The 274,047-nt window shown below is 54.4% G+C and overlaps 12 protein-coding genes, 6 long non-coding RNA genes and 2 other non-coding genes across 56 annotated transcripts; 13 read left to right on the top strand and 7 right to left on the bottom strand.

Moving 5' to 3' along the window:
- Nucleotides 1–8,239: 8,239 nt before the first annotated feature.
- CALCOCO2 (calcium binding and coiled-coil domain 2) lies at nucleotides 8,240–43,217 on the bottom strand. Of its 3 annotated transcripts, XM_070060824.1 has the most exons (13): nucleotides 43,090–43,217; nucleotides 34,066–34,255; nucleotides 23,732–23,834; nucleotides 23,430–23,563; nucleotides 22,046–22,171; nucleotides 19,400–19,488; nucleotides 18,995–19,064; nucleotides 17,593–17,715; nucleotides 17,252–17,338; nucleotides 14,699–14,794; nucleotides 12,916–13,051; nucleotides 9,990–10,018; nucleotides 8,240–9,198 (listed from the first exon to the last, which is right to left on the bottom strand). In XM_070060824.1, the coding sequence occupies exons 2-13, from the start codon at nucleotides 34,243–34,245 to the stop codon at nucleotides 9,043–9,045; spliced, it is 1,329 nt and encodes a 442-aa protein (XP_069916925.1). In that variant the 5' UTR covers nucleotides 34,246–34,255; nucleotides 43,090–43,217; the 3' UTR covers nucleotides 8,240–9,042. The 3 variants fall into 3 exon arrangements, with proteins under 3 accessions (XP_069916925.1, XP_069916926.1, XP_008269561.1); XM_070060825.1 differs by lacking the exon at nucleotides 34,066–34,255 and having other exon boundaries at nucleotides 43,090–43,183; XM_008271339.3 differs by lacking the exons at nucleotides 8,240–9,198; nucleotides 9,990–10,018; nucleotides 12,916–13,051; nucleotides 14,699–14,794 and adding exons at nucleotides 15,257–15,424; nucleotides 15,661–15,819.
- An 8,804-nt stretch (nucleotides 43,218–52,021) lies between these two features.
- LOC100351350 (biogenesis of lysosome-related organelles complex 1 subunit 1-like) lies at nucleotides 52,022–52,524 on the bottom strand. Its single transcript, XM_051825158.2, has one exon. The coding sequence runs from the start codon at nucleotides 52,485–52,487 to the stop codon at nucleotides 52,110–52,112; it is 378 nt and encodes a 125-aa protein (XP_051681118.1). The 5' UTR covers nucleotides 52,488–52,524; the 3' UTR covers nucleotides 52,022–52,109.
- Nucleotides 52,525–55,040: 2,516 nt separating this feature from the next.
- Nucleotides 55,041–96,572, top strand: TTLL6 (tubulin tyrosine ligase like 6). Of its 6 annotated transcripts, XM_070060023.1 has the most exons (17): nucleotides 55,041–55,236; nucleotides 60,189–60,293; nucleotides 63,636–63,862; nucleotides 64,633–64,670; nucleotides 65,390–65,508; nucleotides 65,635–65,765; nucleotides 67,818–67,974; nucleotides 68,690–68,833; nucleotides 69,339–69,424; nucleotides 73,725–73,950; nucleotides 75,122–75,297; nucleotides 76,095–76,283; nucleotides 77,103–77,274; nucleotides 78,128–78,406; nucleotides 86,844–87,219; nucleotides 87,560–87,837; nucleotides 95,164–96,572. In XM_070060023.1, the coding sequence occupies exons 2-16, from the start codon at nucleotides 60,210–60,212 to the stop codon at nucleotides 87,835–87,837; spliced, it is 2,682 nt and encodes an 893-aa protein (XP_069916124.1). In that variant the 5' UTR covers nucleotides 55,041–55,236; nucleotides 60,189–60,209; the 3' UTR covers nucleotides 95,164–96,572. The 6 variants fall into 6 exon arrangements, with proteins under 6 accessions (XP_069916124.1, XP_051681537.1, XP_051681536.1 ...); XM_051825577.2 differs by lacking the exons at nucleotides 55,041–55,236; nucleotides 60,189–60,293 and having other exon boundaries at nucleotides 63,723–63,862; nucleotides 64,630–64,659; XM_051825576.2 differs by lacking the exons at nucleotides 55,041–55,236; nucleotides 60,189–60,293 and having other exon boundaries at nucleotides 63,723–63,862; nucleotides 64,630–64,670.
- A 10,777-nt stretch (nucleotides 96,573–107,349) lies between these two features.
- Nucleotides 107,350–112,206, bottom strand: LOC138845955 (uncharacterized). Its single transcript, XR_011383273.1, has 3 exons — nucleotides 111,951–112,206; nucleotides 108,547–108,713; nucleotides 107,350–108,099 (listed from the first exon to the last, which is right to left on the bottom strand). It is a non-coding gene; the product is annotated as an uncharacterized lncRNA (long non-coding RNA).
- A 4,070-nt stretch (nucleotides 112,207–116,276) lies between these two features.
- Nucleotides 116,277–118,775, top strand: HOXB13 (homeobox B13). The gene is made up of 2 exons (XM_002719310.4): nucleotides 116,277–117,179; nucleotides 118,160–118,775. Exons 1-2 carry the CDS (start codon nucleotides 116,579–116,581, stop codon nucleotides 118,411–118,413), a joined length of 855 nt encoding a protein of 284 aa, XP_002719356.1. The 5' UTR covers nucleotides 116,277–116,578; the 3' UTR covers nucleotides 118,414–118,775.
- A 1,652-nt stretch (nucleotides 118,776–120,427) lies between these two features.
- Nucleotides 120,428–123,165, bottom strand: LOC138845954 (uncharacterized). Its single transcript, XR_011383272.1, has 3 exons — nucleotides 123,033–123,165; nucleotides 122,327–122,868; nucleotides 120,428–120,950 (listed from the first exon to the last, which is right to left on the bottom strand). It is a non-coding gene; the product is annotated as an uncharacterized lncRNA (long non-coding RNA).
- On the top strand, nucleotides 122,444–129,716 carry LOC138845953 (uncharacterized). Its single transcript, XR_011383271.1, has 2 exons — nucleotides 122,444–122,580; nucleotides 127,455–129,716. It is a non-coding gene; the product is annotated as an uncharacterized lncRNA (long non-coding RNA).
- A 10,606-nt stretch (nucleotides 129,717–140,322) lies between these two features.
- LOC127484476 (uncharacterized) lies at nucleotides 140,323–169,825 on the bottom strand. Its single transcript, XR_007911511.2, has 3 exons — nucleotides 168,599–169,825; nucleotides 149,116–149,283; nucleotides 140,323–148,798 (listed from the first exon to the last, which is right to left on the bottom strand). It is a non-coding gene; the product is annotated as an uncharacterized lncRNA (long non-coding RNA).
- HOXB9 (homeobox B9) lies at nucleotides 168,297–191,786 on the top strand. 11 transcript variants are annotated; one of them, XM_070060015.1, is made up of 7 exons: nucleotides 173,351–176,238; nucleotides 176,950–177,028; nucleotides 177,215–180,045; nucleotides 182,598–182,861; nucleotides 184,085–184,182; nucleotides 184,772–187,462; nucleotides 190,007–191,786. In XM_070060015.1, the coding sequence occupies exons 6-7, from the start codon at nucleotides 186,946–186,948 to the stop codon at nucleotides 190,240–190,242; spliced, it is 753 nt and encodes a 250-aa protein (XP_069916116.1). In that variant the 5' UTR covers nucleotides 173,351–176,238; nucleotides 176,950–177,028; nucleotides 177,215–180,045; nucleotides 182,598–182,861; nucleotides 184,085–184,182; nucleotides 184,772–186,945; the 3' UTR covers nucleotides 190,243–191,786. The 11 variants fall into 11 exon arrangements, with proteins under 11 accessions (XP_069916107.1, XP_069916108.1, XP_069916109.1 ...); XM_070060014.1 differs by having other exon boundaries at nucleotides 177,215–177,317; nucleotides 179,814–180,045; nucleotides 182,598–187,462; XM_070060016.1 differs by lacking the exon at nucleotides 182,598–182,861.
- Nucleotides 168,300–200,622, top strand: HOXB8 (homeobox B8). 6 transcript variants are annotated; one of them, XM_070060020.1, is made up of 4 exons: nucleotides 168,300–168,436; nucleotides 195,233–195,292; nucleotides 198,091–198,562; nucleotides 199,485–200,622. In XM_070060020.1, the coding sequence occupies exons 3-4, from the start codon at nucleotides 198,139–198,141 to the stop codon at nucleotides 199,790–199,792; spliced, it is 732 nt and encodes a 243-aa protein (XP_069916121.1). In that variant the 5' UTR covers nucleotides 168,300–168,436; nucleotides 195,233–195,292; nucleotides 198,091–198,138; the 3' UTR covers nucleotides 199,793–200,622. The 6 variants fall into 6 exon arrangements, with proteins under 6 accessions (XP_069916121.1, XP_069916120.1, XP_069916118.1 ...); XM_070060019.1 differs by lacking the exon at nucleotides 168,300–168,436 and adding an exon at nucleotides 187,345–187,462; XM_070060017.1 differs by lacking the exon at nucleotides 168,300–168,436 and adding an exon at nucleotides 194,356–194,499.
- MIR196A-1 (microRNA mir-196a-1) lies at nucleotides 180,853–180,912 on the top strand. The gene has a single exon (NR_162570.1). It is a non-coding gene; the product is annotated as a microRNA mir-196a-1 (primary transcript).
- Nucleotides 200,623–201,314: 692 nt separating the features above from the next.
- HOXB7 (homeobox B7) lies at nucleotides 201,315–205,198 on the top strand. Its single transcript, XM_051825579.2, has 2 exons — nucleotides 201,315–202,417; nucleotides 204,381–205,198. Exons 1-2 carry the CDS (start codon nucleotides 202,018–202,020, stop codon nucleotides 204,632–204,634), a joined length of 654 nt encoding a protein of 217 aa, XP_051681539.1. The 5' UTR covers nucleotides 201,315–202,017; the 3' UTR covers nucleotides 204,635–205,198.
- Nucleotides 205,199–207,719: 2,521 nt separating this feature from the next.
- On the top strand, nucleotides 207,720–216,332 carry HOXB6 (homeobox B6). Of its 3 annotated transcripts, none has more exons than XM_051825594.1 (3): nucleotides 207,720–207,899; nucleotides 213,823–214,315; nucleotides 215,409–216,332. In XM_051825594.1, the coding sequence occupies exons 1-3, from the start codon at nucleotides 207,720–207,722 to the stop codon at nucleotides 215,666–215,668; spliced, it is 933 nt and encodes a 310-aa protein (XP_051681554.1). In that variant the 3' UTR covers nucleotides 215,669–216,332. The 3 variants fall into 3 exon arrangements, with proteins under 3 accessions (XP_051681554.1, XP_008269568.1, XP_051681555.1); XM_008271346.4 differs by having other exon boundaries at nucleotides 207,760–207,899; nucleotides 213,791–214,315; XM_051825595.1 differs by having other exon boundaries at nucleotides 207,767–207,899; nucleotides 211,349–214,315.
- HOXB3 (homeobox B3) lies at nucleotides 207,761–261,594 on the top strand. 13 transcript variants are annotated; one of them, XM_051825583.2, is made up of 6 exons: nucleotides 235,530–235,669; nucleotides 237,783–237,958; nucleotides 253,642–253,869; nucleotides 255,007–255,094; nucleotides 257,901–258,505; nucleotides 259,285–261,594. In XM_051825583.2, exons 5-6 carry the CDS (start codon nucleotides 258,058–258,060, stop codon nucleotides 260,139–260,141), a joined length of 1,305 nt encoding a protein of 434 aa, XP_051681543.1. In that variant the 5' UTR covers nucleotides 235,530–235,669; nucleotides 237,783–237,958; nucleotides 253,642–253,869; nucleotides 255,007–255,094; nucleotides 257,901–258,057; the 3' UTR covers nucleotides 260,142–261,594. The 13 variants fall into 13 exon arrangements, with proteins under 13 accessions (XP_051681542.1, XP_051681544.1, XP_051681543.1 ...); XM_070060002.1 differs by lacking the exon at nucleotides 235,530–235,669 and adding an exon at nucleotides 236,338–236,736; XM_051825582.2 differs by lacking the exons at nucleotides 235,530–235,669; nucleotides 253,642–253,869 and adding an exon at nucleotides 207,761–207,899.
- Nucleotides 218,258–220,801, top strand: HOXB5 (homeobox B5). The gene is made up of 2 exons (XM_002719314.5): nucleotides 218,258–218,865; nucleotides 219,564–220,801. Exons 1-2 carry the CDS (start codon nucleotides 218,304–218,306, stop codon nucleotides 219,809–219,811), a joined length of 810 nt encoding a protein of 269 aa, XP_002719360.1. The 5' UTR covers nucleotides 218,258–218,303; the 3' UTR covers nucleotides 219,812–220,801.
- LOC127484478 (uncharacterized) lies at nucleotides 227,276–233,483 on the bottom strand. The gene is made up of 3 exons (XR_007911512.2): nucleotides 233,377–233,483; nucleotides 228,512–228,786; nucleotides 227,276–228,230 (listed from the first exon to the last, which is right to left on the bottom strand). It is a non-coding gene; the product is annotated as an uncharacterized lncRNA (long non-coding RNA).
- Nucleotides 231,934–231,996, top strand: MIR10A (microRNA mir-10a). Its single transcript, NR_162455.1, has one exon. It is a non-coding gene; the product is annotated as a microRNA mir-10a (primary transcript).
- On the top strand, nucleotides 233,574–236,231 carry HOXB4 (homeobox B4). The gene is made up of 2 exons (XM_051825596.2): nucleotides 233,574–234,033; nucleotides 234,811–236,231. Exons 1-2 carry the CDS (start codon nucleotides 233,574–233,576, stop codon nucleotides 235,107–235,109), a joined length of 759 nt encoding a protein of 252 aa, XP_051681556.2. The 3' UTR covers nucleotides 235,110–236,231.
- On the bottom strand, nucleotides 251,594–254,639 carry LOC138845952 (uncharacterized). Its single transcript, XR_011383270.1, has 2 exons — nucleotides 254,572–254,639; nucleotides 251,594–253,993 (listed from the first exon to the last, which is right to left on the bottom strand). It is a non-coding gene; the product is annotated as an uncharacterized lncRNA (long non-coding RNA).
- Nucleotides 261,595–264,904: 3,310 nt separating the features above from the next.
- HOXB2 (homeobox B2) lies at nucleotides 264,905–267,566 on the top strand. The gene is made up of 2 exons (XM_008271351.4): nucleotides 264,905–265,846; nucleotides 266,495–267,566. The coding sequence occupies exons 1-2, from the start codon at nucleotides 265,480–265,482 to the stop codon at nucleotides 267,160–267,162; spliced, it is 1,035 nt and encodes a 344-aa protein (XP_008269573.1). The 5' UTR covers nucleotides 264,905–265,479; the 3' UTR covers nucleotides 267,163–267,566.
- The last annotated feature ends 6,481 nt before the right edge of the window (nucleotides 267,567–274,047 follow it).

The following is a 274,047-nucleotide window of genomic DNA, read 5'->3' as shown; positions in this document are numbered from 1 at the left end:
CTTTAATTGTTAACTATCTACGTTCTAAGGATTATTTGACCAAAGACAAAGTGCTTAACACCATCTTTATACCATACAAGTAATTGATGCCTGTTATTTTATCCAAACGAAAAGGAGTTACTACACTTAAAATTTTGTTAAGAGTGTAGAGCTCACCATTTTTTTGTGTGTGGCAGTTTTAAGTTATTAGTTTTTAAAATCAGTACTTTTAAATGGAAACAACTTGGCCAAAAATCTGTCACAGAATTTTGGGACCCATTAAAACAAGGTTTAATGGGAAAAAAAAAGAGTGTAGAGCTCGGGGCTGCCGGCGACACCAGCATCCCATATGGGTGCCGGTTTGAGTCCCAGCTGCTCCACTTTCAATCCAACTCCCTGCTAATGCACCTGGGAAAACAGCGGAAGATGGCCCGAGTACTTGGGTCCCTGTCCCCAGCATGGGAGACCAGGGTGGAGTTCCAAGCTCCTGATTTCGGCCTGGCTCAGCTCTGACCGTTGCAGCCATCTGGAGAGTGAACCAGCAGATGGAAGATCTTTCTGTCTTTCTCTCTCTGTGTAAGTCTGCCTTTCAAATTAAAATTAATAAAAGAGAGTAGAACTCATGTTAAGCCATTATTTTGTATCATAATACAAAAAAGTAGACTCAGAAAAATAATAAAGGGAGATAGCATATGGCAGAAGAAGATCCACAAAACGATCGTGCCGTTGCGGATGTATGAACTCCCAGCCATCACGGGTGTGAAGCCCCGAGCAGATCCTAACTTCTCCTCCCCAGTTTCTTCCCCAGGGAGATTTTCCTTTCTTCCATGATCATTCCTCGAGACGGGGCCGGGACCAGATGCCCTGTGCTGGGCAGATCTGCTTGGTTTCCTGAATCCATGCGGTGGGTTAACAGTGCCCTTTTGATGCTCTGCTGGGCAGTGCCTGGGGTTTATAACCAGGAAGCGAGGCCCGCCTTTCCCGGATCCCCATGGACAGCTGGCTCCCGGACCCAAGTGCCCTTTTGTGTTCCAGGCCCCTCCCGGGCTCCCGCCACAGATCTCCCCGCTGCTTGCCGTTAACAATGGGCTCAGCCAGGGCTGAGCTGCAAACGCTCCCGGGAGGGAGGCAGGAGGCTTGGGGTTGGGCCTGGACCCTCCTGGGGCCCTTGGTAGGAGGGCGTGTGCTGGCAAGGTTGCGGCAGAGCGAGAGCATGCATCAGCTGCAGGGCGTGGCGCCGGAGGTTCTGGGCGGGCACTTCTTATCTCCAGCCAGTTTAAGAGTCATTGTCACTCACAGGGAATTTCCCGCTGGACTGTGGACTTTACTGCAGAGAACAGAGTGGCTGGGTGGCAGGAAGTTGGCTTCAGGCGCCACACCCACCCCTCCCACTCCCCCACAGCTGGGCTTGCCGGTTCCCCAAACAGCGCAGGACTAAGCACTGGAACCCAGGGCTAGCCTGGCCTCCTGCGGCTGGGCAGCGCTCGGCAAGTCCTCATCCTGGCTAAGCCTTGGCTCCTTCACCTGTAAGAGCACTTCGAGTGCTCCGTACATATTGGGTTTCATTAATACAGTGGACCATGAGTCAAGGGGCCAGAAGTTCGCCCAGAGGACCGTCGGTGCCATTTTGGGGAGCAGAGCCAGTAGAGGGACAGGACGGGCAGACAGCAAGGGTTGCCTTTTCCAGCCACTGGGGAGGAGCAAAAGCACCTAGTTCAGAAACAAGGCCTATTCACCACTCGCAGTGTATTTTGTTACATTTTAAAGATTTATTTGAAAGGCAGAGGACCAGAGAGAGGGAGGGAGGGAAAGGGGGGAGGGGGAGAGAGAGAGAGAAAGAGAGAGAGAGAATCTTCCATTAGCTGGTTCACTCCTCCAGATGACTGCAACAGCCAGGGCTGGGCCAGGCCAAAGCCAGAGTCTCCCACATGGATGGCAGGGGCCCAAGTACTTGGGCCACCACCTACCGCCTTCCCAGGCACATTAGCAGGGAACTGTATCAGAAGTAGAGTGGCCAGGTCTCTAACTGGCACTCTGATACGGGATGCTGGCTTCCCAAGTGGTGGCTTATCCTGCCGTGTCACAATGCCGGCCCATTTTGTCATGGTTTTGAGGTTTTCCCTGTTCCTAGTCTGCTTGGAGATGTTATTCAATTGAAGCCATGTGCCCAGGGCTGGCGCAGGCTGGCAGCAGAAAGCAGTGGTCAGGAAGCCCAGGTGGCCAAGCAGGGCGTCAGGCCAGCGTGTGTCCTGGGCCGGTCGGCAGATAGCAGAGAAGTGGACATTTAACTGCAAAAGCAAACAAGGGAAGGGCAGGGCCAGGAGGCTCCTGGCTGAAGTGTGGCATGGGGGCTCCTCCTGTGGTTTGAGGGGGGCTATTGGCAAGAGGGGCTAAAGGGGAACGGGAGAAGCAGCAAGAAGCAATGAGGTGGAGCAAGCCGTGGGGAGCTGGTGGAGATCCTCCTGGGGGGTCGGAGGTGGCGCAGGGCAGGGCGCAGCAGCCGGGGAGCAGGTGTTGAAGACAGATTAGCTCTGACACGCATGCGAGGCATTGGCCCTGGTGTTCGCACAGCCACTTCCCTGGGGAGGAGGCCGGGGCAGTGCCCCAGCTCTATTCACTCTCTGGGCGGCCAGGACTGTCTCCCTACCGGGGCACAGCTCCTCCGTGAAGATTCAGAGGGCGGCACATGCGCACGTGTGTGCACTGCACAGTCTCTGTAAAGCTCTCTGTACATAGAAACAGCTGCGTGGAAATGTTTATTGTGCTTGTGTTTGGTTGCTACTAATACACTTGATTTTAATTTTCTCCTTGATGCATTTCAAATGTCTTTAGTGAGCATGGTTTTTAAAAACAAGCTTATTTGCACATCAACATTTTGAGAAATGTTTACTTTTGGGGCTGACACTGTGGCACAGCAGGTTAACACCCTGGCCTGAAGTGCCGGCATCCCATATGGGCGCCGGTTCAAGTCCTGGTGGCTCCACTTCTGCTCCCACTCTCTGCTGTGGCTTGGGAAAGCAGTAGAAGATGCCCAAGTCCTTGGGCCCCTGCACCTGTGTGGGAGACCCAGAAGAAGCTCGTGGCTCCTGGCTTCGGATCGGCATAGCTCCAGCCGTTGCGGCCAATTGGGGGGTGAACCAGATAATGGAAGACCCCTCTCTCTCTCTCTCTCTGCCTCTCCTCTCTGTGTAACTCTGACTTGCAAATAAATAAATAAATCTTAAAAAAAAAAAAAAAAACACCTGTCATCTTAAAAAAAAAAGTTTACTTTTTTCAATCTACTTGAAAAGCTGAGCGACAGAAACGGAGAGGGAGCGAGTGTGTTCCATCCTCTGGTTCACTCCCCAGATGGCTGCAATAGTCAGGGCTGGGCCAGGCAGAAGCCAGGAGCCCAGACCTCCATCCGGTGTCCCATGGGGGTGGCTGGAACCCAGGTACTTGGGCCATCACCTGCTGCCTCCCGGGCACATTGGCTGGAAGCTGGATTGAAGCAGAGGAGGAGGCGACCCCAGCGTGCTGTGGTTGTCTCCAACAACAGCCTAACCCACCCTGCCACAACGCCCGCCCCCGCTGGCCCACATTCAATTCTGACAATCAAGGGCTTCTTCCCAGCTCTGACACTACTGAGCTCATCTTCTGAGCTGTTTCTCGCTTAGGGGCTTTTAGGCTGCCATGTTTCTCCTGGTTGCCCTTCCCTTGCCACCAGCTGGCTTCCTGTCCACAGCCGGAAGCCCTGAAGTCGGTGCTGCTCAGGGTCTGGCGTGACCCCGGCCGTGTTCCTGCTCTGTGCAGGCTGGCTCATGTGCTGTGTGGCTTCAGCTGGACCACCAGTCAGGAGCAGCCTGCAGCTGGAACTCAGCTCTGTACTGAGACGTTTACCCAGTTGCGTCCTGATAAGGCCTGCAAGGCCCTCCAATTGAACAGGCTGCTCGTCCTTCTGCCATTGTGCAGCTCTTCCCCGAGAGACATCCACGCCTTAGTCTCCGAGCCTCTGATTATCACCTTATGTGACAAAAGATGTGATTAAGGATTTTGAGGGCAGGCCTTTCTCTCAGATTATCCAGGCAGGCCCTAAATCCAGTGACAAATGTCTTTGTAAGAAAGACACACAGAGGAGAGCACACACTGAGAAGAGGAGGCACTGTGACCATGGGAGCAGATTTTTGACAAATTTTCATTTTTTTTATTGAAAGGCAGAGAGACAGAGAGAGACAAATAGAGGAGAGAGAGAGAGAGAGAGAGAGAGAGAGAGATCTTCCCTCCGCTGATTCATTCCTCAAATGCCTGTACCAGCCAAGGGTAGGCCAGGCTGAAGTCAGCAGCCCAGAACTCTAACCCGGGTCTCCTCACAAATACTTGGGCATCATCCTGCTGCTTCCCAGGGTGTGTATCAGCCGGAAGCTGGACCAGAAGCCGAATAACTGGGACTTGAACCTGACACTGAATGGGATGCAGGCATCCCAGTCGGGGACTTAACCACTGCTCACTCCCCAAGGTCCGTCCCCCAAAATACAGTTCTGTTGCCACAGGATCCCTCGCATGGCCCTTTTGTAACACACCCATCACTCTTCTCCCTCCTCTTACTTCAGCCTAACTACTGGAAATCACTGTTCTCCATTTCTCCAGTTCTGAAGTTTGAAGGACGTCATGTAAATGGAACACACAGCATACAAGTTTAAGTGCCCTACAAATTCAGCAAAATTCCCTGGAAGCTTCCACCACGTTCGTTCCTTTATTTAGTAGTACGTCGTCCTGTGCACTTCCCAGTTCCCTGTGTTTCAGGGGATCCAGTGCATGGACTGGACGAGGAACGAGAGCACTGTTCCACCCTTGCTGGAATCTACAATTGGGAACCTGACTTTTGGGGGATGGGGAGTGAGAGGTTTAAAACCCCAGAGCCACTGGTAGCAACCCTGTGGTCCAGGTGCCATAGAAAGTTCGCCTACAATGAAAATCAGGCACAAAGAGTGGGACGAGTTGGCGGCAGGGCTGTTGCCTAGAGGCCCGGCCCCTGGTGCCGGGAACCAGGCAGCCTGGCATTGGAGGCTCTGCACGCCCCCACCCCATCCCTTGTTAGCTCAGAGCTCGTTCGCTGTGACTCCGCCGGACTGTGCTATCTCTTAGGACGGAAGCTGCCTTCTTTTTGTTCAGCGCTTCTGCTTAGAAGTCTCTTGCTTCCTGGGTCTGCTTCTCCCTCCTCCTTTGCAGGGGCTGAGTGTGTCCCTCGGCTTCCTCCAAAGCACATTTCTCTATGAAGCCATCATGAACTTGGGCTTGGAAACACGTAATTAACACTGAGGTCCCACGGCTGATGTCCTGTTTGCAGGATGGCCTCCCGCATCTTATGTCCTAAAATTGCTTTTCTGGGTGGTTGTCTCCTTTCCCCACCAGGTTGGGAGACCCCTGAAACCTGAGGCTCTCCCCTCCACCCCCAGCAGTTGGAGGAGGGCAGAGACAGTGTCTTCATTAATCTTGTAGGTCCCCCAGGGAAAGATGGCCTGTCTTCTTTTTTTAAATGCTGTCCCAACACTAGCTCTGTACACTGTGGGTGCTCAATGAATGTTGACTGACTGAGTGAACAATAATAAACTTAGTCCCCCGGAGAGTCGTATTCTTTCATTCCCCAGGTAGAAGTAATACCATTAGGTAGAGCAGGCTGGATCCCTTAATGTGGTTGCCTGAGATTTGTGGACTGACGACTCTTCCCCCCCAACTTTATTGGGGACATTCATCTCTACAGAAAGATATTCCCAGAGACCACTAATGCTGCTGGCCTGACCCTGTTCATCTTGATTCCTTCGCCAATGACGGGTGCTGCCAGCCCAAGATAGAAGCAGAACCTGACATGGCTGCGGTGGCTGTCCTGAGATAAGCACAATCTGCCCAAGTTCAACAGTGTTACCTGCTGTGTGATCTGTACTTGAGATCCCTCGTTAGCCAATGTGTGACCACCGTAATTTACTTTTTTAACCTTTAAAAAATATGGCAACTTGAGATGTAATTCACACGGCATAAAATGTATCTATTTGAAGGAATTCCATGATTTTTAGTATTACCTCGGAGTCGCACCACCATCTCCATAATCAGTTTTACATTTTCTGTACCCCACTAGAACTCCACTCCCGTTGGCAGTTACTCTCCATTTCCCCAACTTCCAGTCCTGGGAAACCATGCATCTATGTTTTTTCCTACACATTTGCCTACAAATGAAATCATACGATATGTGGTCCTTTTCACTTGGCATGGTCTCAAGGTTCATGCATATCAGATACTTCACTCCTTGGCACTGCCAAACACTATTCCATGTGCAGATACACCACCACGTTTTCTTCATCAAGGCATCACTTGGCGGATGTATGGGCTGTTTCCAATCTCATCAAGATATTTCTCCACATTTCAGCTTACTCAGCTATTACGATGAGAGTGAGGTACCTTGTCTGTTGCAGATATGGGAGGTGCACAGGGAATACATGAGATGTATTCTAAACTATAAAGCCCTGCAAGAATGTGCAGATACTTTAATATTTACAGGAGGTCAGTTAAGGAGAACATTGGGGCTGGCATAACCGCCCTGAGCTGATGGCCTAACATTCATTAACTCAGGGCAATTAGCTGCATATCTCTTTGGGTTTCATTTCCATGTAGAGTCCATTTTGCTTCTTTCTTAGGTAATGAACTGTATCTCTCCGCCCCGGCCTACCGGCTCATCCATGTTTGTTGCTAGGAGACCAGGTTAGAGTATACTTATCTCAGTGCAATCCACTGCCACTGAAGAAAAGCACTCGACTCGCAGGAGAATGAGACTGGGCCATGTAAACACCTACATGTGATCGCAATTCCCGGCCAGATCAAGGAAAAGGGCCAAAGCAATAGGCATTGTGAAGAGCCTTGGTTTACCAAACGTCCTGCCAGCTCTCGTTAGTTTTCTTCCATATTCACCTCTGCCAGGGTAACTCCCCCCCCCCCCAAACTGTCCATAAAGTAAGTGTACTGAGCTAACACAAAAACATGGAAATTCTAGACCGAGAGAAAATGAATTCAGAAGACTTGCTTCCATAATACATTTGGGCTCCAAAATCCAATATAGATATCAGTACTACCTATGCCCTAAGTTCCTGCTAATTTTTTGCAGGTATTTTACAGCTAATATAGAAATGTGTAGGTGCAAGGAGGATGGGGGGGCAGTGGATTATCTGAGTCGTGGTTTCCTTTAGTGCTAGTAGCCGCCTGCGGCTACATTTGCCCCTGCTCGGCCTCAGGAAGAGCAGCCGGGGATGGGGGACAGTGGTTAAAGATGCTTTGTTTTCCACCCAGCGACAAGGGTCACTGCCACCTGGACTGCTTTTCCATCAAGCCTGTGGCAGGGCTCCTGCTGCTGGAGAACAATCGCGGCCACCCTCGGGGCGGCAGGCGCCAAGGGGAGCACCGGTTTGGATTGTGTCGCTGCTGCTCCTCTCCACTCATGGGCCTAATGAAGAGCTAAGACAAAAGTAAAGAAACCGCGGTTCTTCACCGGAACTACCCGGAGAGCAACAGAAGCGGTGCAGGGAGGAAGGGGATGTGCCGGGAAGTTTGCTTCCAGACCGCGGCCCCGGCCCCGGCCCCGGCCCCGGCCCCGGCCCCGGTCCCGGCCCCGGTCCATCTACTGTAGAGTCAGCGCGAAGGTCGCATAGGATTCTCAAGGGGGCAGAAAGTCCAAGAGACATCTTCTGCAGCAGGCGGTGACACGGCAGAAGTGTGAGGAATCAAAGCTAGGAGCTGTGACTAGGACAGGGCACAATTCCAGTCACGTCGGGAAAAACCCCGTAGGCAAGCAGAGCCAAGGCTGGCTCAGCGCTATTCATGACATCATGTTCATATCATTCCCAAGTTTTTGTAAAAGTCTCTATGGAGACCAGCTGGTTGGCTGCCTGGGAGTCGTTTCCATTTGTTCAGTCCCCTAGGGGAGAGGAAACGGAGCTGCTTTCTAATAGTTCAATTAGGCAAATCTGGATGGAGGTCACTGAACTTAGTTCACAAAGGCTGCCAAAATCCACACTGCTCCTTTTAAAAAATGCACGGCAGGTTCGGGCACGAAGTCAGACCCCAGGTTTCTCAAGCTAACGCTGCATTACCTCCCTCTCCAGCTCTAGATAACCGCCAGGGCTCTCTCTGGTAGAACAGTTAAGACAGGTGAACAGAAATCTTTGGGACTGTCTGCCATTCCCATAATCCTTTTGTTTAGTCCACAACTTAAAAATAAAAGGCCATAAACTGAAGGTTTAAGTTGCTTAAATCCCTGAAATAGAAGAGCAATTTATTTTTAGTATAGGATATTAACAATGGTTGTCTCATTATTCTAACATCCATCTTCAAACTCACCTGCTCAAAAAGTAATAAGGCCATATATTTTCTAACTCCAACTAACCATTAAAAAAGGATGTACAACAAAAAAAGCTACGTGTTATGCATAGAAAAGACCAGGTTAGAAAATGTCAGAGGTATCTAGAAAGGAGGCTTCCTGTGACTGAAATGGTATTTCTTGTCCACTGTGCAGGAATAAACTTCTTCAGGGAGCTGAGTAATGCGGATGGGGAACCTTTGGTATCCAGGTTGGGCAGCCACGTTCTCCCGCGTCATGTTTGTCTGGTCTGACGCAATCAAGCAGAGACAGAGGCCCAGGGTTAGGACTGAGTACACACACACTCAAGGCCTGACCTCGCATGACAGCAGGACGGCTTGGGAAAGTAATCACTTCCTATCAGGTAAAGACTGCTGTGAAGAGCAGGCGAGCTCTACCCCAGGGCCCTTGTCCTGAGACCTCGGAAGAATGGGCGTTACGGGTGAGAGGCCGACACAGCTGGAGTTATGTGACTTACAGGGGGTAACCTGCGAGGGGGGACGCAGAAGCCCCTAACGCCATCCTCAGATAGTGGACGCGACCCCAGCGCTCGGGGCAGCAGGCTGAGGGACTCCCTGACCGCTTCAGGTGAGGCGGGATCTTGACTCATAGGACCCCTAGTAGATGCTCTCTCTACTCTATAAATTATCTAAGTAGAGCATCGATCCACGAGGCTGGGACACTTAGAGCGAGTGGCATAACACGTGGTCTTCGTAGATCTGCTTCTCTCTTGCTGGGAAGATCTTGTGACAAATTGGACAACTGAGACAGACGTGCTGCTGCTCACACATGTCGTCAGCAAAGTCTGATTTGCAGGTGGGGCACTTCTTGACGGAGAACTGGGAGGAAGAACAAAGAGGTCAGAAGCATCATCAGCTGTGTGTGGCCGAGACACGTCCATCTTGCTGTTTTCCACTGTATACTCAGCTCCTAGTATGACTGGGACACGGCAGGCACTCAAGAAACAGTGCATGAACGAACAGATTCACATTTGGAGATACCCACTGGGGCTTCCTCTAGCCCCGCGCTGAAAGGGCCTAACATCGCTGGAGTAGTCAGCACGACTTTCAGGGGTGGGCATGGTGGCGCAGTGGGGTAAGCCGCTGCTTGGGACACCCACGTCCCAGACTGCAGAGCTGGCTGGAGCCCTGGCTGCTTTGCTTCCAATCCAGCTCCCTGTCACTGCACCTGGGAGGCAGTGCATGACGGCTTGAGTCCCTGCTACCCACGTGGGAGATCCAAATGGAGTTCCTGGCTCCTGGCTTCAGCCTGGCCGAGCCCTGGCTATTGTGGCCATTTGGGGAGTGAACCAACAGATGGAAGGTATCTCTCGCTGCTTTGCAAATAAATACATATTTGAAAAACAAAACAACACAACACAGCTTCTAGGCTGGAAGGCCTTGTTTGGCAAGGAGCTCAGTTCACACCACCTCCCTAGATAGGCTACCAGACTCAAGTCACAGCCGTGGATCTTGGGCAGAAAGCCAGGGGACAAACTGTGCCTTCTTCTTCCCACCTCAACCCTGCTTAGCCCTGGGCCCAGGAGACACTGCCCCACTACTTCTGGAGAACGGACCAGCCTCCCTGTGGCTCTCCCATGGACTGGAGCTGGAGGGGAAACATTACTTACCAGGCCAGAGGAGGAACTTTCTTGGATACCTGAGGGTAATAAAAAAGATTTAATTCAATGAAAAAATATCATCCCTCGACTCTCCAGCTGTGTCCTAACGGGTGTCTTCTGTTCCCCTCACTGTTCCCTTTCTCCCCATTGCCTCTGATTCTCTCTCATCCGCCACGAATACATCACTGACCCCTGAGAGAGGGGATCTAAGTCAGCGACAGAGAAATGAGGAAAAATTAATGAAATGGCATTTCCAGTACCACCACAAATAACACACCCGTTTTCAGAATGGGGAGGTAACAATTCCACAAACAAATAGTCTGAGAATAGACTGTAAAGCTGTATCCACATGGGGGCTGGCACTGTGGCATAGCAGGTAAAGGGGCTACTTGCAGCCAACAGCAACCCATATGGGTTCAGTTAGAATCCCAGCTGGTCTACTTCTGATCCAGCTTCCCTGCTAATGCACCTGGGAAAAGCAGTGTAAGACAGCCCAAGTCCTTGGTCCCCTGCATCCATGTGGGAGACCAGGAAGAAGTTCTTGGCTTCAGAATGGCCCAGCTCTGGCTGTTGTGGCCATTTGGGGAGTGAACCAGCAGATGGAAGATCTCTCTCTCTCTGCCTCTGATGCTCTGTGACAACTATGTGTTTCAAATAAATAAATAAATCTTAAAAAAAAAATAAGAAAATAAAGTGCAGAGCTGCAGATGTAACAGGATTTTCCAGCTCTATCTACTGCCATGAGGTTATTAAGTTATTAAGCCTACCTTTATATTTTTTTCAGTCTAGGACTACGCAGTACTGTTCTCATATTATTATACATACTGTTCCCACCCCCACCCCCATGTAAGAGGTTTTGAGTTCTATCCCTGTCATTGCAAGTGTGTTGTAAAGTACTCCACTGCAACACCAGGCACTTTCCTAGACAGCCTCCCAGTTCACAGAAGAAACTGGCTTCCTCAGAGTGAACTTACTGTCCCCAAAGCTATGCTCACCTCTTCCAGGTGGCAGTCACCGCAGGTATGCAGGACCTGGGGCCCTGTCTGTGCCTGCTCAGAATCCCCATTTCTGTCTTGGCCCAAGAATGACCAGGCCTGTCTTTAGCCTGTGCTTGATCGGCAGTGTCCGCTCACAGGCTCCTGTCACCTGGAGACGCTGACTCGGGGCACCAGGTTCCAGGGGATACAGGGCCTCAACCTCAGCAAAGCAAAGACCTTTCAACCCTTTGGAATGGCTGGGTTCATGTGGTCAATGCACTGCACTGACATTTCATGCTCCAAAAGAATTCCCTCTCCTCTGCCACAGTACAGGGCGGGTTCTCCAGAAAGGCAGACAGGTGGTGATTTGGGAAGACAGCTCCTGTGGACACTGGGTTCCTGAGCAGCCCACGAGGCAGCTGGAGGTACCATCAATACTGTGCCACGTGGCTGAAACGTCTCCTTCCAGGTCACCTGCTTCATCAGTCCAACAGCCTGGACTAGGGGCACTGTACTTCCTCTACCAGTTACCCCGTCCTCAGCCAGAAAATGGTAGAGAGGGACCAGCACTGTGGCACAGCAGATAGAGCAGCTGCCTGCAGTGCCAGCATCCCTTATGGGCACCAGGTTCGAGTCCCAGCTACTCCACTTCCAATCCAGCTCCCTGCTAATGGCCTGGGAAAGCAGCAGCAGATGACCCAAATGCTTGGGCCCCTGTACCCACGTGGGAGACCTGAAGAAGCCCTGGGCTCCTGGCTTTAGATCGGCCCAGCTCCAGCTGTTGTGGCCATTTGGGGAGTGAACCAGTGGGTAGAAGATCTCTCTCTCTCTGCAACTCTGCCTTTCAAATAAATAAATAAACAATTTTTTTTTGACAGGCAGAGTGGACAGTGAGAGAGAGAGAGAGAGAGAGAGAAAGGTCTTCCTTTTGCCGTTGGTTCACCCTCTAATGGCTGCCACAGCTGGCGCGCTGCAGCCGGCGCACAGTGCTGATCTGAAGGCAGGAGCCAGGTGCTTCTCCTGGTCTCCCATGGGGTGCAGGGCCCAAGCACTTGGGCCATCCTCCACTGCCCTCCTGGGCCACAGCAGAGAGCTGGCCTGGAAGAGGGGCAACTGGGACAGAATCCGGCGCCCCGACCGGGACTAGAACCCGGTGTGCCGGCGCCGCTAGGTGGAGGATTAGCCTAGTGAGCTGTGGCGCCGGCCCCCCCCCTTTTTTTTTTTTTTAAAGAAAGTGGTAGGGAGGGACTCGCTCTGATTTCTGTCGAGGTCACTGTGTTGGAAGAGGGCAAAAGCACTTAAAACTTTTTTAAAAAGTAAACCTTTTCTCCTGTCTACTGTAAAGATCAGGTTGTGCCTCTTAAGATAATACAAGTGTCCAAAAAAGCAAATGAGGTCTGCTATCACTTTTGGGGACAACAGAGAAAAGCTCCATGTTTGAAAAGGACAGTGTTGCCCCAAGTCCCACCCCTACTTCTTGCCCCGCCACCCAAGAGTTCCGGAGGAGCACGCTCTGGCTCCCCCCAGTCACGCCATCAGGGAGGCCGCTGCAATGGGCAGTGTGCGGGCAGTGTGCGGGCAGCGCGATCTGCGCTCATGCTTCCGCTGCGCCGCCTTAACGAGCTCTCGCAGCTTTGGGTGTGTATATCTCCTACATAAAGACATTCGTCTGATTTACACATTCAGAATGTAGCCATGGGACTCAATTTGTGTCTGCTGCCTCTAGGCGCATGACCTGATTTGTGGTTTCTGGATTTAGATTTATTTCTCAATTAAGACTTCTTGCCCGGCAATCTTTCTATTGGGGCCTCAGCTTCTGCCCAGCAAGTCTTAACAATGAGACTGGTCTTAATTAGCATCTCAGACAAACAAATAAAACAAACAGCAACAAGAAGAAGTGGGGGAGCCGGATGCAGGCAGGGAGGGGCCGGCCAGCTGGAATGGCAAAGTTGTCTTACCAGAATATGGGTTTCCATAGACCAGTCCTGGGTTTTGTCCTGCACCTCCGTGATTTGAAGTCGGCATTGGATACGGCAAAGAGTCAACATCCAGACCCATGTAGCTCAGCAATCTGCTATTATCCTTCTTCAAGAGCTAAGGAGAGAGTTTACAGGCATTGAGAGACAAGGAATGGCCAACAGCAGCCTGGCTAGAGATGCCCAGTACCTACAGGTCTCCACTCACAACACCGCACTGGAGAAGCCCGAGAAATGCTCATCTACAACTCGTCGAGCGGGAAAGCGGAAGCCTGGATCCTGCAGCGAGCTGAGGACTTTATCTCTGACCCGAAGTGCACTTCGGGGATTTGGTTACATTCACTCACAGGGACTGCACATCTCTGAATACTCATCGTGGAAGGATGGTACAAAAGCAGCGTGGACACGTGAGGCTGGCAGGGGCTTTAGTCAAAGTGCTGCGATGTTGAGAGGAGAACGATTCTTTCGGTTTGCTGCCTTGGGCAGTTTCCTAGCACCATGTAAATACGCATCTGATGTAATTCTCCATTCTTCACGTGTTGTCCATTAAATGGAGATACCCACAGAGAGCGTGGGAGGAAGGGAGGAAGGGAGGGAGGTGGGCACACGACCCTGAGAAGGACAAGCAGTGAGAAAGGAGAGAAAGATACACGTGGTGCAGGCATGGAACATTCCTAGAAAAAGGGCATTTGGACATCTCCCCTCAGCCTTCTAGGCGGGCTTTACTGTGGGTCTTAACAAAGCCTCCAAGCACCACGTTGTTGCAGATTCTGTGTGGCCCCCTGGAGACTGGGACTTCAAAGGCAAGGTCCACAGATCCCAGTCAAGAGTGTGAATGACAAGGGCAGCACAGAGCCCAGGACAGGGGCGTGAGATCAGCACGAAGAGCTCACCCAGGGGAAGCTGGTGTCTGGTGGGTATGGGTTTCAGTGTCGCGAGGTGAAGTTCTGGGGAGCTGTCGCACAACAGTGACGGTGTGCTGGAAAGCTATTAAGATGGCATGTTTCCTCTTAGGTCAGGCATGTTTTTAAAGAGACAATTGAAAAGAGAAAAGTAGAAATGGTCCCTTGGAGGCACTGTGCAGGAGGCTTAGAGTGCGGAGGGGAGAACTGCTGGAAGCGCAAAGGCAGGGGGAGCAGCCAGAAGACATGGACACCTGTCTGCTTTTTTTCATGGAGAACAACTTCAGGTGTGACCACCTGATTTGCTTCCATCCCCCTCAATCGATCAATCAGCCAATCAATCATCCATCGATCAATCAGCCAATCAATCATCCGTGAAAACCAGCTTGTTGTTTAACATATAGCAGATACTCCGTATCAGCTGGGCGCAAGAATGAAGTGATTAGTGAACGCCCAGCATTAATTAGGGGCCTGCATGGGCCCCAGCAGTGGTACAGAGCACTTCTGCGCCTGGTGTTGACAGCAGGGAAAAAGGAACAAGTTGTGCTGAGGGAGAGGGGTCCCCGCTAGCATGAAAGCCTCTCAGGGTATCACCCTCCCCCGCAAACACTATGCTTTTAGCAGCTGTGCGGCCAAAAGCGAAAGTCCAGGCTCACCAAGGCCGCTCCCCTCCAGGTGACACTGCCATGCAAAACAAGGTTCGGTTGCAGAACAAAGAGGGTTTGTGGTGGATCAGGAAGCCAGGTTCCACGTACTCCCGTCCAGCACAGGCCCCTTCGTTCAGGGTTCTGCAGCTACAGCTTTGGGCCAGCTGCTCCCTTCCCCTAGACCCCTGGGGCTTTCACCCTCCTTCACGTCCCTACCTCATTTTCTCTTTCCAGGTTCTCCTTCTCTCTCAGCAGAGCCTCGAGCATAATCTTGTTATCACTCAGTCTTCTTGAGAGGTCAAAGTTCTCTTCCTGTCAACAAACAAAACTAGGATTAGGATCCCCTGAGAGACTGCAGAGGCACTGGCCTCCCGGAGGGGTGGGGCCGAGGTGGGAGAAGGGACCCAGGGAGGAGGGAGTGGTACCAAGGACAGGAAACCAACTCCCAGAAAAGTGACTTAATAAAAGGCCCACAGGCATCAGGAGAGGGAGTGTGAGGGGTCAGAAAGAGTAAGCGTGGGGAAAACCTCAGGACTGAACTACCACCACGGGAGAGTGCAGCCTCGTTCAGCGTCACTCAAACCTGAGGACAAGCATCCGTGCTTTGAGTAAACACCTCACCCAGCAAGCTTGAAGCTCAGAGGCTTAGCCTCCCAGAAGGAAGGGTTGGCCTGACCAGTGCCATGTTCCCTCCGGAGCGTCCCGTCTCCTACCTGCGGACACACACATGCGCATACCTCACACACACACTTAAGCTAATCCTGCTAGTTGTGGTTTTGTTCCAAGATTTTTATTTGAATGCTGGTGCCCAAACTGCTGTGCGCTTGTAGCCGACCCTGAGGCAGTAACGCGAGGGGGCTACCCGGTGGCAGCGCTGACTGCAGGCTCCTTGCTCCCCAGCCCCACTGGCGCCTGCTGGCTCTTCCGGTCCTGCTTCACTTCCTCAAAAGGTAGAAATAAGAGAGGACTAGCTGAGTCTACGCAGAATCCTGCTCAACGCTTACCAAATCCTGCCCTGACCCGTGCTTCAGCCGGGGCTGGTGTTCCAGGGGCGGCCCCCCCGAGGTGGCTTCTGCCCTCCTCCTCTGAAGGGGACATACATCCTTGCAGCTTGCTCTGAGATCCACAAACCTCCGCGCCCCTTGCGGCCCTGGGCCCCTTCACCCCTGTTCACCTACCAGTGCGGCAGCCCTGAGTTGCCTGATCTGTTTGTGGAGTCGTTGGCACTCTTTGTACTTCTCTAAGAAACAGGCTTTCCCGGCCTCTACCTTTGCCTTTAGGCGTTCCACCTCTTGCACTAACTGCTCCTCCACTGTTGTTTTCTTGTTCCTAGGCTCCTGAAGCATAAGATACAGTCCTCATAGTCAGGCTTTTTGGATGCACGAGGAATACAGAATTGTTATCAGACGGATGGCGAGTCCCCTGGGTCTTGACAAATGCTTCATGGAAACCAAAGAAACCCATACCTGTCACAAGGACATTCGAACCCTTGAAGGACCCTGCATTATTTAAAACTAGCGTACTGGCTACATCAGAGGTCACAAACTCCAACATGCCTGTAGGGATCAGGCAGGTAACTGGAAGGAGGAGTTATTACTATAATAGCGAAGACTGTGGTCAGGTGGAGAGCACAGGACCCATGTTAGGGGTGCAGAGGCGGTGCCAGTAGGTTAAGCCTCTGCCTGTGGCGCCAGAATCCTATGTGGGCACCGGTTTGAGTCCTGGCTGCTTCCAATCCAGCTCCCTTCTGATGGCCTGGGAAAGCCCTGGAAGAATGTCCAAGTGCTTGTGCCCCTGCATCCACGTAGGAGACCTGGAAGAAGTTCCTGACTGCTGGCTTTGGATCGGCCCAGCTCCAGCCATTGTGGCCATTTGGGGCGTGAACCAGCAGATGGAAGACCTCTCTGTCTGTCTCTCCCTCTCTCTATCTGTTAACTCTGCCTCTCAAGTAAATAAATAAATCTTAAAAAAAAAGGGGGTGCAGGGGCTCTAGACACTGCTGCTGTGGCCCACATGGGCTCAGTGTTGCCAGATCCTCTGGTTTTTCAGAAGCTGGAAATCCACATTTCTCATGGATTCGCAAGTTCTGTTCTACTCTAGTGTGCTAAAACATACACTACCTTACATATGGCAGGCACTCAGTAACTGACTGAAGATGGCTGAGTGACTGAATAGGGCGTATATAAATGTGAGCTCCAACCCCAACAGATGCACCCACAGACATCAGGATTTCTCCTGCCCTGACATCAGTTCAGAGAATGGACCTCCCAGGTGCCTGTCCGTACCATGAGGCCTTTTTTCTGATAATACACTACAGGAAATTATAAGTCAGTTAGGCTTTCATTTCTATATTACTGTAACTCAGAATAACTTATAATGATAACGGCTAGTGTGTTAACTAACAAATGTTGCTTTGAGTGTTGTGATTTGCTGTTGTAGAGCTCTTTATAACCATTAATCCACCTGTCCTATACTAACTGTAAGGAGAGGCTAGGGGTTATTCCACGTGACTCCTAGTCCAAGACTCTACTTACTGTAACTGTCACGGTATTTAACTTTCATCATCGCTTTACCACTCCTAGAAAGGCCCACCTCTCCTAGTAGCTCACAGATGGCAGATGCTCTGTCCTTTTGGGTAGAAAGCAAAACATCCAAGAGTGAACGCTACTCTAATCTGTCTTATTTACCCTTTCCAGCTCCTGCAAATGGACCCTCCTGTCTTCCTGTCTTTAGAGCCCCTCCCACATAGCCATCCAAAGACAGACATGCCGTTAACTCCTCTTGCTTCTTTGCTGCTTGGGATTCTTTCTCCTTCATCTCCTCCACAGTGTGCTTGAGCCTCTTCTGCTGCTCCCTCTGTAGAAAAACAGATTTCAGAATCACTGCGGGGAGGATGCACGCATGCACGGGAAAGGGCCTGCTGGACTGAGAGGCAAGCAGGCGCACAGGAGGGGCGAGTCTCCTGTTTGTTTCTGAGGAAAGCCCTGAGAGGCCTCGTTTCAGCTGGCTTCCTCTGAGACCTTCCTAGGGGCCAGCGATACCGGGTACGTGACAAAGACAAGAACCACGACTATTTGCAAGACAAGTCTTGCTGTCTTCCATTACTCTACCTGTTCAGTTAAACTGAGGAAGAGTTGGCCATTTTCCTTTTTCATCTGTTCCAACAGCTCTGTCTTGTCTTGATCTCCCTGAACAAGCTTCTCCATTTCTTTCTCTTGAGTTGACAGCTGGACCTAAAGGAAAACCAGTGAATGCAACCAAGATATAAAGGAGGAAAACTCACCAGGAATGACACTGAAATTCAGAGAACAGAAACAGAAAGTGATGTGCTTCCCTTGCTCCACCCACTGCCAAGTATTCCTTAGAAACCCTTAACCTTTTTTTTTTTTTTTTTTTTTTTTTTTTACAGGCAGAGTTAGTGTGAGAGAGAGAGACAGAGAAAGGTCTTCCTTCCGTTGGTTCACCCCCCAAATGGCCACCACGTCCAGCGTGCCACACCAATCCGAAGCCAGGAGCTTCCTCCCGGTTTCCCATGTGAGTGAAGGGCCCAAGGACCTGGGCCATCCTCCACTGCCTTCCTGGGCCACAGCAGAGAGCTGGACTGGAAGAGGAGCAACCGGACCAGAACCGGCGTCCCAACCAGGACTAGAAACCGGTGTGCCGGCGCTGCAGGTGGAAGATTAGCCTAGTGAGCCGTGGCACCCGCCCAGCCTTCACCTTCTCAGCTCCACTTTATACCCTAGGGCTCAACTCAGCTAAATGGACAAACTACTCTTTAAAGCCTTTTTTTTTTTATCTCTTTAATTTTTATTTCTTTATTAATTTGAAAGGCAGAGTGGCAGAGAGAGAGACAGACAGAGGCAGAGAGATGAAAATTTTCCACCTGTGAGTCCACTCCCCAAATGCCCACAACGGCTAGCAAAGACCCCCTTTTTTAAAGGTACAGTTTTCTAAAAATGAGAGCAGTTCTGGGATTATCTGCTTTACATTCTAGGCTTTTGAGGAAGATTTTGTTTGAAAAGATTTTGTAGCTGTAAGAGAAAGGTGTAAAAACCATTGGTATAGATGACGGTCATCAACCTTAAGAGTTCATGATAAACACAGACTGAACAAATTATTCAGTCTTGAAGACTGCAACTATTAAACAAAACACAGCGCTGGGCACAGGTGCTTGGCCTAGTGATTAAGATACCTGGATCCGATGGCTGGCTCCTGACTCCAGCTTCCTGCTGATGCAGACCCTGGGAGACAACTGGGATGGGTGAGGTGATTGGGTTCCTGCCCCACCCATGTAGGAGACCCGAGGTCCCAGCCTCAGTCAGGTGTTGTGGGCATTTGGGAGCTGAATCAGCAGATGGGAGTTCTTTCTCTTGTCTCTCAAATAAGTTAAAAAGAAATAAAAACAGGAGAGGGAGGGATGTTCTCCAGAATGGAAGGCACATAACCTGTACGGGATGCCATAGGCACTCACCACAGTGATGCACCCTGGGGCAGAGGCGTGACGTCACCCACCTGAAGCTGATCCACTCTGATGCCCATCTTCTCATTCTCTGAGGACATCTTCTCATTGTGCTCTTTCAGTCTGCGGAGATGGGGAAGGCTGTGGTCAGCACCCCCGGCCTTAAACGACTGACGGCCGGCTTGGCCCTAATCCTGCAGTTATTTTAAAATCTACGAGTCTCCACTGCAGTCCTGTTTTGACTTTCTGACCCCCAAAAACTGATACTTGGATTCAGATAATTTCTTCTGGCTGTTCTGATACCAGTTCTCTAACCTGTAATTAAAGAGCCCATGATTCAAAGGGGGAAGAATCATAGCTACCACTGTCGTGATGGGAAGAGGGCTTTCTAACAAACTCCAGAAATCTAGTCTGACCGTCCCCGAGGTCCTCCCACCCAGGAATGATGGGACACTCACTGCAGCAGCTCTGTCTCCCAACGGTCCTTCTGCTCTTTGGCTTCCTGTTCCAACTTCTTATTGATGCTCTGTAGGGTTTCCAGTTCTTCCTGTAGATCGGGACATCACCAATGCGATGGACCATTTGTAAGATCACTGTTAGCATCTTAGGTAGCCAAAAATATTTACTGTGCACTTACTGTATATCAGACATAGCACACACAGCAGTGAATGAAATATCCAAGTAAAGGAATTCCCATATTAAATTTTTTTTTTTTTTTTTTTTTTACAGGCAGAGTGGATAGTGAGAGAGAGAGAGACAGAGAGAAAGGTCTTCCTTTGCCGTTGGTTCACCCTTCAATGGCCGCTGCGGCCAGCGCACTGCAGCCAGCGCACCAAGCTGATCCGAAGGCAGGAGCCAGGTGCTTCTCCTGGTCTCCCATGGGGTGCAGGGCCCAAGCACCTGGGCCATCCTCCACTGCCTTCCCAGGCCAGAGCAGAGAGCTGGCCTGGAAGAGGGGCAACCGGGAAAGAATGTGGCACCCCGACCGGGACTAGAACCCGGTGTGCCGGCGCCGCTAGGTGGAGGATTAGCCTATTGAGCCGCGGCGCCGGCCCAAAATGTTTTAAATATATTCTTCTCATATGAAAAATTATCTACCCTAATTTCTTTTCTACTGGAGCTTGTATGTATCCACTAATTCACCAAACAAGTATTTCTTGAGTGCCAGTTACACCCTAGACACGGTTCTCTGGCACGAGAAACAAAGCTGCTTTTTGCCTGGAGAAGTGCTGTCTAATCAATTAAGAACCACATATGTAATCTAAAAATTTTAGTTTAAAAAACTGAAAAGAGGGGCCGGTGCTGAGGCATAGTGGGTAAGGCTGCTGTCTGTAGTGCCAGCGTCCCATATGGGCACCAGTTCAAGACCGGGTTGCTCCACTTCCAATCCAGCTCTCTGTTATGGTTCGTGAAAGCAGTAGAAGATGGCCCAGAAGAAGCTCCAGGCTCCTGGCTTCGGATAGGCCCGGCTCTGGCCATTGTGGCCATTTGGGGAGTGAACCAGCAGGTGGAAGACCTCTCTCTCTCTCTGCCTCTGTAACTTTGCCTTTCAACTAAATATTAAAAAAAAAAAAACTGAAAAGAAACAGATGAAATTAATTTTAACAGTACAAGCCAATATGGCTAAATAGTATAACCTAGTGTAGCTAAAATATCATTTCAACATGTAAACAATAAAGAGGAAATATTTTACTTTTTTATGCAAAATCTCTGAATTACAGTTTATATTTTCTGAACACAACACATCTCCATACAGTCACATTTCTAGTGTCCGTGTGGCCAGTGGCTACCATGTTGGTCATTACATTTCTTTCCTAATTCCAATCTGCAGTGAGGTGACTTGTACATCAATATCGCCTCCCTGCTCTAAGCTGCAGGCCTCTCTCTCCGACTTCTCGCTTACAGACTTCAGAGAAGGCTCTTCCCTTCAGCCGAGCTCCCAGTATCATCAGCTCTCATTCATCACCTGCTAATCTGGAGGAAGATTCCAATCAGGAGTAGCAGAGTTTGGAAAATCTGCAACCTAACTTTAATTCTCTTTGCTCTTGATGTTCATCTAGCGACTCAAGGAAAATATGTCAAGCTATAAATAGGCAATGGGAAGAAACAGTGGGTTTCAATCTGGGCTCTATCAACTGGTTATGGAATCCTTTTTCTTAAAAAAAAAAAAAAGATTTATTTATTTATTTGAAATTCAGAGTTACACACAGAGAGAAGGAGAGGCAGAGAGAGAGAGAGAGAGAGAGAGAGGTCTTCTATCCACTGGTTCATTCCCCAAATGGCAGCAACAGCCAGAGATGGGCCGATCCAAAGCCAGGAGCTTCTTCTGGGTCTCCCACACGGTACAGGGGCCCTAGGACTTGAGCCATATTCCACTGCTTTCCCAGGCCATAGCACAGAGCTGGATCAGAAGTGGAGCAGCTGGGACTCAAACCAACACCCATATGGGATGTTGGCACCGAAGGCAGCGGCTTTACTCACTACGCCACAGCGCTGGCCCCTGGTTATGGAATCCTTCTAAACCTCAGATTACTCATCTACAAAACTGAGATAATAAGCCAGCGCCGTGGCTCACTAGGCTAATCCTCTGCCTTGTGGCGCCGGCACACCAGGTTCTAGTCCCGTTCGGGGCGCCGGATTCTGTCCCAGTTGCCCCTCTTCCAGGCCAGCTCTCTGCTGTGGCCCGGGAAGGCAGTGGAGGATGGCCCAAGTGCTTGGGCCCTGCACCCCATGGGAGACCAGGAAAAGCACCTGGCTCCTGGCTCCTGCCATCGGATCAGTGCGGTGCGCCTGCCACAGCACACCAGCCGCGGTGGCCACTGGAGGGTGAACCAACGGCAAAGGAAGACCTTTCTCTCTGTCTCTCTCTCTCACTGACCACTCTGCCTGTAAAAAATAAAATTAAAAAAATTAAAAAAAAAACTGAGATAATAAAGGATTGCCATGAAATTTAAATAAAATAATCCCTATAAAACTTCAAACGTGCCTATAAAGCAATAGTGTAAAGGAGTGAGATCACAGGCAAAACAGAAAATCGTGATGGATAAGTGGCAGCATCCGATTCTGATCTCCATGCTCAAGGTCACTGTTAACCGCAGCCATACCTGCTTCCTCTGTAGCTCGGCCTGCATGTCTGCGTTCTGCGTCTGGAGGCTGACACAGCTGTCCTTCAGCTCCTGGTTTTCTCGGTAAAGCTCCTTATTGTGCTGCTCAATCTCTTCCACCTGGCCCTACAAAAGAACATTCCAGGGAGCGGGTGTTTAGTAGAAAAGACGCCCACACCCCACATTACAGTACCTAGACTCAATGCCCAGCGCTGGTTCCTGATTATTTATTTGGGGGGGGGGGTGTGTGTGTGGTATTGTGGTGTAGTAGGTTAAGTCTCCACCTGGCATCCCATATGGGCACTGGTTAGAGTCCTTGAGATTCTATTTCTAATCCAGCTCCCTTGCCTGGAAATGCAGTGGATGATGGCCCACGTGGGAGACCTGAAAGAAGCTCCGGGCTCCTAGCTTTGGCCCTGCCCAGTCCTGGCCATTCGGCCATTTGGGGAGTGAATCAGCAGATGGAGGCCAGCAGATGGAAGATCTTTCTCTTTTTTTCTCTCTCTCTCTTCTCTATAACTCTGCCTTTTTCAATAAAAAATAAATCTTTAAAAGATTATTTTGGGTCCAGTATTGTGGCACAGCAAATTAAACTGCTGACTGCAATGCTGACATCCCATATGAGTGCCAGTTTGAATTCCAGCTGCTCTGCTTCTGGTCCAGCTCCATGCTAATGCATCTGGGAAAGCAGTAGTAAAAGATGGTCCAAGTGCTTGGGCCCCTACCACCCACATGGGAGACCTGGATGGAGTTCCTGGCTTTGGCCTGACCTAGCCCTGACTACTGCAGCCATTTGGAAGTAGATGGAAGATCTCTCTCCCTTTCCCTCTGTGGCTCTGCCTTTCAAATAAATAAATAAATACATCTTTGGGGTGGGGAAAAGACTATTTATTTGAAAGGCAGAGTGACGGAGTCGGAGGGAAAAGGCGAGTAGAGATGGCAGGGAAAGACAGAAAGGGAAAGAATGGGGGAAGGGGAGAGAGAGATCTTCCATTTGCTGGTTCACACCTCAGATGGCTGCAATGGCAGGGGTTGGGCCAGGCTGAAGCCAGGGGACTCCATTCAGGTCTCCCACGTGGGCAGCAGGGGCCCAAGCACTGGGGCCATCACCCACTGCCTTTCCAGGTACGTTAGCAAGGGAGGTGAATCGGAAGCAGACAGCCAGGACACAACCTGGAGATCTGATATGGGATCTAGCATCACAAGCGGCAGCCCCTGTGCGTCTCGCTGACATTCCTGAGTCGCTCCCACGTGGGCTGAGTGGGTGCTGCATACATTCTCCCAGCAGTATCTGCTAGATATGCAACAAGATCTCAATTGAGCCAAATTGCCCTCTCCTATCCTGGACCGCTATTCTTAAGGAAAACATGAGATAGTTACAGACCTGAGTGGTAACAACCAGGATATCTTCCTCATTTTCTGGACGGAATTGGAAGGGAATACTTGCTCCCCGGACTACACCATCCTGGTCCACGTAGCAGAACTGGTAATACTCATCATCCTTGGGCAGGTAATAAGCTGGAAACACAACATGACTTTTAATTAAAAAAAGAAAAAAAAACCTAAGATCTATTTCAGAAATTTTAAAGCTAGAAATCTTTTTATCTGCCCCAGAAAGCTCAAGCTCCAGGAAATGAACCAGTCTTGGCTACCGTCTCCAACACCTTTGATCCAGTAGTTTCTCACCTTTGAACTGGACTTCCTGCTGTTTGGCCGATTCCTTGTTTAGGTCAGCGGGCAAAGTGACCCACATGAAGGTGTAATACTCACGGGTTGTCTTCCACCCCACCTGCAAGGACAAGAGGCTGTCACTCAGCACCCAGAAGGAATGTGTCTTCTTAGAATACACTTAATTTTTATTCACGTATGTTGAAAATGTGATAGAATGAGTTCATTATGACAAGATTCACACACCATGAATCAGATTATGTTTTTTGACTTACGATAATTATATATGAGAAAATGTTGATACAACCAAAGACTGGACACACACACACACACACACACACAAGGAAGTGAAAACTGGCTCCTACAGGCCCAGGGCAAGAGCTCCAAAAATTACATCTCTAAGTTGGACACAGAGTTGAGCACGACTGGGGAGAAAGTTCTGGGATTGGGAACCTTGATACCACTATCCTCTTACAGTGGTGTTTTTGGAATTTCTAAGTCAGAAAGCAAGAGGGAAGGAAGGAGAACTCTATCTATGAACTACAATGAATCTCTTCTCTTTGTATTAATATCACATTAACATGACAGTTGATGAGAATTTTGTTGTAATTATCATGTTTTACTATGACCCTGAGAATCTAATGTATTATTTTTATTTTTATTTGACGGGTAGAGTTATAGACAATGAGAGAGAGATAGAGATAAAGGTCTTCCTTCTGTTGGTTCACTCCCCTAATGGCTGCTATGGCCGGCGCTGCGCCAATCCGAAGCCAGGAGCCAGGTGCTTCCTCCCGGTCTCCTATGTGGGTGCAGGGACCCAAGCACTTGGGCCATCCTCCGCTTCCCTCCTGAGCCACAGCAGAGAGCTGGACTGGAAGAGGAGCAACCGGGACAGAACCGGTGCCCCAACCGGGACTAGAATTTGGGGTGCCGGTGCCACAGGCGGAAGATTAGACAAGTGAGCCCGAGAATCTAATGTATTTTAAAAATTTCTTTAAACAAGCAAAATTTAAAAGAAAAATCAGAGGCGCTGGCATTGTGGCATAGTGGGTGACGCTGCTGCCTGTGACACCGGGCATCCCATATCAGAGAGAATGGCCCAAGTGCCTGGGCCCTTGCACCTATGTGGGAGACCCGGAAGAAGCTCCTGGCTCCTAGCTTCAGCCTGACCCAGTCCTAGCTGTTGCAGCCATATGGGGAAGTGAACCACAGCAGACGGAAGATCTGCCTCTCTTTTTCTCTCTGTATAACTCTGCCTTTCAAATAAATACAATAAATCCTTAAAAAAAAAAAAAAAGCACACTTCTTTCCAGCCATCCAGCCATCTCCACTAGTTTATCCTCTACTGTGTCCCATTCAGCCTTGTTATATTATAAACCTAGTTGGTTATACTGCTTCCTTTTTTTTTTTTTTCAAAGATTTATTTATTTATTTGAAAGGCAAAGTTAGAGAGAGGCAGAGGCAGAGGCAGAGAGAGAGGTCCTCCATCTGCTGGTTCACTCCCCAAATGGCCACAATGGCTGGAGCTGGGCCAATCCAAAGCCAGGAGCCAGGAGCTTCTTCCAAGTCATGTGGGTACAGGGTTTCCGCTGCTTTCCTAGGCTATAGCAGAGAGCTGGATCAGAAGTGGAGCAGCCAGGACTCAAACCGGCGCCCATATGGGATCCTGGCATTGCAGGTGGTGGCTTTACCCACTACGCCACAGCGCCAGCTCCTCTGCTTCCTTTTTTAAAAAAGGCATGTTTTGGAATAATGTGTGGGGGAGACAGAGGGACAAGGGGGTTCTTAGATTATGAAGTACCAGGTAAGAGAACCCAGGTAGGTTTAGTTTTCTTTTCTTGGTGTTTTCCTTAATACATGCTTAGTGAAGGCTTTTGGTGATAAAGATAACAAAAATGTGGTAGTCATAAAGGCCTACCTTTAATAATACTACTACTAATAAACACACAGCGAACAGGCCTCTGAGCGGGAGGCTGGCTGAGTGGAGAGCGTCCTCTCTAAATGTGAAGGGGGTAAGAGATGGCTCAGGTCTCATCTGGGGGATGAAAGGACACCAGACAATAGGAGAGGAGCCACTGTGTCTTGGAGGGGAGAACACTGCAAACAAGAGGCAAAATTACATTCATTGCCGTATTTTGATGCTGCCTGGGCCCTGTGGGAAGAGAAGGAACTAAAGATAAATTCCATTTTCCTGTGTGAAGGAATCAGAGCAGGGTTGAAAAGGCCACACCAGAAGCTCAGCACAACGTACTAGGGCATGTTTTAGTCTCCTGAGCACACCCCCATTGCTGTACGCCTCCCGGAGCCGCTGCGGCCTCAGTGCTACAGGAAGCAGGCATTTCATGGAGTTGCGTTCACATCCTGCAGTTCCTTAATGCACTGTGATGAAAAAACATCACTGGGAAGACCTAAGGATTACTGCTGCCTTGGAACGAGGCACAGCTTGCACCCCTTGCAATTCTGTCCGTGGCACCTCTGCGTCAGCAAGTCCAGCCCCTGCCTCTTCTCCCGGCAGTGCCACTGCCCCTCTGAGACCTCTGAACAGGTTATGCCCAGGTCAAGGGGCACACAAACACGGGATTACTCATACACTCAAGGAGGAAACCTGACTCCCACCTGCTTTAGGCTTCATCACCGGTGGCAGCTTTCTCTTTAAAGAGAAGATAGAACCAACTGCATGTGTTGCAACACATCTACCGTGTGCCTGTCCTTGTGCAACCGACTGCTGGTGTTAGGGGTGATGAGGAGCTGAGGAATAGTCTGACTAAGCCACACTGAAAGATGCTGGACAGAGCTTGAGAAGTGAGATACGAAGGCCACAACTTTACAGCCAACACTTAATGCTCTTAACTTACCTCTGTGGTTCAAAGGGATTCAGCAGCGCAGAGGAGAAAAAGCAGAGGTTTGGGAGTCACATAATCTGGCTTCAATGCTTAGCGTGAGACCTGGGAAAGTTCCCATCCCTCAAGGGTATCCATTCTGCTCCTCTGTGCACACGAGATAATACTATCCACCTCAGGGGCTGCCTGAGAACTCAATGAGAAAACACCCCTGCACACGCGTGCACACACACACACACACACAGGCCTGCACAGAGGATGTCTTCAGGGTAGTACCCAGCCAACAGCCCAGCAGACAATGAACATCAGTGAGCCCTCCCTGCGTTCATCACTATTTCTTTTCTGAGGCAGGGCAATATCTCTGAAGTGTCTGAAGCATGACAAACATTGATGCACCCTTTTAAAAAATGCTTTTATATGTATCTGTTTATAAAGATTTATTTGTTTATTTGAAAGTCAGAGTTACACAGAGAGGAGAGGCAGAGAGAGAGGTCTTCCATCCGCTGCTTCACTCCCAAGTTGGCTGCAACAGCCGGAGCTTCGCCAATCCAAAGCCAGGAGTCAGGAGCTTCTTCCAGGTCTCCCACGGGGAGGTATAGGGATCTAAGCACTTGGACCATCTTCTACTGCTTTCCCAGGCCATAGCAGAGAGCTGGATTAGAAGTAGAGCAGCTAGGACCTGAAACAGCATCCACATGGGATGCCGGCACTACAGGCGGCGGCTTTACCCGCTACGCCACAGCGCCAGCCCCCCAAAAATGCTTTTAAATATTTGTTTTTAAAAAGTACAAGATTTGGGCTGGTACTGTGGTACAGTGGGTTAAGCTGCCACTTTTGATGCCAGTATTCCATATTGGAGTGCCATTTCAAGTCCCAGCTGCTCCACTTCTGATCCAGCTCCTGCTAATGCACCTGGGAAGGCAAGATGGAAGATGGTTCACACACGTGGGCCTCTGCCACCCATGTGGCACACCAGGATGCAGTGCTAGGGTCCTGGCTTTGGCCTGGCCCAGCTCTGGCTGGTGTGGCCATTGGGGAGTGAACCAGCAAACATATTTCTCTCTGTCATTCCGCATTTCAGATAAATAGATAAATAAATAAAATAATCTATCAATCAAAATAAATAATAGGGGCTGACGCTGTGGCACAGCAGGTAAAGCTGCCGCCTTCAGTGCTGGCATCCCATATGGGTACCAGTTTGAGTCCTGGCTGCTCCACTTCCTATCCAGTTTCCTGCTAATGGCCTGGGAAAGTACTTGGGCTCCTGCACCCATGTGGGAGATCTAGAAGAAACTCCAGGCTCCTGGCTTTGGATTGGCCCAGCTCTGCCATTCAGACCATTTGGGGACTGAACCAGTAGATGGAGGATCTCCCCCCCTCTTCCCTCTCTCTCTCTCTCTGACTCTGTCTTTCAAATAAATAAATAACTCTTTAATAAATAAATAAATGAGAAAAAATTTGAAAGCACAAGGTTTTCACTTGGCTAATGGTGAAGTCCTGGCTGACAGCTGCTAGTAAGTGCTTGGAGAATGTCAGTCTAAGCAAAACAGAAATGTAGTTGTGTTGAAAAATTTTAAAGTTACAGAATAGGGGCCGGTGCCATGGCGCACTAGGTTAATCCTCCACCTGCAGCGCCAGCATCCCATATGGGTGCCGGTTCTAGTCCTGGTTGCTCCTCTTCCAGTCCAGCTCTCTGCTGTGGCCTAGGAAGGCAGTGGAGGATGGCCCAGGTGCTTGGGTCCCTAAACCCACATGGGAGACTGGGAGGAAGCTCCTGGCTCCTGGCTTCGGATCGGCACAGCGTCGACCGTTGCGGCCACTTGGGGAGTGAATTGACGGAGGGAGGACCTTTCTCTCTGTCTCTCTCTCTCACTGTCTGTAACTCTACCTGTCAAATAAATAAATAAAATCTTAATGAATAAATAAATAAAGTTACAGCATATATTTACAAGCCTAATAAGTAACTTAAAAAAATGCCAGCATTGTGGCCTAGTGGGTTAAGCCACCTCCTGCAACACTGACATCCCACATGGGCACTGGATCGTGTCCTGGCTGCTCCACTTCTCATCCAGCTCCCTGCTAATGTGCCTGAGATAAGCAGCAGAAGATAACCCAAGTACCTGAGCCTCTGCCACCCACATGGGAGACCTGGAAGAAACTCTTGGCTCCTGGGGCCTTTGCTGTGGCATAGCAGGTAAAGCTGCCGCTGGAAATGCTGGCATCCCATATGGGCGCTGGTTCAAGTCCCAGCTGCTCCACTTCCAATCCAGCTCCCTGCTATTGCCTGGGAAAGCAGCAGAAGATGGCCCAAGTCCTTGGGCCCCTGCATCTGCATGGGAGACCTGGAAGAAGCTCCTGGCTCCTGGCTCCTGGCTTTGGATTGGTGCAGCTCTGGCCATTGCAGCCAAGTGGAGAGTGAACCAGCAAATGGAAGATCTCTCTCTCTCTCTCTCTCTCTCTCTGCCTCTCCTTCTCTCTCTGTGTAATTCTGACCTTCAAATAAATAAATAATTAAAAAAAAAAAAAAAAAAGAAAGAAAGAAATTCTTGGCTCCTGACTTTGGCCTGGTGCAATCCTGGCTGTTGCGGCCATGTAAGGAGTAAGCCAGCGAATGGAAGATATCTCTTTCTTTCTCTGTTCTTTTTTTTTTTTCTTCTTTTTTGACAGGCAGAGTTAGACAGTGAGAGAGACAGAGAGAAAGGTCTTCCTTCCATTGGTTCACCCCACAAATGGCCGCCACAGGCGGTGCGCTGCGCCGATCCAAGGCCAGGAGCCAGGTGCTTCCTCCTGGTCTCCCATGTGGGTGCAGGGCCCAAGCACTTGGGCCATCCTCCACTGCACTCCTGGGCCACAGCAGAGAGCTGAACTGGGAGAGCAGCAACCGGGACAGAATCTGGCACCCCAACTGGGACTAGAATCCAGAGAGCTAGTGCCACAGGCGGAGGATTAGTCTAGTGAGCCGCGACACCCGCCTGCTCTTCTTCTTTCTCTGTAACTCAGATTTTTTTTTTTTTTTTTTTTTTTTTGACAGGCAGTGGACAGTGAGAGAGACAGAGAGAAAGGGTCTTCCTTTGCCATTGGTTCACCCTCCAATGGCTGCCGCAGCCAGCACGCTGCGGCTGGCGCAGTGCGCTGATCCGATGGCAGGAGCCAGGTGCTTCTCCTGGTCTCCCATGGGGTGCAGGGCCCAAGCACTTGAGCCATCCTCCACTGCCCTCCCGGGCCACAGCAGAGAGCTGGCCTGGAAGAGGGGCAACCGGGACAGAATCCAGCGCCCCGACCGGGACTAGAACCCGGTGTGCCAGCGCCACAAGGTGGAGGATTAGCCTATTGAGCCGCGGAGCCGGCCCAAATCAGATTTTCAAAATGAATAATAAGGGGCCGGCGCTGTGGCATAGCGAGTAAAGCCACCACCTGCAGTGTCAGCATCTCATGTGGGCACCAGTCCTAGCTGCTCCACTTCTGATCCAGCTCTCTGCTATGGCCTGGGAAAGCGGCGGAATATGGCCCAGGAAGAAGACCCAGAAGAAGCTCCTGGCTCCTGGCTTTGGATCAGCAAAGCTCTGGCTGTTCAGACCATTTGGGGCATGAACCAGCGGATGAAAGACTTCTCTGTAACTCTACCTTTCAAATAAATGAATAAATTTTTTAAAAAGAAGTTTATTTCTTTTCATCGACTTGAAACTCAGAGCAACAGAGAGAGAGAGACAGAGGGAGGGGGAGAAATAGAGATCTTCCAGGTGACCCCAGTGACCACACCAACCATGGCTGGACCAGGCTGAACTCCATGTCTTCCACATAGGTGGCAGGTCCCAAAAACTTGAGCCATCGTCCACTGCCTCCCGGGCTGCATAAGCAGGAAGCTGGATCAGCAGTGGAGCAGGTCCTTTTTTCTCTCCTTTCCTTTTATGTTCTTTTTTTCACTTTTTTCTTCTGTTTCTTGTTTCTTTCTCTTTCAGTTCCTTTTCTTGCTTGTTTGTTCTGTTTCCCACTTGTCTGTGTGTCTTTCTCCTTGCTTTCCTTCTAGTTTCTTTCTCTTTTTTACAATTTTCTTTCTCACTCCTTCATATTCTTTGTCCTTTCTTATTTTTTTCTTCCCTTTGCTTTTTCTCGTTCCCTTTTCTCTTTTCTTCCTTCTTTCCTTTCTCTCTCTCTTCTCTCTCTTTTTTTTTTTTTCCTTTTTTTTGGATAGGCAGTTTTAGTGAGAGAGAGAGAGAGACAGAGAGAAAGGTCTTCCTTTGCCGTTGGTTCACCCCACAAATGGCTGCTATGGCCGGCGCTACGCCGATCCGAAGCCAAGAGCCAGGGGCTTCCTCCTGGTCTCCCATGCGGGTGCAGGGCCCAAGCACTTGGGCCATCCTCCACTGCACTCCCGGGCCACAGCAGAGAGCTAGACTGGAAGAGGAACAACTGGGACAGAATCTGGCACCCCGACTGGGACTAGAACCTGGGCTGCCAGCGCCATAGATGGAAGATTAGCCAAGTGAGCGGTGGCGCCAGCCTCTCTTCTCTTTTTAAATCTTCATGCTTTCTCCTCTCTTCCTCATTCCGGTTTCACTTTCTTTATCTGTCTCCCACCTCCCCTCAGTCTTTCCTCTCTTTCTTGTGTTTACATTTTTCTTTCTAAATTTCCATTCCTTCTTTTTCCTGTCTTTTATATTTCTTCTCTCTCCTTAGTTACTGTCTTTCTGTTCTGTCCTCCCTCTTAAAAAGAAAGAAGGAAAGAAATAGACCACCTGGGACTTGAAATGGAATAGTGAGCATCACAAGTAGAGGTTTAACTTGGTAGATCACACTTACCTTTTAAAAAGATTTATTTATTTGAAAGTCAGAGGGGCTGGCACTGTGGTGTATCTGGTAAAGCTGCCACCTCCAGTGCCAGTATCCCATAAGGGTGCCAGTTCAAGTCCCAGCTGCTCCACTTCGGATCCAGCTCTCTGCTATGGCCTGGGAAAGCAGTAAAAGATGGCCCAAGTGCTTGGACCCCTGCACCTGCATGGGATACCTGGAAGAATCTTTTGGCTCCTGGCTTTGGATTAGCCCAGCTTTGGCCATTGTGGCCATGTGGGGAATGAAACAGCAGATGGAAGACTTCTTTTACTCTGCCTCTCTGTAACTCTGCCTTTCAAATAAATAAATAAATCTTTAAAAAGAAAAAAAAGATCCAGAGAGAGAGAGTGAGAGAGAGAGCGAGCGAGCCAGAGAGACAGAGCGATCTCCCATCTGCTGACTCGCTCCCCAGTTGGCTGCAATGGCCAGGGCTGAGCCAGAAGCCTCATGTGGGTTTCCCACATGGTGGCAGGGGCCCAAGCACTTGGATCATCCTCTGCTGCCGTTCCCAAGCCACTAGCAGAGAGATGGTTCTGCAGTGGAGCAGCCGGGACACAAACTGGTGCCTATATGGGATGCTGACATTGCAAGAGGTGGCCCTACCCACTATGCTACAATGCCAGCCCTTGTAAGTAATTTTTTTTTTTTTTTAGACAGGCAGAGTGGACAGTGAGAGAGAGAGAGAGACAGAGAGAAAGGTCTTCCTTTGCCGTTGGTTCACCCTCCAATGGCCGCCGTGGCCTGCATGCTGCGGCCGGCGCACCGTGCTGATCCGATGGCAGGAGCCAGGTGCTTCTCCTGGTCTCCCATGGGGTGCAGGGCCCAAGCACTTGGGCCATCCTCCACTGCACTCCCGGGCCACAGCAGAGAGCTGGCCTGGAAGAGGGGCAACCGGGACAGAATCCGGCACCCCAACCGGGACTAGAACCCGGTGTGCCGGCGCCGCAAGGTGGATGATTAGCCTAGTGAGCCGCGGCGCCGGCCTGTAAGTAATTTTTTAATCATTCTGTTTTTTTTATTATCTATACCTATAATGTCTAATGTGATAACCACTAGCCACATAAGGCTATTTAAATTGATTAAAATTGAGTAATATTTAAAATCCAGTTACTCAATAACCCTAGCACAGTTTAACTGCTTAACAGCCCCAATGTGGCTATTGGCTCCTGTGCGTACTTGAAAGTGAAGGTGGAGCTCCATCACATAAAATGCTTTCTTATTTTAAAATTAATTAATTTTATTTATTTGAGATGTAGAGAGAGAGACCTTCCATGTACTGACTCACTCCCCAAATGCTCATAACTGCTAGGGCTGGGCAAGACCAAAGCCAGGAACTCAATTCAGATCTCCCATGTGGGTATCACAGATTCAACTACTTGAGCTCCTCCTGCTGCCTCCCAGGGTGTGCACTAGCAGGAAGCTGGCACTGGGAGCGCAGCTGGGATTTGAACCCAGGAACTCTGATAAGGATGCAGGCATCACAAGTGGTGTCTTAACCACTGCGCCAAATGTCCACCCCTCACAGAAAATTCTCATTAGACAATGCTCGGCTACACGCTTCGCTACACATGGGGAAGAAGAAAAACACCCAGTATCTCCCCTCCGAGACAGAAGGCACGCCGGCTGTGTCAGTCTTCCGTGATACAGCACCGGAGAGTCTGATGTTTCAGTGTGCTGCAGGCCCGGGAGCCGCCAGCGTCCCGTCAGTTGCCCATTACTCCCGCCTCCAAACACCCCGTCAGTAAGCTGAGCTCCCAAGCGATTAAGGAAAAGGAGTCCAAGGAGGGCTGCGAATGAGCCCCTTCCAGTGTAATCAAGAATGGTGTCCAGCTTCAGGATGAACAGACTTGGCAAGCAGGCACATGACATACCAGCTGTCAGACCAAAGGTCACTGATGCTGGGACTCTGAAGTGTCCATCACTTATATTTGACCTTTATCTCCTGTCTCTGGAAATAGGAAATCTATCATTATAGGATGTGTGTGCACTGAGGGGGAAGGGGGGAGAGGTGGAAAGGGGGAGGAGAAGGAGGGTGAGGGAGTGGGAGATGGAAGAAGGAAAAGGACATGGAGAGGAAGTTGATTGAAATTTTCAAAATGTCATTTCTGTACTTGAACTGATAGGGTGATTAGTCACTGGCAGAGGTCACTGAGGCAGTTCATAAACTTTCTATCCTTGGAAACCTTTTCTAAGAAATCAGACACACTCAGGAACAAGCTTTCTGGGAGCCAGATGTTGAACCAGCCACCTTCTCACAAAGTTAGCACGTTTTCCAGGTTTGTGATGTTTGCACTGAAGCAAACACCGTACCACCAAATAATGCTTAAATTCACGGTAATGTTTCAAGTCACAGAAATGATATAGGGAGTCACCCATCTCAGTCAAGTCATTCACGAATACTTCAAAATAGGATCATTTTAAAAGGTATGTATACTTGGTCTTTGAAGACACAATAAAACATGGGCATTGAATGATTTGCCATCTAATTTTAGCTTGAGATTGAAATTAAAATCTGAGTCCCACAACACACACTGGGAGGTGCTGGGCAGCTTGGTTTAGGATTCGCCAACTGGACAAACGCTAATGTAGGAAGTTTTCGTAACACCCACACAAGGCCATGCTCTCAGGTAACTGAGCACCACCCCCAGTTCCTGATCACTGGGCATAGACTCAACCACTTACTCTGAAGATGCCAATCCAGTCCTTACGCCGGGGGACGAAGTGCTGGGTGAAGGTGTAATAGCACGTGATGTCCCCTCCGGGGACGTAGAATTTCTCCACACTGTTAAAGACGACCTGAGAGAAGTGACAGTGATCCAGCAAGATGGCAGACGTGGGGGGGTCTTCCACTGACTTCTCCATAGCGGAGGTCCTGTTCAGGAATTAGGAATAAGGCTCAAAAAGTGTTGGCTGAGATGCCAGAGACTTCTGGGCTCTCACCCAGGGAACATTCCGTCCAAGGCAAGTCAGGAAAAGCAAAATCCTGACGCGTAGCAAGATCACACAAGTTGCTTTCTGTTTCACTTTCAGCCATTTTGCATTTATAACTTCCTATGCTATAAGAATTTTCTCGGAATATCATTGGCCTCATTACCCCAGACATGACCGCTGTCACATACTCTTATTCTCTGCCCATGGCTAATTTGTTCCCTTTCTCTTAAATACACAAGGCAGCCCAGAGAGCAGAGCTGGAGCTAGGAACTGCAGGACCTACATTCCAGATTTTTTTTTTCATCCCAAGAAATCCTAGGATTTTAGGAAAGCCAGTCTCTCCCAATTTTCCCTTTTCCATTTAATCCAGTCATCCTTTAATTTATTGGGCCCTTCCATATGTAAGACACTCTGCTGGGAGGTGGGGATGGGAGTGGGGAGGAAATCAGGAATCAGAGAAGAGTATCTGAAAGGCAGCGGTGACACACATGGGTCTGAAGTCAGAATGGAGGAGTTACATTTCAGCTCCACCATCCACTGAAGGGGTGACCTTGGCAATTTACTTAATCCACCAGAATCTCTTCCTATTGCTTCTTTTTATTTTTTAAAGATTTATTTATTTATTTGAAAGTCAGAAAGTCAGAGATACACAGAGAGAGGAGAGACAAAGAGAGAGAGAGAAAGGTCTTCCATCCACTGATTCACTCCCTAGATGGCCATAACGACCGGAGCTATGCCAATCCGAAGCCTGGAACCAGGAGCTTCTTCCGGGTCTCCCACGTGGGTGGAGGGGCCCAAGCACTTGGGCCATCTTCTACTGCTTTCCCGGGACATATCAGAGAGCTGGATCAGAAGTGGAGCAGCTGCCGGGACTTGAACCAGCACCCATATGGGATGCCAGCACTGCAGGTGGCAGCTTTACTTGCTACGCCATAGTGCCAGCCCCTGCCTATTGCTTCTTAATAATACCATGTAGGGGCTAGCCCTGTGGTGCAGCAGGTTAAAGCTGTTGCCTGCAGCACAGGCATCCCATGTGGGCACCAGTTCGAGCCCTGGCTGCTCCACTTCCCATCCAACTCTCTGCTGTGGCCTGGAAAAGCAGTAGAAGATGGCCCAAGTCCTTGGGACCCTGTGCCTGCATGGGAGGCCTGGAAGAAGCTTCTGGCTCTTGGCTCGGGATCGGTCCAGCTCCAGCTGTTGCGGCCATTTGGGGAGTGAAACCAGTGGATGGAGGACCTCTCTCTCTCTTTCTCTCTCTGCCTCTCTGTAACTCTGCCCTTCAAATAAATATATAAATCTTAAAAAAATAATAACATGTACCCCATTTGGGTTTGTATGTGGCTTAAGTGAAATACTGTAAAGTGTCCAGCCCTCAAATTACTTCCTGCTAGATTAGGCACGTGACATAAAGCAGATGTTTAATGACAGAATAAAGCAGAGGCTGCATCAGGAAAGCACTAACAGATGTTTGTGATTATTACTGCTATTATTCCTACTGCTGGCCTAGCACAGTGCTTGCCCTTGAAAGGGTTCCGATCCAGTAGAGAGGAAAGATGAGCATAGGAGTGACTGACAAATGAATATAAGAAACGCAGGAAGCTGGCGCTGCGGCTCACTAGGCTAATCCTCCGCCTTGCGGTGCCGGCACACCGGGTTCTAGTCCCAGTCGGGGTGCCGGATTCTGTCCCGGTTGCCCCTCTTCCAGGCCAGCTCTCTGCTGTGGCCCAGGAGTGCAGTAGAGGATGGCTCAAGTGCTTGGGCCCTGAACCCGCATGGGAGACCAGGAGAAGCACCTGGCTCCTGGCTTCGGATCAACGCGGTGCACCGGCCGCGGCGGCCATTGGAGGGTGAACCAACGGCAAAGGAAGACCTTTTTCTGTCTTTCTCACTGTCCACTCTGCCTGTCAAAAAAAAAAAAAAAAAAAAGAAAAGAAACACGGGGGACAGCACTACTAAGCCTCTGCTTTGATGTCTGTCTTCCTCATCTGAGTGCCAGTTCAAGTCCCACTGTGGGGCCAGCACTGTGGCATAGCAGGTAAAGCCACCGCCTGCAGTGCCGGCATTGCATATGGACACCAGTTCAAGTCCTTGCTGCTCCACTTCCAATCCAGCTCTCTGCTATGGCTTGGGAAAGTAGTAGAAGATGGCCCAAGTCCTTGGACCCCTGCACCCGTGTGGGAGATCCAGAAGAAGCTCCTGGCTACAGATTGGCACAACTCCGGCCATTGTGATCATCTAGGGAGTGAACAAGCAGACGGAAGACAAGACCTTTCTCTCTCTCTCTCCCCTTCTCTGTAACTCTGCCTTTCAAAAAAAAAAAAAAAAAAAAAAAAAAGTCCCATTGCTCCACTACCAATCCAGCTCCCTGCTAGCACACCTCCTAGGAAAACAGCAGAGGTAATGACCCACATGGCAGACTCAGATGGAGTTCCAAGCTCCTGGCTTCAGCCTGGACCAGCCTTGGAAGTTGTGGATGGACGATCTGTCTCTCCCTCTCTCTCTGCTGCTCTGCCTTTCAAATCAACCAATCAATGAATCCTAAAAAGTGCAGAGTGGAGTTCAAAAGATGCGATGGGCTAAGAAAATGAAGAAAAGCTTAAAGGAGTGAGGGTGTCTCAGCTAAGCCCTCAGGGAAGAACAGGATCTAGACAAGTGGGTTTGCAACTGGGGGCATTCCAAGGGAAGGAAACAGCGTGGGCAACAACAAGGACACTGAAAAGGGCGGACCACGTGCGGAAGACGGCAAACAGGTTTGGATCCCTAGCAGCACAGTGAGGATGACAGCCTGAGCTGCACCTTTCCAGATCTTAGCACACAGGTAAAATGTGACCAAGGACGGGAAACTATTTTGGAGGTAAAATATACATAAAAGAATCAAAGTGTCACGGATGTTGACACCCGATCCTTCCCACCCCTCAAGCAAGCTGCATTCATGGTCTTCTAAATGCCTCCCTAGCCAACGTGCAGCGAGCCCAGGATTCTCAACCAGGGTTTTACCAGGAAGTGAAAGCTGCTGTACACAGTAGATGAAGACAAGACCTGATTCACCCTGGTTCCTGGTTTCACTTTGAAGTCTAAACAACCAGGCCTCTTGTCCAACTTCCCAGAAGCCTTTTATTTTGTTCCACAGCCAAGGCAAGGGGACTTTGGGGCACTGAACTGTCTGTTCTTGAGATTAAGCTGAGGAAGTAAGAAATGCATTGGCTTTCTGGTTTGTGACAGTTTAGCCACATCCTCAACCTCAAACCTCAGAAGGGTTTTTCAAAGCAGGCACGCAGGAGTCACATCCAGTCCTGGCAAGACTTCCTTCTGATAAGCTGCCTTCTGTGATGAGGGTTTCTCATAGACCTTCTCTCCCCCGTGGTCTCTGCTCCTACCGAGGCCAGCATGTCCTCTGACCTAAGCCTGAGCACCAATGTATCTGAACACATAAGAATTCATCCTGGGCCAGTGCTGAGGCACGGCAGGTTAAAGCCCCGGCCTGCAGTGCCAACATCCCATACAACGCTGGCTTCAGCTGTTCCACTTCTGATCCAGCTCCCCGCTAATTGCCTGGGAAAGCATCTGAGGATGGCCTAACTCCTTGGGCCCCTGCACCCATATGGGAGACCCAGAAGAAGCTCTTGGCTCCTGGCTTCCGACTGGCCCAGCAGGTAAAGCCGCTGCCTGCAGTGCAGGTATCCTGTAGGGACGCCAGATTGGCCATTTAGGGGGTGATCTCATTTAGGGAAGATCTCTCCCTGTGTCTCTCCCTCTCTCTGTAACTCTACTTCTCAAATAAATAAATCTTTAAAAAGAGTGAGAGTTAATCTTTTCTTTGATCTTAGATTACAAAGAGCTCACAGGTGAGAGTGATTTCAGTGCCTCTCTTCAATTAACCTTAATACCTCACTTCTAGTTCTTTCTCTTCCTAACACCATCACCACTGTATACATAACACAAGGCCTGAGGCATAGTAATGGCTAATTAGGTATGTGTTTAACAAATGAGTGAGAAGAGAAGCAGTCTTTCAGCAAAAGTAAAACAGGAAGGGGCTTTGTAGGTAAACAATGGTAGGGTGATGGTGGAGCTGAGTTCTGGTTTTATTTTTAGCTCTGATTTTATTCTGCTGGATAACCTCAGAGGAGCTGTGGTTCTCAGCTTTCTCTTTTCTAAAATAGGTGAGGAGATGTTAGACCCACGTGTGATGTCAGTGCTTGGTATGGCTGGTTCAGCAGGCATGGCTGGTTCAAGTAGCATGGCACCAAAAAACAAAAGGCACAGATTTAACTTCCTTCAGAGCTATCAGAGTCACACTCCATTACCCACCTTCTACACTCAACTTCCAGCAAGCTGCTTTGCGAATGGATGCTACGCTGAAAGGCAAGATCAACCAAGGATATAGGTGGCTTGGCACAGTCTCTCAGAGAAAAACAACCAGTCTAAGTTAGCTCACGAGCAGAACACTGAAGAAAGGGCAGACGTGGCTGCTGGCGCTATGGTGCCGCAGGTAAAGCCGCTGCCTGCAGTGCAGCTATCCTGTAGGGACGCCAGTTCGAGTCCCAGCAGCTCCACTTTCAATCCAGCTCTTGGCTATGGCCTGGGAAAGCAGTAGAAGATGGTCCAAGTCCTTGGGCCCCTGCACCCACCTGGGAGACCCAGAGGAGGCTCCTGGCTCCTGGCTTCGGATCAGCTCAGCTCTGGCCGTTGCGGCCAATTGGGGAGAGAACCAGCGGATGGAAGACCTCTCTCTCTCTCTCTCTCTCTCTGCCTCTGCCTTTCTAACTCTGTTTTTCAAATAAATCTTCAAAAAAGAAAGTTTAAAAAAAAAGGCATACATATATGCAAAATGACACAAAACAGCTCATTCCTGAGGCTTCGGTATGCAAATGAAACACTACCTTTTTTTCATTCATCTAAAGCCTAGTCATCTGTCTGGAAAAGTCAGCAGCTTTGGTTTCTTACTTATCAAAAATGCAACAGACTCCACAAGGTTTCCTATTTCAGAGATCTCATTGCCTTCCCAGGACTCAAAGGGTGCCCAATGGCACCGTGCGTACTCAGAACTCAGCCACTGCTGAAATATAGGTTAACATTCCCCTCTGTTAAGACCGGAGGGGCCGGCACTGTGGCACCTGGCCTGCAGCACTGGCCTCCCTTATGGGCACCAATTTGAGTCCCAGCTGGTCTACCTCGATTTGGCTTTCTGCTATGGCCTGGGAAAGCAGTGGAAGATGGCCCAAGTGCTTGGGCCCCTGCATCCACATGGGAGACCTGGAAGAAGCTCTTGGCTCCTGGCTTCAGATTGGTCCACCTCCAGCTGTTGCAGCTGTTTGGGGAGTGAACCAGCAAACAGGAGATCTCTCTCTGTTTCTCCCTCTCTATAACTCTGCCTCTCACATAAATAAATCTTATTTAAATAATTATCTTTTTGACAAAGCAGTCTAGAAATTAGTGGTTGGTCGGGGGAGGAAGGAGGATACGGAAGGAAAACTGGAATGATTTCGGCATCAACTTGTCCTCCTTCAGCTACCTGTCCCACCACAGAATCTCTTCATGATCTAATTCCAGTAGTGATTTATAGGGGCAAGGGAGAGAGAAGAAATATAAGAAGAGCAAAAGTTAAATTTAGAAGTCCAGAGAGCTACTGAGTAATGAAAAAGCAGTGGGAAGTATTAGGCCCCCTAGAAACCGTGGAATGACATTCTACCTAGTTTCCTACTCTGACCTCCAAATCAAAGACTGGCCACATAACGAGTGGACCAAGGAAAACAAACAGGGAGTCTAAGGACAAAATCATTAAGCCTGGTGGGGGAGGGATGCACAGATTCCACAACCTGTCAGAGCACTTTACTTGACCTCTGACAGAGTGGTGACTTTTTTTTTTCAGCTCAGCTTGCAAAAGGATTAGAGCCCTCAGAGGAGCTGGCAATAATAGGAATGCATTTTAAAATGCGTCTCCTGAACTGCTCCTGGTTTCTAAGAAAACCTGATGATGATGTTTTCATCTAATAAGTTTTTTAAGCCTAACATACTACTCCCAAGACTGCTCCATAAGGACACAGTCTCCCAAGCCTTTAAAAAAATTTTTTTTTAAATTGATTATTTATTTGAAAGGCAGAGTTACAGAAAGAGACAGAGAGAAACAAAGATATCTTCCATCTGCTGGGTCACTCTCCAGATGGCTGCAATAGCCAACTCTGGGTCAGGCGAAGCCAGGATCCTGGAAGTCCACCTGGGTCACCCACATGGGTGGCCAAGGCCCAATTACTTGCGCCATCTTTTCCCAGGAGCATCAGCAGGGAGCACGATTGGAAGTGGAGCAGCCAGGACTCGAACTGGGCTCATACAGGACACTGGCATTGCAGGTGGCAGCTTAACCCGCTGTGTCACAATGCCAGCCTCCTCTCATGTCTCACACCTTCCTGAAGAGAGGGTACAATAGCCAGTTCTGTTTCTGCTCTTTCTGAATGAATTTACAAACTAACTAGGAAAAGTGGAAAAAATTTTACATGCCTAGCATTTCTACATTAGCTTTTTTCTACCAGTAGGCACATGTTTCCAGAGAAACATGGCTTCTCTGCCTGGGTTTCAGAAGGAGACCAATGCTTCCACAGGGAAGAGAGAAACACCATCAACTCTTCATTTAGGAATATTCAAAACAGAGACAAACCAAGTCAAACCCATTTACTCTCATTCCTTCAATCTTCTGCTTACTTTACTTGCTAAAACCAGTAGCCATTAGCAAAATGGATGAAGTGATCAGAGCCTCATCCCTCCCTGGCTCTGGCAGACACACATCGTAAGTACCCTGAGAGAACACGGGCAGTGGATAGTATGGTTGTGGGCATGGCCCTGAGACAGGCAGTAAAAGCAGAAACAGTCATTGATCTTCAAATTATTAAGCCATTCACTCTAGTCCCAAATTCCCAAGTTCATTCTAGCTCCTCACCTAAAATATTTCAGAGTGCCTTAGAAAAACTGCACAGAGGCTGGCGCTATGGTGTAATGGGTAAAGCTGCCGCGGGCTGTGCCTACATCCCATATGGGCGCCAGTTCAAATCCCGGCGGCTGCACTTCCAGTCCAGCTCTCTGCTATGGCCTGGGAAAGCACTAGAAGATGGCCCAAGTCCTTGGGGCCCTGCACCCATGTGAGAAACCCGGAAGAAGCTCCTGGCTCCTGGCTTCAGACTGGCCCAGCTCTGGCCATTGTGGCCATTTGGGGAGTGAACCAGCAAATGGAAGACTTTCTCTCTCTCTCTCGCTGCCTCTCTTTAACTCTTTCAAATAAATAAATCTTTTTAAAAAAAACTGTACAGTCCATCAGGTCTTTAATTTATTCATCAACAATTGTTTGAATTGGCTGTCCAGCTTGTTCTAAGCAGGATCTAGTCCCCTCCCCCACCCCAACACCACACCACATCACACCACCACCATGCCAGCAGTCCTGGGGCACGAGGTGCAGGCAAACAGAAGAAATGGAGAAGCTCAAAGGTGTGGGCTGGATCTGCGTTTGACCGAAACTAGCCTCTTTTCCCTTTCCCTTGAAGAGGGTAACTCGGCTGTCATGTCGCTGTGCCGTGGGCAGTGGCAGCGTTTGAGGGCAGGAGTCTAGGAACCCATCTAAGTTCTGCCCCTGACGAGCTCGGAGATCTCAAGTCACAGCCCCTTCTTTCAGATCTGTTTCCTTGCCAGTCAAACGTGCGGATCCAGCTAGGAACTCTCCAAGGGTCTCTCCAGTGACAAGGACGATGTCGCCGAAGAGGGCAACAGTTCGTTTTAACTGCTGCACTTTTCCTCTAGGACAAGCGTGGGGTTATATCAAGAGCCCCCGATGCAGTGTCTGACTTGGAAGACAGCAACTCGCTACGGACAGGTACCTCGGGATCCCTCACTACCCTTCTCACTGCCTTTTCCACTCCATGGCTGTCCCTTCAGCGAAAGGGTACAGCTTCAAGATTCCCTGGGAACACCTGGGAAGGAAAGCCAGCCGCGTATCTCTTAATCTCATGTTGGGTCTACTTAACGACGAAGAGCGACCGCAGTTTGCTTTAAAGTATTTTTGCCACAGTGGAGATAAGTTACAATACAACGCCCATGTTATCCTCCTGGTCTCCAACCAGTCTGCACCTGCAGCCAAGATTCCAAGCGATAGAAGTGAACTCGCGTGGGTGAGGCTGAAGTCCCTGGGCGGGGGCTCAGCCCCCAGACTCCGCTGGGCCGGCGGTGGAGGAGGGGCGCGGCCAGGGGAGCCCACTTGCACGGCGGCTGGCCCTGCACCTCCTTTCCTTTTCGGCTGCCTGGAACATTTCCTCCTTCAGACGCACAACGCTAAAGGAAAAAGGCTTCAGGAGCCAAACCCACTGCGGACGGGGAAACTGAGGCCCCAAAAGGCCGTAACCGGCCCAGGGTGACGTGGCAGAGGCCCCGCCTCGGCCTGGAAGCAGGCGGGGATGACGTCAAAGCGAGGGAAGACGGCGGCCGCGGCAAGACCCCCGCTGCCGTCAGAGGCGCCTCAGCCGCCCAGGGAGCCTCCCGCCCGGCCTCCCGCACCGCAGCGCTGCCCGCCTGGGGTGGGGGGTGGGGGGCGGCAGACGGCCCCGTGCCCTCCAAGCCCACGGAAGGGGCTGCAGGGAATCCAGGACGCCACTCCCACTTGCTATCACCCTAGGGTGGACTGAGGTGAAAACCGAAGCCGGCCGCACCTCTTCCCACGCACAGCCCCTTCCGAGGACTGCACGTCTGCATTTGGGGAACCTGAGATCCTCACTGTCCCCTTTCACTTCTGGAACTCACCGGGGGCAGCAGCCAGCGGCGGCGCAACAGCAACAGGGCAGGGAACGGGACAGGGGCGGGGCTAAAAACTCAAGGGAGAGGCGACCCGGAAGGCCCCGCCCACAACGTCACAGCGGGCAGCATGCCCCGCCCCTCGCGGTGCTTGATGGGATTTGTAGTGCCTAGGTGATTGGGTCGCCAGTCCGCGTCCCTTTACCGCTTTCCCCAGCTTGGGGTCCGCGAGCTCACCCCAAGAAACTCATTTCATCCCCTAGAGTGAGCTGTTTGTTACTATTCATTTTTTAAACCTTTATTTCTCAGCAGAGGGAACCTTGACTCTTTGAAGAGCCGCTGAGCGGTCTTTTTTCTCGTACCTCCATCTGTCCCTAAGAGGAGCCCTTGCAATCTTCCTGGTTCCCCCTCTGTGTTATTTTCTTTCTGCGCCAAGAAGACGCGACGGCTGCAGGCTTCCTGGCACCTCCCCTCAGTCCAGCTCCCTGCTAATGGGCCTGGAAAAGCAACAGATGATGGCCCAATGGAGTTCCTGCCTGACACAGGCAGGTTTCGCTCTGACCCAGCCCTGGCTTGGTACAGGAATTCAGGGCGTGAACTAGCAGATGGAAGATCTGGCTCAACTTCTCTCTTTCGCTCTGCATTTCAAGTAGAAGAAACTAAATAAGCATAAAAATTCTTTAGAGTTAATTCCGTCGTGTCAATGCATTTTTTTTTAAAGTGCAGTTAAGAATAAACTCAGCAAGCAAGAATCCTGCTAAGTCAGTTTAGAGAGAAGCCCCTATCCTTGATAACTGGTCACCCTGACTGTCTTCACCAAGAATCCGGCTGGGTCAGTTTAGCAAGCATCCCCCCACCCCGTGTCTCCTCTTAGCTACTTCCTGCCCACTGACCCTTTCACCTTGCTTGTAAGTTCCACTTGTACTTTCCATGTTCAGTATAGTTGAGCAATACTCTCCACTGGAAACTGTTTGCAGAACAAGTGTCTCAGTATCCTGAGTAGGTGCCCCTGAATTTTACTTACAGCAAACCCCCCACCTAACTGGGGAGGGTTCATTCCAAGAGCCCCACTGGGTGCCTGAAACTGCAGATGGTACCCTGCAGATGGTGTCTCTTCTGTATATACATATCTATGATAAAGTTCAATTTGTAAATGAGGCATGGGAAGAAATTAGCACTTAATATAATGAACTAGAGCTATAATAATAGACTGTAATAAAATTGCTCGTGTCACCACTCCTGCACTTTGTGGCCATTGTGTAAAATCAGGTTTACTTGAACACAAGCACTGCTACACTGTGACCTTTGATCTGATAATGAGACAGCTGCTACCTTGTAAGTGTGGATATGCTGGACAAAGGGATGATTCATGTATCGGACTGGATGCAGCAGGATGGTGTGAGATTTCTTCACGCTACTCAGAACAGCACACAATTGAAAACTGTGCTGCTTATTTCTGGAATTTTCCATTTACTATTTTCAGACTGCCATTGACCATAGATAACTGAAACCTTGGAATCCATGGATAAGGGGGAGGGGAGTGATTAGATTAAATTTTCTAAGAGCACTGAGAATTGAAACCACTTACTTTTACTTTCTGTGTGTAACTTTTAGAATTGAACATTGTATTAAAGTTAAAAATATGCATATATGATAAGTAATTAAAAAAAACACTTATACCCACACAGCTTCCTGTCTACAGTAACAGGACAACTCTTAAGCGACCCTTCCTGGAAGTTAAAAATACAAATAAAGTCTGTTTGTTCTAGATACTTCCTAAAAGAGTCATCAATAGAGAAACACATCATCAGATGACAATTTTGTATACACCAAGACTCTTTATTATTTTTTTTGAAAATTTATGTATTTGAAAGTCAGAGTTACACAGAGAGAAGGAGAGGCAGGGAGAGAGGTCTTTCATCCGCTGGTTCACTCCCCAGTTGGCCACTACAGCCGGAGCTATGCTGATCCGAAGCCAGGAGCCAGGAGTTTCTTCCGGGTCTCCCACGTGGGTACACTGCAGGCGCGATTTAACCTACTACGCCACAGCGTCAGCTCCTCAAACTGCCTTTAAGTTCTGTGCTGTTGAATTTAGCTCCTCAAAGAATCAACAAAACAAACTGTTGATAAGGCAACAGTAAGGAGAGTGCTGCTTTGACGGGGTTGCAGTGGCTTGGAGGAGAGGACCAAGCAGTGGTAAACACTGAGACTCTGAAACTTGGTTTGGGAGGGGCTCAGTGCAGGTAGGGGTTTATTAGGATTTGGTAAGGATCATAGTAAAATAGTTTAGGGTTTGTGGCCACAACAGAGGGATTACTTGTAGGCCAGGAGTTTTAAGAGTCTTGGTGTAGGGGCCGGAGCTGTGGCATAGTGGGTAAAGCTGCCGCCTACAGTGCTGGCATCCCATATGGGTGCTGGTTCTCTCTCTCTCTCTCTCTCTCTCTCTCTCTCCCTCTCTGCCTCTCCTTCTCTCTCTATGTAACTCTTTCAAATAAACAAATAAATCTTTCAAAAAAAAGTTAGGATTTATTTCTAGTAGAAATGTCAAGGGAAGGCTGCAATTGGCAGCCTTTATGGTTGGATATTGAAGAAATAGGGATTGATATTCAGCTCTGTAGAAAGTCTTCCAATCTTTTAAAAATTGTTTTTAAAAATATTTAATTACTTATTTGAAAGTAAGAGTTACGGGGTGAGGGAAAGATCTTTCATCTGCTGTTTCACTCCCCAGATGGCCACAATGGCCAGAGCTGAGCCAAGCCAAACCAGGAGCCAGGAGCTTCTTCTGGGTCTCCCACTTGGGTGGTAGGGGCCCAAACACTTGAGCCATGTTCTGCTGCTTTTCCCAGGTCTTTAGCAGGAAGCTGGATCAGAAGTAGAGCAGCCATTTGGGATGCCAGCATCGCAGGCGGCAGCTTTACCTTCTATGCCACAGCATGGCCCTGGGTCTTCCATTATTTTCAACCACTATTATCTGGGCCAAGAAAGAGTGAGGAGTGTAGTTACTTGTGCCTGACAGTGTGTATTATCTCATTTAATCCTATTTTCCCCATTTTACAGATGAGAAAAGTGGGACGTGGTGACGTACATTGCCCAAGCTCACACATCTGATAAGCGCCAGCAGGAGGATTTGAATTTAGCATTCTGACCCTAGTGACTGCCCTCAACCTATGTTTCATCAGGAATTCAGTAATCCTCGAGGGAAGACAAACGCATCAGCATCAGCGAGGGTTTGGCTTAGAAGAGGAACTTACATAGCACCAAGACAGCGCAGAATTAATGTTTCCAAGGGCAGGAAGGGAAGCTTTGCGGAAGAGATATTCCTGAAAAAAAAAAAAATTGTTCTGAAGCCTGTCAAAATGGTAAGGAAGGTTGATTCAGGACGATTGCAATAGGAGCTTAATCATAAGGGAGAGAGATTGTGCTCAACTCTGACTACTCATACAACAAGGACAAGGGAGGACTTAGAGCTGAGGCACAGCTCCATGGGTGGGAAATCACTACGAGGAGACATCAGGGCAGGAGACTCCTGCAGAAGAAGGTCGGGGTTGGTATCGAGGGTGGAGGATGAGGAATTTGATCAGATAGTGAGGGTGATCAGATATCAGTGGTGGGGGGTTCTCTCTAAAATGCCTTTTTAGGATTCTTGCTCAAACTGGTCTTGGCAAGGACACACAAGGAAGGCCAAGGTGGAGGGCTACTCCTCAGAGGCGCCCAGAGAAAGTCTTTGTCAGAGGTGACCTTTGATTCCTTCGAATAACAAGCTTGCCAACCAGGGACAGGGCCGGGATTAGGGAGTTGAATTCTCTGTGCAAAGGAAAGTTCCACCTCTGCATTATGGGATCCACTCTCACTAACGACATGTGGCTACTGGGCACCTGCAATGTGGACAGTGAACTAAATTTTTATTTAAGTTAAATCTGAATGGCCCTAGGCAGTCACTATCCCAGTAGGTGCATGTCTGCGGCAACTGTGTGATGCAGGTGTGGACAGGGAGAAGGAGGAGCGAGAGACAAGTCTAGCAGGAGGTGTCCAAGTGGCAGCTGCTCCTTTCGCCTTTACCCTCAGCTCCAGTCCTGCCCAGCCCTGCCCAGCAGCGAGGACTCCGGCTTTTGAACTCAACTCCATGGGGAAAGGAAGAGAGGGATTTTACGCCTCTGAAGTCTGAGCTCTCTGCAACCACCAAGGACTTACACAGTGCAGGTCATTTCTGTGCCCAAGTTAGAGGAAGAACAGAAATGAACCCTCAGCAGGAAGAAGGAAACTCCTGATTAGGCTGAGATGCAACTGTGCTTACAAATATATTGGAGGTGGGAGGCAGCACCGTGGCACAGGTTAATCCTCTGCCTGCGGCGCTCGCATCCCGTGTGGGGGCCGGTTCTGGTCTTGGCTGCTCTTCTTCCACTCCAGCTCTCTGCTGTGGCCTGGGAAAGCAGTGGAGGATGGCCCGGGTGCTTGGGCCCCTGCACCCACGTGGGAGACCAGGAAGAAGCTCCTGGGTCCTGGTTTCAGATCGGCGCAGCTCTGGCTGTTTGGATGAACCAGCAGATGGAAGACCTTTCACTCTGTCTCTCCCTCTCACTGTCTGTAACTCTACCTCTCAAATAAATAATAAAGTCTTAAAATATATATCTAGTGAGGGGCCAGTGCTATGGGTAGTCACCTGCAGTGCGAGCATCCCATTTGGGTGCCTATTTGAGTCCCGGCTGCTCCACTTCCAATCCAGCTCTGCTGTGGCCTGGAAAAGCAGTAGAAGATGGCCCAACTCCTTGGGCCCCTGCACCCACATGGGAGACCAGGAAGAAGCCCCTGGCTCCTGGCTTTGGATCAGCCCAGCTCTGGCTGTTGCAGTCATTTGGGGAATGAATCAGCAGATCAAAGACATCTCTCTCTCTCGCTCTCTCTCTCTCTGTGCCTCTCTCTGTAACTCTGTCTTTCAAATAAATAAAATAAATCATATATATATAGTGACTTAGTGGATAAAGCCTCGGCCTGTGACACCAGCATCCTATATGGGTGCCTATTCGAGTTTCTGATGCTCCACTTCCAATCTAGCTTCCTGCTAACGTGCCTGGGAAAGCAGCAGAGGATGGCCCAAGTGCTTGGGCCCCTGCATCCATGTGGGAGACCTGGATGAAGCTCCTGGTTCCTGGCATCAGCCTGGCCCAGTCCTAGATGTTGCAGCCATTTGGAGAGTGAACCAGTAGACAGAAGACCTCTCTTTCTCTCTCTGTCTCTCCCTCTCTGTGTAATTCTGACTTCCAAATAAATAAAATAAATCTTAAATACATATGTAATGTAATTAATTTATTTGAAAGACAGAGAGAGAGAGAGAGAGAGAGAGAGACATCTTCCATATCTGCTGGTTCACTCCCCAAATGCTCAGAACAGCTCAGGCTAGACCGGCTCAATCCAGATCTCTCACGTGGAAGGCACATACCCAATTACTTGGGCCAACACCACCTGCTTCCCACGGTGTGCATTAGCAAGAATCCGGATCAGAAGAGGAGCCAGGACTCAAACCCAGGGACTCCATTATGGGATACAGACATCCTTACCGCTGTGCAAATTATCCATCCCATAACAGGGTTTTTACACACAGACCAAATCTGATGTTTTATAAACTTCAGGAGACAGAGGAAAAAGTATGCCTCACATGAACCACGTTTCCAAAATGTGTAGGCAGACCACTGCACCTGTTAAACACTTCAGGCAACCCTAATATTTGAAGGCACTTTGCAATGGTCCTTTTAAAAAATTGACCTAGTTTTGTTTTTAAAAATCACATTAAATAAATGGAAAAAAATCCAGAATCTCACCCACATTGTCGAATCTCTTACCTATAGAGGTCATTTGTCTGTAGGAAGGACATTTTTCCTTGAATTGTCTGGTCCCAGTTGAGTCTTTGGCAGTACTTTAACAGCTCTGAAACTGTAGGGAGCAGATGGATAAGCAAATTGTGTCTGCTCTGACGAAGACTGATTGTCTGTGCCCCTCCTTGTGGAATTTTTGTTTCCATTCCTCTCTCCACCCTTTTCTCATAGTCATGTGTCGTTCTTAACTCCTTGTCCTGAAGCTGCCGAAACACAGCCGTCTGCCCTCCTCCCTCACTGAGTGAGTAAATCACAATCTTTAACATATATTCAGTTTTTAGGTCTATAATGAGAATTGTTATACTTTTAAAAATTCTCCCAACATTTCTTCCAGTTTTTATGTATATAATACGTGTTTGACATAAAGTTTTAAAAAAAGACTTACTTATTTATTGACTTGTAAGACTGAGTGACAGAGAGAGGTCAGGAGAGACACAGAGAGATCTCTGTCAGTTCATTCCCAAATGGCTGCAATGGCCTCAGCTGGGTCAGGCCAAAGTCAGGAGCCAGGAACTCCAGCCAGGTCTCCCACACGGGTGGCCGCGGTCCCAGGACTAGGGCCATCATCTGCTGCTTCCCTAGGTGTATTTTAGCAGGAAGCTGCATTGGAAGTGGAGCAGCCAAGACTCCAACCAGCACTCTGATATGGGATGCAAATGTTGCAGGCAGTGTTTTACTTAACTCCTGTGCCACCACTCAGGCCCCTGTGTTTGACAAAATTATAGCGAGAGCTTTATAAAAACTTTTTCACTTACTATTAATAGGTAAAAAGCGTTTTCCTATTGCTAAAAAACATCATGAGAATTGCTTTCTCTCTGTTACCATAAGTGATTCCGCCACAATTTACTGCTTATTGGGCCTGGAGGTGACTACACCAGTACATTACCATTGTGCCCATCTGACACAAGACCACTGGGTGTGTCAGAGGACTCCACATTCATACTCATTGCACACGTGTGTCCTGTGACCCACCAGACACACGTTAGTGGGAAATGGCTCTTGTAAGCACTTGCAAGAAAATGAAAGGCCATGGAGCATGCGTGTCTGTGTCACCCGTGGCACCCAGGGAAGCACCTTGCATGTGTGCATCCTGAGGGTCTGCCCCTGCTGTTCCCTCACAGTGGGGGGGGGGGGGGAGGGGCACGTGTGTCCAGGGGTGTCCAGGCCCACCAGAGGATGCCTCCAAAGCCGCCGGGGACTCCCTTTCAGGAAAGGGGTTTTCCCCCGAGGGTGGGGGGGGTGAAGAGGAAAGACCAGATGGACACAGGGGCCTGGAGGCTCCACGGCTCGCAGCCCCACGTCCAGGGGCTCCTTCAGCCCCCACAGAAAGGAACACAGGTCACCCTGGAGAACTCAGAGAGGTGTGGCCAGCTATTTCTATTTCATTACCTACAGTGGTTAAGAGAGTGTGGAGGAAGGGGTAGTGGACTCACAGAAGTCTCACTTCCCCCAGCCTTGGTTTCCCATCTGAAAACAACAGAAGGGGCTGGCACTGCTGCACAGCAGGTTAGGCCATCTGCATCCCATAGGGGCGTCGGTTCAAGTCCCCACTGCTCCACCTCCCATCCAGCTCCCTGCTAATGCACCTAGGAAAGCAGCAGAAGATGGCCCAAGTGCTTGGGCCCCTGCACCCACGTGGGAGACCTGGATGAAATTGCTGGCTCCTGGCTTTGGCCTGGCCCAGTCCTGGTCATTGTGGCCACTTGGGGAGTGAACCAGCAGGTGGACGACCTCTGTTTCTCTTGTTCTGTCACTCTGCCTTTCAAATAAAGAAAAATTGGGGAAAAAAAAACAGTCCCCGCCCCTCCCCGCCACATTTCCTTCTGAAAAAAAAAATCGGAGACACACAAAACTTCACCTTCTAAGCATCCTTGTGTCAGTCTCGCCCTGCCTGGTGAGTATAGCACGATTTTACTTTGACTGGCACAGGATGAAAGGGCTTCCAGGAGGGACCTGGGTTCAGGAGGTGGAAGCAAACATCTGTCTTTGTAATTACACGTACAGGAGGAAGCCCACTCTGAGAACAGCACAGCAAACAGGCTTCTGGGGTTTCATGGCCGTCTTCCTATGCATTCATTTAATCAGGTGGGTGCCTCAGAAACAAACCAAGGAAAACCACCTGCCCAGGGTTTTCATGCACTCACACCTCTGAGTTTGCGCTCAGAGGAGGGGACATGGTCCAAAGTTTAAGACAACTGTGAAGATGTTCTGTTCCAGCCTTTTGCACACGGGCCCAGAAAGTCCCCCAATGCTCGCCCTGTGGGTTTTTCTGTTTCGGGGTCCGCCTGGCACAGAGCTCCTGAGATTCCTCGCAGTTGCTCTGCAGCCCCGTGGGTGTGCTGGAGGGGTGACGCTCGCTGAGCTCTTCAGTGGGGGCAGCTCTAACTGCGCGCCCTGGGTTTGCTCCCGTCATCACCCCTGGGATCACTGGCCTGTTAGCTCTCAGGGCAGCAGCCCTCTCCTCTCTCATAAATAACCAGTTGTCAGGGGGCTTAATGGAAACCTCTGGAAGCCGGTAAATCTCTGCTGCCACTCCTCCAGCCTCCTCTCTCTCATTTCCATCACAATATCAGCCCAGAGGGCCTCTGGCTGAACAGATTGGTGGGACAGGGAGGGGTCCAGATCTGGGACAGTTGGTCTTGGGGAAGCATCTGCTCCATGGCCGTTGATGTTGGTCACCTGGGCCCTGAGGGCCCTGGAGAGGAGGCAGGGCCTGCAGCCCCGGGGGCCATCAGCAGGGAGGAGGGCAGAGGACTGGGGAATGGGGAGAGGGTTCTGGGAAAGCAGCAGATGGGCTGCCAGTTCCTCCTCCTTGCTCCAGAGTGAACAGAAGCACCAAATGGCCGCTTCCAGTCTCTGCGAGGGGCCACTCTCCAGACTCCTGGCTGTGCAGATGAAGGGATGGTTCCTGTGCTGGGAGGTGACAGAGTGGATGTACACGCATATTCAGCACTCAGTAGTGAGAGCTCCCTAAACAGCCGGGGAGAGCATCCATGTCCACTTCATGAGGGATGCAGGGTGGGGGGCAGGGCTTCAAGGGATGGAAGATTCCATGAGGCTTGCTTGCACAATTTTTTTTTTTTCGGAGGCTGGGGTTTTATTCACGGCCTGGTGCGGGTGACACAGGCAGGGTGGGGTGGAGGGCAGGGGGTGGAGTGGCTAGGAGGGGGCCGACTGCAGCTGTCCCTTGTACACGTATTCCAGCGCGGTGGCAATGGTGTGCATGTCCAGCTCAATGCTCCGAGCCCAGTTCTCCACATCCCCGATTTCCTTGAGAGCCTGGTTGAAGTTCTCCACCATCCCAATCCACTGGCCTGTCTGCTTGGCAAACTGGGCAGCCTGGGCCTGCAGGGTCTTCACCTTGTGGTCCAGCTTCCTCTGGTTCACGTAGGCCTGGGCCACACCCACGTTGAGGTGGTCCACCAGGGCTTCGGTCAGGCAGGTCGCGGCCGTGATTGCCTCTCGCCTCCTCTTCTCCTGCAGCTCCTTGCGTTCATTCTGCTTGGCCTGGTGTTCCTTCAGCAGACGGGACAGCATGGTCGCGTCTGGCTGGGGGCAGGGCACGTCGAACCCCCCGCTTGCACAATTTTTTAAAGGCTACAGTGATCAAGCTCAGAGCCTCCCAGACTGGAGACCTTCCCCGAGGGCAGGGGGTTTGGGGCAGCTGCTTTATCAGATAAGGGCCGCTCAGATAAGGCTTCTCTCTGCACCTGCTGTAGTTTAGACATTCTCACTTTGACTTAACCATCCCGGCTGACCCATTCTGCATTCATGGCTGGCCTCCCCTGCAGCATGTTCTGCAATTCTACTTTCTTCTGCAATGATGACCTCTTTGTGTCTCCATAGGGGCATCCTGAGACCACATTTATTGGCCCTGCTTGGTAGGGAACACCTGGTAGTCTATTTATTTATTTGCAAGTCAGTTACAGAGGGAGAGAGAGATATATAGGTCTTCCATCAGCTGGTATACTCCCCAAGTGGCTGCAATGGCCAGGGCTGGGCTAGGCTGAAGCCAGGAGTCAGGAGCTTCTTCCAAGTCTCCCACATGGGTGGCAAGAGCACAGGTACTTGGGCTTATCTTCCACTGCTTTTCCCAGCCCCATTATCAAGGAGCTAGATTGGAAGTGGAGCAGCTAGGATACAAACCTGTGTCCATGTGGGATGCTGGCTTTGCAGGTGGTGGCTTTACATGCTATAACACAACACCAGCCCCAGTAAAGTCTATTTATTCCTTGAAAATTTTTCACTTTGAAGTCACCTTTATGCTGTCCTGGTGGGGCTTTTCTTTAGTGCCTTCACTTGCCATGCCTTTGATATCCCACCACAGCTTAGCATGAAGTCCTGCACACACTCACGGGCACAATGTCTCCAGCGAATCAGCTGAAGTCTTCCAGGAGACTCCTGGATCCTGCCTCATCTGCTCTTTGTTCTAGACCCTGTCTAGCCCACTTGGGTCTCATTCATTTGTAATCATAGCCTCTACTCTAACATCAGTGGCTCTGCTCCCAACCTGTGTGTACTGATAGTCCTCTCCCCCACATAATGTACGATTATTCAGAATTTCTCTACAGACAAACCCCTCTACCTGCAAAAGTTGAGTGGCCTTTCTCTTGGTCTTGGCTGGGATCAGATTTAAACCACATCCATCAAACAATCCTCACAAGGGTCCAGAGACCCCCCCTCATTTCCTCTCCTCTATGAAATCCTTTCACTACCTGGTTAGTGCCACTCTTAGGATCACTGGTTGCTATTCTCACCCTGACTTATATACTACAGTGTCTGTTTAAGTGTTTACAGCAGGTGATAATGGAATGAACCAAGGCCTTCAGCAACCAGGTGGTCAACCAGATGCTTCTCCATCCATATATGTCTGTCCCTGCGGAGCCCCAAGATACCCTCAGCGGGCCCCTGTAGACGACGTCCCCAGTCAGCAGGAAGTAGCCAGAGAGACTCATCATCACCCCCTTTCCTATCATCAAAAGGTCTGGGTGGTAGCTTTGGGATCCGCAAGGAGGGAAGGCCTACACTTCCGGGAATGGAAGAAAAGTCCTTGTCAGGGTCCCTGCGGGTGCCTAAAGGTCAACCAATGAGGATCAGACCTGCCTCAACCTTTAACCCCCATGCCCTGAATCTATAAAAGCAGCACTCCCAATCTCTGACGTGCGACTTCCCCGGCCCCCACTCTGTTGCTCTGTTGGGACCAGGGAACCTCGCCCAGGAGCGGAACCCCAATAAAAGCCTGTGAATTGATTGATTCGTGGGCCTGGGAAGATTTGCTATGAGCTGGACACCTTGCAAGGAGGTGTCAGAAAAACCTTATGGTTCTCAGCTGAAAATGGACTCTTTGCTGGGTCTTTTACCAAATTCTGCATCAGCCTTGGGAGAAACAGCTGCTCTGCCTGCCAGTCCCCTTAGGGTAGTCTGGCAGGCAGAAGTCTGGGCTGAGACAGGTGGAAAGGGGAGAAGTTACTGAATTCTGCTACTATCGCCATTCCGGGCGCACCAGAGGGCTGTCCCATGGCGGCTGGGAAGCCAAGACCCCTACCCCTTAAGCCTCCCTACTCGACCAGTCGACCTGGGCGGGCCTCTCTCACCGGTCAGTGACTCAGTGAGCTAGAGCCGTCCACCACCTAGATTACTGCGAAAGATGCTAAGCTTGTGAGAGACGCTGCGGACTGACCCGGCTAACGCAGGCCTGAGCTCCCGACTTGGGTCTCAGTCTACTGGCCGCGCACTGCGCCTTCTGCTTCTGCTTTTGGATATTTGCCCTCCCCTAGGACCTAAATTCAGGGTGCCGCCCCCTCCCCGTCGCCGGAGCTGGGAGTCAGGTGTTCCTGGGTGCGCCTGCGCACGGCGCCCCGACGCCGCGGACCCGAGGGTGCCAGGGGCCAGGCTCCGCCTCCCGCGCTCTGGCCGCGGGAAGGGTCGCAGCGCCGAGCGGGGCGCGCGCCCCCAGCCCCTCGCGCCGGGGGGCGCAGCCCGCGCGTCTCCGGCGTCTCCTGGGACAACCTCGAGCGCGTCCCACCTCCTGCGCCGGGGCGGTTAATTGGACTCGGTGGGAGGGGGCGCGGCCGCTCGCTGCAGGGCCCAATCGAAGGCCTAGACGGTCCTTTATGCAAATACAGGGCCGCCCGGACCCGAAGTTAGGGGCGGGGGTTGGGTTAGGGGTTGAGTGGCAGCCAATGAGAGCGTGTGTCCTTAATCTTTCGAGGAGGGGGTTCGCAAGTGTAGTTGTGGGCGAGCCGGGCCGCAGAGAGGGGGCGAGACCGGGGAGTAGGAATCGCGGGTAAGAGCGCCCTAAAACCTGGTGTTGACCCCAGGTCGAGACCTCCTGGGCCTACCCCCACCCTCCACCCCCGGCTCCCAAAAAACCTGGCTTGACGCGTCCCCGCGGGCCACATAGGGCCCACTTCCCCAGGGCTACCCTCCGCCCTCGTCGGCAGCATTGAAGGCGTCAGCGCTCACCCCTCACGGCCCGGGCCCCGTAAGCCCCCCTCTTGTCTGCCCCTCCCATTCACACTCCCGCCCTCCCCTGAGTGCCACTGGCCAGCTGCCCCTTGGACACCAGCCATCCCCGGGTCTCCACAAACCCTTCCCATCCCTGTGCCCCGCACTGGGCCCTTCTCTCCATCCCTGAGCTCTCTTTGGACACGCCTTCCAAAGCGACGCCTCCCATTTTCACGGTCGCTGGCCTATGGCCCTGCCTCCTTCCCACTTGCTTTCCTCTTCGCTTCAGGTTATTTCTCACCCCTCTGGAAGGAACGCTTATGGAGGTCTGAGGAAAACTCCCCCCGGGGTTACATCTGGGGATAGCCTGGGAAAGGAGCTAACGTTTGTTAGGCACGCATGCGCGCCAGGCACTCCAAAAACATTTAATATTTACACCGATCCTCCCATCCTATTTTACCATACAGCCCTTATTTTGACCCAAGCACTGCTTTTAGAACCTTAGAAATATCAACTCGTTGAATCTTATTTATTTGAAAGTCAAAGTTAGAGAGAGAGAGAGAGAGAGAGAGAGAGAGCGAGCACACTCTTCCATCTGCAGGTTCACTCCCCAGATGGCTGCAACAGCCAGGCTGGGCCAGGAACCAGAAGCTTCTCAGACGTGGCTGGCAGGGGCCCAAGCACTTGGTGGCTCCTCCACTGCTTTCCCCATTAGCAGGGAGCTGGATCAGAGGTGGGGCAGCAGGGACACAAACCACAGCTTTACGGCACCTGGTTTAATCTTTGACACAACCCCAAGGGGTGCATATTATAATCCTCACTCTGCTTCTGAGATAACTGAGGTGCAGAGAGGCCGGTTTCCATTCCAGACAGTAGTAGAACAGGGCTTTGGCTCCGGACCCATCTGTCTTCCTTGCTCATACACTGGGTGTTGTGGAGACGGTGGACAGACACGAGCCTGGCTTCCAGTCTTGCAGAATTCCTCAGTGTCTGGCAGGGTACAAGACAGCATCTGAGTCAGCAAAACGCGTATCGTTCCTGGTAGATGTGGCCTCACGCACTCAGCACGTTGTGTAGGCAAAGCCCTTGCGCGGTCGGATGCCCCATCCCTCCCTTGTTAGCTGCATTTTGCTAAGGAGCCTGACAGGCCCTGTGCTGAATTTGAATGGCGGTTAGAACGAAAGGCCAAAAGGCCATAAAGACGCAGCTTCCCTTATCCTGCCCGCGCCGGAGCCCAAAGCACTTTTCCAAGATGTGGAGCTTTTGTCCTGCTGTTCCTATAATCACAGAGAAGAGGGGGATTAAGAAAGGTGATACTTACCTGGCTTCCTTCTTTATTTATGTGTATTTTTTTTTTAGTTTTTTTTTTTAATTATTTATTTATTTGAAAGTCAGAGTCACAGAGAGGCAGAGGCAGAGAGAGAGAGAGAAAGGTCCTCCATCTGCTGGTTCACTCCCCAGATGGCTGCAACGGTCAGAACTGTGCCTATTCGAAGCCAGGAGCCAGGAGCTTCTTCCTGGTCTCCCACATGGGTGCAGGGGCCCAAGGACTTGGGCCATCTTCCACTGCTTTCCCAGGCCACAGCAGAGCTGGATCAGAAGTGGAGCAGCTGGGACTCGAACTGGTGCACATATGGGATGTTGGTGCTACAGACTGGGGCTTTAACCCACTGTGTCACAGTGCCGTCACCTATGTGTATTCTTTTAAAAAAAATTTTACTCGAACGGCAGAGAGAGAGAGAGAGAGATCTCCCACCCACTGGTTCACTCCCCAATAGCCAGAACTGGGTCAGGCTGAAGCCAAGAGCCAGACATTCAGTCAAGGTCTCCTACATGGGTGGCTGAGACCCAAGTACTTGAGTCCTCACCTGCTGCTTCTCTAGGTACGCATTAGCAGGAGACTGGAATCAGGAGCAGAGGAGACATGAACCCAGGTGCTTGGATATGGGAGGTGGGCACCTGCCCCTCCCTACCTGGCTTCTGATGCCATGCAGAATCAGAGGGGCAAAGTTGAGAGCTGGGAGGGAGGTCTTCAACTCTACAGCTTGTGTCCCGTCCTCCTTGACAGTTCCAAGAGCAAGCACTAGAGGGCGTTATGGGGGATGACGTAAAGGCCACAAGAGGAAGAGGGGCGTGGGTAAGGGAAAGTCCAGTATTTGTGAAAAGAGAAGGAAGTCCCAGGCGGATGCTGTGGGAGAGCCCTTCAGAGCTGAGTGTATTCCTACAGACTGGAAGCAAAGTGTAGGCTGTGAAGGCCAAGGGTGAAAAAACCCGAAACATGTTCCCAGTGTTTTTTTTTTTTTTTTTTAAGATTTATTTTATTTGAAAGGCAGAGTTACTGAGAGAGAGAGAGAGAGAGAGAGAGAGAGAGAGAGAGAGGTCTTACATCTGCTGGTTCACTCCCCAGATGGCCTCCATGGCTGGAGCTGGACAGATCCAAAGCCAGGAGCCTGGAGTGTCTTCCAGGTCCCTGACACAGGTGCAGGGACCCAGGCACTTGGGCCATCTTCTACTGCTTTCCCAGGCACACCAGCAGGGAGCTGGATTGAAAGTGGAGCAGCCAGGACTCAAACTGGCACCTATATGGGACGCTGACACTGCAGGCAGTGGCTTTTGCCTGCTGCTCCTGACTCCTGGCTTTGGATCAGCCCAGCTCAGGCTGTTGCAGACATTTGGGGAGTGAAACAGCAAATGGAAGATTTCTCTCTCTCTCTCTCTCTCTCTCTCTCTCTCTCTCCTCTCTCTCTCTGCCTCTGCCTCTGCCTCTGCCTCTCTAAACTCTGACTTCCAAATAAATAAGTACATCTTAAAGAAAAAAAGTAAATGAGTCAAAGCAGGCACTCTTCAAGGTCTCTCTCAGCTCCAATGTTCAGAATCTTCTGCGAGCTTAGAAAACCCAATTACACTTTTTTTTTTTTTTTTTTACAGGCAGAGTGGACAGTGAGAGAGACAGAGAGAAAGGTCTTCCTTTGCCATTGGTTCACCCTCCAATGGCCACCGCGGCCGGCGCGCTGCGGCCGGTGCACCGCGCTTATCCAAAGGCAGGAGCCAGGTGCTTCTCCTGGTCTCCCATGGGGTGCAGGGCCCAAGCACTTGGGCCATCCTCCACTGCCCTCCCGGGCCACAGCAGAGAGCTGGCCTGGAAGAGGGGCAACTGGGACAGAATCTGGCGCCCCGACCAGGACTAGAACCCGGTGTGCCAGCGCCGCTAGGTGGAGGATTAGCTTAGTGAGCTGTGGCGCCGGCCCCAATTACACTTCTGATGAGAACCCTGCTATAGCATGGACACAGGTGAAGAGAAGAGAAGCAAAGAGAGTAAAAATGAACACGAAGTAGAAACAGTAGACCAGTAACAGGTCATAGCAAACCTGGGGAGGGCATTTAGAAGCAGGTGGCTTTAAGAAAAATGGTGTGAGATCAACTGAATCTTTTTTTTTTTAAAGAGTTATTTTATTTGAAAGGCAGAAAGCTAACTGCAGAGACAGAGAGGTAGGGAGAGAGAGAGACAGAGATCTTCCATCTACTGGTTTGCTCCCCAAATGGCTGCAATGACCAGAGCTGGGCCAGGCCAAAGCCAGGATCCAGGAGCTTCTTCCGGGTCTCCCACATGGGTCCAGGGGCCCAAGGACTTGGGCCTCCTTCTACTGCTTTTCCAGGCCACAGCAGAGAGCTGGATCAGAAGTGGAGCAACTGGGACTAGAACCGTCATCCATATGGGATGCCAACATCACAGGCAGAGGCTTAACCTGCTGTGCCACAATGCTGGTCCCTCAGCGGTGCCTCTTACCTTAACCTCTGTGTGCCTCCGTCTTCTCATCTGTAATGGAGGAAAGGTAGTGTCTGGGATCAGATGTTGCAAGGATGAGACACTGTGTATATAAAATACTCAGTCTAGCGCTGCCACTTGGCAAGTATGTTGTGCATAGTAACTGCAAGTGAATGAAATCCTTTTCGTTTCATGAAAGGACCCAAGGTTGATGCTTTAAAAGGTGTTAAGCGGCAGGGAGTGTTTGGTGTGGAGGTTAAGCTGCCACTGGGATGCCTACCTCCCATATCACAGAGCCTGGGTTTGAGTCCTGGCTTCACTCCTGATTCCAGCTTCCTGTTTGTATGCACACTGGGAGGCAGCAAGTGACGGCTCCTTGCCAGGCATATAAGACACCTGGATTGAGTTCCTGGCTGCTGCCTTTGGCCCGGCCCAGCCCCAGCTGTGGGAGTGAATCAGTAGATGGAAGATCTTTCTCTTTCAAATAAAATAAATTAATTAAAAAATAACAAATAGGGAGGCTCTCTTTATTGCTGGCATGAAGGAATGGAAACACTTTTCTAAAAGAAAAGAAAGTCTGGATTTTTACGAGAAATCTGAATTTTCTAGTTGTTGGCAATGACTTCTATTGAACAACTGCCACGCTCACAAGGGATCAAGGGGACATTTTTGCAGGGGAGATCCAGGAAGCAGGTCCCCTGGAGGCAACCTTTGGAAGAGGAATTCTCTTTCAGAAGCCTTTGGGGAGAAGCCAGCTGGATTCATCCCTGGGGTTAAACAGAGGGGAGAGGGCTGGGGGGAGGAGAAAGCAAGGGGGCTTCAGACAGAGAACATGGTCGCAGTGGCAAGGGCTGTGGTCTGCCCTGTTGCACCTGTCTCAGGGGCCATCCAGGTGTTTCTGAAGAACAACACACAAACCGGTTCCTCTAAGGACATGGACAGGGCTCCCTGCTCCGCACGCCTGGGGCCCTCTCACGCAACAAGCGCTAACTGAATTTACCATTCTGTTTTGTTTTCTCTCCAAGGCAGACAGATATAAAGCAGCCATGACTCACTCTTACCATTTGGGCAAGGACTCAAGAAAGGGCAGAGACAACCTGCAACTCGCAACTCCAGAGATCAAGTTCAGGGTCAGTTTCTCCTCAAGTTAACATTAACCTTTAGGTAAACGGTGCCACTCCTCCATGAGGGTTTGGTAAACAGGAGCCGTTGTGGAGGGCTAGGGGAGTGGAGCCGGCCGTTTACCTGCGAGGAAGGGAGCAGCCCAAGGTCGAGATTTCATGGACCTTAGCTGTCTTGAACTTTGCCAGGAAGCTGCCTGATCACTGGGAACAATCCGCTCACGAGGCCCAGGTCTTCTCCAGCAGGTGCACAGAGCACAGCTCCTTCTCCCCTGCTCTGCCGTCTCCATGCAGGGACCTGAGCGCATGCACGCACGCACAAGAGACAAGCAGACTTAGCAATTCCGTCCTTCCTTTTGTGAGGGGTTCGTGAATGTGAGCATTCTCTGAAGAGCTCCAAGAACTGAAGTCACATAAGGACGTGCTGTTAGTCACAGGGAGCCCTGTAGTTAGAGGACACCATCACCACCAGACATGGTTTGGGGAGGGGACAGACAGAGGTGGGAGTTGTGCACTGGTGTTGTCTAGAATCAGTGAGTTCCGATGCGGAGGGGAGTGGGGCCCGTGGGAGGCTGGGGCTCTGGGGAGCCTGCCACACTCACGTGCTGCTGGCAGTCGTTGGCTGAAATGGTTGGAATCCCTCTGGGAAACACCTGGGTGATCTTACATACAGGAGCAGGAGCTACATAATTGTTACAGTCATTAACCCTGGAATCCCAAGAGATTAAGAAAATAATGCTAAAGAATTAAAAGTCCCTCTCTACGTAAAAGCATATGTTCTGGAGCTATTGAGATCATATCAAAATGGGAAGCAACTTACATTCCCAGCAACGAGGGAATGGTCGCTTACATTCTGGCATGTTCAGTGAAATATTGCAGTCACTAACACCAAAGGATGTTTATGGTATGATGCTAAGAGGGCAAGAGAAACAAGATAGAAAGTTATAATCGTATAAGAAAAATTATGCTTAGAAAAAGCAGAATATATCCGTCAGCAGCCGGAGAGCTGCAGGCGATTTGCACTACCCCATTTTTTTTCTTTTCTTTCTTTTTTTTTTTTTTTTGGACAGGCAGAGTGGACAGTGAGAGAGAGAGACAGAGAGAAAGGTCTTTCTTTTGCCGTTGGTTCACCCTCCAATGGCTGCCACGGCCAGCGCGCTGTGGCCGGTGCATCGCGCTGATCCAAAGGCAGGAGCCAGGTGCTTCTCCTGGTCTCCCATGGGGTGCAGGGCCCAAGCACTTGGGCCATCCTCCACTGCCCTCCCGGGCCACAGCAGAGAGCTGGCCTGGAAGAGGGGCAACTGGGACAGAATCCGGCGCCCCGACTGGGACTAGAACCCAGAGTGCCGGTGCCACAGGCGGAGGATTAGCCTAGTGAGCTGCGGCGCCGGCCGCACTACCCCATTCTTAAAGCCTCTCTTAATGCCATTTTATTTCAGTAATGTTCAATTATAATAAAGGGTATAATTTTAAAGATTTAGTTATTTGAGAGGCAGAGTTACAGACAGAGAGAGGGAGAGACAGAGAGAGAGATCTTCCATCCACAAAGGCCAGAGCTGTGCTGATCCGAAGCCAGGAGCCAGGAGCTTCTTCCAGGTCTTCCATGAGAGTGCAGCGGCCTAAGCACTTGGACCATCTTCCACTGCTTTCCCAGGCCACAGCAGAGAGCTGGGTCAGAAGAGGAGCAACTAGGACATGAACTGGCACCCATATGGCTGCTGGAGTCACTGGTGGAGGTTTAACCTACTATGCCACAGCACCGGCCCAAGAGAATATATTTTTAAAAATCCAAGGAGGTTGTAGGGGGAGTAATAGGGCAAAACAGTAAGAGGACTATGGGCGCCAAAGGAGAGGGATGGACATGGAGAGTGGGAGGTTGGCAGGGCTCAAGGGGGGAAGGAGAGGAAGAAAGAGCGCCAGGAAAATGCCTTGGATGTGGGGAGCCTCGGAGCAGTTCGCTGGGCCTGGCAGTTCCAGGTTACTCGAAGGCCAACTGCATATTCCTTAAAAGTAGTGGAGCAGGGACATTACAATTCATCTTTCACATTATATTTTATTACTTTTTTTTTTCATTTATTTGAGAGAGAGAAAGAGAAGTAGACAGAGAAAGCTCCCATCTGCTGGTTCATGCAAGACTGAAAGTACCCACAACAGCTAGGGCTGGGCAGGCTCAAGCCGGGAGCTGGGAACGCCATCCAGGTCTCCACGTGGGTGGCAGGGACCCAGCTACTGGAGCTGTCTTTGCCGCCTCCCAGCGTCTGCGCTAGCAGGAAGCTGGAGTCAGGAGCTGCAGCAGGCATCGTATTCAGCCTCGACCTCTAGGCCAAATGCCTGTCCCGGATCTTATATTTTAATTATTGTATAATATTTACACTTATTTTTTGGGAAACAGTATTATAATTTGACGTATGTATATAATGTATACCGATCAAAGGATAATTAGCATTTCTCTCTCCTCAAACATTGTTTCTATGTGTTGGGAACCTTTGAACTCTTCTCCTGTAGCTCTTTTGACAGGTATGATAAGTTAATACAGACTGTAGCTATCCAACTGTGCTATTGAATGTTAGGACTAATTCCCCCACCTAACTAACTTGTAGCTTTTATAACCCAATCTCTAACCTTTCACTTTAACATCTTTTTTTTTTTTTTAATTTGTATTTGAAATTGCCAGCAAGCATCCATTCCCGTGGGGCTGTGGGGTATGTGAACTTTGCCAGACTTCTTCCTTCCATGTGTTTCACAGTTTGGTCTTGTTTTTTTATTTTGGAGTAGATGATGAAAGAGACATGACAGCAATTTCTGTGGCTGGGGTCTCGGAAGGTCTGCAACTGGCCCTGGGCTTGAGTCCTCCTGTTTAATCGTCCACAGGCCTGTCCTGTACTCTCTGCAGGACCCAGGCCCCCATGGCAGCCAGCAAGTTGCTCTGTGGGAGGTTTGTTGTGGCACTGAAACAGTTAACAGACCTCAGAGCGCCTCCACCTGCCCCTCTGGGACTGCTCCCTTGGCTCCACTGCTCACTGGCCCTCTCTCCAGACACTCACTCACCTGAACAATAAGATTGTTTACCAGGGATGCCACACTCATCATCCCAGCCTGCTCCTGAAAACCCCAGGAGGGAAAAACCAGGGCCAGGATTGGCTGAGGGAGTCCCCAAGGTCATAGTCAATGGCAAAAGACAAAAATCACCTCCTTCCTGGAGCTTGCAGGAACCATGGAGGTAGGGTGGCGGTTTCTCAACTGCGATCTTTGGCTTGGTGTCGGAACTCTGGTTCACCACACACATGAACGAGGGAGGGGGTCCCCCTACAGGTTGATCCCCGTAACTGCGGCTCCCTCTGCCCTCTCCAGGGGAGCTCCTATTTCCCCAGGGCCTGTGCCCTGGCCGGGGAGACACTGCACGGCCTGACTCCTGAAGGGGAGGAACCGATAGATTCTGAACCGAGAGAGGACAATTCCATGGAAGACCCTAAAGAAGTCGTCAGCCTGGCTCTTGTGAGAGAGGACGCTGGGGCGAAAAGGGGGCCTCGGAGTGCCCAGCAGCAAGGCAGGAAGAAGAAGAAAAAGAAGAAGAGGAGGTGAGGATTGAAAGATGGGGAGCCGTGTCGGCAAGCACGGGAGGGGATGGCAGGAAAGGGAGCCTTGGCGGGCAATCAGAGGGCAAAAACAAACCCGGTGCGGACATTGTCAACGCCACATCCCGTTCGGGACGTTCATCAAAAAAAGAAGCTGCTTCTGGTGATGTGTTCTAGAGAATCAAGCAGTGCCGCGTGCACCCTAGCCCCACACTTTGTCCTGTTCTGCATTCAGGACGGGTCTGTAAAAACAAAAGCGGTGAGACTTCCTGACATAGGACTGAGAAAGATTTCAACTCAGAGTGTGCTGCTTTGTCCTGGGGCTTCAGATAGTCCAGACCCAGAATGATTTATCCCCATCTGGCTACAGCTTGTCCGTTCAGTTCTTGTTTGCTGTTCTGCCAGGACTCGCTCCTTGGGCTGACTGGTACTGGAAACTTGTCCAGTTCCTAACTCACAGCTGCCCTCGATGGGGGAAGGAGAAGGAGATAAGATGTCCACTTTCTGTCCCAGATGAACCACTGGAGTACAGGGATTGAGGCAATGATGTTCATATGAAGCTGCAAGCAAAATTCGCTATGAGTGTGCCGCGGAATTTCTGCCTCGTGGGCAGAGTGATGTGTCCCGAGCCCGTATTTTCTCTCCCTCCGCCAGCATTTGAATCTGTGACCTCAGGGCACGGGCAGGTTGGGCTTCACCCAGCCCCATGGGCACAGGTGCCACGGCAAGGGTGTCTGTCTCTGTCTTGCTTTCCTTGTTCTCTTTTCCAGATGATTGGTGATCAATCTATCCAGCTGCCGGTATGAGAGCGGTGAGCCTCTGTGTTGATGGGATCTGCGATGGGGATCCAGTGGGTTCTCCTGGAGGGCTGGGGAGGGGGGGTGCTCTTGGGCGACACTGAGGATGCAGAGAGCTGGTCCTCCCCGCCCAGTGAACCGTCTGGGGAAGACGGGCGTCTCTTCCCAAGACTGCAGCGCTGTCCACTTCAACTTCCCATAAGTCTGATCGCGTGGTCTGAGGATTGAGTCCCAGAAGAGACAAATCTTGCTGCGGTCAGCGGCTATGCTTTAGAGCACAGGCCATGGCTGAACCACAGAGCGCAGCGTTGCGGTTGTTGGGTTTGAAGTTCAAATCCGAACACCTGAGGCTGGTCTTGTCCTCGGCAGGTGACTGCCGACACCTCTCCCTTTCCAGCCCTCGAAGGCGTCTGCCAGCTCCCAGCTCCTCACGCTAACGGGACGGGCGGGGCAAGGAGAATGTGAGGGCAACTCGTAGCTGTGACTTTGACATCCGCTGTCGAGTCGTTTTGCTGCCCGTTTGCCTCCACTCATTCAGCTTGGTGCGGGCTGATGTGAAGGGTTGGTTTGTATTCCTGGAACCTGCAGGGCTTGGTGTTTGGAAGGAAGCCAGGGGACCCGCTCCTCTCACTTCAGGTTTTGGTCTGGCAGCCCCTAGACAGGCCCCTCACACTCCACGCTCCTCGCCCACCTCCTGAGCTAACAGGCCGCCCCCTCTCCCACCCCACTGCAGTGCGCAGGGCTGCGCGGGAGTATGGCCTCCAGGAGGGGGGCGCAAACGAGGACTGGACCCTCTACTGGACAGACTACGTCATGCCGCTGGAGAGGGTGATGGAAATGAAGAGCTACCAGGTAGCCCCCCTGCTCAGGGGGCCCCCAGGGGGAGCTCGCCAGCAGACCCCCCACCTCCCCTCCACCTACCCACTCCCATCCCCACCCCCAACCGCAGTTCGTGAATTCTGGCTTCCTTCCTGGCAGAAAATCAACCACTTTCCTGGGATGAGCGAAATCTGCCGCAAGGACTTGCTGGCCAGGAATATGAGCCGCATGCTGAAGATGTTCCCTAAAGATTTCCACTTTTTCCCCAAGACCTGGTGCCTCCCTGCTGAGTGAGTGCCACCCCCTCCTCCCCCTTAGTCTGCCTTGGTTGCAACTTTGCCTGCCCACAAGGTCTCCCGTCTCTCCCCTCCAAGTTCAGGAAGAGAAGGGATACAGGGTGTGTCCAAGGTTGAGAAAACACAAGCTTCTACCTATAAAATTAGATGACAGCTAGGGGCTGGGTGCCCTGGAGCCCGTACCTGCAGTTGGGATGTGAGTTTGCTCTGACCCTGAAAGCTGTTGATTTTGAACTTGTTCCAACCATTCAACCGTGCAATTTCTGAATTTTGAAGGACCACGTGTTGCCCTCAGAGAGAGCTGGGCGGTGCTTAGCACCCAGGTGAGGAGTGGGCAGAAATGACAGAGCAGTCAGCCCTTCCCCTCCCCTGGACTCCTGTTGTCCTCTTCAAACGTGGACATTGGTTCCTGGTGTGTGAAATGCTCTGGGCCACGCCACCCGGAAGCAGGAGAAATGCGACACGACACGAACACGACTCAGGGTACCGTCTGGCGGATGAGACAGGTGCAGGGCGTCAGAGAGATCACACTGGCAGGAGTACACTCCACGGCCAGGGCACCGGCGGTCTCCCGCCCTTCCCTTTCCACCTGGGGCTTCCGGGGCCCTAGCCTCTCCTTACTGTGTCTGGAACAACTGTCAGGACTCAGCAGCAACTTAGAAGGGTGAGTGTTTGCCACTCAGTCAGAGGAGGCTCCAGATTCACGGTCACTGTGTGACATCGCAGTTCAGTGACTTTTGCAACAGTCACAAGGTTCTTTCGAGTTAAAACCCAGAACCAGAAGTATGGCAAGACCGAGACACATCGTCTGTTCACTTGGTCCCTCCCGCCTGCCTGCCTTCTGAATATTTTTTCTTCAAAGTACCTTCAAACACATCACTTGTGCTCCCCTACTCTGGCTCAGTGAGGGGTCACAGCTGCAACCCCAGAGCCCAGAGCCAGTAAGAGATTGATAGATACGGGGCCACGATGAGCCCCGGGTCTCCCGCGAACTCCAGGTCACAGCCACCTCTCTGGGGCACACATTTGCGTGTTCCTGCTTTAACCAGCCTATGAAATGGGTTTCCTCGCCCACACGAAGTCAAGGCTTAGAGAAGTCAGGTCCTGGCACAGCATTTCACAGCTGTGAGGTTGTGGTGCCTGGGTTTAAGTCTGGACCTGAACTCCTCCAAAACCCATACTCTCCCCTTTGCATATATCCTGTGGTCTCTCACATTGGCAGACCTCTGGACATACGTCTGTCAACACCAGGGCTTTCCATTGTTTTTCATTTCTTCTTTGTCACAGGCTAGCCTTGTTGCAGGCATTTGGCTTAGGGGGTCAAGACGCCCATGTTGCTGGCGCTGTGGCTCACTAGGCTAATCCTCTGCCTTGCAGTGCTGGCACACCGGGTTCTAGTCCCGGTCAGGGCGCCGGATTCTGTCCTGGTTGCCCCTCTTCCAGGCCAGCTCTCTGCTGTGGCCAGGGAGTGCAGTGGAGGATGGCCTAAGTGCTTGGGCCCTGCACCCCATGGGAGACCAGGAGAAGCACCTGGCTTCTGCCATCGGATCAGCGCAGCGCGCCGGCCGCGGCGGCCATTGGAGGGTGAACCAATAGTAAAGGAAGACCTTTCTCTCTGTCTCTCTCTCTCACTGTCCATTCTGCCTGTAAAAACAAAACAAAACAAAACAAAACAAAAACAAAAACAAAAAAAACGCTCATGTCCCACAACAGAGTACCTGGGTTTGATACTCAGCTCTGTTTCGGACTCCACTTTCCTGCTAATGCAGACTCTGGGAGGCAGCAACGATGGCTAGAGCAATGGGATTCCCGCCACCTGCATAGGAGGGAGACCTGGGTTGTGCTCCCAGATCCTGGCCCTGGCCCTGGCCCTGGCCCACCTCTTTTGGGCTTTTGGAGGGGTGAACCAGTAGGTGGGAGCTTGCTCTCTCTGTCACTTTCTCTGTCTCCTTGCCTCTCCAATAAATAAATAAGAAAGAAGAACTAGCCTTCTCTCATCGCTCCCCAGCGAAAGGTCTCCATCTCGTTCCCTCCTTCCTCCGGCAGCTGGGGAGACCTGCAGGCCTATAGCAGGCTAAGGAAGAATAAGACGTTCATCTGCAAGCCAGACTCGGGCTGCCAAGGGCGTGGGATCTTCGTCACGCGGACGGTGAAAGACATCAAGCCAGGGGAGGATATGATCTGCCAGCTCTATATTTCCAAGGTGCTTCCTCATCGCGATGTTTTATCTGCTGCTCACTGCAAGTCAGGCGCTAGCGCCACTGGACCGAAGGTGGAGCAAGGCCAAGGAGGGCGGAGGTGGGGGGGACACCAGGCTGCCCTCTGCCTTGGACTTTGGCAGACCAAGCCCTTCTGACCAGGGGTGCTGCCATGGACCTGGGCCAGAGTGGCCTCCGCCCTGGCACCCTGATCACTTGATCTGGCCCCTTTCATCTGACGGATGAGAGCCAGGAGAGTGCCTTGGGCTTGGTGGGGTGGGGGTGGGGGGAGCAGCTCTCTTGGGGCAGAAGAGACTGGAGTTCCTCCATGCCTAGCGCTCAGAGGTCACAGTGGGAGGGGCCAGAGCTGCAGGTGTAATGTAACCCTGCACGGCCACCCTGTCCTTTCCTTGGAGGACTTTTTACTATGACTTTGTGTAATCTCCAAGATGTCTCTTGGAGTGGGCTCCCTGTGTCATTTGACAGATCGGGAAACCAAAGCACAGTGCGGCTTGGTGACCTCCCCAAGGTCACACATTGGGTTCCTGAGTGCCAGTCTCTTATCCGCACCCCTAGGCCCCACCCCACCAAATCCTGGCAAGCTTGTGGGCTCCAACCGTAGGCAGTATCGGCGCTGACCCCGGGGTGGGGGTGGGGCAGTGATTTGCCAGCATGAGGCTCCCCTCTGTCGCTTATGTGACTTCGGTTTCCCCCTCCCAGCCCTTTATCATCGACGGGTTCAAGTTTGACCTGCGCATCTACGTGCTGATAACATCCTGTGACCCTCTCAGGGTTTTTGTGTACAACGAAGGGCTGGCTCGCTTCGCCACCAGCTGCTACTCTCACCCCTGCACAGAGAACCTGGTGAGCTCAGGGGAGACGCCGCCTCACCCCAGCCCCTCAGCGCAACCCAAATCCCTGGGCACGTTCTCAAGACTGGTGGGCGTCTTGCCCTCTGCCAGGCTGCGAGGGTCCTTTCATTCAGTCCTTCCAGGAGAAGCCCCCAGGGGTGGGGAGTATTTGTCCCCATCCTGCAGAGGAGACTAAAACCCAGAGGGTGGGGGGACTCGTCCAAGGTCATACAGACAGGAAGAGGCGAGTCTGGCACTCATGGCCAGATCTGCCTGGTACTATCACTAGGCCCCAGTTCAGGGGTGCCCAAGGGGAAACAGCCCTGGGTGAGCCATCCCATAATTCTCTCCACTCTGGCCCCAGGGACTCCACAGGTTTCCCGCAGGCGGGGCACTGACCAGCCCCAGGAGGGGTTGTAGGAGAGCCCTTCCGACTTCCTGGGTTTGGTCCAAGGGGCCATGGGCAGGGGAAGGCAAGCTCTGGGCCTGGCCCCACACCCTGGTGTCTCTCTCCCCAGGATGACATCTGCATGCACCTGACTAACTATTCCATCAACAAGCACAGTTCCAACTTCATTCAAGACGCGCACTCAGGCAGCAAGAGGTAAGGAAGCGGCTTCACTGCCCTTTCAAGTCCCTGCCACCCTCGGAGCTGCCCTCCGGCCTGCCCAGACCCTGTCAGTGTCACCATCTTGGGTCACGGGTGGGCCCAGAAAATAACTGCTTGCATCTCAATCCAGAAGAGACTCCTATGCCCCTGGGGCTGTTAATCATTACAAGAAGGCCACGTAGTAAACCCTGGGAGGCTGGGAGGAAGGGAGATAAACAGGACCGGTTACCCCAGCACCATACACACAGCAACACAGACCCTGACTGCACCCGGCCCTTCTCCCTCTTCAGCCCTGCCCCAGAGCAGGACTTGCACGCCCCGTGTTCCTGGCCTGTGGCTCCCCTGGGTGTTGCTGCAACAGAGCTAGCTGGCTTTGGATTCCCCAGAAAGCAGGGGAGGGGCGAGAGGAACTCACAGCTTCACCATTCTTGTTGTGGTCTAGTCGGGTCTGTTTGAGGGTTAGGAAAAACGGGGACTGAGGAATACAAATGTGAAGGGGAAAGAGCAAGCATTTCAGGGCACCTGGGGTGCGTTGTTGACTGGGTCTGGTGCTTTGTCTGCATTTTCAAAAGCATTTATTGGAGAGAGGGAGAGAGGATGCCCCCATCCACTGGTTCACTCCCCAAATGCCCACAGCGGTCAGGATTGGACCAGGCTGAAGCCAGGAGCCAGGAGCTGAATCCACATCTCCCACCTGGGTGTCAGGAACCCAATCACTTGAGCCGTCACCACCGCCTCCCAGGGTGTGGAGTCAGGAGCCAGCACCAGGGATGCAGCCCAGGCACTCTGATATGGGGGGGGGGGGGGGGAGGTGTCTCAAGTGGCACTTTAACTGCTATGCATTTTGTTATAGTTGAATTTTCACAGCAACAGTAAGGCAAGAGCATTATCATCTGCCCTGAGGGGTGCAGAGCTGTGGGGGCAGGCATCTCCATTTGATGGATGAGGAAAACCACCTGGGGGACTTTAAGTGAGTCTTACGGCTGTGGCTTCTCGAATGAGTGGAGGAGCTCACTGTCTGTGCTGCACCAAGGACCGACGGGCCGGCAGTGCAGGCAGTGGGTCTGGCTTCAGAGTGTGACGGGCAGATGGCATTCATCATGCACCCAGTGCAGAATTCAAAAAGGCTCGTGGGAAATCCTCAGGTTAAGCCCGCGTGTGGGGTGTGTGTGAAGGCCTGGAGGATGCCAGCTCCACCCCTTTTGCCACCAAGTTCTCCCACCTCCTCCACCCCCGACCTGGAGTGCGGACCCCACCCTGAGCCCCTGGCATTGGCGCGTGCTGAGCTTCTGTGCTCAGGGAGGGCTGGTTCTTGTCCCCGCCATGACACCTGCCAGCTGAGTCCGCTTGGACAGGTTCCATGGGTTCCCCCGGCCTCCATTCCTGGGTAAGATGAGGGCAAGGAGAGGACCTGCCCTGCCCACTTCACAGGGTCCCCGTGAGGCTCGAGTGACCTGTGGTGGCCGCACAACCCGTGCTGGTGCCCACTGTCATTTCTGCTGACTCTAAGGGCGTGGGATGGAAGGGCCCTCAAATCCCTCCTCTTCCAACAACTGGCTTCAGGCCCCGCGGAGGGGTGTGTTGTGGGCTGCCAGACCGAGGCGAGGGTGCAGACTTCTGGTGGTGTTCTGCCGCCCTCCACACTTGCCCCCTTCCCCTCCCCCCCACCCTTCCCCTGCTCTTCTCCATCCACCCTCCCTGCTGGAGCGGCTTCTGCTCCCACGGCCTCAGCCCTGCCCTCCCTTGGCTCAGCCCCTCTCCTCTGGGCTCCAGGCCCATCTGGCCTCAGTTGCCCTTGGATGTCTGTGTCCCTGGTGCCTGCGGCTCAGTCATTCCCAGCGTGGATGCATCCTCCCTGCCTCTGCCCCTGCCCTTCCTGCCCCACCTGCCCGACTCTGCCATCTGCTCTGCGGGACTGGGAGCTTGGTACCGCCATGCACGTTCCCTCTTGCAGCCACTCCTCAGGCCCTGCAGGCTCCTCCTGTAAAGGCCCCCACAGCCCTTCCCTTCCATCGGCCAGGCCTCTGCTTCAGACCCAGGCCCCGGGCGGCCGCATCGGCCTCCCCTACCCTCTCCCTAGCTGCGGGCACTGCAGCTTCACTTCTCCGTGTCTCCAGTTTTTCATCTCTAAAATGAGACAATAAAACGTGAGCACCGGCTGGCCTGCCTCACGGATATGCTGGAGTCTCGCGAGATGCCGTGTACGAAGGGACTGTGGAAGCCGTAACCCCCATGCAAGCAGGCCCTGCTGGTGCCCTGCATCCCACGCACTCATCGCTTCACTCTCAGGGGACCAGTGCAGCCCTCCGGTGTCTGAGCATCAAGTTCAAGCTCCTTTGCCCAAGCTACTGTCATTTCCACTATCGTTACTACTACCCTAACAGCCAGCTTAACTTGTTGGGCGCAGTCTGCATACCTCACCCAGCTCAGTCCTCACAGCAGTCCCAGGAAGGCGCTGTTATCGTCACCCTCGATCTGCATGTTTGGGAACTGAGGTGTGGACAGGCGGTCACGCAGCTGGGAGGTGAACCCAGGCTGGCTGAGTCTGTGCCCCTCAGCACGATGCCAGATGGCCCCCGCCATGCAGCCCAGCGTGTTCCACCGGGGTGCTTTCTTTGCCCGGGCCTCCCTGGTTCCCACCTCCCTGCTTTTGCTCAATTCCAACCCAAAAAATGTGGATGCGCATCCTGAGAGGTCTTTCTCCTGTCTCACTAAGCTTCTGCGCTGCCCGCCGCCGTCGGGTTCCAGGGTCTGGTTCAGCCGCATAACCAGCAGTATGGGGAAGACCCGTCTTCTCTTGGAGCATAGCTGTCACCGCCAAATCTCTTCCCAAAGGTCCCCCCCCCGCCTCAACTGCCCCGCTGGGGACCAGGTTTCCCATATGTGAACTTGTGGGGGGACGCGTTCAAGTCTCAGCCCGTTCCAGGGTCCTTAAGCTCCTTGAGGGTTAGAATGCCACCTTGAACTTCAGGGGGTCTCCCCTGCTGCCAGGCAGAGCTCTACTTCCTCCCCCCACCTCCCCCCTACACCCCATCTGTTTTCCTCTCTCTGAATTCTTCCTGAACTTTTGAGACCCTCTGCCCCTCACACCTGCCTTGCAGTTGCCTTGCCAGTCCACCCCAGGCTCCGTGGGAGGACTGCCCCAGTCACACTGAAGGAGACAGAAAAGCTGAAACCCTGGCAGGCTTCGGGGGCAGACACCGGCTCGGCGTCACTGTTCAGTGTGCCAGCCTGGCGTTAAATCAGACTGAGACTGAGCACGGGCCCGTATGAAGTTACACAACCCAGTATGTTCTCTGCAGCGGGCCCTGACTCATCTAAAGGTCGTGTTATCTTTGGTAACGTCGGTCGTAAGAAGTTGGAGAAGTGTATAATCTATTCTGGGAAAATTTATTTCCCTATTAGGCAGAGGCGGTGCTCTTTTCCCACTTGAAAGGCTTGGCTTCGAGCAACAGGGGCAGCGAGAGGAGGTGGCCCCCATGTGGAGCGGCCTTTGCTGATCTGTCTTGATGTAAATGCATCTTTAGTTGTCTGGATGTGAGTTCCCTCCCAGATGGTTCTTAGACTTCCCACGACACCAGTTTCCTGGTGAGCCCTCTGTGCAGGAAGCTTTGCACGCACAGCAGGCCCCCTCACAGATGCTCACCGGCTGGCCAAACTGCTGCCTCCCATCTGACCCTCTGCATGGGGTTGGGTAAGCTTTGGGGGGCGCCTGGGTGAGCCATGTCTCTTGTCTTCTTCAGTCCCCTCTCTGCCCTTCACTCCCCTGCACCTTCTCTGTGTGCCTGCAGGAGGCGTCGTCTCAGCTTTCCGTTCTAAAATTGGGAAGGTCCAGTTTGCCTGGGACCATTGGCGACCCTATCTATGGACATGTCCTGGGGCCGCCTGCTCCCCGTGGGCAGCCTGCAAACAAGATTTCCGTGTCTTTGACGACCCCAGAGTCCCCTCAATGGCTGAGGTGGGACTCGGGGATCAGAGTGCTTAGAAGGCTCCCCAGGTACTTCTGCCAACACCAAAGGCTGAGAAACCATTGCCACGGTTTTCCTCCCCGTGAGCCCTCCCCCAGCCCGCAGGTGTTTATGGGTCCTAGCGGAAGTGCCCAGGCCCTGTCTGCGCCCACCCCAGGCCTACAGGGTGCAGCCCTGAGACTCCTGCAGGCCTCCCCAGCACCAACACAGCCCCGTGCACGTTGCCCTCGCTCCTGCTTCTCTTTAGAAGTTTCTGGTTCCCAGTGCCGTGGCCTTGGCTGACACGGGCCGGCTGCCCCGTCTCATGGCCTGTGACTCCCTCCCAGGAAGCTCTCCACCTTCAACGAGTACATGGAGAGCCGCGGCCACGACCTGAAGCAGATCTGGGAGGACATCGAGGACATGATCATCAAGACCATCATCTCCGCCCACCCCATCATCAAGCACAACTACCACACCTGCTTCCCCAACCACACGCTCAACAGCGCCTGCTTTGAGATCCTGGGCTTCGACGTCCTCTTGGACCACAAACTCAAGCCCTGGCTGCTGGAGGTAGGGAGGTGTGCCCGAGGTCGGCCCCTGCGGCCGCGGACTCCGCCCCCAGGGCTCACCTGGCCTGTCGGAATCAACTTCTGCCTCCCGCACTTGCTGCCTGGGGCTTCTCGCCTAGCTGAGAAGTGGCCACCAGAGGGGGGTAGATGGCTGGGAATTGGAGAATTCCTTTGTGCCTTGAGGTCTACAGAGACCAGGAAGCGCCGATCCTGGGCACCCAGCGACTGTAAGGATGGCACTCCCTTTTGTAATACAGACATCTCCCACAAAGCGGGTGTTTTTGCTCAAAGCTGGGTTGACACTGCCCAGTGTCAAGTGGAAGCTACCATGCCTGTCTTGCAGGGGCCTGGACGCCCCACATCCAAGGTTCAGCAGGATTTGCTTCCGTGGAAATGGGTGAGGGAGCCGCCTCCTGTCTCCCCCATGCCCGGGGGAGTGGGGCTGCCTCTCTTCCAGGTTGGGCTGGGGCTCAGGAGTGTTCGAGTGGCCACCGCCTTGAAGAGCAAGGGGTGCAAGGTGAGATCAGAGGTGCTCGTGGCAGAGCCACAGAGTCAGGCTCTGGTGTGAACAGCCCAGAACTGTACATGAACTTCCTGTGGCCCACCCCGTGCTCCACTCCCCAACCCGTGCTCCTGTGCCTGGTGGGAAGGGGGAGACGGCTGTTGAGAGCGCATCCCTGAAGAGCAGAAGAAGCCACCAGGAGTGAGCCTTTGGAAACTACTAGAAATCAGCAAATTGTCCCTGAATGATAGGGACTTTTCTGGGGGCAGGAATGGGTCCTCTCCCTTCCCCCACCTGATGCCCCTCAACCCTGACCAGGAGGCAGCACACATCGGTCACTCCTTTCTGCTCCCTGCCTGCAGGCTCACCCTGCCCCGTGCTGCTCTGTGGAAGGCACCGTGCACATGGGAGACCACACATGCCCTGCATGGGGGCAAACCAAGTAGTGGGCTGCCCAGGAAGAAAGGACTTGGGGGGAAACTGGTTAGACCAGAGGCAGTACTCTGGTCCAGACCCTTGCTTGCCGCATGCCTGGTCCCCCCAGACCCCAGACACGAGCTGGACCCCGAGGTGGGCTTTGATAGGAGTGTGGAGGTGGCGCCTTGGCTTCCCCCACTGTATCCGCTGTGGACCGCCCTGGCTGTGCCCAGCTGCCATCTCCCTCTCACAGGTCAACCACTCTCCAAGCTTCTCCACCGACTCGAGGCTGGACAGAGACGTGAAGGACAGTCTGCTGTACGACACCCTGGTCCTGATCAACCTGGGAAGCTGTGACAAAAAGAGAGTGCTGGAGGAGGAGAGGCTGCGGGGCCGCTTCCTGCAGCAGTGCCGCTCACGGGAGAGCAGGTGCAGCCACACGGCCCGGCCCCGCGCTTCCCTGCTCCTGGCAACACCAGGCTGCTGTCTCGTGGGCACTGTCTCTCCTAAAAGGAGAACAGGAGGCAGGTGGGATGGGGTGCCGTGTGTTCTCGGTCTCAAAGCCCAGGTGACTTCCTGAAAGGGAACTGACTTGCAAAAAGTCACCTTGCTGGTAAGTGCAGGCCTGGATCTGGAGCCCAGCCCATGGTTCTGCTGCCTAGGCAGCCAGCACACCTCTGTGCCTCCAAGGTCCGTGAGAAGGAGCAGCCATCACGCCAAGGGCCTCCTCTCAACCAGACCCCCGCCTGTGTCCTCGCCACTTAGGGGCTTGTCATTCCCCCTCCCTCTGTGACCTCTGCCTCTCCTGGGGGCTGTGAGAAGAACAGGACTGTCGCAGCTCGTGGAAGCTCCTGCAGCTCACCCAAGGAGCCCCCAAACGGCAAAACAAGCCTCCGTTCTCCGGAGCAGGGCAGCGAGGGCAGGGAGGGGAAGGCGGCGGCACTCTGCCTCCAGGGACGAAGCCGGGGCAGAGACGAGCTTTATTTCTGTGAGATTATCTGGTGGGTGTCAGAGCCTTCTACCCAGCTCCTTGCACAGGGACACTGGCTGTCCCCAGAGGGCTGGAATCTGCCCCCAGAAAACGCTTTCCCTTAGCGGATACTCTTCGGCCACTGTTACGGGCAAGGCCACCATCTGGCCGGAGATGACATCATCCAGCCTGGACGCTGTCCCTCCCACAAACAGAAACCCACTGACCTGCCATCCTGTGTTCTGCTTCCCACCAGGATGGAGGAAGCCCAAGGCTTCCAGGCTATGTGGTTAGCAAAAACTGAGAAATACGAGAAGGAAAACCACGGCGGGTTCCGGCTGATTTACCCCAGTCTGAATTCGGAGAAGTACGAGAAGTTTTTCCAGGACAACAGCTCGGTCTTCCAGAACACGGCTGCTTCCAGGGCCCGGGAGGTGTACGCCCGGTAGGAAGGCTCCCTGTGGGAGGTGGGCGGGATGCTCTGGCCACTGTGCCGGACCTGCCGGGAGCACCTCTGAGCATCCGTCCCCAGCTGGGAGAACGTTTGCTCTGGCCCAGCAAAGTGCAAGAGTTACGGAGATGCCCTGAGCTGGGGGTGGGGGGTATTAAATGAGTAGGTGGGGTCTGTTTCCAGGAACACACCCCTGGGACAGGCACCCCCGCCTCACTCCTGGGTGCCCATGGAGGGATGCAGGTAGAACATCTAAGAGCTGGAAGGGACTCATCCCCTGAGTCCAGATCCCACCCACGTCCCCCTGAGCCCGGTTTCCATCCATCACCATGGTTGATGGGAGTGCAAGTCAGAACAGAGAAGGGGTCACACTGATAATGACAGGAGAGGGACTCTTGAGACTGAGTTATTTTCCCTCGATTATTCCACCTCTTGTCCACTCCTGGGATCCACTGGCCAGGGATCCCCCGCAGAGGAGGTGGTCCCAAGTGGGAGCCCCTGGCATTCGCCTTCTCCCCAGACCAACTCCCTGTACCTGCTGCAGATGGGCACTGCCCTACTAGGGACTGGGGAGCAACGAGGGCCGCTGTGCACCTCTGCTTGGATGCTGGTCCCCACACGAGGCATGGTTAGAGGGGTGACCATCCTCCCTGCCCTGCTCCTCGGCCTTCAGTCCCCAGTGCAGACGCAGGGGGGAGAAAGGGAGGAGTCCTCTGCCTCCCCAGTCTGTCTCGTGCATCCTTCCAGGGCAGCACCTGCCTTCACAGCCGGTTTCTCACCCCGGGGGCCACTCTTTCTTCCTCGACCCGGCAGGCAGCTGATCCAGGAGCTGAGAATTAAACAGGAGAGCAAATCCCTTCAAAGGAGAGAGAAGGCCAACAGGCAGGGGGAGTCGGCGGGTGAGCGAGTGAGAGGCAAGAGCACCAGGATGTGGCGGCAGACACAGCCCCAGAAGTGCAAGGTCACCACCTGCGCCTCCAAACAAGTAAACCCAGACGGGAGGGGAGCGCACACCAGCACCCTGCCCCTGCTGGGGCCGGTCCATCGGGGGGTGCTGCGGAGACCGCTACTCAGAGCCCAGACACACTGAGGGGCTGCACGGAGGGCTGGGCCACGGACGGGGAGCCCCGAGGGCGCCAGGGCACAGCAGCCCACAGAGAGGGGGCTCTCACTGCCCCATCCTTCTCGCCCTCCAGTAGGAGTACCAGCCCCAGGCTGTGCTGGGAGCCTGAGTGCCGTCCCTGTTTATGGACTAGGCCCCAGGACGAATGTCGTGGTGGGAATGCCCCCCTCCCACAGGCCCCTCCAAGAGCTTCTGCATGATAGGCCTCTCAGAACATCACCGGGGGATGCCTGGCCACGCCTAAGTCCTGCACCTGCTCTCTGTGCAAAGTGTGCAGGGCCACTCTTCAGGCATCCTGTGACCTAAGTCTTCCACTTCCCCCTTCTCTGGCCAGCACTCTCTCCTGGCTCAGTGGAAAAATTCCAGACTTGTGAATCCATGTTCTTTACCTCCAAGACTCACAGGAAGGGATGGGATTAGAGCAACTTTCTATTTTTTTTTTTTTAAACTTGGTTAGGGTCATGGACCCTTCAAGCATAGGATAAAATCTATGCAATCTCTTGTTATAAAGTATGCAATGCATAGTTTTAAAGCTGCAGTTTCAAGTGGCTTGAAGCTGTCCATGATGGAACCCCAGGTTTGCAGCCCCAGGGTGGACTTGGAGACCTACTGTGTCCCTTCCTCTCCCCCATGCACCCACCCCGGGTGCACGTGAATCCGGAAGTGGACAGAGCTGGGTCCCCATGGGCTGTGTGTTTGATTTCCTCCTTCCCAGCCCTTCCAGCCATTGTCGCTAGTGTCCTGCATCCCAGACTTGCTCTTGAGTGTCAGAGATTTAAAGAAAAACGAGCCAGATGGCAGCTCCCACCCGAAGGCTTCCAGGAGGAAAGCTGGCCCTGCTCCCCACAAGTCCGCACCTACACGGCACTACAGCTCCGTACCTGACCTGAGGAATTCAAGTCTCAGCTGCTCAGGGCTGGAGCTCCATAAACCCAGCTCCAGAACCAAGAAGGCCAAGTCTACCTCTGCTGTGTGCATTTTCCCTGGCGCTGGAGTAAGTGGAGGGCCAGGCTCCGGGAGGGGATGATAAGGGTCTTGGTTTCTGGTCCCTTCTGTGGCCCTTTGAGTAAGACCCTGTAGCTCCCATGTGTGGTACCCAAGTTATGGAATGGTTTACCTGCCAGGAGGTCAGGTCTGGGACAGCCTACTCCCCTTCCCCAAAAGGGTGAGAGGTCTCCCATCTGCTTCTTCATTCCCCAAATGCTGGCAACATCTGGGTCTGAAACCATGGACCAGACTGAAGCCATGGACCAGGTCCAAAACCCAGGAACTCCAGTATGGGATGCTGGCATCCTCAGCAGTGCCAAGTGCTCATCCCCGGGACAGCTGTAGAAAGGCCATCATATGCAGCCCCTCTCCTTAGGCAGGTCACCCCCGCAGTGCTTTCCCAGGGCTGCTGGTGCCACCAACCCGGTGACTTCAGACAACACAATTTACTGCCTCCCAGTTAAGGCTGGGAGCTGAAGGGGGTGTGAGCAGGGCCACCGTCCATCTGAAGGCTCCAGAGGGAGGATCCTTCCTTGGCTTTTGCTGGGTTCTCATGGCTGCTGGCATCCCTTGGGGTTCCTTGGTCTGTATCAATGTAACCCCAGACTCTACTTCTGTTGTAACATGGACTCAGCCATTTGGGGAGTGAAACAGAGGATCTCTCTCTCCATCTCTCTTTTTGTCTCTCTGCATTTCAGATAAGTAAATCTTTGTTTATTTTTAAAGATTTGTTTTATTTATTTGAAAGGCAGAGTTAGAGAGAGAGAGACAGAGATATCTTCCATATGCTGGTTTACTCCCCAAATGGCCACAATGGCCAAGGCTTGGCCAAGCCCACATTAGCAATGAAGCAGCCGGGACTCAAAGCAGTACTCCTATGGGATACTGGCATTGCAGGCAATAGCTGAACCCACTGTGCCATAATGCCAGCCCCGTGTAACTGGTATTTTTAAAAGAATAGGATGAAACAGAACATAAACTATCAAGTGAGTCACCATTTCTTGTATAGTAACCGTTGTTTTAGAAAGTTTCCTTTTTTTTTTTATTTTGACAGGCAGAGTGGACAGTGAGAGAGAGAGACAGAGAGAAAGGTCTTCCTTTGCCATTGGTTCACCCTCCAATGGCCGCCGCGGCCAGCGCGCTGCGGCCGGTGCACCGTGCTGATCCAGTGGCAGGAACCAGGTACTTATCCTGGTCTTCCATGGGGTGCAGGGCCCAAGCACTTGGGCCATCCTCCACTGCCTTCCCTGGCCGCAGCAGAGAGCTGGCTTGGAAGAGGGGCAACCAGGACAGAATCCGGTGCCTTGACCGGGGCTAGAACCTGGTGTGCCAGACTCCAAGGCGGAGGATTAGCCTAGTGAGCCGCGGCGCCGGCTCCTTTTTTTTTTTTTTTTTTTTTTTTTTAAGATTTATTTATTGATTTGAAAGGCAGAGTAACAGAGAGGCAGAGGCAGAGAGAGAGAGAGAGAGATTCTATCTACTGGTTCACTCCCCAAATGGCTGTAGCAGCCACAGCAGAGAGATGGATAGGAAGTGGAACACCTGGGACTCGAACCAGTGGCATAGGGGATGCTAGCACTGCAGGCAGCAACTTTACCCACCATGCCACAGTGCCAGTCCCTGGAAACTTTCTTCCAGTTGTGTGTGTATATTATGTTGGTTTGTGAAGCACAGTGGGTTTCCTAGCATGGTGTATGGTTAAAAGCTTTGAAAAACATGATGCTATTCTCTGCTACACTTGGACCGTGGGAACTCTCGAAGATTTTATTAATTAAGGAACCAACTTTAGGCTTTGTTCATTTTATCTATGATTTGTTTTCTACTTCATTGATTTCCACTGTATCTTTATTATTTCCTTGTTTCTGTTAACTTTAATCACTTTTTATAGCCTCATAAAGTAGAAAATTAGATTATTTATTTAAAAATAATTTCCCTTTATAATATAAGTGCTTAGCACTATAAATTTCCCTGTAAACAGTAGTTGATTTGGGGGCCAGTGCTGTGGCTTATCAGATAAAGCAGCTGCCTGCAGTACCAGCATCCCATATGGACTCCAGTTCAAATCCCGGCTGCTCCAGCTCATTCCTATGGCCCGGGAAAGCTATGGAAGATGGCCCAAGTCCTTGGGTCTCTGTACTCAAGTGGGAGACCTGGAAAAAGACCCTGGCTCCTGGCTTTGGATTGGCGCAATTCCAGCCATTGTGGCCATGTAGAAAGTGAACCTGTTGATGGAAGATCTCTCTCTCTCTCTCTCTCTCTCTGCCTCTGCCTCTGCCTCTCTGTAACTCTGCCTTTCAAATAAATAAATCAATCTTTAAAAAAAAAAAAAAGTTGATTTGCAGGCCACAAGTTTTCGTACATTACATTTTCACTTCTCATTTGGTTTGAAATACTGTATTTCCCCAGAGCTTTCCTCTTTGACCCATGCCTTATCTAGAAGTGCATTGTTTAACTTTTGAATATTTGGGAATTTTCTAGATATCTTCCTCTTGTGTATCTTATTTAATTCCCTTGTGGTTAGTGCGCATGCTTTGCAAAATTGTGGTCTTTTGCAATTTTATCAGGACTTGTTTTATGGCCCTGCAAGTGTTTTATCTTGGTAAATGTTCCAGGGGTAAATGAAAAGAATGTGTATTCTACTGTGATTGGGTGATTAGTCTCTCTCGAGACAAACAAGGCTGTGCTTTCCTTTTTTTTTTTTTTTTTTTAAATTTATTTTTGTTTGAAAGGCAGACAGAGTGACAGAGATCTTCCCTCCACTGGCTCACTCCCCAGATGCCCACAAGACCCAGGGATAGGCCAGTGGAAGCCAGTAGAGTTCAGGCTGTGTCTCCCACATGGGTGGCAGGAATCTGGGTAGTTGAGCCATCGCCTGCTGCCTCATAGGGTGTGCATTAGGAGGAGAAGCTGGAATCAGAAGGGAGCTGGGCCCAAGTCCCAGGCACTCTGATGTGGGCTGTGAGCTTCGTCTTAGCCACCAAATGTGCCAGACATCCTCCCCATCCTCTGCCTTTTTTTTTTTTTTTAAAGATTTTATTTATTTATTTGAGAGGTAGAATTACAGACAGTGAGTTACAGACAGTGAGAAAGGTCTTCCTTCCGTTGGTTCACCCCCCAAATGGCCACAACACTGGAGCTGCACCAATCCAAAGTCAGGAGCCAGGAGCTTTTTCCGGGTCTCCCACGGGGTGTGCAGGGACCCAATGACTTGAGCCATCTTCTACTGCTTTCCCAGGCCACAGCAGAGAGCTGGACTGGAAGAGGAACATCCAGGACTAGAACTGGCACCCATATGGGATGCAGGTGCCGCAGGCAGAGGATTAACCTACTGCGCCATGGTGCTGGCCCCCCTCTGCCTTTTAATTGGAGTGTTTACCACATTTTTATTTCATATCATCATTAATATGATTGAACTAAAGGCTGAAATTTTGTTTTTGTTTTCAAGTCATCTGCTTTTTTTTTTTTTTTTTAAGGTTTATTTATTTGAAAGGCAGAGCCACAGAGAGAAAGGGAGAGACAAAAGGAGAACCTGCACCCTGTTGCACTCCCCAGAGGCCGCAACAGCTCGAGCTGGGCCAGGCCAAAGCCAGGAGCTCCATTCTGGTCTCCTAAATGGGTGGCAGGGGCCCAAGCACCTGGGCCATCCCCCACTGCCCTTCCAGAGGCTTTAGCAGGGAGCTGGATCAGAAGTGGAACGGGAGGGCCGGAGCTGTGGTGCAGTGGGTTAAGCCTCTGCCTGTGGCACCGGAATCCCATAAAGGTCCCAGTTTGTGCCCTGGCTGCTCCTCTTCCGATCCAGCTCTCCGCTATGGCCTGGGAAAGCAGTAGAAGATGGCCCAAGTGCTTGGGCCCCTGCACCCACATGGAAGACCTGGAAGAAACTCTTGGCTCCTGGCCTCAGATCAGCCCAGCTCCGGCCTTTGCCCTACATTCCTGTTTTCCTGCCTTCTTTTGGGTGAATTGAAAGATTGAATACTTGTTGGTCTTAATTCCTCTATTGCCTTTTTAGTTCTAACTCTTTGCTATTTTTAGTGGTTATTCTAGGGCTTTCAATATTCATCTTCTGCTTATCAGAATTTATGTAGAATAAATGTACTTTAAATATAAGAAGCCTACTCCCTCTTTTGTGCTCACATAGATTAGAAATCCAACAATTCAATGTTATAAATGTTACTTTAAATAATTATAATATTTAAAAGAATTAAGATTAGTAATATTTTTAAAATTAAGCAAAGGGTACATATTTTAAGTTAAATTTTAATCTGAAAATCTCTAGTATTTATTGTAATACACATCTATCTGGTAGTCATAAATTTTCTGGTTTTGTTGATCTAAAATGTCTTTAGCCTTACTTTTTAAAAAAATTATTTATTTATTTGAAAGGCGCAGAGGCAGAGAGAGAGAGAGAGAGAGGTCTTCCATCCGCTGATTCACTCCCCAGAGAGCTGCAACAGCCGGAGCTGCGCTGATCTGAGGCCAGGAGCCAGGAGCTTCTTCCAGGTCTCCCACATGGATGCAGGGCCCCAAGGACTTGGGCCATCTTCTACTGCTTTCACAGGCCATAGCAGAGAACTGGATTGGAAGAGGAGCAGCCGGGGCTTGAACCGGTGCCCATACGGGATGCCAGCCCTGCAGGCGGTGGCTTTACCTGCTACACCACAGCGCCGGCCCCCAGCCTTAATTTTTAAAGATACTTTTGTTGGACCTAGAATTTTGGGTTGACCCCTTTTTTTTTTCCTTTCAGCACATTAAAAATGTTGTTCTATTACCTTTTTTTAAAAAAAAAATTACTCATTTATTTGAAAGGCAGAGTTACAGAGAGAGGGGGGGAGAAACAGAGAGAGAGATCTTCCAACCGCTGGCTTACTCCCCCAGATGGCCAAAACACCAGAGCTAGGCCAATTCAAAGCCAGGATCCAGGAGGTTTCTCCAGGTCTCCTGCGTGGGTGCAGGGACCCAAGCACTTGTGCCATCTTACACTGCTTTCTCAGGCCATAGTAGGGAGTGGATCAGAAATGGAGCAGCTGGGACTCGAACAGGTGCTCATGTTGGGTGCTGTTGCTGCAGGCGGCTGTTTTACCCACTACACCACCCTCCATTCTTCCTCTTTTTTTTTTTTTTTTTAAAGATTTATTTATTTAATTGAAAGGCAGTTACACAAAGGCAGAGGCAGAGATAGAGGGGTCTTCCATCTGCTGGTTCACTCCCCAAATGACCACAGTGGCAGATCTGAGGCCAGGAACCAGGAGCTTCTTCTGGGTTTCCCACACAGGTGGAGGGGCTCAAGCACTTGGGCCATCTTCTGCTACTTTTCCCCAGGCCATAGCAGAGAGTTGGATTGGAAGTGGAACAGCCGAGACTGGAACCAGTGTCCATATGGGTTGCTGGCATTGCAGGCGGAGGCTTTGCCACAGCACCAGCCCCCTTCCGTTACTTTTTAAAGTAAAAAGTCAACTATATTTATAATATTGTTCCCTTTATAAAATATGTCATCTTTGTATTGCAGCAATGACCATGATATGTCTGCATGTGATCTTATTTGTATGTGTACCATTTAGCATTTTTAATATTGCTCGTTTTATAAGTTGACATCTTTTACTAAATTTGAGAAGTTTATGGTCATTGTTAAAATTTTTTTTCTATTTTTTTCCTTCTCCTTCTGAGATTTCAAGAACATATATACTAAGTCACATAATTCCGTCTCACAGACTTTTTTTTTTTATTTGAAAGGCAGAGTTACAGAGAGGCAGAGGTGGGGGGAGGGGTGTCTTCCATCCACTGGTTCACTCTTCAGATGGCCGCAATGGCAAGAGCTGAGCCAATCTGAAGCCAGGATCTAGGGTCTTTTTCTGGGTCTCCCAGGTGGGTGCAGGGGCCCAAGGACTTCGACTGTCTTCTACATCTTCTACAGCTTTCCTAAGCCATAGCAGAGAGCTGGATCAGAAGTGGAGCAGCCGGGACTCAAACTGGCGCCCATATGGGATTCTGGCACTATAGGCAGTGGCTTTTTTTTTTTTTTTTTTTTTTTTTTTTTTTTTTGACAGGCAGAGTAGACAGTGAGAGAGAGAGACAGAGAGAAAGGTCTTCCTTTTTGCTGTTGGTTCACCCTCCAATGGCCGCCGCGGCTAGCGTGCTGTGGCTAGCGCACCGCGCTGATCCGATGGCAGGAGCCAGGAGCTTTTCCTGGTCTCCCATGGGGTGCAGGGCCCAAGCACTTGGGCCATCCTCCACTGCATTCCCTGGCCACAGCAGAGAGCTGGCCTGGAAGAGGGGCAACTGGGACAGAATCCAGCGCCCCAACTGGGACTAGAACCCGGTGTGCCGGCACCGCAAGGTGGAGGATTAGCCTAGTGAGCCGTGGCGCCAGCCTATGTAGGCAGTGGCTTTACCCACTACAGCCCCTCACAGACTCTTCATTCTTAGGTTCTATCCATTTTTCTTTGACTTTGTCTCTTCTGTTCAGATGGCGCAATTCTTTTGCACTATCTTCAAACTCAGTGACTGTTTTGCCGGCTATCAAACCCATTCAGTACATTTTTCATTTGTTGTTATACTTTTGAGCCCTATGGAAGTTTTCCTCAGTTCTTTTTTATAGTTTCTGTTTCCTGGGGCCGGCATTGTGGTGCGGTGGGTTAAGCCACTGCCTGAAATGCTCGCATCCCATATCAGAGTCCTGGTTCCAGTCCCATCTGCTCCGCTGTCAATCCAGCTCCCTGTTAATGTGCCTGGGAAAGCAGCAGATGATGGCCCAAGTGCGTGGTCCCTGTCACCCATGTGGGAGACCCAGATGGAGCTCCAGGCTCCTGGCTTCAGCCTGGCCCAGCCCCAGCCATTGCAGCCATCCAGGAAATGAAGGTCTCTCTTTCTCTGTCTCTTCCTCTCTCTGTCCCTCTGCCTTTCAAATAAATAAAATAAATAAATCTTTAAGAAATATGTATAGTTTCTGTTTCTCTGCATAGATTCTCATCATTTTATTTTCTCATATATGTGTGAAGCTGTCACTACAATCCATTTCCAGGGCTTTTCATCCCGAACAGAAACTCCGCACCCATTAACATGACTTTCCATTCTCCCCTCCCAGATCCCCTGGCAACTTCCATTCTAGTTTCTGTCCCGTGGATGGAACTCTGGGGGCCTTATATTCAGTGACGTCATATCGCATTTGTCCTTCTGTGTCTGGTTTCCTTCATGGTGTAGCCCAGGTCAGAATTTCCTTCCTTTCGAAGGCTGAATCACACTCCATCGCACATGCAGACCACACTGGTTTCTCCTTTTGACTGTCGGCGGGTACCTGGGTCGGCTTTTGTGAGTAATGGCCCTGTGAACGCTGGTGCTCCTGGCTTTCTGAGCGAGTCCGTAGCAGCAGAATTGCTAGGACACAGGGTGTTTGTAATATTATTTCCCCAGGTCTCTCTAGATGGCTGGGTCTGCTTTCTCAGCAGCCGAGGGTTCCTATATTCCTAAGTGCTCAGCAACACTGGCGGTATCTCTCACCTTTGCCAGAAAATAATACCTATTTTCTGATTTTACTGTTTTTATTATTTTTTATTTGAGAGGCAGACAGACACACACACACACATGAACACATACCCCTCCCGTTTCTTTGTTCAATCGTCAAACGCCCACAGCAGCAGAGTTGGGCCAGGCTAACGCCAGGAGCCAGAACTCCATGTGGGTCTCGCATGTGAGTGGCGGGGGCTCAACCACTTAGGTCATCACCTCTGGCTCTCTGGATCTGCACGGCCAGGAATCTGGAGTCAGGAGCCCGAGCTGGGGATCACAAACCCGGACATTTGGATGTGGGACACAGGTATCTTAATTGCCAGGCTAAATGCCAACTTCCAGTACCTGATTACCGATCTCTGGTATTTACAATCTTCCTCATGTTTAAAGAGCTTTAGAGGAAGCATCGTCTGCCCTAGTGTGTAACCAACACATGGTCAGGAAACTATTCTCTCTCTCTCTTTTTTAATTAATTTATTTATTTGAAAGGCAAAGTATGGACACAGAGAGAGAGACACACACAGAGAGATCTTCCATCCACTTGTTCGTTCCCTGGATGGCCACAATGGCTGGAGCTAAGCCAATCTGAAGCCAGGAGCCAGGAGCTTCTTCCAGGTCTCCCACATGGGTGCAGGACTGAAACCCTTGAGCCATCTTCCACTGCTTTCCCAGGCCATCAGCAGAGAGCTGGATCAGAAGAAGAGCAGCTGGGACACGAACCGGCACCCATATGGGCTGCTGGCGCTGCAGGCAGAGGCTTAGCTCACTACGCCACTGTGCCGGACCCCAGTCAGGAAACTATTGTAACCCAAATCTTTCTAGCTGTTGAGGGACCCAGCTTTTAACTGAGCGCTGTAACCATTTCTGTTTGTTTTCGTGAAGAACAGTGCAGGAAGCCTTTTACTTTCCGCAGTCTCAGTTTGGACTCTGTTCTCTCCCAGCCTTTAGCCTCTGTAGAATCCTCCCCAGAATCTACCACCCCAGTCTCGGCCTCCTCAGAGTCTCCGCCAAACCCGACCCTGAGCACCAGCTCTGAGCGCAGCAGCCCAGGCACGGTCAGGCTGGTCTCCTTTCAAAAATGCAAGCTGCAGCAGATCCCCCGGCCGCCCACCTGGGAGAAGATAGCAAAACCTGCTCCCATGACAAAATGCCACAGCTTCTCGGAGAGCCTGAGCCCAAGCTGGATGTGGCCGAAGAATGACAGGGAGAGATGGCACCTGATGTCAGAGCTATTCCCCAGGGCCCATCAGCCGAGGAAGACGCACTCCTTGTGCCTGTCACACTACAACCCCAAGATGGTGCTGGGTGCCCGGTTGCGTGAGTGCTGGCGCATACACGGAGGGACCAGGGGCTTAGAGGAGAGAAGAACCAAAAGGTCTAGGCCTCATCACAGTCCCTGCCCTCAGGGAGACCCCAGTCTGCCGGTGGAGGTGTAGTCTGAGCCCTTCAGGTGTCTCTAGTCTGAATCGGAAGAAAAGTTCTTACCAGGTGATGGGAAAGAGAAAGTCTGGAGGGAGCAGTGGCTGGTGCTGGTTCGGAGAGACCCAGCCGATTTCAGGCCATTGAGCCCCTGGTGGGAGGTGGCCTCTGCCAGGAATCTGGGGGGGGGGGGTGTCAGCAGCACACTCTGGTGATGCCGGTGACTTTGCCTTTCCAGAACGCCCCTCCCTGCCTAGGGAATGCCGCTCGGGCGGCCGCAGCTCTGGCAAGAAGAGGCGGCCACAACAGCCGGACGTCGCTGCCCTCCTCCTCCTGCAGAGCCCTCGCCACCAGGGGGCATCACCAAAAGACCTCCTGGTGGTGTCCACTCCAGCTCGACTGGACCCGAGGCCTGGCGGAAGCCGTACAGGTGCTGCGAGGGACCCGTGCACGCCGGACCGGGAAGCATACGGTCACTGCCTGATCTCTGGCCCACAAGGATGCGACAGGAACTAGGTAGGCCGTCCCATGTGTGGCCAGGGCACTCTGCCTCTCGGGAAGTGTTGAGGAATGTGGGAGGATGGGTAGAGGCTCGAAGACACCCAGGGAAGTAGGCAACTCGGATGCATCTCAGTGAAAGTATGAGCCCGTGCCGTGCGTGTTTCTGCTAGGACTCATCCACTCCCACCGCAAGGCACCCTTTGCCTTGCCTTCCTTTTAAGGCTAAACACTGAGACCACCGTAAATACAGGTCCCAGAAGTAGAACCGTGGTTGATTTTCACATCTACCTAACTTAGGCAGGGGTCACCTGCCCCAAAGGCTGGCCCTGTTTAGGAACGTACTGAAGGGGACACAGCAACAGCACAGGGCAGCCCGAGATAGACTGGAACCAGAGACTGGAGAAGCTTTGATTCCACAGCAGGGAAGGGCCAAGGACGTGGGAAGAAGCCCCCTACAGGCAAGTACAAAAATCTGGAGCTCCCAAGGTCACACTGCATGGAGCAGGGGGCTCTGTGCTGCTCCGGTGCCCATGGGTGGCTGCCCACCGAGTCATCTCCCTCACCCTTGCCACCTGAAGCAGGCTGTGACCAGACACCACCCCCGGGGCCCTGGTGACCAGCAGGACAGCCTGTGGGCAATTATCAGCCCCAGGGCATCTCCTGGGGGGCTTGTTAAAATGCATGTGCCAGGGCCTACTCCCAGAAATTCTGCTGCAGTAGCGTGGGGGCCCAGGAATCTGCATTTTAGGAAGCTCTCGTAGTGCCCTCAGCACCCTCAGAGAAGAGCTGGATCCCAGGTCTCCCAAAGTTCCCTGGTGGTAGGAGTGATGTGGGCGACCTTGTGAAACTGACTGCTTCCCAGGCCACACCCCTGGAGATGCTGACATGAGGGGGCCTTGGGAACCCATCGTTGGACCGGTGTCTCGGATGCGGATAGGAAGGACCATCTCACATTCACACCCAGGCCCTCTGTTACTGGAACAACACTCCCTGAGCGCCCCGCAGCCCCGCCCCACCCCCGCTGTCTCCAGCGCAAGGTTCATACTTTTCTGGTCCTGGGATTTTCAGTAAAGACAGCCGCTTACTCTTACTGATGTCCCTCCTATTTAAAGAAAGAAAAAAAGAGTGATGTGTTGGATTATAATAAGCATTTTACTCTGTAGGACTGTTAGAATGAAATGAGAATAATCCAAAGCCACACGAAGAAGAGAGGAGATAATTAGGGTATGACGAAGGGCTTCCTGCGCTGACCTTTGAGTATGGCCCTGAACCCTAACAGAAAAGGCCAATCCGGCATTCTTTGTCCTTTTAATCCCATGAGAGACTCCCTTAAAGCATGAACTCTGTCTCCACCATCAGATTGGGGTCTCCCTGAGGGCAGGGGCTGCGTCCCATCCCACAGCTGGGGCTCTCCAAAGATGAGGCCTGGTCCTGTCAGTCCCTCTGTCCCCTAAGGCCCTGATCCATCCCTGTATGCTCCAGCACTCACGTGACAGGCACCCAGCCCCAGCTGGGGGGGTAGTGAGCTGGGCACCAGGATGCTTCCTCCTCAGCTGACCCCCGGGGAACAGCTCGGACATCAGGCGCGGCTTCTCCCTGTTGTTCTTTTTGTTGTTGTTGTTGTCCTTTTCTGTTCTCTTCTTTTTTTTCCTTTCTTTTTCAAAGATTTAATTATTTGTTTGAAAGGCAGAGTTTACAGAAGAGGGAGATACAAATAAAGTGAGATATTCCATCCTTTGGTTCACTCCCCAAATGGCCACAATGGCCAGGGCTGGGCCATGCCAAAGCCAGGAGCCAGGAGCTTTATTTGGGTCTCCCATGTGGGTGCAGGGGCCCAAATACTTGGGACATCTCCCACTGCTTTCCCAGGCCATTAGCAGGGAGCCTGATGGAAAGTGGAGCAGCAGGACTCAAACGGGTGCCCATATGGGATGCCAGCACTGCAGGTGGCGGCCTTACCCACTAAGCCACAGCGTCGGCCCCTACAAAGCTGTTTCTGCAGGTAGCAAAGATGATGGGACCACACAAGCCCTCCTGGAATCCAGTATGGTGATCACTGGACCTCCTCAACCAGCTTCTAAAACTTCTCTCCAGACCATAAAGGACTGACACAGGAGAAAGAAAACTCAGAGTGGGGATCACATCCAGGAGAATGGGCACCTGTCACACGTGGCTTCGCGGCTGGGGCAGGATGCTGGGCGAGAGTGGGGCTGTGCATACGAAAGAATCACTGAGTGGAAGAAGCCATGAGCTGCGCAGAGGCCCAGGCAGGCTCCCAGAGGCCGGCGAGGCAGGTGCCACCACCGCTCCCTCCCCCAGCTTTGCAGATGAAGAAACTGAGGTCTAAGGATGTCCAAGGACCCGCCCAGCCTTACACAAGGGATGGACTTGGGACAAACAGCCCAGGCTCCCTCCTCCTCCGTACCCCTTTGCGTGAACTTAGAGCCCTGACAGGGTCCTCTGTGTTTTCGGTGCACTTTCAGTGTGGACTGGCCGCCAAGCACAGGGTGTTGTAAGTCTGCACAGCAGCTGAGTCCTAGGGGTTAAGTGATTTCGTAGAGTTTTAAAGATGATTAAAGCCTTGTCCAGTAGGGTGCCTGGCTTGCCAGCTCCAGGATAATGATGCTAAAGATGAGGCTACATGGGTCCAGCACTGTGGCTTAATGGGTAAAGCTGCCACCTGCAGTGCAGGCATCCCATATGGGTGCTGGTTCGAGACCTGGCTGCTCCACTTCCAATCCAGCTCTCTGCTATGGCCTGGGAAAGCAGTAGAAGATGGCCCAAGTCCTTGGGCCTCTGCACCAGCGTGGGAGACTTGGAAGAAGCTCCTGGTTCCTGGCTTCGGATCAGCTCAGCTCCAGCTGTTGTAGCCATTTGGGGAGTGAACCAGCGGATGAAAGACCCCCCCCCCCCGCCTTTCTGTAACTCTGCCTTTCAAATAAATAAATAAATCTTATAAAAAAAAAAGGGATGAGGATACTGGGGTTGTGGGGATGAGCCCCACGTGCCTGGACCACGACACACTGGCCTGCGGTGCACTGCAAGCTTTGCAGACGTTACCGCAGTCAGGCCACTGCATTCTCTGTGCTCAGATAGGGAAACCAAGGCTCCGAGAGGTGGGGGAACCTCGCTTCTTTGCCGCTTCCACCCATTCTCTCAAGCCAGCCGTCCTGGCTGCCCTTCACTGATGCACGTCAAGTGTTCGGGGTGATGAGGCCCGGAGATGAATGTTGGGAAGGTCAAATGAGTTTCTAGTGCCTGCGGATGGGACTCGCCCCAGAACCTCCTGGCCCACAAGACAGCGAGGGGGATGGGGATGATGATGCTTTAACTGACTACTGTCCTGGAGGCCATTTTAAAGGGGAATCTTTCAAAAATCTTTCTGTTTTCTAGAATCTGGATTGCTGCCATTATTTCCATTCCTACCTCCTACTGCTAGGAAGTGATCGCTGTCTCCCCACAACGTCTCTGGCATCCACTGGAAGTCTCATTGCCTCATCTAGATACCCCGGTCTGATAAATCCCTCCCACTAGCACCACTGAGGCCGACAGTCTTGCCTTTGCTTAGCTTACTGTGCTATGGGCCTGTGACTTCCACGGCCCGATGGGTGCTGCCCCAGGACTCACTCCAGTTGCCCTACCAGTGGTCCTCCCACAGTGCCATCCTCCAGGGCACTGCCCCAGGTAGAGCAACCTGCAGGGAGACGCGTTTCAGAGAAGGACTCGGCACTCCAAGGAGCCGGAGTCCTCCGTCCGCCACCTGGCCTGTGCCAGTTGGTCCTCATCTCTCAAGATAAAGGACAAGGCTGGGCATGACGGAGAACTCAGGGCCCTGAGTTAGGAGAACTGGGGCAGCTGCAACATCACCACATACCAGTCAGACGCCCTTCCCGCTCTGGCCAGCCCTGAGAGCCACCGCTGCTACCTCGGAGCCCACATGTCCCAGCCCGACTCAGCCTCGTCGGTGAAGTCAGAGGGGAGGTGTCAGCAGCCAGCCTACAGAAATGCGGCCCCTTCCCTTCTGGTGCACATCAGTGCAATGAGTGACCGTGTTCAATGTCAGCAGCAGGGGCCTGACTCGGGGAGAGTGGGGTGGGGGTGGGGGAGATCGTTCTGACACCCCCAAGAAGGGAGCTCCAGATCCATTGGAAAGTCATCAGGAGACGTTTTGCAGAATTTCTGGGGGACAGATGGCCTGCAGTGAACCCTGCCCTTCTTCCTGAGCCTGGGCCACCCTTCGTCCGAGCCTGGGCTGGCCCTCTCCAGAGCACTGTGGCTCCTCTGCCTCTGCCCAGTGCCAGGCCTGAGAGACTCCAGGGATCACATTGCACCAATCCTGCCAGGTCCCTCTCTCTGCTCTCTAGGAACATGACCTAGGACTTTTGCTTCCCTAGCTCACCCTGTGTTGCATCCTTGGTGAGAGTTTTGGTGGGGGAGGGTGGAGCAGGCATGGAGGAAGATAAGCACCTGTCTCGCAGCGCATTGACACAACTTTGCCTTGTGGGTTCCCAGAACCAGGAATTTCTAGCCTCAAGGATGTCAGAGGATTCTGGGATACTTGAACCCCAGAATACCTCTCAGTCAACAGCCTTTTGTCATCCAGGGTATTAAATGGAGAGGTGGGACTTGAGTCTCTTGTGTCTGGCTGTGAACACACACATACATGCACACACGTGTGCACATTTCTGGGCCTGGTCTTAAGGATTCTTGGTATAGGGGTCTTTTCAATAAGTCAAGGCCGGCTTGGATGGCAGAAGATGAAGGCCTTGGTTAGCACAAGCAGACAAGTGAAAGGTCAGGTTTCACCCGCACTCATCAGTCCCTTCCTGATGCTCAGAGCAGACCGCCCCAGGCCAGTCTTCCCCCTGTGGTTACCATTTGCCATAGATGATAGCCTGGCCCAAGACAAAATATAAGACTTGCTGGTACAGGGATTCCTCAAAGCTCTCCATCTCTCTCCATCTCTTCCGTTTTCTCCCTCCTCACCAGCGCCAGCCAGTCAAGGGTTGTGCGCTGATACAAAGGTGTGCATGGAGCAGGGGTTAAGTCGCTGCTCGCAGTGACCACATCCCACATCACCTGCTGTCTCCCAGGATCTGCTTTAGCGGGAAACTAGAACCAGGAACCGGGAACTCTTGATGTGAGATGCAGGTGTCCTATCCAGATGTTTACTCTCTGGGCTAAGCACCTGCCCCATAAATGGGATTTTAATTTTTTTAAAAAAATATTTTTTTAATCTGCCATCTGCTGGTTCACTCCCCCAAATGCCAGCAACAGCCAGGATGCAGTTGGGAACCAGAACTCGGTCCAAGTCTCACGTGAGTGGCAGGGACTCCTTGAGCCATCACCTGCTGCCTTCTAGAGTGTCATTAGCAAGAATACAAACACCCACCCTTGTATACAGAATTTTAAGAAGTAATATGAGGGGCAGGTGTTATGGCACAGCAGGTTAAGCCACTGCTTGGAATGCCCACATCCCATATCAGACTGCAGGTTCCAATTTTAGCTACTTTGTTTCAGACCTAACTCCCTGTTAACGTGTCTGTCCCCATGTGGGAGACCCAGATAGAATTCTTGGCTCCTGGCTTCACCCTGGCCCAGCCCTGGCTGTTGTAGGCATTTGGGGAATGAACGAATAGGTGGGAAATTCTCTCTTTCTAACTCTGCCTTTCTAATAAATAGTTTTTAAAAATGATAAACAATAAAAGCCGCCCCCAAGGGGAACTGATGCACAGCAAAGTTTAGGAGCTATTTATCCGGCTCCTCCACCCTGGACACCCTGCAACCCTCCTCAAACAGACCAGTAACTCTTGCTAGTCTTAAATGGGTGATTTCAGATGCCAGGGCTCCTCCCACTCTGGCGGGCAGATTGGCAGCTGTTCCAAGCGCCCTCCCCCGACCCTCGCGGTCTGATTACAGGAGCCGAGCCGAATGTAATCATTCACAACCTCCGTCTTTACAGCTGGCATGTCACTTAGCTTAATTACAGCACACAGAAGCATTTCAACTCGAGGAATCTAAAAAAAGCAATAAAATGGCTTTTGCAAATTGTTAGGAAGGCGATGAAGACCTTGAAACTGCAATTTAGTAAGCGTTGCTTTCAATTATTTTTGTGTTCTCCAGCCGTGACTCCTAAGTTATTAACTAGCAGCCTTGGAAAGCCGAGCAGGCAAAGTGCCCTGTGCTTCGTGTGCAGGGTGCTTCCCGTCTCTGGCACAGGCACTGTGCTGGGTGGTGGCTGGGGGCTCTGGGAGTCGCCTGGGGGTGCGAGTGGAGGAGACTTTTTCCAGGATGTATTGTTCTCACGACCACCGGCTAATCCTGCTCCCACCACCGTGGTCCCAAACCGTGGGCTCTGATTTGATTCCTCTGGGGTGACTTTCAGCAAGAGATCCGCTCTCCCTGCACTCCCCAGCACCCACTGCTATCCCCAGAAAGCAGGAGGAAAAAAATGTGGGGGAGCAAAGCGAAGCCTGTCAGGGACTAGGATTGACCCCTGCTTTCTCTGGCTCGTTGCTTCTGCTAGCCTTCTTCCTGATTCCTCTTACATAGGAGGCATGTACTCCCGGGGCAGCCATTTTAAAGAGAAAGCCTGTGGAGCCCCCCCACCTCGCCCTGCTTTTGCAAGCCAAGCCTAGGATGGCGGTGATAATTACACGGGACCCCATCCTCCTGAGACAGGGGCGGAAGCAGCAGGAAGTCAGCAGGAGCGAGCAGCATGGAGACAGCTTCCTTTGGCCGGGAGCAACATTGGCTGGCCTCATCACTGGCAGCAAAATGCCAGCTGCCTGGGCTGCCATGCCAGGGCGGGAGAGCAAACACCAAAATCCTGTTGGCAAAGCCAGCGAGACCATCGCAAGGCAGCCAAAGCAAACAGGGGCTAAGATAGGCCCCTGTAATGGATTCTCACTTCCCCTTGGAACTGGCGGAGGGGAGACCGAGCCAGCCAAGCCCATGTGCCGGGGCACCCAGTAGCCAGGCTGAGGCCCAAGCTGGACCCCTGCCCTCCCCGCTGTGGTCTCCTTTCGGTTTGGCCCAGGCCAAAGAAAGGCTGACATTGATAAAGCATTTTAATATACATTATTTTGTTCACCTTTCACAGCAGTCCCGTGAGATCACTGCTATCCCCATCTTACAGACGTGGAAAATGAGGCTTGGGGACATCAGGGACACAGAGCCAAGTCTTAGTCTCCAGTCTCTGATTCAGTGTCTGTTGCGTTTCTCATTCCCTCCAACCTTCCATCTCTGCACCCCAAATACTCCCTCACCCCTGTCAATCCCCAGTCCCTGCATGGGCGGAGTTCCCACAGTCAAAACTGAACTGAACTTCTCATTTTTCAGCTACGAAGCCGAAACCCAACAGAGAGAGGGGAGCAGCCACTTTCATTTGAAAACCAGGAAACAGCTATGGACACCTCGAATTCTACCAAACCCACCAACACAGCGGGGAAAATGAGAATATATTGAATATATTTACAGACATTTTTGATTATGTGGGTACTTCAAGAGTCCTCCCCCACCACACCTTCATTTAAACACGAGGAATCTGGTCTCCTGAGATCATACAGTTGCAGCTGGACACAGCCTGAAGAGATCCCTTGTGAGCCGCAGCCCCTCGGGGCTTCCAGAGCCCAAGGCACCTGCGGATATTTGTACCCCCTGGGGCCTGCTGGGAAATTTACATTTCCTGCAAGATGCACAGTGAGGGTGATATTGTCTAGTGGCAGGACAGCGCTCCTGCTGAGAGAGGAAAAACCAGCAGATAGGATGCTGCCTTCCGGTCTCGGTCTCCACTTCTCAGCAGAGTTTCTGAGTTCTTGGAATCAGCTCTCAAACGCTGTGTTTGAAGAGCAAGATGGACGGGAGAAGGAAGGAGGGATCACCTTTGTTTTTTCCCCAGAGTTTTCATTTGTTCTGCTTCCAAAGAGCCTGCAGGGGCTCCCCCCCCCCCGACCCCGGAGGTGGAGAGTGGAGTGGAGCGCGGCCTGCATTTCCCTTCGCGGCAGGTGGAGTGGGAGTGGGGTCTCCGAGAGAGATTCAGGCTTGAACGCACAGAGAAGTCAACACCGCCCCGGCCCAGGCGCATTCCCTAAAGACCTGAAGGGGAACGGCTGATCCCTGTACTGAGAGCCTCTCCCGCCTCGGCGGACCACGATCTTGGGCCAGCGGCTACTTCCGGAGCGCTTCCCCGTGCTGCGCCTCGCTGGCTGGAGCGGATCCCGGCTCGGGCGCCAGGACCCGCAGACAGCGCCGGCCAAAGGCCTCCCGGCCAAGTCGCGGCTTCGCCCCAGCGGGGTCTCAGAGGGATCTGTTCCAGGCTGGAAGAAGTACTCAGGGCGGGCCAGGACAGCCGTTTCCAAGCGGTTCCCTCTCGCTCCTTGCCGGCTTCGCCCAAGCAGCTTCCGCTCTGATGCCCCTTTAAGGCGCAGAAGTGAGGTCGCTTCCGGTGGGAGCGAGACACGGGCTTCCTGCGGATCCCCCTGAGATGCGCGACTCAGCTGCTTACGTGGCGCACGGGCCGTGCAAGCGCTGGGCAAAACCCCTTCCCGAGTGCGTTATCCCCAGCCCCGCCTCATGAGGGGCATAGGAGCCCCACTTACTAATGAGAAAGCAGGATCCCAGAGGCTGCGACGCGCTGCGCCGCGTGTGGCAGGCCAGAGGACAGGGTCATGTCAGCGACTCCAAAGCCACCGGGGCCTCCGTGCCCAACCACGGCTGCTTGGCCTTCCTCTATGTGTGTAGAATTCATTTCCAGCGTGGAGATCAGTGTGCAGCCACACGGTGGGGGGGGGGGGGGGACAGAGCCGCGTGTGCCAGCGTGGTCACCTCCATTCTGACCTTGCTCCCGCACAATGGGCATCCACGAATTGCCCCTAGCCCCTCTTTCTTCGCCCCCTCCCACTCCCGCCACTATGACCAGTCCCCTCCACCCACCCACCCCCACCACCAAAACCATTCTGTAGAATCTTGGAAAAAGCATCCAAGGATGCTAATTCTTTGGCCTCAAGCTGGGAGCACCATTGCCCCCTTGGAAGACCCTCTGCTTTCATGGCAGGAGACAGGGAGGTTTTCTGAACGTCCCCTCCTCTCCAAATCACTCCCTCTCTCGACTTTCTCGTCCCACCAGTTTCCAAAGTGCAGAGGATGTTTACCCGATGAGTGAGGCCGGCATGGTGCTGAGGTCAAAGCCTGATTCACCGCAGGGAGCCACCGCGCCCAGCCCCCTCCTCGCGGCCCTGAGTTTAGCAGAGGCGAGAAGATGGAGTCTTGGAAGCCCCACCCTGCAGGGCCAAGAAGCGCCTCCCAGGCCCCCAGGCATCCCTGCTGCCACCGGGCCTGGATGTGCTAAACCAAAGGGGCCCTGGGTGCTCTCCCACCTCCCCGTTCTTGCCAAGGAGTGAGGTTGAGGGCTGAGAAGGTGGTGTTTCCGGAAACCCGCTCACCCTATCCCTAACCCAAGAACCTGCCTGGGGCATTCCCTGCCCTGTGACTGCCCCCAAACCAGGCTGAGTGACTTTTCTGGACTCTCAGGGTGGGGGAGCCAGGAGAGAACTTGCTACATCTCGCCAGCCAGGCATGGGGGCTCCAGGGGTTGGGAGCCAGCCCCAGGATGGAGGGAAAAAGGAGAGGTAGCAGCCTCCCTCTCTTACTATCTGTGACCTCCAAGAATCATCCCTCCCCATGACCCCAAGGGGATTAATATTTCACCATCCACCCCTTCCTCTCTTTCCTTCCCCCTGGGGGCACTGAAAAGGCTCCCGCTGAAAAGGCGGCAGTGGGGGGCGGCAGCTGCCACACTGTGTCCCTGCTGGCCCTGCTGCAGCCCCTCCTCACCTGCACCGCCACCCTGGCTGGCTGGCGGCTGCAGGAGCCGTCACCTCGGCCTTTGCTTGACCCTGGCGCACTGATAAGTCCCCAGACGGCCAAACATCGTTAACTTCTTTGCTTTTCTAGACTTCTCTGCCTGTCCTTTCCCCGACCTCTGGGCTGGGGTCTCCTGGGGGCGTGCCTGTATGTCCCTAGGCAGCTACACTGCACTAAGCCTCAGTTCTGCTTTTTGCCATACACCTCTCCACTTCCCCGAAGCCCTAACCCCCACTTCCACCTCCTCCTTTTGGCTCTGACCAGGGAGCCGACTTTTGGAGGCACCCATTTGGTCTCAGAATGCCCTCACCCTCTACCCTGCCTCCACCGACTTTGACCAAGCGGGCACTGCTTCCAGTGGGTTCCAGGAAACAGTCAAAGAGAGAGAAGGGGAAATTGATGTCGGAGAATGTCAAGAGTGCCTTTAGACATTGAGGCTTAAAATCTCCCCCACGCCAGCTCAATCCTAAGGAAGAGGAAGCCAGGACTGGCCTGTCCACGCAGACCGAAGCCCAAGTCCAGTCCTCAACTTCTCATCTCCCTTTGCTTTTTAAGCTCTTGCTCACAAACAAATGGAGAGCAGAGAAAGGAGAGAGCGTCTACACTGAATTGCCAGGAAACATCAGGACGGCTCCAGTTTCCCCATGGTATCTGGAGTGTAGACGAAGCTTGCGTGGGTCAGGCCCCAGGCTTGCAGATCAAATGTCCAGGGTGGAGGGAGCCACCGCTAGAAGTCTGGTCTTCCCATCCCTCCCGTGGCCACTGGTTCCGGCTTCAGCTCCTTTCCCAGCTCTCTTCCCTCCACTCTTTCTCCCAGGCAAGGGAAGCCTCCTGGGAGAGACTCCCTTGGGAGACAGGCTCTGCCCAGAAAGGCAGGGTATGGCCACGGGAAGTGGCACTCACAAGGGACTGCAGGAAGGACCGGGGTGGGGGGGTGCTGGGGCTGGGGGAGCTTTTCCTTTTACAAAACAGATGTCTTAAACCCAAATGTAGGGGCCGGCGCTGTGGCGTACCAGGTAAAGCTGCCGCCTGCAGAGCTGGCACCCCATATGGGCTCCGGTTCAAGTCCCGGCTGCTCCACTTCAGATCCAGCTCTCTGCTGTGGCCTGGGAAAGCAGTGGAAGATGGCCCAAGTCCTTGGGCCCCTGCACCCACGTGGGAGACCCAGAAGAAGCTCATGGCTCCTGACTTCGGATCGGTGCAACTCTAGCCGTTTTGGCCATCTGAGGAATGAACCAGCAGATGGAAGACTTCTCTCTGCCTCTGCCTCTCTGTTACTGCCTTTCAAATAAATAAATAAATCTTAAAAACAAAAACCAAATATGCACTTAACACTAACTCAGATATTGAGGTAATTATTTGAATGGTTTGGAACATGTCGCTTGAAGTAACCTGATGATGAGACCTTAATGTTCAGTGTCCTGTGGTCAGAAATCAAGTCAGAAAGACCCTCAGACAACTCCTGGGAGAGATCTGTTGAGGAAAAAAAAATCTGGATAATTTTTAACAAAAGGTTTAAAATTCGATTTACCAAGTCAATACCTTCTTTCCACGCTTCTAAAACTCCTGAAACTCCCAGGGGCAAATATATCTGTGACTCAAACAGGAGTCGGCGCTGTGGTATAGTGGATAAGGCTGCCGCCTGCAGCGTGGCATCCTGTATGGGTGCCGGTTCGAGTCCCTGCTGCTCCACTTCCAATCCAGCTCTCTGCTATGGCCTGGGAAAGTAGTAAAAGTAGTAGAAGATGGCCCAAGTCCTTGGGCCCCCCAACCTGGGTAGGAGACCCAGAAGAAACTCCTGGCTCCTGGCTTCAGATCCTTTCAGCTCAGCTATCGGGAGTGAACCAGCGGATGGAAGAACTCTCTCTCCCTTTCTGCTTCTGCCTCTGCCTCTCTGTAACTCTGCCTTTCAAATAAAATAAATCTAAAAAAAAAAAAAAAAACTCAAGCAGTACACAGAGTGACTTGAAAGCAGACTGATTCCCCTGACTTTGGAAGCAGTTAGCCAGTTCCTGGAACACAGTAGGTGCTCAGAAAATTGCTGGCAGGGGGCAGACATTGGCATAGTGAGTAAAGCAGCTGCCTACAGCAGCATGACTACAGCATCCAATGTGGGCGCCAGTGCGAGTCCCGGCTGCTCCACTTCTGATCCAGCTCCCTGCTAATGCACCTGGGAAAGCAGTGGAAGATGACCCAAGCACGTGGGTCCCTGCATCCACGTGAGAGACCCGCAAGAAGCTCCTGGCTTTTGCAGCCATCCGGGGAGTGATATATGTATGTATGTATGTATACATATATACATATATATCTATATATGCCTTTCAAATAACTAAATAAATAAATCTTTTAAAAAAAGGAAGGAAGGAAGAAAATGCTGGCGATGTTGTCTCCTGGTTCTGGTAGACCCTTGCCTCCGAACCACGGAGCCCGCAAACAGCTCGCTTCCCTTTGCGCCCAGGGTCTGGTCTGTGACCCAGGAAGGATGAATCTGCCCAAACCACTTTGTCTTCAAAGAATTCCTGGAAGTGGCGGAAAGCAGAGCCCCAGGAACATATGTCCCAGTCTGGTGCCATGGAAAGGGCCTGCTGCGTTTGCAACCCAGCCTGCAAGGGGAGCCCCCGCCTGGAGTTCCGGGCGCGCCAGGCGAGCCTGCGGTCCAGCGCCCGTGGGGCGCCTCTCTGGCGAGGGCCATGCAGGATCTGCAGCCCCTCCGATCCCATCGCTCCGACCTCACTTGCCTGCCTCGACCACGGCTCCAGCCCCACTGACCCTCTGGCCTCATCTCAGTCCTTGCTGTTCTCCCAATGCTCGGTCCTCGCTGCGCTCCTGGAGCGCACTAGGTCCCGGAAGACGCAAGGGAGGCTGGCTGCTTTATCTCAGCTTCGGCGGGGAGAGGAGACTGGAGTCCGAGGAGACGCACACCCCTCTTTCTGTCCCGGTAAAAGGGGGAACCTGCAAAAGCCTTATGCCAGGTGCCTGGAGGGGTCGTGTCTCGGCCCCTGCTCCGCCCCAGCCCAGTTCCCTTTCCGTGGCTTGTTTTGAGGCTTTCAGCGGAGGGTCTGGTGACCTGTCGAGCGGCGTGTACCCTGGACGGAGGCTCAGCCAGAGGAAACCGGGTCCGACTTCTGAGTCCTGCAGCGCTGCCATCGTAGTGGGATCCGGGACTTTCCCATCGCAGTCCGACCAGAAACTTTTCCTCATCTTCTAACCTTAAAGAGAGTCAGGGAGTAAACAAAAATGATTTTAAAAACGAATAAACAAAAATCCCCCCGTGTTTTCCAATAAAGCCAGAATTCCATAGGAAAAAAAATCAGAGTGAGCAATTGTCCTCATTCCACCTGTCCCTTCTCCCTTCCGCCTCCAGGAGACCACTGTTGGACAAGAAGTGGACTCTTTTTCTCTTTTCTTCGAAAACAAAATAACACCAAAACCAATTCGTGAGAAAGTCGGTGAACAAAAGCCAATGGGAAATGGAAGGGCTTGAACGGACGGTTCTCCGAGAAACGGCTTACAGACTGCACTTAACACCACTGAAACCTGAAAACGCACACGTCCCTTGCTGCCCTGGATTTCTAAGAACACGTCCCACGGACAGCCTTGCCTATGCAATAGTGTGACCCGGGTGCACCAACAGGAGAAAGGGGAGCAGACAACCTAAAGATCGCTCAGAAATCCCTGAATTCAGCAAAGTAATGCAAATCCATACAACCAAGTGGAGTCGCTAAAAAGAAGGAAGAGTACTAAAAATATAGATGGGGCAGACGAAGATGCAGTTTTTAAATGTGAAGTAAGACACAGAGTTTTGCAAGATCGGTGCCGATTGTGTAGCACACACCTCGAAGCAGCTCCTTCGGGTAGGGGTAGGGGCGATGGAGCCAGGAGGTGGAAGGAAACCCCACTTTCTTTTCAATGCGTGTCCTGTTGTAATTTCTAAACCTTTCGTTTTGCATGCATTACCTATCCTGCAAAGACAAACATCAGGAAGTTTCCTTAGTTGTGTTTATCTTTAATTGTATTGGTCATAAAGTTTATTATGAGCAATCTTGAAAATACAGAAAAATTTAAAATAATGACATTTCTATTTATTAAGATCCGGTTTGTACACTTTTCATAACTAAAATATAGTCTCTTTTTGGAGAGTAAGAACGAATACAAATCAGACCATCTGCTTGATAATTCGTTGTTTTTTTTTTTTTTTACGTAAAAATATTTTTGGAGGCGAATTTACAGATCTTAAATCGAGAACGGTGTCTAAGCAGTCCCTTGAGCTGAGAATCCAGGCAAAAAATATTCATCTGGGGGGAGAGGGGAAACACGAATTATTATTATTTTTTTAAACCCCAGACATGTCTACACAGCTGAGATCCCAAGCTACGGAGTAAAGAGGATAGATTTTTGCGCTTTTCACATCAAAAATTCGGCCTGACCCTAACAGTCTGGCGCCTGCGTTGCTTTGTCCGGGCTTCGATCTGCGCCGTCTGCGTCCCGGGCTTCTCACCCTGGAGCTGGCGGGGCTCACTGGGACACAGGGAGTTAAGGGACCGAATCTGGGGATGTCCTGGGATTGGGAGGGACCCAGGGTTCCTAGGAACGGAGACTGGCCAGGGGGGCATTCGCCATATCCCTGATCGGAAGAAATACTCCTTGAGGGCAATGCCTCCTGCATCCCTTTGCGCCCCCCAAACCCGCTCCAGGCTGAAGGCCCCGACGGCTGCGGGAGGAAGAAAACCAGGAGCCCTCCAATTACCCTCGGATCAGTCCCGGCCCTGCGGCCCGCGTAGGGCCGTGTCCGCGGGTCAGGCTGCCTCCCGCGTGTGGTTTAAGCTATAGCCGGCCCTTTGTACCGCGTATCCGCAGATCTGCGGAGAGAGCTGGTGGACCAGGGATTCTCAGGTTCCCTGCGCGGAGTAAAGGCGGGGAGGCGGCTGGGGGCGCCTGGGCTCTGCAGCCTTGGCTGGCAGCCTCCGGGTACGCGCTCTGAGCGCCCCCCCTCCAGCGACTCCAGCCCACGCAGGAGACGCGGGCGCCCAGCTCCCTCCCTGCAGCTTCGCCCAACTACCCGCCTCCCACCCCATCTTCCCAGGCTCCCTCGCCGAAAACAGCGAACCTGGGGTGCAGAAAGATACAGAGCGGCGCCAGCGCCCGGCCTGAAGATGGTCTCGGCGAGGCTGCGCGGCCAGCGGGATTCCTGGGGACCCTGGGGGCATGGGTTGTGTGAGGGGGTGCAGGCCGAGGAGGATGATCCCCAGGGGCACGGGGTAGGCATCTGCTCCAGGAGAGGGGTTGCGGGGACGGACGTGCGACCCCATCTTCCAGGAGCCCCCAGATGCAGCCCTGGGAAGGGACCTTGACTTGAGAAGCCGGGAGAGAACCTCCCAGAAGCTAAAAGGTCCACACAGGGCGGTGCCTTGTAAACTACCCGGATTTACCCCCAAACCTGCAATTTCTCCTCTTTCCTTCTTTTTCCCATTCACAGAGGGCAGCGCTCCACCTCCCCCACTCCCTGGGAATTCTGTCTCCCTCGTCAGTGCCACTGCAAAGAAACTGCAGAATGAAGCAAGATCAGGGTGAGCTGAGCAGGGCTCTGGGGGAGCTCCTCTCCCCTCCCCCACCCCTCCTGGACTCTAGTGGCTAAATTCCGGGAGAGTGAGCCGCTCTGGAATCTGAATATTCTTCCCCAGTGCACCAGCTTTCTTTGTTGCAAATGTGGCTGGGACTGGGAATAAGACTCTAATGAAAATGAAAATGAATTGCAAACAAAAGCGGTAGGCTTTTCAGGGCTTCCACCTTGTGGGGGACTGTCTGAGCCTGCTTCCGGGCTGACTATGACAATAGAGATAAGAGAAGAGCGGCTGGAAAGCTGAGGCTCCATCCAGGTCCCGTTTATAAGCAACAAATCAAAGCACTTTCCCTGCAAGGCTCAGTCAGCAGAGGTGAGAGATTGCCCAGAGACAGCTCAGGCACTGGGGTGGGGGTGGCGGGGGTCCCTCCTCGGAGATCTGGGCCAGCAGCCCAGACCAGCTCCCAGCTGGAGCTAAGAGCAAAGTGAAGATCCCAGCCAATCAACTGCTGTTTCCAAGAGGAAAAACCAAAGGGTGGCTCTGGCTGATTTCTCCGGGACCTTTGGCGTCGGGGAAGACCGACCTCGCGGTGCTGAGCCGGCCGATCTGCATCGGCGTCAAAACGAGTTCTGGACAATCCCAGGCCCCCCTGCCCTCCTTGTCTCGCTCACTTGGCCTTCCCCTCCACCCTTCGTGCCCTGGGATTCCAGACTGGGTCCCTTTCTCTAGGTGGTTTCTCAGGATTCACTATTGGGTTAGGGGAGAGAATGTAACCTGCCCTAGCTAATTGGCTCGGTTTGGGGCTGGCACAGACCCTGGGAGCGTGAGGGCGAGCAGCTGCACCGTCCATCAGGCTGCATGCTGGAGGGCGCTGTTTTGAACGCTGCGTCTGCAGTGCACTCCTCCCCCACCTGCGTCTGCAAATTCCCACACACTTTGAAACTGCCTTAAGTTTCTTTCCTCCTGCAGCGGAAAATTCAAGGGGGCCAGGGGGAGGAAGAGCGTTTTATTATGTTTCCGCTGGCCAGCTCCTCAGCTTGGATGGGGTAAGACAAAAATTCCAGGCTGAGATGGGAGCTGAGACACATCACTTGGAAGGAGGGGACCTCAGGAACCAGCTGGGACAGGGCTCTGGGGCTCTGGGGTCCCCAGGGAGCTGAGGGGAGTTAGGAATCCAGCCTTTCTTTAACTAAAATAATAATAATAATCAATAAAAATCTAGCTTCCAGATCAAAGAAGGAAATTAAAGGAGGCAAAAGGGAAAAGAAAACCAGGAAGAAGAAAGCAGAAAGTGGCGCAGGGTCCCTGGCAGTGCCTGCTCGCTCAGCTCTGGCCAGATAAAGACTGAGCAGTGCTGTGATGCAGTCCTCCCTCCTCCCTCCCTCCCTCCCTTGTTCCTCTCCCTCCATCCCCTCTTCTGGGGCAGAAACCCAGGTGCAGCTTTGGAGTCCCTACAACTTCTCTGGGCGAATCTAAGTCTCCCTCCGGTCCGTTCCCCTCTCCCTCTCCCATCCTCTCGCTTACCCATCCCCCCCCCCCCCCCCCGCAAGCTCTGGACACTGCCTTGCTCTGGGCAAGGAGCCTGGCACACAGGTGGCCCTGCCCAGAGTTGTCAGCCACCTCCTTCTATATTCCCAGGTTCTGTCTAAATGAACCCAGAAGCTTTTAAAACCTAGACTCCCTGATGCCCAGGGCTACAGGGCCCCTCGGTGCTAAGGGCTCTGTAGAGAATCTCACACCTATTCCGGGAAGAAGCCTATTTTGTAGATGTGGGGCCTGAGTCAAGGGCTTTTAAAGTTAGACAGAAAGGAGTATAAAGCCCAGACAAGAGCAATTCCACGCTGCACAGGAGAGCCCTGGGGGTGTGGGGCAAACCTGGGTCTTGGGTGACAAGACAGACTTTCAGAGGCCCCAAAACAGAAAGGGCTGGGGCCAAACTCTGCCTGAATGTCCGGTCTGCAGTGGGGGTGGCTGCTTGTGTCCTCTGCAGCTACTGCAAGATGAGTGATGAAAATAGATAGGAGCGCATCTCCATACGGGTTCTCTAAAAACTTGGTGGGAAAACGGAACTAAAGGGTTGGGTTACTTTGGTATAAGAATTTTTGAAATGTATGCATCCAAGACATCTTCAAAAAGTTACTGGGAAATTACAAAAAACCTTGCACAGATTTCAAAAATTTTCACATCAAAACCCTTAACTTTTAGTTCTATTTCTTCCATGAACTTTTTGAGGTACCCCCATATATATCACACCAGATTTTCTAAGAAACATTACCAACTCAGAAGTTGAGACAAGATCCAATCTTTTAGTACCCCAAGTTGCCTGAATAAGTGCTTCTGGAACTAGTCACATGTATGTATGATGTGTGTTTGTTTGTTTGTTTATTTAATTATTTATTTGAAAGGCAGAGTTACAGAGAGAGAGGCAGAAAGGGAAAGAAAGACCGAGAGATCTTCCATCCACTGGTTTACTCCTCAAATGGCCGCAGTGGCCAGGGTTGGGCCAGGTTGAAGCCAGGAGCCAGAAAATCCATCCAGATCTCCCAGGCAGGTGCAACAGCCAAAGCACTTGGGCGATCTTCTGCTCCAATCCCAGGTACATTAGCAAGGAGCCAGATTGGAAGTGGAGAAACTGGGATTAGAACCAGCACCCATATGGGATGCAGCTTCACCCACTATGCAGCAACGCTGGCCCCAACACATTTATATTTCACCCCAAGACCCTGGAAGGACAAATATTAAGTTCTAAGTGCATCTCCAGAGAGGACAGCAGGCAGCACTTTGCTCTTTCAGATCATGTGAGACTCTGTTTATGAGTGCAAATTCATTTCACCCATGAGTCATCTTGAATTATCCTATAATTAATTAAAATCATGTCCCCTGAGGGAGAATTTATTACATTTGTTGGCTTTTTTATGAGCTAGGTGTAGTTAGGAAACGTGAGAATTGTCAATGGTATCGGCGCTGCAGACTTCACCCATGGAGCCACCCAGTTCTGGGACAGCAAAGTAAGGAAGAGAGACTTGGGCTTGGGAGGGTAGAGCAGATTCATGGCAGCACGGTTGGAGCCCTTCTGTGACTGAGGTCACCAGTGTTTCCTGCAGTTCTTCTTGGAGAGAAGTTGGGGCTGGTGCGTCAAAGCCAGGAGCCCTCCAAAGAAGGAAGAGGTGTGGGCAGTGGGGAAGGAGGACTCGGGACTGGATCAACTGGGGCTCCGGGCTTCTCTTGCTTCCTATAAAAGGGGAGTGGGCATCGTGGTGCCCTTACTCATGTTAGGAGGTCACGGCTTCCCCAGCTGGCCACCATCAAGCCCAGGTTTCTTCCTAGCTGTGGGTGAGGGCAGCAGTGCTATGGCTTCTCCTTAGAGGGGAGGTCAAAATGAGATTGCAGATGGTTTTTTGAGGAGCAGGAATCTTCCTCTTCTCCTGGGATGCCCCCACTGGGAAGAAACAGGCTTTAGTCTTATAGACATTGTGCCCACGGCGTGTGGAAGAGTCTGCTGTCCTCTTGTTTATCCCTAAGTAGCCCTTGGAGGAAGTCTGGGAGATGGCACGGCCAGGCTGGCCACTCCACCCTGAAAACAGACCATGCCTGCTCTTGGGTTCCCTCCTGAAGCCTGGGGACCTCAGGGACACCCTCAAGGCAGGGATTGGTCAGTCCTGCCTTCGTAGCAGCCAACTGGCCTCCGGGTCTGGAGCTGTCTTTGATGCCTTCTGAAATCTACATAAACCAGCAACCTGACAGAGGTTGCTCCGAAGTGGGAGGGGGAGGAGGTCCCCCATTCCCTGAGCAACAGGAAAAAGCAAAGGAGCCAGGTAGGGACATGGTGGGGTGAGGGAGAAACTGCCTGGCCCACTCCACTTGCTTTGGTTAGGGAGTGGAGGGGATTGTGCAGCTGTCCCAAACACACCTGGCAGCTGCAGGACACACAGGGTGGAATTCTGCCGTAACCTTTTGTGAGGATGACCAAAACTTTTGAGAACGGAGTTGGCCCAGGTCTTTATAGAAATGAATGGCTTGAAAAAGGAGGAGAAAGTTGTTGTAGGGTTTCAGAAAGTGTCTTGTAGACATATCAGTCAAATGTGATGTGTGGACTTAAGATCTTGATTTGAACAAGTTGTAAAAGACATTTTTGGGGCAGTTAAGGTAATTCAAGCATGGATAGTAGTAAGAGATTATTCATTTTGTTGTATGTGATGACCATGTGGAGGTCAGGTTAAAACAAAGACAAGAGTTTTGAAAGCAAAACCATCTTTATCTGTTACAGAGTCAAACTGAAGTCTTTTGGGGGAGATAACATCTGGGGGTTGCTTTAAAACCACTCCAAGAAAAAAAAATTGCAAGGAGATTAGCCATGAGTTCATTGATCACTTCTGAAGCTGCATCGTGGATACATGTATTTTGCAGTATACAGACTTCTTCAAAAAGCAATGCATGTTGTGGAAGATGTGCCTGGATTTTCAAAATACTTGGCACCAAAGAATCTTGTCTTTTAATTCCAGTGCACTGACTTTTTGAACTACTTGCGGGCATGTGTGAAAATTTGCCATTAGACAGCAAATGCATCACATTGGGAGCCCGCTCCCACAAATCCACACGCACATCCCCTTTCTCCCTCCTGGCAAGGGGTGGGCCTTTGACAGCCACTGAGGATTCTGAGGAATCAAGTGCAGAATTCTCAGTGCTCATTAAAACCTCCTTTCCCCCCCATGGAGAGGACAGAACTGGAAGGTGTTTGGGCACCAGGTCGATCCAGCCAAGCTTCTTTGCTCTGGGGTGGGCCCAGGGCTAGCGGAAGAGTTGGGTCTCCCCGGACCCAACCACAGGTGCATATTTTCCAGGCTCAGCTCCGCTGAAGAGAAACAGGGTGTTCAGGGTCGGGTGGGTGTACAGGGAGAGCTCCGCCCCCACCTGTCCCCACTGCTGTTGTTGCGGAAGTCCCCGGGGGCACTGCTCTAAAGTCCGTGTTAGTTTTGGAGTCAGTGTTTTGATCCCCTCCGCCCGTCGCCCCCCCCCTTCTCTTTAACAATTTCCCAAGTATCTAAGGTCTATTTTTAGTATTCATTTGAGATACTCAATGAGATTTATTTCCGTTTTTCAAGTTGGTTGGGACTCTGAATAGGGGAAGAAGTGACAGGGCTGGAGCCGGGATTCGGGTTGGAGTGCAGGCTGTGTCATTGTATTTGCCTCTAGGAGTTGGACGGATGCATCTCCTAAGCTTCCGTTTCTTTATCTGCTAACTCAGAGTACCAGTCGCCCCCATCTCTACCCAGTTCTGTGGTACAAACGAGGAACTTACAGCGCCAGGCACGCAGCCATGAGGACAAGGACTTTTTGAAGAGACTTCCGCGGAGCGCAGCGGCCAAATCCCAGGTCAGGCAGGCGCGGCGGCTCGCGCGCCGGCCTCGGACGGACTAAGCGGGTTTTGGTCCAACTGTAACTTCCTCTTCGACGCTGGACCTCCACCTGCGGGTGGGATTCCACGGAAGGCAGGTGCACAGGCCGCCGTAGGGACAGTCTCCAATGGGTGGGAGAAAGGGCTGGTCGGAGGCTCCACGCTGTCCCGCTGGGCAGGCTGGGCGCTTAGAGACCTCAGACCGGGCGCTTAGAGACCTCAGACCGGGGCCGCTTTGTTGGCGGCGGAGGTAACCCTGGCAGGGGGCGGTGACTTCAATCACCAACAGGGTGTTTACGCATGGGGATGAAAGAAGAAAAGAAGTCTCTGGGAAGAAGGGGGAAAAAAATCCCTGGGTTGCCTCTAGGCTTGGTGGAGAGTTGGCAGGTTTCCTGGTGTCTGGCGGGCCTGACATCCAGGGACCTCGGACTACACAGGCCTTGGGATGTGCAGCTGGCCTGCCATCCATCTGTGCCTCCCCTGTCCCCAGTGCCGCTCCAGATAATTCCTGAGGCTAAGAGAACCTTGCCAGTGGGGAGCGGGGGGTGGAGACAAAGGAAGCAGACCTGGAGGTAGAACCCAGTTGTGGGGTGTGTGTGTGTGTGTGTGTGTGGAGATTTCAATCCCAGGACAGAGAGCGCCCCTGATCCCTACGTGCACCCCGCCATTCTCGTCCCCTACAGAGAGCTGGAAATCTGGCCTGCTTCTGTGCCACACAGGGGTTATTGAAGGGGTGCCTGCTTCCATGGGTTCTCCCCCCCCCACACACACACACTCCGAGCTTCTGGAACTCAGCCCCATTTCCAGGGAAAACTTCCAGGCTGGGGGTCTAGGAGTCCTGGCCTTGCCTCGTGGGACTGGGCTGTCCAAACCAGCAGTCCCTTAGCCTGGGAGGGGCTGCCCTTGGGATCAGCCTTTGGGGCCCTGAGATCTTGTGGCCCTGGAGCTGGGACTGAGAACACATTCTGCACTTGGGAGCTGCTTCTACCTGTGATAGGCAGACTAGGACGTGATGTCCTAATGAGCTGGACTATGTGGACTCCCCCGGGGCAGGCACAGAGGACACTCAGGGCATCACTGCCAACTCCAAATTGCATCCAGCTGCCCCAGCTGCCTGCTTTTTGTATTCCTCATTCCTCTTCCTGTTTCCGCGACAGCAGCTCTGAGCTGCCTGGAATCAAGAGCTGGCTCTTGCTTTCCTGAGGTCAATTCCCCCTGACTTGGGCAAGACAGCTCCCTGCCCTGGCACCTGTCACCCAGTCAGCCTGCCAGGCACACAGCTGTATGGAACTCCCCAAGCCCAGACACCAAGGAAGGACTTTAGAGCTTCCTGTTCTGTGAAGGAAGGGAGAAGGGGTGCTCCACCGCTCCCTGCTCTGAGCCAGCCCCAAAGAATGATCCCACAAGAGGAGCTTTTCTGTCCTGCGAAGCTTCTGGGTCCTTAGGCCCAAGCGATTGTTCCACAAAGTAGCCGCCAAGGCTGGAGCTTTCCTCCCAAGCCCCCCACCCCCTGTCATCCAAGCAAGGGAGGGAGAGCAAAGATCTCTGTGTTTCTGAGGACAGATCTTAGGTATGAGGGGCCAGTAGTGGCTAAAGTCCCTTCCATGATGGACAATGCTACAGACCCTGCAGGAACTGAATAGAAAAAAAAAGGGGTGTGTGTGTGTATGTGTGGTGTGCCTGTGTGCATATGTGTGTGTGTGTGTTTGGTGAGTGATTTTACCAAGTAATGTGAAGGGCATTTCACCTGTACTCTCCTAGCAAATCTCCCAAGAAGGTGCAGGGGAAGACCAACTTGTTTAAGCCCAAGTGATCTACAACCAAAGTGGCTGAAGCACCCAGAGCTCTGTTCCAGCCCCAAATCGTACTCTACGCAGGGGTCCCCTGTGAATGGCCACCACCAGCTCTGGACCAGTCGGGTCAGTGAAGACCAACTGTAAACCAGAGAACACATTCCTCCAGAACCTCGGGGACCTGAGCAAGATGGACTTTCCCCAGGTCGGAGTCCTCAGGGCAAGCAATAACCAGGAATGGCCCAGTGTTCATCTCGGGCTGTAGCTGAGACTCGGGGGGGGGGGGGCAGAGAGCAGGGAGGCTGGCCACGAGATGGTCAAGTTCTGGGCCTTTGGAAGGGCATTGGGACTTTCAGCAAGGGTGGGAATTGGAGCAAGAAACCAAATCTTTCCAGCTGTACTTGCCCCTAAGCCTCAAATCTTCATCTGTGGGTCAGGCTGAATGGGTGCATAGGTTTGGGACATGAGGGGCCCAGGCCTTGGTGCTGCCACTCTTCTCAATTTCAGGAGTGAAGCCAGTGTTTTATCTCCAGCAGATTCTCCACTAGCAGCCTTGAGACCTGCCATTGTTTTCCTACTAACCACCAACGAAGCCCCGGAGGGAGTCACAGATGGAGATGGCGGGAGAGTTGGAAGTGACTGCAATTGCTTCCTTGAATCTGCAGATTTAAGTGTGAGTGTGTGTGTGTGTGTGTGCGCGTGCGCATATCTTCCTCACTCCTGATTCCCCATCCAGGTTACCAGAGATGGGAACAAAGGAAGCCCAATCTCCCAGGACTCTGGAAGTTGCTGCAACCCCCTTAGTGATGCAGACCATGGTCCCCATTTCAGGATCCTGTTCCTCCCCTTCTGACCAGCTGTGGGCTGGGGAACTTCTCGGAGAGCTGCCGGGTGAGGCTGCAGGAGGTGATCTCCCGTGCCTGTTGGGTCTCACTTGGTGTAATTCTGCAAAGTTAGCTCTCCAGGGCGGATGGATCTGATGGATCAGCCCGAGAAACAGAATCTCCGCAGAGGCTGGGTTCCCGCAAGTCCCTAAACACTGAATCCCGCCCTAGATCCTTGTGGAAAAATCGGTGGCCTCCTTGTGGGCTCCTCCGTGGTTTTCAGCCCCTTTGATGCCCTTTCCCCATGCTCTTTTGCTCAACTGGAACCGATGGTGACTTGAAGGGCAGCTCATCCAGCCCCTCCTTCCTCTCACAGTGCAGAGAGGGGACAGGGCTTTGCCCAGTGCACCCACATTCTGTGCTGCAGCTGGCCAGGCCCAGAAATCCTAATGGTTTGGGTCAGATCTAGGCTGGGCCTCCTTGGATTAGGTGCCAGGGGTGGGCGGTGAGGGTCCCACTCCCCTCAGAGTTGGAGGAGGGGGCTGGACAGTCAGTGTTCCTGCTCAGCACTGCTTGTTCCTGGCTGGTTCTCTAAGGAACCAGAGGACCTGTGGCTCTCGGTCTCAGCCTTGGCCCCTTCTTCCTCTCCCTCCCTCCCTCCCTCCCTCCTTCCTCTGCAGACCCCACTCACGGTTCTCTGGGCTTGGCTAAGCGCTCCTCCAGGTTCTCGGCGCCATCAGGGGCGCAGCTACTGCTGGCTGTGTGGTTGGAGGGAGCCTCCGCCTCAGCAAACTGCCCTTTGACTTCTCCCCAGATCGGTTCCTTCCAAGGTTTCAAGGCCAGGATTAGCTCTAATTTCGTGGCCGGGTCCCCCAGCCCTGGCCTCTGAGGCACTCAGGTTTGTCCTGAGAGGGTCCTCATCCTGAGAATGCCCGAACTGTTGAACTGCCGAGAGACACTGGAGGTGCAGCCGCGTCTCTACCCTGTAGGCTCTTGTAGCTCCCAGAGTCCGTGGTCAAACTGCCCAAAGGATTTTCCCCTAGACCTGGAGAGGCCCCACCTGACTGCATTGGAACAGGGTCCAAGGCACCCGGCATCCTAGCAAGGCCCTGCCATGCCGACCCCTACCAATTGCAGGGTGGGAGCTGGGGCCGCGGGCCCTTCCCCGACTTAGAGAAAAACAATGGAAAATCGTTGACTTGCAAAGGAAAACTGAATGTGTATGTGTCTTTTTTTGGGGGGAGGGGGGCAGTGAGGACGGGAACAGAGTAAAATGGAGAGAAAACAGGAAAAAATGGATGAGAGAGAAAGAAAAGGAAGAGGGAGGAAAACAGAAAACGAAAGAGAAAAATGAGAGGAAGAAAAAGCCAACAGGAGAAGAGAATGTAACACACCGGGAGAAAGGAAACAAAGGAAAAATACAGGCACCGGTGGCAAAGCCAGGAGGTAAGCGACCAAGAGAATCAGAAAGAAGGGAAATCAAGAAAGAACGCGCAAAATCAAGAGCTCAGACTTGGAAGGCAAGACGGGCCGGGCGGGGAGCAAAACACAGAGATAAAGAAGAAAAGAAACACACCCGGTGACTAACCGCAAGAGAGGAAATACAGACAGGACGAGAGAAAAGAGTGGAAGACAAAAAGCATCCCCCACCCCGCAATTAGATCCTTTCATAAAACCGAGGGAAAGGTTTGGACTCAGCGCTCCGGCGCCACTGCCGGCCTGGCCCTTTCCCCAGAAGAGTCGTCGGCGCAGAGAAATCCTCCAGACTCCTCGCTCCCGGCCTCGGGGCCGCCAGCACCGCCACCCCTTGGGTCGTCCCAGTCCGGAGAACGAAGGCAGCGGACTCTCCCTTTACAAAAAATGAAACATCATTTAACGAATGCTTCCCCAACTCCCATTCCCGGCTGCAGTGGGTGGGCGCCTCTGGCCCCCTCCTCCTCCTTGGGGGTTCCGAGCCCGGGAGGGGCGGGGGCGGGAGCTGACACGGAGGTGCCAAGTCCCCGTGGCCGGAACCCCCGGGGGCGCGGCGGCCGCGCTCAAAGGCAGGGCTGTAAAGGTCACAGGCGGTCTACGGGGCCGCGCTGAATGGGCTCCCGGAGGTAAACAGACTCTTAACTTTCAACTTGGCCTTGACCTTCCTGGGTGTCTGGCGGGTATGTAAAGGAGCGAGCCACGGCTTTCAGCTCTTTGGCTGGCTCCCCAAAGGGGGCTGGGGAGGCTCCTCCAGCTCGGCCTGCCAGGGGGACACAAAGGGGTCTGAGGGGCTGGGGGTAGGGCAGGCAGGGCCAGCAGGACACCTGGGCTGGTGCAGGGATTTCAGCCCGGGACTCCAGTAGAGCCCTAGCGAGCTCTGAGCCTCAGTTTCTCTACGCGGGAACTTAGAGCTTACACAGCGTCCGGGGCGGCGGTCTTAAGGGCAGCTGTCCTTTTCAAACAAAAGCAGGTAGTTTCATTAGAAGTAGACACACATTCAGGAACACAAAGAGAACTCACATTGGGTTTATGAACTGCTTTTGTGTGTTATGTCATCGCTGTATTCCTGTGAGGTAGGGATCGTTACCCCCATTTTATAAATAAGGAGACTTAATTCTAACTCAACCCGATTGAGTTGTCTAACTCAACCGGATTGCATGTCCAGGGCACACACCCATTAATAAATACGAGATCCAGAACTCTTCCCTGCAACCCAGTAGATGACACAAAATTTGTACAGTAACCCAAATCAAACAAAAATCATAGTATTTCCCTGTATTGAAATGCAGCTGTGTACGTAGGGGTCTCCAGCTCCCCAGCTGGTGGGCTTCTCTGGGCTCCTTTAACTAGGTCATCTCTGCATTGCGCAGCATACACTTGGCTGCTTCGTCCCATTGACGTGGGTAAGAACACCATATATCCTAACAGCTCAGAACACTACACATTCCAAAAGTTCAGTTTCAGGCAGTGTTGCTAGGAATTTTTAAAGTTTTGGTTTTCATTAGCTTTCCTTTTGAAAATTCAGATATAACTGAGCTGCAAAAATCCCAAGTGTATAGCTTGATAGCTTTCGCAGGGGAACACACCCACGTCAGGAGCATCTAGACTGAGGCTGAAACTGTTCCCAGTACCCAGCGCAGGTCCACCCCCAGTCAGGAGCTTCCTCCCAGGGCAATTTCTGTTCTAGAAATTTCTATCTAGAGCCACACACTTTTGCTTGTTCTTCAACTGCAGAGCAATGGAATCCAGCAGAGGGTAGTCTTTTGTGTATGGTTTCTTCCGCCTCTGTATCTGTGTTGTATGTAGCAGTGGTTTGCTCTTGTTTATTGCTTGTTGTCCATTTTTTAATTCTAGTGTGACCTCTTTACCACCCTACAGCTGACGGACATTTGAGTTTTTTCTAGTTTGGAGCTATTAGGGATAAGCTCCTATGGACCTCTGTACCTGTTTTTTGGTAGACATTAATACACTCATTTCTGTGGGGTTTACACCCAGGTATGGATTGCTGGGTCATCAGGTATGGCTGTGATGATTAGTTTTTAATTTTTAATTCAGGAATCTATTCATGCAGTACAGGCAAGAATTAATTTACGTGCACAAGTTCTACCTGCACATCTACACATGTAACATATATGTTTGCCTAGTGGAAGCTAAAACTATCAACATGCCAGTTATATCCAGAAGTTTAAAACAACAAGTCCTAGTCCACAGGTAAAAATCCTGGCATATCTGCCTTTTATAATTAAGTAAGCAAGAGTTATGATGAAAACTGGCAAGCGTAGTTGTAGTTTTCAAATGCAGTAAAATAGTGAGGATTCTGAGCTGGCTGCCCTAAGTTATTAGTAATCTTCATGGAGCGTGCTCTGCATTCTCCACTCCAGCCCTGCAGTGTGGAGCCGCTCCAGCTTTGCGTGAGTCTTTTTCCACAAGGTGGGTCAAGTTCAAGTTCAGATGGGGGGGTGTGTGTGTCATAGCTGAATTCACATATAGCTCCTGGTGGGCTGTTCCATATCATTGCCAAGACCCTGGTGTTGAGCAGAAAGTTCCTGTCTTTTTTGGAAAAACTGGGGGTTCTAGAAAAAGCTCACAGAAGGATTTGATTTGGGAATAGTCAAGGAAACAGAAAACCACTAAAGACAGATTTGCGGAACAAACTTAGTCCTCTGAACCTTGCTGCACAAAAGGCCCCCGGGATGGGGCCTCTAACAGTTCTGCCAGCCGTGGGCCAGTGAGCCCTCTCTTCTCCCCCCTTTTTCCACTAAGGAAATTTACAGCTCAGAAGAGGCAGTAGGGGTCCCGGGCCTTCTGGTCATTCAGGAGGTGTGCCAGGGCCAGGGCCAGGGCCGGATGCCTGGGCCTCCAGACCCTAGAGGGAGAAGCACTGGGCAGAAAAGCCCAGCCTCCCCACCCTGCCAGGCTGCCGCGTGGCTTCCCCGGCCTTCATTAGATTCCAGAAAAGGAGGGAAAGGGGTTCTCTTTTCCTCCAGGCGGACCTTCCGGGGTTTATGGGATCCTATCCGATTCCCTCTTTCCACTTTCTTTCCCTCTCTGTGCTGCAGTTCCTGAATCTCCCCTCTCCGCCCCTCGGTGGTCATGCAGGTCCCTGTCTGTATCTCTTTCTCTGTCCCGTGCCCCCCAGGGCGCATCTAGAGGCTCGGTGTCCCCTTCAAGTCGGGCGCTGCTGGCCTGCTGGCCCCGGGCTCCAGAACAGCGGGGCCTCCAGAGCTTTGGGGGCAGTAGCTGCGGGCCCCTGGGTAAGGGGCGTCCCGGGCACTTCCCAGAGCAGCTCATTAAAGTGCACCTGGGAAGAAGGGGGCACTTGGCATAAACTGGCATGCTAGTACGCACGACCCAAAAAAAGGGGCTTCCAGAAATACCAGTCACTCCCAGTCCCCAGCTTCCTCTTCCTCTCCTGTGCGTCCAAGAGCGGCCTCCCAGCCCCACCCCCCTCCTCCGACTCCCCTTCCCCCCCAAGAGATGGACACTTTATTGGGAGAGCTTTTTATTCTCTCGTTAAACCTGCCAAAGCGCAGGAGACAGAGAGCCCGGGAGAGGGAGAGAGCCGAGGCGAAGGAGGTGGGGCCCGGCGCCTTGTCCCCTAGCTCTCCGCAATTTCGGCCCTGAGGATTTTATGAGCCTCTCTCCCCTCGGCCGCAGCCAATCAGCGCGCGTGCCCGGGCCCCAGCGTCGCCTGCGTCAGGACGGCCCGGCCGAGCGAAAGCAGACGCCTGGCGAGCTGGGATCTGTTTAAAACGCTTTGGATTCCCCGGGCCCGGGTGGGAAGAGCGAGCTGGACACCCCCTAGATCCCCCACCCCCAGCACCCCATGAGCCTACCCTCGGCCCCATGGAGTCCGGCAATTATGCCACCTTGGACGGAGCCAAGGATATCGAAGGCCTGCTGGGAGCCGGAGGGGGTCGGAATCTAGTTGCCCACTCCCCTCTGAGCAGCCACCCGGCGGCGCCAGCGCTGATGCCGGCTGTCAACTATGCGCCCCTGGATCTGCCAGGCCCTGCGGAGCCACCCAAACAGTGCCACCCGTGCCCCGGGGTGCCCCAGGGGGCGTCCCCAGCTCCTGTGCCTTACGGCTACTTTGGAGGCGGGTACTATTCCTGCCGAGTGTCCCGGAGCTCGCTGAAATCCTGCGCCCAGGCACCCAGCCTGGCTGCCTACCCCGCGGAGACCCCTGCGGCCGGAGAGGAGTACCCCAGCCGCCCCACCGAGTTTGCCTTCTATCCGGGGTACCCAGGACCCTACCAGCCTATGGCCAGCTACCTGGATGTGTCGGTGGTGCAGACCCTGGGCGCCCCTGGAGAGCCTCGCCACGACTCGCTGCTGCCCGTGGACAGTTACCAGCCCTGGGCCCTCGCCGGAGGCTGGAACAGCCAGATGTGCTGCCAGGGAGAACAGAACCCACCGGGTCCCTTCTGGAAGGCAGCATTTGCAGGTAAGCTGCGCTCCCCTGCGTCCCGCGGGCTCTGAGCCTGAGCCCAGCTGGCACCTGCCTGGAAGGAGGAGGAGGTGGAGGGGGACTTGGGGCTGGTGAGGAGCAGCTTGGTCCCCCTTCATTTGCCTAGTAGTGCTCTTAACAGAGGGTCGGGGCTGCTGGAGGGCCTGAGGGAGGCCCCAGGGGGTCGATGTGAGAGGTTGGTGCTGTCTGAAGCCCAGGGGCCTGCCTGTCCCCCTCACTGCCCTGAGGCCCCGGGGCTGGACTTTCAATATGTCAGAGAGCCTAGGATCTCTTGGGTGGGAACAGGAGAGCCACCCAGCACAACAGCCGATGGATTCCACACAAAGGCTGTTTTACTCTCAACTCAGTGAGTGCGGTGCTGGGACGGCAGGTACTGGATTTTCTGTAAATAATACAACCCCTTGGTTTTCCTTGGTTAAAATTTTCAATTTCCAAAGGAAAATGTGTGTTTCCTGCACCCATGACTTAGGTGTGTGTATTGGGGTGTGCCTCGGTGTGCGCACTGGTGTGAGTGTGTGTGTGTGTGTTGGGAGTAAGGCAGCAACACATTTCCTCCTGTATAGAATTTGCCTGCAGAATCTATCATGGTGGCAGTCTTTAACGGTGGGAGCGTGGATGAGTGTGATGGTGGGAGAAGGCCTGGTCGCGTGTGTGTGGTGCGTGTTTGCAGACCCCACTGTGTGAGAGCAGTGAGCATTGGGGGTGGCCTGCGGGAGCCCAAGGTGAACCTGAGCAGTGATCCAGCCAGAAACTGGAGCTCCCCCCCCCCCCGTACTCCCGGGGAGTGGGAGCGCAAACGTAGGCTCCTGGGGAGGGAGGGGGGGTGACCTGCAGTGTGTCTGCAGGACGGTTAAGCCTTGGGACTTGTGCTGGGCCTGGGTCTGTGCTTGGGTTTGTGCCAGGTGTGGGGGGGGGTCTCAGCGTTCCTCTTTCTCCTTCCCTTTCCTGCCGCCCAGACGCCAGCGCGCAGCACCCACCTGACGGCTGTGCTTTCCGCCGGGGCCGCAAGAAGCGCATTCCCTACAGCAAAGGGCAGCTGCGCGAGCTGGAGCGCGAGTACGCGGCTAACAAGTTCATCACCAAGGACAAGAGGCGCAAGATCTCGGCGGCCACCAGCCTCTCTGAGCGCCAGATCACCATCTGGTTTCAGAACCGGCGGGTCAAGGAGAAGAAGGTTCTGGCTAAGGTCAAGACCAGTGCTACCCCGTGAGGGTGGGGGGAGGGGAGGTGGGGGCTGTCCTGGGGAGACCCGGAGCCTACCAGGGCCAGGGTGGGGGCTGAGGACTCTGCTGAGGGCCCCCCGCCAGGCGACACCCTTCCCAAACCTCTGGTTCACGGACTTATCCTCGGGGGCACCTGTGACCCCCGAATGTGCCAGGAGTTGCAGCCCACTCCACCAGGGTTCCCCAAAACCTGACCCAGTCATAATCACTCACCCTAACAGTGGGGATAATCATAATAACCAGTACTAGTTGCCGTGATAATTAGTCTCATGTTTTCTATCTGGAGCTCTGTAGAGCACTTTAGAAGCCGCTTTCTATTAAGCTGATTATAAATAAACTTGGAAGGAGATCCCTCTGCAGGGCTGCTTCCTCTCAGACCCCCCCCCCCATCTGCACTCCCACCCCACCGACAGCAGCAAGACGGGGAGAGGAGGAGGCAGATTTGCCCACTTCCTATTTTTCTGGATGATGCCTGGGCAGGATGGACCACACTGCGGGGGGGGGGGGGGAGGTGGTGCCTCTGCCTCCCTCCCTGCCCACCCCCCAGGTTATGCCCTCTGGAAGTCCCCGTCCCTAATTCAGATTTTGCAGTGGTGTGGCAACGGAGGGACTGCCTGGTTCTACCCTGGAAGCAGCGGAGTTTGAGAAAGCACCTGGATATTTCAACATTGCTCTCCCTGCAGGCGCCAAGTCTCCCTCAGCGTTCTGGTGGTTCTGACCCAAGCAGGCCATAGTTTGTGGAGCCTGTGGGAACCTCATGACATAGATTATTTGTGGCTTTGCACACAGGGCTCTTCCCAAAGGAGAGAACAGTGTCCCACCCTATCCGCCATGCCTGCCAAACTCGCAGGGGGAGGGGGTGGCTTGGCCAGAGAGGACACCAGAAAATGGCCCTTTCACCACCCATTTTCCCTTCTGTGTCCTCCCACAAGACTCCAAGGTGCGTGTGGGCCCCAGGCCTGGGAGAAGCGCAGGCCCGTTTTGGGGGGGGGTGAAAACCTAGCTGTTGGCTGAAGCACGAAGAACGGGCTCAGAGCGGGGCATGGCCGCTGGCAGCTGGTGAGAAGGTGGCTGCCGACCTCGCCTCCCTTTTCTCTTTGTGACGGCTCAGTCCAGAGACCCTGCGTCCTGGGTGGGTGCGCGGCACAGTGGTGCCAACTCCCAGCTTCGTTATACGGGGTCCCAAAAGGCAGGATTCCGGGAACTTGGGGGTAAACCGGCTTTGTGCAGGGCCGAGAACCTGAGAGGGACACGGGGTTTCCACGTCTGTGCCAGTTCCCTGATGTCGTGTACCTGGGCCCAGTGCCCAGCGGAACTTGCTGCCTGGGGCGCACAGCAGAGCCAGCCGAGTTGCGCCGCACTTGCCTGCAGCCTGCGTTGAGGCGGGGGTCCCTGCAAACGCGCCGCCCCGCAGCCCGGAGACCCCGCTGCTCCGAAGCCCGCGGACTCTGGCACCGTCTCCAGGGCCTTTTGTTCGGGGAGCGGGCTCATGGTTTTCCAGGAAACTCGAAGCCAGGGAATCACAGTGTCTGCGGCCCGTGGTCGGGTGGGATCCCAGCCCTGGCTCCTCGGGGTGGGGTGGGGGGTGAGATGGGAAGCGACCCTAGAAGCTTCTAAATCTGGAGCCCGGGGCTGAGCGGGCAGCCTCCCGCATGCGTGGCAGAGGCTGTGCATCTCGTGGGGAGAGCGGACTGGGGGCCATCTCATGATGGAAGAAAACCCTGCGGAGCTCTGTGGCCCCGCTCTGCTTCGGGCCTCGAGCAGAGGAGGTCACTTCTGCCTTCCGCGCTCGCCTTCGAGAGAAGCCCCACGTGGGCGGCCTTTCACAGGGCTGGTGCTTCGTCCTGGGGCTCCACAAACCTCTCCATCGCCGCCCCGAGGAGGGGAGAGGGACTTCCGCGCGGGTGCGCCTCTGGGAAGGGCGCGCGGTAAATGGGGGTTAGGGTGCGGGTTCCTCACGTGAGAAGCGGACACTTGAGAAGACACAAGGAGGTCCTGGGAGGCAGCCCTGTAGAGGCCCGTCGAGGGTTGGAGGCCTCTGGACCCCCAGGGATCTGATTCCTTCACTTCACTCTCAGGACTTAAAGTTGCGGGGCTCTTTTATTTTTCGCTCGCAATGATTTCATAGCAAACAAAGATTGGGGGTTTGAGAAATTTATCATGCTACCGGCGTGCGTGGAACTATTAAAAAGGCAAGGGCGCCCCCTCCCGGCAGCTAGGGAACGCGCGCCGGGCGCGCCGGATTCGCGCCGCCCCGGACCGCCGGCCTCTGAGGCTGGAATTCGGCCGGGGCGCCGGCAGATGGCTCGATGTGGCCTCGCCGAAGAAGGGGGAAGGCAGGGAGGGCGGTGCGAACCGTCGGCCTTGGAAGGAGATCCGGGCGGGCCGGGCTGGAAGAGCGCGGCTCAGGCGGCCCCTGTGCCCTGTCCGCGTATTCGTGGTTCTCTCTCTCGCCGTCACAATTAGCGGTGCACCCGCCACGTTTTTTTTTTTTTTTTTTCTTTCCGATTTACGTGCATGCAACCTGCGCGAAAAATATTTAATTTCGTTTTGTATTAAAACCCCTTTTATGGAATCCCTTCCCAAACCCCAGCTTTAATTGTGTGCGTGCGCTTGAACAAAATCCACCTGTGTCCACCATCCGCTTCCAGCGAGGACGAGGCTCAGCTGCAGGGGAGTCGCGTGTTGCCAACATTATTCATACAAACGTGTGGGCAGATTCGTGCCATTTTCAGGGACACGCAATGCGGAGGCGCACACGCAGACCCCCGGGGCACCGAGGTGGAGTTGTCCTCAGAGCCGCCCCGCTGCGCCCTTCCCCTCCCTCCTCCTCCGCCTGCCCCGGAGCCTCGGCGGCCCGCGAAGCAGCATTCGGGGATCGGGGCTATGCGGGCTCTGGGACCGAAACCGCTTCCAACTCCAAAACAGGTGGATTTCACTGGGCTTCTGGAGGCCCAAGAGGCGGGCAGCAGCGGAGTGGGTAGACATGGCCTCTGGAGGCCGCAGCAAAAGCCAGAGCGAGGCCAGGCTCCGTCTTTAGGGTCTCCCACGCCTATAGGCTAACGTTTCCCGCCTCCCAGGACCGCGAATCCACCCCGCTTCCCCGCGACCCCGCGCCCAGGGCCGGAAGCTGCCCTAGCGGCGAGAAAGAGCCCCTTGCCCAGGAAGCCCCCCGGGCTCCCCTCCCCCCGGGTACGCGGCCCTCCCTGCCCCGGCTCCCTCGTCCCCGGCCCCAAAGTCTTATTCAAGGTCCCCAGTGCGGCGGTTTCGCGAGAGGGCTCCTTCGGGGGAAGCTCTCTGCGCTCCACCCATTGTGATAGGAACCTTGGAGCGACAGCTGCGAATGAAACGCGGGACGCCTTGTCGTGAACTTGGAGTAAGGGCAGAGCTGGCGACCGCCGCCTCGCCCCCCGCCCCCCCGCCCCTCCCCGGCGCGGGCCTGGGCCCGGGCATGTTTAAAGCATCCAGTGGGGACCCGTGCCAACCTTTCCTCCCCTTCCCTTCCAGTTATTCCGCGTAGGGCTGGGGCGGGGGGCGGGGGACGCAATGGTGGAAGGAGAGGGAAAGGCTGAAATCCCTCCTGCGCCTTCCTCCCGGTCCCTAAACAGCTTCAAAGTGGGAGAAGAATGAGGTCGCCCCAGCAACTGCAGGAGCCGTCTGGGGTGGGGGTCGGGGGAGAGGCTTTACCACGGAACTTGAGTTCAGTGCAGGCCGGTGGTCTCCGCCCTCGACCCCCTCCCCGCCCCCATTCTCTTTGTCGCGTTAGGGCAAGGGAGGCCTCTCTCGAGCCTGCGGAAGAAGGGAGGGAGCAGGCGGCGGGGGCGGGGGTGGGTGCCAGGGAGCCAGAGACGGCCCAGCGCACGCTGCAGCCACGGTGCCCAGCCCCGCGACTTCGGCTACCTGTTGGGGAGTCCCCGGCTGCTGCGCTCGCCTCGCTTCGTCAAACCCCGCTCCAGAAGCTGCGGGGAGCGGGGCACGATGTGCAGCACTCCAGTTGGCTGAAACCTGCAGGCCACTCGCTCTTTGCGGCGCCCAGCGCCCGGCTGGATTCCGGTCCCGGCGTGTGCAAGAGCGAGAGGGAGTGTTACGCACGGGTCTCAGCCGGAGCGCCGGCTCACTGAACTATCTCCAAGAGTGCGTTCCCCTCTGATCAGGTAAAGGGTCTTGGTGGTCTCTCAGCCCGGGAGCTGCCTCAGGAGGCTGCGGGGCGGGGGTCTCCCAGGAGTCTGGGGGCGGGGGGAGAGGCCACTGGCAGTCTTCCGCGGAGACCACCCGGTGGAGCCATCCTTGCGCTGGCTGCAGCAGCCTCGGTGGACAGAAAGGGACGGAGAAAATGCTTCGCAGCACGCGGGCGGCCGGCCTGGGAGGAGAGGTCGCTGGCGGGAGCCAGCGCGGGCAGTAAGGCGTCCCTTCTCCGCTTAGGGCCGCCCGAAGCTGGAGTCCTGGCAAAGGCGAAGGGAATATCGTCAGTATTGTTCTTTTTTAAATTCATAGCATTTCACAAAGCACTTTGAAAACGGCCCCCAAATGAACCGTGACTGTAACCCTGATGATGTATAGACTCCTCCTTAAGGGACATGTTCGGGCTCTTTAATAATCAGAGCACCTTATCCTCCGGGCCCTGCCCTTTGCCCCGCCGAGTCCTGCGGGCCTCCCAGACGCTCCTCGGGCTCCGTGCGTGGTAAGATGCGCGGGACAGCAGGAGGGGACGCCCGGGTTAAGCACCTTGCTGCGCAAGCACTCCCGGTCCTGCGCAGAAGCGGTCTGGGGCCACCGGCCCACGTCTTGGTGATAACCCGGAAACACACTCAGGACTGCCTTCCCCCTCCCCCCGGCCGGCTCCTCCTATAGGGCCCCCCCGAAGCCAGTGCGTCCACACCGACAAAACCGACGATGGAGTACTTTATGAAATAAAGACCTTGAGCCTAAAAGCGCAGAACCTGGGCTCCAAAGCAGGCCCTCTTCATGCCTAAGCTTGGGGACTCCCGCAACAATACAACGGAAATCCCAGCCTCCCACCCCCACCCCCAGTGCCTGATTCCACCCAGGTGCACCCAAATGCCCTAGCCCAGCCCCTCCACGGGCATTGGGTAAATTAGGCACAGATAGAAATTCAGTTCAACCGGCTGTCCCTCTGTAGAGCAAACACTGCATGCGAAACCTTCCGCGGAGGGGTGGGAGGCAGGTCTCCCTGCGGTAGATCTGCGGGGTCTGCAGCCTGGGGTCTGGGGGCCTATATTCCGTGACCTATGGTGTGGAAAGGAGGCGAGATGCCTCTGCCCATGACTGTGGGCAAAGCAAATGGAGAACAGGGAGTGAGAAAGACGCACACAGGTGCATGGCATCTGGGGGGAGGCTACCCTGAAGAAGGACCTGGAAAGATGCGCATCACGTCCAAACCAGGAGGGACAGCGTGAGGAAAACTCGGGTGGGGTGGGGGAGGCAGGAGAACGCAGTTGGCCGCGGCAGACTGGTGTGGATCCTCGCACCCGCAGAGGAGAGCCGGTCGGGAAGAGGGTAGGCATCGCCCTGCGTGCCGGAATCCAGGGCAGAGCCATGACTCTCCTCCGACACCCTCTGGCCCGCTCAGAGTGCGAGTGCCCCAACCCCAACTCCGCAAGCTCCCACGGGTTCCATACCCATTCTGCCCACCCTCGGTTGGCCGAGCCCAGGTGAGCCCAGCCCATCAGGGTCCCAGCAGAGACCTGCTTGGGGGGGTCGCCTTTGTCTGGTGGAGGGTAGAGGAGTGCCGCCCTTCCCCCTCCAGGCAGGGTTTTGTCATTGAACTTGAGGCAGGCTATAAACATTCCTTCACTCCTCCGAGAGCCAGACTGGGAGCGGAGCAGCGGGCGGAGGCATGGGGGGCCGTGGGGGCTCTGGGAGGCCCAGGAAAGCCAGAGCCCGGGCCTCTCACACCCAGGCTAGCCTTGCCTTCGGTCCTGATCTTTGCCTTCCTGGGAAACTCGCCGGGGCTGCATTGTTAAACCTGATTGTGGAGAGCATAGGGCAAGTGTTTTAGCCAAAATCAACATAATGCCACCTTTTTGTTCATTCGCTGGTAACTCATGTGAGCGTACCTTATTCAGACTCGTTTCTTGCAATAATCAGGATAAAACCAAAAGGTAAAAATTATCAGAGAACGTTGCAGTAGCTCGATTGGAGGCCGCGTGTGTCAAAATCCTCCCTCCTAACCGAAAGACAAAAGAGGATTAAAAAAAAAAAAAAAAGAGTAAACTAAAGCGGCCCTCATTCGGCGGGCTGGCCCCGGAGCCGCCGCAGAGCCCCGCAGAGCTGTCGGCTGCTTTCTCGGGTCCTCAAACTCATACTCCGACCCTGGGACGACTCCCACCTCGGTAGCCTTGCGGGGCGCCCAGCCCGGGGAACCCGCGCGTCTTTGCCTGAGTCTGCTGAGACGGTTTCAGCCGGGTTCTGTTTGCTTTTCCGTGTTTTTGTTTGTTTCTGTAAGAATTCAGGATGGTGCAGCAAGGGACAGTCCGAGACCCCCGACCCCGGGTGTTCTCCTGGTTCGGTGACACCCAGCGGCGGGGGACGCGGCAGCTTCCGTGCGTTTCACGCGCGCGCGCGGGCTCTGCTCGCCCCGGCTGTCCTTCCCGGAGCCCCCCCCCCCTCCCCGCTCGGCGACCCGCTGAACGCACCGCAATCCCCGCAAACCAACGAAAAGCCCCCTCCTAAAGTAGCTGTGTGCAAGTTGGCTTTTACCGGCCCCAAGCCTCGTCCGGACCGAAGAGGGTTTGCTACTTTATCCTCCTGCCCACCCATCGAGGCCTTGGGTGCCCGGAAAGAGTCCGGCTGCCCCTCTTCCTTTGTCTGAGCTTTGGTGAAAAGAGGCGTAGGCGCCTAGGTCAAGTTCACGGACCTGCAGTGCGAGGGGGAGCCGCAGTGCTCATCCGGACCGGGAAGGCGCCCAGGTTCCCGGGGCGGGGAAGCCGGGAGAAGGGCTTTGTGATTTCCACCCGGGGACCCCGGCCCAATCCCCTCCCCCTCCTCCGGGCGGTGTAGGGCAGAAACTAGGCGATTTGGAAAGGAAGACTTTTATTTGGAAAAATGAACGTGAAGGTCTGGTGGAAGGCGCTTCTCAGAACCAGCTGTAAGTCTTTGTCGCTTGGGCGTTTTACACTTCGTGGTTTAGGAAAGTTAAGGATTTTTACTATTCGAATCAACGGTTTCTGTGGAATCCAATGGGGGGCAAAAGAAGCCGCGTCTACACTGCTTCCCCAAATGCTTCCTATTGCACACATTGAAGTAATTTCCACTAACATTCATGCCTCTTAAAAAAAAAGCTATCTATTTTGCATAAAATAGAATATGGGGCTTAAACCACACATGATCCTAAAACTGTTTTTAAAAAACAACTCTTCTATGTAAAATATCCTTTTGTTTTCAGTTCCTGGGTCTTACAGTTTGCAACTGCTATCATGAGTTACTTTTTGTTTCTGTCCTCTCAGATATAGTTCTCTGAGTTCTAATTTGGTTTTTAAGCAACATACATTTATGTTAAGTCCCCGAGTGACTGCAGGCTTCTAAGTGCCATTTTTAAATTGTGTGAGATGCTATGAGTGGCTGTATGCTTAGAAAATGCTTCCTGTAGAGTTGATCGTTTAGGCTGTTACCCTACCTTAAAACAAAACAAAACAAAATGCCTTTTTCCAGATTATAAATGTAACACATTCTTATTGCCAAGAATTTCAAAAATATTGGAAAGATTGTAAAGAAGAAAATTACCCACCCCCTCTTAGAACCAGCATTTATCAAAGGAACTTTCATTATATTTTAGTTTCCCTTGCACATGTGTGTACTTTGAAAATTGAGATTCCACATGGACTTTTTTTTTGTACCTTGCCTTTAATTTAATATTAGGTTACTAACATTTCCCAGGGTCATTAGATAGTCTTTAAATGTGTGGCTTCAATAATTGTCCAGCAGCCAACCCACCAGCTGTACCACCAAAAATGTTTCTTTCATTATCGGTCATTTGCATTGTTTCCGTGTTTACTTGTTAAAATAACTTGTAAGAGAAAAATTGGTGTATCTCTTGAGTACATTAGGCAGGAAGCAGAGTTAAATTCCCCCAGAACGGGATGCTTCAAATGGCTGGGTTAAAAAGTGCCCCTTCTTAGAATTTATTGGGGTCTTTCAGAGTTATGGTGGTCCGTGATTTGCTCAGGACAGTGGTTAGCTGTGGGTGCACATATGTGAAAATTCATTACTCTGAGTGTAGAAGAGCTGTTGGAACGCTGCTCTCCCACCCGAGAGCCGGGATCTGCTTACATGCAAAGAGGCCAGGAAATAGGTGGAGGAAGTGAGCCCAAACCGGGCCGGTTCCCTCTCTGCTGGGGCTCATAGAGACCAAAATATTTACCAAAAGTAAATATTTGACAGTTGGTGAGGCAGGGTGGGGAAAACTTGGCGCTTCTCCCCCAGCCCAGTGCTAACCTTCCTTGGGCAAAGACGGTTTTTCCTACTAGAGTTGAACCGCTGTGGCTTTGAATTTCCTTAGTGAGAAGAAAAGGAATAAAAATAGGGTAGAAAAGGTTTAGAACGAGGGTCGAAGTGAACAGATAAACGAGGATTCATCTAACTGGCACGTGAAATAAAAGTAGGGTGTTTTAAATGCAACATAGAAATTAAACTTTCCCCCAGAAATATTGTAATTCATTTCCAATCTGTTTTATACTCTACTTTCACTTAAAACAACTTGGAGGCTGCAGGGACAAATGCTGTCTGGGACAAGAGAAACCGGAAGGGAGCAGAGAGGAGCCTGGTGTGTGTCCAGCCCCGGGCAGGGTGGGGGTGGCCCTGTCCCTTGGGCCGCTGGAGCTGTGTGCTCACTGCCTCCTATGCTTGGTTCTCGGAATGCTGGGGAGAGGAAAAGCCCTTCTGCACATTATTTGGTTTTCTTTCTGTTCCGCATCAGGTAGGACACTGCTGCAGCCACTTCTCATCGTCCTGTTTAGTGGTGATTTCTTGTTATCATCCTTTCGTTCTTTTTTTTTTTTTTTTCATTTAGGACCAGGATAAAGTCGGATTTTTAATATCTTACAACACAGATATCTTTCTGGGTCAAATAATTTATAAAAAGAAAACCTGTCCCCCTTTTTGGACATATAACATATATGCAATAAAATGCATCAATGAACCCCAGTGTCGGCCTTGATGAATATTTACACACGGAACTGCTGCTCAGAGTGAGATGTGGAACGTCCCCTCCGCCCGCGCTGGCTCCCTCCGGCCCCTCTGCAGTCTACTGTGCCAGAAGTGATTGCCGTTCGGATTTCCATGGACACCGATTTGGTTTGCCTGGTTTTGAACTTGTGTACTGTTTGGAGTCTGTTTTCTTCCATTCAACAGAATATCTGTGAGATACATCAATGTGGCTGTTTCAGTAATTGATTCTTTTTTGATTGCTTTCTGCTACTGCGCTGCAAGTGGACGTGCTACACTTAGTCATTTTCCTGTTGATGGGCATTTGAATCGTTTCCGCTTTTGGCTACTATGAGTACTTTCGGACTAGCCTTTGATGAGCAAATGGATCCATTTACACGAGAAATTCTACATTATCGGGCAGGTACATGTTTAGTAGCTTTGGGCTATTCTTGAAAATTAAATGCCCTATATTCCAGCCTCAATTTCCCACACCTGGCACCAGTGGATAGACGTGAGAGAGAGAAACATCCAACAGATGAAAGGGTGTCATTGCATTTGTTTGAATGTCTACAATTTTGAGATTGTAGTGACCTGGGTCCTTGGAATGTTGGGGATTTGACTTTGTTGACAGCAGAGCCTCCCTCCACTGGCCCAGCCCTGGGGCAGTCACACCTGCAAGTTCTGCCTATGTGAATCTACCCCTGCTCCCCCTGGTGCAAGCCAGGACTGAACTCTGTGAGGCCAGCGGTGGGGGTCAACAGGGCCCAGGACCCAAGGGCAGGTGCCAGAAGATGGAATTGATCCTCCTGAGCCCCGATTTGGAAGCTGAGCTATGTCCCAGAAATTTATTGCCTCATGATCTTTTAACAAGAAGCGATCCGTCTTCCCAGCTAGAACTGGCATTACTGTGACAGGTGCCTGGAGCCAGCTTATTAAAAGCCATCATTTCAACCCCCAAAGGGAGGATGCCACAGTGTACTGGAACAGAATATTAATTTCAGCTTCGTATTGTGATCTAGGACATGGAGAGAGAGAGAAAGAGCACCAGGAGTTTTTAATATTCAAGAGGAAGGAAAGCAGGTGGTATTTCTGCAGCTACACCCTGGGCTACACCCAGAAAGTATTAGGACCTGCCTCTGTCTCCCAGGTCACCCTGCTCCAGCCCAGTTGGTTAGTGCAGCCGCTGGTTCTCATCTGCTGCCCTGCCCTGGCCAAGCCGGTGCCGGCCTCCTCGTGCAGCAGGAGTTGGATGAGCACTGAACTGGAGGCAGGGGGTTGGACTGAAGTCCTGGCTGTGGCCTAAAGGGGAAGCCCTCTCATGTCCTTATGTTGTTTTTCAATTTTCTAAGTGCCTGTGTACATTTGCCTAATGAAGTACCCAGAGAGAGGGCCGGGGGAGAGTGACTCTACCCAGTTTACAGAGAGAGTAAATGAATCCCTTGGAGGCTGTTCCTTGTTTCTGGAAGTGAGAGGGGGCTCCACCGACTGGCTTTTGTCTCCAGCTCTTTCCTGTGCAGCTGTGAGAGTGACTTCGAGAAGTTTGTATGAAGGAGGGGGAGACACAGGGCATGGGCTAGTTTGGATGCCCCGAAGCACTTCTCTACCCCTATCTGATTTCCTGGGGACTCTGAATTATCCAAATGGTCCATAAACTTGCTGTGTCAAGCTGGCTTGGGTGTCAAGCAAAAGGGAGATCTGAGACAGTGGTCTCCGTGGTCGAGGAGGAAGCGGTTGGAACCAAGGCCATGTTGCAGCCTGCACAGCCCAGCCTGTCAGTACAGAGCGCGTCTATAACGCCTGCACTGGGGTGGGGGTGGGGAGCATCGGGCCTGGCTTTTAAGACACCTGCATCCCACATTGGAATGTCTGGGTCCAAGTCCCAGCCCCAGGCTCCAGCTTCCTGCTAACGCAGACTCTGGGGGGCAGCCGTGATAGCTCAAGTGACGGGGTACCTACTACTCCCACGAGAGACCTGGATTGAGTTCCTGGCTTCCCAGCTTTGGCCTGGCCCAGCTCTGGCTGTTGTGAGCCTCTGAGGAATGAACCAGCAGATGAAGATCTCTCTCTTTCTGTCTCACAAGCAAACAAAAAATGTTTTTCAATTAAAAAAATTTTAAAAAAGGAACTGTGCATTTCAGTGATCTGCAAATTTAAAAAAATCAAAAAATATAAAAATGCATGGAGTAGGCACCTAGGGACTCTGGAGGCTGATTAGTGGCAGGGGTCTCCCTAAGAGGTGAGGTGGAAGGGGTATTTACAGCTGCATCATAGCAAGGCAGCCATGATTTTCTGTGTTTGGCTTTCTGGTGTCACGAACAGCTTGCATGTGGCATAGCTGCCACGTCACGTCAGATGTTTCCCGGCCTGTGCGGCTGCTTTCGTGTTTGATCCTAACGACGGAGCTGCCCTGGAGCGTTTGGTCCCTTTGCTGCTGCGGGGTCGGGGAAGCCATGTCTGTCTTCCCGTCTCTCTACCTGAACACGCTGATTATTTATCTCAGTCTCTTCTCCCCTCTATAAAAGATTTGGATAAACACCACAAATTCACTTACATTTCTGGGTGTTCTAGCATTTCAGCAGCCTGTAGGAATAGATTCCTTTGTTCCTAATAGAATTTTTCGCCTGGGTGTTTGGTACCTTCTGGTCTGAGGCTTGCGAAAATGCAGAACTTGGTGTCCGGGGTCCATGTGGCGTGTGTGTGCCGGTGACTGTTAGAACCAGCGTTGTGGCCCCCTAGCTCGGCCCGAGGGGGACAGCTGGCTTTACAGGCACAACTATCGCCTGGGATGTGGATCTAAGAACCAGCACCCCACCCCCGACGCCTCTTCCTTGGGCGGTGAGCCAGGACCCTGAGGCTTCCCTGCTCACGGTTAAAGCAGCCAGGGCTTCGACCCAGGTGTGAGTGCCCGGAGACATGGCTGTTTCGCCTCCGAGATGATTGGGAGGCACCGGCTCTTTCCCAGTAAAATCATTTTATTTGTCTCAGAGAAGGTGTCCTTGGAAGCATCTCAACGTGCCCCATAGACTATCTTCACTCTGAATGTTTCCACTGCCCGGGATTATTTTTGGCACAGCTGTTGGGTTGAGATGTGAGCTCCAGGTTGGCAAGGGATTTGCCAGGTCACAGCTGGTGTGCCGTCTCTGTCCGCCACCTCAGGTAAGACCTCATGAAGTCTATCCTGCAGCCGGCACCACCCCGCCCTCAGCATCCTCTACTCCCTAAGAGCAGGACCCCGCCACACGGCAGGAGACGCTGGTGAGGAAGTCAAGTGGGTATGAGGCTCCCCGCTCTCCAGTCTTGAACTCCCACAGGGAGAACAGAACCAGGTAGTGACACACCACCCATTGCCAACAACCTGCCAGAGAAGCCCCGACTCCTCTCGGCCAACCTTACGACCTACACTGTTGATGCCATCACCTTGTCCTCCTGACCCAGCTCTTCTGGCGTCCTTGGTGCCACAGCGCTGCTTCCTTCCCGCTGCGGGGAGCGGGGAGTGGGGAGCGGGGAGCGGGGGGGTTAGAGACAGATGTGACCGTTGTTAACAACGGGACTGAAGGAAGATGACAGCTTCTCTGAGGCTCTGGCTTTGCTTTCTCTGCCTTGATGCTCCCAACAGGCACAGGGGTTTGACTGAGGTTGTGGAATTCTTCGGTGGGCCCTCGCAGTCCCCGGTGTGACCAGCTGGCTCCAGGGACTTCAGCATCTCTTTGTAGGTGCTGCATAAATGGTGGTTGAATGAAAACATATATTCTGGGGCTGGCACTGTGGCGTAGCAGGTAAAGCCACTGCCTGCAATTGCTGGCACCCCACGTGGGTGCTGGTTCAAGTCCTGGCTGCTCCACTTCCGATCTAGCTCTCTGCTATGGCCTGGAAAAGCAATGGAAGATGGCCCAAGTCCTTGGATTCCTGCACCCATGTGGGAGACCTGGAAGAAGCTCCTGGCTTTGTATAGGCGCAGGACTGAGAAGAGAAGGTACAGTGGCATTTCATTAAGCACTGGAAGGTGGTATTAAAATCTTATCTATTGGTCACCAACAAAAGGCAACCACACATCATATACAGTTTACTTTATAATAAAAATGATGTATAGTTTTATTAAGAAATGCAGCTTTAGTTGGTAGTAACCCTGTAATTATATGATGGTATCTTTGGAATATGTTTTCTTTTTTTTTTTTTTTTTAAGATTTATTTATTAATTTGAAAGGCAGAGTTACAGAGAGGCAGAGGGTGAAAGAGAGAGGTCTTCCATCTTCTGGTTCACTCCCCAAATGCCTGCTAGGCTGAAGCCAGGAATTCCACAAGGGTAGCAGGTCTCCCATGTGGGTGGCAGGGACCCAAGTACTCACCTCCCAGGGTGCACATTAGCAAGAAACCGGTTCAGAGGCAGGATTCCATCCCAGGTGCTTCAGTATTGGATATAGGCTACAAAGTGTTGCCTCACAACAGCCACCCAAGAAATCACTTTTTTTTATAATTTATTTATTTATTTGAAAGAGTTACAGAGAGGACAAGGAAGAAGCAGAGAGAGAGAGAGAGAGAGAGAGAGAGAGAGATGGGTCTTCTATCTGCTGGTTCACTTCCCAAATGGCTGCAAGGGCCAGGGCTGGGCCAGGCTGACGCCAGGAGGCAGAAGTTCCTTCCTGGTCTCCTACGTGGGTGCAGGAGCCCAAATACTTGGGCCGTCTTCCACTGCTTTCCCAGTTGCCTCAGCAGGGAGCTGGATCAGAAGTGGAGCAGCCGGGACTCAAACTGGTGACCATACGGAATGCTGGCACTGCAGGAGGCGCTTTACCCGCTCCGCCTGCAGCACCGGCCCCAAGAAGTCACTGCTTTATCTCAGACTCTCCAGCGTTCCCTTCAGAATAAAGCCTAAACTCTGCCTTAAGCCCTCCACGGCCACGTCAGATGGGACTTCTCGTCGACCTTCCCAGCCTTACCCACGCACACTCTGGGTCTTTGATGTTTGCAGTGTCTACTAATGTTGCCTCACTTACTCCTTCCAACAAAGCAGTTCTATGCCCATTTGGTGGGGGGTGGGAGGGACCCCTGCTGGCTAATAGGAGGCAGAACCAGGATCTGAATCCCAGGCTGTGGAGCCCAAACTCTCTGTGCCTTACACGGCACACATGCCTCGCTCACTGCATCCTCTCCAGGGTGACAAGTCTACTTGTCACTTCCTGTGTGTCTCACCTCTAGGTCTTCAACCTGACAAAATCCCCCGCTTCCCCATTCTTGGCTGTTCAGGCAGCATCTCCCCACGGTGTCCTCAGGGTTGGCTGTCATCTCCTCCCCCTCCTGCCCCCTCTTCCTCCTGCGACCTGACTTGGTTTAAAGCTTTCGGCTCCCCATGATGTGGTTATCAGTGGATAAGCCGCTGGGCTCTGTCCCTAGGTTCTCAGATCCTTGAATCCTGTGTCTGCATCCTGCTCTCCAGGGTGCGCTCAGAGCCACGCACGCATGCACGGCGTCTGAGGCATGATAATTACTCCATAAACACCTGTTAATAAAATCACGTTTTTATTATTAAGTGATCAAAAAGGCGCAGAGTGAGATTACGGTAGTCCATCTTTTGTATACAGAAGGGGGACATAAGAGCATATTATCAGGTAATTTTCATTTGCATAAGGACCCTCTGGAAAGACACAGCAAAAACCAATCACCGTGGTTTCCTCTCCAGGGATGGAGCAACGTCGAGAACGAGAGAAACGGAGAGTGTGGGAGGGAGACTTCCTACTTTACACGTTTTCATAGTTTTCTTTAAAGATTTTTATTTATTTATTTGTGAGGCAGAGCTACAGACAGAGAGGGAGAGACACAGAGAGAGGTCCTCCATCTGCCGCTTCCATCAGAAGAGGAGCAGCTGGGACTCGAACTGGTGCCCATATGGGACGCAGGCACTGCAGGCGGCAGCTTTATCCGTGATGCCACAGCGCTGGCCCCACCTTCTGGGCATTAGTATTTTTTTCATATCACACATTTTCCATGAAGTTTTTGAAGTAGCCTTATAGAGTGAAAGATGGAGAGAAATACATGGAGAGAGGCAGGAAAAATGATGCAAGGGGGCCAGTGCTGTGGCATAGAAGGTAAGCTTCCGCTTGTGGTGCTGGGATCCCATAGGATGCCGGTTCAATTCCCAGCTGCTCCTCTTCAGATCCCGCTCTCTGCTGAAGGCCTGGGAAAAGAGTAGAAGATGGTCCAAGTGCTTGGGCCCCTGCACCCATGTTGGGGACCCGGAATAAGCTTCTGGCTCCTGGCTTCAGATCGGTGCAGCTCCGGCCTTTGCAGCCATTTGGGGAATAAACCAGCAGATGAAAGATATCTCTCTCTCCTCTGCCTCTCTGTAACTCTCTGCCTTTCAAATAAATAAATCTCTCTTTTTTTTTTACTTTTTTAAAAATTTATTTATTGACAGATAGAATTACAGACAGTGAGAGAGAGAGAGAGACAGAGACAGAGAGACAGAGAGAAAGGTCTTCCTTCCATTGGTTCACTCCCCAAATGGCTGCAACGGCCAGAGCTGCGCCAATCTGAAGCCAGAAGCCAGGAGCTTTATCCATGTCTCCCACACAGGTGCAGGGGCCCAAGCACTTGGGCCATCCTCCACTGCTTTCCCAGGCCACAGCAGAGAGCTGGACTGGAAGAAGAGCAACCGGGACAGAATCCGGCACCCAAATGGGATGCCTACGCCACAGATGGAGTATTAACCTAGTGAGCCACAGCAACGGCCCCTCAAATAAATAAATCTTAAAAAAAAAAAAAAAGGAGAAAGAGAGCTAGAGATCGAGATAGATGATAGATACTCAATTGGCAGGTAATAGATGATAGGTAGCTAGCTAACTACTTCCCAAGAGGCTCACAGGTCAGGTTTTGGAAGCCCATCCAGGGCGCCACATTACTGGGACAGCACCGGGCAGGTCCTCCCTAGTGCCGTCTCCATGGTGTGAAGTGACCAGAGTGAGTGGTCCTTTAGGCTTCCTTGGATCTTCTCAGGACCCGATTCCCATCGCTCCTCAGGAGCTGACTTTCCCAGAGCAGGTACCCTGGCTGACCGGACTGCAGGGACACACGTCTGTCCTGTTGCCAGGGGCCAGCCCAGCCTCCAACAGCAAGTTCTCTCCCACTTAACAACTCCACGTAGGTGTGGCTGGTACAGCATTGGTTCCAGATTCTCCCCTCCTGCTTGGGGACAGATTGGAAAGGGAGAGAGAGGGCTAGAACCGGAGTCAAGGTCGGTGGTGGAGGAACTTCCGCCTTGAGTCGTGGAAGGGGACGGACGTCCGGTGCCAGCCAGGCCGAGGCTGCCTGCTCCCACTCTCCACTCCACTGGAAGAACATCTCCAAGAGACGGATTTCACAGCATCCTGCTAAAAGGGACTGTGGCTGCGGGCGCTCTGCCCTGGCACTCGCCACCTGGGACAGTCAGGCCCTGCTCCTGTACGGTTCCCATCACCCCTTTTAAAGGCGTGTCTCATTTGCGGTCTTGACCATGGCCTTTGGTTCCCAGACTGTGTTCGTGCTTGCCCTTGGTGAGGTTATGACCCCGAGGTGGACTCCATGCCTGACCCCGGCCCGCAGCTCCCGTCTGCATTCCCAGTCTCTCTCCCTGGACCTCCCTGCCTGGAAACCTCCGTCTGCACTTCTGGACCTGCCCTTGTTCCCTTCTGGGGTCGTCTGGAGAAGACCAGGCTCGGAACGCTCAAGACAACTTTTCCTTGGAGAGACGCCGCCTCTTCTGCTTGGAGTCCTGCTGGCGAGGGCAGCCCTGTTCTGGGCACGAGCTGCGACTGCTATGGTGCGATGAAAAGGGCAGTCGGGGGATGCCGGGAGCAGGGCAGAGAGGAGGCAGGAGCAGGGGAGCGGGAGTGGCTGGGGAATGGACACCCTGGGAGGGCTTCTGACCAGTTGGACCCAAAATCCGCGTGTAAACAACTGAAAAAAACACAATTAAAAAAATGAGCTCATAATCCAGACATTTGGTTTGCATGCAACTGAACATCTGGACACTGGAAAATATCTGGTTTGGGAATGATGATTTTTTGTTTTGTGTTGTTTTCTTCCCAATTTTGGAAGCCAACGGTCACACTGGGTTGCCAGAAGACTTGAAACACATCTTTAACTCTGGCGCGTGTGTAGAGATCTCTGTGGAGTCGGCATCGCTACCCAGACCTTTCACATTGCTCAAGGCTTCACAGAGGGCAGCGGCAAACCCAGCAGAGGGTCCGGGGGACTCAGATCCCTGAGCGTGGCCGGGCAAGGCAGGACCCCTCTCCCCAGCAGAGGGCACGGGCAAATCTCTGCAGAGCGATAATCCTATTCTCTCCTCGCCCACACCACCCCGGCCTTGTGTTGCAACAGTCCCTCCTCTGTCCATCAGCAAATGAAACCCCAGACCAACCGGTGCTAGGATACCAGGGCAGTGATGCAGCCCGAACTCGTGGGGTTTTTATAAGCTCTGCTTTATTGGCTGTTCAATAACCGGCCCAGGAGCCGCTCCAGGAAATGAAGCAGGATCCAGGCCACCCTGAGCTCAGGCAGCCTTCTTTTTCCAGGAAACTATTGTCTCGGCTTTGGCGCGGGCTCCCCGGCCCAGCTCTGACCTGAGGGCTATCGTGGGCTCCCTGGCCAAATTCTCCAGTTCTGCTACATCAACACAATCCTTCACCTTCTCCGGGAGGGGTCAGGATGGGGGGTGATCCTATTCAAAGAGGAATTGGGAGCTTTGGGCTCCACCGTAAGATGCCGTGTGGTCAGGCTCTGAAAGGCAACCTCCTCTGGACCTGCCAACTGCAGGGCTTCGTGGAGGTGTGCGCACACCTGAGGCACAGAGAAGTCACTTAGCTGCCCAACGTCACACAGCAATTCAGCACTGGAGTTGACGTCGGAAGCCAGGCCCTCTGCTTGTGTGTGTGCTCACACCCCTAGCTCAAGGTGCCAGTGTCTACAGCAGAGACAAGTCTGGCCCTGAGGAAGCCAGAGGCCACGGTGAGAGGTGGGAGGGAGGATCTGGAACAACAAGCAGCAACTGGCATCATTGTGGGAGGCTTCCAGTGATGGGCAGGACTTGGCGTGGGTGGTTGGAGCAGCCATGAAGACACCATCTGGATGCCCACACCCCATATGGGAGTGCCTGGGCTGCAGTCTGGCTCCTCTGCTTCTCATCTAGATTCTTGCTAATGCACAACTGGGTGGGGGGTAGCAGGGATGGCTCAATTACTTGGGTCCCCGCCACCCAAGTGGGAGACCCAGATAGAGTTCTGGGCTCTTGGCTTGGCCCAACCCAGCCCCAGCTATTGCGGGCATTTGGGCAGTGAACTGTTGGATGGAAAATCTCTCTCTGTTATTCAGCCTTTCAAATAAAAATAAATAAAACTGCTGTGGCATAGCAGGTAAAGCCACCGCTTGCAGTGCCAGCATCCCACATGGGTGCCAGGTCAAGTCCTGGCTGCTCCACCTCTGATCCAGCTCTCTGCTATGGCCTGGGAAGGCAGTAGATGGCCCAAGTGCTCAGGCCCCTACTGATCCAGAAAAAACTCCTGTCTCCAGATCGGCCCAGCTCTGGCCATTGTGGCTATTTGGGGGATGAATCAGAAGATGGAAGACCTTTCTCTGTCTCTCCTTCTTTCTGTCTGTAACTCTTACCACTCAAATAAATAAATAAAATCTTTTTCTTAACGATGAAATAGGGAAATCTCTTTGGAGGACATGATTCAGCTTCAGTCATTCTCTGAAGACATCAGGTCATATTCCCTGGAACATGTACATATGAATGAACTTATCTGGAAAAATAGTCTTTGCAGATATGATTAAGTAAGGATTTTTCTGATAAAGCGATTACCCCGTGGGCCTGGTACAATCACAAGTCCTTATAAGAAATCTCTGGCCTAGGGAAATTTGACACAGGAAGATAGACAATGTGACCAGGGAGGCACGGGTGCAAGTGACGTGGCCACACACCAGGCAATGTCAGAAGCCACCAGAGGCCAAAAGAGGTGAGGACGGGCTCTCCCTGCAGCCTGTGTGTGTGTGTGTGTGTGTGTTGTGGGGGTGGGGGTCCTGCCGACCAACGCCTGGGTTATGTTCCTTGATGCTGATTTTGAACTGCTGCCCTGTAGACCCGTGAGAGGGTAAACCTCTGTGCCTTTACAAGCATCAAGTTGTGTTAATTTGCTACAGAAGTCACAGGGAACTGGTACCTATAAACAGCTCTTCACACATAAATTTGGCAACTTAAATAAAATGAACCCATCCCTTGAAAAAACACACACTCCCAGCACTCATCTCGTATGAAATAGGTCAAAGCTGAATTTGTAATGAAATCCACCACCACCTTCTAGCACTTCAGGGTCTGGGTGGCTCCAGTGCCCCGTGGAGAATTCAACCAAGCATTTAAGAAGCCTGAAATTCTACACATTCTCTTCCAGGAAACAGCAGTGCAGGGTTACTTCTGAATTAATTTTTATGAACACAATGTTACCCCAATATCAAAACCAGATGGAGGCATTCCGAAAAGAAAAGAAAATGCTACAGCTCAACATCCCTCACGAATACAGATGCAAACACCTTAACAAAATACCAGCAAATAGGATTTAGCAATATATAAAAGGAATTATAGGAGCTGGCATCATGGCACGGGGGTGGGATTAACCTGCTGCTTGGGACACCTGCATCCCCTGAGTCCATAGGATTGGGTCCCACCTCTGCTTCAAAGTCAGCTTCCTGCTAACGTACCCAGGAGCAGCAGACGACCCCTGAGTACTTGGATCCCTGCCACCCACATGGAAGACCTGGATGGAGTTCCTGGCTCCTGGTTTCAGCCTGATCCAGCCTTAGGTGTTGCGGGCATTTGGGGAGTGAATCAGCAGATGGACAATCTCTTTCTCCCTCCTTCTCTCTCGATCATTCTGCCCTGCAAATAAACAAATAAGTAAACATATCTTTTTTTAAAAATTATGCAGGTGGGTTTATTTCAGGGATGCAAGGTTGCTTCAATATTCCAAAGTCAAACAGTATGAGACACCATATTAACAGTATAAAGAAAAAACACATAATAACATCAGTGATGCAGAAGAAATATTTGACAAGCGTCAACATCCATTTCATAATTTTTTCAAACCTCTCAGAAAAATAAGAATCAAGAAGAACATCCTGAACTTGATAAAGAGCATCCACAAAACCCACTAGCATTCTACTCAGTGGTAAAAGTTGCCGTGTTTCCCCGAGATTAGCTCCTTTATTCACCATGCTGCTGGTAGTTCTAGCCAGTACCATAAGAAAAGACAAAGAAATATGAATTCATTCAACATTAGCATAGCATGCATTTTCATGGACTTTTTCCTTTTCATTTTTTTAAAGATTTATTTATTTGTTTGACAGATAGAGTGACAGGGAGAGAAGGAGAGAAAGAGAGAGACAGAAGGGGAGAGAGAGAGATCTTCCATTGACTTGTTTACTCCTCAAGTGCCTGCAACAGCCAGAGCTGGGCGAGGCTGAAGCCAGAAGCCAGGAGCTTTATCTGGGTCTCCTGCTTGGGTGCAGGGGCCCAAGCACTTGGGCCAGCTTCCACTGTCTTCCCCAGGCCACTAGCAGGGAGTTGGGTGGGAAGTGGAGCAGCTGGGACACAAACCTGTGCCCATATGGGATCCTGGCACTGCAGATGGTGGCTTAATCCACCACACTTCAACATCTGTCCCCTATATTCTTTTTTTTTTTTTTTTTAAGAAAGCAGGAGGCAGGGCCAGCGCCGTGGCTCACTTGATTGGTCCTCCGCCTGTGGCGCCGGCATCCCATATGGGCACTGGGTTCTAGTCCCAGTTGCTCCTCTTCTAGTCCAGCTCTCTGCTGTGGCCCGGGAAGGCAGTGGAGGATGGCCCGGGTGCTTGGGCTCCTGCACCTGCATGGGAAACCAGGAGGAAGCACCTGGCTCCTGGCTTCGGATCGGTGCAGCGCTGGCCGTAGCGGCCATTTGGGGTGTGAACCAACGGAGGGAAGACCTTTCTCTCTGTCTCTCTCTTTCACTGTCTATAACTCTACCTGTCAAATTAAGAAAGAAAGAAAGAAAGAAAGAAAGAAAGAAAGAAAGAAAGAAAGAAAGAAAGAAAGCAGGTAGCTCACACTTTTCAAAAAAATTATTTGAGAAATAGAAAGTGAGGACTGTCATTCACTGGTTCACTTCCAAAATGCCCACAATGATTGGAGGGACCAAAGCCAAGACCCAGGAACTCAATCCAGGCTTCCCTCATGGTGGCAGGAGCCCAGCTACTTGAGTCATCACCATTGCCTCCCATCATCTTTGTTAGCAGAAAGCAAGAGTCAGGAGCCAGAGCCAGGCCTCTGACTCAGGCACTCTAGCCCTGGACAGGGTGTTCTAACCAGTGGCTTAACCACCAGACCAAAGGACTGTCCCTCATGAGCTCTTAAAATAAAGGTTACTTATTTATTTATTTGAAAGGCAGAGTGACAGAGAGAAAGAGAGAGGAAGAGAGAGAGAGAGAGAGAGAGAGAGAGAGAGAAGCACAGCGCTGGCCCCATCATGAACTTTGTGAAGACCTCTCATATACATCAATTTCAAAAATTTTTTCCCAAAATAAACTTGCCTTTTAATTCTATTTTCCACGAACTTTTTGAATTCACCTAATAAAAGGCATATGGATTGGGAATGAACAGGCAAAAATGTCCCTATTGTGGATGACATGAAATCCACATAATCTCAAGGGATCTACAAAAAAAAAAAAAAAAAAAAACACCTAGAAATGACAAGAGAGTCCAGCAAGATCACAAAAATCAATTGCATTTCCATATTCTATATGCTAACAATAAACAACTGGACACTAAATATATAGCACACACATAAATATATAAAACACCTAAAATATAGCATTTATAATCACTAAAAAAAGTATCCACATGAAAAGCTAGCAAACATGAATAGGACTTGTATGCTAAAAACTATACAATCCTGATGAAAGGAATCTAAATGGAGACACATACTATGTTCATGGATTGAAGTCTTGACACGCAAAAATGCCAAGCCTCCACACATAGGTTAAATACAATTCCACCTCCTCTGGCTCATCTACTATAAATCCACTGTTAGATTTCCCTGGCCCTCCTCCACTCCAAATTTGCATTCTATAATCTTCATTATTATCATCATCAACTACATTTGTAGAATCCTTCATAACTGACATACTGCTTTCAAATACCTTTTTGATCTGCCCAAGAATCTGTGAGCTGGTTGTCATCTCTACTTTAGCTCAACAACCTCTCACTGAGTACCTATTCGGTATCCCTTACTGAGTACCACTTAAGTGCCAGGAATGAGCTGTGGTGCCTATTTTCCCTTTCCTCCATTGCACATGTCTACAAGCTCTCCAAAACCCCTGGTGCTGGTGTACAGATACAGGGCCTGGGCCAAGAGGAGAAATGAAGGCCCACCTGCTCACATCTGATACACAAGCAAAGCTAACAAGCCATCAAATAAGACCTGTGTTCTGTTTCACCTTGAAAAAAATATGGTCAGGGTCCAATTTGCAATTTTGGACAATGGCATCTATGCGCTTTCTTTTTGTACTCCTGACTCTAGCCTCATCGTGAGGGCTATACAAACACATGTGTGGACGTCTTCGTTTGCACAGTCAACCTCCCCCCTTGATTACTGTAAAAACTGCCCTGTGGTCATATCAGGCTTACAAGTGCAGCTATCAGAGGCATACACTTCTGTCCAGAAGGCAGACCTGCTGCAAAGGCCTGTACAGGTTTCGGGCCATTTGGGAGGCAAATTCTAGTGCCCTAGGTGTGTGGGTTATGGTCTAGAATTAGAGGGTGCTCAGGGCAATGGAGGGCCCACAGACGCTTAAAAGAAGAGAAACGCAGGACCTCCACAGTGTGTGGCTCCTTGCCTGGATCTGAGATCAACACTGTAGATGAATTTGGGAACTGTTTTCAGAAAGATGAAATGCCACACACTCAGCACATCATTAACTCCCCCAGCAGGGTCTGGGGAGAGCTTAATCAAAGATATTGGCACTTTTGCAACAAAAATATAGTAGTATTCATTCTAAGTGGGTTAAATAAAGACTATAAATAGCCTTTATAGATGTCTCTATAAATTCCTTGTGTCATTTCAAGTCAGATTTTGCCTGTACATGAGTTTGTGCCAAGCTTAGGGGAAAATCTTATGATTTCCAGAACTTCTGAGCTCTCAGAACCTGGAGATAAGGGGCTGTGGAGCTGCAAGAGAGTTTTAGTGTTGCTCACGAAGGAATGTTTCCAGCCTGCATTTCAAGTAAGGGGGCCGTGTGACTAAGCTCTTGCTGACAGAAAGAGCAGAAACGATGGGGCTGACTTTGTGGCTGAGTTTTTGGACACTGAACATGAATTTTCCAATAGCCTCTCCCCCGACCCCACAAGCTGGAGCACAGATGTGCCTGCTACCTAACCAAGCAGATGAGGACAGAGCCCTCTGTCGGCCAAGCAATGAAATGGAAGGAACCAGAATCCTCAGCCGGCCCCTTGGAGCATCCAACCCAGACATACACCTGCATTTTTCTAGAAGTCACTGTATTTTTTTATCTCCAGCTCAGGTACCCTTGAACTAATTAACAGAAGACATTCGTCTGGGCGTATTCAAGATAGAAAGACACAGGTCCAACCTTGAAGGAACTATAACCATAGTTTAAAGAAAAATGGCTAGGGCGGTGCCGTGGCACAGTAGGTTAATCCTCCCCCTGCGGTGCCAACATCCCATATGGGTGCCGGTTTTAGTCCCAGTTGCCCCTCTTCCAATCCAGTTCTTTGTTATGGCCTGGGAAAAGCAGTAGAAGATGGCCCAAGTGCCTGGGCCCTTGCACCCGCTTGGGAGACCAGGAGGAAGCACCTGGCTCCTGGCTTCAGATTGGCACAGCTCTGGCCATTGCGGCCATCTGGGAAGTGAATCAATGGAAGGAAGACCCTTTTCTCCCTCTCACTGACTGTAACTCTACCTCTCAAATAAATAAAATCTTAAAAAAAAAGAAAGAAAAATGGCCTACATACAGATAATAATGCATGCCCTGTGCCATTGTGGAGGCAGCTATGGGGAACACAGGCCTGTACTTAGTCTTCCGGGAAAACTGCCTTGGAGAGATCGCACCTCGGTAGGAGAACGAAGAGGAGCTGATCAGGTGAAAAAATGCGGCAGGGTATGTTTGGGGTTGAGTTGTGCTGCCCTCCCTCTGAAGATCTGTTGAATTCCAAACCCCTAGGACCTTATTCAGAAACAGGATCACTGGAGTTGGTGCTGTGGAACAGTGAGTTAAGCCACCGTGTGAATACCAGTTAAAGTCCCGGCTGTTCCACTTCTGATCCAGCTCCCTGCCAACGTGCCTGGGAAAGCAACGGAAGGTGGCCCAAGTGCTTGGGTCCCTGCCATCCGCGTGGGAGATCTGAATGGAGTCCCTGGCTCCTGGCCTCAGCCTGGTCCAGTCCTGGCTATTGCAGCCACTTAGGGGGTAAACTAGCAGGTGGAAGATCTCTCTCCCTCTCTCTGGAACTGCCTTTCAAATAAACAAATAAATCTTTAAGAAAAAAGAAAGAAGGAAAAGAAATAGAGTCATAGCAAGCGCTGTTAGTTCAGGTGAAGTCCTTAACTGAAGTGGGGTGGGCTCCAGCCAAGATGGTTGGCTCCTTCTAAGAAGAGGAAAATTAGGAGTCAGAGACAGACACAGAGTGAGCCCCAGGTGAAGACACAATGACACACAGACACAGAGAATTTCAGGAAAAGTTTCATTCCCCTCTAGTCTTTTCCTTATTAATTGATGCTTTAAGTCATCATGGATTTTTTCATAGCGTCAGACAACAGTCTGCTAAGTTTAGAAATACAAAGGCAGACCCCTGGCAGCAGTGAGGAGAGGGGGTTAGGGGAAGCAAGATTAGGAGCAGACAGTGCAGCTAAGCAACAGGTGAATATTCCAGATGACCTTTGAAGAAGGCCTCAAACTGAGGAGGTAGCAGGACAGGTGGGCAGGAGGAATGCTCAGAAGGTAGCGATAGAACGGGGCTCGGTGATACATTAGCGGCATTGGGGCTGGTGATAGACAGGGGCTTTCTAGAATGATTCTCTAGCTGAGCGACGTGGCGGATGGCGGCCCCGTTCACTGAGGTTGGCAGAACAGGAGGGGAGTCAGGTTTTCTGGAGAAGATGGGAAGCACCCGTGGGGACATCCGATTGAAACGTCCTCAGCGGGGCTCTCAGTGGTCGTCTCACGCTCCTCCCCAGGTCTCCTCCAGTGAGTGCGCCTCTCCTGCTTCATCCCTGTGACTCCAGTGGTGGGTGCAATGTCCACACAAATGCCCCCTCCCCAGCTACCGCTGGGAAGTCAGGGACGGACACCCAATCCAAGTTGCTGTTTATTTTCTTTAAAGATTCATTTATGTTATGAGAGAGAGAGAGAGAGAGAGAGAGAGAGAGAGAGAGAGAGAAACTTCTATCTGCTTCCAACAGCCCTGGCCTGGGGCTGGGCCAGGCAGAAGCCAGGACTCGGTAACTCTAACCCAGTGTCCCACATGGCTGGCAGGGACCCATCTTCTCTGCTTTCCCAGGCGCATTAGCAGGGAGCTGGATAAGAAGTAGACCAGAGCCTGGCATTGCGGCATGGTGGGTGTGGGAACTGATTTGAGTCTCAACTTCTTCATTTCCATCCAGCTCCCTGCTGGCGGCCTGGGAAAAGCAGCGGAGGACGGCCCGAGTGCTTGGACCCCTGCTACCCATGTGGGATGCCCAGATGAAGCTCCTGGCTTCTGCTCTGTCCAGCCCTGGCTGTTGGGGCCATTGTGGGGTGAACCAGCGGATGAAAGACCTGTCTTTCTCTCTCTGTGTCTGCCTGTCTCTCGTCTCTCCCTTTCTGTAACTTTTTCAAATAATTATTAATTAATACAAAGTGGGCAGCAGCCTAGACAGGAACCAGCACTCCAGTAAGGGGGTTTCACCTGCTGCATCGCAATGCTGGTCCCATTCTTTATTTTGTAACTTGAGTCTGGAGAAGAGTAAAGAAGACAGGACAGTCGACAAAAATCTGGAATCCCCCTTATAGGCAACAGGAAAAGGCAAGAACAGGTGAGACTTCCAATGACAAAAGGAAAGCTCAGAGAAGTCAGAAGACAACCAGAATAGCACGCCTGCCCCTAGAGAGGAGGGACCTGGAGCCCAGTGGCCACTGGGTCGGCTCATCCAAGCCTCAAATCTAGGTGTTTACTGCTTGTGCCGCTGCCAACCAAGAGAAGAAGAAAATCCTGGGGACTGTGACTGAACTGTGGTGTTGCCTTAAAATGAGAGTCCGCAGGGACAGTCAGCACAGAAAACGTGTTTGTTGTTGCTGTTATTTAAAGATTTTTATTTATTTATCGCTTCAGGCATTGTGGCTAAGGTCAATTGTAAAGATTTTTATTTATTTGTTTGAAATGCAGAGTTACAAAGAGAGAAAGGGAGAGAGAGATCTTCCATCCACAGGTTCACTCCGCAAATGGCTGCAACGGCCAGGGCTGGGCCAGATTGAAGCCAGGAGCCAGGAGCGTCTTCCAGGTCTCCCACGTGGATACAGGGGCCCAAGGACTTGAGCCATCTTCTGCTGCTTTCCCAGGCCATAGCAGAGAGCTGGACTGGAAATGGGGCAGCCCGGGGCTTGAATTGGTGCCTATATGGGATGCTGGCACAGCAGGTTGTGGCCTAACCCACTGCACCACAATGCCGGCCCCTAGACAGTCTGTTTTAATTGTCCATTCTTTGTGTTTTGTAAAAACAACATGAGTGATCTTCTAAATTTTAGTTATTTCCCTTTTGTTTTAAAGACAAAGAGACAGATCTACCCACTGGTTCATTCCCCAAATCCCCACAGCTGCCAGGGCTGGGCCAGGTTAGAACCAGGAAACTGGAACTCCATCCGTGCCTCCCAGGTGGGTGGCAGGGACCCAGGCGCTTGGGCTCTCATCTGCTGCCTCCCAGGAAGGCAGGACCGGGAGACGGGGAGCTGGGTTTTGAACCAGGCACGCCTATATGGGGTGCAGGCATCCCGAGCAGCAGCAGAGGCACTGCATCAAACGGCCTCCCCCAGTTCCGTGGTGCTGAGCCGAAGGCTCCCTTTCCTCTGCCCTCCCGTTGCTGCCGCCCTGTAGGTCCGCACACACACAGAGCACTCCAGGATTTGGTGTTGCACCTGTAGGCTTCATCAGCGCCGAGAGTCAAGGTCCTCACGCATGCTCTGGACAGGAGCCAATCACTGGTTGAAGCAGGTGGAGGATGGAGACAAAGCCAGGGTTGCGGAAGCCTCTCTGGCCCCTCGGGAGTGCGTTCCTGGGACGTTAGAGCCACGTGCTTCTCTGACAGCTGTCACTCTCCTCTGTCTGTCATTTCTCCACATCTCAGCCTCAGCACTGTGAGTCACAAGGCTGAATCATCCAGCTGGTGTACTCAATTTATCCCATGACCATGCTAATAGAAAGGCTGTTATTGAATCGGCATGGTTTCGACAACGGAGAGCGGTAGGAGTCGTAGGAGATCCAGTAATGCCCTTGAATGAAAGCCGTAATCGGCATCACCGCCTGGCAGCTGAACAGTTGATATGAAAAACGACTCCGTTAGGACCCGTCCTGGAGTGGACGTGGGAGGAGTGGGGACTGGTCTATTTCTTCGTATTTCTTGTGCATCTACTACACAGCAGGAGGGGCGGAGTCCCCCACTTCTGAAGCTTATGTTCCGTGAGCCGGGGTCAGTTCACAGCCCACTAAGGACGCTTCTAACGATCCAAAGGCATTGCCCCCTGCTTCCTGCTTCCCCTCTTGGTAGGAGTCAGCACCCACCAGGGTCTAGGCCAGACTGCCAGAGGACAGTAATAACATAATTTTTACATTAAAAATAAAACCACTTGAGGGGCTGGTGTTGTGGCGCAGTGGGTTGAGCCACCTCCTGCCACACCGGCCTCCCATATAACTGCAAGTTTTGAGTCCCAGCTGCTCCACTTCCAATCCAGCTCCCTGCTGATGCACCTGGGACAATAGCAGAAGACGGCCCAAGGCCTTGGGCTCCTGCCACCTGAGACCCCAATGGTGTCCCAGGCTCTTGCTTCCAACATGGCCCAGCCCCAGCCTTTGCAGCCATTTGGGGAGTGAGCCAGTGGCTGGAAGATACCTCCGTCTGTGTGAGTATCTCTTTCTCTCTTCCTCATGTCTCTCCTGCTCTCTCTGTAACTCTGCCTTTTTACTTAATAAATCTTTAAAAATTATTTGAGAGGCAGACAAAGACAGCTCCCATCCACTGGCCCACTCCTCAAAGTCCCACACATCTGGGACTGGGCCAGGCCAAAGTTGGGAGCCCAGAGCTCAATCCAGGTCCCCTGTGTGAGTGACAATTACTTGAGCCATCACCGCTGTAGCCCAGGGTCTGCACCAGCAGGAAGCTGGAGTCAGGAGTTGGAGCAGAGGACCCAACTCAGGCCCCCCTCTGGGAAACGTGGGCATCCTAACTGTATCTTCACTGCCCATTTTTGAATTTTAATTCTCACTGCATTCTGCCAGGCAGTCACACAGCAGAGAGGGACAGAGCCGTGTTCTGCAGCCCGCTCTGCTACTTCCTGTTGTCACTCATCTCTCAGGGCCGGGCTCCTCACCTTAAGCCCTGGCATATTAACACGCACGTGGTGCATGGCATACAGACCCTTGGCACCTAGCATAGCAGTCATTCTTACTGTCGTGAGCTCATCTTTTAAACAGGAGAAACTTGACACAGAGAAGTAAAGTGACTTGCCCAAGATCACACAGTGGTAACTGGCAGACCAGGAACTTGAACCCAAAACTTCTGGCTTGGAGTCTTGGCTACTCCGCTTCTGATCCAGCTCCCTGCTAATGCATCCCGGGAAGCAGCAGGTGTTTGCTCAAGTGTTTGGGTTCCCGTCACCCATGTGGGGAACCCAGATGGAGTTCTGGTCTCCTTGGCTTCAGCTTGGCCCAGCCACAGCTGCTGCAGCCATTTAGGGAATGAACCAACAGATATTTATTTATTTGAAAGGTAGAACAGCTACAAGTTCACTCCCCAAATGGCTGCAACAGCCAGGGCTGGGCCAGGCTGAAGAATGGAGCCAAAAACTCCATCCTGGCTCCCAAATGGGTGGCAAGGGCACACCTGCTGCTGTTTTACGAGGTGCATTAGCAGAGAACTGGATTGGAAGCTGGTGTTGCACGTGGTGGTTTAACCTATGGACCACAATGCTGGTCTCAGTTCTCTCTCTCTCTCTACTTTTCAAGTAGATGAAAATAAATAAATATTTATGGCACTGTGGCATAGAAGGTTAAGCCTCTGCCTGCAGTACTAGTATCCCATACGGACGCCGGTTCTAGTCCTGGCTGCTCCACTTCTGATCCAGTTCCCTGCTACTGCGCCTGGGAAAGCAGTGGAGGATGGCTCAAGTCCTTGGGCCCCTGCACCCACTTGGGAGACTTGGAAGAAGCTCCTGGCTCCTGGCTTTTGCCTGACCCAGTAGTCGTGGCCATTTGGGGAGTGAACCAGCAGATGGAAGCTCGCTCTCTCTCGCTCGCTCTCTCTCTATCTTTTAAATAAATAAGTAGGAAGGATAGCCTAGGACCACCAGGAAGGAGGTAGAGTCTTGGTAGGTGAGAACCTGGCCCAGGGAACAAGTCCAGACAGACCAGTAGAGTAGCTGCAAGACTAGCTTCCTGTGGCCAAACACTGACCCCCGCCGGCCGCCTGGCGGGAGGCGGCGTGGGTGTGATAGGGATACCTCAGGACTTTGGCATCTGCCTGGGTCACCCAAGGGGGCGACACCCTGCCCCTCCCTTTCAGTGGGCTGTCAACCAGAAGGGGCCCAAGCCGAGGGTGTTCCCTGCCGTGGCCCCCCCACCTTGAACACCCCTTTCTCCTGCAGCCCCTACCCAGCTTGGGGGCTCATGTCCTACAGCCTGGGGCACCTCCAGGGCTGAGTCTGAGCCTGTGGGAGGCAGATGAACCAGCTCTGGACCAAAGCCCCTCGCTTTCCACGTTGGGTGACACGCGGCTGCCACCACTGCAGCCCCTTCTTCCCCTCTGGGCACCTGCTGCTCAGGGCCATGAACCCGGCAGGGCCAGCGCCGAGGCCTTGTGCTCTCCTCCCTCGGCCAGAAATGCTTCTGGGAAAGGCGTGGAAAGCCAGTTGTCTCCATTTTCCACCCTGGGCGGTCGGCTGTCTGCAAAAACAAGGTGCTCTGAGTGAGTTCAAGTCCGTCCGGCGCTCCCCGCCCCACCCCACCCCCGCCACCCCACCACCCTGGGGGCCATGCACGCTTCTGAGTGGAAGAGAAGCTGGAGCAGGATCTGCAGGGGCCCTCAGCTGTGGTTCAGTTAAAACACGGGGCACAGCCTCTCTGGGAGAGTTAGAGAACAAGGGGAGATGGAACTTTGCCCCATGCAGCAATGCCAGGCTGGGAAAACCACAGCTGGCGCGCGCGTGTGTGTGTGTGTGTGTGCATGTGTGTGTGTGTGGTGGGGGTCCTCAGCGCTTCACCTCTGCCCTGTACAAGTGATGGCTTTGCAGGGCAAGAGTCGGAGAGATGTTAATCCCCTTGAGAAACCGACAGGACATTTCCAACCATCAGAATTCAGGGGTCCTTTCTCTTCTCCGCAGACCAGGAATTTCCACTGGGATGGAAGAGGTCTCACTCATCGCAGATGCCTGTGGGAAGGCAGGGAGGGCGGAGGGGGAGCTGCCTGAGCTGACCTCACGCTCGGGCCAGACGCCCGCACCCTGCTGCCTGATCACAGGGGCAACAGTCACAGTGACAAAGCACAAAGACCCTTCCAGTACGTTCTTGGGCCACCTGCGCTCTGCTGACTCTGCCGTGGGCTTGGCGGCTCGGGCCGCTCTTGCTTTCCTATAAGGCCCGGGGTACTTGAGGCTCTGAGATGGCTCAGGACGAGGGATCTGTGCACTTTCCAGTGCCCTACACCTCCGTAAAGTGTGAGCTGCAGGCCCACGGCGGGGGTGGGGGGCGGGTGGGAGTGGCTCACCCTGGCCTTGTATTTTTTTTTTTTAAGATTTTATTTATTTATTTGAGAGGCAGAGTTACAGAGAGAGGTAGAGCCAGAGAGAGGCCTTCCATCTGCTGGTTCACTCTCCAAATGACTGCAACGGCCAAAGCTGAGCTGATCTGAAGCCAGGAACCAGAAGCTTCTTCCAGGTCTCCCATGCAGGTACAGGGGCCCAAGCACTTGGGCCATCTTCTACTGCTTTCCCAGGCCATTGCAGAGAGCTGGACCGGAAGAGGAGCAGCCAGGACTTGAATCACTGGCCTTGCATTTTAACAGAGACACCCACTGACCCCTCCTCCTCATCCACAGTCTCAACTCCAATGTCGCTGGCCCAAGGTGCTCTGACCACACAGGCGTTAGCCCCATCCCCAGTGGGATCCTCACTTTACTGGATTCCAGGATGTTTTCCACTTCTGCATCGTATCTAAGACACCATTGTCTAATCCAGAGTCACAAAGATTACAACCGCGTTTTCCTCCGAGAGGTCCATAGTTTCTGTTCTTACATTTAGGTCTCTGATACACCTGGAGCTGCTTTTTGTAGATGGTGCAAGTTGGAAGTCCCAAGTTGTCTTTTGTAGGTGGATGTCCAGTCGCTCTAGCACCACTTGGTGAAAATATTCTCTCCTGGCTGCGAGGTCTTGCCCTTGGCACCGTGCGTTTGTCTATCTCTGCACCCTTCATTCTGTCCTCTGATCCATCATTGACCCCGCGTGTCCCAGGACCACACTGTCTTGATTGTGAGGTCTCAACTTTGTTCTTTTTCAAGACGTTTATGGCTAGAGAATCCCAGCTTTAATCCTGCCCTTTTTGGTGGGTATTTGGCCTACTGGTTAAAATGCCATGGCTCCATATGTAAGAATCTGGCTTCGATTCCTGGCTCCGTCTCCTGACTCCAGTTCTCTGCTAACGCAGGCCCCAGGAGGCAGCAGTGATGGCTCAAACAATTGGGTCCCTGCCACCCTCCGGGGAGACCTGGACTGAGTTCCTGGATCACCCCTGGCCCTTACAGGCATTTGGGAAGTGAGCCAGCAGATGAGAGCTCTTCCTCTCTGTCTCTCAAATAGCAAATAAATAAGAGTAACCTTTGTATGTTAGGTATTTTTGTTAATTTGAAAGGTTCAGTGAGGGGCCAGCACTGTGGTGAGGCAGGTAAAGCCACCGCCTGCAGTGCCAGCATTCCTTATGGATGCTGGCTCCAGTCCTGGCTGCTCCACTTCCTCTCCAGCTCCCTGCTAATACACCTGGGAAAGTAACGGAGAGGATGGCCCAAGTCCTTGGGCCCCTGCACCCACATGGGAGACCTGGAGGAAGCTCCTGGCTCCTGGCTTTGAATTGGCTAAACTCTGGCCATTGAGGCCATTTGGGGAGTGAACTAGTGGAAGGAAGGTCAGTATCTCTTTCTCTCTCTCTCTCTGCCTTTGCCCCTCCGTAACCCTGCCTTTCATATAGATAAATAAATATTTCAAAAAAGAAAGAAAGAAAGGTACAGTGAGAGAGAGAGAAAGAGAAATAGAAAGAGAAATGTCCCATCTGCTGGTCCACTCCCCAAATGCCTGCCACAGCCAGCAGCCTGGAACTCCACGCAGGTCTCCCACGAGGCGGCAGAGGCCCAAGCACTTGAACCAGCATCCACTGCTCCCAGGATGCATTAGCGGGGAGCCCGACGGCTAGGACTCCAATATGGGATGTGGGATCCCAAGAGGCGGTTTAACCTCCTGCTCCACAACACCCACCCTGGTCCCTTTATATTTTTGTATTAATTCTTTTGTACTAATAGATGAGATGAGCTCTGTCTGTGTGTCAATTAAATGAAGAAATAAATGTAAATCACACAGAGTATCTGCACCCTCTACACTGTTAATTGTTATTTCTTTTTAAAAAAGATTGATTGATTTATTTGAGAGGCAGAGTTACAGAGAGAGGGAGAGACAGGGCGGGGGGCTTCCATCCACTGGTTCACTCCCTAACTGGCCACAATGGCCAGAGCTGGATCTGAAGCCAGGGGCCAGGAGCTTGGTCCAGGTCTCTCCCATGAGTGCAGGAGCCCAAGCTCTTGGACCACCCTCCACTGCTTTCCCATATGCAGAGAGCTGGATCGGAAGTGGAGCAGCCGGGACTTGAACTAGTGCCCATATAGGATGCCAGCACCACAGGCGGATGCTTAACTTACAATGTCACAGCGCCAGCCCCAGTTGCTATTCTTTTAAGTGAAAGATAAAAAAATCATCTTTTTGAAGCCAAACATCTGAGCTCAAATACTGGTCCTGCCAGTCCTTGATGGCGCGATCTCGGGCCAGATACAAAACCCTGCCTTGTCCTCATCTGCAGAGTGCGGGTCTAACCTCAGCTCCACAGGGCACTTGTGAGGACCAGATGAGATAAAGACGTCATTAAATGGGAGTATAGAGGCCACGGGGGACGCTCAGACTCGACGCTAAACTACGATTCCTGTTCCTGCAACTCTGCAGGGAGCGATGGGCTCAGCGAGAAGCCTGGAGACCCTTGCCCAGGAAGGACCAGACAGAAACGGAGCATAAAGCTGTTTTGAAATACCCAAAGCCAGATGTGGAAAAAAAGAAAGCACCAGAACCCGTGAACTTAAGGAGACCATTGTGGTCAGTCCTCCCCAACCCCAGCCCCGGTCCCTCTAGGGGCTCCCTTTAAGCTCACGCACGCCAGCTCTTGCCTCTTTGGAATGCCAATTACCTAGACATCAGACGCTGCCTCTGGACGGTCCCACTGCATCAGCCTTTGCAAAGCGCTTGCTGTGTGCCCCACACTTGTGGGTGCGTTAGACCCCCAGTGTGCTGCAAGTCTGAGGGAGCCCCATTTCTGCTCGATATAGCCGCTTGCTCTCCCCTTCCGTTTTCCCAAGGGTCTAAGTTTGGGAACCAAAGCAGTAACTGCTTCTCCACAATAAATCATGAGACGAAGGGACAGTTCCGGGCAGAATCCCTGGGCCTGGAAATAGGCGACTTTCTGAGCGTAGAGCACCCTCTAGTGTCTGTCCATGGTAAGGCGCGTCCACCTCGAAATCTTTCAGATTCCTATTTATTGCCAAGAACTTCGCCTCCCCTTAATTTAAGCTGCTTTCAAGTCCCTGCTACTATATTGACAGCTTAATTAAATAACAAATAACATAGCCAGCAACATTGTTTGAACAACGACTATGTATCAGGCCATGTACTATTTGCATGGCTTAACCAGGTAGAAGATAAACATGTTACTGTCATTTCTGATATATAGATTTTAAAAACCCAGGCAGCTAGCTAGGGGCTGAGCCAAAATTTTATCCGAGTAGGTAAAATAAGTCATGCACTTAATTTTTTGGTTTGTTATCAAAGAGAAACGATAGCTACAGGCAATACCAAGATGATTCCAGTTAGATTTCTCCTGATTAGTTAGAAGAAGCTTAATTTATGTAAATCCAGCAGGTGTACACTGAAACATCAAGTATGGAATGATAGTGGCTTGTTCTCCTGTTCAGACTGAAAAGGGCAGAAATAATCTAGATTAGGATTTACAGCTGCAGATTGTGGCCCATAAATGAGTTGCACCAACAATTGAGTGAACTGTGACCAGAACTCTAGAGACTGAGACAGAAAAGGGTCTGGGCCATGGCAGTCAAAGCCCCAGCCCCTGCAGCACTGGCATCCCATCTGGGCATCGGTTTGAGTCCAGATTCCACTTCCGATCCAGCTCCCTGCTAATGCTCCTGGGAAAGCAGCAAGCATGACCCAAGTCCTTGGGCCCCTGCATCCATGTGGGAGACCTGGAAGAAGCTCCTGGCTCCTGGCTCTGGATTGGTTCAGCTCAGGCCATTGCAGCCATTTGGAGAGTGAACCAGCAAATAAAAGATCTCTCTCTCCCTCTCTCTCTCTCTCTCTCTCTCTACCTCTCTCTGTAACTTTGTCTTTCAAATAAACATTTTTTTTAAATCTTTTAAAAATAAGAGGGAAAGATACAACAGATCAAGAAAGCATTAGTGTGCAACATACATACTCTTCTCCCTGTCTTGCAAATTTTTGAAAACATAGGCACTGGGGCCAGTGCCGTGACATAGCGGGTAAAGCCTCCCCCTGCAGTGCTGGCATCCCATATGGGCACCGGTTCAAGTTCTGGCTGCTCCACTTCCAATCTAGCTCTCTGCTATGACCTGGGAAAGCAGTAGAGGATGGCCCAAGTGCTTGGGCCCCCGCACCCACATGGGAGACCCAGGAGAATCTCCTGGCTCCTGGCTTTGGATCGGCACAGCTCCAGCCATTGTGGCCAACTGGGGAGTTAAACAGTGAATGGAAGACCTCTCTCTGTCTCTTTGCCTCTCCTCTCTCTGTGTAAATCTGAGTTTCAAATAAATAAATAAATCTTGAAAAATTAAAAAGATAGGCATTAATTCTGGCTGGCGCCGCGGCTCACTAGGCTAATCCTCCGCCTAGCGGCGCCGGCACACCGGGTTCTAGTCCCGGTTGGGGCGCCGGATTCTGTCCCGGTTGCCCCTCTTCCAGGCCAGCTCTCTGCTGTGGCCAGGGAGTGCAGTGGAGGATGGCCCAGGTGCTTGGGCCCTGCACCCCATGGGAGACCAGGAAAAGCACCTGGCTCCTGGCTCCTGCCATCGGATCAGCGCGGTGCGCCGGCCGCAGTGCGCCGGCCGCGGCGGCCATTGGAGGGTGAACCAACGGCAAAGGAAGACCTTTCTCTCTGTCTCTCTCTCTCACTGTCCACTCTGCCTGTCAAAAAAAAAAAAAAAAAAGATAGGCATTAATTCTTTCCAATTTATATTTGAATTTCTGATGGGGTTAAGTAATTTGTCTCAGTTAACCCAGTCTGAAAGAGGAGGACCTGGGATCTGAACACAGGACAGCCTGACTCTAGGGAAGCAAGCTCTTAACTATTTATTTTTATTTTATTTTAACTTTTTAATAGTAGGATTTTTTTTTTTACGTTTTAAGCTTTTATTTAGTAAGAAAGGTGCATAAGAGAGTGAGAGCTTTATTTAGGGGAGAGAGGTGAATAGGGGTTCATACCGAGCACCAGGAACCAGCCACGTGGATGAGCATCTAGGCCAGGAAGCCTAGAGCACATGGCCCGAAGGCCACGCGCCCTGGAGGCGCAGGGCTAGAGTAAGCCCTGTCCTGGCAAAAGGCCAGGGAAGAAGAGCTAATAATAGTAGGATTTTTAAAAAGATTTATTTTACTTATTTGAAAGACAGAGTTACAGAGAGAGGTAGAGACACAGAGAGGAGAGAGGTCTTCCAACCACTGGTTCATTCCCCAGATGGCCGCAATGGCTGGAGCTGTGCTGATCTGAAGCCAGGCGCCAGGAGCTTCCTCCAGGCCTCCCATGTGGGTGCAGGGGCCCAAGGACTTGGGCCATCTTCTACTGCTATCTCAGGCCATAGCAGAGAGCTGGATGGGAAGAGGGGCAGCCGGGACTAGAACCGGCGCTTATATGGGATGCTGGTGCTTCAGGCCAGGGCTTTAACCTGTTGCTCCACAGCGCCAGCCCCAACAAGCTCTTTTTTTTTTTTTTTTTTTTTTTTTTTGACAGGCAAAGTGGACAGTGAGAGAGAGAGCCAGAGAGAAAGGTCTTCCTTTTCCGTTGGTTCACCCTCCAATGGTCGCTGCGGCCAGCACTGTGTTGATCCGAAGCCAGGAGCCAGGTGCTTCTCCTGGTCTTCCATGCAGGTGCAGGGCCCAAGGACCTGGGCCATCCTTCACTGCCTTCCCGGGCCATGGCAGAGAGCTGGCCTGGAAGAGGAGCAAACGGGACAGAATTTGGCGCCCCGACTGGGACTAGAACCCGGGGTGCTGGCGCCACAGGCAGAGAATTAGCCTATTGAGCCGCGGCGCCAGCCCCCAACAAGCTCTTAACTATTATGTGACACAACAGAGATGCCCTCCAAGTGTCCACTGCTGAGAGTACACAGTGTCTGGAATGCTGAGGAACTAGATGGGTGTGTTGTGTGCGTGTGTGCCTGTGTGTGTGTTGAGTTGAATGATAACATCTGCTACATTGTTGGAGTTCAAAAAAGAGGGGGGAGGGCACCGATGTTGTGGTGCAGCGAGCTAAGCTACTGCCTGCATTGACAGCATCCCATATCGGAGCACCTGTTCCAGTCCCTGCTGCTCCACTTCCAATCCTGCTAATGGCCTGGGAAAGCAGCAGCAGATGACCCGAATGCTTGGGTCCCTGCCACCCACGTAGGAGACTGGGATGAGTTCCAGGCCTCTGACTTCAGTCTGGTCCAGTCCAGGCTTTTGTAGCCATTTGGGGAGTGAACCATTGGGTGAAAGATTTCTCTCTCTGCCTCTCTCTCCCCTGTGCTTTCTCTTTGTCACTCTCCTCTTCAAAATAAATAAGTCATTTTTTAACCAAAAAAGAAAAAAGGGGGGAGGAGAGGAAGGGCACTGTGGCACAGTGGTTAAGCTGCTGCCTGGAACACCCCCATCACTCATCTGAGTGCCAGATCAATTCCTGGATACTCCACTTGTTACTTGTGTGTGTGTGTGTGTGTGTGTGCGTGTGTAAGATTGATTTATTTATTTGTAAGTCAGAGTCACAGAGAGAGAAAGAGAGAGAGACAGAGAGATTTTCTATCCTCTGGTTCATTCCCCAGATGGCCACAACAAACCAGGCCTGAGCCAGGCCAAAGCCAGGAGTCAGGAACTTCATCCAGGTCTCCCACATGGGTGGCAGGGACCCAAGTACTTGGGCCATCTTCTGCTGCTTTTCCTGGACCATTAGAAAGGAGCTGGATCAGAATGGAATAGTTGTGGGGCCAGAACTGTGGCATACTGGGTAAAGCCACCACCTGCAGTGCCGGCGTTGCATATGGATACCAGTTAGTCCTGGCTGCTCCACTTCTGATCCAGCTCCCTGCTAGGGGCCTGGGAAAGCAGTAGAGGAAGATCCAAGTCCTTGGGCCCCTGCACCCACGTGGGAGACCCAGAAGAAGCTCTTGGCTCCTGGCTCTTGCCTGGCCCTGCCCCAGAAGTTGTGGTCATTTGGGGAGTGATATGTTAATTGAAAATACCTTCATCGGGCCTGGTGTAGTGGATAAAGCCTCCGCCTGCAGTGCCAGCATCCCATATGGGCACCAGTTCGTGTCCCAGCTGCTTCTCTTCTGATTTAGCTCTCTGCTGTGGCCTGGGAAAGCAGTAGAAGATGGCCCAGGTCCTTGGGCCCCTGCACCTGTGTGGGAGACCTGGAAGAAACTCCTGGCTCCTGGCTTCGGATCGGTTCTGGCTATTGTGGCCATCTGGGGAATGATCAGCAGATAGAAGACCTCTCTCTCTCTCTCTCTCTCTGCCTCTGCCTCTGCCTCTCTGTAACTCTGCCTTTCAAATAAATAAATAGTTTTGTAAAAAACAATTGGTTGGAATGGAAGAAAAACCCACACATTTGGTGTCAGAAAGGTGGTGAGTAAAAAGACCAGACTGTATTCAAATTACTGCCTCAATTTTCTTTTTAAATAGTTATGGCAACTTTTTAAAGTTTATTTATTTATGTCTACTTGAAAGAGAGGTAGGGTTAGATATATAGAGAGAGAGATGAGAGAGAAAAATAGAGAGAGAGAGAGAGAGATCTCCTATCCTCTGGTTCACTCCCTGAATGCCTCCAACAGCCAGGACTGGGCTAGAAACTCCATCCAGGTCTCCCACATGGGTATCAGGGATCCAAGCACTTGAAGTCCTCATTTGCTGCCTTTCGTGACGCATTAGCAGGAAGCTGGATCAGAAGCAGAGGTGCCGAGGGCCGGCACCGAGGCTCACTAGGCTAATCCTCCGCCTGCGGCGCCAGCACACCGGGTTGTAGTCCCAGTCGGGGCTCTGGATTCTGTCACGGTTGCCCCTCTTCCAGTCCAGCTCTCTGCTGTGGCCTGGGAGTGCAGTGGAGGATGGCCCAAGTCCTTGGGCCCTGCACCCGCATGGGAGACCAAGAGGAAACTCCTGGCTCCTGGCTTCAGATCGGTGCTGGCCGCAGTGGCCATTTGGGGGGTGAACCAACGGAAGGAAGACCTTTCTCTCTATCTCTCTCTCTCTCACACTGTCTAACTCTGCCTGCCAAAAAAAAAAAAAAAAAAAAAAAAAAAAGAAGCAGCAGCAGCAGAGGTGCTGGGACTTGAACTGGCACTCAAGTATGGAATGCTGGTGTTGCAAACAGCGACTCAACTTGCACCACAATGCCTGCCCCCGCCACCGCCATCTAATCAGAAACTGGCAAATACTTTGCAGTTGCATATATGGCTCGCATGTTCTGTGCAGTGCCTGTTTCAGTCAGCTTACCTTCACCTTTGAGGGATACAACATATCTTTATCTAACTACCCATAGGCCACCTCAACAGATTTGCCACTGCACACAGTCTTTGCAGAGGAGGTCTTACCTGCAACCAGCCTCCTCCAGGAATGCAAGTATGCCATTAGATTGATGACATCCTTCTTGGAGGAGACTCACCCTACACACCCTACTTCCAGACCTTCAGAAAGCCAAAAAGAAACAAATTGAAAAGTGCTGCTCTACGCCACCACACCAAGAACAAGGTACAAGTGCAAGGACATCTCAGTACAGTGCCTGGACATTGTTTGGTAATGGACAGCTGTCCATCCCTCTTGTTGTCAAGAAATAACTATTGACCCTCTCAGCACCTACAATGCTAAAACAGGCCCAGCATCTCCCAGATCTCTTGGAGTTTTTAGGCAATATATTCCTCTATTACAAATTATATTTAAGCCCCTCCTTTTTTTGCTGTCACTCACAAATTGGTCCACTTGAGTGGACCGCCTACAGCAAAAGGCTCTAGAACCTATTGAAACAGCAACACAACAGACTCTAGTGTTAGTGTCCCACCCCCCAACCTGCCCTGAAATTCCTTCATTGTAAAGGTGCTAGCAACCTCCTGCAGTCTCTGGACCACTCGTGATGGCCTAAGTTTTCCAGGGCCTTCTGATACAGGAAATTGCCCTAAGGGTCCTGTGCTATCCATTCTTAGAGTGAGAAATGATGGCTGCAAACGGGACTCTTTCAGACAAGGAGGCTCTCAGCGGCCTTCACACCGAGGCACTGCCCACCCAGCTGCCCACTGCATGTGGGGTCATGGAAGCAGCGCCCTGCAACCTTAGCATGACTGCTGGAGCCTCCTTGTTGAAACAGAAACGGTGTGCCCAGGATAGAGTGACCTCTGGCTCCTGCAGCATACCCCACCTGCAGGAGGGGTGGGCTCCCTGCCCAGATGCCACAGTGCTGAAGGGGGCCCTTCCTCTCCCAGATCCCTTGGCTACTTGGGGAACCCCACGGGTCAACTGAGTGAACAGCAAAGGGAGCTCGCGTACTTGAAAGATGGCAGTGCCGCCGTCACATCCGCTGAGCTTCCTTTCCATTCCTTAACACGCATCCCCGATGAAAGGCAGAACCCACAAGTTCACACCATCTGTCAAACTTCAGGCCATCATCCCAGCACTAAAGGATGCCCTGGCCAATAGCTAACCCCATGCTCATGTTTTTCAGATCCCCAGGTCATTGCCAATCACCTGGCATCTGGCTCATCCAACAGCAACAATTACTCACCCAAGGTCACCCTCTTTGGAGTAAAGAGTTCTGAGAATGTCTTGCTTTAAGATACACAGGGGGCCGGCGCCGCATCTCACTAGGCTAATTTTCCGCCTGTGGCGCCGGCACCCCAAGTTCTAGTCCCGGTCGGGGCGCTGGATTCTGTCCTGGTTGCTCCTCTTCCAGGGCAGCTCTCTGCTGTGGCCTGGGAAGGCAGTGGAGGATGGCCCAGGTGCTTGGGCCCTGCACCTGCATGGGAGACCAGGAGGAAGCACCTGGCTCCTAGCTTTGGATTGGCGCATCGCGCTGGCCGAAACGTGCTGGCTGTAGCGGCCACTTGGAGGGTGAACCAACAGCAAAGGAAGACCTCTCTCTCTGTCTCTCTCTCTCACTAACTCTACCTGTCAAAAAAAAAAAAAAAAAAAAAAAAAAGAAGGGCCGGCGCCGCGGCTCACTAGGCTAATCCTCCGCCTAGCGGCGCCGGCACATCGGGTTCTAGTCCCGGTCGGGGCGCCGGATTCTGTCCCGGTTGCCCCCTCTTCCAGGCCAGCTCTCTGCTGTGGCCAGGGAGTGCAGTGGAGGATGGCCCAAGTGCTTGGGCCCTGCACCCCATGGGAGACCAGGAAAAGCACCTGGCTCCTGGCTCCTGCCATCGGATCAGCGTGGTGTGCCGGCCGCGGCGGCCATTGGAGGGTGAACCAACGGCAAAGGAAGACCTTTCTCTCTGTCTCTCTCTCTCACTGTCCACTCTGCCTGTCAAAAAAAAAAAAAGATACACAGGAACAGAAATTAGATATGCCAAGGCCAGCGCTGTGGCCTAGCAGGTAAAGCCACCGCCTGCAGTGCCCGCATCCTATATGGGCGCCAGTTGGAGTCCCGGCTGCTCCATTTCCAATCCAGCTCTCTGCTATGGTCTGGGATAGCAGTAGAAGATGGTCCAAGTGCTTGGGCCTCTGCAACCACATGGGAGACCTGGAAGAAACTCCTGACTTCTGGCTTTGGATCTGCCCAGCTCCAGCCATTGCAACTATTTGGAGAGTGAACCAGCAGATGGAAGACCTCTCTCTCTCTCTCTCTCTCTCTCTCTCTCTCTCTCTGCCTCTGCTTCTCTGTAACTCTGCCTCTCAAATAAATAAATCTTTTAAAAAATTTAGAAATGCCTCTTCACCCACTAAAGCAGAAGTCTTCACCATGACATTGGCCAGATCCTCTCAGAGTTCCAGCTATCATCGAGTTACCAAGACATTCACTTACCTTCTCAAAACATACGACATTGGCTTTTGAACAAATGCATTCGACAGAACTTTCTTTTTCCTTACTGGTCTGTTCACAGAGTATCATAATGACTTCCGGAGACAAGTTTAATGAACTATAAATGAAGTATGGCACATTTCCCGTCACCCACCAAACTTCCAGGGAACTGCAACAGTCTGATCCGCGTTTGCTGTTTGGCCCCTGTCAGCGGTGAAGTTCCATAGCTCCTCCTTTCCATTTCCCTTCCATTTGGTAGCTAAGAAGTCTGGGTACTCCCACCCTTGGTCCTAGCAGGGAAGCCCAGACCACAGAAACCCTGGCCTGGGCATGCACCTGGCTGTCAGAGGAGCGCGGAAGGCCCTCTGAACTGAGAGAGGACCTGAGACTGAGGGAGGAGAGAGAAGCCCCATGCGAGAAGACAGAATTCTCTCAGAATAATCTGCAGAATGGAGGCTAGACTGGGGCAGGGGAGGTGAGCTGGGCAGAAGCGCCAGCGATATACTTTTACACGCAGGGCTGCAGAGCGGAGAGGTTGGGGGGGGGTGTATACAAATCTGATAGGGAGAGAGGGAGGGGCTTGTTTCACAACATTGCATACCTGTGCTTTAGGAGCTAGCCCCTCCGGTGTCCTCCTATGCTTCCCAACCTTAGCAGGAAGACTTGTGGTGTGCTTAAGTTTCACGGCTGGTGAGTGAGACCAGCTAGGCTGGCGTGTGGCCAGTGTCCATCTGATAGAGAGTTGGAGAGGTCAGAATGGAGGGACAAGGGAGGAAGGGTTAAGCCACCACTCGGATGCCTGCATCCCATACTGGAGTGCCAATTTGACTCCTGGCTGCTCTGCTTCTGATCCAGCTTCCTGCTAATGCATCTTGGGAGGCAACGCTAGATGGCTCCAGCCCTTGGGTCCCTGCTACCCATTTGGGAGACACACATTGAGTTCTAGGCTCCTGGCCTCTGCCTGGCCCAACCCCAGTTGTTGTGTAGGCATTTGGGAAATGACGAGACATCTCTCTTCTCTGAAGCTCTGCTTTCAAGTAGATAAAAAGAAATAAATAAACTTTTTTTTTTTTAACAGAGGGGAAGATTCAAGAAGGCATTAGTGTGGTTTGTGACGACACAGCATGGGAATACTCACCCTAGCCCCACCCCTCAGCCCCAAGACACCCAGGGCCACTGCCCCATTTCTTGCTCTCAAGTCATTTTGGGGCCTGCTTGGGAGCCTGTCAGGCTCTGCCCTGAAAGCCCCATCTTGTAAGGAGTTTTTCATGCCCTCTTTGGGGGTGTCATAGCACCAGTCTCCACATCCAAAACAAATTCTGGGTAGGGGATCTGGTGCTTGATATGGTAGCAATAAAATGAATAGGGGAGTCTATTTGAACTAGTTTGGGGGTTGGGGAGAAATTTCTAAATAAAACCGTATACCTGAAACTGCCCAAAAAATATAAAGATAAGCATCTTTGATCTTATTTTGAAAATGTATGGAAAGCAAATCAACAAAATAAGTCGACAGAAATATTTGCCACACAGTCAACTGATGAAGTGTTGATCAACGAAATATACAGGGGCTTTTGTAAACTTCAAAGAAAACTTCCAACAACTTAATTTAAAAATGGGGGGTGTGGAGGATGGCCCAGGTCCTTGGGCCCTGCACCTGCATGGGAGACCAGGGGGAAGCACCTGGCTCCTGGCTTCAGATCTGCACAGCGCCGACCATAGCGGCCATTTTGGGGGGAGGGAGTGAACCAATGGAAGGAGGACCTTTCTCTCTCTCTCTCTCTCACTGTCTAACTCTGCCTGTCAAAAAAAATTTTTTTAATTAAAAAAAAGGGGGGTTGAAAAGGAAATATACTCAGGGTACATCCAAAAGGGCGTATTTTCAAAGATAAAGGAGAGGATGCACAGCCTCTCTCCCCAGTATTTACTGAAAGGTGAATGAAGTAGAGAGATCATTTCCTCTTTCATAATTGTACAAATGAGAACCCAAGGGAGGGGCCAGCACTGTGGCGTAGCAGGTAAAACCACCGCCTGCAGTGCCCGCATCCCATATGGGTGCTGGTTCGAGTCCTGGCTGCTCCACTTCTGATCCCGCTCTCTGCTATGGCCTGGGAGAGCAGTGGAAGATGGCTCAAGTCCTTGGGCCCCTGCACCTGTGTGGGAGACCTGGAAGAAGCTCCTGGCTCCTGGCTTTGGATTGGAGCAGTTCTGGCCATTGTGGCCATTGGGGAGTGAACCAGCGGATGGAAGACACACACACTCTCTCTCTCTTTCTCTCTCTCTCTCCTGTCTGTCTGCCTCTATCTCTCTGTAACTCTGCCTTTCAAATAGGTAATTTAAAAAAAAGAAGAAACCAAGGGAACATAACTGGTAGAAATGAGAATTATTGCAACCTTTCAAGTAAGCTGTCTGGTAACAGCAACTGTAATTTAAAATGTACACGTCTCATGTCCAACTCCTAAAAGCGAGCTGTCTGTAAGATGTATGTGTATGAGAGTGGGCATTTGGCACAGTGGTTGTCATGCCTGCATCTCATTTAGTAGTGCCTGGGTTCAAACCCCACCTCTGATTCCGATCCAGCTCCCTGCTCTTGGGTACCCTGGCAGGCAGCATGTGATGGCTCAAGTACTTTGGTCCACCCAACAGGAGACCTGTTCTGAGTTCCCAGCTCCTGATTTAGGCCTTTGCAGACATTTTGGGAGTGAACCACAGATGGCAGTCCTCTGGGTGTGCGTGTGTACCTCCATCTGTTTATCTGTCTTTCAAATAAATTTTAATTAAATAATACATAATATTGCTTATAGGATGTTTCCATCTTTATAAAAACAGACAAGCAAACGAAACTTCTGTGTCACTGTCTATGTTTGTTTACAAAAGCAAGGAGAGGAAGGTCAGGACCGGCGCTGTGGTGCAGCGGGTAAAGCTGCCGCCTGCAGTGCCAACATCCCATATGGGTGCTGGTTCGAGTCCCGGCTTCTTCACTTCCAATCCAGCTCTCTGCTGTGGTCTGGGAAGGCAGTGGAAGATGGCCCAGGTGCTTGGGCCCCTGTACCCACGTGGGAGACCTGGAAGAATTCCCCCTTCAAGGTGAGGACCCTCTCCAGGGTCTCTGTATCTGTTCTCTAGCTCTATCCAAGTGACTGCTGGCTTCCTCCTGCCTGAGTTTTACTTCCCAAAGTCTAGCAGTTGATGAGTTCTGAATGAATTCTTTTTTAAAAAATATTTTAATTTGAAAGATAGAATTACAGAGAGAGGTAGAGCCAGAGAGAGGTCTTCTATCTGCTGGTTCACTCCCCAGATGGCTGCAACGGCTAGAGCTACTCTAATCCGAAGCCAGGAGCCAGGTGCTTCTTCCCGGTCTCCCATGTGGGTGCAGGGGCCCAAGCACTTGGGCCATCTTCCACTGCTTTCCCAGGCCACAGCAGAGAGTTGCATGGGAGGAGGGACAGCCAGGACTAGAACTGGCACCCATGTGGGATGCCAGCCCCGCAGGCGGAGGATTAACCCACTGCACCACGGTGCCAGACCCCGAAAGAATTCTTTAATGAAGAAAGACCCAAAAGATGTCCCAATAGGCATATGCAAAGGTTTTCAGCTTCACTAGTCACCAAAAAATGTACATTAAAACCAATAAGGGGGCCGGCACTATGGTGTAGCAGGTAAAGCCACTGCCTGAATCCCATATGGATACAGGTTCGAGTCCTGGCTGTTCCACTTCTGATCTAGCTCTCTGCGATGGCCTGGCAAAGCAGCAGAAGATGGCCTGGGTCCTTGGGCCCCTATACTCGCATGGGAGACCCAGAGGAAGCTCATGGCTCCTGGCTTCAGATTGGCTCAGCTCTGGCCATTGCAGCCACTTGGGGAGTGAACCAGCAGATGGAAGACCTCTCTCTCTCTCTCTGTAACTCTGCCTTTCAAATAAAGAAATAAATCTTAAAAAAAAAAAAAACAAAAAACAAAAAACAAACAAAAAAAAAAAAACTAAGAGATAGCACCTTACACCCATTAGGATAGTCACTATCAGAAAAACAGAAAATAGTGTGTTGACAAGGCCATGAATGGATGGGAACACTCATGCACTGTTGGTACAACTGTAAACTGGAGCAGTGATCAGGAAAAACAATACGAGGCTTCCTCAAAGGAGTAAAAATAGAATTACCACATAGCCCAGCAGTATCGCTTCTGGGTGTACACCCAAAAGAATTGAAAGTAGCATTAGTCACAAAAGCCAGGAGTTGAAAGCAACCCAAATGTCCACTAAGGGAGGCATGGATAAACAAAACGTAGTCAGTCTACAACTACAATAGACTATTACTCAGCCTCACAGAAGGAGGGAAACTCTGTCCCACATAGATGCACCTTGAAGACATCCTGCTAAGTGAAATAAACCAAACAAAAGAGACATATCTCTCTGTGTCTGCCTTTCAAATAAATACATCTTTTTTTATTTAAAAAAAAAAAGAAGACTATGTAAGTGTGATTCCATTTATGTATGGTATCCAAACCATTCAAACTCATAGAAGCAGGAAGTGGAACAGTGGTTGCCAGGTGCTGGGCGGAGGGGGCGGGGGGGTTGTTGCTCGTGGATATGGAGCTTCAGAATTGTAAGATGGAAGCATGTCTGTCACAGGCAGTGAGGATGGACTCAACAGTCAGAACTGTTCTCTTAACATGGTGCAGATGGTGACACTTGCCATGTGTTTTTACAATGTTTTTAAAACATACATCTTCCGGGCTTGCGCCGCGGCTCAATAGGCTAATCCTCTGCCATGTAGCGCCGGCACACCGGGTTCTAGTCCCGGTTGGGGCGCCGGATTCTGTCCCGGTTGCCCCTCTTCCAGGCCAGCTCTCTGCTGTGGCCCGGGAGTGCAGTGGAGGATGGCCCAAGTCCTTGGGCCCTGCACCTCATGGGAGACCAGGAGGAAGCACCTGGCTCCTGCCATCGGATCAGCGTGGTGCGCCAGCTGCAGTGCGCTGGCCGCGGCGGCCATTGGAGGGTGAACCAACGGCAAAGGAAGACCTCTCTCTCTGTCTCTCTCTCTCTCACTGTCCACTCTGCCTATCAAAAAATGTAAAAAAAAAAAATACATCTTCCACCTTCCAAAAATCCAAACAACCAAAAGCAACCAGATCGCAAACTATAAACCCACCAGAATGGCTGAAATGCACAAAGTTGACACCGCCGGGAGTTGGAGGGCATATGGAAACACTGGCTCTCTCAGACATGATTGGTGGTAGTGGAAATTGGTGAACCACTTCCAGAGACTCGGTTTCTAACAAAGATACCTGTATGCCTACTCTATTCCCTGGTGTTTCTACTCCTGGGTCTTGAGGCCCACACATCTGTCCAAAAACACAGGCACAGATGTTCACAGCAGCCTTGTCATCATATCCCCAAACTGGAGACAACCCAAAATGCACCAAGAGCTGAATAGTTGAATAGATTGTGATGGATCGGACACTGGATGGAATATGATTCAGGAAAGAAATGGGATGGACCACTGCTAGGTACAGCAACATGGGTAAGTCCCTGACACCTAATACTGAGCAGATGTGGGCAAACAGGGAAGAATACATCCTCGTGACTTCATTTATATGAAGTCTAGGATAGTTAGAACCAGTGCACAGTGGGAGAATGACCCTTACTTCACGAAGGGGCTGGTATGGACTAAAGAACTACTCATTCAAAAGTTACAAGGGAACATCCTGGCAGGCTGGAAATATGTTGGTCTACAGGGGGTAACGCAAGTATTTACATATGTGAGAACACATTGAGTCATGCAATCAGTAGGTATTAGCACCCTTTACTGGGAGAGTACTACACATCAGTACAAAGTGAGAAAAAAAAGTAGAAAAGGGAAAGGCATTGTGGCTCAGTGGGGTAAGCTGTCGCTTGCCATGTTGGAGTGCCAGTGGGTGTCTGTGTCCTGACTGCTCTATTTCCCATCCAGCTTCCTGCTAATGTACCTAGGAAAGCAGCAGATGATAGCCCAAGTGCTAGGACCCCTGCCATCCATGTGGGAGACCCAGATGCAATTCCTGCCTCCTTGTGGCCCTTTGGGGAGTGGACTGGTAGATGGAAGACCTCTCTGTCTGTCACTCTGCTTTTCAGATAAGTAAACAAGGAGCAGCTGCTGTGGCCCTAGCAGGTAGGGCCACCACCTGCGGTGCCAAAATCCCATGTGGGTGCCGGTTTGAGACCTGGCTGCTCCACTTCTGATCCAGCTCTCTGTTTTGGCCTGGGAAAGCAGTGGAGGATGGCCCAAGTCCTTGAGCCCCTGCACCCGCATGGGAGACCCAGAGGAGGCTCCTGGCACCTAGCTTTGGATCAGCGCAGCTCCGGTCATTGCAGCCAACTGAGGAGTGAACCAGCAGATGGAGGACCTCTCTCCCTCTCTCTCTGTGTAGCTCTTTCAAATAAATAAATCCTTTAAAAAATAAGTAAACAAATAAGTATACTTAAAAGGTGTAAAACAGACTCACTCACAGAAGCAAAATTTGATTTTCTCCTATTTCTGTATTCACATGGAGAGACCTTTCTCTAGCGGCTCAAACTCAGCAGAACTTACAAAAGGGAGGATGTTACAGAAGCCAAGCATAGATCCCTCAGTCTGCTCCCATTCTACAGAGGAAAACAACAAAAACCCCAGACCTAAAGGGCAGAAGGTGTGGAGGCCAGGGTCCACAGTGAGCTCGAGGCGGAACCAGGCCCAGAGCACAGATCTCAATGCTACCCGCTGGGGACAATCTCTTGCAGGAAGGCACCGGATTCTGAGCAGGCCCCCAGGTCCACGCTACAGAGGTGGGGCAGGCGGGTAGCTCCTGGCCAGCGGGAAGTCCTGTTGCTGGGACTCCGGCTACCTGTCACAGCTGCACGATTGTAGGTGCGCTGGCACCTCGGTTCGGGTCTCAGGAGAAAGAGAGGGAAGAGCCGGCGATGTGGATTCCACTCCAGGAACTCGAAGGGCCAACACGCAAAGAGGCCCCAGGGCCGAGGTGGAAAGTGGAACCTCCTAGCCTTCTTTTGACCTTGACCAAGGTCGTTCCCTCTGGCCTCCTTGGTCCGGTTCGTTCCATAGGGAAGAACCCCGTTTCGGGCTCAGGGAAATGAAGAGAGAAGGCAGGTAGATGGGCAGTCTGCAGCCTGGGGCCGTCCTCCGGCCAGGAATGGTCCCCAGCAGGGAGCCGCCGTGGAGGGCGGGAAGCCGCGGGGCTGCAGCCTGAGGGGGGGGTGGGGAGGGACGGAGGAGGGTCCCGCGCTCTCGGCCTCCTGGTTCCCCTCCCTCCCCTTCTCAGGTTCCTCTGGCCTCGCCCCTCCCTCTCGCATTCCCAACTCCCAAGGACAACTTGTCGCTCGCCTCAGACGCCCGCCAGGGGCTTGTACCGGTGCCCCAGACTCTGCTGGCTCCCCGGCTTCTTTTGTCTATTTCTGCATTGGACGGTTCTCCTGGCTCCGCGTTCCGTGGTTCTGCTTCTCATCTCTCTCTCTCTCTTTCTCTCTCTCTCTCTCTCTCTCTCTCTCACACACACACACACACACACACACCCTTCTCTCTCCCGCCCACCTCGGCGCGTTCCTCCTCGGCTCTGGCCTTGCCCAAGCGCGCAAGGCCCACCCTCGGAATCGCCTGCCCGCCCTCCGGCGCGGTGATCCGACGGCGCCCGGGGCGGGGGCAGGTGAGGTGGCGGGGAGCCCCGCCCGGGCCGACGCGGAGGACCGAAGCGGCCGCGCCAATCCGCCGCCCAGGCCCTGTCCTCGCCCCCTCCCCGCGCCGGCGCCAGGGGGACGCAGGACGCGTGAGCCCCTTCGCGCCCCCAGCGCCGTCGGCGGCGCCGCCCTAGACGCAGACACTGCCCCAAGAGGCCTCAAAGGGGCAGGGGCGGGAGGAGCGGCGACTTCGAGCCCCCACGCCCCTCGCCCCGGGCGCCGCCACCTCCGTCTCCAGGCGCCTGGGTTCCTGCAGGCTGTGAAGAAGCGCGGAGGACGCGCGGTTGGCAGAGGTAGGTGAGGCGCTCCCCGCCCTTCCCCTCCCCGCTGCGGGCCGCGACCACGCAGATCCGAGCTGTGACCCGCCCCTCTCCAAGCCGGGCAGCCTCGTGGCCTCGCCTTTGAGGACGGAACGGCCGTGGCGGCCGTGGGCTACCTGGGGTCACCAGCCTAACCTTGAGCTCCAGGCCGACTGAGCTGCGCGGGTGGCGCCCGCCTTGGCCTTCTTGGCCGCCTGCGCGTCGCGGGCCCCGACTGTTCAAGCGAAGGTGTGCACGGGGGAAGGGAGTCGCCTCCTCTCCGTCCGCCCGCTACTGTAGCTCCCTAGAGGCCGGTGCTGAGTGCTCCGCCCAACCTCAGGCCCTCTCCGCCCGGTCCTTTCGCTCACAACCCCGGATCCAAGCGAGTGTAGCCTGGGAGACGGGAGGTGGGGATCGCTCTTTCCCGATAGAATGTGGAAATTGGCTGGAACTCTGGGCCCAGAGGGAGCCAGCCCCCAGGTCCCCACGGTGCAGAATCTGCTCAGAGAGAGGAGAGAAGAATGCTTGGGGGAAATATTTTGCTTTGGATTTTTAGGGCGACACGGGGCCTTAGCTTTCCTTCCCCTCGGACTGGGAGGGGCTCCGGTGGCCTCCTTCCTGGCAGAGCCTTTATCAGGGTGTGACGGGGTGCCAGGCGCCGCCATCTTAACTGGAAATCCAGGCTCACAGAGGCGCTGCCTGTGCATTTATGTAGCCGGGCCTGTTGTTGCGAGGCAGGGAAAGGAACTCAACCTGGTTGCCGGGACTCACGGGTCCCAAAGAGTGGGCACCGGGCCTGGGGGTGTTGTGAGGGCTCTGAGAAATTAGAAATCTGCAGAAATCTGCCCATGAAGAATCCTTTAGGACAGCGACTGGGACTGGGAGTGGCTAAGCACCTTGTCATGATGGTGGATTCTTACAGACATGCGAAAGAGACGTGGCATGCTGTGCTCCCGAGTGTGCCGTGGTGACGGTGGCAGGCAGGAAACCCCCGTTTTCCTCCGTGTGTCACCTCCTCTTCCCGCAGACTGGGGCACCGCGCAGTCCGCATACCCCGCATACCATGGAGGTGGCCGCGCCTGGAACAGGGCTGTGCCTCCCAGGATAAACAGAAGCACAAAGACAGGCCGGGTCCCGGGTGAGAGGGCTGCTCCCGGGCCTTTGGAGGAAGTCCGGGGACAGTGTGCTAGGAGCTGCCCTCCACACGGCCCTTCTAGGGCTGCAGCTCCTCCCTTTCCCCAGAATCTGCAGCACTGGGCTCCAAGTCCAGAGAGGCCTCTTCACGAAGGGGTCAAGTCTCCCCCATGCCCAGCCATCCCGTCTTCTGCTCCCTGCAAGACTTAGAGCCCCCAGCATAGGCGCAGCACGCACAGCGCCCTGGAAGGAACTCAGGGAACAGCTCTGCTGCCCACCCCCCCCCCCCCAGGCAGGAGGAGCAGGGAGAGCTCACCGGCCCTTAGAGAGGAGCCGGGACCCCCTCCCCCCACCTCAGATCATGGTCAGCTCTACCTCACCACCACAAAGGCACTGACCTCGGAGGGCGGTGGGAGCAGCCAGTGGGCTGGGAACACCTCCTGCTCTAAACTTCTCTCCCTGGCCACATTGAAACCCACATCAGGCTTCAGGAGCTGTTGGGTTAGCAAGAGAACTTGGTTACTTTAATCTCCTTCACCCTCTGCACACACAGAAAGAAAGAAAATCCGGACTCTTCTGGGCATGGTGGTGGGGGGGTGTCTTGTGGCAGCTCCAGCTGCAGTCTGTGGTACTGGCGGGGATCTGGGACCAGCACCCACAGCTGCACTGGCTACCACCAAGGCATCAGAGTAGGCTTAGCGGTGAATCGATGCCACAGCCCTTGGTTCACCCCTAAGATCCAGTGGCACCCACTTCCTCAAAAGGAGCTCAAGATGTGAGGTTTCTGTAGTTTTCAAAATGGGGGAAGAAACAATTGCTGCAGTGTTTGGAGTGGTTAGTATGGAGAAGTCTGTATTTGGGCCAGGAGCCCTGGGCGTACAGGGAAAGAGATCCTGAGTGGTTGGGACAAGTCTGGCCACTCGTGAACGTTGGCCTGTGGCAGGCTTGGTTTTGGCCCTGCAAAGTGGGGAAGGTTGGATTCTTCACCTGTTGGGGATGAGACCAGGGCACTGGAGGTCTACTCCTATCTCCTGCCTGTCTGCTCCCAAGGGCTCCAGAACCCTCTCTGTACCGAAACAATCAGGAACAGTTGGAAGAAAGGGAAAAAGCTGGAAGCATCCAGAATTGGATGCCTCCTGAACGCAATAGGGAAAAACCTATCTCCTTGGCCACTGTGCAAGTTCTAAGTTCCCACTCAGTTTGGCAACGTGCAGCAGGCAGAGTCTCAGAGCTCCCTGGAACCACAGCCCAGTGTCCCCCCCCCCCAAGCTGGCCAGAAGGACGAGGGCCTCACTTCTTCCCCCTGCCTCCCCTTGGCTGCCTTCCGCTTGCTGTGAAAGCCCGCAATGTCAGACTCCTTGAGCCTCAGGTTAGGACGCCTTCTCAAGTGGACAGGTGAGAGGAGTTTGTGAGACTGAGCACGGTCAGCCAGTGCAGGTCTTCACCGCTTTCTCCCTGCAGGGCTCTCTTAGTGCTTGCCAGGTCAGGGCCTCACCCCTGCCCTTAAAGCAAAGGGCCCAAACACTGGGCCCACTTTCCATTCTCTGGCCTTCTGGCCAACCCCAGTCTTGGTGAAAGGAATAGCAGCCTTTCCCTTGAGGGATGTTTAAGGCCAAAGCACACACCTGCCCATCACCCATCGTGGGGTCTCCCCCTTGCAAGTACCCCCGACTCCGCTGGAGGCTGAATCTGGGCAGTGAGTAAAAACAATAACGAAAAATAGCCGTGAACTCCTAAGCCTCCACAACCCAGCAAAGTCCCCGCTTAGAATGTGCGCCGGGCGGGCCGTGGTCACAGAACAGACCAGTAGGGGCTGGGGAGAAAGCCCGGAAACTCCTTTACGAGACAGAAGTCAAGGCTCAGCTTTAAAACCATAAAACTGCAGAGGGTCCAAATTGCCACTCATCAGGCCTCCCCTTACCTCCTCCTCAGTCGGTCACTCTCTGGCCTTCGGACCTGGGCTCCCGCGCTCCCCGCAGCAAGAGGGCCCTGCCTTCTCACTCCTGCCGCGGCTCCTGCGGGTCAAACGTCACCGCCGTGGACCCAGGTCTCGCGGGGGGCTGGGGGCTGTGGTGGTCGGACCAGTCGTGAGGAAGGTCTGGGGACCACCGTGTCGCCGCGCTGCGGGCTCCGTGCTCGCTGAGCGCCGGGCGGACGACAGCCGCATCCTCGGCCGAGGAGTCCCCGACGGCGCGCACAGCGAAGTGCTCCGCTAGGGATTTGTACCTTCGCCTCCCGGCTGGGCGCGGGATACGCGGGCGAGCTCCACAAATGCCTTTCCCGCCGCGAGCGGGACGGCCGCAGAGCTGTGGGCAAGCAAGGTGGCCGAGAGCGAGCGGCGCAGTCGCCGTCGGGAGAAGGGTCGGGGGCACACGGGGCTCCGCGCTGCTCTGTAGGCGCGCGCAGACAGCTCGACAGCGGGGGGTGGGATCCGGAAGCCTGGGAGGGCCCAGCTCGGAGCCCAGGGGATGTGGAGGCGGGGGAGGGGGGTCTAGACGAGGGGTTACAAAGGCGGCGGCGTCCGGAAGCGGGCCGCGGCAATTGCTCAGGTGAGGCTTCCGAGGGCAGGCAACCGCACAGCCTCCGCGGTTAGGGATGCGCGGAGCTGGAGCGGGACGAGAGGCCCTGTCCAGCCTGCATACCTGGGAGCGGCCGTAGGCGCCGACCCGCGCCTCGCCGAAAGCGGGATTTCGGTGCGCGGGGCCTGGTTGGATGGGGACCTGCAGCGCTCGGGCGCGGGGCCAAGGCGGGGGAGCGTGTCCTTCCCCATCTCCCCAGCACAGCCGGAGTCGGTCCCAGTGTGTGGGTCTCAGAGCCCCCAGCTCCCCGGGCTTCCTTTTTCCAGGCCGCCGGCGCCAGCCTCGCTCATCCCACCTTCCCAGCCGTGGGTTTCTTCTCTCCGGATGCGACCTTCCTCCCCACGGCCACCAAACCGTCTGGCGAAACCTCGCCAGGCCCCCGTCAGAGGGGCACCTCCACCCGCCCGAACCCGCCAGTTAATCAGAGCATTAAGAAGCCCCAGGAAACTCAGTGGGGCGGTTTGGAACGAGGGGGCGCTGACGAGGTCATTACCTCCGGGTGCAGCCGGGAAGCGGAGCACGCCTGGCCGCCGCAGCCCCGCCTCTGGGCCCTTCTCACCACGCGGGTTCTGGTGGCTCCTCGCGCCCACCGCCTTCCGGCTCTCCCTTCCCATGGGCTCTTTCGTTTTCCTTTTTCTTTATCATTCTCTTCTTTCCTCTGACAGCGGCGGCCAGTGGTGGACGGCCCCTTTCTCTGCCTGCTTCTACCTATACAGCCGCCTCTGGCACCTTTTTCCATTTCTAACCCTGGGCCAGAGAACTCAGAGGTCACTGTTGCAGACCGGGCGTCTGGGGTCCCAGGGCCCAGCCGCCACCACTCCTTAGACCCTTTTGTACCTGAGGAACCTGGAGAGCCAGGGAGGCGCCTGCTTTCCAAGGTGGATGGCATTTGTGCATCGGAAAAAAGAGTTCGGAAAACTTTCCCTGCTGGCCGCTGGGGCAGGTCTAGGCCCCAGTGGAGAAGAGCTTCAGGTCCTTTTAATTAGGGAGGTGGAGACCTTGTACAGGACCTTGCGCAGGAGCTGGGTGCTGTGGGCACATCATCCCGCGTGGCGTTCAGAACACCTGTGAGCAGGTGCCTGGTGTTTTCAGGGAAGGCCAGGTGACAGCAGCCTCCCCCCCCCCCCCCGCCATGGTAGGGAAGCTGCATTTGTCTGCCTTCCTCTGCCTCCCGGTTTGGGTGGGTTGTGTAGTGTGGATGAGACGTTTGTAACATTTCTGAGGCCACTCAAGGATCCTATATGGTCTGATGAAAGGCACAGATCTCGCCTACCTCCCCCCCACACACACACTCAGAAAACAACGTACTCACCAAACTGCACAATTTCAGCCTTCAGACCCGTCAGACCCCCGGTTAAGAATGCTTATTTGACTGGTTAAAGGAAAAGAGCTGGAGTTTAGACCATGCTAAGACAAATAGGGTCGGTTTACGGAGGTAGTTACTCTGTTCCTTTGGCTCATCTCCTGGTGTTGGCCCAGCCAGCCTTACCTCTCACCACCACATGTAGGGTATGGTGTCCCAGTGAGTGTCCCTTGTTCCTCCCCAGGACCAGGGGCCTTGAGAAAGTGGAAAGAGCTTTGCTGGGGAAAGTCCATCTCCCACTGGCCGGCGTTGGGACCGGCTACAGCTGGGAAGCTGGGCTCAGGCAGCCTCCCAGGGACTAAAACCCACACCGGAACTCCTGGGAAGGGAGGGTTATCCAGAGACAATGCCCACAGCTATGACTGTCCGTGAGCCCAGCAAGTGGGGACCCAGCAACAGAATGCTCCTTTGTTTCCTTATGGATCCACCTATGGGTTTCCTTGGGGACCCCCACTCTGCATGGGGCTGAGGACTCAGCCAAGGGTGGAGGTGAGGAATACCAACCTCGATGCTGAAAGGGGGGATTTTATCCCCAGACATTTTGTAGGAGCCAAGCAGCAGGTGGCCAGTGACAATCCGGGGTTGGGGGGCCCTTTTACTTCTGCCCCTCATTCTGTATTGTGGCTTGTTTTGATGCAGCCAGAGCAGGAGGATTTAACTGTTCTTTCTCAGCCTTGTAAACTGACCAAGTTAGGTCACCCAGAAGAAAAGTTAGGCTTCTGTGTGGTCTGAGAAGTCAACAGACTTCCTTTTTCTTAGGACTTTGTTCAGATACATTAGGGAAACTGGGAGTTCCCTGGCTGATTGTACCCTGCCCATCCACAAACACAACCACAGCAACTGCCCGCCCTCCCAGCGGCTCCTCAGTTGTCCACGCCCATCAGACAGGCACTAACCTGCTTCTGGTTGCCCCCTTCCAAGCGGGCACAACTGCCACCCACCAGCCCCACAGTTCTGAGCTGAGACAAGAAGCCGATGGTTGGCTAATGGCATTCAGACCCCTGCCTGAAAATAAAAAGAAAAAAAATAAATAATTTTCTGCTTGGGACAGCTTAAACTGAATAATTCTAGCTGTGACAACATGACCTAAATGCTTTTAATCAGAGCAGAAGAAATATATGCCCATTTGCTCTCCACTTTACTAATTAAAGACAGCTAATTGGTGTTGTCGGGAATTTCCGACTGAGGGTCAGGAGCCTCTAGTTGTTTCTTTGCCCCTCCTCTTTATGTCCCAGCCCTTCCCCCACCGGGCCGTCCCCACCGTGGAGTTGGCCTCTTTCCCGTAGACAATGGGGGGGGGGGCATCCTCTGGCTCCGCCCCTGCAACTGGGACTTTGGCCCTGAAAAGGAAATCCTGCTATTGGCCAGAAGTTCTGGCTCCGCAGGGCTGTCCCCCTTTGCTTGTCCCTGGACTTGCTTCTGAGAGCCCAGACATGGCCTAGGCTGCCGAGTCAGCACCGGCAGCTGGTGGGGTGCAGCTCCTGCTGGAGCCCCAGAGCTCTGCTCAGTGCTGGGCACTCGGTAGGCGCAGGAAGTGTTTGTTGATTAAGGAATCAAAGTGATCACCAGGCAAAGGCTGTGACTTGCTAGGGAGTCTCTGGGGCCGGTGCTTGCAAAGCTCCATGGCCTCCTGGCACTTTAGGAGATGTGCAAAACTAGCTTTTTGTCAAGATTTTCTGAGTTGTTCTAGTTAATTCCAGCTTTCTGGGTCTCTTATGTCTTCATTTTCTGAGGCAGCACCCTGCCTACTCCAGCAAAGGAAAGGGCTCACCGAGAAGCCAAATGAATATATGCTTCCACTCCCCAGATACTGCAGGCTAAAGGGAGTTTGAACCTGAAATGAGCCAGATAATTGCTCCAATTCTCTGTTTCTTATTGAAAAGGTAGTTACAAGCCAAGGGGTTCAAGGGGCCTCACTTTGATGGACATTGCTCTAAGTCAAAAGAATACATTAGACATACGCAGACTGAGCTGCACACCCTCTAGCCAAAACAGGCTCACGCCGCCACCGCCGCTGCCTCCTCTTCCCCCTCCTCCTCTTCCCCCTCCTCTTTGTCATTGATAGTTAGCATTTACTAAAAGCTCCCAAGTCCTTGTGCTAAATCCTAGACCCGTAGTACACTAACTAATCCTTACAACAGCCTGAAGAGTTGAGACATTCCGATTTTTGCAGTTAAAGAGTCAAGAATCATTTTTCGGTCAGAAGTGTGTGTGTGTGTGTGTGTGTGTGTGTGCGCGCGCACAAGGTTAGCGTGACGGTAGCAGATCTGAATGCTCTAGTGGTATAATGAAAACTGAGATGAGAAGATCTGCAAGTTTTGAAATATAGAATGCTTTCATAGAATGCAGCCAGTTTCTCCCGCCCTAAAGTGAACAAAGAAGTGAGGCAATTAGCTGGCTAATTCCAGCACCCAAATGCTTTCCCTTGAAACGGCCGGATAATGAGGCCGACAGTATGTTCGCAGTTGAATTCGCCTGATGTTGCTCCATTCCCCCTCCCTGACTTTTTGCGCATGCATTGGGCAATCACAGCGAGACGCGCAGACGCCACGTGGACGTGCACGCACGCACTCACGCGCAGGAATGCTGACACACACAGACCCGACTGTATTCTGCCTCCAGAGTCTTTTATGACTCAGCCTCGGGAGTGAAAATAGGGTTTGGAGCGAAATAATGCGCCCAGGGCCGGCGAGGGCGCAGCTGCTCCAGATGTGCGCCGGGTAATTAGGCGTCGGCGAGAGCCCTTGCCCGGCTGGGACGCGCGCGTCTCCGGGGACCGCGGGCGCCGCGGGCGCCGCGGGCGCCGCGCCGGAGTCGGCCCCGCAGTGGGAGGCGCGCTCCCTTTCCGGCTCCTCTTCTCCCCTCTTCCGTTGCGAGTGATTTTCAGGCGCCCCTGTCCTACGGGGAACTTTGGAGAAGCGCCGGGCAGGGGCTCCTCAGTATAAAATGGCGTCCCTGCCAAGGCGGGAGGGGAGGGGGTCCCGCTTTCTCCGTGCCAGGCGCTTCCTCAGGTCCTGGACATCTTTAAGCTCCGACTCGGAGGGGCGGCCTCATTGAGCCCTCCGCCAACTCAGCTGAGAGCCCGCATCCGAGCCTAGGAGCAGAGGGGCCCCACTGCCCGTCCCTGGCTTTGGGGCTTACGGAGCAGTCACGCCTCCGATACTTCCTCTCGGTTTTCGGGCTTATTTGTAAAGTGTTCAAACTTCACAACATCCCCGGCCAGGGGGTCTTGGACGGCCTAAGGCGCTTGGTTTGGCTGGGATGTTCCTGTCCCTATATCCGTCCCCCTAAACCTGAAATCCAAGGAACCCCGAACTTGCAACAAAGACACACCTCCTCTGGGTCGCCTGTCTGGGAATGAATGGTGCTTACAAGACACTGGCGTGTGTTGGGGGCGCGCGGTTGTCATTTGAAATAATTTTCCGTTCCAGGTGGACAGCGCGTCCTCCGGCCCTGCTTCGCCGCTTTTAGTAGCTGCTCTGATCTTAGGACTAAGTCACGTAATTTCTGGCAAGTGGGGGGAGGGGCGCTCCCCTCGGGCTGGCTGCAGGGGCAGATCAAAGCAGATTCGGGCCGCCTAGGGCTGCCCGGCGGCATCGGGGAGCGGCGAGGGGCCGGGGGCGGCCAGGGCCGGGGTTAGCTGCCGATCCCGCCCCCGGCCCGCTCGCGTTTAACCGTATTTCTCTTGCTTGGCAGAGGGCGCCCACGGCGACGCGCCGGCGGCCAGCGCCAGGCCGAGCCCAGTGCGCCTGCAGGACCCGGCCCCTTCTCCCGGCGCGGGACGCGGAGCTGCGCGAAGGTCCGGTCTGCGCGGACTCGACGCCAGGGCGCCGCCTAGAGGTTGGCCGCCGCCTCGGCCTCACCCTCCGGCGACCACGGAGCTGCTCCCCCTGCCGCCGCCAGACACTGGGGCGGGGGAGGTGGGGGGAGTCCAGTTTGGGTTCCAGAGACTGGGCTCCTGGCACCTTTGACTTCTCCGAGACCGCCTCCTCTCCGCCGCGTAATGAATCCCAGGAAGGGAGCGGGGCCAGGAAGTCCCAGAAGTCTTTATTCTTGTGACTCTCAGGAACGGAAAAGGGTCACCATTCGGTTTCTGGAAGGATCTGGTCGGAGCCTACGCTGCCCCCTCTCACCCTCCAAATTGTCCGGTCCCCTACAATTTATGCTGCGTTACCTTCAAGGAAGAAAGCGAGGAAGGAGAAGCTTTTTCCTAAATCTTACAGCATTGCCCGTCGATCTTCTGAATAATTTGGAGATCAGTTTGCTTTGGGGAAAAGTATTTGGAAAACACTTGGGTGTGAACAGAAGCGGTGCCTAAAATGGCCCTTTGCTCACCTCAGAGGCCAGCCCAGCCAGAGCCTGGGAGATGGCCAGGAGGGCACCTGCTGGCACCAGCACCCTGTTGGTGTGGTTCACCTGAGCGTTTCAAAGTTGACTTTGAAGACAGCTGGCCTTGGAGGGAATGAGTTACAGGTGTCCTTCGGTCCTACACCGAGTTTTTTTTTTTTTTTTTTTTTTTGAACTGAGATTCAAGGCCTGAGTTCTAGGGTTAGTTGGGGGGGGGGGGGCACAAAAGGCCTGAAATGTATGCAGATTGTGTGTGTGTGCAGGTGCATCGTTCTAAGGCCCTGGTCTCTTCCGCTTTTACAAAAAGTCTAAGACTGTGAAATGACACAATCCCTCTTGCTCAGCGAGGGAACCACAGAGATCCAGGCCCACAGTGAGTAGGGAGCCAGCCACTGACCTGTCCCGGCTGCAGGCCCCCCACCAGGCATCCAAGAAGGGGATGTATAACAGCCCTGGACGCTCTGGAAGCCGCTGGTCCCACACTACTGCCCTGCACCTGTCCCTACCGGCTTGGATCATGGAGGCAAACCCTGATAGAAGAGGTGGCAACCACTGGCTGCCACCTCAGTCAGTGTTTTAAATAAAAATATAGCCTGACAGAGAGCAAAATGAGGATGCCGGGCCACAGCCCGAGAACAGGAGCCAGAGGGCTTCCCCTTGCAAGCCCTGGCATGCGAACGGGGCATGGCATCAGGATATTTCCTGTCTTCCTGCTGTTAAAGAGCCCCCCTCCTTCCTGCTTCCTGGTGCCAGGAGGGGGCCGGAGGGTACCTCCCCACTGCACCAGTCTCGTCTCTGGCCAGACTGGTCAGGGTAACACCGCCTGCAGCAAAGTGAGCCTGGCAGCATGTTTGGAAACTGCACGAACCGGCCTAGTATTTTCCCTGCCCGTTCCATTTTTTAAAAAACCTTCAGCAGTGTGTTGGTACTTTTTCATGGCGGAGGGGAGGGTTGACTGGATTAGGGCTGCACCTGTGTGTGTGTGTGTGTGTGTGTGTGTGTGTGTCTTTAGGAAGGGGGGGTGCACCGACTCCTCAAGCTGGGCTCAGCCCTGTACCTGGGCCCTGCGTGAGTCGGAGCTAACCTTTGTCCTGCAGCTCAGCCCTGAGTCCTGGTGTTTAGGGGTCAGTAATAACTGAGGCAGAATTGAATCTTCTTCGCTGTCTTACCCAGGCGCCTAAGGCAGACAAAGGAGCAGGAAGTCAGGAAGTCAGGAAGTCGGTCACTTTGCTCCCAGGTCTCCGGAATCCAAAGAGAAAAGAAACGTGTCTCAGGTTGGGTTTGCAGTGGCCTAAAGCGAATCCCCAAGACCCAAAGTTTTGGAAAAAGCCAACAGTCCAGACCATACAGACAAGGAAAGTGGAGACCCAGCTGTGGTTGCCTGTCTCTGATTTTGAGAGTTTCAAGGAGGCCGCGGTGGAGCTCCAAGGCGGGCTGGCTGCTGGCCGCTGCGGGACCCAGCTCAGCAGGGGTGGGGACCGGCCTGCCGCTTCCTCCTGTGGGAGCCCAGGGTCGGCTCAGCCCCCTCCCGGGCCTCAGAGGAGTCTTCCTGGGTGTTCTCTATGGCCCCTCCTTGCAGTAAATGGGTGAGGCAGGGCAAAGTTCTGGCTGCTAGAGAGAAGAGAACAGCACAGAACCCGCATTCAGCGGAGAGATGCGACCGATGCAGGCCCCAGAGGGCGCGGGGTGGGAGAGCTGGGGCCTCGGCGGGGACACCCAGCTCTGCCCAGCCTTGCGTGTACGCGGGGCTCCGTGGGGATGTCCAGTACCGGCCGCGGGGCCACCTCAGAGGCAGCGCTCGCCTAGCGGCGGCGGCGCAACCTAGAAGGCCCCGGGCCCCGGCTGCTTCTCTCCACGCGGACGGGGGCCGTGCGGGTGCTCCTAGTCTCATAAATTTGCTTCCCCCTCCCTTTAACCCGCCCCCTGGCCGTCTTTCTTCCCCGGACAGGAGGGGATGTAAACCGTTTGAAGTTCATCAGCACGGTGAAGTTTTATTGTATTTCCGGTCCCCAAGATTTATACCCGGGAGGGGGCGCGGGAGGCCTAGCGGACTCCCTCGTTACCTCGGACTTCCGTGTCGGACACGTGGACACTCGCCTCCCGGGCGAGGGAGGGAGGGAGCCGGCGGGACCCGGACAGGAACGCGGGCTCGGCACCTTGTGACTGCCACCGCCGCCCAGGTAAGTGCGCCGTCCTGGGCCCCGCGCGGCTGTGGCTGCCTGTGAGGTAGGGGAGGGGTGGGCGAGCGCCTGTGAGGATGTGGGCGTCAGGAGAGGGAGATGTGGGAGCGCAGGGCGTCGGCGGAGGGGCAGGGAGGAGGAATCCTTAGCCGCTGGGTTCCTTTTGCGTAGAAGGCGGGATCCTCTTACCTGGGGCCGGGGGCCCTGGGACGGTTCGGGCAGGGTGAGTTCATGGCTGACAGCCTGGCTTCGCAGTCCCGCTCTTCCTTCTTTGCTCCCTAGAATTCCTGACACCCTGCTTTTCCATCTTTCTCAGTGTGCTTTCACCACCCCCTTCTCCCGACTACACCCCAGTCTCTAAACCAACCATAAGGCTCTCACTACTGGGGAGGCTAGGTGACCTCCCTGGAATCCGGGGGCCAGCCGCTGGTGAGTGCGGACGCACCTTGGGAACAGTGTGGGAGTCCCTTTTTAATCTGTGGAGACCTCCAGCTGCAGGAGGGGCTGGGAGGCAGGGAACCCAGCAGGTGCAGCCAAGCAACCCCTCCCAAGCCGGGGGCTGGGCTAGGGCCTTCTGTGGCCGGGACCCCAGAAAAGAGCCAGCCTTCCCTGGGTTCTGAGTTGTCAGGACCCATTCTCAAACGGTTTTGCCTGGAGTCTGGGGTCCAGTTCTGCAGATGGGCGGTGTACCTGCAGCTGGGGAAGAGGGGGAGGAAGGCGAGGTGAATCAGCCCCTCAAAGGGGCCGTGGGGCCTGCCCCCCAGGGAGCCCTGGGCCTGGAGCTGGAACTGGAACTGCTGGGTGAATTAGGTAGTTTCATGTTGTTGGGCCTGGGTCTCTGAACACAACGACATGGAACCACCTGACTCACGGCAGTTACTGCTCCTCGCTTAGCTGGAGGAGTTGGGGGGAGAGGAAGGCTCAGGACTGCAGAGTGAAGAGAGTTGAGGCTCCTCTCCAGGAGCCACAAGGAAGTTACTGAGAGGAGAAAGTCCGCAGTGGCTCCGCACCTCGCAGTGTTTGCGGTGTGTGTGTTTGGGGGGCAGGTGCGGGGTGGGGGTATCATCCTACTCACCAAAGGCACCTTCCTGGCAGCTGGCAGCTCATCCTCCCAGCCGAGGACCTGGGACTTCACGTCTCCTGCCTTAGGGTCTGGGGCTCCTGCCTACATTCAGAACCTTCCAGAGAAAGTCCCGCCAACTCCACACATGCTTGGTTTCAACCAAGACACAAGGGAGTCCTTGAGATCATTACAACTCACACAGGTCTCAATCTGAAGGGGGGAGCAGAGATGCCCAACAGGCTTCTAGGGACCCCTAGGGGGACAGGACTCCCTCCCCTCAGAGGGACACGCAGAAATCCTTCCTTGCCTAAACCCACTTGACTTCTTTCCTACTGAGAGACCAAGGACTTCCCGGGGCTCTGGGACTGGGCTCCTGGTTCACAGAGGGCCCAGGGCTTGAGGGGGGCAGCCCCTGGCAGAGGGGCAGGCTAGTGGGGGACCCAGGTTGTGGGACAGTCCAGCCTAGAAGGACTCAGTGACAGGGCCAGTGCAGGAGGTGGGGCAGGGCGGGACTGTGATACCCTCTGTGACCCCAGGAAAGGAGTGACCAGTCGCACTGCTGAAGAGAGGGGGGCCTTGCAAAGCATAAGTTCACTTTTGTTCCCAAACTTTCCCCTGCTTGGGGCAGAGGAAATGTGCAAAGGGCCCCTGGAAGGAGGCCCGACCGGATGGGGCTGCGGCGACGGCGCCAGGCTGGCTTGGAGGGCGGGGGCTTTGAACAAGGGGCTTCTGCTAGGGCAGAGGGGCATGGGGGAGAGTTACCCCCAGCCCTGGGCAAAAGTAGCGTTCAGCCCACTGTCCTGGTAAGCAGGAGCCAACAAGGCTGTCCCCAACATTTGCGTCCTGTTCCTCCCCGAGAAAGCTGCCAGCAGTGTTCCTGTGGCCCTACCTTGCTTCTCACAAACCTGCCTGGCTCCGGGAGAGCCTCCGTGGCTTCCATCTCTGGCGTCCCTCAGCCACCCCCTCCCAGGAAAAGTGCTGTAAAAAGAGAAAAAAAAGGGGGGGGATGTTAGAGAGAAGGGAGGAAATAAAGTCTTTGGAAAGCAGAGAGTTTTACAACAGCCACAGGTTTTATGGAAGCAATTCCGTAACAACCTTCTACCTGCTCGGCTCCTTTCCGCCCGCCTGCCGCCCACCCCGTTTGGCCTCCTGGGTGCCCCCTCCCAAGGAGTCAGCCACCCCCACGGTGCTGGCCAGCCTTGAGGGCTGGGAGCTGGGAAGGAGATTCCTGAGGTCGGCTTGAGCAACTGACCTCTCCGTCCTTCCTTTCACCCCTGACGCCCAGAGAGGGAGGTCTGGAGGGAGATTTCGTTATTTCACAGTTAGACCCCCACTCGGGGGCTGTGGCAGGACCGGAGTGTGAATGCGTGTGTGCCCATTCGATGTGATGCCTGTTTGGGGGGTCATTTTGTATCAAGAGTATGGGGTCCTAGGACCTTGGTTTCTTCTCGCTTGGGAACAAGTGCGCTCACGCCCCACTCTCTCCCAGAGATCCTGGATCAGAAGAAATACCTCAAGGTACTTGGGAACATAGATCGGGGACGTTGCTAATTATGTCGTCCACCGCAGTGTCGTCGTGTGACTTTCACAGTTACCTGAGTGCTTTTAAGCTCAGCCCAGGCCATCTCTGCCCACCTCATCTTCACACTTGAGTAGGACACATGTATGGACAAGTACCAGTGCCTCCAGCCCCATGCCCATCACCGCCTTAAAAATCAGCATCCCACAGCACACACTGGCCCTGCAGTGTCGGGTAAGATAACACAGAAAAGGATTTTGTGCTCGAACAAAGAAGTCACAACATTTCATGACTTCTAGGAAAACAGGCATTTTCTTCGACCTTCTCGAGGAGTGATTTGGAAGGAAGTTTGCGATAGAAACCTGCCTTAAATCACGGGCATTCGTGGGAAAAGGCTGCAGACATTTTGCTTGAATATCAAGTTGAGAGGCAGGTTTTCAACAGAGGCTTTGGAATCAGCTGATATTTTATAGCCACAATTCACGTACACAAATATCAAGTTTTTTGCTTTCTCCATGGTTGTACGATGGTTTTAACAAGGTACGCACAAGCTTTGGGGTCGTAGATCTTCTTATAAGAGAAGAATCGTTAACCCACATCACTCACAGGGGTGATACACGCATCCCCATAAGCACAATTAGCGCCTATATACAAATACCCAGATACAGCTAGTATTATACTTGGGCAGATTTATTTATCGCATATTCTATACACAGAATACAGCCCAGCACTTTGCACACAGGGTTCCCCATACAGAAATACTGACTTGAAATCTACATATAGGATGCAGACATCTATACCAATGCGGCATACGGAAAACTCAGTTTAGCTTATTCATTAAAAACAAACTATTTTTCCCTTTTCTCATTTACTGTTTTTCTTTTCTTCTTTCCACTCCGATTTCCTTCCCTCCCTCTAGATTTTCTGTCTCTTCTAACTGACAAGCATCCTTTCCCAAGCCATCTTCCAAGCTCCAGTACTCACCGCCTGCTTCCGGCCAGGGTCAGCCTCTGCTCTTCCAACCCCGGCCTCGCTCTTGGCTGCTCTGGGCCCCAGTGTGGCCAGGGGCTGCCGGGTTCTCTGCCTGCCCTCCCCCAAGCCACCAGCTCCAGCCTCAGCTGTGTTCGGGGAGGCTCCAGGAAAGGGAATGACAAGAGGCTGCGAGAAGGCAGGGTTTTTTCCTTCTTTCTCTTAGGGATGGGGGTGGGGTGCCAGCACTTTTGCTCTCTCCGGACAAAGTGACCCCCACTAAAGCAAACCCCCCCCCCCGTTAAGTGTTTTTCGAAGCTGGGCTCCAGGGGCCACAGTCCTGTTTGGGCTCCTCTGTCATGGGGGCTACCATGGTCTGGTGGAGAAAACAAAATTGCTGTTGTTTGGGGAGTGGGGTGAGTCCTACAGGTTCTCAGAGCATCCAAGCAAGGGCACCCTCTTAGCTGACCCTCCATCATTCTCCTCAGCTGGAGTTGAACTCCAATTTGGACTAGCAGAGCTTTCTGGCAAGTTGGCTGAGGTGGGACCTACTGCTTGCAGCACCCACGGGCTCACCTGGATGGAGGTGAGCCGGGGTGCAGACTCCAGGGCTTGGGAGTCATTGTGTTCCCTCTGAACCCACCAAGGCCTCCCCAAACTGCCATTTTGAAGTTGTCCCCACTGTCCAGCTTCTTTGAGAGCCAACGCCTGAGCCCTAGTCTCAGTAAAGAGACCTGGGGCCTCTCACCCAGCTCCCAGCAGCCGCCGGGGATTGGGGGTGATTTCCCCAGGCAGCATCAACCCCCAGATCTGGACTGTGCTGGGACGCAGAGCACAAGCAGCCAGGAGCCGCACTGTTCTTCCTCTCACTTCTTTTCTCAACTAAGTGGCCCTCCTGCCTCCTCTTCGCTCACTAGCAAAAGGCAGGGCTGGCGAATGGGAACCAGGAGGGCGGCCGTCAGAGCCCAGTGCCTGCACAGCTCGGGCCATAAGAGCAGCCCAGCCCTCTGACTTCTCCATAAATAAAACAGCCCTAGCCCCCAGTCCACATGTCCTTTTGGGCCCTAATTTATATACTACAGAAAATCATATACTCGGGCCGCCATGCTTCATAAGGCTGTTATTTATGGCGGGGGAGGGGATTTTTTTTTTCCTGAAGAGTATATTTATTACAGGTAAAACCGACAGCCGACTCCATAGGCCTGGCAAATCGGGAACAGGTGCTTTGCCTTAACTGACGCATTTGCTCAGCGCCCCGCTCTCTGGCTGCCTGTCCGGGGAGCTGCTTCCACTTCCCCAAGTGTCCAGCCGCTACTTAGCAGAATTTGCATCGAATTTTTGTTGCCCCCACTTGGGTCCTATGGAGAAACGAAGATCTTCACGCTGTTTGGTTCCGGATCTGCCGGGCTGTCGCCCTCAGAGAGCGGGGGAGGAATAGGAGGGGGCCGGCTGGGCGCCAGCATTGATCTTTAAAAAATCATTTTGAAATCGCCATAATGTGAAGAAATATGGCGCTTCGCCCTCGTATTTCACTCGTAATGACACGAGATGGCTTCATTTGGAAAGAGAACGCGGGCGGGAGTGTGCCTGTGCGGAGGTGATCCGCAGCCTTCCGGTGGGGCACAGGGTCCGTGGCCAAAAAAAATAAAACCCCAAGTTAGAATGGCCCCGCTTTTGTTCCAAGGACCGCGCTCCGGGGACGAGGCCGTGGCTGCCGGGGCCGCCTGCCGCCGTACAGCGGCGCAGGGTCCGAGGCTGGCCGAGAAATGTGCCCCAGTCCGCCCTGCAAACTGACTCGGGGCGAACCTGCCCAGCCCCACACCGCCAAGAGAGGCGACTGCACCCCAGGAAGAAGCTGAGGCGCAAGGCTGGGAGGGGGCTCGGGGGAGTCCCAGCGCAAGCCCGCAGAGGAGCGGCCGGCAGACCCGGCTGCTTGGGAGCTCAGGCTCAGGGCGTCCGCGGGAGGACCGGCGGCGGGGGCGCATGACCAGCCCGGGGTCTCGCTGTCCACACCCGTGCCCTAGCCTGCTGTTGGCAGACCATCCAGCGGCGGTCCCGAGAGTGAGGAGAGGGAGACAGGAGGGACCTTTCTTCTCCTAGGTGACCCCGTCCCAGGCTGTTTGGGGACCCTTTAGGTGCCTTCGCTGTGGTGGCTCCTCAGAGACAGCCCCTTAACCCTTTCCCTGTTCAGCTCCCGGGGGGGGGGGGGGGGTAGAGAAGCGATGGTAGGGACCTGGGCAGTTTCTCAGGGAAGGAGAAAAGAAAAGGCTATGCATCCCTACCTCTACCATCACCCAACCCCATCCCTCTGGCCAGGGCCAGAGAAAGCCCTAAAAACTGAAAGGCGCTTGGGTCAGTTCCACTACTTCCAGGCTCAAGTTTGCAGGGCCAGCGAAATCCCTCCAAGGCCGGGCACGTTCTCATTTCAGAGTAAACAGTGGCTCCTTGGACGCTCAGCCTGCCCATGCCCCTCTCTCCTTCTCCTCCAGCCCCCAGGAGGGTCGGAGCAAGCTCCTAGTCATGTCAGCCTCCCCAAAGAGTGCTCCAAAGCTGCCATGTCCTATAAAACCCCCAACTTCTCCCGCGCCCCCTTTACTTCATCTCCCGTGGGTTGCTGCTGTTTAATAAACACCTTCTGTCAAGGGGACCGAGCAGAAGAAATAAGGGCCCACGGGGTGGGGTTGGAGGTGGAGGTGATGGCGGGTGGGGGGGGGGGACAGGGCCCCACCTCCTCTTTAATTATCCAGCCGGCCTCTCCGGCTGCTCCCTAGGGCTGGGGCTCCCTCCCTGGACCCGCCCGGGGAGAGGGCTCCGCAGCCTGCGTCCCTCCCGCGGCTGCCCGCCGCTTCCCTCCGCCTCTCCCCCGCCCCCGCCGCCCCGTGGCGAGAACTGCGCCTCCCCCCACCCCCCACCCCCGCGCGCTCCTGCGAGGGCGGGGGGGGGGGGCGGGCGGCCAGCAGCTCCGGCTGGGGTTACGTGGCCGCCGGAGCCCTGACGTGATAGCACATTGCATCAGCATAAAACAATCCATCCTCGATATGGAATGCGGTGCGGACGGATGACAGCGCGAGCGCGGCCCCCTCGCCCGACTGATTTATGTCGGAGCTGACGCTTTATCAGGCAGTCGGAAAAACTTTGACCAATCATTTTGCAAGGAGCGCCGAGCCGGGCTGCTCCACTGTACTTTGTTGGCTGAGAAGTTGAGCAGGGGGTGGGGGCGGGAGGGTGGGGGGCCGGGGGGGTCGTGTCCGAAAGCCCTCACACCGGTCCCGGTGCCACCTCTCCCTGCTTGGGCGCCGCCGCGCGAGCGCTTCCCTTCCCCCTGCGAGCGCGCGGATAATGTCTGAGAATGTCCATTTCTGGGACGCTTAGCAGCTATTATGTCGACTCGATCATAAGTCACGAGAGTGAGGACGCGCCTCCAGCCAAGTTTCCTTCCGGCCAGTACGCGAGCCCCCGGCAGCCGGGCCACGCGGAGCACCTGGAGTTCCCCTCCTGCAGCTTCCAGCCCAAAGCGCCGGTGTTCGGCGCCTCCTGGGCGCCGCTGAGCCCGCACGCGTCCGGAAGCCTGCCGTCCGTCTACCACCCGTACATCCAGCCCCAGGGCGTCCCGCCGGCCGAGAGCAGGTACCTCCGCACCTGGCTGGAGCCGGCGCCGCGCGGCGAAGCTGCCCCGGGGCAGGGCCAGGCGGCCGTGAAGGCGGAGCCGCTGCTGGGCGCGCCTGGGGAGCTGCTGAAGCAGGGCACGCCCGAGTACAGTTTGGAAACTTCGGCGGGCAGGGAGGCCGTCCTGTCTAATCAAAGACCCGGCTACGGGGACAATAAAATTTGCGAAGGAAGCGAGGACAAAGAGAGGCCGGATCAAAGTAAGTTATAAAAAGTGAGGAAATACCCAGGCCGGCCGAAGGCCAGGCGAGGGGGAGGGGAGCGAGATGCAATAAACGGCGGACAATGTGAAGGGAAAACGCGACGCGGGGCCCGGAGCGCGAGCGAGGGAGGAGGAGAGAGGAAGGAAGGGCGCAGGGAAGGGAAGGGGGAGGCCGAGGCCGCCGGCGGAGCGCCGCCCCCGCTGCCGCGAGTCCTGGGGAGGGGGGCCCGGGGCGCAGGGACCCGCTCGCCCGCTCTCCCTGGGCCCTCCCTTTCCACTCTATCCGAGGCCCGGGCCACGGAGGCCGGCGACGGCCGCGATCGGCGCTGGCGGTGGCCGGCGAGTCCGCGCGGCCAAGGGCTGGCGCCCACGGGGCCGCCCAGGACCGCGCGGCTTGGCAGAGCCGCCCGCGCCACGCGCAGACCGTAAAAGCCGGCCAAGGGGAAGGGGGCGGGGGGCTCATTAGGATTTTATTTGCGATGCAACAGCTTGGCGGAGGATCCTATCCAGGGGCTCTGGCGCAGTGGCCGCGCGCGGGGTCCGCGGACAGCGCTGGGAGGGGCGGAGAAGCCCAGGGTGCGCTGTCGGAGCCCCCACCCTGGATGCGCCGGCCCCTCCCCGGGAGCCTTCCCTGCGGCGGCCCCCTCCCCCCCGCGGCGTCCTCGCCAGGGCGTTCTCGCCCCGGCCTCTGCCGCGTCCTTTTTCTGCGCCCCCCCTCCCCCATGTTGCCCACCGCGGGGCTCCCTAGCTCTGGGCTGGGGCTGGTCCGCCTCGCGGGGAGTTAGGGAATCGCTTCCGAATTTCGGGGGCCGACCGCCAGAGTGGAGGAGACCTCCCGAGGGGACCCCGGGGAGAGGAGGGGCCAGGGAGGGGGAGAGAGAGACGGAGAGGTGGAGAACTTTGCCCTTCCTGGGTAGTTTCTGCTCACTTCTCACTCCTCCAGGGGCACCCCCGCCAGACCCCCAAGTCTGCTGCGGAGAGAAGGGGAGTCTTGCGTTTGTTGTTTTTAGGGGTCGCAGCACTCCCAAACAATAACCCACAGGATGGCAGGGCAAGTCCTTACCCCTTAACTCTTTTGGGGGCAAAGGGAGTCATTTTCCAGTCTCTGCCTGCTCTGCCACATTTCCCACCATCAGTGTGGTCCTTGGGGGCTTTGGGGAGCGAACCTGCTTGATGGAGAGACCAGAGCTGCTCCACTCCACCCAGGGTCCCTGCGGGGCCAGTCACCTCCAACCTGCCAGGTTGGATCACTAAGAGCTGCCATTTGGGGGACTCAGCTCTTTGCAGACCCTTGGCGCTTGCACCCAAACAGACCCCCCCCCACCATGCACACACACAGCCCATAGCCCAGCAAAGTCTGTCTGGAAAACCCATTATTTCGAGGCGGCCATTTGGCCAGGATCAATTATTAACAGTTTTTTCCTCTTTCATATTTAATGCGGCTGCTAGTCCCAGCCCAGGCACTCACATTAAGGAAGTAGCACAGCACATTGGTAAGCCAGGGTACTGAGTGTAGGATAAGCAAAATTGTTTCTTAAAGGTATTCAATAGTTTTTATTTGGAGAGAATGAAACTAATAGAGAGGGTGGTTGTGGTGTTTAATGAGCTCTGTTGGATTTGGCAACTTCTGTGCGTCCCAGTGTGGGAGGAGAGGTGGGCAGAAGAGAGCCTGTGTATCTTGATTTCTTCTTTTTGCCCCTCTCCGACTCAGTGTGACTGTTCTCTCTGTCCCCAGCCCTCCCCGGCAGGTAGAGTCCAGGCGTGCTGCACAGGGCTTTTGGTTCCCCTGGCTCTCCACCTTGGCACTGGAGCAATTTTGCTTCCCACTTTCCCTGAACTTGTGTTGTAAGCAGCCCGTGCACTGAGCTGTAGGCAAGGAGACACTATTGCAATCATAAGTTATCTGTGAGCCCAGCACTGCTGCGTTCCTAGGCTGCAATTGATAGATGGGTGCAATTGGGTTGTGTGTGAATGGGAGTGTGCAGGGTGGCCACGGCGCTCGGGGCAGACCCTGTGTTTGCGGTGTGTGGCAAGTGGTGTGCATTGGGGGGCCGGGGGGAGCGAGTTGCACAGCCACACTTGCCTATGGCCTGCAGGCGTGAGAGGACTCATGGCACTGGAAGCCTGAGAGGTTTGCCAGCTGTGGCTGAGCAGAAGCCCCCTGCTCACCCACCCGATGCCCCGTCTTGTTTCCCAGGGACCTAGAGTCAGGACGCTGCAGGTCAGCCACTGCTCTAGCCAGCCAGTGCTGTTGGGGGTGGCCAGGCGGCAGCCAGGGTGGAAGTCTAAGCAGTTAGGAGGCACCTGGAGAAGGCTGGAGTGAGCGCTTGAAGCAGCACAGCCTGGGGAGTGCTGGGGGGAGTCTGGGCATGAGTTTGAGTCTGTCCTGTCCCCTGGAGGTGTCTGCCACAGAGCTGGCCCCTCTCGGGAGCTGGCAGGCCCAGGTGCCTCTTCTCTGGGGCCGGGGAGCACCCTGTTGGTCTTGGTCCCTTCCCTGTCCCCTCCCTTCCCTTCTTTGATTCTGTCGCTGCTTCTCTTTCAGCCAACCCCTCCGCCAACTGGCTGCACGCTCGCTCTTCCCGGAAAAAGCGCTGTCCCTACACCAAATACCAGACGCTGGAGCTAGAGAAAGAGTTTCTGTTCAATATGTACCTCACCAGGGACCGTAGGCACGAAGTGGCCAGACTCCTCAATCTGAGTGAGAGACAAGTCAAAATCTGGTTTCAGAACCGGCGGATGAAAATGAAGAAAATGAGTAAGGATCAGGGCAAAGAGTAAAGAGGAGCCCAGCCCCCACCCCCAGCCCTCCCCAGCCCTCTCCGGCTCACTCTTATTTATGTGAAGGTTGCAAAGCCAGTGCCATCTGCAGTGTTTGAGTGAGTGGGGAGGGGAAATCTTTCTCTTCCAAGTCCCAGAGCCTCGCTCCCCTCCCTCGCCCCTACCTGACCCCCTGCTTCTCCCTGGGCACCCGCAGGAAGTTTCCTTGAGTTAGAAGGTAGAAGTAGTTGATTGCTAAGACCAGTGATGGACCACATGGGAAGAGAGACCTGAGTTTTCCTGGGAAGCTGCAGCCCTCACAGCCTGCCTGTCCCCTCCCCCGAGGCTGAGGCTGTCCACAGTCACCCAGGCACACTCCAGGTGCATAGGGCCCAGCAGACGCCCATGTATATAGAGCCTAGCGTGCACGGTAACCAGGGGGGAGACGGAGCGGGGGTCCTAGCCCTGAAGCAAAGGCACAGCAGGAAGAGGTCAGAGAGGGACCCTTGTATGAGGTGCTTCAGGCCTCAGCAGGGCCACACTGTCCCCATGGGGCAGACCCAGTGCCCAGGCCAGTAGGGTAGAAAAGGCAGAGTAGTTTTATGAAGAGCTCCCCCCTCCCCCCACTTTGTTGCAGGAAATGTTTAATTCTGCATGATGTTTTCCTCTCCTTCCAACAAAAGCAGGTCACCCTGTGGGTCCTCCAGTTGTGACAATGTGGACCCTGGTCCGTTTGTGCCCCACTTGACATAGACCGTAGCTTTCCTCCATCTCCACCGGCCCCGCATCCCTCCTTCCACATCCTCCCTAGATCGGAAGTCCACTCTGGTCAAATCCACCTTGCACCAGCGAATCAGCTGCCCCTTGTAAGAGAAACCCCTACACACACACACACACACACACACACACACCGCCCGCCCCCTGCCAGGTCGGCCCCACTATAGACAGGAACGTCAGATCAGGGGAGCCCGATGGAGAATTTAGTGTGAATTGATGCCTGAGCGCCTTTCCGGAGTAAGTTGTCGGGGACCGGGACCAGCCATGGCCCCAGCGCTCGGAGCTCGGCGTGTTTCTTCCCCTCCCGACCAACCCGGAGGAGCCCGATGCTCTGCGGCCGCCCTCCGCGCCGGCGCCCCGCTTTGCCTCCCGCTATGCGGGCCTGGATGCCGATTGGCAGCCGCCGCTGCAGCTTGCATGCCCGCGTGCAGAGCCCAGAGGCCAAACCGCACCTAAGCGGCAGGAGGAAAAGGACTCTCTGCCTCCCTTCCTCGCCCTGCGCCCCCACCCCTCCGTCCCGCGGGACTCTTCTCCCGACCCTGCACAGGGGCAGTTCCAGTAGAACTTTCTCGCTGTGTCCGTGGCTGTCGTGAAATTGTGCTTGTGTTTTGTGATTTCTTTGGGGGGTGATCGTCCCGCGTGTTTTCAGTCGTGGCTTCTGGGGGGGGGGGAGGGTGGTGGGTGGGAGTGGGGTGGGTGAGGAGCCTAGAGCTCTAATTGTTTGTTTTGGAAGAAAAAGAAAAGAAAAAAAAGAACAAAAAATATATATCACTCTAGAAAAACAAATCTCTCGTGTCTTCTTTTGTGCGAGCTGTTCCCGGTCTGGCCATAGAGAGAGACTCCCAAAGTGGGATTTAGTCGTACAAGCTTGACTGTGCCCAGGTGGCCCCTAGGCAGCGCTCAGAGCTGGCGCCAGACCCAGGCCCCCAGAGCCCTGCCTGGACAGAGCGAGGACCAGGGGAGGTGCAGCGGGAGGGGAGAATGGAGCCAGGACTGGGTCTCTCTGAGTGGGCTTTCCCCCCACAGTTGCCCACCGCCTGGGGAGCCCGGAGAGGGGGGAGTAAAGCAGGCAGTGCAGGTCTTGGGAGCCCTGCGCTCTGGCCGCTGAGAGAGAGGGAGGCCAGGGAGGAAAGCAGCAGGACCCCTCCGCCTTTCCCTGCCCCCAGGTGCGAGGCTGAGGGCTTCGAGGGGGCGGAGGTGGGGGTGGGGCTCCTTAGGGTTCCTGGGGTCCCAGGCACCCCTGTGAACTAACCAGGACCTAGCAGCCTTGGTCTGAGGGCGTCGGGTCTGGTAGGTGCTGGGGCCCGGGGAGGCAGCACCCAAAGGCTGGGAGAGGGCATTGCACGTGGAACAGAAGGAAAATTCCCTTCCCCAGCGGTTCCCGGGATTCAAGTCGATTTCAGCTGGCACCCTTGAGTCTGTTTCAGAAGTCGCGTCCCGCCTTCAACTCCTGGCTGCCCTGCCTCTACCGCGCCCGGCAGCAGGATGCCGGCCGGCTGTGCCTGGCGCTGGGCGTGCTCCCTCGGCGGCCTCCTGCTATGCTCTCCCGGGGCTCCCGTGGCCACCCCGCAGCCGGTGCGGACCCTGCGGGCCCGGGCGGAGGTGGGGACAGAGCCAGGCAGGAGGCAAGGAGCCTGTCAGCGAAAAGGCCAGCCTACCCTGCTCTAACGAAACGATGAAGCGACGGGAGAGTGAGCAGGAGGCGGGACGCAGCCTGGCTTCCCGAAGGGCGGCCTGGGTCGGGGGCCGTCCAAGGAGGTTCCGAAAGGGACAGAAAGGGATGCGTTTCTGCGGCGAATAGGGACCAGGCGTCCTCCCTGCCCTGGGTCCCCGGGCCCGGCTGGTGCAAGAGCGAGCCAAGAAGGCCGATTTCAGCCCAAAGGAACCAGGGGAAGGAAAAAAAAAAAAAAAAAAGTGAGGCTGGAGCCCGGCGGAGCGCAGCGGGGTAGGGGGCCTCCGGCGGCGGGGTCGGGGTCCCGAGCTGAGGCGGCTTCCCTGAAAGGCAAACAAAGCCGAAGATGCGGAGGCTCGGAAGCCGGAGATGGGGAAATCGGCTGTCATAAAAGAGAGCGAGCAAGCGAGCGAGCGAGGGAGCGAGCGATTCAGAGAGGGAGGCCGGGAAAGTGCGCGTCGGAGAGAAGCCGGGAGAGGAATTCGATGCCGTGCGCGCGGCAATAAAAGAATATGACCGCTATAAAAGTTTATAGCGTATAAATTTCTGAAGGTTAAGAAACTAAACAGCAGCAAAGCAAACAGTGAGGGGAAACTTTCCGGAGCTGAGCGAGCCACACACAGCTGGGCCGGGGCTTGGGGCCTGGGGCTGGGAAGGGGGCTCGGCCCAGGGCTTCCGGGGCGGAGGACGGGGGCAGAGAAGGGAGGCGGGCAGGGAGACCACGTTGTCCAGGCCGGTGCTCGGAGGTTGCAGTTCCGACCCTGGTCTTTGTTCTTCACGCCTCTGCAGAACCCAATTTCACGAACCCAAGCCCCCACACCCCACCCCCGCACACACACGCTTGCGCCCACAGGCTCGGCGGGGCCATCTCTGGCTCCTTCTCCCCCGGCCCTATGGAACCCTCCCCGGCCTCCCTCCTCGCTGAAAAAGTCCTCAACTGTTTCTCCTGGGGACTTGAAGCCACCGTTTGAGGCTTGACAAGTGCTCCCATCCCTTGTTTTCAGGCCGTGAACGGCCCCACTGCTCGGGGGTCTCCGCAGAAATTAAGGCCCAGGGGGAGGCTGGAATAGAGGTGCAAGGGGAAAAAAAAAAAGCGCAAGGCCTTGTCTTCCTCCTCTGCCCCCTCCCCTCCTCCCCTGTCTGTCCCTTAAGCTTATCTGCACAATTCCACGAGTCATTTGCAGATTCCCATCCCTCCTCCAGCACCCGTTCTGGTTTCCCTCCCTCTTTTGTGCTAATAATGAAAGTTTTTCTGGCTGGGTGATGAGGCGGCTGGCTCTGGCGGAACCGGCCACGCCGGGGACAGGGGTACTGTTTTCGGCCGCGCGACCGCTAGATGGCATCCTTGCTCCACGCGAAAATCCCCGGCGAGCCGGCTGCATTCGCCCGCGGCTCCGCGCCGCGCCTCGGCCGGCTCCGATTCACGAACCAAGAGCTATCAAAAGTCATGAATAATTTGCACGTAATAAAAATATAGGGTTCGTTACGGCCTCCCCCCACCCCATTTCATAGATTTCAGGTACAGTGGTGTTCCCCTCCCTTCTGCAAGGGTCAATTTTCTGATTTCCCCCCTCGAGGAAGGGTTCAGTGCTGCTCCCACCCAGTCGCTGTGCTCGGTGGGAGCCACAAACGCGTGGAAACGGGGGAATAATGGGTCCAAATCCAAGGGAACCGAGTCGGGGAAATGAGATTTTCCATGCAGGGGGGCGAAAGCTGTGTCTGCGGCTGCGGGTGCGCGGGTCAGGTGAGCGCGGTCCGCCGGCGGCAGGAGGCGGATGGAGAGGCAGCCGCTGGGGCGGGCTGCCCACGCCAGCGGGAGACTGAGCCCGGTGAGCCCGCCCGCGGGGGGCCCCCAGCCCGGGTGGGGAACGGAGCCTTGGCCCGCGCTGCGGCTCGGAAGTGAGTGGGGCCGGCTGTGCACCGGTGCGAGCTGCGGAGCCCTTTGTGCGCGTCGGGGTCGGGGTCGGGTCCGGGCCGAGGGCGCTCTGGGCAGGGGGGTCCCCTCCCCGGGGCGGCCAAGTGAGGGGCGGCTCGGACATCTTCGGAGGCTCTGTGAGCCCCGGGTTGGGCCGCCCAGCCCCCGCAAAATGCGCGTGATCAGGACGGGTGTGGGGGCAGACGGGGCGCCGCATCGTCCCCAGCCGCGCGCTGCTTCCAGGTGAGGCTGCGGCTCCCGCGCGCTGGGCCCTGGCCCTGGCCCCCGGCCTGCCCTGGGCCCTCCGGGAATCAGCAGCCAGAGGCCCGGATTCCAGGGCGTTTTTCGTTCGGAGACCCGAGCTCGGGTCTGGGTTCCCAGTCCTCCGATCCCTGTCTCCCTCTGCAACCAACCTGATCCCTGTCTCCCTCTGCAAGCAACCTGCGGGAGAAGCAGGTACCCCGCCCCCACCCCAGGTACCGGGCCGCAGCCTCTCCACGTCCCGCAGCGCCTCACGCACAGAGGCAAGCAGAGTTTCTTCTCAACTCGAGTTTCTCTAATAAATCTGCGCTCCGTTGGGTGTTTATAAATTATCTCCTCGCTCTTTCTTGTTTTTTCTTGTAATAGAAACATTTTCCTTCCATCAGGACTTTTTCTGGCCGGAGTAGGGATGATTTAGAACAAACCACTGAATTTCTACCTGGTCGGTGAGTCCTCAGATCGTGACCGCAACCCCCACCCCACCCCACCCCGACTGGCCCCCGCGCTTGAGAAAAACCTTGGCTTCCGCAACTTCAAACTCTGCCTCCAGCAGCCTCACTGCCCCTTCGGCCACGCACGGAAAATTCCAGACCCCGCTTTTCTCCATCTCCTTTTCTCCCTTCTGCCTCGCAGTCAGCCCAGCTCTCCCTCTCCCTCTTCCTTGTAGCCCCTCTGCCATTCTCACCATTTGTTTGGAAAGGACTGACTGACCCTACCAGTCACTGCCTAGGAAAGGGTGCTAGCTTCATTTTTATATGGGTGGAGGCCTGTGAGGCCCCCCCAAAGCCACTGTCTCCCCCCAAAACAATGGTTGAATGTGTTCATGAAGCCTCTGCCTTTGTTACTATTCTCTCTCCGTGTCTCTTTCTCTGTCTCCCTTTCCCTCCCCTTCCCTTTCCTTCTCTTCCATCCCTTTTCCTTCCCTGATCAAGTACTGCGGGAGACCGCCAGTTCCACCCCCCAGCCTGGCCAGCAGCCTCTCAAGACCCTAGGCAAGGGGCACGGACACAGCCCGCACCTGAGCAGTTCGCTTCCGGCTTCTGGGTCTCAGGCCTCAGGTCCTCTGATGTGCAGAGAGAGCCAGGTTGAAGGAGGGACTCACGGGACAGGAGAGGAGGCAGCTCAGAGGCCTTGTCATGTCCAAATCCCTTCTACTCCAAGGTCACATTAGATAGTGACACTGGCTCAACAGTCTTAGAGACATTGGGGACCAATAAATGTCCCCCAACCCCTCACCTTGTAGTCACTGCCTAAGGCAGGAGAGGCCAGGCAGCACAGCTTGGGTGCCCAACACAGCAGCCTCCAGCCTCCAGCCCCATGCCCTTCCCTCCTGGTGATGTGTTGGTGGGACAGGCAGTGCCCACTCACAGGGGACAGTGGGAGGTGTAGGGGGTTGTCTGGGGGAAGGCTGGGAGCCCAACTGGGTTACATTCCTGGGTCCCAAGGCCTGGATGCAGGTGCAGGGCAGGCCCATGGGTTATCATCCGGTTGGTGGCATCAGCCCCCTGTCCCCTCACACAAAGTTTGCCCCCAAAAGTGCTGGCTGGAGTGGAGCACCTTCAGGAGACACCCCCCCCCCCCCGTCTGCTTAGTGCTCGCCCCAGGAAGCCGAGACCCCAGGACACTGCAGAAGGGGCAGCTGCCAGGCAAACCCTGCTGTCCTGCTCAGTGCCTCCCCACTGCCCTGAAGAGGCTGCTTTCTCCCGGTCATCCCTCCCAGGCCCTCTCCAGCCCCTTCTCCAGGAAGGATGCTGGCTTATTTGTTTAATGAGGGCAAGTTGTGAGAGTGGCCTGGGCAGTGTGGACAGGGGCCAGACTAGGGGGGAGAGAGAGAGAGAGAGAGAGAGAGAACGAGAGAGAGAAGAGGCAGGTGCTTGCCTCCTGGAAGGATGGGGAAATCTCAGGAAAGTCACCGTTTGCGCCGAAAAACCCCATAATGGTTCTCATTTCGGCTCCGTCACCCCCACGGTGCTGCAGTCGGGCGGCGGGGGCCATGGAAGCTGCAGTTTTATAGCTGTAGAGGAAAGAACTCGTAAAATGCTAACAGCTTTTATGCGCTGCGGCATAAACAACAGACTCTGGCTTTATTGCGTTTTATAGTTTGTTAAAGAGTTTACAGCCGTTTTTGGGGGGCCGGTTACCCAGCCAATTCCCTCTGCACGATAGTTAAACCTTTATCAATAATAAGGAAATTGATCATTAAAGCTTTAAATATGACTACCTCGTTTGTTTGAAAATATGTTTAGGAGAGGAAGCTGTATGATTTGATAACTTGTATTAAAATACCAATTACATTTATAGGACCTTTTAAAACTCGGCGCAATTAAACCGTGTTCTTTTACATTTTTCCGAAGCGACCCTGACATTTAGAAAGACTCCAATTGCCTCGTTAAAATCGCGAAATTAACAGCGTGCCTACGCCTGGCGCGTTGTGTATGTGCGTGCCCATGTTTTTTCCGACTCCCCCACATCAGTCTTTGGGGGTGGTCTGCGAAGGTATTTGATTTGTTGTGTGGTGAGAGATATCTCATTAATGTAGGTAGTTAAACAGATTTAATCCGCATTCATTCTCCCTCGCCCCCTCTCCCTCTCCCCTCTCGCTCCCCCTCTCCCTCTCTGTCTCTCTCTCTGTCTCTCTCACTCTCTCTCTCTCTCTCTCCCTGGGTGTTTGTTTCCTTCCCCTCCTTTTTTTTTTTTCCACCCGCTCTTCACTCCCTGGCGTTCTCTCGCTCGCTCGCTCTCGCTCTCACCCTCGCTCTGCGTTCTGTCCGGGAGGAGTACGGAGAAGCCAATAGGATGCGGGGTCTCTAATGGATGCAAATGATCATGAAAAGACAGTGCAAAATATGAAACAACTCATTTGCAGGGAAGTAAATCACCGAAAACTGTTTATGAACTGGCACCCCTTCTTGGAAATGTAAAGCGAGGACCTCTTTAAGTGGCGGTATATTTTTGTGTGGGGGGTGGGGGGTGGGGGGAGGGCGCGCAAGCCGTGGCTGCCATGCAAGCTTAGACTTTTGGAGGCTTCTCCGTCTTTCTCTATTCCTGGAAATCACAAAAAGTGTGGCGGCTTCGAGATCTTCGCCTTTTCTTTCTTTTCTTTCTTTTTCTTTCTTTTTTTTTTTTTTCCTCCTCCCTTTCCCTCTCCTTTCCTGGCGAGGGTGACCAGGAGCCGGCGAATCCGCGTTTTTTTTCTCTCTCTCTCTCTCCCTCCCTTTCCCCCTCCCCACCCCCTCCCCAACAGCCCCCAACTACAGCCTCCGCCGCCGCCGCCGCCTCAAAATTCAATAAAATGAGCTCTTATTTCGTCAACTCACTGTTCTCCAAATACAAAACCGGGGAGTCCCTGCGCCCCAATTATTATGACTGCGGCTTCGCCCAGGACCTGGGCGGCCGACCCACCGTGGTGTACGGTCCCAGCGGCGGCGGCAGCTTCCAGCACCCGTCGCAAATCCAGGAGTTCTACCACGGGCCGTCGTCGCTGTCCACGGCTCCCTACCAGCAGAACCCGTGCGCCGTGGCGTGCCACGGGGACCCGGGCAACTTCTACGGCTACGACCCGCTGCAGCGCCAGAGCCTGTTCGGAGCGCAGGACCCGGACCTGGTGCAGTACGCAGACTGCAAGCTCGCCGCCGCCAGCGGCCTGGGCGAGGAGGCCGAGGGCTCGGAGCAGAGCCCGTCGCCCACACAGCTCTTCCCCTGGATGCGCCCGCAAGGTGAGCCCGCATTGAGGCCAGCGGGGCGGGAGGCGCCGGGGAGGGCCCAGGGCCGGGCCGGGCGCCGGCAGGCCAGGCACATTTCCTCCAGCTACTGGTCCCACCGCCTCCTGCATTTTCCTTTTCTGTTTTCTCTCTCCTTCCTTCCTTCCTTCCTTCCTTCCTTCCTTCCTTCCTTCCTTCCTTCCTTCCTTCCTTCTTTTTTCCCTTTCCTTTCTTTTTCCTTTCTTCTCTTCCTTTCTCTCTCTCTCCCTCTCCCTCTCGCTCTCTCCCTCTCTCTCTCTCTCCGTTTTTTGTTTCCCTTAGAGGGGGAATCGCTAAGCGACATTTCCTGAATCCATAAACCCCTCACCCTGCCTTACTTTGCTTTCTCCTCATCCTTTTTTCCTCTTTTACTGTTTTATGGGGTTAATGGAGGGGGGGGTGGCAGTGGGGGCGCTCAACTTTTGCACTTCTCAATTGCTTTATAGTTTAATTACCCTGCAGAAACTTTTCTCCTGGAGCAGAGGCTCTGGGGGGCTTTTAAAGGTGGGTCCATTCGTCCCCACCCCGGCTTTTTTATTCTTATGTGTCCCCCCCCCACATCCTCCCTTCTAAAGTTTATGGCGCTTTTAATAGATTTGAACCCCCGCCCCCACCCAACTCTGGGGCTGGTTGTCCAAGGAGGGGGCGCCCCCTCTCCGGCCCCCTTAGATCCAGCGGCTTCGGATCCCCCTCGTCCCCCGCACGCCCCCCCCCCCGCGCCTCCACTGACCGCGGCCTCTCGGCGCCCCCCTCCCCGCCCTCGCACCGGGTAGAAGGTCCCCTGCCCTTATTATACTGGTCTCCTAGGCTGGTTCACGAATTTTCCACCCTTCCCCGTCTCTGCCCCCTCCCCCGCCCTCCCCTCCCCTCCGTCTCGCCCCCTTTCCCCCCTTCCCAGCAGCCGCCGGACGCAGGCGAGGCCGACAGACCTACAGCCGCTACCAGACCCTGGAGCTGGAGAAAGAGTTCCTATTTAATCCCTATCTGACTCGCAAGCGGCGGATCGAGGTGTCGCATGCGCTGGGACTGACAGAGAGACAGGTCAAAATCTGGTTCCAGAACCGGAGGATGAAGTGGAAAAAAGAGAACAACAAAGACAAGTTCCCCAGCAGCAAATGCGAGCAGGAGGAGCTGGAGAAACAGAAGCTGGAGCGGGCCCCGGAGGCGGCGGACGAGGGCGACGCGCAGAAGGGCGACAAGAAGTAGGCTCCAGCCGGGACTGCCAGGCCCGCGGCCGCCCGCACGCCCGCCGGTCCCGCCCGCCCAGCCCGAGCGCGCCCGGCCCCGCGAGCCAGCGGGCCCGGAGCCGGGCCTCCCACTGCAGCGACCCCGCCGCGCCAGTCCCCGCTAGTGGTAGTTTCTCGTAATAGCTTCTGTGTGTGAGCTGCCGTGGATCCTCTTCCCTTCTCTCGGGCCCCTGGGGGGGGGGGTAAAAAAAAAAAAGAGAGAGAGAAGGATTTTAAGCAAGGACTCCCTCGCCCCGCGAGGGCGAGCGGCCGCGGCCCGGCTGAGCCCCCCACGCCCCCGCCCCGTGTAAAAAGCCTCCTTGTGCAATGGTCTTTTTTTTCCTCTAAACGTGCTTCTTTGTAATGACCGAGGTACCGATTTCTGCTAAGTTTCCCCAACAACATGAAACTGCCTATTCACGCCGTAATTCTGTCTCCCTTCCTCTCTCTTTCTCTCTCTCTTTCTCTCTCTCTCTCTCTCTCTCTCTCTCTCTCTCCCTGCCGCCCCCACCCCCAGCTCGCTGGCTTTCTCACTCTCTCTCGCTTCTCTCTTTTCCCTCCCCCTCCTTTGGTTTGACAATTTCGTCTTAAGTGTTTCTCAAAAAGAGGTTACTTTAGTTAGCATGCGCGCTGTGGGCAATTGTTACAAGTGTTCCTAGGTTTACTGTGAAGAGAATGTATCCTGTATCCGTGAATTGCTTTATGGGGGGAGGGAGGGCTAATTATATATTTTGTTGTTCCTCTACACTTTGTTCTGTTGTCTGCGCCTGCAAAGGGCGGAAGAGTTACAATAAAGTTTACAAGCGAGAACCCGAGCCGGGCCTGGCCCGCGCTGCTCATTCACTCTCCCGGCGCCTTGCAGAGCCGGGGGGAGCCGGTCACCAGGCTCCTGCGCCGGGCGAGGCCGGCCCCGCGCGGAGGGGGCGGGGGCCAGAGGCAGGTGGTACGAGTCCCCGGGCCCAGGGGCGCAGGGGGCGAGGGAGGCGGCCGCGCGTGATTGGCGGAGAGCGCAGGGAGGGAGGGGAGAAACCCCCTCCCCTCGCGTTCCGAGGCAGCCCAGCCCGGGAGACCTCGGCACCCAGGCCTAGCCGGGGAGAGGCGCCGAGGCTGGTGGCTGCGTCCCCTGCCACCCCCTCTTTGTTTCGGTGCGCGGCCTCCCGGGGAGGCCGCGGGGCGGTGTGTGTGTGTTTGTAAAGGTGGGACGCGGGGCTGCTGAGCACGCTATTTTTATTTCTCTCGGACTCCGGTGGGGGGAGCAGGGGGGGAGGGGAAGGGCTCGTCGCCACCTCTCCCTGCCCGGGACTTGGCCACCTCCGCGCCGCTCCGAGGCGGTGGCTCGCCTCCTTCCTTCCTTGGCTGCCTTTGCTTCGCCGGCAGCCACGCTCGGCTGGGGCATCCGGGAACCGGGAGAGGAGCGTGCCTGGGCCGCCCTCCTCCCTTCCTCTCTCTCCCCACCCCCACCCCCACCTTTTCCTTTTTTTTTTTTTTTTTTTTTTCCCAAGCCACCAGAAATCGCAGTGTCCGACGCCCGCAGGCCGGAGCCCATGCCTTGGGAGCACCTACGCAGCCTGGCTCCGTCTGCCCTACGCAGCCTGGCTCCGTCTGCGCCCGCGTGTCTGGGGCACTGAGACAGCCGTGAGGCCAGGCTCCCCTCGTTCCTCACCTTGGGAGAACCCGACCGGCTTCCCCTATGGGCCCCACCGGGCCGCGCCGGCCCGCGTTAATAAAGACCCGACCTGCCCGCAGCCGGCCGCGCGCGTCCCGCTCCTGCGTTTGTGTCTGGCTCGGGGCCGCGCGGGGGAAGCAGGCGGGGGGCGGCAGCGCCGGCCGCTCGGGGGTTATTTATTTTCCCTTCCACTCCAGCCCTTCCTTCCCGAATCTCGCTTGCAAGCTGCCCCCGGCCCGCGGGGGTCGGCAGCGGCCCCTGAGCCCCCAGCCCCAATCCTCAGGGCCCGGCTCTCCCATTCATTATTGATCATATTTTATAAATCCAACGCCACACAATTTTTTCCACATTACCGGGAGCCGTGGGGAGGCCGCCGGGCCATTGGAGGAAGGGCTGTCACGTGGGCGGGGTCACGTGGTCCGGGGAGGAAAAAGGGGGTCCTTTTTGGTGTAAATCTGGACTCTAATTCTGTAATATATCAAGGAATCTCGTAAAACCGACACTAAAACGTCCCTGCCTACAAATCATCCGGCCAAATTATGAGTTCATTGTATTATGCGAATGCTTTATTTTCTAAATATCCAGCCGCAAGTTCGGTTTTCGCTACTGGAGCCTTCCCCGAACAAACTTCTTGCGCGTTCGCGTCCAACCCCCCGCGCCCGGGCTATGGAGCGGGTTCGGGCGCCGCTTTCGCCGCCTCGGTGCAGGGCTTGTACCCCGGCGGGGGGGGCATGGCGGGCCAGGGCGCGGCTGGCGTCTACGCGGCCGGCTACGGGCTCGAGCCGAGTTCCTTCAACATGCACTGCGCGCCCTTTGAGCAGAACCTCTCCGGGGTGTGTCCCGGCGACTCCGCCAAGGCGGCAGGCGCCAAGGAGCAGAGGGACTCGGACTTGGCGGCCGAGAGTAACTTCCGGATCTACCCCTGGATGCGAAGCTCAGGTAACGCCGCGCACCTAGCAGTCCCGAGCCGCAGCGGCCGGGGCACGTTCCCCGCAAGGCGCCCCCTTCCGCGTCCAGCGCGCTCCGGGCCTGGGGACGCGGCAGCCCCTGGGCTCCCACCCCCACTCGTGCTCGGTGCTCTGAGGCTCGCTCTGCCGCCCCCGGCGCGGATCGCTCTTCGCCGACGCCGTGGCGCTCCGAGCCCCCAGCCCGTCCCCCACCCTTCCTCCTGGCCTTTTAGCTTTAAATATTTATCAGCAGCGCCGGCACGGGCTGGAGACGAGGCCGTTTGTCTTGCGAGGGAAGGCTGGGGTTTGCAGAGAATAGCCATTAGGGTCTCCCCCACACACACCCCGCCCTCCTCCCTTCCCCGCCCGGGATCTCGGCTCTGGGTGTGTCCCCCAGTCCCTGCTCGGATCAAGTATGGGGGAGGGGGCCGTAGCGCAAAGCCGCTCTCCCCTCCCCATTCCTTCCCAGCCAACCCCGCTCCCCCATTATTCCCAGCAGGACAGTTAGAGGTGGGCTCTGGAGGCCTGACGGGGAGGGGGGGGGGGTGCAGAGGAGATGAGGACCCAGCCAGGGGCACAGAGCCAGAGGCAGGTGGAGGGAGGGGTGCTGAGGCCAGGGGAGATGAGACCTGAGGGGAGGGCAGCAGCCTGGTGGGAGTAGAGTTGGCTCCCCCAGGTGCCTTTCCCAGGGCTCACGTGCACCACTGGACAGCTGGCCAAGGACTCCGGAGGTAACACCCTATAGGAGGGCACATCTCTTAGGGACTTCAAGGAGCCAAACCAAGCCTTGGGGAGTACAGGCCACCCAGCATTGCAGCTGCTGCAGGAAACCCCAAGAAGCCAAGGGTCCCATGGGGGATCTCCTGCGAAGCCTGGCCTAGACTTCCTTGTCCACCGTGCCAACACAGGTGGACTTGGGGCCCAGCTCCATGGCCCAGAAGGCCCAAGACTTGTGGTTTGAGGCTCCCAACCCAGGCAGAGCTGGTGGCCAGGAGATGCCCGGCTCTCCCCCGCCAGCAGTATTGGTGGTCACGGTTCCTGTTTAACCTCCTCCATAATTTAACTGCCTTTCCAGTTGATTTATCAAAGCCCCAACTTTTCTGCTCATAAACATTTCAGCTTGGCTTTTATCTTATTTGAAAATTAGGCCCCTGGTCCCTCTCCCCGGAGTCTCCTTCCCAAGAGGGCTGGCATGAGCACCTCCCCCAGGTCTCCTTAAGGTTCTGGGCCTAACCTGAGCATTGCCATGGGCGCTTCAGCACCCACCACCCAGGTACTTCCCGGTCCGCCCTCAGCCAGGTGGCTGTCTCTCCTGCTCTCCCCCTCTACTTTCCTGGAGGCCCAGAGATTGCTCCGGGGAGCTGAGCTGTGTGGGCGGACCGGCCAGCCTGGCCCTGCCTGACCCTTCTTGGCTCACTGGAAAACACAAGAGCACAGCTGCTCTCAGAGGGACTTCCTGCTCCAGGGGACTCTGCAAATTCTCACCTCCACCTCATTCCACAACACAGGGGAAGAGGGGCTGAGCCTGTGAGACCCCTTTGTCTCCTGGCACAATGTCCATTACCCCGTACCCCAAAGACTGTCAGAGTCAGCATCCGGAGTGGAGAGGTCTGGGGTCCCTGCTGCCACACAGGAACACGGACCTCTCTCCCTTCAGCTCACATTGGCCCCCTTAGGAGCAAAGCCTCCTGGTTTCCAAGCCTCTGACGTTGCAGGTCGAAGCAGACTGCCTGGCTGGAAATTGGGCAGGATAGCCTGGGGAAGCCTGCAGAAAGGTGTGCATATTGAAGGAAAAGAGTGGCACCTGGGGTTTGGGCTGGGGTCTGAGAGGGGAGAAGGCCGTGTAGCGAGAGCCTGGGCTGCTTCCTTCCAGTCACGAACAGGGTCCCGGAGCAGGGCAGGCAGCTTTGTGGAGTTCTCTGAGCCCACTGTTTCTTCTTTAAATGCCGTGCCAGGGGCTGACCGCAAGCGGGGCCGCCAGACCTACACGCGCTACCAGACGCTGGAGCTGGAGAAGGAGTTCCACTACAACCGCTACCTGACGCGGCGGCGGCGCATCGAGATCGCGCACGCCCTGTGCCTCACCGAGCGCCAGATCAAGATCTGGTTCCAGAACCGGCGCATGAAGTGGAAAAAGGAGAACAAGTCGGCCGGCCCGGGGGCCGCTGGGCACGACAAGGCAGAAGCAGAGGAGGAAGAGGAGGAGTGAGAGACAGAGAAAAGGCAGACGAGAGAGAAGAGGAAAGGAGAGAGGGAGCCGCCCAGCTCTGGGAATCGAACCAGGAAATTCAAATCCAATAGGGAAGAAAAAAAAAAGCACCTGTATTTAAAGGAAAACAATTTTAGAGAAAGGTGAAACGTTGATTCCTCAACACTGTAAAAAAAAAAAAATACTACCTATAGGAAAGGCTGTCGGGTTTGTTTTTGTACAAATGGGAAGGACCTTATCTACCTGTTCTGTAGCTTTCTGGAATTTGCCTCCGCTTTTCTATGTTGCTATTGTAAGGTCTTTGTAAACTCTTGCTGTTTTGTAAGCCCCCTTTGATGCTGTCTTTGTGGACCATGGGTCTGGACTAATGTATGTGGCTCCCCACTCTTCCCAGCCTCCCCATCCCGTAGTGACACTGAAGCAGCCTTAGGGAGCCCCAAGAACCCACCGACTGGCCCGCCTGTCCCCGTGACCCTGACTGCAGCCCCTTCACCCGCCAGGCCCCTCCTCTTTACATTCTATGTGTATCTGATGGATGGAAAAATAAAATGCAATTAAAAATAAGCAGAAGCCATATTTTCTTTGTCTCCCTAGGCCAGGGAGAGTTCAGGATTAGTGGTGGCTGAGTGAGAGCCCCTCCCCGATGGACCCATGTCCTCCTGTGCTGGACTTGCTGTTTTTCCTTGTGCCCCCTGCTCTGGGGGGGTCCCCACTAGCGAAGTCCATTACCACACACACACACATTCCCCTTACACTCTTTCGCACACATGGACAAAATGGAATGCATAAGATCACTGTATGTACAGGCTGCCATCACTTCTAGATAATTCCACCGCCACAGTCACAAATAAACCCCTATTCCTGTGTTCATAAGAAAATGCACAGGCATTCAGAGTCCCCACTGCACACTCAGAATATGTGGGTTCACATTCACACGCACTTGGGACACAAGGAGAAATACCACCGTGCACTCGCAGGTCGGCTTACACACACACACACAGACTCACATTTGTCCCCCCAGGGCCCACAGTACGGTCAGGCATACAGGCTCCCCAAAACAGAAGACAGGAAACCCCACGGTTGCACGAACCCTCTTCCTTATACAAGCCTTCAATTCAGGCTGCAGATCGGCGCGCCGCCGCCCAGACACAATCGCAAAGCTGTAGTCTGAAAGGCTAGGCCCTGAGCGAAGGAAGAGCGGAAGGAAAGGCGAAGCGAACCCCAAACCACCGCCACCTCTGGCGCGGCCGTGGGGAGAGGCCAAGATCGCGAGTGGAGGCCTCGCGGCCGGCCCTAGGACAGCCTCCCAGGCCGGGCCGCTCACGGCTCGCCGCTCGCTCGCTCCCTCGCTCGGCAAACATCGCCAGCCAGAGCTGTTCTTTCATTTTATTGCAACTTATTTTAATTTCAATTATTTTAATTTATTTCATTCTAAATTGACGCAGGCGACCCCAATAAACATTTTTAATGGCGGGGAAAAACGAGTCCCCGGAGCGGAAGCCCCGGCGGTGAGGATTTGCCGGGCTGGTGCGGCAGCGTCCGGGCAGCGCCGAGTCTGGCCGCGCCGCCTGCCCGGGCTTCCTCCGCGCCTATCTGCCCTCTCCCCGCGTCGCTGACGACCTGGGACCTTGTTGAAAACACAGAGAAAGACCCCTAAAAAAGGAAACACATTTTTAGAGAGGTTATTTCGTTTCCTGCATTTGGACGCTGCTAGCTCGAATCAAAATTCGGGGGGTCTTTTAGGGAACATGGAAAGCAGGGGTGATTTTTTGTGTGACGCCAAAACACCCCCTGATCGCGGGACAAAAACCGAAGCACTGCCGCGTCTATGCAGGTAGATCTCTGGAGTTGGTATTTTAAATATTTATTCGATTACAAACCCTGGACTGTTTGAATTTTTACACCAGGTATCTGACAGAAAGGGGGGAGGATTGGTTTTAGGAGAATCTGTTTAATTTGAATTTGTAAGTAAAAGGACCTGAAACCTACTGCTCCCCCTCCCCCAGAGACCCCAGAACCCCGTGGAGCTCCCCTGGAGCGCTTTCAGGAAGGCTGGACAGGCCCACGTTTGGGCGGGAGGGCCCAGGGGCTGGCTGTTTCCTCTCCCAGTGTCTGGGGTGCAGAGCCGGAATCCTGTCTGGGACTCACCGCCCTGGCCTCTCTCCAGGCCACCTTTCCCCCTGGGGCCAAAACTAGGCCCTAGGGGGTCTTGGGCCTCCTTAGCCGCAGAGCTGTGAGCCTCACAGGTGGGGGGATCTCCCCAGCTCTAGGGCTGGGAGTGAGGGGGCAGGTTCAAAGGGTAGGGGGGACAGTGAGGCACACGGAGCTCTGGCCCCACTGCCTCTCCCGCTTCACCTCCGAATTGCTTCAGAACAGAACCTACCCCAGGAGCTGGGGGGAATTTTTACTAGAAGAGAGGGGCAGAGCTCCTGGGGAAAACCGGGAGGTTCCGAAAAGAACCCCCTTCCCAGCTGGAGCCTGGTGGCTTCTCCGCCCCGATTCCCTGCACCCCAAATTCCACCCCTTGCCAGATCGGGGCTTCCCCAAAAAGAGAGAAAGAGAAGAAAAGAAGATGGCGACTGAGAAAAAGGTTGCTGGTGGAGCAGCCATGAAGAAATGCAATAAATTCCTTGTTGTTTTATGAAAATTTACAACTTTGTGATAGAAGTTTATGAGTGGTTGAATCCAGCGATTGGCCGGCGCCGGTCATGTGGCCGGGCGATCGTGAACATGAACTTTTTATCATTTCCCTGGTGGTTATAATGCAGCATTCTTTTGGACACCACACCTAGGTCGGAGCACTGTCGTCCTTCAGGGTTCCAGCCTCTTGATATTTTTATACTTCAATATCGGCTCGATAGAGCAAAGGAGAGAGAGAGGAAGAGGGGGGAGAGCAGAGCAGAGAGGGAGAGAGAGGGAAAGAGGGGTGGGGATTACACAAAAGACAGAACCAAAAATAATTTTGATTCCTAAGTTATTTTGGTGGCTGATCGGGGATTTTAGTCACCATGAAGGGGAAATGGACAATCTGCCCAGGACCACAGCCTGATACCATTTTTCAAAGCCAGTACTTACTCTATTTTCTATGCAAAATGTCAGAAAAGCAAAACGCCCTCTCTCCCAAGTCAGAGAAGGGGGCACGACGGCTCTCAGGCTGGGACAATATTATCTGCAAGCTGAAGAAGAAACTGAATGCTCTTTTTTTTTCCTTCCCTCCCCACCCTTTTCCATCCGGAGAGGAAAAAAAAAACCACAGTCGGCAAAGGTAAGAGAGATTCTACAATTCTCTTTCGGTTCTTGTGCATCGCTTTTGTAGGGGGTGGGGCTTGGGGTTCCCCCTCCTCCCCCGACTCCAAGAAGGGGCTGAACCCCACCTCTGGGTGCTGCGGGGAGAGGCTTCCCAGGAAATTCGGAGTCGCCCAGAGGGGGTGGCTGCTTCCTGGAGGGGGAACCACGGCAGGGAAGATGGGAGGAGGAACCGAAGGGGCCCCGAGGCCCGCTCTAAGTCGCCTTTTTAAGCTGGGAGGAGGCTCGAGCTAGGGGTCTCTGAGAGGATGGGGGTGTCTGGGCTTCACGGCGCCCACTGGGAGAAGCCATGGCTTGGGCCTCTGTGGGGCTGACCCCCTGCCACCTCCCCTGCCGGGGCGCAGGTCTCTTGCCCGATGCGGGTGTCGGCGGTTTCCCTGAGAGCACAGGCAGGAGGGGCGGTGGCGCCGAGGGACGTCCTGGTCTCTGTGGGGCCTGGAATCTCGGCGGGAGCTGGAGAGACACAGAAAGAACAATTCACAGAGAGCAATGCAGTGCTCACCGTCTCCCCCTCGGAGACGCTCCTCGCGATTAAAGGACCGTGGGTGGAGGCGTCCGCAGGCTGCGCGGAGGCGTGCCCGGGTTCCTCGCCCCATTCTGCGGGGAGGCAGTGGTGTGGTTGCCATGCGGTAGGTCGCGGCGTGCTGCTTTCCGCTGCTTGCGCGTGCTGGGACGGGAGGTGCGGATCTCGGTGGAGGACATGGTCATGTGTGTGCTTGGATGCGGGGACGTTTCAAACTTCCCTGGACCCAGACGCCGTGGTTGTCAAGAAGCTGTCTAGTGTGGTGCTGTTGCGTGTAGGCTTGCAAACCGAAAAAAAAAAAAAGCAGAGGAATAAAAACCCAATTACGGGACGTGGAGGTGTGGGCGCTGAGCTCTAGCGGCGCGCCCTGTCCCCGCGGCGCGGAACGTGCCCCCCCACCCCAGCCCAGCCAGGCCTCCCGGGGGCAGGGGCGGGGGCAGCGCCGTGGGGCGCGGGGCAGGAATGCCTGCGAAGCTGGCGGGGTGCACCGAGGCGCAGGCCGAGAGTGGAGAACTTAGAGGCGGGGAGAGAGGGCTTCTGGGGAAATGGCGAGCCCAGAAGAGGAGTGCCGGTGGGCGCCGAGGGCGGGGGCGCTGCGGCGCAGTGTGGTTTGCTGAAGAAGGTGGTTGCTTTTATCTTAAGATCAGACGCGGGGGGCGTTCGGCGTCAGGCCTGTGACTGCCCAGGGAGTGCGGGCTCTGGGGTGCGTGTGTGTATGCGTGTGTATGTGGTGGGGAAGAGAGCATAACGGACCCCTCGGTCCGGGGCTGGGTAGAGAGGAACGCCACAGCCACTTGTGGAGCAGGAAGAGGTCCTTGGGGGCCTGCGTGGAGGCCCTGGGCGCAGGCCCCGCCTGGGCGCCTGGCCAGAGCCTCGGCCTTCGGGGCCACAGAAGGCCGGGCCAGCACGCACGGCTCTCGGGGTCTGCTCGCCGAGGGGAAATGCCCCAGACCCATTCGGCCCAAAGGGCTTTTTCTTCCTGCAGTCTTGGTGGGCTATAAATCGTCTCTCGAGCAGTTTGCTCCGACCCAAATTATGCGGTTTGCTGCCATCTACCGTCCGTTCAGAGACACGCGGCTTCGGCGGCGCCAGCCCCGCGACACCACCCGAGCGGTGCCCGACGCCAGGAGCCCTGGTCGCGCGGGCTCCGCGAGGTTTGGGGGGTTTTGCCCCCTTCCGTCTCTCCGCGGGATACTGGTACTGGGGCTCCCCGATGTGAACTCGAGAGCGGAACCGGTCTCCCCTCCCCCACCGCCCTTCCGCCCCCACCTCTGCCTATCCCAGCCCGGACCCTGGCGGCGGCCGGGGAGAGAGGCTCCTGCCTCCCGGGGCGCGTCGAGAGAGGGCGAATCCTGCGGCCCGCGGACCTCCTGCCCGCCCGCCGAGGCTGGGCGCGGGGTCGGGCCGCTGGAGGGATCCCAGGCCGAGGCTGCCCAAGGTTTATTTGGTTTTCTCCTCAGCCGAGGGAGGCGGCCGGCAGGGGAGGCGCCGGCTCCGGCAGTTCCACTCGGCTGTCAAAAGACAAACCGGGCCTGTGTTCTTCCAGTTGGCTGGGGGGGTGGGGGTGTCCATGGTGAAGGAATTAAGCCGAATTTTCTGGAAACTTGGTGTCTGCAAGTGTGTGTCGGTCCCCTCCCCCATTCTCGATCGTGTCTAGCGAAATGGACGCACGTGTGTGTTTGGGGGTAAAGTTTGGGAGTGGGATTGGCGATAAATGACGGAGGAATCAAACCATGGAGCCCTCCGCTTCGGCCAGCCCCTCACACCCGCTGGCCGCGCCACCGCCTTCCCGGGAGGGGTGGCGAGGCCCGGGGACGCGCCCCCGCCGCCGCGCCCGAATCCCGGCCCCTGTCTCACGGGTTACTGATTAGCCCGGGCTTTCAAGCCGCAGGAGGAAGCTCTCCGGCCTCCCCTTTCAAGGTGCTGTGGCCTCGGTTCCTGGGCGGGGGCTCCAGGAAATCGCCTGCGGTGCCAGGCAGGCCGAGCTGTTACCGGGGTCTGGCCCGGAGGCTCAGGAGCAGCCGAGGTCGAGGGACCCGGAGGTGCCGGGGGCGAGCGGTGGGGCTGTAGCCCCGCGCCGTCGGCGCCTCCGGAGCCTGGGCCTCCCGGGCAGCCCTTTCAGCTTTTCCGCTGCGGCAGGGACTTGCTGGCGGCTGGAAGGCCTGGCTCAGCAAGCCGCCCCGCGGGTGGCCCCAAGGGAGCCAGCCCTGACTGTCCTGGGGGCCCCAGGGAATTTTTTTTTCTTTTGGGAAAACAAGACACAAAGGGAGAGTAAGTCGGACTGCCGACGAGGGGTGAACCGTCCCAAGGCTCTTAGGGTGCCCGAGGGCCAGGGGTTGGGGGGAGGGGACAGGGAGCACAGGCTGATCCGGCCACCACCGCCCACTCCCCCTGAAGATCAGAGAGGATGCCGCTCATTTGCATAATGGAGATTAAGTCTTTGTACCTTGATTTGGATCAGCCAATTTTAGGGCAGAAGCGTTCAATACAAAACCCCTCTCACCTCGGGGAGCTGACACGTCGGATTCAAATCATCTGAGCCCAAGGGAAGAACTGACTTGAAATGTTTTCATCTGCTCCGTCTCAGGGGAAGCTGGCAGGGGGGTGTAGGAAGGTGGCCACCCTGGGGAAGGAGCCGTGCAGCTTAGAGGGAGCAGAAAGCCTGGTTACTGTCTCTCAATCCCCCACCCCACCCCCACGGGTGTGGGCAAATACCCCTCCCTGAGAGCAGAATCCCACTCCCCAAATGTTCTCCTGGGAGCCAGAAGGGGTGTGCTCACCCACAAGCCAACACAGAGATTCACTGTGGGAACCCTATCGTGCACTCAAGACTTGGGGCGTGGTTATACCCACCCCCCCATACACACATTTCCTCATTCTGGCAGGCGGACACCCCCAGAGCTGCAGGCGGCTGTGCCCGCGGTGTGTTCACAGATTCCACTATGGAGACAGACAGACGGCAGCAGATGGAACCACAGACAGATTGGGAGAGACCTGGCTCCAGCAGCCAGGCAGTCTCTGGCCCAGCCCTGCCTGCCTGCTCTTTTTCCCAAACAAACGGATCAGACGAATAAATGCTCATAAATAAATACCTCTGGGCTTAGATAAGAGCGGTGAGGCGCTGCTTCCTTTCATGCCCAACTCCAGGCGCCCGGCCCTGCCTGGAGTGGCTTGGTCTCCCAACAGGCAACCTACAGAGGTGAGGTTACATTGCTGGCTGCAACCCTCAGGATCCAGCGATGCTTTTCCCGCTACTACCACAGGGAAAAGCACCTCCTTCCCCAGGTCTTACCCAGACTCCACAGGGAAGATCATGCTGGTCCTAGGGCGGGGATCTGGTAGCCCCGGAGGGCTGAGGCCCAGGGCCCAGCCTCAGTGGCAGGGAGCAGGGAGGTGCAGGCAGCCATGCTGCCCCACCTGGCTCTGGCTGCTCCAGCAGGCCCCCCTCCGCCCCCACTCTGTAGGAGAGGGCCTATTTGTGCTGCTCTGTCATTAGGGGCCTTGGATTTTTTTTCCCTTAAACACTCATCAAAAACCCCTGTGGGAGTATTGCAGGCTAGGAAGTGGTTGGAAAGACCCCCAGGGACGACCACTTGGCCATGAAGGTGCAGCGTACTACTTGTCCTAAGTTCAGAGACCACTCTGTGCCCAAAGAAGTTCCCACCCTTGGTCACCCAACCTCAGCCCTCTACCACCTTCCCCTGTGTCAGTGGGCAGAGCTGGCTCACAAAGAGGAAGGGAGAGGAAGGTCAGCTTAGCTTGACATCAGAATTTGTCTCATACCCTGGCACCCTGGTTGGGTGGTAGTCACCCTTTACTGCCTGGCCTGTGTGTCCATATTACACTGTTGGGAACACGTTGTGATTCGGCTTCAGCTTGGGCCCAAGGCTCATTTTCTTTGGATGAGAGAGAGGCACAGACATGCTCTTTCACACCCAAGCTTAAATGGCAGCAGCAAAGCCAAGGATACAAATATGGTGTGTGGGAGGGACTTGGAGGGATGCTGTGAGTCAGACAGAAGGGCCGTGAGTGTCTGCATAGGGAACGTGGGCTGATGGCTGGAAACTGCCTGCCACCGAGGTCCCAGGAGGACCAGAACACCCCCACCCCCCACCCCGCCGCCATTCTTGTAAAACCAAACCAAAAGTAAGTCTGAGGAGCGAATGAATTTTCAAAAAGACTGTCAGCCTCCCGAGAGAGCTGGGAGAGGGGGACCAGGATCTCTCCCCCATCAGGAGGATTTAAAGCCCCACAGTGGAAAGAGGAGCACTCCCCCCACCCCGTACCCAGGCTTAATGGGACATCCTTAGTTCCTGAAAAATCTGTAGCCCGGGATATTCTTCTGTCTTTTGGGAACGGAGTGAGGGTTGCAGGCAGGAGAGGCATCAGACAAATAAAGCCACCTGAGCTGGGGGTGCCCCTCACCCTTCCTCCCCATAGCCCCAAGCGAGGAGGAGAGGGGCTAGTCCCTTTCCCCAGTGCCTCTTCCCCCGCCACGAGTGAGCGGCTCCCTGCTAGAACCAGGTGGGGTGTCTCAGGCAGCAGTGAGCACAGCCTTCGGAAGAAGCCCCCAGCCCAGCCCCAGAGTGGGTGTGTGTGGGGGGGAGCCTGGGCTCAGCCCCTCCTGCTGTGGCCCGCTCTTCTGGGTCTTCCAGACAGTGGGTTCTGGCCTGCCCCTCAGCCCCTACCAGTACCAGGCAAGCAGGAATAAGGTACCTAAACCTGCAGGAGAGAGAGCAGAGCTGACGCAGAGGAAAGCCGGTGGCCAAAACCTGGGAAGGAGGGCGTCTCTCTGGACCGATGCAGATACAAATAAGCAGAGAACTCTTCTCACCTCCTGTCAGCCCCAAAGCCTGGGGGAGCAAACCGGCTCCTTTCCTTCTCCCTCAACGAGATTCAGGGAGGTTGACTCGCCCCTCCACCGAGGGAAGGGGCCCAAGCAATGCAGGGGTTAACTTTTCTGAAAACGCAATTAACTTTTCCCTATCCTGCGTGGGGTGGGTGGGGGAGGGAGGTATTTATTTAATCACTGGGGAATGGGGTGGTCTCAGCCCAAATGCTCCCTCCTCTTGGAAGGCACAAGCGCCTCTTCGGCAGATCCTACGTAGGTGGCACAGGACGCGCTGTGTTGTTGGGGGGAGAGGGAGAGAGAGAAAGGAGAAGGAGGGAAAAAAAAAAGGTTGATAGGTTTGTGCGCGGGTCCCTCGTGCGGGCTGCGCTCCTCCTGGGTGCTATTTGACAATTCCTGCCTCTGCCATTGGTCAGTGTTGGATCAGATGGTTGTATTTCCTTCTGGCCCTCACTGGCACCTCGCCATCCCTCCTCAGCTAAAACCCAATCTCGGATATACTACTAATAGGCGCGGCGCTCGGACTATAAAACACAACAAATCATAAACCCGGAGGAGCAGCAGCGGCCGCGCGCGCCTCCCCGACAGATGAGTTCCTATTTCGTGAACTCCACCTTCCCCGTCACTCTGGCCAGCGGGCAGGAGTCCTTCCTGGGCCAGCTGCCGCTCTACTCGTCGGGCTATGCGGACCCGCTGAGGCACTACCCCGCACCCTACGGGCCGGGGCCCGGCCAGGACAAGGGCTTTGCGGCTTCCTCCTATTACCCGCCGGCCGGCGGCGGCTACGGCCGAGCGGCGCCCTGCGACTACGGGCCGGCGCCGGCCTTCTACCGCGAGAAGGAGTCGGCCTGCGCGCTCTCGGGCGCCGACGAGCCGCCCCCGTTCCACCCCGAGCCGCGGAAGTCGGACTGCGCGCAAGACAAGAGCGTGTTTGGCGAGACGGAAGAGCAGAAGTGCTCCACTCCGGTCTACCCGTGGATGCAGCGGATGAATTCGTGCAACAGTGAGTGAGACTGCCCGCCATCGCCGCGACCCCCGCGGGCCCCCACCTCCCTCGGGAGACAGAGCGAGGGAGTCCCGCTCCACCCCGCGGCCCCCCTCCCGTTCCCGCACAGGGTGCCGGGTGGGCATCTCTCAGGGGGATAAGGGAAGATCGATCCGTGCGCCCGCACGGGGTCTCTTGCTGCGCCCTCTGGTCTGTAGCAGTTACAAAGTTTGCAAAGTTCCAGCTGCACTGGGAGTGGGGGGCGGGGTGGGGGTGGGGTGAGTGGGCTCTCTAGGGGCGCCAGGCCAGAGCCAGGATTCCTGGCCAAGGAAGGCAGCTAGGGACTGCAGTCACCAGCTTTGCTTTCCTTTTCGTCCCCAGCCTCCCTCCCCCCAGCCATGGACGGGGGGGGGGGGGGACTCCCACCCAAAGACAGGTCCATTAGAAGCGGAGTGTGTTTCGCAGGGGATGGGGGACGGCTTGACGCCGGCTAGGGGGAGCAGAGGGTGTCCGGGATCCAGTTTCCCTGGGGGTGGGGGCCGGGGAAAAAGATGAGGCACCAGGAAAGAGGTGGCAGTGGGGGGGGGGGCGGGATGAGAGGAAGAAGGAGGGAGTGGGCGGAGAGGGAGAAACAGGCGCCTGGGTCTCAGGTTGGATTATTTGTCGGTTTTAAGTCCCAATTGGTGTCCATTAGCGGGACACGAAAGTGAGGAGCCGTTAATGCGGACTACGGATCGATCCACGTCATTAGGGATTAAGGGGCAGAATCCATCATCGGGAGGGCGGGGTAAGGGAGCTAGATGGATGAAAAGGAAGGAAAAGAAAAGATGCAGCTAGGAGGACACACCTGGGCAGCCCCTCCCCCTCGGCGCAGGTGGGAGTCCGAACGGCGCCGCCCCTCCCCCACCGAGAGTGCAGCCAGCAGGCACAGGCCTGGGAGGCCAGGAGGGCAACTGGAGGGGGCGCTGGAGGAGTGCGAAAGGGGGGCAGGGAGCCGGGAGCGTGGAGGGCTTCCCGGGACGGGCTGGAGTCCACGTTTGAGGGTCTAGCGGAGGAGGTGGGCTTTGGGCGCGACGACGGCAGGCCTCAGCGTCTCCACTCTGCCCAACAGGTTCTTCCTTTGGGCCCAGCGGCCGGCGGGGCCGCCAGACCTACACGCGCTACCAGACGCTGGAGCTGGAGAAGGAGTTCCACTACAACCGCTACCTGACGCGGCGGCGGCGCATCGAGATCGCGCACGCCCTGTGCCTCACCGAGCGCCAGATCAAGATCTGGTTCCAGAACCGGCGCATGAAGTGGAAAAAGGAGAGCAAACTGCTCAGCGCGTCTCAGCTCAGCGCCGAGGAGGAGGAAGAAAAGCCAGCCGAGTGAAGGTGCTGGAAAGGGAGGGGGGACGCGGAAAGGGAGAGGCCTGCGGGGCGCCCAGGGCTTCTGAGAGCCCGGAGCAGGCTCTGCGGGCGGGGGAGCCTGGGGACCCGCTCCCCAGCGTGCGCCAGGCGGGGCCCAGCGCTCTCCCGGACGCCCCCGTCCGCAGAGCGCTCGCTGGGTGCGCGGCGGCGGCGCTGCCCGAGCCCACCCAGCACCCCGAGCGCCTCCTCCCTCCCGAGGAACCCGCCTGGGCCCGATCTGGCCCCCCGGTGAGAACTGAGGATCGGACTCACTCGATGTTTCCCGGAAGCAGAGCGCACTGCTCTCATCCGTGTCGCGTCTCCATTCCGTCCATGTTCCCCCCACCCCACCGTGCACGGTTCAATGGTAGATTCGTTGTCCCCTCAGCAGGGGCCTCGAAGACTCCCTGGCCCCAGCCCTGTCGTCTCTCCCACCCCGTCCCCCAAGCCACTGGAAGGAGCACATACTACCTAGAAGTAAGAAGAGGAGCCTCAGAAGAAAACAAAGTTCTATTTTATTAATTTTCTATGTGTTGTGTTTGTAGTCTTGTCTTAGCTCTGGACGTGAAATACTTCGGTAATAATATTAATATTATTAATAATGATGATAAATAATAATAAAGACGTGAAAACTCGCCGCTCAGTCACCTCCGATCCTCCCTGCCATTTTTTTTTTCCTCTTCCCACCCATCTCCCAGCCACACTCTCCCCTGAGGCTGAGCAGACGGCTCAGGCGGGAGGCCGGCTGGCTGCTGGGTCTCTCTGCAGCTCGCCGACTCAACCTGGGGGTTACAGCTGGGATAAAGGCTGAAGCGGTTGCCCTACCCAGGCCCCAGCCCCTGAGTGTGCCGGGGCTCATCCCTGCCTCGCCGCCTGCAGACCTGGGGGGTTGCACAGGGACTGTCTCCCTCGTATTCTCCAACCTTTCCTCGTTTGTCCACCACGAGGACACCACTGAGGCCCGCTAGCCAGGAGCCCTGGCAGAGACCAGTCCTGGGGGACTGGCGATGTGCAGGCTTCTCTGTCCTCAGGCCCCTGGCCCCCGGCTGGCTCACATGGCCAGTGTCTGCCGGCCTTGGCACTGGGCTCCTGGCCTATGGCTTAGAAGACTTAAAAAAAGGGGGGGACCATTGGGCGTTTCTCTTCCTGGAGTCCCTAGAATAGGAGCTCGGTGGAGAACTCCAAGCACCGAGTGAAGGGCAGGGCTGTCCCCTGCTTCTTGCAGACCCAGGGCAGGAGGTCAGGTGATGCGGCATTTGGTCTCTGCTCAACCCAAAGCGCCCCATCTCTCCCGCCCCCACTGTTACCCAGGCAGAAAGCTGCGGGCTTGTTTTCCTTTCTTCCTCTTCCCTCTCTCTCTCTTTTTTTTCTCTCTCTCTCTCTCTTTTTTTTATTTTTAAAGAAAATAGCCGCCTAGCAGAAGGGGCCCAGCTGTGACGGTCTCTGGCCGCCCAGCGCGCTCAGCAAGGCGCTGCAACTCCTTTCCCAGGGCAGGTGGGGGGCTGCTGGGCCAGGGCTCTCACTGCCGGGTGAGCAGCCAGGAGCCTGGAGTGGGGCCTCCGGGTGCACCTGGGAGAGGAGGTGAGGAGGCGAGGGGGTACTGATTTCACCCCAAACTCTGAAACACACTGTCGCTGCACAGCCACTGTGCACTGTTCTAGCCATTTAACTGCCACCCCCTTCCCCCCGCCATGCACTCTGGGGTCTCCTTCCTGCTGGACCACTCCAAGGCCTAAGGGAAGACCGAGGAATACGATTCCAAAGTTCCGAGGGGCCCAGGAAAAGTGAAACCGTCTCCTTTGCTGCTGCAAGCCTGGGGGCTCAGCCCTGCTAGCCTCGTCTGGGCGCCGCTGCGGGTCCAGGGAGCAGGCCAGGCTGGGCGCCCCCGGGAACCCCTTGTAACACTTGTTTTCACACACCACTTCTAAACCTTGCCTCCCATTTCCGCGCCCCAAAGCAAAAGCAAGAGGGTAGCAACTCAATGTTCGATCACCGCCTCCAAAGTTAAAATAATCGTGATGATAATGGTGACGATCTGACGGCGGGCAGGGATAAGGACCCTGAGAAAGCGACTAACCCCGCCCCCAGGAAAGTGGGTGAAAAGCTCAGCTGCTTCCTCTAGAAGGTTCGGCCCTGCGTGAGAGCCACAGCCCGGCTCCCCTCTGGCCGCCGGCGGTCGCAGGGAGCCGGCAGGGCGGCAAGCGGCTGCCGCCATGGCAGCCTGTGGCCCGCGCTCCCGCCGGCCGCCGGGAGGTGGCGCGCTCTGCTCATCGGCCGACGCCGACCTTCTCCAGGCTTCTCCCCCTTCTCCTTTTTCCCCCTCTCTCGGAGGCTCGCATTGAATCGGCCCTAACGATTCTCGGATCGTCATTATTTGTAACCATAGAGCATGAATTACCTCTTGAGGTCATCAGCGAGAATTTACGACTGGTCAACAAAAGCACGTGATTCCCTAACGCCCCCCCACCCCCCTTCCAGCTCCCCCCCCCCATATTTGGCCGCATACATAGCAAAACGAAGTACAGTGCATCGCTATAATTCATTAATACATCATAAATCGTGAAGCACAGGGTTATAACGACCACGATCCACAAATCAAGCCCTCCAAAATCACCCAAATGAGCTCGTACTTTGTAAACTCCTTCTCGGGGCGTTATCCAAATGGCCCGGACTATCAGTTGCTAAATTATGGCAGTGGCAGCTCTCTGAGCGGCTCTTACAGGGATCCCGCTGCCATGCACACCGGCTCTTACGGCTACAATTACAATGGCATGGACCTCAGCGTCAACCGCTCCTCGGCCTCCTCCAGCCACTTTGGGGCGGTGGGCGAGGGCTCGCGCGCCTTCCCCGCGCCCGCGCAGGAGCCCCGCTTCAGGCAGGCGGCGTCGAGCTGCTCCCTGTCCTCGCCCGAGTCCCTGCCCTGCACCAACGGCGACAGCCACGGCGCCAAGCCCTCTGCTTCGTCCCCCTCCGACCAGGCGGCCCCAGCCAGCTCCAGCGCCAATTTCACCGAAATAGACGAGGCCAGCGCGTCCTCGGAGCCCGAGGAAGCGGCGAGCCAGCTCGGCAGCCCCAGCCTGGCTCGGGCGCAGCCAGAGCCCATGGCCACCTCCACAGCCGCGCCCGAGGGGCAGACTCCGCAGATATTCCCCTGGATGAGGAAGCTTCACATCAGCCATGGTAATTCTGCCTTTTTTTTTTTTTTTTTGTCTCCGGCTTTCCTTTCCTGCGCTTGGGGAGGGCGGTGGCGGCCGAGCGGAGCTTGGCTTTTCCTCGCACACAGATTTATTTTTTCCAAGGTGGGGTGGGGGGGAGAGGTCTCTGCGAGGGTCCTCTCAGCTCCGTGGACGGAGCCTGGCAGGGGCTTTGGCTGCGGGGTGGAGGGGTGTTTTTTAATAATTCGTTCCCAGGCTCGGCTTAGGTTTCTGTCGCCCGGCCAGTTCCGGGCTGTAGGACGCAGGACGGGGTTTACTTCGTGTGGGGAAGGGTCCCATGCGGACCCCCGAAAGGTTTGAGACTGCCGCTAGAGAAGGCGGGGTGAGCAGGATGAGGAGCTTGCCAGGGCAAAAGTGGGGCCGCTCTGCTCCCTCCCGGGGCGAGCAGCCGCCTGCGCCCAGCGAACCCAGCCCAGGGCGAGGCACTGGGAGGGAACTGCAGACAAAGCCGGGCGCCCTCGCCGCCGCCAGAAGTGGGGGCCGCAGGGGAAGGGGGTGCAGGAATCCAGCCTGGACGGGGACCTCTGGAGCAGGGGGGATTGGAGCTGGGGTGAGCGGGGTGCCAGGGACGCCTGGGTCCTGCTCCCCGCCCCCTCCCACCCAGAGCCCCCGGTCCCTTGGCCGCCGTAACATGGCCTCGCCGCTCCCCTCTGTCTGCTCCAGATATGACCGGGCCGGACGGGAAGAGGGCCCGGACCGCGTACACGCGCTACCAGACGCTGGAGCTGGAGAAGGAGTTCCACTTCAACCGCTACCTGACGCGGCGAAGGCGCATCGAGATCGCCCACGCGCTCTGCCTGTCCGAGCGCCAGATCAAGATCTGGTTCCAGAACCGACGCATGAAGTGGAAGAAAGACAACAAACTGAAAAGTATGAGCCTGGCCACAGCCGGCAGCGCCTTCCAGCCCTGAGCCGACCCGGAGGGGCGCCCCGCCACCCCCAGCCCCGTCCCGGCCACTCCTCCCCCGCGCTGCTGCCGCCGCCGCCGGCTGGGGACCGCTTCCCACGAGCCTGCCTCGCCCTGGCCTTGTGTGACAGTTTTTCGTTCCGTCTTAGCTCGTCCTGTGGCTCCCTCTCTCTCCTGGACTGGTTATCTTGTTATTATTGTTAATAATAATATTATTTTCCCCTCCATGCCCCCCAGTCCCCTTGGCTCTCCCCAACCCGCTCGTTCCTCTGTCTGGTCTGTGGTGACAACTCCTTCCCCCCATCCCCACCTCCCTGGAAAAAAAAAAGAAGAGAAAGAAATTCGCATGTGTAATGTGAACTTTCCCCTCTCCCTGTCTGTGTTCTAACTTATTTATAAAAGGATGATGGCTGCATTTGAGTTTCATCTCAAAACTTCTCTAAGGGGCTGCAGTTGAAGCGGGGGTAGGGTCACAGCAGCGCCAGGGCCCAGCTGAGCTGGCCTCTGACATGGAGTCCATGATTGTGTGTGTTCCCATCCTCCTCTTCCTCCTCCCTTCCTCCCCACTCCCCAGGCCCCAGGCCCCAGGCTCCCAAAGGCTTGGTCCTTGGGTGGGCAGGGGCCAGGGAGAACCGAAGGGGTGCTGTGGCGAAGACAGTAGGAAAATAGAGGTTGCTGCCTGGGTAGGCCCCACAAGGCCTGCTCCGGGAGTGTACAGAAACAGGAATAATCCTCGGTGTGAAATGTCTCCTGTGTTCCTCTGTGAATGCGTGGGTCTGGCAGGAGGGCCCAGAGCGTATAAATATGGGGCTAGTCTGGGTCAGACGCATCTACATCTCTTCCTCTGCCCATTTCGCTTCCAAGACCCCGTCTGGGGAGCGGGTGGTTGCTGTACTCCGTGTGAAATCTGCCTTTGCCGGCCCCGTCTCAGTGATTCGCTTTTGGTATTTGTTTGTAGCTTTCCTGGAAATTGAATAAATGTTTCCCCCCCATACTCCACTGCCCTTCCTCTGGTCTTTTCTCCAGGGGGTGGTCTGCCTCTCCCATCACCAGGCACACCCTCCTCCACCAAGCTCCAGAATTCCAGGGTGGAGGGAAGGAAAGGCGGGACACTCCCCAGTAGCCCCTCCCCAGCCACCGAAGACCCAGGCTTGGTCCATGGCCTTTGGGCCTGGGGAACTGAGAGGCCACCCTCCCTAAAGCTCCCCCCCTGGGGGGGGGCTGGGGTGGGAGAAAGGCTGAGCTGACTCCATCCTCACTTTTCCACCAGCTGGCCAGGAGAACCTCCGAAAAACTCTTCAGGGAAAGTCACTCAGGCCTAAGTCCTGAGCTGGAGGCTCCAGCCTGCTGGGAGTGGTGGATGCCTGCCCAGCCCCCTGCCCCCTGCTCCAAATCCTCATTCAGCTCTGCCACCAAGGAAGGCAAAATAATAATAATAACAACAACAACAACAAAAGTCAGCTCGATTTCAAAGGTTTCTTCTCACCTCCAGCCTCCTCTACACTTATCAGGGGCTCTTCTCCTGGGTCCAGCTCACCTTCCCTCTGGGTTTGGAGTCGGGGTCCTTGCTGAAAGACCCCTGGTTCCCCCTCCAGCCAGGCTGGCCCAGGACCAGGGCCCAGTCCACCTCCATCCAAGTCAGCCTCCACCCTGAGCACGAGAGCCTGGGCACTTACCCGGTCACTCCCTTCCAGCAGGGCCCAACTTCTTACAGGACTGGGGGGAGGGGGAGCTGGTGAGGAGGCAGCTGAGGGTCCAGGAAAGCTCCACTGGGCCCTCCTTCCCCTTCACCCCTCGACTTTGTCCCCCTTTGTCGATAGCAAACTATCCCAAAAGTCGCTATGACATTTAGATGTCAAATGGATAGGGGTTTTATCTCGAAGTTAGATCGTAAAAATCGCCGAGAACTCAGACAGATACCCCTCACTGGCTCGAGAAAGTCACGTGAGGTCCATAAAGTTAGTTTTATGGTTTTGGGGAGTTGACACTGCGCGGTATATTTCACATTCTCCAGAATGTTAAGTGACACTTTAACTGCTCGCCGTGGTGGGGAAGGGGGCAGAGCTAGGTGAGCGCCAGGCTCCCAGCCTAGAGCAGCCGGACCGGCCCAGAAGGCGGTGGTGGTGCAGCCCCGGCCCAGCCCGCCCGCCCGCAGTAAGTCGCTTCCAGCTTTCTCTTTCTCCCCTGCAGTTGGGGTGCTCGGGACTGGGGGGGAAGGAAACCTTCGCCTCCCGCAGGGCTGTGTGGGGGCGACGGAAGGGAAATGGAGCCTGTCTTTTGCACCCGGTTCTGAGAAATCGGCCCCTGAAGTGGGGGTGCTTGGTCCGATAAGGCCTCAGCGGTTGGGGGTGATAGACTTTTTGTGTGAGGGGTGTTGTGTGTGGAGATTGGGGGCTGTGTGGCTTCCACGTTCCTTCAGTGCCCTTGGAAAGTTAGGGGGCAACAAGGAGAAGTGTGCATTGCTGAGAAAAGGGTCCCCCGTTCTGGGGGGGCATTCTGCTGCTGGCTATCTTCTAGACATCTCCCCACCACCAGGAAGGAGACTTTATGGCACTCGTTTGTCAGGGGGTGTGGGGGCGCCGGCTGGGCACTTTTATCTAGATCCATCTGAGCAGAGAAAAAGCATCCGGGAGGGAAGGTGGCTGCTGTGGGCTGCCTGGCCCTGGGCAACTCTCTGGCTCTCAGATCTTTGAACCCCATAAAAGGGAGTCTCTCCAGTTCTCTGTGGCCTCCTAGGGTTGGGAGCAATGAGCCCGTGTCCCATCTCCAGCCCGTGGGGGCCCGAGCTACCTTTCTGCTCTGCTCCAAGTAGGAGCCTGAGGTCAAAGAAGGCAGCGGAGGAGACAGGAGACGGGCAGAGCGGGGAATTCTCTCCAATCTCAAACCCAATTCTCGGCCCCAGGCAGGGCAAAGGAGGAAGCTCCTTTCCCTCCCCTACAGGAGTTAGGTATTTGAGTGGATCCCTGGCAAGCCCTGCAGAAAGAATAGCCCCCCAACAGTTGGAAGGAAGAACAGAGATTCCGGAGCTGGGGGGCCATTGGGAAGGTTCTCTCTCTCTCTCTCTCTCTCTCTCTCTCTCCCTCTTCTCTCCTTCCTTCTTTTCTCCCTGCCACACCCTCAAAGGTTCCTTTGTTCTGTGGCCCCACAAACCAAAGGGACCCCCAGGGGGCCTGTTATTTTCTAAGGAAAAGCGAGAGGCCTCTTCCCCACCGAGGTGACTCCCCCATGTAAGATCCAGGGGGCCGACTCCCCTGTCACTGCTGCTTCCGGAGCTCAGCAGTCCCGCGGGTCGTTCCCGGGACTGGATGTGTGGCACGTGGAGGAGCTTCTGGTCTTTGGCACAGGGAGTCCTGGGGCTCCTTTTTCTCCTGAAGGCAATCCGAACTCTGCTCCTGCCTCCTCTTTCCCGACGCCACTGTCTATTTCCTGGACTGTCCATGCCTTGCCCTAGGCTGATGGCCCAAGACCCTTTGTGGGCTTTGAGAACAGAGTTAGTGGACGAAACGTGGAGTCCTCACCTGGTTTGGAGAACATATTGTGAATGATCGGGCCATGTGTCTCCCTTGGACAGGAGACTCTGGTCAGCCCCCAGCACTGTTTAAAATACTAATCAATCACGAAGGCACGGCTCACACAGGCTTATGTTTTCTACAAGGTGAAGAAATGGACAGAGAAGTCTGTGGGCTGGGCTGCCCAGGTAGAGTGGAGCGCAGCGGGGTTAGGGGGAACAGTCCCACCCCAGGCCTTCTGGGGACCACACTCCCATGGTACCCCTATAATGCCACGTTCCCTCTCCAGGAGGCTTCCTAGGAGAGCCCCAAACCCCAGACAACCAGGCCTACGCCTGTTTCCCACCCCCAACCCCCCCTTCGCATTTCAGTTCTGCAAACTCAGATAAAGAGTGCATGGGGCCGGCAGCCCCGGGGACATCTGCTGCGTATGTCTGGACAGATTTTTCCGGAATGGAGAGAGCAGCTCCGCGTGGGGGTGGCCCGCTTCTGCCTCTGAGACCAAACCTCGGGAGGGTCTCCTCTGGCTCCATGCAGATCCTAGAGAGGACACCCAGGCTGAGCAACTGTCCTCCCTCAACCCCAGACCAGTCCCGGGCGAGTGGGGAGCAGGCAGGAGAAGCGGGAAGGTGTTTTCGGTGCCTCGCTGAAGACATCCCCCTGGGGACAGCTGCTCCTCGCTCCCTTCTTCCTCTTCCCCAACCTTCCGAGCTACTGGCGGGCACCCTCCCCTCCCGCCAAATCCTCAGCCTGGGCCTGGCCCCGAGAGACAGCAGCCAGTAGTAAGGCAGGCAGCAGTTTCCCTTTTCTCTCCGAAGCCAGTCTGACCACCACTCACTGGACAATTTGATTTTGATTTTTTTTGTTTTATTTGGTTACTTGTTTTGTTTTGTTTCTCTGCGGGCCAAGGGGCAGGAGGAAGTATGAAGAAGTGTAAACAGGAAAGCTAGCCGGGCCTGGAGTGCCAAGCGCCCATATTTCATCGGCTTCCTCTCCATAACTGTGGCGGGGACACTTAACCCTTCGCTGGCTGTGAGAAGGCATTCACTGCGGGGCCGATGGGGCAGGACTGGGAGATCCAGGGAGCAGCGCCTTGACCGGCCTGCTTCCTTTCTCCCCGGGGCTCTGGATGCTGGGGCGGAAGTCCGGAAGTCAAGGAGTCTGAGCGGAGAAGACAGATCGCTCAGCACAATCCCCAAAATTCAATCCCTTCCCAGGACTGCTCGCCCCTACATGGGTTCCCCCAGCCAGGCGATCCTTGGAGGACAGGGCTCAAAGGAACCCACTGCTCGCTCTCTCTTAAGGGAAGGGCCACTGGTCACCCTCCCATTTTTTGGAGTTTCTCAGCGTAATCGAATTTTGAGGCTGGGATCTGCCCACAGCAGGATTTATCGATCGCTGCAGCGCTGTTACACATCCATATTAATTAACTCAGACACCGCCTGGAAACCGAGCTGTTTGGGAAGGGGGAGGGGAAGATATGGGGGCCCCTAAAGGAAAATGGACGTTTTCTCCCTAAGTGCCCCTGGAGAGTTGCTCTTGGGCAGGATCCTGGGGCCCTTCCCAAGCTCTAAGTTCCGGAACTTAGCAAGGGTAAACGGTGACCCACCCAGCACGGTGGGACTCCACACCTGTCTCCTGAGAGGAAGCGGGGAAGCACCTCCCAGGCCCCCACCCCAGTTTTCTTCGGCAGAGGTGGGTGTCCCCAGCCCTCCCCTGCTCCAGCTCTGGTGGGTGGCACAAATGCAACCTTCCCTCTCCCCTCCCTGCCTTTCAACCGTGCAATCTCGAGTTTTGATGGTTTTCCGGTTTTGTCGGTTTGGTGTTGTTTTAGGGTCCCGTTTGTTGTTGGTGGTGATGAAGGTGTTATGGCGTTCCCTTTCCTTCTACCCCCTCCCTCCAAAAAGTGATTAAAATCTGTTAAAGGATTTAATTAAGAGAGTTAAATGAAAAGGAAGGAGGCGCAAATGAGTTGGGGGAAAAAACCCACACCAAAGCTATTCTCAGCGATTAAATCGCCATTTTAACAATATAATGGAGTTTGCATCCTGAAAGGGGAAATCAACGCTCATATCTCATCAATAATTCATAGAGTCCGGGATCACGCAGAGGTCAGCAGACGGGGGCCGCAGCGCCGGCCTACGTGGGGCCCGCATACATTATGCGCCGCCGGGCCGCTTGGCCGTCGCCGCCGCCCCAGGCCAGGGGCGGGGGCGAGCCAGGCCGACAGGTTCAGCCGGATGTTACCTCCCTTCTTTTGGCGAATTCACCGAGACCCAGATTTCGGGCTCCACGGGGACGTGGATGCAGGGGACGGCCGAGGGCCGGCCGAGGGCGACACGCGGATGTGATACCCGCGCGGCACCTCCGTTCCCAGCTTTTCTCTCTTTCCCTCCTACCCATCTTTTTCCTTTTCTCTGCGGGGTAGGGCGTCGCCCGTCCTGCGCCTTCTCGCCCCCAGAATAGCCCCCCGGGAGACGGACCGGCACTCCCCGCGGCCTCCTCTGGTTTCTCCGCTCTGGGTTCTCTGGTTTCGCTCCCTGGGCGGACGGGGCCGAGCCCACGCCGCTGCCGCCTGGGCTGCGGCCTCCGAGCGCCAGCTGGCTTAGAGGGCAGCGCGCCCTGCCCTGGGAGCCCGGGGGCCCGCGAGGAGAGGTCACCTCGAAAGCCCCGGGCCGGCTGGCCTCGCCACGGGGTGACCCCGGCCAGGCGGGGAGGTGGCGAGACAACGTGGACAGCAGCATTTCGGGGGTGATTTGGAAGGAGAGGGCCAGCGTGGCTGGCGTGTCCTCTTCGGGGGCATTTGGAGGCACCGGGGAGGAGACTCTACATCGGGATTGTGCTCCTTCTCGGCTCGCTCGCTCTCTCTCCTCACCTCTGTCGATTCGCTCTTTTCTGTTTTCCGACTCCCAAGAGCCCCTAGGGAAGGAGGAACGAAGCCTTCCCCGAGAGAGGAGGGAACCTGGGAGGCGGCATCCGCGCGGAAGGGAAACCGAAAGCGCGCGGCTCGCCCGCCCGGCGGCCGCGCCGGCCGAGAGGCAGAGGCTGTAACGTCCCCGAGCTGCCAGTAGAGTCCGCCTTAGACCAAGTTCACAGCCGGGCTGGGGCCTCCGAAGCGCCAGCGAGCGGCCGCGCAAGGTGGCCCTGGGCCCCGCTGGGCCTCGCATTGTTGGGACGCCAAGCCCTCCCTCCCGCCAGGTGGGGACGGGGGCCCACTCCGCTCCCGAGGAACCCCTGCTCCAAGCGCCCCCCGCTCTTCTCCCCTTCTCCAGGTCAGCGCGTTCTTCTGTTCCCCACGGGTCCTCCTTGCGCAACCGCCGCGGCCCCACGCTGGGGCACGGGAGCGAAGAAGGGTGGGTGGGCAAAGGCCCTTCCAGGCGTCCCAACAGAAGAAAAAGGTTAAAAAGCTGGCGGTGGGGCCGGCCCCCTTTCCTGAGGAGTTACTTAATCATCAGAGACTCCTCTTGGCCGGGTCTAAGGCCCTTGACTGGGGGTGGGGTGGGGGCGCGATGGCGAGGGGGGAGGGACGGGGAGGGTGTTTTGCGCTCGGGTTCTGCGGCCAGCGCGGCAGCTTGAGCCCCAGGGCCAGGAGGCCAGTGTTATTGCCGGAGGGGTCGCAAAGTTGGAGGGTCAAAAGTTTACAGCGTGCGTGAGGAGCCCGCGGAGGCGTCTAGCGGCAGGGGCGGGGTGGGAGAGGGGGAGGGGTCTGTATGTGCGAAGCGAGAGGAGAGAGCCAGCCGGGGATGCTGGAGGTAAGGAAGGCGTGTGGGCTGGGAGCCGTGGGGGGGGGGGGGAGCTGCGGGGGGAGCAGACCTGGGCGGGGGGAGCGGCGGATACGCGGGGAAGAGGGGAAACAACCAACCCTTCTCCCCCAACTCGCGCTGCTGCTGCGCGACAGACAGTGCTCCCGGCGTGGCCACTCCGCCACGCAATTTTCTCTCCCAAAGATAACCTTTGAGTCACCATATAAAATTTAATTAAAACCTACCCAGCCGCACACATTTAAAAAATCCAATTACCCACACGTCCTTGCAGGGGGTTTGGCAGGGCCAAAGAAGGCTTCCAAGGTGAAGGCTGGATTCTCACCACCATCAACCCCACCCCGCTTGCCCTAAAGGGTCCCGACTGCAGGCTCTTCCATCTCTGCCTCCCAGGGAGATAAGGCTGTCTGCAGGGACCCCCCGAAGGCCCCCCGCTGGCTCCAGGCAGCTGGAGTCCATGGCCATGAGCCAGTGCTGCAAGCTTCCTAAACTGCCAACTGCTCAGGTTTAACAGCTAGGATACTGAAAAGTGGTTAGCTTGTCTGTTCTCTTACTCTTCCCCAAGCCTCCATTTCTCTGTTCATCCGGGCTCCCTCTCTTCCTGTTTGCAGGAGGGAGGGGAGAATGGGGAGGAAAAGTACTGAATGGCCCCACTGAGCTCTCTTTAACTGGAGTTGAAACGGGGCGACCTGAAATGAACCTTGAATCCATGCATTAAGCTTAGCTCAGAAGTAAGATGCTTAGAGAGACTGTAATTAGAACACCAGGGCCCATGCCTATTTTTGGGTCTTTAAATGACTGTTTGCTGCATGGAGAGATGTCATCATATTCACTTCCAAGCATTTAATGTGGGAGGTGCACTGTAGGTATTTGGCCTGCCAGAACTGAGATGACCCAAGAGTTTGTGTGAACAGATGTCTTTTGAAATATGGCTGGAAAAGACAAAGGCTTAGTGGTAAATTCCAAATCTCTTTGACCCTAGTTTTTGAGTAAACCAACTAGGTGCTTGCCCCTATTTCTACTAGCCTTCCGTGGGAGTAACTCTGGGGTGTCAGGCCAAAGAAGAAGAATTCCTGCGGTCTTGAAGAGGTGGGGGCAAAGTCTGGGCTGGAAGATCTCCCCTCTTCTGTTTGCCTTCCTCCTTTTCTCTGTCCTAGGACGGAATGTTAGCAGATGTAAGGATCAGTGGGACAGACCCTGTGGAACAGTCCAGGGTCCTGGGCTGCAGCGGCCTCAGGATGGGGAGAGTGGCTCTGTGGCCCTCAGTAGGTGGTGAGATGCTGTTTCCTGACCTCTGTACCAGGGGACACCACCCTGCCAGTGCTCCCTCTAGGCCGGAACCTCCCTCTGGGTCCAAGGGGGGGGTCACCTGACCTACTTCTGCCGGCCCCTTGGAGACTGGACAAAGGGAGAGATGTGTTGCAGGCAACGCACCTGTGTCGAATTCTGGAGCGAGAAAGGCAGGACCATTTCTGAGTATTTTTTGATGCCTTCTTGATTTGCTACTGAACCTATTTGTGCTGGTGATGAGTAGGCAAGGGAGCTGCTGTGGAGACGCCAACAGTCTTTAAAAAAACATTTGGAAGCAGAAGATATGGTTTTGTTCTCACAGGACAAGGAGAGCTTCTGAAAACCAAGTGCTCAGCTCTGCGTAGTGCAGTCTGGAGCCCGTCTCAGGGTTCTTTCTGTCTTCTCTGGTCAAGCTGGGGCTGTGGAAAAAAAAAAAAAATCCTCAGCCCCAAGAGGTGGAGGAGTCATTCTTGGGGCACAGGGAAACTTACAAAGCTTTGACAGAAATGGGAGTATTTCTGGCAGTAGGGGTGCAGGCAGTGGGGTGAGGATGCAGGCGGTGTTGATGCAGACTTTTAGGGGGAAATTCAGAGACTGGATCTGTGGCTCAGGCCTGCTGTCTGGGACCCAGCTACCCAAGGCTGCGTCTTCAGTTCTGGTGCCAGCCTCCTTCCCCCACCTCCAAAGGACCCCCCCCCCCGCCCATGGAACCTCTCTCTCTCTCTCTCTCTCTCTCTCTCTCTTTCTCTCCCACCCCGGGAATGAGAGCTGACAAAAATACAGGACTGGTGCAAAATCAAAGCATGAACGTGGCAGCCGCGCTGGCTGAATCCTACCGTTGTGGGACCTTTTTAGGGTTGGGGGTTGAGTGAGGGCAAGAGGTGGTTCTGGCGAAAAGCGGAGCCAGAGAGGATGAGCTGAATCAAATTCCTACTCTGCCATTTTTCTCCCAAGTAATGACCTACACAAAATTCAATATGACCGAAGTACCACTGCCTGCTTGTGGGGGAGGCCCGCAGAGGGGTGAACCACAGGTCACGGCGTCTAAAATTTATTAAAATGTTCGAGAGCCTCGTGACGCGCCTAGCTGTTTAACAAAGACTGCCAAAGTATGAGATTAATACGAAAACTTGCGCTTCAAAAACAAAAACACCAAAAAAAAAAAAAAAAAATCTTGTTCCGGCCTCCTCCGAGGGGGCCCATGGCTCCTCTGCCCGCAGCCGCTGTTCGGTTTTCTGGAGAGCGGGTCCGCAGGCCGGCCAGCGGCCGGGAGCGCGGGCAGCGGCCCGGTGAGTACTCCCGCCGGCTCTTCTCTGGGCCTTGGCCTCCTCGGCGCGGCGGCGGTGCGCGGGACCGGCTGAGATTCACAGCCACCCGGCCCTTCGGTTTCCCTTCCTCGCCGCATCCCTTCTTCCTCGCCTACAAAACGTGGCTGATTGCCCGCGGGCCGGGCACGCTGGGGACTGCGGAGGGGGGCTTTGGCGACCAGGGGTCACGCCCGCAACCTGTGGCTGCGGGAGCAGGCGGCCTGGAAGCCGCCGAACGACCCCGGGGACACAGGGGAGGGGGCTGCAGACGCAGGCAAGTCACAGCCCGTATTTTTATTATGCAGGATGCTGTTAGGGTTTTTCTGGGGCGGAGGAGGGAGGGAGCCTGCAGCTCCGGTGAGACCAGTCCTGGAAGTCGCTGATAAACCCCGTCCTCCGCCCCTGGCGGCTGGCCTCGCATTGGGCGGGAGGGGGCGGTTTGCCATGCCTCGGTGGGACCTGACCAGCAGGTGTCGGTGCCCAGTGGGCTCCAGGGAGACCATCTCTGCGTTTTGCTCTAGGACCAAGCATACCAACCCCCTAGTGGCTCTGCCCTCCATTTGTCTCTTGGGGTGCGCTGCCAGGCACCAGGGTCCCGTCTCTTGTGAAGTGTACAGCAGCAGAGAGGCCCAGCGATCAGCTAGCTGCCCTCTCCAAGGTCTGAAATGCCAGCGGGCTGGACTGGTTACCCAGAGTCAACAGAATGGGCTGTAAGGGGCAGGCAAGGGGCCTGGCCTGTTGGAGGGGGTTGTGAAGCCCCTAAGTGGTGTTTGGGGGAGAATGCTTAATGCTGGGAGCTGGCGGGCACTGAGAGACAGACTCCAGTCTTCCTGAGTGTCTACCTGGAGATCCGAGGTTACAAGTACAGTGCAGTAGCTCCCCCTCCCCCGGATTACGTGTGAGGTCGGCCAGGAAGGGAGACTGTTGGTGTTAGAAATCAGGGGCAGAGCCTGGATCTAGAGTGAAAAATGCAGGGCTCTGCGGATGGAGCTGCTGGCAGGTGGGAGGTCTCCCGCGCTCACCTGCGGTTGGCAGAGACCCCCCGGGTTGTGGTGGCTGGAGGATGGCTTTTGTGGAGTTGCTACATTTGTTAATGAAATTGATGTTATTCACACCTGCTCTTTGGGGCTGCAGGTATTTCTGACAAGGGGAGATGGCTAGTGGGTGGGGCAGAGGCTTCTGGGCACATTCCCCTCCCCCGTCACGGCTTTCACAGTCCAAGCCTCCCAGTTTAGTCCCCAGTGTCCCAGTTTAGGAAATCCAGCAGCTACTGGGAGGCTTAGGAAGCTGGATCTGAAATCCCAGCTCCCCTGCTCTGACCCCACGGCCAGCAACCGGAGCAGGTGGCCGGGCCCAGTTAGGGAGTGCATTTAGCAGCAAGGACCCCTGCCCGGGGCCAGGGAGGTGGGAGAACGGGGTTCCTACACACACCTCCTGGGGACTGTCCCCCTCTCGTGGTCCCCAGGAGGTGTGGGAGGGTGGGAGGGGCTGGCACATCATCTGGCCGCATCTTTTATGGTTCCTCATTGCCCTTCATTCGGAAATGAGACGCCTTTGATCTTTTTCTCAGGTTGTAAACAGAATTGCCTGTCATTAAATATCCGGGGCCCCATCTGCTTGGTCTCCCAGCATTTTTGTTTACAGCTGTTTCTCTTTCTTTCTACCATTGACTTTTTCCAAAAGGACTTTTATTACACCCCCTTCACACCCAGCTGTCCCTGCCTCCTCCCTTTGCTGAGAGGCGCTTTGAAAAATATCTAGATATTCGTTTGATCACAGAATAAAGGCTGCAAGGGGCACGGAGGAACGGATTGGGGGTTTTGTTTTTTCTTTAAGAAGAAGAAGAAGAAGAAAAAAAAAAACCCTAGAAGTCTTGGGGGAGGGGAGGAACTGGAGGGTACCCAGAAGGGCCTGGTTCTGACTTCAGAGCAGCCTCGGGATGACCCTTCCTCCTTTTGTGCTTAGCTAATGTTTACATCTCATAATTCATGCGCCTCCGAGAGAGTTGCGCAGTAGGGCGAGGCTCGCGTCGCTCGCTCGGCGGACTGGTGGCTTCTCTTTCTCTCTAAGAGGAGACTTGAAGCCTTGTAATCCCAAGAATGGACCCGCAGTGCCGTTTTCTGCTCCCAGGGCTCAAAAACTAAAACAAAACGAAATAAAATCAAAGCACTCAAACCACACCCCCAAAGAGAAGAACGCTCGGAAAGTGGGAGAACTGGAACATTTCTGGGCCGAGAAGATCTGTCTGTCTTCTGTATATACCCTGTAGATCCGAATTTGTGTAAGGAATTTTGTGGTCACAAATTCGTATCTAGGGGAATATGTAGTTGACATAAACACTCCGCTCATTTTTCCCCCCAGAAGATAAAAATACGCGCTGTCTTTCTAAATGAGGACAACCCGCATGCGAAGACGCCTTCCCTTGTCTTTCCTCCTCCGCCCTTTTTTCTCTCAACTGGTCTCAGATGGAGGAGCCTTCCACCTGAGCTCTCCCGGTGCCTGTCCCTGGGAGCCGGGTCCTTTTCCTCTTTTCTAAGAGGTTCCTGTTGTCGATGATGAGGCTTTTAATTTATGCTCCGTGCCCCAAGCCCACCTATTTTCTGTTCTGGGCTAAGGGAGGCTTGACTGGAAATGTGAAAAACTGCCTGTTGTCTCCAGTGTGCGAAGTCCAAGGAGACTCATTTTGCAAACGGATGGAGGGGCTGCCTTTCCGCTGGGGTTCGGCACAAAATACCCTGGGAAGACGTGATTACCAGGGAGCATTGTTGTGTGCGGGGGTCACTTCTGGGGCGCCTACCCCCAGCCTTGCGAGGATGTGACATTTCTATTCGCCCCGGAGGCGGCAGCATTAGCGGCAATTACAACGTCTCGGCGCCATGGTTAGTATTGCTTCGTTGGTTCTGGAATTAGCAAATTGCTATTCAATTTGCTCTTAAAAGTTGCAAGTTTTTTTTTTTTTAATCCTAATGTTCATCTTCAGTATGGGATATCAAGTGGTTTCTGTGGGCCTGAGCTGTGCAGGGAAGTCAAGAGAGGCATGGATGGGGTAGGGAGACGGACAAACTGACTGACACAGCCCAGCTAATAGCGCAGCTAAATGCGATTTGGAAGGCGAGGTCTCCCCGAATTAGTGCATGAATTTCCTATCGATCCGCCGGCGGTTCCATTCATCTCTGACAAGTCTCTCGCGCGCCCGCCCTCCAGCGCCCCACGCCTCCCCTCTCACCCCCCAACCCCTCCCCATCCGGCTGCAGAGAAAAGCCCTATGCTCCATCCGCGCTCCGCGCCCCCCGTGGGTCCCCCTCCTGAGGCGGCGCGTCCAGCCCCGCCGGTCACTGCACTGCTGCCCCACGCAGGCACACACACACACACACACACACACTCTCGCTCTCTCTCAAGGTGCACGAGCTCACTCCCGCCGTGGGGCGGAGATGCGAGCCGGCCTAAGGCAGCGGATGGCGGCCGGCGCAAGGCAGGGCTGGAGGGGCTACCCCGGCAGCCCCGGCCTCTGAGGGGCTCCGGGCACCGTGCGCTGCCCAGCGCCCCGACAGGCCCTCCGGGCGCAACTTGCTGGCTCTGGCGCTCTCCCTGGGATCTGGGAGAGGGCAGGGCGAGGAGGGGGTCGCCCCGCAGGAGCCCTATGTAAATCCCAGGGCTGGCTGGGTGGGTGGGGAGGGGGGGAGAGAAGAAGGGGAAATAGACCTCTGGCTGGAGTAGGGTCCGGGTGAGCAGATTTCCTTATCCGGGAATCGCAGGCGGGGCGGCTATTGGCTCGGAGGATCACGTGGGCCCCTAACTTTGTTCACTTGACAGTAAGTAGGAGGGCTTTCGGAAACAGGAAAACGAGTCAGGGGTCGGAATAAATTTTAGTATATTTTGTGGGCAATTCCCAGAAATTAATGGCTATGAGTTCTTTTTTGATCAACTCAAATTATGTCGACCCCAAGTTCCCTCCGTGCGAGGAATATTCACAGAGCGATTACCTGCCCAGCGACCACTCGCCCGGGTACTACGCCGGCGGCCAGAGGCGAGAGAGCAGCTTCCAGCCGGAGGCGGGCTTCGGGCGGCGCGCGGCGTGCACCGTGCAGCGCTACGCGGCCTGCCGGGACCCCGGGCCCCTGCCGCCGCCGCCGCCCCCGCCGCCGCCCCCGCCGCCTCCCGGGCTGTCCCCTCGGGCTCCTGCGCCGCCGCCACCCGCCGGGGCCCTCCTCCCGGAGCCCGGCCAGCGCTGCGAGGCGGTCAGCAGCAGCCCCCCGCCGCCTCCTTGCGCCCAGAACCCCCTGCACCCCAGTCCGTCCCACTCGGCGTGCAAAGAGCCGGTCGTCTACCCTTGGATGCGCAAAGTTCACGTGAGCACGGGTGAGTGCGTGGGCGCCCCTTCCCCCTCCCGCCCTAAAGGGACCTCAGAGGCATTGGGGGGGGGAGCCTGGGGGAAGCCAATTGTCCCCGCTATAAACTCGCCATTGCTAGAGATTTACGGTCGCCTGTTTTCAGAGCCACATAATTACATCCCCCATAAATTTTTATGGCCTGGTGGGCCCCGCGCCTTTGAAGTCCGTTCCCCATCCTCTTTGCCATTCTCAGCAGCGACTTCTCCACCAGTGAAGTTGGGAGATGGAGAGGGGTGGGGGCAGTGGGGGAGGAGGAGGAGAATCCGTATTTAAGCACAGAGTTGAGTCAACTCCCAATATTTGTATTTTCCCCGCTTCCAGTCCCGCTGCTTGGCTGCAGAAGCGGGCAAAAGTTTTTGGGTCTTTTTTTTTTTTTTTTTAAACCGGGAGGCAGGCACTGCTTGGAATCTGAGCAGCAGCGAGGGTGGGAACTAAGCAGGGGACAGGCTTGGGGAAGAGCGAGGAGCGGTGAAAGCCTCGGGACCATCCCTCGCCCCCTCCCACACACCCCCAATCAGCCACGACGACAGCGCAGCCGTCCAAAACTTTGAGGAGGCTTCCTCTTGCCTGGGTCTCATCGTCCCCCCTTTTGGATCCTCACACTGCACCCCCCCCCCAATCTGCAGGGAGAAGAGGTGGCGGGGGAGGGGGGGAGACCCAGGTCGCTGCAAGAAAAGACTCCGTTCCTCCTCCCTGTCGGGGGCAATAAAACTTTCTCTTTCTCCTTCTCTCTGTGTGTGTCCAGTAAACCCCAATTACGCCGGCGGGGAGCCCAAGCGCTCTCGGACCGCCTACACTCGCCAGCAGGTCTTGGAGCTGGAGAAGGAGTTCCACTACAACCGCTACCTGACGCGGCGCCGAAGGGTGGAGATCGCCCACGCGCTCTGCCTCTCTGAGCGCCAGATCAAGATCTGGTTCCAGAACCGGCGCATGAAGTGGAAAAAAGACCACAAGTTGCCCAACACCAAGATCCGCTCGGGCAGCACCGCAGGCGCAGCCGCAGCGCCCCCCGGCCGGCCCCACGCAGGCGCCCCCGCGCTCTAGTGCCCCCCGCGCGGGCGCCGCGGACTCGGGGCGGGGGCGGGCAGCGGGGGGAGCCGGGGAGGGCCCGGAGCAGCCCGCCGCCCTCCCCCCACCCCAACTTTGTAGGAATAAACGCAGACAAGGAGGGGTAGGGAAAGCTTTATTTATAGAAATGACCGAGGGCCCCCACACACCCGAAGCAAGGTTCAAGTCTCTTGCTTTCTTCCTTAAAAAAAAAAAAAAAAAAAAGAAGAAGAAGAAGGGGAAAAGGAAGAAAGAAAAAGACAGAAAGAGCAATAGGAGGAGGCTGCAGCTCCTGTTCCCAGCGTTGGCGAAGATGGATCCACGTTTCATCTTTAATCACGCCAGGCCCAGGCCCATCTGTCTTGTTTACTCTGCCGAGAGGACGGGCCTCGGTGGCGACCATTACCTCGACACCCAGCTAACAAATGAGGCCCGGCCCGGCCGCCGCCGCTGCCGCCGCTCCTGGAAGGCTGCCTGGATTTCCTTTCTTTGTCCCCAGCCCCGACACGCAGCGAAAGCAGCCTCTGACTGCCAGATAGCGCGGTGTTGTGGCCACGGTAACAAACACGCACAGCCTCCCTCCCCCTCCTTGCCGCGGCTGCTCGCCCCCTTCCACCTGGGCTGCAGCGGGAGACAGAGGAAGGGGACAGGGATTGGGGGCGGGGAGATTGAGGCCAGGATTTGGGGCGGGGGCGGGGGGGGGGGGGGCGGGAGAAAAAGGGAACCCAGGAGGGCCTTCCTCTGGAGGGCCGGGCCTGGCGGGGCACAGGGCTGCGGGCTCCAGGGGCCTTGCCTCCGTGGCTGAAAATGAGCGTGAAACTAGGAGGCGAATGCCCTGCCCCACCTCGCCGGTGTGCACTGCCTGGCAGAGCCCCTCCTACAGTTTGACCTTGTTGCATCGTTTATTTTATTATTATTATTATTATTAATATTATTATTATTACTATTATTTTATGCCATACGTGTCCTCCTGTTCTCTCTCTGACATTCCAAGCTGGGATGTGCCCCTCAACCCCCACCTCAGGGGCTGCCTGGGTCTAGAACCTTTCGTTGGCGTGAAAATGTGTGTCATGTACAGAGTGACAATAGAAATAAATGTTTGGTTTCTTGTGACCAGCACGGCGTGTTTTTGTTGAAGCCTTTATGTCATGACATGGACAAATGCCACCCCACATAGACCTTAAGCACCCTAGTGGGTTCGGCCTCACGTTGTACCTGTTTTTTTTTTTTTTCTTTTCTTTTTTCTTTTCTTTTCTTTTCTTTCTTTTATTTTCAAATGGTCTGATGGGACTTTCTATCAGTAGGTTCCAAATTGTGGTCGCTGATTCTGTTTTCCTTTTGGGGTGGGTGTGTTTTGTTAGGGGCTTTTAATTTTTTTTCCTCCTCCAGTCCAAAAAATGGTTGGAAAGGACTGGGAGGGCTGAGTCTGGTCCCCGATGTTTCACTGTAGGACACAAGAGGCTTAAGTACGGCGAAGCCTTTCATATCGTGATTTATTTGTCATAAGCAAATAAAATGCGGTTAAGCTGTCTCCTTCTAGACAGACAGCCCTTTGGTTATTAAAGTTCCGAGAGAGGAGAGAGGATTCCACAAGGCCTGGCCTCTTCCCTCCCCGCGCAAGAAGGTATCACTTTCCTCAGAGGTGTTTAAGGCTTTTAATGAGTCTAATTTTTTGCACAGATGTTTCTGGGTGTTTGCAGGTTTTCAGAGTATTTTTATATTACAAAGGAGCTAGCCGGTGCCATAGCTCAAACTCTGACAAGCAAATAGATAATCAAGAAGACAAATGGCCTCTTTTGTGAAGCCCTGCTCCTGTATTAATTTTCATTTTCTTTCTCATAGCAAGTATCGAAAGTAGGACTAGGGACCAAATAGCTTTCCTGTCTCTCAGGTCCCAGTCACCCCTAGAATGGAATGGGGGAAGGGGAAGGGGAAGGGGTTCGGGGCAGCTTTTGTGCAGCGCTGCTGTGAAGTTCTAAGATCTGGGAGCTCCAGCCTGGGGGTGAGGGGGTGGGGTGCGGAATCTGGCCTGGTGGCGGGCCAGGGTGCCAGCCACTCCGCCTCCAAAAAAAGCTGGAGAGTCTATGTGCGATTAAAAGTCGTTTGTTTTTCCTGATCCCACGTCTCCTTTGAAAATAAAGAGAGCCAGACACACCCACACATTTTATTGTTTTTTATTTTGCATTCCTCTGGTTTGCAGGGCAATAACTGGAGAGTGGTTAGGGCCAGGGGGAACCGAGGGGGCCTGGGTCCTCAGCGCTGGAGAGGGCAGTGGAAGTGCCCGATTCAACGCAGCTCGGCCGGGGGACTTAGGAAAAATCACCCTGGACCTGGAGGGAGAGGGGGCGAGCTTTGTTTCCGTGGCGTCGCGGGGTGGTGTCTTAGCTGCAAGGAGAGACAGGGACAGCCCTTAGCAGAGGGGGAAAATAGTTCTGAAAAAGCAGATGCCCCCCCCCCCCACCGGAATCTCTCTAAAAGAACCAAATCAAAGCTGCTCCTTGGAAGGTATGAATAGAATTTAAAAAAAAAAAAAGATTTCTATGGAGCTTAAAGTTCACAGTCATTCTGTGTAAGACAAGAGCTAAGAAAAATGTGAGAATTATACGGAAAACCATTAATCACTTCTTTTCTTTAAATACGTATCCTCTCTCCTTTGTTATTATTCAACAGCAAATCTCCACAGACCGGCTGCTGGGGGAAAAAACTGTTAGCCGCCTCTCCCAGATCTGCGAGGGGAGAAAAATCGGACCATAAAGTTGAAAACTTTTTTCTCTCAGTTTGGAAGAAGCCGTTCATCATGAGTGGGACCGGCGGCGCTCGGGCCACAGGAGGCGAGAGGTGCAGAGGTAACAAAGCCGGCCGGGCTGGCGGGTTTGGACCGTTTTTTTTTTTTACGAGCTCTTGTCACAAGCAAAAGAAGAACCCTCTCTCTCGCCTCCTCCTCTTTTTCTTTCTCCACTGTCTGCGCGGGGATTTTTGCGGTGGCCCCTGGGGCAGGTTGACTGCCTTTTATGATGAGGGCTGCCTGGGTCCTGGATGGGTGTTGGAGCTGACTGGGGCGAGGTGGCAGGGCCGCCAAGAAGCCCCAGAGGAGAGGGCTGGCCACGGGGCCGCCCAGCAGCGCCGGTCTGGCTTTGGAGGATGCAGGCGGGCGCGGGGCACTGCACAGCGTGTGTGCATGCGTGTGTGTCTATGGGGCTCACGTGTGGCCGGTGTGCTCCCTTGCCTGTCTACACAGGGGGCTCGGGTCCCCTCTGTCTGTTGGCTGGTGAGAGGTTGTCACAGAGAATCCAGCTCTGGGATGCGGTGCCCTGGCTTGGGACCGATCCTTTTCTCTTCTGGTGTTGAGGAGCTCGGGATTCTAGACAAATATCGTGCTTCTGTCTGCAGCGAGAAACTGCTCAGCTCACAGGCGAGATGCGTTGATGGAAAAAAAAAAATTCTTCCTCTGAGCTGCCCCCCTGGCTTTCTGGAACCCAGAGGCTCCGTGATGGGGTTGGTGTTTCTGTCTGCGTTTGGGAACTCTGTTGTCTCTGCTGGGGCCCTGCTCCTCAGGCGCAGGGAGGCAGTGGCTCTGCATCAAACCTGAATGTGCTGGCCCTTTTTCCCTGAGGCCTCACTTAGGGTTTGGATGTGGGAGGCTGGCAGGAGAGAGTTCATGGAGAGGCCACGTTTTCTAGGCGATTAGCTCGGTATTAGAACCACAAAATGACCTCGGAAGCCCCTTGACCTCTCCGAGACTGGACATTGTGCTGGCTCCTGCCTACTGCCCAGGAGGGAAAGTCGCACCTCCGCAGGGTAGAGTCTTAGGGCTGCTGCACTCCCCCCCATGCCTCCATCCCTCTTTTGTCCCTAAACTTTTCTTTGCTGTCTTTTTGGGGTTTCTGGATTACTTTTGTATGACTGTCCACTGGGGAGAAAAGCAATAAAAATTTCAGCCCAAGGTCCCTGTTAGGGCAGGGAAGTGGGGTGCCGTCTGTCTCTCTCTACCCAACCATTTCCGAAGCCAGGCTCTACCCCCCTCTTCCAAGGCCAGCTCATCCCTTCTTTCTTGTGTCACTTGGAGGGAGCTGAGGGAAGCAAGACAAAGGGATGGGGTAAGAGCGGTGGAGAGGCTGGAACCCCAGTTCCCCAGGGCCCAGAGGCGTGGGTCCCTGGGCTATAAGGAGAGAGGGGGCTCCCACTGCCTCTCTAGGGCTGACATGCAAATCTGCATCTTCCCCACTCATGCTCTGAAGTCTCTTTGGGTAGGAAGGTATTTTGAAAACCATCTTTCCCCTTTCTTGCCCTGGTCCCCAATCCCGCCCAGCTACTCACAGAGTCCTTGGACTGTACCATTCACTGGAGGAGGTGGGAAGAGCATCAGGGCAGGCTGTTCTGATCCTTCCCGGGCCGGCTCTAGACCAAAGTTTTTAGAAACTTTTCATTTTAAGAGATGGATGGAAGATTTGCTAAGGTGACCCCCAAACATAGAACCCTTCCAAATCTATATTCTGGATGCTATATCTTAAAAATCCATACCAGTAGCATCCTTTTAGAGGGAGGCAGAGGTGAGGGGAGACAGAGAGAGAGACAGACAGACAGATTCTGGCTGGGCAGAGGAAGACTGGGAGAGACGGGCATCACTGGGACGTGTGTGGGGCATTGCTTTGCATTTTGTAAATTATTTCCCATAATCTGGGAACTCTATCTCAAGCAAGAAGCAATTGGAGTGATTGGGGTCTTCTCCTTCGTGGCATGAACAGAGGGACTGGAGGCCTCAGAGGGGACAGGGGTGAGCAGAAAGGCAAGTTGGACTCTTCCTGGCCTGAAAACCCATGCAGCTGGGGGGAGCCCTGCATTACCAACAAGGGCAGATCACCAACTGCAGACGCTCTCCAGGCCCCAACCTGGTTCCCAGGGCCTGCAGTATTGGGAGCCACCCAAGGGAAAGGGGAGGGAGAGGCTGGGGTCTGCCCAGGGTTCCAGCCTCACAGGCCCCACCTGCCAGATCGGCCTTTTCCCTCACTCCCCCAGCCCAGCCCTTTAGAGAGCTGAATGTGCAAATGGGCTCACTTTTGAGGATTCGGGCGGGCGGCCACCCCAGGGAAGCCTCCCCATCTTTTGACCTCTGTGTGTCTCTTCCCTTGGCTCCCTGACCTGCCCCGCTCGCTCTCCACCCCCCTCTTCCCTCCCTCCACCAGCCACCTGGGCAGAGGGGGCTGCTCAGGCCCCCAGGGAGGCAAGGCGGCCCCCAGCGCTGCAAGCCCTCAGTGGGTCTCCCTGGGAAGTGGCGGCTGGGGAGGAGGTCTGGGTGGAAAAGGGAGTTGGGAAGTTTCCCAGCGTGAGTTGAGCGCTGACGGATTTGTGATCGGCCATAAAACGGGCGCGTTCGGATTCGTAAATCAATCTCGCCTCTCTCTTAGTCTAAACGCTCACTCGTTTATCGGCAGCAAGAAAGCGCCCGGCTCGCGCTCAGGAGCTTGTTTATTTGAACGTGGACATTCCCAGGATCTGAAAAGCGTGGGCATTTTAACAGAGCCCGCCCGGCGTGCCTGCGTCCCATTTTGCTATTCTCTTTCTCCTCCTTGAAAATAATTCGATTTCAGAGATTGCTGTCTTTCCAAGCTCCAGGATATTCATATATTCTCATTCTCTCTCTCTCTCTCTCTCTCTCTCTCTCTCTCTCTCTCCCCCCAGACTTGAGTGTTTTCCTTTGGGGTCTACTTTTAATGGACTTGGGGCCAAGATGTGCTGGAGCATCCCAGCCCTTGGAGCTGGGAGCGGGCCCACCTCCACCTCGGGGCAGGCTGAATTCAATACCAGTCTGTGTTTTGTATCTGAACAATCAAAGCCGACCGCCCCCCCCCCCACAGAGTCTGGGCCCGGCCGGCGCCCCCACCCTGTGGGCAGGGGCAGGAGTCTAGTGTCTTGGGCAGGGGTCTCGCTGTGCCGCTTCTAGCTGCCACCTCTGAGGCCGACCCGGAGGTGGCTGTTTTTCTGGCGTTTGTCAAGGCGACCAAGTCCCCAGCCTCCTCCCTCTGTGAGTTGCTTTCTGTTCAGACCCCTCCAAACAAGCCAGGGGAAACCCCTCACCCTCACCCCCACAGAGGTTTGTTCTTGGATTGCCTTGCCTGCCCCAAGGCGGCGGTGGTCCCACAAGCCCACGAGCTGGGATAAGGCGGGAATACGCAGCCAGGGGCTTCCTTCGGAATGTCTTCCAGGAATGTCTTCCAGGAATGTCGCTTCTGCTTCCCTTTGTGCCCCCTCCCCCACCCCACCCCATCCCTGTTCTAACTGGTCAAGTTCGGAGGACTTTGGGTTTTGTTTGGTTACGTTTATATTTGAGGTGGAAGTGTGTGTGTGTGTGTGTGTGTGTGTGTGTGTAGCCCCCTCTCTCTAGGCCTGGAGGGCGGATTCCTCCCATCCCTGATGGTGACCCCTTTCCCAGGCACCCCCTCCAGCTCTTGATCACGAATCAATTTTCTTTGTCTATGGAGTGGAGCTCCGGGCACTCACACCTGGAAGACAGAGACCGGGCTGCGGGCTGCAGGCCGACTTGCAAGCTTTTCCTGCCTTTCCGTACTCCGCAGATCCCCGGCTGTCCTGGCCGGTGTGTTGGGGAAGGGGGAGCCCAGACAGGCTGTGACCGAGCGGGGAGGCTGGGGTCTGCTGCTGCTGTGCAGAAACCTTCGTCCCGGTGGTCTTTGTCTCTGGAGCCAGTGTGCAAAGGGGCAGGAGAATTTGGTTCCCGTGGCGCTTGACAGCGCCACAAGAACAAGTGCCCCTTGTGGTTACTGTCAACTCTGGAGGCTGCGGACTCAGCCGCTCCGGACTCAGCCCTGGCCCTTTCCTGCCCCCTGAGAAGCAGGCGCCTTGCAAGAGCAGAGGGAGAATGCGAGCCAGAAGCCCCGGTTCCGGTTGTTCATCTGTAACAAGGACTTAGCAAGCGTGTCTTTTCAAGAGGGCCCTTTTCAGAATTTTGTTATGAATTTCTGAAGAGGGAGAGTGAAGGGAGGCTAAGGATGGGCCCCCCGGCAGTGGCTGGGAGAGCGGAGTTGGAAGGAAAGGGCAGACGTCCAGGGGCTGGGAGAAGGGCTCCGCGCCCACCCCCACCCCACCCCTAGACGCCCCTGCAGACTCTTCCTGTACCTCCAGGAACTAGGCAGAAGCAGAAGAAGGGGGAGAGGAGAGGAGAGCTGTGGGTAAGCGTGTGGGGGCGGGCTAGGACGCTGTGGCTGCAGCGGGTACCGACTGGAGAGCGGGAGCGACGAGGAGACCAGGAGACCTCACCGCCGCTCCATTGGTGGGCCGGGAGGAACCTATCTTGCAAGAAAATGTCTCTTCCTGAAGGGGAAGGTCATAGTGGTCCTTTGAGCCTGAAATCGAAAGACCCCCTTCCCCCTCCCGGTCACGTGATTCATTAAATAATTAATGCCGAGGTTGCAGAATAGATATGTATTCGTCAGGAAAATCGCAGGCTCGGTCTCCCTGTTTCTGACGTGCAATTCAACTGTCCTTTGAAAAACAAGCCTGTACCCCGAGAAAAAAAAGAGAGAGAGAGAGGGGGAGAGAGAGAGTGAGAGAGGGAGAGGGAGAGAGAGAGAGAGAGAGAGAGAGAGAGAGAAAGAAAGGGAGACAGCAATAAAACAGCCCCGCAGCCGGAGCCGCACCGCGGGCTGGGGTACTGTAAGTAGAAGGGATTTCTCACTACCTACCGCGTCTTATATGTCCATGTAAATTTATTGTTTGTTATTAATGTTATTGTCGTAAAATGTGACAAATAGCCATCTTCATTTCCTGCCATTTCTCTTCACACGGTGCTCTGTGTTTATAACCATTGAGGCATCGCATAGAAATTTTAGGAATATTTCTCCTCTTTCTCTCTCTCTCTCTCTCTCTCTCTCTCTCTCTCTCTCCATCTCCCTCTCCCTCTCCTCCAACCTTTTTCTTGATTTATAGCAATATGGGTGTCAGCTTCTCCGGCAAGCCAGCCATTGTGTGTGTGTGTGTGTGTGTGTGTGTGTACGCGCGCGCGCGTTTGTGAGCGAGTTGTGTTGTTTATGGCAATGTCTTCGATAAATCATTTCTCATGGAAAATGATGTGGAAGCTGGGCTGTTTGTGCGGCCGGGACAGCGTGGCTCTCACAGGCACTTCCTCCCTGTCTGCCCTGCTCCCAGGAGCTGGTTATCTCAGACAATTTACAGTAATATATCAGCAGTTAATATGAAAGCTCTATAGCTGGAGGTCTTAAACTGCAGCATCTGTGATTATCAATTAAGGCGAGATTTGTATAAATTTGGTAAACCAGAATTGCCTTACTGGCATATAAACCCAGTCAAAGACCACGACCTAATATAAAAATTTATATTTGCGCGCCCGATGGAGCAAGCATTTCGGCAGCAGCAGACAGAGTCTCCTTTGGAAGCCAGTCGCCTCCAGGAGTTTGGCTTTTCCAACTCCAGCCTGGGGCGAACAAACCTGGCTCCCAAAGCCGAGGGAGCCCCGGGGGCAGGAGAGGTGGAGGTGGAGGAAGGGATGTCTGGGGCTGAAGGCGAAGGCTGGGGGGAACGGAACGGATGGGGGCCGGCCAGAGGGTTCCCGTTTTAAGGGCTGATGTGCATGGGACAGGCTAGGGGAGGTGTTGGGGGTGAAGATGGAGCTGCTCAAATTGGGGGAGACAATGGAGCCAGGCAAAGGGTGAAGGGCAGCGGAGAAGCTGAAAGCCTGGGCTCCCCACCCTCCTGGCTAACAAAACAAGGAAATGGATTCACACCCCAGGAGCCTTCCTCCGACCTCCTGAAACAAAGAAAAGTTTCCTTCGCGGGCCAGAGACGTGTGTGTGTGTGTGTGTGTGTGTGTGTGTGTGTGTGTGGATAGAGGGAGAAGAAGTTGTAGAAGTTTTTTGAGAACAGAAATGTTCTCCGAGTCAGGGGGGCCTGGGAAGTTGGAGAGTGTTCCAGAACCTGGGGTGTGTTTCTCCCTAAGCACCCTGCCCTAGAGAGGGTAGAGAGGGAGCCAACGGGGTGCAGATTGGAGGGGGGAGCTGATAACTTTCCCCTGGGGTTTCCTGTGGAGGTGCTGGTCTCTCCCCATAAGGAGAGAAGTTGCTGAGCAGGAGCAGAGCCAGGGCTGGTTTCTGGGGACTAAGTGAACTGCACCCCAGAGTTGTGGTGCACAAAGGCCAGAGTGCCAGGGCCTTTACCACAGCCCGGTTCAGGCTGCTGTGGCTGGCTGTGCCTTCCCTGGCTGGAGCCAGGCCAACTAACTTTATAGCCGCTATTATCTGTGATATTTAACTCTGTCTGCTAGTGTAAACCTTTGAGCAGGAAAATTAGAGCGAGCCTGCATCCAAGTGTTAATTATTCATGGCATCAGCTGTGGGGAGTGGCGGCTTAGGCCCTGGACCTAGCAGTGTCCAGGTGCTGGCACCCAGCCTCTGCTCCAAGTGGGCGCTGAGCCCCATCCTTGGCGATAGGCAATTTGTAGATAGATGGGGAGGAAGTGTCCCAATATGGGGATCTGGGTTGAAAAAGGCTTGGGAAGAAAGAGGAGGAGGAAGCCATGGGGAAGCTAGACTGGGATGGACAGGGGCACTGGCTGGCCTGGATTGAAGCAACTGGGCAGTCTGCATTCAGGAGCGGTTTGACGGGGCTGGAGCTTGCGGGGAGGTGGGAGGGGTTGCAGGAGGCCGCAAAGATAGCAGGGGGCAGAGACTCCAAATCTTTCTGTCCTGTTCCCCACCTTCTTGAGGGGTGGAGAGCCCGTGCACACTCAGGGTGGGAGCAAGCACTTTTCCTATACCTGGGGAGTGGAGGGGGGAAGGTGGTGGTGATGAGAGTTCAACCCCACATGAGTGCTCCAGAATTTAGGCCAAAGTTTTATAGAGATGGGGGAAGGACCACGTGAAAGAGTGGACACTATATTTATTTCATTAGCTCCTGAACTCAGCTTGTGTTGGAGGTTGGGGAACAAATGGACCGGGGTTGGAAGGGGGGCTTAAGGATTTGCTCTTGGGGCCAGGCCATGGCTAGCAGGGAGAGCTGGAAGCCAGTCCCCAGTCCCGCAGGCCTCTTCCCCTCCCCCAGCTACCTTTGCCTGTGATGGGCATGTCTGACATCTCCCTCCCCAGCTTTTCCCTTTTATTCGCTAGGCCCCTTCAGGTCTTTGTCTCCTCTGGCCCTCGGGAGAGGAGATGGCACCGATACCCCCTCCCCTCCCCTTCCCCCAGCTCGCACACACTCTTCCCCAGGAGACAAAGCAGGGAGACCATCCCTGACCACCATTATCTTTCAATGCTGCCCCTTCCAGCCAAGCAGGTAGGCCTACCCCATCAGCAAGTCTGGCCAGACTTTCCTGTCCTTGCTTACATGTGCACTTGGCTCATTTAGCTATGCAGGACCCCATCACACCTCCTCACCCACACCTCTGATCCGCTTTTGTGTCATTCAGCGCATGGGACAGGGCTCCAGGGAAGCTGCTGACCACATCCTTCCCCTCACGTGTGTGAGCCTACTGTGTACCCTTTTGCCTTCCAGGGGCAAGCTGCTAACATTTAATGACTGGAGGAGTTGGGTGGAAAGGCCAGGGACAAGGGCCTGGCGAGACAGCCAGCAGCAGGCTCCCTTTCTGGGGGAAGGGTGTCAAGGCTGAGTCTGAGACAAAGCCCTGCAGTGGGGCAGAGAGCTATCCCAGAAGGAGGAGCCCCAGGCCTGCCTGGGATGGACCCACAGAGGGAAGTGAGAGGAGGGAACGTGGAAAGCCAAGCAGTGGCTTTGCCCTGTTCTTTCTAGAACATAGGATCTCCATGCTTGAAGGTGCCAGGGAGAGGGCAGGCCAGGCGACAGCCCAAGAGGCGAAGCCAGAAGTGGTTTCTGAAGACTCTGCTAAGTCCTTTGCAAGGCTCAATGCAAATTCTCTGATGGTAGAGAGAGGCAGAGTGGGAGAAGACAAAGAGGCTGAGGAGAGATAGGGACTGAGAGGACCGAGATGGTTAGCAAAGGCTGGGGGGAGTAGGGGGATAGGCACCTCTCCTGGGGAGCAGGCATGGAGAAGGCTCCTCCAGACTCTGTGCCCCCTGGACTTCTAGCACATCCAACTTTCTTTGCAGGAAGCTGCTCCACGCTGAGGTCATCTCAGAAGCAAGTGTCTCTAGAGTAGGCCCTGGTGTGAGGCCGCCCCGGGTAGGACCCTAAGTGCCAGGGAGTGGCCAAGATGCCCCGCACGCCTCCGTCTCCTCCAGTCCTTTAACCAGACAATTCATCACGGGGGTCAGTCTCCCATCCCCCAGGCCCAGAAACCCTCCCTTGGCCTCTCTCTCCAACTGTGACTCTGCCCTTTAGCGCCAGGGAGAAGGAGTGGACGCTCCAGCCGCCGCCGCCTAGGAACTTTTACCTTTAGTTCCCATCCCTCCGCTCAAGTCCCCAGCCTTAACCAACGGATGCTTCCCTTACTCATCTCCTCCCTCCCTCCCTCACCTTTTCAGGAAAGAAAAGGAAAAGGGAAAGTTGCTACCAGACCAAGCAGCTTTAGTCAACTAGAGAGAACTGGAAAATGCAAACCTTTCTCGCCACACACCCCTCCATCCCTTTCTTACCCCCTCGCCATCGCTGTGCGCTTTCATGGAGCCCCTACCCCTCCTGTCCTGCCCAGAACTGTCTCCCTTCCCCTCCCTCCTCCGCCGGGTCGGGCATATGGAACCCATTTCGCTGGTGACATTGAAGAGCCGCCGGTGCGCCCGCCTTCCGCCATGGCGCCCCGGGCGCTCCCGCGCCTCTCCGTGGCCCTGTCAGCCACCACTCTTCTCTCCTGGCAACTTGGCCTGCGCTCAGGGCCCGGGCCCAACTCGGTGCCACACCGACCCGGGCTCCCCGCAGCCTCAAAGGGCCCTGGCGGAGCGGGAGCTCCGGCTTCTCCGGAAAGGGGCGCCGGCTGTCCGCGCCCCGAGCTCAGGATCCGCGCGCGCCGGGCCCCGCGGCCGCAGAGGCCGGAACAAAGCCGGGGGCGGGGGCGGGGCGGGGGCGGGGTGGGGGCGAGCGCATCCGGGCCTCTCCCCCAGCTCGGCGGGACGCTCAGCTCCCGGGCTGCCCCGGGGGCTGGAGAACCGGGATGCGGCCGGCTGCGGCGGCGGAGCCCCAGCCCGGGCCGCGGGTCCGGGGCCTGGCAGTCGGCTCCAGCACGCGCCCCGCGCTCGGCCGTCCGCCGCTGCCCACACCCTAGCGGGAGACCGCACAGGTAAGCGTGGGCCGCTGAGCCCCGGAGCTCAGGGCCTGGTTACGGTGGAGACTGGGTCGCCGAGAGCCGCACCCCCAGGCCCCTCTCCTGAGTCAGGCCGTGATCCGAATGGAACACAAAGATGAGACCAGGAAGAGAGGCGAGGCGAGGTGGGGGCTGAGAGGGGTGAAGGGTGAGGGATGAGCGTGGAGGAATGTGGAACTGTACGTGTGCGCGGGTGAACCGGGTCGGGTTGGGGTGCCGGGAGCGCTCCTGCGCAGGAAGGGTGCTAGGGGCTCGGGAGGGTTTTCGGGGCGAGTTGTGAGCCGCGGGAGGTGAGGGTAAAGTGAGAGACATCTGCTAAGGGCGGTGGGAGAGGACGGCTGGGCCCAGATCCCACGGTCCAGCTGCTCCCGTGGTCCAGCCCTTTAGCACCTAACGGGTTATTTGAAGCCAAAACTACAAGGGGATGCGCTGAGGCTGGGTGTGAAGCCGGGGAGGTAGGAGAGCGGTTGATTTATGGCTTCAGAGAAGCTGTGTTTACTCCCTGCCTGCTCTGGAAACCAAACACCAAACAGAGCAGAGGCAGGAGAAGCCCCTGTCTTTGGGGTGGGAGGCGATGCCAGGCTGATGCGCTGGGATTTGTTTTCCCAGATGTGAGGAGGTAGTGGCGACTGTCCCCTCACAGTGGGTCTGTGTGAGGTGTAAGGAGAGTGTGCAGAGATGCACAAGTGTAGGGGTGTTTGCACATTGTGCCAGTGCATCTGCACGTGTGTGAGTGCGTGCATGCACACGTGTACCCGGATTGGGATTTGCTGGGTACATTGCGGGATCGCTTATGAGCTGGGACTTCGGGAGCAGGAGGGATGGAGTAGCTGTGGATGCAGTCTGGGCCCCTCACCCTGTCCAGGAGGTCCTGTGCCTTCCTCCCACAGCTACAAGCAGTGCTTGGTGCACTTGGTCTGGTCCCTGGCCCCTGCTCCTCCACCCTTTCCTCCCCATGCATTGTCTACCCACGAATCGGGAGCTTCACTTTGAATTTGTTAACTTTGCAGGGGAGGACTGAGGAATGGGCATGAGTGGTGGGGTGAGGAGGAGGGGAGGAGAGGAGAAAAAGGCCTGGTGTGGTAGGGAGACCAGGAGATTGGTGGGTTAGGGTTGGCCTTGGCAGGCAGGGGTCCCTGCAACACTGCTCCAGTTCCCCCAGAGTGTCTGCTTGAGAGGGTGGCAAGTTAGCCCAAAGGTAGGACAGAGCAGGATGGCGGGGGTGCTGTGAAAAATGTCTTGACCCTCCGATGGGATCGGTATTTCCGCAGGCCAACGAGTGGCTCTTGCATTTCTGCCCAGACGCCCGGCTTTGCCTGGAAATTGTTTTGCATTAAATTTTCTCAGCTGCAGAATTATCTTTCCTCGCCTCGAGCTAAACTTGCATTTTTCCACCAGACACTTGGGCCCCGCACCAATGAAATCTGAGAGGAAGCGGCTGGGCCCTAAGTGGCCGTAATTTAATTGATTTTATCATAAATCATCAACTTGATGAAGAACCCGAGGTTTCAGTGAAGTAAATTGATATTAATGGGAGTTTTTTGAAATGCAAACCCGCTGCATCGTTGGGGCATCGGGAGGTGGGCTTCTTGTTTCCCAGGAGCAGAGAGCTGGGACCCAGAGCCCCACACGGCTTTGGGGGGTAGGGAAAGCAGGCAGCGAGGGGCAGCTGATTTCTTTGAGGGTGCTCAGCAGAGAATGGAACTTTGTTGGGAGGAAGCAGGACCCTGTGGAAGCTGCTGGCCATTCTGGGAATGCCTGTCCACAACTGTTGGGGGGGGGAGGCAGTTGGGGCGGCTGGTAGGTGTGTGGGCAGAGGTGGGGGTCGGGTGAGAAGGCCAGGCTGGTACAATGGGTGCATTGATGCCTGGTTAAAGATTGCCTGGTTGAAGGCTTCCTCTTCTAATTATACAAATTAATTATTTACTGCCCAGGTTGCTGTGTCCAAAAATAGCACTTTTGATTTGGTAATGAGGGTAGAAAACAACTCCCCACCCCCATCCCACAGCTCCGAAGGGCAGGAAAGCCTGGTGCACGCGCCTGTGCCTGGGGCAGGAGTTGCGCTCAGTGGTAGGGTGTAAGCACTTAAATCCCAAGAAGAAATATTATGCATTTGGTCAGAGATGGTGTCGGTTATTGTCTGAACTGAGTTTATTTCTGCTTATTGTGTCTCTCTTTTATATCTTCACATAGAGAATCACTAACTTTTGGTCCAAAAAAATCCTTAGAGAGATCCTTTAGCCCAAATCTCTCTCAGTACCAATGCCCCAGCTTTACTTAAGGGGACACTGAGGCTCTGCCCTGGGAAGATCACAGCTCACACAGACACCCTGGCACGCCCCAGGTGTGACTCCAGACAGCTCCCTGCCTTGTTCTGAGTGGGTGTCAGTTTCCCTTTCTGTGACAAGGGCGGAGTTGGATTGAATATATACCACGAGTTCTCCCCAGATCTAATCTGGGGTGCTTCTCTGTGCTTGTAAACAGGTGCCCTGTGTGTGCTGTGGGCATGTTTATTGGCACTGTTCAGAAAGTTGTGAGTGGATGCTTACTGAGGCTGGCTCAAGGCAATCTGTGGGAATCTGGATTAATCCTCCTCCAAGGGACCCAGGCTGAGAGCAGTGGAGACAGGAGGCGGTGGAGAGGGGCGAGTTGGGCTGGAACTGGCCTTTGGAGATGGGCTCAGCCTCAGGAGCAAGGCTTTTCCCTGTCAGGCCCTGGGTTAGGCTGGAGCTGTTCAGACTGCAGCCTTGAGGTGGCCCCTCCCCCGCCCAGGGACTGAGTTGTGGTTTTGGAGCCTAGATTCTGTGACAGCAGGTGCCTCCCCACCGTCACCCCTGACCCTTGGTATTTTGGGGCTCTCTCTTTCTGGGCGGCGCGGGGGCACTCAGAAGGTGCCGCAGCCTCATGCTCCTTCAAGGGCAGCCAGGACAGAAGGCCTGCCAGGTGCCGGATCCCAGCTCTACTCTGGCTCTTCTTCCCCTAACTGGGGGCAGATAAAAGTTGGAAGGCATGGTGGCTTCTCAGTTGCACGATGGAAAGAAGGGGGATTTCTTGTAGGCCAGGAGGGGAGGGGAGGTGTCCAGACTAGCCTTGGGAAGGGTTGTATGAGCTACGGATTTTACTGGGCAAAGTAGGAAGAGATGGGTGAGAACCTCATCTCCGGGGTTCTGCAGGTCTGAGTCCCTGGCCAGCTAATCCACTTTCTGAAACCTCACCCCAAACCCTCTTCTGAGAGAGAAAATAACTCAAGGGCTGGCGGCCTCAGACTCTGGCCCTGTCCCACTCGGACTTTGGAGCTTGGTATTTGGAGGCAACTCTCCAAGACCCTCTGCTGATTGGTCATTACTCCAGGAGTTATTGTCTTCTAAACAGAGGTCACCCGGAGAGGGAGAGGGACATCCAATCAGTCAGGAGAGACCCTGCAGCAGACTGGGCCCCTGCTCCTCTCCCCTGCGTTTCCCTCCCTCCCCCAGCACCCCATCCCCCGCCCCACGCAGCCCGAGATTCCCAGCCTGTCTCCTTCTGCCCTTTCCACGGCCCACCTTGGTTTCCACACTCCATGGGGCTGAGGCTGGCCAGGCCACGACCATGCCCCTGGAGGAGCAGGTCTCTGATCCACATCAGCTCTTTTGGCCACTGCGGAGCCAGCCTGTCCCTGGCTCCGGACTTTGCTGCAGCACTGCCATCCCCTTTCCCGCGCTCAGGGGGCTTCTGTGGTCGCCAAGTTGACTTTGCAGGTCCTTGTCGCCTGCCCTGTTTTTTTCTTCCCCTCGCTCGCGGGATGGTGGTGGAGTGGGCAGCGACCCCAAGCTTGGGACCGGGGAAATGTCCAGTTAAGTTTTTCTTCTCCCAACACAGTGGCCTTTTTTTTTCTTTCTTTTTTACAAATCCAGGTCTAGGTGGGCCTCAAAGGAGGCAGTGAGATCTCCTGCCAGGTGCACCTTTGCTCCTTTCACTCCCCCCTTCTCCTCCCCCAACAAGTCAGAGGTGGGGGAGGTGGGATAGGGGGATTGGGATCCAAATGCTTCATTAGCAACTTCCATCATACACCCCCCTAGCTTTGGAATCTTTATCATATTTCGGAGAAGATTCTGGAAAGCGTGTGAAACTTTATGGCAGCCTCACTTTGTGGCAGCCACAAAGCTGGGCAGTGACGCCGGGAAGAGCCTAGGACCCAGAACGCTTTGCCCCAGGCTCTCAGGTGTCAGCTGCAGAGGGCCTGGTGGGTTTGCGCTGTGTGTCTGGACGCAGGCTGCTTGGCAGTCCCAAGACTGAGATAACAGAGAGTTTTCGTTTGCTTTTCCATGGATTTTTCGGAGGAGGGAAGCAGGGGGATCTCACCCTTGTCTGGAAGGGTGGCGGCTGGTGGTTGATCAGGGAGGTTTAGCGTGCTGCTTGTCCCCTGGTATTGGGTACTGAGTTGGAGTGGGGTCGGGGGTGCCTGAGCCGGCGCTGTGGCTCTGCCGAAGGGAACCACAGAAGAAAAAACATTTTGGGAAGGGAAGGTTTGCCCTAATCTTCACCTTTATTAATTTTTGCCTTTATTAGTTCACACTAGTATTGTCCTATTTTTTCAATTTGTAAAATTGTCCTCCCCCTCGCACAAAATGCCCAAGTTTCCTTCCCCTAAATCCTGACTCCCCCACCCCCATTTCCCAAACCCTTAAGGTATCCGTCCATGACTCCCAAGCTTTTTTGTCCCCAGATGTCTGAAAGGTCCCTAGCCTGCGGCCACACCCCAGATGAAATGGGCACTCTTGGGGCTGCATGATCACCATCCACCTCTAGCCTCCCAGCTCTGGTCAGGGATGGCCAGTCTGCTGGCCAGAAAGTCAGAAGAAGAAAAAAAAAGAAGGCCAGAAAGAAAACGAACTGGGATCTAATTGCCTTCTCAACATTCCAAATTGGCTGTGTTACCCAGAATCAAGAAGCCCCCGTTCCTTCTCCTACCGCATTTGGGGGTGCGTGTTCTCTGAAATTGTCTGCAAGTTCGTTTTCTTGCTCGCCAGGCCTCCTTTTTGCGCCCACCCCACTGTACCCCACTGCCTTGTGTAGTCAGAAGGGACCACACAGGGGTGAGGAGGCAAGGAAGCAGAGGAGTCCGCTGTGGCCCGTCTCTGGAACACTCCACCGACAGCTCAGCTCCAGGCCCGCAGCCCCAGCAGCCCTGCCTCTCTCCCAGGCCCGAGGCTGGCTGGGTGCCCTCGCCGCTCTCTTTATTCCTAGAGGCAGAGCTGTGGCAGTCCAAAAGGCGATCAAGGTTCTCCTCTGGATTTCGCGAGGATCTTTGCTAGCCGGCGGTAGTAACAGCTTGGGAGGGCTGAAGGGTCTGAAGTACATCCTGGAATTTTCTTTTGGGGTGAGAAGGGACACCCCCTCCCCAGTCTTGCTTCCCTTAAGCCTGCGGAGGCCCCCAAGGCCGGGAGTCCCTGGCTTCCCTGGCCCACGGGTGATGTGGAGTCTGACCCTGCAGGTCTCTAACGAGGGCCTAAGGTCTCAGGGCGGACTCCCTGCAGCCACATTCCCAGGCAGACCCGGTGCGGCCGGACTTGAGCCCCAGCGCTGGGTCTGGTTTAGGTACTTGCCTGTCTTGAGGAACACAGAAAAATGGCTCCCACCCTCCCTTGCTCACCTCTCCCTCCCCTTTCCCCAGCCGCCCAGTGTGCGGCTCCTCTAGGCAGGTGTGGGGTCTCCTTAGGACCCCACAGTCCCAGGTTCCGCCTGTGGCTCCTGTTGCTGGAATCTGGGGAGGCCACAGGTCCCCCCCCCACTCCTAATCAGGCAGGGGCCCAGGAAACCACTGGTCCAGACCACCTGGCCTGACTTAGCGGGCCTGGAGGAAGTGGCCAGGGACCACCCCACCCTCTTTCTCACCCCAAAGCCAAACCTGCGGGTGGGGAGCGTTGCGGGGACACAGCCACCCTCTCCTGGAGTGGAAACAATAGCTGGAAATCATCTCTCACCTTTGCTTCCCCCAGTCCCATCGCCTCTCCTGGTGCATCCAGATGGGAGCAGGCAAAAGCTTGGAAGCAGGAAGCCGCAGGGTCACGGCTGGCTCTGCCTACACCAAGTTGAGAGAACCAGTTTTCAAGCTGCCTTTGTAGAAAAGAGGCAGCCTTCTGTTTTCTCCCCTAAGCCCCGTGTCAGCAGTTACGCAGGGTTGCAAACACTCCTGCTTTGGGAAAAGTCCCGGTGCTTTTTGTCTTTTCCCTCCCTTGGGAATGGCTCTTCCCCACCCCCACCCCAAATCTGCAGACACCTACATTCCTGGCTCCTGTCTTCCTCCTACAGGCCTCCTGCGCAGGCTTCCTGCCCCGCTCAAACACGCCCTGCGAAAACTCCAATTTTCTTTCCCCACTTACGTCAAGCACAGAGAAACAAGCGGGTTTGATCTGAATAATAATAATAATAACAACCACCGCCACCTTCCGTCAGTGCATTTAAGATGAAGCGGTTCTGCTCCTCTTCTTAGAAGTACAAATGTCCTTATCACTCTCAGCCGCCTCTGCCTGTCCTGAGGTGAGAATCTTCACAGAAACTTCTCCAAAAGTTCTTCCAGCCCCTCCATTGCCAGCCACGGCTGGAGCTCCAGCTAAGCACCGGGTCCTCCTTCTGTCACCCTCTGCTCCACAACCCTTCCCCCCTGCAAGATGTTCTGCCTTTTAAAAATCAACACTCACCGCTTGTTGTCTGTTCTCAAAAAGGGGTGGGGGGAGGGAGTGTTTAAAAAAAAAAAAGTCTGGCCTTCCTCCTCCCTCAGAGATTTGGGAGGGAATATTAGGAGGACAGAAGCAGCAGAGAGACTGGGAGACTCAGAAAGAGGGAGCTAGAGCGAGAGGGCGGGAGCCCCAGCCACCAGTCCCGGAGGAGTGAAACTACTGAAAAAAAGTCCTGGTGTTCCAACTGCGAATGAGCGCGCAGGGGCACCCAGCACCCCCACCCCCGGCAGGCCAGGCCTCCGCTGGGCCTCCCCAGGCTACTTCTCAAATTAGCATAATGGTTTCCTAGCGGTGGTGGTCGTGTGGGGGGGGGGTGCTGTGAACTCCGCTGGCTCTCCGTGCCTTCCGGGCTCTCTTCCTCCCCCAGCGCAATGTGAAAACATACCTGTTCTTTTCTAGATCTATAAAATAATCTGTAAAATCCCTCTACCTTCTTTCCTTCTCACCCCCCCTTTTTTGTGGTGGGGGGCATTTGCCCCCCCTCCGCCATCACCACCCTCACCTTCTCTCCTTATCAGGCATCTGAGCTAAAGGGGGAGAGGTGGGGGTGTGTGTGAGCTTGTGTGTGAGGGAGCGAGCGTGTGTGTCTGTGTGGTTTTTTTTCCCTGTGCAAAAGCAGAGGCCATTGTTACGGAGAGTAGGGCGTACCAGTCTTATAGGGCAACCACCCCGTGCCGGCTTGGCCGCGCCGGAGCCCGCAGCCCGGAGCCGGCCGCCCGGCGAGCCCGGCCGCCCCAGCACCTTTCGCTCGCCGGCTTTCCTGCCGCTCCCCCAGCCCCTCCCTCCTGCGCACCCCCGCTCCCCAGCCGCGTGAATTGAAGCGGACGCCGCGCGGCTCCTCTGGCCGGTCTGCCCCTCGGGCTCCCCAGCCGGGGTGGCTTGGGGGGGGGGGGCGACGCAGCTTTAAACAGTGGTCTTTTTTTCCTTTGCCTTCAAGGAGGGGAGATTTCTCGCCTGCCGCTCGCGCTGGGGCTCGATGTGAATATATATTATGTCTGCCTGTTCTCCCCTCGTCGGTGGCTAAGGTAAGCTGGACTGAAATAGGCTATCAGTTTGTGAATGGCGGAGAGTATGTCTCAATGATTTATGGCCCATATGACTCCAATCTCGGTTCAAGAAGAGTTCACAAGCTTTAAGCTTCCTTCCACGCAGCGACTCTCTCTCTCTCTCTCCCTCCCTCCCTCCCTCCCTCTCTCTCTCTCTCTCTCTCTCTCTCTCCCTCTCCCTCTCTTCCTGCTTCTCTCCCTTTCTCCTCTCTTTTCTTTCAGCAGCCAGATCCAGGGCTCAATTTCCCTCCGGCTGCTAAGAACAGAGCCTAACCTCTCCCCTCTCTCTCTCTCCCCCTTTCTTGTTCTTTTATTTTTCTTCCTTTCATTAATTTTTTAAGTCCTGGAAGGTGGCCTGTCCCCCCTCCCGGGGCTTCCCCAGCTATTGTTACCCTCCTTGGCGCTGGGGGTGTGTGTGTGCCTGGCAAGGTGGGGTTCTGGGGGGCTCACCTCCCTTCTCCAGCCAGACCCTGGGGGGAAGCCGGGAGCCACGGCTCCCTCCCTCCTCCCGAGGAGCCATATGGAGCCTGGATTTTTCCAACATGGAGGCAAGGGAAATAGACATGTTTGGCTTGGTGGAACTGCTCCCCACCCCCTCTCCTGCTGGATCCCAGACCTTCGCAGCCCCTCGGCGCCTTCCCTCTCCGCACTGTCCCGTCAGCGGGCCTCGGCGCCCCGCGGCCCCAAGCCCGGCTGGGCAAAGTCCCGGAGCGGAGTTGCGAAGGCGCCTTTTAATTCGGTTACCTCCAGCGCCCAAACTTGCGGCTGCCCGCGGGCTGCGGCTCTTGGCCGGGCCAGTGTGCTCAGAACCTGCCGCCGATAACGTTTCGATGCCCGATCGCTTTCTCTTCGCTTCCTTGAGCGCGGGCGGCTCTGGTCGTCGGCCACGGCGGCGGCCTCGCGGCGGCGGCCCCGGGCTATCCCGGTGCACAAACCTTCCCGGCCCTGCTTCCCCGCCGGCCGTGTCTCCATGCTTTGCCTCTCGCGTCTCTGGCTTCCTTCGCTTTCCACACTCGCCTGGCCTCCGTCCTGCGATGGTTTGGGGTTTATTACAGGGGAGCAACAGGAATTTCGGCCCCAGGCGCCTAGTCAAATTATTTTTATTATCATCATCTTCATCATCATCATCGTTATTGCTGTAACAATCATTCAGACTAAATAAAGCCAGGGCCCAGCCAGCCAACCCCCTCTAACGTTTTTATTTCATTCTCTTCTCTATTAATAACAAACTCAACTGATGCCTGTTAATTAATTCCCCTTTCAGCCAGGGCTGCTCAGAAGCTAATTTCGGTTAAATCATCAGAGGCTAATGGTAATAATAATAAAGAGACTGGGTCAGCCTGGTCAGCTGAACTCCAGCTCTCGCTGAAGAACCTGCTGCTTTGTAGACCCTTGTGTATTTCCAGAAACAAATTCTTCCCAGAGACCAATGGGAGCTCGGCTCCACCGGCTCCTTTTTGAGTATAAATCGGTGTCATTAAGAAGGGGATTTATGTGTAGGAGGGACTTCCTTCACCTGCACCTCTCCTTTCCTAATTTCAGTTTCCTTTGGTCGACCAGCTGGCCCGAATGAGATTTACGTTGTCCAAACACACACATCAGAGGCAGGGCCAGCCTGGAGGGTTTTTATGAAAAGTGGCGATGAGGAGTTGGGAAGGGGGTGGCAGAGAGGGGAAGATGCAGTCAGAAGTTTCAAAACAAATGCACAAAATCCAACGACAGCTTGAATCTTTATTTCTCTGCCATACTTTAAAAACAGCCTATATTAAAATAGTGATTGTATTCTTTTGGGGGGGCCTCAGAGAGCCTCAGTAAACAGGGATACTCTCTTTTTCCAACTCAGAAAATAATATTGTTCAAATTGCTTTGTCGTCCCCCCCCCAGGAATAATTCCCCCCCTTTTTTTAAATAAAGAAAGCTTGGTAGAGAAGTTTAGTACTTATGCAATGTATTATTTTTCTTCTTCTTTTGGAGAAATAAAAGAAAACAGATTGTCAAGAAAAGGGTGGGAAAAAATGAAGTCTGAGGGGGAAAGAGGGGCGGGGTGGCAGGGGAGAGGCCCCAGGCAAATGGTCACAGCACCAACTGGCCCGGCCCAGGGAACCGAAACAAGCCTGCTCCATTTGGGGCTCCGCGGTGGCCTCTGGCTGGGGGATCCCAGGCTGGGCCAAGCAGACACAGGGACCGGACGTGGTGGGACCCGCAGCTGAGCCCACAGAAGGCCGAGGCTGGGTTGCACTGGCTCTGGAGGTCAGAAACCTTTAAGAAGTTTCTAGGTCAGGTGGTGGTCTTCATGGGGGGGCGGGCAGAGAGAGAGGGGATCTCACAGGAGGAGGTTTCCTGCTGCACTTGTTTCTTCTCTCTGTGTCTGCTCCTCCAGGGGAGAGAGACCTGGACAGATATGGAAGGAGGCAAAGGCAGGAGGCAGCCAGGTCTCTGCTCATAGAAGGGTGTCCAGGACGTTTATTCTGGGGTCTCCCAGGATCCCCTCAATTGAGCCACCCTGTCCCAGAGGTCGGCGGAGGCGAGGAGGGTCCCGCTGGTGCCCAGGCAGGAGAGAAGCAGTGACCCCCAGGGTGTAGAATTGCACCCCTGGGCGTTCTTCCTTAAAGCAAAGTCGGAGAAATCCACTTCAGTTTAGGGATGCGGCCTCAGCATCTGCTTTGGACTTGTTGGGTAGGGGAGAAGAAAAAACCCCTATTGATGTCAGCTCCCTTTTCAGTGCCTAAGATGGATTCGAGCCCCAGTCCTCTTCCCGCCTTGTGTCTCTTCTCTCGCCCCGCAGGTCAGCCGGTCGGAACAGACCCGGGAGGAGGGGGGCAGAAAGGGGAAGGGGGGGGGGGGTCCGGCGCGTCACGTGACCCCCCAGGGGTGCCAATGTCCGGTCGTGAGGGTATCAGGCCCCTGCAAGTTGCCACCCACTGCCCGGGCCTCGCCCAGCGATGCAGAAAGCTACCTACTACGACAACGCGGCGGCTGCGCTCTTCGGAGGCTACTCCTCGTACTCTGGCAGCAATGGCTTCGGCTACGACGGGCCCCCCCAGCCCCCCTTCCAGGCCGCCACGCACCTGGAGGGCGACTACCAGCGCTCAGCGTGCTCGCTGCAGTCCCTGGGTAACGGCGCCCCGCATGCCAAGGGCAAGGAACTCAACGGCAGCTGCATGAGGCCCGGCCTGGCCCCGGAGCCCCTGCCGGCGCCGCCGGGCTCGCCCCCGCCCAGCGCCGCACCTACCAGTACCACAAGCAACAGCAGCAATGGGGGCGGACCCGGCAAAAGCGGGCCCCCCAAGTGCGGCCCTGGCTCCAACTCCACCCTCACCAAACAGATATTCCCCTGGATGAAAGAGTCGAGGCAAACGTCCAAGCTGAAAAGCAGCTCCCCCGGCACAGGTACCAGCTCTCTGCCTTCCTCCTCGGCAGCTTTTGTGTGGGTCAGGAATGCCGCTGTTATTCTAGCACCCGGCCCCGAGGCGCCCACCGGGCGGCCCCGCGTTTGCGGTATTCCCCACCCCCCGCGCCACCCGCTGACCCCTGACCTCGCCGGCGCCCTCTCCCTCCAGCCACCCTGCACCTGCACTTCTGAGCGCCCTGGAAGGTGAGGCGCTCAGTGGCGGGGGATGCAGGGTCGTCGGCGACGCGGCTTTAGGAAGTATGAGGACTGTGGGGTTTCATCACAATCGCTGAAGGCCTCCAGGCACCGCAGCCTCTTGGCGCCACGGCTCAGGGCGCTGCCCACTGGTGTCCAGATCCTCCCCTCTCCAGGGTTCTCCCCGGTTAGCCAGTGGACTGGGGTGGGGGTGGGGAGGGGAGGGGCGGTCTTCCCAGACCTGCTGTTGGGAATAAGGGAGAGAAAAGAGCGCGCGGGCAAAAAATAATCCAGCCCTAAATAAATGGCCACGCGGCTGTGACTGCGTGACATGATCAAATTTTCATAAGCTGGGGCAGCGAGAGGAGAACAGGTCTCTTAATAAATGCCACTATTATAGAGTGTCCGCTAATGCGACGGGTGGGGGGGGGCGAGGCGGAGGCGGGGACGCGAAGGGGAGGGCGGCGGGGGCTCGGAGTCCAGGCCTGGATTTATTAAGAAACGATGCATTCAATTTCGGCGTGTTCAGTAATTATCTTTTATTTCATTTTCTCCCCTTCCCACCCCTCCCCCTTGGATCCAGCAGAGGGCTGCGGCAGCGGAGGCGGCGGCGGAGGTGGGGGCGGCGGTGGGGGCGGTGGCGGCGGCGGCGGCGGCGGGGGAGGGGACAAGAGCCCCCCGGGGTCAGCGGCGTCCAAGCGGGCGCGGACGGCATACACGAGCGCGCAGCTGGTGGAGCTGGAGAAGGAGTTCCACTTCAACCGCTACCTGTGCCGGCCGCGCCGCGTGGAGATGGCCAACCTGCTGAACCTCAGCGAGCGCCAGATCAAGATCTGGTTCCAGAACCGGCGCATGAAGTACAAGAAGGACCAGAAGGCCAAGGGGCTGGCCTCGTCGTCGGGGGGCCCCTCCCCCGCCGGCAGCCCCCCGCAACCCATGCAGTCCACGGCCGGCTTCATGAACGCCTTACACTCCATGACCCCCAGCTACGAGAGCCCGTCCCCACCCGCCTTCGGCAAAGCCCACCAGAACGCCTACGCGCTGCCCGCCAGCTACCAGCCGCCCCTCAAGGGCTGCGGCGCCGCGCAGAAGTACCCCCCGACCCCGGCACCGGAGTACGAGCCCCACGGCCTCCAAGCCAACGGGGGCGCCTACGCGACGCCCACCCTGCCGGGCAGCCCGGTGTACGTGGGCGGGGGCGGCTACTCGGATCCGCTGCCGCCCCCTGCCGGCCCCTCCCTCTACAGCCTCAACCACCTGTCCCACCACCCCTCGGGGAACCTGGACTACAACGGGGCGCCCCCTATGGCCCCCAGCCAGCACCATGGACCCTGCGACCCCCACCCCACCTACACAGACCTCTCCTCTCACCATGCGCCTCCTCCTCCACCTCCTCCTCAGGGTAGAATCCAAGAAGCGCCCAAGTTGACACACCTGTGATGGCGGAGGAAGGGCCGAGGGATGGGGTCAAGGGCGAGGTGCGAGGAGGGGCCTCCTGCAGGTCTGGAAAAAGGGGACGGGGCGCTGGCGGCCGAGTGGCCCGGGAGCTCTTTCCCCTCCCCCGGCCTCAGGGGCTGCATTGAAGTCCCTCGCCCGTTCTTCCATCTGCCTGCCAACCCATGGGAGAGGACTCCACGGCAGATTGGAGATGACCCCGTCAGCCTGGGGGGGGGGGGGGGGACGCTCCAGCACTACCAAGCTGGAATTCCATGCTGAGGAGCAGGGTAGAGAAGGATGAAATAGGAAAACAAGGCAGAGAAGCACATTTTTTTTTCTTTTTAAAGAAAACACACAGATAAGATGGCTAGGCCATCCCCAAACGGTTGACTCACCTTCCACCTCTGTGGGTAATTGCCCCAAATCTTGATTTTTCTCTCCCCACCCCCACCCTCAACTCTCCTTAAGAAAATCAGAAGACACACGTGAACCCCGGGGGAGTATACCCCCCACCCACAAGTCTGCTCCCATTTAGCTGAGGTTGTGGGGGGGGGGGCACTGCCTCCATTTCTAGGCCCATGTTTTTCTGCTCTGGGACATTCGTGTCCACCCTCACGCCGTCAGTCACAGTTTGCAGAGGGCTCAGGGATGGTGAGAGATCCTGAAAGTCAGAGCTATATGAGAAATATATATATTTTTTTCTGTTCAGGAAGTTAGGAGGCTAGCGCAGGCCAGTTGTCAGGATGCCTCCAGGTTCAGCTCCAGGGCCCACCCCCACCTCCGTGGCAAGCCACTGGCCGCAGGAGGTTCTCCGCTTTTCTTTTCTTCTGTTGCTCTCTTTGACTTAACGTGAAAACAGGGTATATTTGAACAAACTGTCTGTCCCAGGCGGGGCTGCCGCTGGGCCTGTGTACCTTGCTCAGCCTCCTGACGGACACTTCTGTTGCACTTAGAGTTTACATTTTAATGGATATAAAAACTGTGAGAGATGCCCGGGCCTGCAGAAGTCCAGCGTCGCTCAAAAAGCGTGTGTTCTAGTGAACATTTTCATATATATTTATTGGTTATAGCCTGTTAAGCTATTTTCTTTTTTGTATTATTTATCCCCTTACATTATGTATTTATATAAGGGAAAAAAAGGAAAAATTGTACTTTTTTAGTATTTACTTGTTATAAAGGACGTTGTGTTTCCTGTCATGTAAGACCAGATATTTTAGTTGATTGTACTCTAGGAAAGAGCTGTAGATTTATGTTAAACTCGTACTTATGAGCAATTGTAATTAGTTCTAAAAGGCATGAACTCAGCTCCTGATTGTCACTGTGTAGTCCTGAATTTGTAGAATTAGAGCCAGTTCCCTCTTGGAAGTTACTTTGTTCTTCTGTAGTTACTTTTTTCCTTACTGGAAAGGGTTGTCTGTCAAACAATTCTTGAATAAACTTTCTGTTATCAATTTTATCTTGTCCTGGTGGTCCAATTTAGATAGCAAGGCCTGGCTGCTGGCTGTGGCCCCCCAGGGACAGATGGAGAACTGGAAGACCCTTTCCTGGTCTTTTTTTTTTGCCCCCTGCTCAGATCCCTAGGTCCCCCTTGATGGACCTTGGATTTAAATACAGTGTTTCTGTTTTCCTCTCACTGCCTCCTAAGAGTTTGGACTTGTCTGCCAGCTTTTTCAGCTAAGGTTTAAGTTACAAGTTTGGCTGGGGAGGGGGGTGCAGGGGAAGAGAAGCGGACTTGGGTGCCCTTTCTAGATGTTTCTGTCTGGCCTCTTTTCCTCTCAGTTTTCCTTTCATTGACCTTTTGTCTGCTAATTTCTTTGGCTACAACCTCCGCACACCTCCACCCAGCAAAAACAAAAAAATCTGCCCGATTACTGCTGCCTCCACGCAACCTAAACTTCACAGTCCTCTTCCGGAGCTACAAAGAAGCCGTCACGTGACCTGAAGCCCAACTACCATTGGGTCTAAAATGAAAACAAAGGAAGATGATTAATCTAAAAAAAATAATAACAAAACCCAAGGCCTAGACTTCTCAGGTCAAACCTTAAAACTCAAGTGAAATTAAATCACTAAATAAAAACTCGGGGTGGAGGGGAAGGAAGAGCACTTGATTTTCCCTGCCAAGGAAGAGGATGGAGAGAGGAGGGTGGCAGCTGTTGGCTCCAAGCTCCGAGCGTAAATAAAACGGTCCCCAGGCTCATGTGTGGCTCTGTCTCCATGATCCTTTGGAAAACTTCATTTCTTAGTTGTAGTTCCATAAAAGTTTTATCACATGGGAGTGAGGATGGAGGGGGTTTGTCAAAGATGAAATGTCACCACCGCGTCGTTGGAGCCGATAAGAGCAAGGAGACAGGGCGGCTGAAATATGGAGCTAATTCGTTGAAAGAGAAGCGATGGCTGCTTGCTGAAGAGTTGCATAATTCTAATTGTAAGCGATGCACCCGCATTGCTTAATTAGGAGCATATATTTGGTAGTAGTGTTGGGGGGGGCAGAATCGTTCCAGGCCCTCAGCCTTAAAGTGAGGGCTGATTTTCATTTTTATGTTGCGTCCTGGCAGTCCAAGGTTAGTAATTACAGTCTTTATGCAACAATAAATAACAATAAAAAAGCAACCTGAATTCTACATCCCACCACCACTACCAAGTAGGATTTTAACTGGTCTGGGCGCATCCAAGCAGCAAACAATTTAGCATAGGGTCAGGCTATAATTTAAAAGCATAAGAGCGTGCAAAGTTGGATTGGGATCAAATAACACGCAGGGGTTTGTCTTTCCTTCTTTCTCTGCTTCTTCGTCCCTCTCTGCCCTGGATAACATCTTCGGGATGATTGACTAGATGAAGTGCCATGTTTAGCTCTGGGGCTGGGGTAGATTATTTATCCAGCGACAGAGAGGCAGGCCAAGAGAGAAAACCAGAGCTCTGGCTTGAAGTTGGAATCGCAAACAAGAAAAAATAAAGGCCGGCGGCCTAGCTTGGGGTCTCCTTTCCGTTCTCCCTGGGAGATTCCAGGCACTCAGAAAGAGGCGGGTGGTAAGATTCACAGCCCAACAGCGAGGGCGGGGGGAGGGATGTCTCTGGGAAGGAGGGCTCTCTCTGCCCCTTTTAACACCCGAGTTTTCCGCTGTTGGCTAATCTGGCCGTAAAATCTGTCAGCGCGGGTTAGAGAGAGCTGTATTTCCTGCAGGGACAGCCTGGGCCCCCGAGCTGCAGAAAGGAGCTGGACAGGCTCCTGCAGCAGTGCAGAGGTGCGCACGGGGGTGGCCAGAGGGAGAGCCGGCTCTCGGGCAGGCCTCGCTGCCCGGCCAGCCAGCTACTGTTTGGATTCATCCCTGCCCACTCCCCATCGGCACCCTTAGACCCGCTCCACACCTCCAAATGGCACACACAAACAAATGTTTTCTTTGGAGCCCAGTTGCATACAACGGTCTCTGGCCAGTTTGCCCAGTTCAGAGAAGCCTTGCCCAGCCTGCCTGCCCCAGTCCCTGCAGCCCCTACCTCCAATCCCCCCTTCTCCAGCCCACTTCCTTCTGCCCCCCTCCCCCCACTACTCAAGACTTCCCTGCCCTTCTTTTTAAATACTCACCACCACCCACGCCGACGGTGCAATGACAGAAGTTTCTAGTTCCAGCTCCCGGCTGAGTTGCCATTTCTCTGCTAGCTGGCCTTCCCCCGAAGGCCGGCTCGGGGAGCTGGGAGGGGGAGGGGAGGCCAGAGCCGTGGGAGTTCTGCAGGCAAACTTTCCACCCAACTTAGCGCCTTCCCTCTGTCCCCATTTCCCATCTGTTTCCCAGCTCGCTCCGAATCACCTTTCTCTATGGCGCTACCCCCAACCCCCCACCTCACACCCCCCCCCCCCGCGCGCCTTTTTAAGGGATGTGGAATTTCGGCTGTTCCTTCTGCTTTCCCAAAGAGCCAAATTCTTTGATGCAATCGGAGGGAGCTGTCAGGGGCTAAGATTGATCGCCTCATCTCTTCTCCGTCCCTCTGACCCACTTATTTAAAAATCTTCCCCCAGATCGACTTTTCATTTTCTGCTTTGAGGCCTAGCTCCCCACCAATTGCTTGGGGACTCCGTGGCGTGTGCCCCCCACCCCCCAGGATGTGACAGTACTCTCTGAACTTCAGACTGTCTGGGTTCCCTCAACATAAAATACATTTAAAAAAAAATCTTCTCCCCCAGGGCCCAGGGGTGGTATCGAATCTCAATGGTCAGGGCTTCCACCCTCCCCATCTTCAGGGATTTCACACAAACAAAAACTAGAACAATGGCAAAAATGGGAGGGAGAGTCTCTTTGTCGTAGGGGGAAAAGTGTCCCCCTACTCCTCTCCCCATACGTTGACCTGAGCTTTGGGAGTTAAATCCATGGCTACCTTGGTTCTTGTTTGTGTCCCTGGATACACAGGCAGACCCAGGCTTGAAGCTTGAGGGGTCCATATGCAAGCTAGACCCTGCCAGTTGGGGAACGGGGTGTCACTGTGCGGTGCAGAAGCCCCCAAGTGGGGGAGGGCGGTGGACACAAGACAGGCAGGGGCAGTGCTGCAAACACCGGGCAGACACTGGAACCAGGTCATACAGCTCTGGTGGCCAGCAGCCCCAAAGAGCCATCTCCCTCTCGCCTGGTGTCAGCCTGGGGACGCCTGGACATCCATCCTGCAAGGTTGAACTGCTGCTGTTGGGAGGTTGCAAGAGGACAGAGGTGTGAGGACCTGAGCTCTGACTTTTGCAAGGTGGGAGGGAGCCTCTCTTCCTCCTCCCACACTGAGGTCTTCATCATCTTTCTTCTAGGAGGGGCGGGGGGGGGGAGGGGTCAGCCGCTGCCTTGCGTGAGAAGCAAGCCCTACTTTCCTGAAGTGTTTGGAAAAGAGTAGTTCTGCTCTGGACTGTCTCCTTTCCCAGGTTCCCACACCTCCTCCCACGCAGAAAGGCAGGCTCCCGGAGAGAGTACATGTGGCACCTATGTGGAGTTGGGGGGGGGGCTCCCGGTGTGTCCAGGTCGTGGTTCTCTGGAGTTTTTGAATCAATTAAAGCAAATAATGCTCCCTGTTTTCCGCCAGGCCCAGAGCAGTGATTGGCCAAGGCCGGTCCCGTGACCACGAATTCCCTGCAATTTCGCCAGAGTCCTGGGTTTAATAGAGAGAGTCCCCATACGCTTGTATTTATCAGCAATATACAATTATAAAGGCCCAAAATTAAAAAAAAAAAAAAAGAGCGAGAGCGAGTACAATCTCCCCTCCCAAAATCGCTCCTTTACAGAAACCTGGGGGGGGCCGGAGGGGGGGGTCCCTTCCGATCCTCCCTCCCGGCGCCCCCCCCAGCAGGCCCCCTCCCCCACCAGTGAAAGCCATGAATTTTGAATTTGAGAGGGAGATTGGGTTTATAAACAGCCAGCCATCGCTCGCCGAGTGTCTGACTTCCTTCCCCGCTGTCTTGGAGACATTTCAAACTTCATCAATCAAGGAGTCGACATTAATTCCTCCTCCTCCTCCTTTCGAGCAAACCTTCCCCAGCCTCCGGCCCGGCGCCTCCACCCTTCAGAGACCCGGGAGCCGAAAGCGAGCCGACGATGGGCCTGCGCTACCGCCGCCGCCGCCGCTCCCCGCCGCCCCCGAGTTCCCCTGGATGAAAGAGAAGAAATCCACCAAGAAACCCGGCCAAGCCGCCACGTCGCCTTCCCCGGCCTCCTCGGCCGTCCCGGCCGCGTCGCCCGCAGGTCGGTGAGCGCGGCGGGGCTGGGGCGAGGGGCGGCGGGGGCGCCGAGAGAGGAGCGAGCCCTCTGGGGGCCCCCTGCCCGGGACAGGGAAATGCCACCCCCCGCCGGGTTTGGGGCCTGGCCGCTGCCCGCAGCGCTCCTCGTTCCAATGGCAGATTCTGGACGAGCTTTATCTCTGCTGGAGGAGCAGGATTCCATTGAGGTCCTCACGCGTCTCCGTGCGGGACAATGCGTGTGTTGTCCTGAGAATGAATCCGGGGGACACCAAAAGGTGCGGTCGTCCCTCCCGCAGCCCCAGGAGAAAGGGAACTGGAGAGCAGTTCCCGGGTGGGGTGGGAAAGTTCGGAACCGAAGGTTCCCCTGGGAGGACTCCGGAGACGCGCTCTGTGGTTCCGGGGGCGCAAGGAGCCGTTTTGCGTCCCCTGCTGCCCCACGGGAGGCTCCGAATGTTTCTCTCTGGTCCGAGCAGCGTTTACAGGCTAGGGCGCGGGCAGAAAGAATCGGAACGCGGCGTGCGCGGGGTTGGAGTGGAGAGGTTTCTGCGGGTATTGTTTTTTTGGCGGATGGGGGTGAGGGTGGGGGGGTCTTTCAGCCGCACTGGGCTGAGGACGCGGCCCGCTGTGACTCCCAGCCCGCTTTCCCCCGCAGATGGCCCAGGCTTGCCGGAGGCCGGCGGCGGCGGGGCGCGCAGGCTGCGCACCGCGTACACCAACACGCAGCTGCTGGAGCTGGAGAAGGAATTCCACTTCAACAAGTACTTGTGCCGGCCTCGCCGCGTCGAGATCGCCGCCTTGCTGGACCTCACCGAGAGGCAGGTCAAAGTCTGGTTCCAGAATCGGCGCATGAAGCACAAGCGGCAGACGCAGCACCGAGAGCCGCTCGACGGGGAGCCAGCCTGCCCCGGCGGCCCGGAGGACGCCGGCGACCCCGCCGAAGAGCCCGCGGCCAGCCCAAGCGGCCCCTCCGCTTCGCAGGCGGCGCAGGAAGCCTGCCGCCGCCCGCCCGAGGTCGCGCCAGGCGCCCCGGGGCCCCGGCTTTGGGCCGCGCGTTTGGAGGGTGCGGGGGAGACGAGCCCTGGCTGCGCGCAGCGCCGGGCCGACCAGCCCGAGTCCCTGCAAGAAGATGCCTTCCCGGAGCTGCAGGATTCGCCCTTCCTGCCCGACCTCAGCTTCTTGGCGGCTGACTCGTGTCTGCAGCTGTCGGGGGGCCTCTCGCCCAGCCTGCAGGGCTCGCTGGGCAGCCCCGCGCCGCTTTCCGAGGAGGACCTGGACTTCTTCACCAGCACGCTCTGCGCAATCGACCTGCAGTTCCCCTGACCCTCGCCCTCGGCCTGCGCTGGGAAAATCCTCCCCCAGACCCCATAGACATGTGTTTTGCTAAAATTCAGGTATTACTGAATTAGCGTTTTAATCCACTCCCTTTCTTCTTTCTCTAAAATACTCCTATTGGGCATTCGGGCGTCCTTTAAAAAAAAAAAAAAAAGAAAAGAAAAGACACACAAAACCCATTCCGTTTGCTAGTCTTCTTCCCACGAAATCTCAGGAATAATTAAACTCTATGGGGGGCTTTCGTAAAAGGAACTAAAGGGACCTATTTTCCTCTTTTTTTTTTAAGTTTTAGATCTTAGATTATTTATTAAAATTCTTTAATGGGAAAAGGGGAAAGTATTTATTGTACATTATTTTCATAGATTAAATAAATGTCTTTATCAAACGAAAAACGGGTGTGCGTGCGTGTGTGTGTGGGCGCCCACGCGCGCTGGCATCCAGCCTCTTTCTCCGAGCCACGAAGGCCCGGATTGCCTCCTTCAGGACCCGCGCGAGGTCCGAGGGCCGGTGAAGTCCGCCTGGGACAAAGTGGCCCCGCTGGGCGGCCGCCTCTCAGTTCGCGGCTCCGGGGAGCAATCTGGAGTCTGCTGGGAAACCGTTCACCTCCCTGCCCTGCGAGAGGCGGCCTTTGGCCCGCGTGGGTGTCCCCGGCCCCTGCTTAGAAACAAAGGTGGGCGGGCGGCCGGGGAGGGTGCGAGCGAAGGAGGCCCGGGGACCGGCGGCGGAGCCGCGGCGGGGCAGGGGCTGGTCCGTGTCTCGCCTCCGTGTCCAGAGCGGGGTGGAAGGGCTTTTTCGCGACGCGGGAGGCCTGGCCATTGCAGGCCCGGGGCGAGTGCCCGGCCCCTGGGGGCTGAGGGTGGCTAAGGAGTGGCGAGGGGGCTGGAGGTTTTCCAGCGCCCTGGGATGGTCACGGGCCTCCAAGTGGCCACTGAGGTCAGCCGAGAGACCTAGTGCGGCTGGACACCAGCACTCGGGACCCGCGGGCACCCCGGGGCTCCTGGGCGTGGGTGAGCTTCCGGCCCAGGGAGGTCCCGGCAGCAACAGGAGACGCGGGGTCTGCAGCCGGGGAAGGAGGAGCGAGGAGAGCGGGAGGGAGACAGAGACGCCCGGAAGATGCTCAAAATGGCGCTGGAGTCGGCGGCGAGCAGGGCGCGGGAGGAGAGTGCGGCCGCCATGACAGCTGCCGCGGGAGGCTCGGGGTCCGGCCGCGGGGGTCGCCCCGCTTCTGCGCGCCGGGGCTTCCCGAAGCCAGGGAAGAAAGCGTGCCTGGGCGCCTCGTGTTCGTTTTCATTTTTATTTTCTAATTCTCATTTAAAAAAAAAATTAGTCCAAGGATGCTGAGGACGCGAAAGAGAGGGGCGTGGGTGGGGCGAGGGGTAGGGGCGAGCCGGGGGTCTGCGGGCTGGGTCTGCCTCGCCGAGCCTGGCCAGCAGACCCACCTGTCCTGGTCGACAACTTCATTTGCCGTCTCGGCTTGGCTTCCTTACCCCCACCGCACCCTGCCTGGCTCCTGGCAAACCCGATAAGCGGGAAGCAAGGATCGATCTTCCCCATCTGCCTCGTGGTTTGTTCCCGGGAACGTGGAGATTTAAAGGGCCCTGGAAAGCCATCCATCCTCCTTAGGTTTATTTAATATTTCTCCGGCTCAGAAACAGACGCCGCAGAGCTGCCTTGCCGGCAGATGCTGCTGTTTTAGAAAACTGTTTATTTCCTGCGCTTTCCCGGACTTTCCCGGCTAGCAGCAGCTCGGGGACCTGAGTACCAGGCACCGAGAGGCTGCAACTGTCAGGATAAAACGGGAGCCAACACGGATCGTGACATACAGAACTAGACAGCACAATAGCGTGTTAAAAACAAAACAAAACAACAAAAACCCAGTGCCTCAGTGTGGGGAAGCATGCATATTGTATTCAGCTGAAATTTAATCCCTTAAACTGCCTTAATGTAGAATTCATCCTGTGCACTAAATAATCTTATGTCATGTTAAATTGCACTTATTTCTCTCATAAATAAGTTAATATGGAACAATTAGATGTGCTATAATAATATCGTGTATCTTATTAGTTTATTTTCCCTCATAAAGTATATAGGTATGAAATAAATTCAATATATTAAAGTAATAATACACAGCTTATTGGCTTGTGTGTTTATTTTCCCCATAAATAAGTGAATATACAATATATTAAAACCACACTATACATCTCATTGGGCTGTGTGTTTATTTCTCCATAAAATATGCCCGCTGGCAGTGTTTAACGTCTTTAAAAAAATCACAGCACATAAGCCATCTCTACACTAGCACAATGAAAGAGACATTTCAGCTGGGGCTTTGATGGCTATGGACAGCCAAGCTAGATGATTTGGTCTAATTAAAGATGCTCTTGCAGGTACAGCAGATTGTTACAAAACTCGAGACCTCTAGAAGGAGATCGCTAATTGCCCACCCTCCAGCTTTCCTTGGTCAAAGGAGAGCACCCTTCCTCCACGCCAAGACGCCAGAATTCCCTTCCTAGCATCACTGGCCACCGTACTCGCTGCAACCTGTGAGCTAGTTAGTAATGCAGACCCTTAGTCGCCACCCCTGCTACTGAATCAGAATCAGCAATTTCACAGATCCCCACACAATTTACATGCATGCCCTACTAGACCATCATGCCACCGTGCTTCCTGCAAACTTAGGGCTCTTTGACCCACTTTACCAGATTGCTCTCCTCCAGTCCTCCCAATGCAAACCAGTGGCTCAAAAGGGCAGGAAAGCTCAGCTGCTGTGTTAGGTGTCTGTCCTCATTCCTCCCTGCCAAAGTGAACAAGGAGCCAGGAGGGTGCAGCCAAAGGCTCCACCTGCCAGTTTAGATTCCTGTGTTCAAGGCATCCACAGGCAGAAGTTGACAATCTGGGGAACCAGGGTGTCCAGCATTTCCCTTGGCTGATTGCTCAGAGGAGTTGGAATTCTTTTTGTAGGATGCACACAAGACTTGCTCACTCTTTCCCTTCCCCAGTTTCCAAACTCACCACCTCTAATGACACCACAGTGGGACAAAGAGCTAGTGCCTTTGCAGGAAAAAAAAAAAAAAAAAGTCAAGAAGGAAATGACCCTTGTCTTCCATCTCTCCACTCAACTTGAAATTCAAGGGAATGCCTGGCAACTTGGGGTTTATAGGGATTGGGATGCAAGATGTCCATGTGCCAGATTAGCTCCCTTTCCCCTTCTTGTCTCTGGGTCATCTTTCCTAGCCTGAGTTTTCCTAGCTGGCCATGGAGGAGGTAGGGGAACAAGAGTGGTTCTCAGATGGGACAGCAGAGACTTCCCCCAGTGGAGGCAGGTTGGAGGGCAGCACCGGGTGGCTGCACCTGCTTACCCCCCACCCTGACTGGGGTTGGGCTCCCCCTGGGTCAGGACTGAGTGTGTTATGTGGTACAGACTGGTTATAAATCAGCTGAGATTGGGATGGGCAGGTTTTAGTGCATCCCAGAAAGCTACTGGTCAGTATGCCCTGCTCTTGGCAAATCATTCTTTTAAGAATGGCACAGGGGATGGTGCTGTGGCACAGTAGGTTAATCCTCCGCCTGCAGCACTGGGATCCCATATGGGCGCCGATTTGAGTCCCGGCTGCTCCTCTTCCAATCCAGCTCTCTGCTAGGACCTGGGAAAGCAGTAGAGGATGGCCCAAGTGCATGGGTCCCTGCACCCACGTGGAAGACCTGGAAGAAGCTCCTGACTCCTGGCTTTGGATTGGCACAGCTCCGGCTGTTGTGGCCTTTTGGGGAGTGAACCAGCAGATAGAAGACCTTTCTCTTTGTCTCCTCTCCCTCTCACTGTGTGTAACTCTACCATTTAAATAAATAAATAAATCTTTTTTTAAAGGCACATTAATATCATGGCGAAAGCAAAGGACCATTAGATTGAGGAATTACTTGCAGTCATGATAACCCTGAGTCATTAAAAAAAAAAAGTTAACTTATGTCTGGGCAAGTCCCTTCCCCTTTCTGGACCCTAGTTTCTCTATCTGTGAAATAAATGGAGGAATTGAATGCCTCTAATGTACTTTGCATTACTGTATGCCAAATGCATACTCGTTAGTCTTCAGAACCAATGTATTAAATATTTATTATGGCTGGTGTCATGTGTTCTCAAGTGATTCTTAGTGTTGGACAAAAACCTGCCTCCCACATTTTAGTGGCACCATATTAACAAAGCTTAATTTGTATCTTTGCCCCAACAACCGTTCTCCCAATCACTACTTAAACGGGCAGCAAGAGAGATCTTTACAACAGCAGGTCCCTGGGTGCAGTGCTGTGTGCCAGGTGCCAGGTATTTCGTAAACAGGAGCATTAGGTAGTGTCCTTGCCAGCTTTTCCTCTGCCACTTTCCCCAATATTTGGCTATGTTCACTCTTGTTTAAAAAAAAAAAAGAGTGGGCATTTAACATAAAAGAGCCACCCAACTTCTTCCTGGGCTCAGTGTGCTAGACTTTCAAAGTCCAGTTTAGTCCCTTTTTATCTGACTCCTGGGACATCAGAGCAGAGGCTCCAAGCTGAGTTGCCCTAAATCCCATAGAGCTGCCGAATTCCCTGAGTCCTTGGTCCTCTGGCCCCACCCCACATCTTCCTGAAAGGAGCTCAGCCTAAGGCATGGCCCCACTGCATCCCTCCAGGCTGGGCCAGCCAGGGTCCTTCAAAGGGCCTCCCCCATCCCAGCTGGGTCTGCCTTCCACCCCATCTCTCTTCACACTCAGTGTGAGGCAGATTTTAGAGCCTTAAGGAGACCTAACACAGGACCCTCCTTAGCAGAGAAGGTGAACAGAGAAGCCCTCTTAAGAAAAATCAGCCTGGACAGGCATTCAGATCCAAGCCCAGCTTGATGAGTGTCTGATGAGGTTTCCAGAATGGATATTTTGGCCACAAGTGTCATACCCTTCCTTTTAGAAAGATCTCAATCAGGATTTCGTCATGTCCCCTGATTGTTCATGCCAGACAAAAGCTTACAGCTTGTTGGGCCATCAGATCCAGTAAGAGAAGGTTCTAAACTACACTCCTCAAGGAAGAAGAGGCAACATCCTCTCTGGAAAACTTTCTCCAAATACCTGGAAAATCGGGAAGTTTCTTTCTTTAACTACCTAAAGGGTTTTTTTTTTTTTTTTTAAGATTTATATATCTTTATTTATTTAAAAGGCAGAGTTACAGAGAGGGAGAGAGAGAGAGAGAGAGAAAGAGAGAGAGAGAGAGAGATCTTCCATCTACTGGTTCACTCCCCAAATGTCTGCAAAGACCAGAACTGGGGCAATCTGAAGCCAGGAGCCAGGAGCCTCTTCCAGGTCTCCCATGCGGGTGCAGGGGCCCAAGGACTTGGGCCATCTTCCACTGTGTGCCCTGGCCATAGCAGATAACTAGATCAGAACTGGAGCAGCTGGGACTCGAACCAACACCCATATGGGATGTTGGTGCTGCAGAGTTTTAACTCACTGCACCAGCCCCGGGAAGTTCTTTCTAAAATCCAACCTCAAATCTTAATACTGCAATTTTTATCATTTGGGTCCTTTATGGATTATAAAATAATCCTGGAAGAAAATCCTTTGCCTAAACAGAACTAACCTTCTCAACTGTGGATGAAATTTCCATATGATAAAGTACATATTCTATAATAAATGGTGATATGTTACATGAAAATACCTTCATCGGGTCTGGCGCTGTGGTATAACGGGTAAAGCCACCATCTGCAGTGCTGGCATCCATATGGGCGCTGATTCGAGTCCTGGCTGCTCCACTTCCAATCCAACTCTCTGCTATGGGCTGGGAAGCAATAGAGGATGGCCCAAGTCCTTGGGGCCCTGCACTCATGTGGGAGACCTGGAAGAAGCTCCTGGCTCCTGGCTTCAGATCGGCGCAGCTCTAGTCAGGGAGTGCACATGCAGACGGAAGATCTCTCTCTATGTCTTCCTCTCTGTAACTCTACATCTCAAATAAATAGATCTTAAAAAAAGAAAAGAAACAACACTAAAGCAATACTGATTCCATCCTTTTCTCCAACAAGAAGTCATTGCCTATAGTGAAAAAATTATAACCCTGAATATCCTTTTAGTTTTTTTAAAAAATTACTTTATTTGAAAGAGAGCCAGACATAGAGGGACTTTGAATTCACTGATTCACTCCCCAAAGTTGAACAACAGCTCCCAAATGCCCACAAAGACCAGGGCTGGGGACAGGTCAAAGTCAGGAGCCTGGAACTCAGTCCGGGCCTCCCACTTCGGTGGCAGGGGCCTTCGGGGGCTGCCTGCCAGGGTGCACACCAGCAGGACGCTGGATCTGAAGCCTGAGGAGTCTGGAGTTGAAGCAGGCACTCAGCATCCTAAGAAGCAACTTAGCCACTGTGCCAAGTGCTTGTCAGCCTTCTAGCTCTTAAGCTCCCACTTTTGATCTTGGATTTGACCTCCCAAGATCTGGACCTAGGAGAGCAGATAGAGACACCAGAGGCCCAGGGAAAGAGCTCGGATTGCTTTGCAGCTTTCTCCAAAGAAAGGCCCAGACAGAGGTGTAAATGCCCAAGTGTCGCCATTCTGCTGAGAAGGGGCCGCTGCCTGCCCTCTCAGCGGGGTACGGACCAGCACCTTCAAAAGTGATTGCACTTGTTGACACGTCCTCGGCTCTTCACATCCAAGCAGGAAACCAACTTCAATTCTCTGGTGTTGGGTCCACCCAGACTCTTTCTGGTGAATTTAAGTTGATCAGCAGGAAAACCCTGTGGTCTTCAGGTGACTGCAGCTGGTGACATCATATATTTTTTAAAGATTTTATTTATTTATTTGAGAGGTAGAGTTAGAGAGAGAGAGAGAGAGAGAGAGAGAGAGAGAGAGAAAATCTTCCATCCACTTGTTC

The sequence above is a fragment of the Oryctolagus cuniculus genome, chromosome 17 (assembly GCF_964237555.1).
Source record: "Oryctolagus cuniculus chromosome 17, mOryCun1.1, whole genome shotgun sequence".
Lineage (NCBI taxonomy): Eukaryota > Metazoa > Chordata > Mammalia > Lagomorpha > Leporidae > Oryctolagus > Oryctolagus cuniculus.
This window is presented reverse-complemented; position numbering and strand designations above follow the sequence as displayed.

Coding starts and splice junctions, on each gene's coding strand:
- CALCOCO2 (XM_070060824.1), bottom strand. CDS start 34,245: ATGGAGAAGTCAGTGGAAGACCCCCCCACGTCTGCCATCTTGCTGGAT. Junction 23,564..23,731: donor GCAGGAAGTCCAGTTCAAAG/GTGAGAAACTAC, acceptor TTGTGTTTCCAG/CTTATTACCTGCCCAAGGAT. Junction 17,716..18,994: donor TCAGAGTGGATCAGCTTCAG/GTGGGTGACGTC, acceptor GTTTTCCTTTAG/GTCCAGCTGTCAACTCAAGA.
- LOC100351350 (XM_051825158.2), bottom strand. CDS start 52,487: ATGCTGTCCCGTCTGCTGAAGGAACACCAGGCCAAGCAGAATGAACGC.
- TTLL6 (XM_070060023.1), top strand. CDS start 60,210: ATGACTCACTCTTACCATTTGGGCAAGGACTCAAGAAAGGGCAGAGAC. Junction 65,766..67,817: donor ACCTGGTGCCTCCCTGCTGA/GTGAGTGCCACC, acceptor TTCCTCCGGCAG/CTGGGGAGACCTGCAGGCCT. Junction 68,834..69,338: donor ACCCCTGCACAGAGAACCTG/GTGAGCTCAGGG, acceptor CTCTCTCCCCAG/GATGACATCTGCATGCACCT.
- HOXB13 (XM_002719310.4), top strand. CDS start 116,579: ATGGAGTCCGGCAATTATGCCACCTTGGACGGAGCCAAGGATATCGAA. Junction 117,180..118,159: donor CTGGAAGGCAGCATTTGCAG/GTAAGCTGCGCT, acceptor CCTGCCGCCCAG/ACGCCAGCGCGCAGCACCCA.
- HOXB9 (XM_070060006.1), top strand. CDS start 186,946: ATGTCCATTTCTGGGACGCTTAGCAGCTATTATGTCGACTCGATCATA. Junction 187,463..190,006: donor CAAAGAGAGGCCGGATCAAA/GTAAGTTATAAA, acceptor CTTCTCTTTCAG/CCAACCCCTCCGCCAACTGG.
- HOXB8 (XM_070060020.1), top strand. CDS start 198,139: ATGAGCTCTTATTTCGTCAACTCACTGTTCTCCAAATACAAAACCGGG. Junction 198,563..199,484: donor CCCCTGGATGCGCCCGCAAG/GTGAGCCCGCAT, acceptor CCCCCTTCCCAG/CAGCCGCCGGACGCAGGCGA.
- HOXB7 (XM_051825579.2), top strand. CDS start 202,018: ATGAGTTCATTGTATTATGCGAATGCTTTATTTTCTAAATATCCAGCC. Junction 202,418..204,380: donor CCCCTGGATGCGAAGCTCAG/GTAACGCCGCGC, acceptor ATGCCGTGCCAG/GGGCTGACCGCAAGCGGGGC.
- HOXB6 (XM_051825594.1), top strand. CDS start 207,720: ATGCAAAATGTCAGAAAAGCAAAACGCCCTCTCTCCCAAGTCAGAGAA. Junction 207,900..213,822: donor AAAAACCACAGTCGGCAAAG/GTAAGAGAGATT, acceptor TACTACTAATAG/GCGCGGCGCTCGGACTATAA. Junction 214,316..215,408: donor GCGGATGAATTCGTGCAACA/GTGAGTGAGACT, acceptor TCTGCCCAACAG/GTTCTTCCTTTGGGCCCAGC.
- HOXB5 (XM_002719314.5), top strand. CDS start 218,304: ATGAGCTCGTACTTTGTAAACTCCTTCTCGGGGCGTTATCCAAATGGC. Junction 218,866..219,563: donor GAAGCTTCACATCAGCCATG/GTAATTCTGCCT, acceptor TGTCTGCTCCAG/ATATGACCGGGCCGGACGGG.
- HOXB4 (XM_051825596.2), top strand. CDS start 233,574: ATGGCTATGAGTTCTTTTTTGATCAACTCAAATTATGTCGACCCCAAG. Junction 234,034..234,810: donor CAAAGTTCACGTGAGCACGG/GTGAGTGCGTGG, acceptor GTGTGTGTCCAG/TAAACCCCAATTACGCCGGC.
- HOXB3 (XM_051825582.2), top strand. CDS start 258,058: ATGCAGAAAGCTACCTACTACGACAACGCGGCGGCTGCGCTCTTCGGA. Junction 258,506..259,284: donor AAGCAGCTCCCCCGGCACAG/GTACCAGCTCTC, acceptor CCTTGGATCCAG/CAGAGGGCTGCGGCAGCGGA.
- HOXB2 (XM_008271351.4), top strand. CDS start 265,480: ATGAATTTTGAATTTGAGAGGGAGATTGGGTTTATAAACAGCCAGCCA. Junction 265,847..266,494: donor CCCGGCCGCGTCGCCCGCAG/GTCGGTGAGCGC, acceptor TTTCCCCCGCAG/ATGGCCCAGGCTTGCCGGAG.